Source organism: Leptodactylus fuscus, chromosome 3 (assembly GCF_031893055.1).
Source record: "Leptodactylus fuscus isolate aLepFus1 chromosome 3, aLepFus1.hap2, whole genome shotgun sequence".
Taxonomy (NCBI): domain Eukaryota; kingdom Metazoa; phylum Chordata; class Amphibia; order Anura; family Leptodactylidae; genus Leptodactylus; species Leptodactylus fuscus.
Window position 1 is genome coordinate 165,379,937 of NC_134267.1, and position 288,358 is coordinate 165,668,294.

General features: G+C 41.5%; 1 protein-coding gene across 1 annotated transcript; it reads left to right on the forward strand.

Moving 5' to 3' along the window:
- Positions 1 to 1,353: 1,353 nt before the first annotated feature.
- ZBBX (zinc finger B-box domain containing) lies at positions 1,354 to 139,780 on the forward strand. The gene is made up of 20 exons (XM_075268719.1): positions 1,354 to 1,406; positions 17,852 to 17,946; positions 18,772 to 18,885; positions 27,293 to 27,365; positions 30,928 to 30,976; positions 34,680 to 34,789; positions 39,514 to 39,609; positions 60,431 to 60,592; positions 63,221 to 63,365; positions 71,220 to 71,340; positions 73,835 to 73,932; positions 74,040 to 74,149; positions 81,661 to 81,740; positions 92,860 to 93,005; positions 97,104 to 97,195; positions 102,885 to 103,047; positions 117,378 to 117,527; positions 129,230 to 129,460; positions 134,120 to 134,222; positions 139,532 to 139,780. Exons 2-20 carry the CDS (start codon positions 17,882 to 17,884, stop codon positions 139,626 to 139,628), a joined length of 2,205 nt encoding a protein of 734 aa, XP_075124820.1. The 5' UTR covers positions 1,354 to 1,406; positions 17,852 to 17,881; the 3' UTR covers positions 139,629 to 139,780.
- Positions 139,781 to 288,358: the final 148,578 nt, after the last annotated feature.

The following is a 288,358-nucleotide window of genomic DNA, read 5'->3' on the forward strand; positions in this document are numbered from 1 at the left end:
CAGTATCTATATATACAGTACAAGAGAAGTGATACTGTGCAGTGTCCATATATACAGTACAGGAGAAATGATACTGTGCAGTGTCCATATATACAGTACAGGAGAAGTGATGCTGTGCAGTGTCCATATATACAGTACAGGAGAAGTTATGTTGTGCAGTGTCCATATATACAGTACAGGAGAAGTGATACTGTGCAGTGTCCATATATACAGTACAGGAGAAGTGATACTGTGCAGTGTCCATATATACAGTACAGGAGTAGAGATACTGTGCAGTATCCATATATACAGTACAGGAGAAGTGATACTGTGCAGTGTCCATATATACAGTACAGGAGAAGTGATACTGTGCAGTGCCCATATATACAGTACAAGAGAAGTGATACTGTGCAGTATCCATATATACAGTACAGGAGAAGTGATACTGTGCAGTGCCCATATATACAGTACAAGAGAAGTGATACTGTGCAGTATCCATATATACAGTACAGGAGAAGTGATACTGTGCAGTATCCATATATACAGTACAGGAGAAGTGATACTGTGCAGTATCCATATATACAGTACAGGAGAAGTGATACTGTGCAGTGCCCATATATACAGTACAGGAGAAGTGATACAGTGCAGTATCCATATATACAGTACAGGAGAAGTGATACTGTGCAGTATCCATATATACAGTACATACAAGAGAAGTGATACTGTGCAGTATCCATATATACAGTACATACAAGAGAAGTGATACTGTGCAGTATCCATATATACAGTACATACAAGAGAAGTGATACTGTGCAGTATCCATATATACAGTACATACAAGAGAAGTGATACTGTGCAGTATCCATATATACAGTACATACAAGAGAAGTGATACTGTGCAGTATCCATATATACAGTACATACAAGAGAAGTGATACTGTGCAGTGTCCATATATACAGTACAGGAGAAGTGATTCAGTGACATCACTCTGCGCCATGATTCTAATGGTATATATGCATTTTGTCTTCATTTCAGACAGTATTGATATATCATAAACTACGTAGCTTTAATATTAAGCAGTTCTATTAATAAATGCTGTCACTGCCAGGACACAGCCGAGAGACAGACAGGACATGTAAGTACAGCCATCACCATACCGCAGTCATCGCCTACGTGAGACTCAGAAGCTGTTCGGAAACTACAACTCCCAGCATTCCCTGAGGCCATTGCCTGGAGACCACTGCCATTCAGGATGGAACAAAGCAACGCGAGTCACGTCACCGCTCAGGGTCAGCCAATCATATCCCACATGCTGCCACATTTGGGCGTGGTTTCAAGGTTGTGGTCGGGAAGCTGCGGTTGCCTAGCAACGAACAACCCAAGCACCTATACACCGGCCGAAACTCCACGGAGATCCCCGGCGGCGGTGGCGGTGAGTTACCGTGACTAGTGAGGCCGGACGCCCGGCGGGCCCTGCTGCCCTGTGGTGCCCGGTATTTGCTGGTGTGCACTGTGCAGTCCAGTTATGGAGCTGCTTAGTCAGAGCAGGGTAGACAGTGCAGCAGATTGTAGGGAACATTTCCGTCACATTAGCACATTCTACTCAGTGATAATGGAGCAAGGTAAAGAGATGTACAAGTCACACCAATGGCGCCTCATATATAAACATCTGCATGCAGCAGACCAGTGCCAAAACAGTGTCAGCCATCATTTTACCAGTGTCCTCCTGTAGATTCTGAAAAATAAAGGACAGCAAAATCTGAGAGTTGTAGTAGTGAAACACAAATGAAAAACTGCCCAGTGCCTTCTGTGATGTGCCGCCATGTGTGCTGTGTGTGCATGTGATGTGCCGCCGTGTGTGCATGTGATGTGCCGCCATGTGTGCTGTGTGCGTTTGTGATGTGCCGCCATGTGTGCTGTGTGTGCATGTGATGTGCCGCCATGTGTGCTGTGTGTGCATGTGATGTGCCGCCATGTGTGCTGTGTGCGTTTGTGATGTGCCGCCATGTGTGCTATGTGTGTCTGTGATGTGCCGCCATTTGTGCTGTGATGTGCCGCTGTGTGTGCTGTATGTTCATGTGATGTGCCGCCATGTGTGCTATGTGTGTCTGTGATGTGCCGCCATTTGTGCTGTGATGTGCCGCTGTGTGTGCTGTATGTTCATGTGATGTGCCACCATGTGGGTTGTGTGTGCATGTGATATGCCGCTGTGTGTGCATGTGATGTGCCACCATGTCTGCTGTATGTGCATGTGATGTGCCGCCATGTGTGCTGTGTGTGCATGCGATATGCCGCCATGTGTGCTGTGTGTGCATGTGATGTGTGCTGTGTGTGCATGTGATGTGCCGCCATGTGTACTGTGTGCGTTTGTGATGTGCCGCCATGTGTGCTGTGTGTGTCTGTAATTTGCCTTAATGTGGTGCTGTATGTGTCTGTGATGTGCCGCCATGTGTATTGTGTGCATTTGTGATGTGCCGCCATGTATGCTGTGTGTGTCTGTGATGTGCCGCCATGTGTGCTAGGTGTTTCTGTGATGTGCCGCCATGTGTGCTGTGTACACATGTGATGTGCTGCCATGTGTGCCTGTAATCTGCCGTCATGTGTGCTGTATGCGCCTGTGGTGCTGTGTGTGTCTGTGATGTACCACTATGTGTATTGTGTGTGCCTCTGATGTACCGCCATGTGTACTGTTTGTGCCTGTGATGTGCCAGTCTGGAACTGGCGTAGATTTCCATTATAATTCATGCCAGAAAATTGGTGTGAGTTGTAATGAATATGTTGGGCCAAGTTGTCCCTGCACAGTATGGCGAGCGTACATGGAACCAGGATTATGGGCACATTTGCTTGTTCTCATTTCCTTAATTTTTCATAATTGTCTGAGAGTGTTGGAAGAAGGAAATCAATGCAGCTTGCACCACCTCTTGGAAGGGATATCCATAGAAATCAATGTCTTATGGGGTGACTTGGGATACCATACCAAACCAGAAAAACTGCTCTAGAAAAAAAGACGCCCATGCACAGACCACTATGTCACAGATCTTGCCCCTGACCAGTGCAGCACAGGGGTCCGGTTAGCTAAGTGAGAGGCTACTAACATGGGTTAGGAGGGGTACTTAGTCTTATTGAGAGCCTAGAGACACTTAAAAATCTTTTCAAAGAGACAGGTGACCCCCCCTCCCCACCATAAATATCCTGCAGATCTTTCTAGATGCATCTCAGTATGGCGCTTGCTGCAGTGAAGTGCGGTACGAGCGCATCCAGCGGAGGTTGTAGGTCTGAGGTTGAGCTGTATTCTGTGGTGGCCTCTCTGTCATCTCAGAAGGGAATTCATTAAAACGTTATTCTTATTTGGTTGCATGGAGAGAATTAATCCAGTCTTGTACCTGACTTTAGCAGATGAAAGTAATGGGACATTTGCATTGATCTGTCGGCTTATATTGTCATAGTGCTGACTACTTTGATGAGTTCCATCCCTGAGATGGGGCCGAGCAGGATAATTTCTCACAGATATGCTACTGTCTTCCAGTAAAAGAAGAAATATATTTATGATTAATGTAAATGTATGAAAATCACCCCTTCCTGCAAATATGACAAATGCAAATATGAATGTAGATCTGCTGCTGTAAGGAAGCTGAGGAGATGTGCCGCTCTCCATTGATGGAGTGGTGGATCCAGCTCCTCCAGTCATATTAACTACTTCAGTCACTATAATACATCTTCATGATCCATATTGTGTAGGTTAACATCCTGTGCTTTTATATGGGAGAATTAAACAGGTTGTCATCTGTTCTACTGAAGATATATTGTGAGCGGCAGTGATTTGGGATTGCCTGGTGAGGTGAGCGCACCTCCCTTATCTGACTGCATTACATCTGCACCTTGGCATTTTAGACCTACAGCAGGGGTCACTATTTTCATATGGGAGTACAGTATTTACAGGTTTATTTTCCACCTCTAGTCTAAGATGGGGGTGCAACATTTCATTTTCCACCTCAAGTAGAATGGCTCCTAAGGGTATGTTCGCACAGTAGAATCTGTCTGTGATGTTGAAACATAACGCTGAAAAAATAAGCGTCCTGCTCGATCTTGCCGTGGTTCCATGGCTGATTCAACCACAACTTCAGCAGCATGAAACATTGTGGAGATTTGACCTGTTCATATCTGCTTTGGAATGGCAACACTCTGCCCCTAAGGGCTCCGCGGCGACTCAGTTTTTTTAAACCAGACACAGAGTCGGACATGCAGTACTCTGTGTCCGGTTTAAAAAAAAAAAACGTTTCGCCACGGAGAGCATAAAACGCTCAACGGCGCATGCAGAAGAAGGAAACCTGAGAACGGAGACCAGATGCTGGTGTGAACCCAGATTCAGACTGGTGTGTGAAGTTATTACAGACTGATGATTTAAGGGGTTGTCCATTTTAGTAAAGTTATAAGGATGGCGGTTAGAAGCAGTTTACAAATGGCGTCTCTGACTCTGAAGGCGTGCACACTGATGTGAATGGACAATGTAATGCTTCAGGGAACTTGTACACTTACAGGCTGTATACGCCCCCCACAATGCATTCGAAGCAAGAGGGATTGTGCAAGGTGGAAAATTCCTTTAAATTTATTCAAATAAATGTGACATATCTCCCTTTAATGATCCAATATCTACAGTACTAGGCATGTTTAGAAAAGTGGCGTTATGTTCTTATAGTACAGAGGACCTTTCTCTACCTCCTCCAATCCTTTGCATCCTTCAGTAGGTGCTGCTCCACTTATCCCAGGGCAGCCTTCACACTAAGGGTCCATTCACACGGAGGAAAATGGTGAGGAATTTGGTGTGGAATTTTCCACGCTGAAAAAAAGCCTCCCATTGATTTCAATGGGTTCTGCTAGCTTTTTTTCCGCTAGCAAAGACTGGAAACAAACAGGATAACTTGAAAAAATGAGGCTTGAACGGGGCACTGCTTCAGAAGAAACCTTTATTGCAGACAAAATGGAACCATAAATCCATAAAATAATCAAAGCATATAAACATATAGAATAATAATGACAGTAAAAAACCACATACATAATATAAATATATAGGTGTAAAAAAATAAATAAATTAGTTTAGGTCTGGTTCACATCTGCGTTCGGTATTCCGTCTGGGGAGTCAGCATGGGAACCCCCCAAACAGAATACCGAACGCATTGACAAGCGCTGAGCTTATGAAAGCACATGAACCACATAGACTATAATGGAGTCCATGTGTTTTCCACGCAGTCTCCGCACGAATCATGCGGAGAGAAAAGTACTTCATGAACTACATTCCTGGCGTTTTCCTTATAGATATAAGGGTAAGTTCACACAGTGTTTTTTGGATCTGAACCTGAGGCAGAGGCCACCTTAGGTTCCGATCCAAAAACTGGGTAGCCGCGACTGAAAGTCGGTGCACTGCATCGCATCCAGCCTCATATTCCGCTCCGGATTAGGTCCAATGAATGGAAATGCAATAAAAACGCTGCGGAAATATGCAATGCCTTTCCGTCGTGTTTTTTTTTCTGGTGTTAGACTCCCTTTTAAACTGGTATTCCCATCTGAGACATGTGTGGCATATTGACAGCATATGGCATACATGTCCAGCCGGTGCGTTTCTCTTATATATCGGGGTCCCTCTTGTGGGCGCAGTGAACGGACACAACACTGCACACACTGCTTTGAATGTGATTTTTCAGGTATTCAGTCGGACACTGTTTAGCAGCTTCATTGTGATGTGAGGGGTCCCTTGGATTAGACTAGAAACGTCATCCACGGCAATGATTATATATATATATATATATATATATATATAGTGTATGGATGTAGAGCTGATTTTTTTTTTATATGTTGTATTTTAGTAGAGAATTATCAGAGTGATGTTCGGGTGTTTTTTTATGAGATATATGGCTTTATCAAGTCTGCATTTAGCAAGGAATGGCTTTGCTTCTATTGAATACTATATGGCTTTTCCATCCAGTTTCTGTTATGTGCATGTTGTATGCACCGTGAACATGACATGTGTGACATTACTATATAGAATTCAGCCACGTACCCTGATGGCTTTGTCCATTAGGAGTGACATTTTCAGACACTCTATAATAATGTACGTCATCTGTAAGAATTATCTGCTGCTCAGTAAACACAGTCCTATCCATCCTAATCCTTTACTGTGTATTGGACAATGTGAAATGCATGACTGTAGTGGTGGAATATGATGGAAAGATGACATATGTTACTAATCTGAGAATCATTAGATATACATGAGCTGCTAAGAGTATAGATGGCGCTTACACTCGTGGTAATAGGATCAGTGAGTCACCAGAATCCAAGGAATCACAATGATCATATTTCATCCTATACAGCAGTGATGGCGAACCTTTTTGAGACCGAGTGCCTAAACTGCAGCCCAAAACCAAATAAATTATCACGGAGTGCCAACACGGTAATTTAACCTTAAAACTCTGTGGGTCCACAATTGCGGACCCACAAATTACAGTCATGTGACTGGGGCTTTACAGATCTTGTACTGAAAGGTAAAGGTCTCTGCATTCTGTACTTTTAAACAATTAATTTTCACTATTTACATCGCACAGGATCTGTTTTATAGTTACCGTGCAATGTTATTACATCCTGTACTAATTTCACGTCTGCTATAAAACAAATACTGTGTGATATACATAGTGAGGGGACCCCACACAGTACAATCTGCCCCTCAGTGGCCCCCCCACACAGTACAATCTGCCCCTCAGTGGCCCCCCACACAGTACAATCTGGCCCACAGTGGCCCCCACACAGGATTATACCTGTATACTCCACAGTAGCCCCCTCCCACACAGCATGAACTGGTCCACAGTAGCCCCCTCCCACACAGCATGAACTGGTCCACAGTAGCCCCCTCCCACACAGCATGAACTGGTCCACAGTAGCCCCCTCCCACACAACATGAACTGGTCCACAGTAGCCCCCTCCCACACAACATGAAATGGTCCACAATAGCCCCCTCCCACACAACATGAAATGGTCCACAGTAGCCCCCTCCCACAGAGCATGAAAGATCCACAGTAGCCCCCTCCTACACAACATGAAATGGTCCACAGTAGCCCCCTCCCACACAACATGAAATGGTCCACAGTAGCCCCCTCCCACACAGCATGAAATGGTCCAGAGTAGCCCCCTCCCACACAACATGAACTGGTCCACAGTAGCCCCCTCCCACAGAGCATGAAAGATCCACAGTAGCAGCATAAAATGGTCCACAGTAGCCCCCTACCCGCACAGCATGAAAGTCTACAGTAGCCCCCTCCCACACAACATGAAAGGTCCACAGTAGCCCCCTCCCGTACAGCATAAAATGGTCCACAGTAGCCCCCTACCCACACAGCATGAAAGTCTACAGTAGCCCCCTCCTACACAACATGAAATGTCCACCGTTGCCCCCCTCCCCTGACAGTGCAAACAAACACAATATAGTTACCTGAAGAGCTGCCGGGTGTTCTCTCTTCTGTTCACTGCGCGCGCTGATGACTTACGTCATCACGCCCGCGCTTGTTCAGAGGTCACACTCTGTAGTCAGTGTAGGCCGCGTAGTACGCGTGGCCTACACTGAGCTACACTGACAGCTTTCAGCTGAATGCGCATTTGCACAACCAGCTGAAGGCAGCGATCGCTCACTAACGGGGAATCCTGCATCGGATTCGCCGTTAGTGAGCGATCAGGGCGACAGCACGCGTGCCAGCAGACGGGGCTCTGCGTGCCCTCTCTGGCACGTGTGCCATAGGTTCGCCATCACTGCTATACAGTATATATTATTAAATGACTATGGCAGCTTGTGGACATCCTTTACATTGTTCTTGACTAGCCAGCCCCATTCCAAAAAGTGTCGGGGTTTCAGTGAATTGGTCATTGATTTCTTGCAGCGTCCTGGAGTAGAACACATTTGATCTTTTCTGGCAGACTTGTCTTTTCCAGTTTTAACCTCTGACTGCAAGCAGTAGCGCACAAAGTGATAGTGAAATGTCAGATACTCCAGATTTACTGTTTAGAAGTTCATCTCAAGCAGGAGAGAGCAATAGAAGGACAATGTAGTAGATGATAGGGGTACCGTGACTGGCATATCTCAGTGAGTAGTGCTCTGGCTGGCACATTTCTAGGAGTTATGTATGGGAATCCATTAAAGAAAGCTAAAGTGGCTACTTGTTGGTACTACTCCGATGTCGCTACAATTATATGGCACATACAGTATGTGTCTATGAGGCGCTGATGTTTCAGCTTGTAGTGTTGAGCAGTCAGATGCAAAATACAAGTATAATCCAGGAAGGAAAAGAATAGTCCACCATAGTCCCTGGTATTCACCCATCAACAGCAGCAAGCTTAAACGTATGATATTGGTGTGGAGCGGATATTGTAGGAACAAAAGTCCATTCTTGAAGGCCAGTGGCCATTTCTTATCCTCAGACACGTTCTCAAGGCCTAGGGAAGCCGTCCGAGGATGCGTAATGGTTGATGACTGTAAGCTGTCCACTTTACAACCATGTATTTACCTGTACTACATTGCTATGTGTGGGGAGGGTATCTTGGTAGCAGCAATGGTGCAGACCCAACAAGAGACAGGAACATAAAATCTGGTGCAAACAGAAAAACAGCAAAATAAATAAACTTTCACTTCAGGTACAAAATAAGCAAAATAAAATACAACCTTAACTTCAGGCAAAACAAAACCCTCATCCGAGCAATAACTTAACAGTATGAAGCTAGCTATATATACTGCTGGAAAAGCTGACAATGCGCTGAATTCAGCACACTATCGGCTTTCCCAATCTGTGCCCCGGGTAAAGCGATATCGGTCCCGGTACCGTAGCGCTTTACAGTCAGAAGGGCGTTTCTGACAGTCAGGTATGGTCACCATGGGTATTTGTCTGGCCTGTTAAGGCTGCACAAGACTATGAATATGCTAGTACAAGACTCATATGCTATATACATTGTGGGAGAATAGCTTTGTAGCAGCTTCAGTGCAGTGTAGACCCAAACAGTCAGAGAGAGGGACACAATGTCAGGTGAAAACAGGGTTTTATCCCTGTGTGTTTATTTTATTTTTTTAGAAAAATAAGCAAAATAAAATACAGCCTTTAACTTCAGGCAAAAAAGAAAACAAAATCCTGCTTGTTCGAGCGCTAACTATACAATCCAGTCCTAACTACCAGTATACGTGTGGCTTGCTTCAGCTACACGAATAAAAACGAAATAGCAGACAAATCTCACTAGACTCCAGCACTCCAAGACATACCCAGGCACCTTCTCACACTCCCAGGGCCTGTCCTGAAGTGCCTTTTATGGGCCAGTACCGAGCCCCAGTCTCACAGCTGGGCTGAGGCTTACTCAATAACAGCACTGGACCACATATATATTAAGAAACCTGGGGGAAATACAGTATATCACCCAATCAACACCATGCCTGTCACCTTCTCACAATACATACATATATATGGGATTATTTAAAGAATAGTTCCTTATATCTCTTAAGAAAAAAAATTACAAGTTTATTTAAAGGTGTTGTGTTTCTGAGCCTTACTAAAATGGCAATGGAACTTCAAAAAAGTTGTGGGCATGTTAACATAGCTTTTTGCCCATGTAAAAAGGTATGTGAAATCCACAGCTCAGTTATTTCAATAGCAATCTGTGGCATAATTCAATAGATCTGACATGGCGATACATGCTGTGCTTTCTGCATTAGGTGGCGACACGCAGGACTAAATCCATGTGGAGATCTGAGATGTCACACTGCTTATCCACTGCAGAAATTCAAGGGTCAGCTGTGGATTTTATCTGTACACGTCCTAAGTTACTGCGTTCACATTTCCCATGCTCACCGTACCCTTTAGTCGCAGTACCCTTGGCTTTGCACTTTCAGTACAGGTGGTATACGACGTCAGCACTGCGATCAGAGATTGGCCACATGATCATGTGATAAAATGTAAAGTCTGGCTGGCTAAATGTAAAGTACATTTAGTTATAATAGGCTATAATAGGCTATCTTTATGAAATTGCCAGTCTCTCCTAAGCATTAATTGTAATTAATATAATTGGCTACATTTTTCTAAAAGTTAGTGTGCTGTTACCCACTATGGTTAATGGTTGCCTGTTCTGGAGTGACTGTACTGCAGACAGGGCATAGGTTGAGTCTTCGTATTTAGTCAGACGGAGGAATGTTTTAGACATGTCTTTAGGACCTGAAGTCGTCTCAGGGTTATAGGCCCATCTAACTAAATACAATAATTAAACTAAGCACTTTCTGCTGTACAGTCCTTATAGTATGGATAACTATTAACACTGGCATAGGAAATTCTGGCATTTTAGACTAAAAATAAAATCTGTATTTTCTTTTGGCACAGAAAGAGTCATATACATGTCATGCAGCTTCCTCCTGTTGATCATAGCTGGTGGCAAGAGGAGAAAGCCTGCATGGAATACATTCGGCTCCAGGGATAAAGTTAACACCCATTTCCCGACTTTGATGAAAATCAGAATCTTGTTTTCGCTTTAGGTAGTGAACAGGTTAAACCTAGGAGATAAATGATCTGCCATATCTCCGTACAGTCACAGCCATCTGACAGAGGCTAACCCAACTTGACTTTGTGCTTACTTAGACATAAATTCTCTGTTCATTTCCCATGTATGATTCTAAAACGTAAAGTCATCTTGATACAAATTCTGACTTTTAAGCAACTCTTCAAGACCAGTGACCTTCAGAAATCGGGCTGGTGCCAAGATCTTCAAAAACTGATTCCATTTGACATTCATGAATTATGTATACTTCCTTTAGCAACAAATACTGTACATTGGCATTTGGAATCTATTTGGTGCGTTGTCATTTGTTTCTATCATTCCTGGCAGTTCAAGGATTCTCGTCACTCATTTGTGGGGTACAGGAGATTTAGGCATTTGGTAATGGTTAATAAAGCTGTATAGAGTCTTCTTATCAGGTATAAATGACCATTGATATGGAAACCCATTGGCAACACCATCCAGTCATTACAGCTCTTACTGTAAAAGCCAAGGCTGCATTTCTATGGCTCCATGCTAGGAGTCAGCCAGGATGTAACTTGCAATCTGATTATTATGATGATTATATAGGCTTATACAAAGAGTGAAGATGGAAAAGGTCAGCACTTCTTATGCTAGAAAATCTTCAGTAACTGCATTAAACCCACGTGCTGGAATGCGAACAGCAGACTTATATAATCCTTAATTGTCTGAAATGCATTAGCCCTCCAGCATCCCTTTCCGTTTCCCTTTTATAGTATCGTTTTGCAGCTTGCCTGCTTTTGCGCTAGGGAATTACTGTTGGGTCAGGTGGAAGTTTTTCCTGTGTAGGGACAAAATCCCTTTCATGAGGGGATTGGTAACACACAGTTTCCAATTTATTTCTAAATATTCAGGAAGAATAAGGGTTATAAGGTGCACCATTGTTGTTTTTCGTGAAACTGTTGTAGGCTGTAGCGGGCTGCACCAAAAAAGCGCTGTGGGAAAAACCGCAGCGGCAACGCATTGCAGTGGTTTTCTCTGTGGACTTTATACTTCCATTATACTTACGGTATAAGGAAACTGTTGACCTCTCCGTAGGTATAATTGAGACAATGCGATTTCCAAACCTTGAATGGTTTTGGAAATTGCAGTGTGTCCGCTGTGTATATTTTTCCACAATGTGTGGATGGGCTTTGCTAGTTTTGCAGAAACTGTAAAACACTGCGTTTTTTCCACGGCAATTCAGCTGCGGCCAAACCGCGGCGTTTACACCACATGGGGCCCTCAAATGGACTTGTCAGATGGAGGATCTCTATTATACTTATTATATGACTAGTACAGTATATGGGATTAGTAGTGAATCGATGCAATTATTCACAAGAAATATATTTCACATAAAATCAGCCCAAATAAACAGTTAATGTATAACACATCATTTTGTGATTCATTTCCAGGCCACTGCTTTCAGTGCGATAGCAGCGTTTATGGCACCACAGAAGGAGCTGAATGTGATTTTTCCTTTCCTTTTATTTTTCTGTTACGCTTCTTGGAATTAATAGTAAACATATGTCTGTAGTTTATGGCAGAGATGTTTATCCTGTGGTTTACGACTCCATATGGATATGCAGAACGTGCTTTTAAGACAACATTATTATCAGGCGTTTAATACTTCAGTAACACGTATTTTAGGTCTTGTAAAAGGATTGTCATACTTGTGCCTCATGCACATGTCTAATATGCCCATAAGAGGGAAGCCACATAAAAGTGTACTAGGTGGCGCCATTGTTCCCCTCTACATTTGTTACCATTCAGTATGTAATTGATAACACCATACACTGGTGGGGAAGGGGCAACCGACCGTTCATTTTATGATCAGGTTGTTAATGCTGTGCTTGACGGATCGGGAAAGGAAGGGGGGTGTGGAACATTTCAGAACTTATCCTGCCCATGTCCCAACCTTATGGATGTTTAGGTTGCCATATTTCTGCTATGATCCCATTTTTCAGTTTTAGGGAGCCTTCACACGGAGTAAACGCGCGTGTATTTTTGCAAAATACACGTGTAAAAATAAGACTCCCATTGACAGCGCCGGACACAGAGTACTGTATGTCCGACTCTGTGTCCGAGCTAAAAAAAAACGGTTTCAGAGCGGAGAGCATAAAACGCTCACCGCCGCTCACGGTCGGACAGCTTTCTCACCCATTCAAAAGAATGGGTATAAAAGAGTCCTGCAGGTTTCCGTCTCCGGCCTCTGAGATCCCATTACTGTGTTTTTAGCTGCCTGTTTCTTCGCTTCTGTAGCAAATAGTCCAGTTTTAAAGTCGAGATTCCTGGTTTTAAAACAATCCCAGCATGATGGTTCTAGGTGTTACAGATCCCACCATATAGGCATCTGGCGTGATCGTCCCCTCCAGCATCTTAGTGCAACTCCTCAGAAAACAGGCCGCTGTGACTCTTCTCAGAAAATTTGCATACAGATTTCTGAGGTGTATTTTACATGTAGATGGGTGATTTTTAACATAATATCATTCTGGGATCAAACTCTTTATATCATTTAAGCTAAAAATGATATTTCATACCCTGCCTGACAATGAAAATCATGGTGACAGCTTCCCTTTAATGAACCGTGTTCACATGTCTGTCATTACCTCTGCATCAAGAGGAATGATGTAGATCGTTCTAAAGTTCCATAGACGTGCATCTACCAGCACCATTCACAGTGCACAGGTATACTCTGCACTTCATGTGTGTGTATATTCATATTAGTGTTACTTTTCTTTATATACATTGGTGCTTAAAACACTGAATACACAGAAAAGAAAGCATGCATGCATATGTTGCACTCAAGAATTGGAAGCCCAATGTTCACAAATGTCTATGTGAAGGCTGTGCTATTTCACAAGATATTGTAACCCCGGTCACTTTATTCCGAATCTAAGTCTAGTTACAAAAAAATCCTTTCTTTTCCAAACACTTGATGCAAATCATTATCCATTACGCAATATCCAGGCCATCTCTTTGGGGCAACAAAAAGCCTACATAGTTGTGGCTGCAGCGATTCACCGCTGTTCTCATAAAAGTGAAGGTAAAATAGAACCAATATGGCTAGAGGCTTAACTTGAAGACCCAGAACCTCGATGCAAAATTTTTAATGGGGCCCTACCGGCCTTGTACCATTTAGTATAGTGGTATATTTTATTTGGCAGAGGGACCTTTACGGCCCCCTCAGTGTCCAGAATTTACTACTGCTGTTTCACCTATAGCTTCACTGTCGAATACAGTAGTAACATTGATATTACCCAAATGCCTGTAACACAGAATTGGCCATCTTATATAATTGTACCTGGTCCAGCAATATACTTGTGCCAGTTACAGCGGTGCCCAGACACATATGCCTGTGTAACACAATGATCTACTTGATAGATGGTTCACTATCAGCAGCCACATATCCTCCTATCCGTATTCCTTCAGTCATATACTGTATTATTATCAGTGGAGAAGACACATCAGGCCGGTGGTGTCACAGATGTGAATCACTAGGCTTCCAATATTACTGTCTCATGTAACTCCTATTTGGTATGCGTTTGGGTGGCCAGGGTGTGCGTAACAGACCCCCGGATGCAGAGCAGCTGTTTTGTTTTAGACCATCCTGACCATTTTTGAGGCTATCAGAAGCTCCTATTTATCTTGAAAGACATGACGTCTATCTGGGTTCTGTTGGGTTTCCAATATTTGTGATGACAAGAATCTATACAGGGTGTCTGGAAAGTAAGTACACAAAATGAAAGGGTGGACTTTAGCCGGAATACGAAGCGTAACGTGACCGGAAATGCACCACTGTGGCGATGTAGGTAGACAGAGATGTCAGTTTCCTATCCCTCGCTGCACCATGTGAAAGGAGAAACAAACAAGATTTTTTCTTGTGGGGACATGTCAAGTCCGTTGTGTATACAACACCTGTGCCAACCCGCAAAGAGCTCACGAACCACATCCAGGCTGCTTTGGCCGCGGTGAGGGCCATGCCAGGAGTCTGTGAACGAGTGCGTCAATCCATCTCCCGGCGTTGCACTGCTTGCATCGAGGCAGGCGGCCAGCACTTCAAGCAATTCTTGTAAATAAGTAACAGTGATTAAACTGATTTCCCATTAAAGCTCTTTCTCTTCTTCATTTCTCCTTTCACATGGATTTTCGTAGCCATCAGTAGAACCGATAAAACTATTTCTGTATTTCATAGACTTCGGAGTTCCCATTACTTTGCATTAGAGATCAGTGATATTTCTTGCATGGTCTACTATACAACAATAGTTGTTATGCTGGTCAGATAGCGTGCAGGATATATCCTGTTGTATTACATTTTTTGCTATTGTGTGAAGATGCACTTGAAATTAAGCGCATTTTACAGCAAGCCGAGTATCATGCTGCAGAGCTGCGCTTGGGGGTTTATTATACAGTATGATACAAGCTATTTTCAGCTCACCTTTCATGTGAGGACACAGCAGCTGTGAGATTCTTATGCATAAATGATTTACTGGCATTTTATTTCGCCTGCCTTGCTTCACTATGAGATCTATCTTGTAATGTGACAGAGAGAAAATCAGTTTTTGAGTGCAGTCATGTCTATTCATACAGTGATCAATGGTAAAAATCAGACAGTGTTTGCTCAGCCAATATCAATGGATTAAGAGTCAGAATAGTGGTTTGTGTTATGGATATGATCTAGTCTGTCTTGTGTCCAGTTATCCGAATATTATTGTGCATTAACACCAGAAGTGTGCACAAAACCTGATTTGTATTTTTGTGTGGACCCCACGACAGAATCCCAGGGTTGTATATTTGGTTTATGCCACAGTTTTACAGAACAATACACTGATTTACTTTATTTAGTGGGGCTAGTCAGTTTGTCACCATATAGCTCCAGTTTTAATGGTGTTTTCTTTGCTGAAACCAACTCAAGATAGGGCAAATTGCTTCTGAACATAAATTCCAATAGAACACTCCGACCAGCACTGTTTTATATAAGTCAGCACCCTGAATTGTCCTCAGGTTGGCTCGCGACTAGCTTCTCCTCACCTTTCTTGATGCATCTTCTTTATAATAAGCTGAGCATTAGAACCCATGATGATAGCCATTGTTACTAGTTGAAGGCGATGCCCAATTGAGGTCAGTAGGTGACCATGTGACACCTGGTTGTTTCCTTTTATAGTTTTCTTTCTAGCTAATGAAAAGGAAATTCTCAATGCCCATTGAAGAGACAACCCTTAAATTATTTTGCAACTTTCTAATTTCATCTTGGCATTCACCATTGTATGACTCCATGAATCCTACCAAGATGCTTATTGGCAGGAGACATCAGTGGATAACTTGCTGTATTTTTCTGACTATAATACATACAGGAAAAAACTCACCACAAAGTGCCTGCCTCTTATAGTCTGCAGTCTGAAGGTTCCAACAGTGCCAGACCTCCTGACCACTTTTTTACATAGCGGGAGAAAGATATCCGGCTGCAGACTTTTCTCCCTTCCTGCTTGCTTGACACCCATCTGTCCACTCGGGGTAGGAGAGGAGGCTGAAAGGGGCTCTATCAGTGGGAAAAGTAATTTTTAACTAATCACATCCTTGCATAGCTTTTAGAAAGGCTATTCCACACATACCTTTAGTATGTAGATTGCCTCAGTGGTTTCTGAATAATTCCATTTTTATTCATATGCTACTTAGCTTCCAGCCAGCACAGGAAGTTCCCAGCAGCACTCGTCTCTGTTATTATCTCCTATGTGCGTGTGTGTGTGCAAACAGAAAGCTGAGTCGTCATCATCATCATCAACAGTAGCCTGTACTGTATACACCCATAGGAAACAATAGCAAAGAGGTGCATGATGCATCGTGCACCCATTCTAATTAGCATATGAATAAAAACGACCTTATTCAAAAACCACTGAGGTAATTTACATACAAAAGGTAGGTGTGGAATAGACTTTCTAAAGGCTATGCAAGGATATGATTAGTTAAAAATCACTTTTCCCAATGATAGAGCCCCTTTAACAATTATTTTCAGTATGAGTAGGGTTATGTGAGAAATACAGCTCACACAATACCGCCAGCTTCTGCAGTACTAAAAATAAATTAAAGGGGCTTTATCAGCAAAATCGTGCTGATAGAGCCCCACATATGCGTGCATAGCCTTTAAAAAGGCTATTCAGGCACCGGTAAAGTTATATTAAACTACCCCCCCCCCCCCCCCGTTTTAAAATAATAACCTAAAAAAGAATGTGCTCTACTTACGGATCGTGCACGGGGGGCGGGCATTCAGGGTGTGTCTTCATCTTCTTCCCCGCCTCTTCTTCATCCGATGTCTTCAGGTCCCGTCCTCCTCCGGCGCTTGCTTGCGGGCACTGATAAAAAAAAATAGCTTGGGTGCATGCACAGTAGCACGCGGCTTCTACTACGGCTACTGCGCATGCGCCCAGGCAATTTTTTTTTTTTATCAGTGTCCGCGAGCAAGCGCCAGAGGAGGACGGGACCGGAGGACATCGGAGGAAGAAGAGGCGGGGAAGAAGATGAAGACACACCCTGAATGCCCGCCCAGCGTGCACGTTCGTTAAGTAGAGCACATTCTTTTTTAGGTTATTATTTTAAAACGGGGGGGTAGTTTAATATAACTTTACCGGTGCCTGAATAGCCTTTTTAAAGGCTATTCACGCATCTGTGGGGCTCTATCAGCATGATTTTGCTGATAGAGCCCCTTTAAAGGTCCTAGCTGTATACGTAGACTGTGTGCAGCAGAGCTGTGTGTATACGTAGTGTGTGCAGCAGAGCTGTGTGTATACGTAGTGTGTGTGCAGCAGAGCTGTGTGTATACGTAGTGTGTGTGCAGCAGAGCTGTGTGTATACGTAGTGTGTGTGCAGCAGAGCTGTGTGTATACGTAGTATGTTACATAGCTTGACATTTTTGTCTTATTTTTTGCTGTCTAAGCCTAGAGTGCATCTTAAGAAAGGTACATCTTCTAGTCTACTATGGTAGACTATACTACTTTCTACCATATGAGTACACTTTGATGCCAGATTTTTCCACTAGTTGTGTATGGGAACTTTCTATACATCGAGTATGTGAATACTTCACACAAGTATCCGTTTACATTGCTCCTTTTATGCAACCTTAGTGTACAAACTGCTGTCTTCAGTATGTCAGTGTGTTCCGCAGTAGGATTGATGGATAGAGAAGTTACCAATTACTTGTATGTCATATCTAACCACAAATCCCACAAGGGAATATATCTGAATACTATTTTGTATGAGAAACCTACAGAGGTACAATTATTCTTCTGTGCCTTTTATCATATTCCTTTTCAGGCTCTGAAAGAAGCGATTTCTGCAGCAAGCATGAGCAGCGATTTTGTTATAGTTCCACCAGCGAAGAGTGGGAACTCTGTCAGATTAAAAGCCAAGTGAGTACAATACTTCAGATATGCTGCCGACTGATCGTGGATTTTAGTGAAATTAGGAGGTCTGACTATTCTATTAAACATTATAGTATGGGAAAGATGACATGGGGAATGCCACAAAATTCTAGTATGCAGCTTGTAAGAGAAGACCTAAAAACATATTTAATTTCTAGAATATAATGCCTTCCATCCACTATTGCAGAATGGTGAAGTTCTGCAGATTCTTAAGTTCTGTTCTTACATAATATTTGATGGATATGTTGGATCTTTATGATCCATTTTCATAATAGACCTTAATAGATCCCATTGAAATCCATTTCCCATTTTCACTATTTTTGCTGGATATAATGATATGCAGCAGTATGGTACTCTATTCTAAGAGCAAAGAATGCGAGATGGAAAAGAACATAATGAAAGTGTGAACACAGCTTTATACAAGTAAAGAAAGTACAATTTGCTGGATTCCTTAAAGAAACACTAAAGATAGAATATGCACAAAAAATGCACAATCTCAGCACTTCCTGCATTAAACTTTTTCTTTCCTTTTGAATTCCTTTTCTCTTTCATTACAATAAAAAATTAGAAATATACAAAGAAATCTTCTGTACTTGTCCCAGGAACTCCGTCATCTCCCTTTCCCCACGCTCGCCAAAGAGAGCTTTAATTTTAGGGTTGCATTTTTTTTCTGAAAAAAAAAATGTACATTTGACATGCAAAGTATTCACAAAGATACAGTACAGTCTGAAATCCTATTAGAACATTGCCTGAGCCAAAAATACTTGTGCCAGTCTCATCAAATCCGATTGATTTAATGCAGTGTTTGCTTAGGAATATAAGAGAGCTTCGTATGGAAACATTGCAACTTGAGCGGCATAATCAGGAAATGGAAGAGAAGCTAAACCAGTTGCGTCAAAGTATGAGTAGAGAAAAAGAAGAAAGAGGGTGAGTAAAGGATGAACTAGTTTTTGTATTATGTACCTTGCCGATAGAATTCTATCTTATATATGATGATCTTGGAAACATTTGGTATGGTTATAAAAAAAAAAGCCATATATATATATATATATATAATATATATATATATATACAGTCCTATGAAAAAGTTTGGGCACCCCTATTAATTTTAATCATTTTTAGTTCTAAATATTTTGGTGTTTGCAGCAGCCATTTCAGTTTGATATATCTAATAACTGATGGACACAGTAATATTTCAGGATTGAAATGAGGTTTATTGTACTAACAGAAAATGTGCAATATGCATTAAACCAAAATTTGACCGGTGCAAAAGTTTGGACACCTCAACAGAAAAGTGACATTAATATTTAGTAGATCCTCCTTTTGCAAAGATAACAGCCTCTAGTCGCTTCCTGTAGCTTTTAATCAGTTCCTGGATACTGGATGAAAGTATTTTGGACCATTCCTCTTTACAAAATAATTCAAGTTCAGTTAAGTCTGATGGTCGCCGAGCATGGACAGCCCGCTCTCAAATGATCTGAAAACAAAGATTGTTCAACATAGTTGTTCAGGGTAAGGATACAAAAAGTTGTCTCAGAGATTTAACCTGTCAGTTTCCACTGTGAGGAACATAGTAAGGAAATGGAAGACCACAGGGACAGTTCTTGTTAAGCCCAGAAGTGGCAGGCCAAGAAAAATATCAGAAAGGCAGAGAAGAAGAATGGTGAGAAGAGTCAAGGACAATCCACAGACCACCTCCAAAGAGCTGCAACATCATCTTGCTGCAGATGGTGTCACTGTGCATCGGTCAACAATACAGCGCACTTTGCACAAGGAGAAGCTGTATGGGAGAGTGATGAGAAAGAAGCCGTTTCTGCAAGCACGCCACAAACAGAGTCTCCTGAGGTATGCAAAAGCAGATTTGGACAAGCCAGCTTCATTTTGGAAGAAGGTCCTGTGAACTGATGAAACAAAGATTGAGTTGTTTGGTCATACAAAAAGGCAATATGCATGGTGTCCAAAAAAAACAGCATTCCAAGAAAAACACTTGCTATCCACTGTAAAATTTGGTGGAGGTTCCATCATGCTTTGGGGCTTTATGGCCAATGCCGGCACTGAGAATCTTGTTAAAGTTGAGGGTCGCATGGATTCCACTCAGTATCAGCAGATTCCTGAGAATAATGTTCAAGAATCAGTGACGAAGTTGAAGTTACGCCGGGGATGGATATTTCAGCAAGACAATGTCCAAACACTGCTCCAAATCGACTCAGGCATTCATGCAGAGCAACAATTACAATGTTCTGGAATGGCCATCCCAGTCCCCAGACCTGAATATCATTGAATATCTGTGGGATGATTTGAAGCGGGCTGTCCATGCTCGGCGACCATCAAACTTAACTGAACTTGAATTGTTTTGTAAAGAGGAATGGTCCAAAATACCTTCATCCAGGATCCAGGAACTGATTAAAAGCTACAGGAAGCGACTAGAGGCTGTTATCTGTGCAAAAGGAGGATCTACTAAATATTAATGTCACTTTTCTGTTGAGGTGCCCATACTTTTGCACCGGTCAAATTTTGGTTTAATGCATATTGCACATTTTCTGTTAGTACAATAAACCTCATTTCTTTCTTTTTTTTTTTTTTTTTTTGTAGATTGTGAGCCCCACATAGAGCTCACAATGTACATTTTTCCCTATCAGTATGTCTTTTTTTTGTAATGTGGGATGGAAATCCATGCAAACACGGGGAGAACATACAAACTCCTTGCAGATGGTTTTTTGCCCTTGGTGGGATTTGAGCACCAGGACTCCAGCGCTGCAGGGCTACAGTGCTAACCGCTGAGCCACCGTGTGGCCCCCCAATAATAAACCTCATTTCAATCCAGAAATATTACTGTGTCCATCAGTTATTAGATATATCAAACTGAAATGGCTGCTGCAAACACCAAAATATTTAGAACTAAAAATGATTAAGATTAATAGGGGTGCCCAAACTTTTTCATAGGACTGTATATATATATATATATATATATATATATATATATATATATTTATTTATGTTTATGCAAATTCAACTCTGAACTGTTGTGAATGGTGGTCTCCATACTATCTATCTGTCTATCTATCTATCTATCTATCTATCTATCTAGTAGAAAAAAATGCAGAAGCAGCACAGCATACGAACCGGGTGCAAAGCCAAAAAACAAGATTCAGATAAGAACCAAAACGTCGCGGCTTGGAATAAACCCACACTGTTTCTAAATGTTGGAGTGCTGCCATTTTTTCCACTTCTTATCTATCTATCTATCTATCTATCTATCTATCTATCTATCTATCTATCTGTGTCACTTTTCATTGTAACTCTAATTATGCTGCAATAAAGTGCCTGCTGCAAAGAAATTGTCTACAGAACAGGAAGTGGCATTCTATTCTTAGGCTTAGTGACGAGAGTTAAAACTGTACAATTTTTGGATTTCTTTTGAATGTTAAAGGGACCCTATCAGCCAGACACAATTTTTTCTAGGTACCATGTCGGAATAGCCTTAAGAAAAGCTATTCTTCTCCTATCTTTCGTTATCTTCTTCACGCTGCCATTCGCCTACAATCCCAATTTTTCTTGGTATGCAGATTAGCTCTCTTGCAGCACTGGGGGTGGGCCTCAGCGCTCAAATAGCACTGGGGGCGTCCCCAATCCTGCAAGGGAACTCTCTCCAGCGCCGCCTCCACCTTCGTCAGCAGCGTCATCTTCAGCCTCTTCTTCTAGGCCTCGGGTCTTGGGCAGAGCAGACTGCACATGCCCACAGGCCACGAGAAAATGGCCGCTTGCACAGTATTGTAAGCGGCCATGTTCTTGTGGCCTGTGGGCATGCGCAGTCTGCTCTGCCCCAGGCCTAGAAGTTACAAGCCACCGCCGGAAGAAGAGGCTGAAGACAATACTACCGACGAAGATGGAGGCGGCGCTGGAGAGAGTTCTCTGGCAGCATTGGGAACGCCCCCAGTGCTGTTTGAGCGCTGGGGCCCGCCCCCAGTGCTGCGAGAGAGCTCATTTGCATACCGACAAGAACCGGGATTGTAGACGAACGGCGGCGCGGAGAAGACGATGAAAGGTAGGAGAAGAATAGCCTATCTTAAGGCTATTTCGATGTAGTACCTAGAAAAAATTGTGTCTGACTGATAGGATCCCTTTAATATAAAAATTAATATTCAAAAGAAATCCAAAAAACATTTCAGTAATATTAAGATTAACATTTAAAACGTAGGTCACTTTCTGATTACACATTTTCTTTAAACCACAGAAAAATACAACACTATAAAAACACAAACACGTAAAATAGCCATACATTAGTAAAACAGTTGTAGTTACAGTCAAAGTGAATTATGTTACTTTAAGGGCTCGTTCACACGTGAGCACAGGGGAGGTTTTTACCAGCGGGTTTCGCGTCAAAAACCTCCCCTTTACAATGGTGGTCTATGCAGACCGCCAGGCTTCTTTTTTCCGCTACTGGCGGGCTGCTGCTAGCGGAGAAAAGAAGCGACATGCCCTTTCTTCAGGCGGAAGCCGCGTGGGTTGAGCCGCGCGGCTTCCGCCCCTGGCAGCACCCTCCTATGTCGGCTCATTCATTTGAGCCGACAGCGGAGGGGAAAACTGCGACCGCGATGGTCGCGGCTGGCGGGTTTTGACCAGAGAGAGATGCGGCTCGCCGCGTCTCTCTTGGTGTCAAAACCCGCGCAGGCAGTTCACGTGTGAAGTATCCATAAAAGGGGGTCTAGCGCTATCACAATCTCTTCTGACCACATATATGCTGTTGTAGGGGCTGTACATACTATTTTATGTGTCAAACTATAATATTGTTGCTGAGGAAATCAGATTTCATTTGTTAAGAATAAGAGGTTGAATGCCCCCGTGGGGGCTTGGCCATGCTTGGCACAACACCTGTTTTAGCCGGAGGTTTTGGTTGAAAATTTTCTTTAATACGTTACAAAATCTGAGTAAATAGTATTGTTTTCTTCAGCAAACTTTGTTGTTTCTCCAAGAATCTTATTCTTCCACTGAATATAAACAGCTGACCTGAGATAGGCCACATACCGATCTGTGTTCACACTTGGGTGACTTTTCATAAAGTTATCGCATCTCTTGCCTTTGATGAAATCAACATCCATGTTAAATAATACAACCTGCCTGTTGTTTCAAGTGTGCTGTAAAAAGCATTGCATTTTCAGTGTTCACGCTGACCACATACCCAGACTCGATTCATTCAGAATGAATGATGCAGAAAATACTGTCACATCTAGAGAAGACTGAGGCACATGCTCTTTTCAGCAACCCAATGCTTTCTATTTAGAACAGTGGGCACAACAACCACTCCCCAAATAAAAACCAATACTTCCTACACATCATACACATTACTATTTAAGTCCCAGTGAGCAGCTTTACTCTACATATTAGATTATCTATCTGCCTTCCTTCTGTGCATTTTTTAGAGTTTATGTCATCAAGCAGCTTGTATTTTCATAGCCATTTTATACAGCATTGCTCCTTTGGGCACTATGCATTGTGCTCTATTGTGCCAGGAAAAATTCTTGGCTCATATCTTACACACACAAAAAAAAGAAAACACAAAACAAAAGTAACTCTTAATATTAAAATAAAAAGAGAAAAGAAACTTTTCAGGTTAAAATAAATAAAAAGCAAAGGCAACCAATATTAAGGCCTGTTTCACACTACAATTTTGCGTTATGGTCTTTTGATTCATCACAGCATCAGAACAATGAACTGTAAAACTGACATAATAACTGATACAAATGTAATACTTTTTCCACATTTCTCTTTTACGCTAGGTTCACACCTGCGTTCATCTGTCCGTTCTGAGCTTTCCGTCTTCTGCATGCCAGAAGTCGGAAAGCTCAGACCGGGTTCGGCCGTGAGCGGCGGTGAGCGTTTTATGCTCTCCACCGCGAAACCGGATTTTTTTATCCGGACACAGAGTACTGCATGTCCGACTTTGTGTCTGGATTATAAAACCCGGTTTCGCGGCGGAGAGCATAAAACGCTCACCGCCGCTCACGGCCGGATATCTCTCTCACCCATTCAAATGAATGGGTGAGAAAGACTCCTGCAGGTTTCCGTCTCCTGCTCTGTTTTATGCAGGAAATGGAAACCTGAACTACGGAGTTCACAACGCTGATGTGAACGAGCCCTTATTAACAAATGTTTTGTCTGTTTCTTTTTTTTATGTAGCATGTCCTATTCTTGCACGTCCTTCTTCATAGCAGTGCCTATAGCGCTGTACTGTGAGAGTGGTGAGGAATGTCCCCCCCTCCTGATAGTGCTTGTCTATGGACGAGTACTGGGAGGTTCCTTCCCGCTCTCACAGTACAGCGCTATCGATGCTACTGTGAAGAAGGGCATTCCTGACTGACTGTCAGGAACGCCCTTCTGATGGTGAAGAGCTATGGTACCGGGACCGATAGCTCTTCAACTGGGACACAGATCGGGAAAGCCGACAGTGCGATGAATTCAGCGCACTGTCGGCTTTCTAACGGTATATAAAACCATATGTGCCGCAACTGATTAAAGGTCCTCTTTAAAGTTTATGGGATCAGTAAAAAACAGACAAAACTGAGATGTTCAAAATGGAAACACTAATTCAGTGCGGATGTTTAAAGACAGATTTGTGCATGAGCCTTTAATCCTTTCGCCGCCAGGGGTCTCCGGAAATAATTGCCCCTCTGGTAGTCAGAATAATTTTCACAGTTTTGACAAATAAAAGCCTAAATTGCAACATTAAAAAATCACCCAACCCCCCCATACCTATATATAGTTTTCTTAAAGGGGCTCTATCATTGGGAAAAGTCATTTTTAGATAAGCACTTCCTTGCATAGCCTTTAGAAAGGTTACTCCACACCTACCTTTAGTATGTAAATTGCCTCAGTAGATTTTGAATAAGTCCGTATTTATTGATATGCTAATGAGCTTGGCCTGTGCATCGGAAGTGTCTGTGTGCACTGTCTGCTCTATGTGTATGTAAAGCAGAGATGAGCCATTAGCACAGCAGTCTCTGCTGTGCATACACAGAGCAGACAGTGCACACAGATAGTGCACGGTCTAAGTTCATTAGCATAATTAATAAAAACGGACTTATTCAAAATCTACTGAGGCAATTTACATACAAAAGCTAGGTGTGGAATAGCCTTTCTAAAGGCTATGCAAGGATGTGTTTATCTAAAAATTTCATTTCCCAATGATAGAGCCCCTTTAAAGTAGACTCCTGCAGTATTGTCAGAATGCCTCTTGGTACTGTATACGAACAGGCAGCTTCATGCAATTTTGATTTAAAGTGAATGTTTTATAAAAAAAGAAAAAAATGCAAATAATTGTATATTAGTTACTCAAAGTGGAAACCAAACGAAAAGTTATAAGCACCAAACCTCCTAAAAATAAGAGTTCAACATGTGCAGAGTTCATTCATATCACTAAGGCCTACACCCGCATGCACGTGTCTTCAGAAAATCACTAGAACTGGAAGGAACAAGAATTTAGTTTGAAGCTGGAAATGTTAAAAAAGTAGTACACCACTAAACCCTATATATTTGTTGAAAGTAGATAACCTGAAGATTACATATGTCTCAATGGGTCATCGATAGCCACATCCACCTTCATGCAGCTTTGTGACAAACGCAAATAATGTTTTGACAAAATACACTAAAACATATATTTGTACTTAAAACTCCTATTCAATTGTATATTCAAAAGCAACAGATTCCCAGCTATCAGTATCCCTGTGCTATGCTGAGGAGGTCCAAAAGACCGAAACAGCACTGTCCATAGCTGGGAATATGTTCCTTTTGGAATAGAAATACTAGTTTGGCAATAAACCCTGCATCATGTCAGTAGGCTTATTAACTTAGTCATTTTTTTACCCAGAATCCCTAGCGGAGCAGGAATGACTTGTAAGTCTCCGTACACCTATGTAGGCACACACTCTCCCTAATGTGTATGATTATCCCTTAACCCAAGTAGTCACAGTGGGCGGCTTCAGCGTAGTCACACTTGCTTATCAAACCTCTTGGACATGACTGGCATCTCCCTTGTGATATCAGGGAGGAAGAAGAGTGTGAGGGAGATGTCAGTCATGCCCAGGTGATGAGACTAGGCTGAAGCTTCTCCCTGCCCACCGTGTAACTACTTTGGTTCATTCACATATGGTGATGTCATGCTTCCCACTTGTCTGCCACAGAAAGATTATAGAGAGCATCCACGGAAAGGTCATGACTTCATCCTACACATGACGGGACCAATTTATGGTAGAAAAACCATCTGACAAGCTCTCTTTTATTAAAAAAAAAATGGACGTTTTCTTCCTCTTGTTTTTTTAGTTGGAAGATAAAGCAAAGCCCCCTGATTTACTAGTAGCCTGTATAACTTCAGTTAGAAAATGTGCCCGATTTATCACAGTGCCGGATGCTGGATGATAAATTTGGCATTTCTTTAGACTGTCTATACCACCTTGCAGTTGATTATTTTGAGCAGGAATTGTGTGACACAATTTTGAGGCATCTTTAAGCCAAACCCTTTTTTTTCCTGAAAAGACACACGCAAATCTAATAAGTGAAAAAAACATTAGATGTGCAAAGTTGTCATAAGTTGTGGAAAAGTTGCACCACATTTCCGCCAGCATTTAGTCATAACTCCAGTAGTAAATTTGGGCCAGCATGTTGCTTTTTCCATCCAACTTAAAAAAACTTGAAGCTGTTGGAATCTACCTTCTGGCTTTCTTCCTGACACTGCCGTCAGTCATGACTGATAAACAGAAAGTGTTGCCTCAGTTATTTTGCTAGTTTTACAGTTCGTTCTTCTGATCCTCTGATGGATCAAAGGAATACAATGTAAAACTGCAGTGTAAAACTTGCCTAAAATAAAAAAGCTTAAGCACCACTGAACATTAAAAAGAAAAAAATACAAAGCAAATGCAACTCTTAAAGTTAAACTAAAAAAAGCAAAACAAATCTTAACTATTAAAATAAATGTCTTTTTCTTGCAAACATATTGCTCCCAAAACAATAAAACAAAGTTAAAAAAAACAAACCTTTAAACCATTAGAGGTAGTAAGGGAAACCTGTCAGGTGGTTTGGAACTACTAAACCTTTAGCATGTTGTTATGCAGCTGTAATTTATGGTGAAGTCTAGGTCAGTATGGTTCTGCCGTGAAGTCTAGGTAAGTACGCCTCACTGCCCATGACCGGCATATTAGATGGCTTCATCTGATGTGATGATCGGATTATTGACAGGGCTTGTGGAACTGATTTGCTGAAAAAAGAAAACAAACATTCCCTTTAGGTCAAAATCAGTTTTTATCCCAAAACAAAATATCATATAATTGTGTACTTTTTGCAGACGGTCAAATCCGTATCACTGGGTATCTGGACAAGCTGGAAATCCACGACACGATAAAGAAAACATTGGAAAGGTATCTCAACTTTACCACCTTGCATATTCAATGACTGTAGCAAAGATAAATGCTTTATACTAAAGCCTCACGTAGCGGGCCACAGCAGAAAAGAGCTGCAGGAAAACCGTGGCAGCAACGCATCGTGGTTTTCCCACAGCGCTTTTCACAGAAGTATTCCATTACACCTATAGGGAAACCGCCAACGTTTTCATAGGTATAATTGACATTCTGCAATTTCCAAAACTGCAACAGTTTTAGAAATCGCAGCATGTCTGCCACGCGTATTCTTCCACAATCTGTGGATAAGTTTCACCATGTGGGGCCCCCGCCTTAGTTAGAAGGTTGTGGACAAAGGAGGGGAAGCGCAACTGATAACAACTCCCTCTAATCTGTGCATTGTGGAGATTATAGAGTTAAAAAATACTGCACCCCGCAGATGAGAATAGCTATTAGGGTAGTGTCACACAGTGTTCTAACTATAGCATAGGTGAGACCCCCGATGCTTTCACTTACAAATTGGTGACAAACTGATTAAAGGAATTTTACTGTCTCAGCAAATAAAGGCTATCGTCTGTATAATAAAAAGTTAGACAATTTTCCAATATACCTTCTGTATCAATTCCTCATGGTTTCTTAGATTATCATTCCTTCTTTTTACTTCCAGTGGTTAAATATCAGTCCATGGTCATGTGATGAACACAGAGGTGTACAGTTTGTTACAGTCACAGCACAGTAACCAGACATCTGACTGTAACGAATTGTACACATGTGTGTTCGTCACATGACCATGAACTATCCATCACATGACCATGAACTATCCATCACATGACCATGAACTATCCATCACATGACCATGAACTATCCATCACATGACCATGAACTATCCATCACATGACCATGAACTATCCATCTCATGACCGTGAGCTATCCATCTCATGACCGTGAACTATCCATCACATGACCGTGAACTATCCATCACATGACCGTGAACTATCCATCTCATGACCGTGAACTATCCATCACATGACCGTGAACTATCCATCACATGACCATGAACTATCCATCACATGACCATGAACTATCCATCACATGACCATGAACTATCCATCACATGACCATGAACTATCCATCTCATGACCGTGAGCTATCCATCTCATGACCGTGAACTATCCATCACATGACCGTGAACTATCCATCACATGACCATGAACTATCCATCTCATGACCATGAACTATCCATCTCATGACCATGAACTATCTATCTCATGACCATGAACTATCCATCTCATAACCATGAACTATCTATCTCATGACCATGAACTATCCATCACATGACCATGAACTATCCATCTCATGACCATGAACTATCCATCACATGACCAGGAACTATCCATCACATGACCAGGAACTATCCATCACATGACCACGAACTATCCATCACATGACCACGAACTATCCATCACATGACCACGAACTATCCATCACATGACCATGAACTATCCATCACATGACCATGGACTGATTTTTAACCACTGGAAGTAAAACGTAACTCGTAGCAGCAGAGATCTAGAAAACTGTTAGGAATTGGTACAGAAGGTATACAGAAAAATATTATAATTTTTCACTATACAAACAACATTTTACTGAAACTGCACAATTCCTTAAATGATGAACCATGAGCTCTTGCTGTTACCATGTGGCTTGTACTGAGGAATGGCCCCTAATCAAACAGTGGCCATGTTAATGGTCATCTTTATCACTAAGCTTCCCATTTTATGAGCTCCATAAAATGACGTGTCCTGCTTGTTGGCAGAAAGCCACAGTTACAGGGACTTCTCCTAACTCAGCTTAAATACAATGAAGAGTATTTTTTGCCTGCTTTACTTTTTCCGCGTCCTTTGTTAATATACTGTACACTTTTGCTATTTAAAGTCAGCATGAATGTCAGAGAATAAATCACGAGCAGGACGTGAGGCTTACCACCCTTGTGGCACACTGTCTATCAGCCACTGTCTGTCATAGTCAAGTAGATAACCAGCAGAACACAGGGAGCAGTCAGCTTGTGTGCTGTGGTTTCAGTAAGCTGAACAGAATCAAGGATCCATTTATTGTAATAAGAAGTCTGCAGTTGGAGACTGACAGCTTTGTGCTAGGGATTACGCTTTTCTTTGTATTCCCTTCAATATAATATTTCATATTGAAATCTGGATTGGGGATTGGAAATTCCTCACTGTATGAGAATGCAATGCAATGCCCATTAATTACCCGCTGATGGTGCCAAATCTCAGATCACAGCTGCCACAACATCAAATGCAAAAGGTGCAGGTTTACAGGAAAACATATTACACAACCCTATAGAAAAAAGAAATGGAAAGTGAAGTGAGGGCATTCATCCTTCCCTGACCATCATGTAGCTGAAAGCTGCAATGAGACCTACACAGGGAATGAAGTACAATGTTATGAGTCCATTGGGGGAAATGATCAAGACCTGCGTTATCCATAATCTTATTTTTTTCATTTAATTTATTTTATGCTTACTTGTATAGCGCTATCATATTCCTCAGTGCTTTACGGACATTGTCTGTCACTGTCCCATATAGGGCTCGCAATCTACATTCCCTATCAGTATGTCTTTTTGGAGTGTGGGAGGAAACTAGAGTACCCGGAGGAAACCCACGCAAACATGGGGAGAACATACATAGTCCTTGCAGATGTTGTTCTTGGCAGGATTCAAACACAGGACTCCAGTGCTGCAAGGCTGAAGTGTATAATTCCTGTTCTGGTGGAGAATGCACCTAACTTATAAGGAGACGTAGGCCTTATAAATTAGCCACATCCTTTGGCACTTTGTGTGCTCATAGCTACAAAAATGGCATAAATAATGATGAACCTCGTAGGGCCGATGACCCTGCCCTTGGCCTTCCTTTTTGTAAAGTAGAGAGGATGAAGTAAAGTGTTAATGATGTTTTAGGCCACTTTTGGCCCTGTTCAGATTACAAGGCCATCACTATATGTCTTTGATCTGGAGCAGTGTTTCCAAACCTTTTTAGTCTAAAACCCTAAACAAAGTGCAGCAATAAACCATTGCAGAAAAAAACCCTTGTGGAAACGCAATATGGACTTTCTGCCCCTATCATACCCAAATGGAAAATTCCACAATATTTTTTGAAAATACTGCTTTTCCACTGCAGGTTTTTCTGCAGTGTGTGGATAGGAATAGCCAGAATTCCATGCACGTTGCAGGTCCTGTAAAAACCAACATTTTATTTTTTGTCTTGGTGTTTCTGCCAGAACAGAAGCACTGAATTTTTTCAACATGAGGCTTCAACCTTAGTTCAGCTTTTGAATTTTCAAGTGGGCCATACATTTGCTTTACTTGTAAATTTAGAAAACCTTCCCATAATGCCCACACAGCACTTATAAAACTTCACCTAGTACTGCATCTGGTCCCCAGACACCATATAGTGCTCCCCAGTAGTCCCCAGGTTGGGAATCTCGTATCTAGCGTATTATAAAAAGGATTGTTCCAAATTCATTGCAACTCCCCCATCATGTGATCTATCTTCTTTGACCATTTTAGGTTTCTGCTGGGAAAATAAAACTGAAAGTTCTCCAAAATCCAGTTCCAGGTAAATAGAAATGACTGATAGGAAATGGACATGCTGGATGAGATATGTAACTGTGTGGTTTGCTGAGTAGGAGAAGACTTGTTGCTTTAATAATATTTCTAATGTTGCTTCAGAATATTGCCAATCTTAGTATATAAGACAAGTATTACATATAAAAATGCCTCTTTGACATCTTTCAGAGATTAATTATGTACAGTGTTGTTACTTCTCTCGATTGCTTTGTGAAAGAAATTATTTTAGATAAAGTGCCTGATCTGAGTTAAATAAGGGTGCGATAAATATATTGTTCTCCTGTTTTGTATATAGAACATCCCAGCATACAGTGTTTGTCTTGACACAGAAAGGTTAAATTTATCATTGTCAGGGGTACTTAGTCTTCAGGGTCATAGTTTTGCAGTGATCATCCAGTGTTAGGTGGTATAGTCAATACTTATTTACATACATTGCAGCTGTGTGATATAAGCGATGATGGAATAATACAGTACTTAGCTGTGGTTCTTAGCAATGGTACCCTATATGTGAGGAAGGGCAACTGTATGATATTTGTCAGACACATCTGTTTAACATATTTTTATATTATGCTCTTTAAAAATAAAAGCCGTACTGTGGTTGCTGTGGGCACCAGAAGCAGTCGTTTTCATACATCAGCCCAAACTTTTACTCGTCTGCACAAGAACCTACAGTCCTATGAAAAAGTTTGGGCACCCCTATTAATCTTAATCATTTTTAGTTCTAAATATTTTGGTGTTTATAACAGCCATTTCAGTTTGATATATCTAATAACTGATGGACACAGTAATATTTCAGGATTGAAATGAGGTTTATTGTACTAACAGAAAATGTGCAATATGCATTAAACCAAAATTTGACCGGTGCAAAAGTATGGGCACCTCAACAGAAAAGTGACATTAATATTTAGTAGATCCTCCTTTTGCAAAGATAACAGCCTCTAGTCGCTTCCTGTAGCTTTTAATCAGTTCCTGGATCCTGGATAAAGGTATTTTGGACAAACAATTCAAGTTCAGTTAAGTTAGATGGTCGCCGAGCATGGACAGCCCGCTTCAAATCATCCCACAGATGTTCAATGATATTCAGGTCTGGGGACTGGGATGGCCATTCCAGAACATTGTAATTGTTCCTCTGCATGAATGCCTGAGGATTTGGAGCGGTGTTTTGGATGATTGTCTTGCTGAAATATCCATCCCCGGCGTAACTTCAACTTCGTCACTGATTCTTGAACATTATTCTCAAGAATCTGCTGATACTGAGTGGAATCCATGCGACTCTCAACTTTAACAAGATTCCCGATGCTGGCATTGGCCACACAGCCCCAAAGCATGATGGAACCTCCACCAAATTTTACAGTGGGTAGCATGTGTTTTTCTTGGAATGCTGTTTCTTTTTGGACGCCATGCATAACGCCTTTTTTTATAACCAAACAACTCAATTTTTGTTTCCAAAATGAAGCTGCCTTGTCCAAATGTGCTTTTTCATACCTCAGGCAACTCTATTTGTGGCGTACGTGCAGAAACGGCTTCTTTCTCATCACTCTCCCATACAGCTTCTATTTGTGCAAAGTGCGCTGTATAGTTGACCGATGCACAGTGACACCATCTGCAGCAAGATGATGCTGCAGCTCTTTGGAGGTGGTCTGTGGATTGTCCTTGACTGTTCTCTCCATTCTTCTTCTCTGCCTTTCTGATATTTTTCTTGGCCTGCCACTTCTGGGCTTAACAAGAACTGTCCCTGTGCTCTTCCATTTCCTTACTATGTTCCTCACAGTGGAAACTGACAGGTTAAATCTCTGAGACAACTTTTTGTATCCTTCCCCTGAACAACTATGTTGAACAATCTTTGTTTTCAGATCATTTGAGAGTTGTTTTGAGTAGCCCATGATGCCACTCTTCAGAGGAGATTCAAATAGGAGATCAACTTGCAATTGGCCACCTTAAATACCTTTTCTTATGATTGGATACATCTGGCTATGAAGTTCAAAGCTCACTGAGGTTACAAAACCAATTTTGTGCTTCAGTAAGTCAGTAAAAAGTAGTTAGGGGAATTCAAATCAATAAAATGATAAGGGTGCCCATACTTTTGCACCGGTCAAATTTTGGTTTAATGCATATTGCACATTTTCTGTTAGTACAATAAACCTCATTTCAATCCTGAAATATTACTGTGTCCATCAGTTATTAGATATATCAAACTGAAATGGCTGTTGCAAACACCAAAATATTTAGAACAAAAAATGATTAAGATTAATAGGGGTGCCCAAACTTTTTCATAGGACTGTATATGGTGGAACATAGAGTCCCTTCAGTTATGTATTACCCAGATGTAAGCACTCTGTGTCCCACAGGAGAATATCTTCTTAGGCTGGTTGTAGACGACCGTGCTGCAACCGACCTGTTGCGATTTAAAAGCACAGGCCGAACATGGGGGACACGGGCATGTCCTTATGTGTTGCCCAAGCACGAGCCATGCTTCTGCGGCTCCTCTCTTTAAATGAATAGGAGCCACAGAAGCACAGGCTGCAAAATAGGACAAGAATAGGACCTGTCCTATCTGATGCAGCTCAGACACAAGATCGTGAAAATTACAGTCATGTGTAAGGGCCTATAGAAAAGAATAGGTGATTGTGCTCTCGGTGAAATACACAGATAGCACACTGACCCACATCACGGTCGTCTGCAACCGGCCTTAATAAGACATCTGATGCTTTACATGGGTTATGTAAAATGTGCAAGAAAGGTATAGAAAGCTCAGTCTCATTCAAGTGAAGGGGACTAAACTTGAAGCATCTTTCTTGGCTGCTACACAGTGTACACAGCTGTATTGTTCTGTGACTCCAAAAAAACCCCAAACAGCTGATCGAAAGGCTTGCTGGGAGTTTGATCTCCGCAGACCTAGAAATGATGACCTATCCTAAGGGTGAGTTGTTAGTGAAATCTCATCACCCTTCATTATTCTCTGTATTGTGGTATACAGAGGTGCAACATTGGTACATGCTCAATACAACCTGAAATCTGTACAGAGCTGTAATATGGCCGTATTCATGAGGCTTAGTGGCTAATGCACATATCAAAGATATAAAGTTTCTGTTACTAATGTTGCTTTAGTGGAATATAACTCCTGTGTAAGTAATTCAGTAATGTAACCGTTACACACATACAATGTGTTTCTCACCATCCGAGGAGACTAGTTCTTGCTCGCCAAGCTATTTTGGTTAATTAAAGCTAAGATATACTTTCCCTTTAATTGCTGAACAATTAGAGAATGTATGCGGTCACATTACAGTCATTCATCAGCCTCGCTGGAGGTTTTAACTAATTCTGTCCTCTAAGTAAATTGGTCCCATATTTCACTTGCAGATATGAGTTCCTTCTTCCATTAGTCAGATGCACTGTGATTTATTCCATTTCCATGTGTTGGCCTCTTGTCAATAACCAAACCTGTTAAATTAAACTAATGCATGGCTGCGTATGTTGACTAGTGAGTTGTGAAGGAACAAATATTGAATAGTCAAGCTTCCGTTAATCGTACGCTGCACATTGTAGAATAATTTGTGGCTGTGGATTGCCGGTAAGTGACGTGTTTCTGCCAGAATACAGAACACTTAATACATAACAGGTGATTAAGTGCTTTCCTAAGTCTTCTCTGTTTTTCTATTCACATGGCTTGATCTGTATTGTGCTTTACCTAGAGCCTGAGAAACAAAAGACATTATCAAAGACTACTAATATCTCAGCTACGGAGAAGCCAAAAATCAAAGGAAAACCATGTGGACAGTGTGAAAGTAAAAGTGCTTTACTGGTAAGTGGCAATTAATGGTTAGTTAGTGAAATTCCTTTAATCCAGTTGATAATCTAAAAAATCTGACAATCCAACCATTTTTACCATCACTCAGTACTCAAAAATTCTTTATTTTGCAAATCAAAACCAGTCCATTAATCCAGAATGAGGGCGGGTTCACACCAGCTCCTGGTCTCCGCTTTGCAGGTTTCCGTCTTCTGTTTGAGAAACTGGACAGCAGATGGAAACGGGTTTAGCTGAAAAATGGGATAAGGGGAAGGGGAAATTACAGCCCACACGGAAACCCGGAAAAATATTCTAATAGTTAATATAATGTCCATATATGTAATTCATTTGGACCAACTCACGGTCCTGGAGAATTCACGGATGGAAACCGGCAGTCAGTTTTAAAACCCGTTCACTTGAATGGGTTTGCAAAGTGACCGCCCAAGAGTGTCTCCTGCCTCTCCGCGGCAAAACGGTTTTTTTTAACTGCACACAAAGACGGACATGCAGGACTTTGTGTCCGGTTAAAAAAAAACAAAAAAAAACACAGTGGAGACCAGAAGACACTCACGGGCGGGCACTGACTGACAGGTTTCCGTCTCCTGTCCAGTTTCTCGGGCAGAAGACGGAAACCCACAATGCGGAGACCGGGTGCAGGTGTGAACCCGCCCTAATCAGATTCTGACATCAAAAGTTCTTAGCGTTTTAGTAAGTTATAAAGCATATGTCCTCTATCATAATGTTTCTAATTGATTGCATTAAGGGATGTAGTACAGACTTCCATAAACTGCAGGCTGTGCTGAACTGAGTGGCACCCTTCTCCTATCGCGCCTATCGTGCTGTACAGTGTGAGCGGGAGGAAAGCCCCCTCCCCTCCTCATAATACTCGTCTACAGTGCCTATTGTACTGTACAGCGCAATAGGCACTGCATTGAAGAAGGACATTCCTGACAGACTGTCAGGAACGCCCTTCTGACTGTAAATAGCTACGGTACCAGGACCGAAAGCTCTTTACCCGGGGCACAGATTTGGAAAGCCGACAGTGCGCTGAATTCAGCGCACTGTCAGCTTTCCAGCAGTATATAAAACTGCCTGTGCCCAAATCGGTGAAAGATCTTCTTTAAACTGGCCTAACATATTAGAATTTTGTCTGCTGAAATGGCTGATTTTAGCCGTTTCAGTCAATGATCAGCCATGAACATACTGGAAATGTTTGTTCATGATGGCCAATGACGCGCACCATCAAGTATATTGAGCTTTTTAGGTATTTTTGTTCATGGTTGGCTGAAAATATCTGTGCTTAGCATGGTCATCTGCTTTTGTCTAATCATCCGGTTACTTGTACAGGCTCTCTGCATAGATTTTTTTTTTCAAGGATCTACCCCCTTGGATGGGCATGTGAGAGTAGTCTAGCTACAAGGGCAGCCTGCAGCACAGACTTAGACAGTCTCTGCCAGGTTTTAACAGCTAAATGCCCAATTATAATTATTGAGAAAAACGATAATCATTCTTGTGATACTGGAGTAACGCTTTAATGAAATTAAATCATCCAATGTACATTCATTGTGAAAACTTTACAGAGGCCCCATTTTAATTTCCATCTTGTCCTCCTGGAAGTGAAGTTTCTGCTGTAAGCTTTGGCGTTCCAGAACAGCCTCCGTTGGCTGGGAGCCTCCTCCCCATCCCTGTGTGATTGTGACAAGTGTTAAGGATGTGGCTGCCTGGTTCAATTCATTGGCTAATCAAGTCTCCTTTGTCTCCAAATGAGCTGTGATGAAGAAGGGGTCTGGCTTGGGTAACAAATTGAACCAGACATCCTGACCCCCTTCAAGCGTATGACCGAAATACAGCCAAAGCCAGTGCTGGAACGTCAGAGTTTACCAGAAAAGCTTCACCTCCAGGGCAACGTGGCAGGTGGCAGGGAGATTGGATAATCTATAACTCCTAAACGCTACAGATTTTCAATTACCTTACAAAAAAAAAAAAATCACAAATGACATTGCTACATAAATCCATCCATTTCTAATAGATCATTGCTCCCAAAGATCTCAGATCTGTTTCTCCCTGGACTTTCATCCTGCTTTAAAATTGCAGTTTTGTAAGTATCAAATAAAGATTTGTCTGTTTGACTTTGCACTGAGATCCACAAAGGCGCCCTTAATGATCTTTTTATGGCACCTTCCCAAAGTTATAAGATTGCAGCAGTAATCATATTTCTTTTTACAATGCTAGGGTGCCTGGTGCATCTGTCTGTGTCCTCTTGGTACATAGATTTCATTGCCAGTAGACATTTTAATTACCAACAACAAAGTAAATAACAATATAAGGAACTTTACTACACAGGCTCAGTACTGAGGTAACTTCAAATGAGCGTTTGAGGTGCGCTATGGCATTCTTTTATCGAGACGCTCATTCATTCACCATTGAAGTGACCGCAGTATGTAAATAGCGTAGATCAGTCGGCACCCTACGCAAATGATGTAGCGTGTCAAACATTTGGTTAATGTTCCCTTTATCTAGAGGTGGATATTTCACACTGAAAGCTGAAAATCCTGTCCCAAGTTAATGACTGAGCATAAATTGTAATACATATGCTCCATTAGTCAGTGTTAACACATGCATTTATTATAGACGTACATGATTAGAAGTAGGATTGTATTTTTTTTTTTCTAAACTTAAGGATAGCATAACACGATTGGACTACAGGTTACAGATCAGGTTAAGAATTTCAGAAACAGACAATTGATAAAGGTGTGTTAATTTAATAATATCTTATAATATCTCTAGCTGTGTACAGGCAGCACTTCTTGATTAGTAAGAACCAACCTGGCATATTGTCATGAATGAGTCCATTAAAGGACAATCTGTGAGTTAAGAGATCAGTTTTGGGCTGAAGCCCCATGTTGCAAAAAAGACCCCCCCCCTCTTTACTACAACATAGTAGGACCTCATGTCTTAAAGTGTTTTTACCCTTTTGTAAAGTGCCACTAGAATATGCCATCTTTATGATAATAATGAGTCTGACCTCTGGGACCCTCACATCCTGAGAGTAAAGAGGATGCAGGACTGAATTATTGCTGCAGCCCCTCACTCTTTTTTTTTTTTGCACGGTGTCGCTGGTGCCAAACCGCCAACTGTGCAAGAAAGTGCAGCACAGCTCAGTTCAATAGAATGTGTCTGGTTACAGTTCTCCATACAAGCAAGTGAGCAGGAGCGCTGCTGTGGGGGTTATACCTGAAAGGGGATGCAACATTTATTCACTACTGCAGTCCTTTCATTCATGGGATTGGTGGTTATCCATGAGGCATAGATTCCTTATCATAAAGTGATGCCATATCCTTGTGATATGCCATTACTTTCTAAGCTAGTAATGCCCCTTTAAATGCAGTCATAATGGTAGACTCTAGGATAATGGATACATGTTTTTTAACACATCAAAACTTATCTTTGGTTTTAGACTTTTTTTTTTTTACTGTAGATCCCCTTGCCCAGGTAGCTTGAACCTGCTATCATAAGATTGCTTGTAGCATAGATTACAGTACAACTGTATTGCAGTCTATGCATTGTTGTATAACTACCAAGGTCTGCTTGAGGCTCCCAGCTGCCATATTAACTGGAGTCTGGTCGCATGGGAACAGGTGTAGGCATAGGGATGTGTGTGTGCAAGGGGGGGATATCGGTGGCCCTATAATGTATATGATTAGAAAGAACTTCGATTGTGATCATTACTGCCGGATCTACACTGTATAATACAGCAGAAACCTGGGAGTTATAGCTCTGCTTGTGAGCGAGTGCCATACTGAAAGATCCAGCAGAAGTGGCAGGACAGACAGGGCATAATGTCAGACTCTTTAAGGCCAAATGAATTGAATTAATTTGATTAATCTCCCAGCTCTGTCTATACAGAATAGGTTTGCCTACACTGTTGGACAGAAGAAATAAATGGGGATGTTAAGGGAAATGAAGAAGGAATCTATTTATATTGTTCAACCTCCCTGATAAAAACGTGTAATTTGGCTTGGAAGCCATTATCCAGTAATAAAGGAGAGTGATTACATATGGCAGCTTTGGCATTTCCATTTCATGAATCAGCGTGTCAGTCAGAAATATGGGCAAATGGATTCACTGGTTTGGAGACCCAATTCACAAACTTCAAGCTTAAAAGATGGCGAATTGATTTGCACTTCCCTAGCAAAGAGTTGGAAACTGAGAATGGTGGAGAAAATACTGAATCAATTCCCTCACATCTATCTATCTCCTATCTATCTATCTATCTATCTATCTATCTATCTATCTATCTATCATCTATCTATCTATCTATCTATCTATCCATCCATCCATCCATCCATCTATGGATATCTATCTATCTATCTATCTATCTATCTATCTATCTATCTATCCATCCATGTATCTCCTATCTATCTCTATGTATAGTAAATAAGTGATGGTCACCAGGCCTGTGTATTGGATAAACCTGATGATTAAAGGTGGCCAATAACAAATAGGATGTAGCGACATTATTTTCCTAGGCCCTGACTTCGGTGTTGCTCTCGGAGACAGTGACATAGCTTTTCTCTTGAGTATTGTGCTGCTTCTCTGAAGCGTTTGACCTGAGAATTCTTGAGGTTTTTGCTGATTATCTCGAGCTCATTGTATAATTTAACACTTGTGCAGAATTCCTCGAATCTGTGGTCAATACAGTAATTTGTTTTTGTTCTATTCAATGCTTTCCACCAAAGATGTGTTTGGAGTGCGGAGAGGATTACTGCACTGCATGTTTTGCCAGATTCCACCAGAAGGGGGCATTGAAGCTACACAGAACAATGCCCATACAGGTACTGTCAGAGATGCTATATAAACGTACTCTACCATTGCGTATTTGCCGTTTAAATTAATTTTTCATATTTTTCTTAATGCAAAGATTTGATTATGTAAATCTAGTTGTTTTCCTGTTTGTATTTAGCTCTACTAATAAAAACACGAGTGTAGTTTCATCGCTCTCTAGTCATTTTGCTGTAACATTTGGAATTGTTTTGGCGAGATTTAATCATGCATGTATTTCTACATGAGTTACAGAAACATATCATAAATCATTGGGTGTATTGTCAGATTATTCAACAAGCATGTATTGCAACTTAATGTAATAGCTGCATATTGAAAGCTTGTTTCTAGGTTTTTTGTTTAAAAATTTCTTTCGGAGATGTGCCTCGGGGTGTGCTATTAAAACTGTAATTTTATTTAGAATTCTACATTTTACAGCCAATTTTTCCCAGACTGTGGCCTCTGTTGAAGTGAATCGAAACCTTAAAAGAATGAGTTTGCATATGTAGCTCCTTGGCCATAAATGTAACAAATTTTTCCTTAAGGGAGATACGTCGTAAAGACAACCTCTCTCCATATATAATACTAGAAAAATCCACAGCACACCACTTTATCTAGCAGTCTGAGGTTTATTCACATAATGTAAAGCATCTTCATGGCAAGCATAAACTATGAACAAATGGATCATTTAGGTATTATGTAGGTCCCCAAATGTTTTGGTCTAGTTGACCTTCCTCAGGGGGTACCAATTCTAAGAGCCCTGTTGTGTGGAACGACGCGCTATCGTTGGCAACCACCCACCATGTACCAGAGTAACATCTGATTTATACAATGACCTCTCTCCATATGACCTGTTAGAAAATACATAGTCATCAAGAGGGCTCTGGCGAAGCTTGGATGTTCTTTTTTTTTTCTTTTCTAAATGTAGATTGTGATCCCCACATAGAGCTCACAATGTACATTTTTCCCTATCAGTATGTCTTTTTTGGAATATGGGATGGAAATCCATGCAAACACGGGGAGAACATACAAACTCCTTGCAGATGTTTTTTTGGCGGGATTTGAACACCAGGACTCCAGCGCTGCAAGGCTGCAGTGCTAGTCACTGAGCCACCGTGTGGCCCCCTAAGCTTGGCTGTTCTTGTGTTAGACAATCAGCTATTCATTTTAATGGCCTCCTTGTAATACTAGGTTTCACCTGCAGAGGACACTGCAGGGAAATGTTTGGCCATGGCTTCCTCTATTGATAACAGCTGATTGACAGATGTTAGAAAAGCCAAACCTGTAGTGATCAGCTGATCGCTGGGCTCTGTTTCCAGGATTCTCACTATTAAACCAACCAAGGTATATTATACAGGCATTTTGCTGGCCACCATCATATTTTTAGATTGTCTAAAAGATGCAACATTGAATTCCTCGAAATATGCAAATGAGGTTTCTAAAGGTTCCAGCTGGGAAAAACCAGCTACATGTACAGCATCATAGCAGGAAGATAGAAGCTGTCAATGAAGTGTACAGGGCTGGAGATTTAAAGCTGGAGACAGAACCCTTAAGAAGCATTGGCACCCCCTTCCCTCAGCATTACACTTGAGTCTTATTTGCATTTTTTTTATTGTCTTTTTATTTTAAGATTATTATGTTATGAGGAAGAAACAAAAGAAGATTCCGCGCCTCCTTTACTGGGAAGTGACATTGATATTCGTACGGTTGGTTTTGTGATTCCTCCTCTGGGGAACATGTACCTTCCACTTCACTTTTGTGGGTATGACAATAGGGTTGTGAGGCTATATAGCCAAATGCGGGGGTCGCCACTACCTGGATAAAAACATCTCCCCTGGAGGACAGGCTGTTAAAATGTCTGAGTGGCTAGTGGGATCTGGATATTCCACAATGTTGGAAAAATCCAGTGGACACACACACCCTCGACCCTTTTTTATTTTAAGGAAATGGTGCACTTGTTGGACTATTTAGGAGTAGGATGGTGTTCAGCATGGTATCTCCTGGAATGTACAATGGCTGGTGTGATTTTGAGTGCCATAGTGACAAACTCCATAAAAGCAGCTTTGTTCTTGAGGCAACCCTTTTGACATAGTAGCTGTTTCTATTTGTGTTCTTGAACATACAAAGGGGTTGCCACATGATCAAAATGCAAAATTGATTTGAACATAGAGAGGAGATGAAGAGAAAAAAAAGAGCATAGAAAGTCTTTGTATGCAGTTTTATGACCTAATGACCAAAGACTATTCTGCATACCCTCCTGACCGACCAAGGGCGTAACCTGTATTTTTATACTTATGGAAGATCTGGAGCAGCAGCTCTAAAATATAATAATGTATGAACTGAGAATAGACAAATAATAATAATAATAATACATTTTATTTATATAGCGCCAACATATTCCGCAGCGCTGTACAATTTATAGGGTTCAGATACAGACATACATAACAAAGAACGTCATTTCACACAATGGGACTGAGGGCCCTGCTCAAAAGAGCTTACAATCTATGAGGTAGAGAGGGTGACACAAGAGGTAGCAGGGGTGGCATTGCTTATACAGTGTTCAGACAATTTTGTGCATTAGGAATTGTGATAGGCTTGTCTGAAAAGATGCGTCTTTAGTTTGCGTTTGAAACTGTAGAAGTTGGGAGTTAATCTGATTGTCCGGGGTAGAGCATTCCAGAGAAGTGGTGCAGCTCGGGAGAAGTCTTGTATACGAGCATGGGAGGTTCTGATAATAGAGGATGTAAGTGTTAGGTCATTGAGTGAGCGGAGAGCACGGGTTGGGCGGTAGACAGAGATGAGGGAAGAAATGTAGGGAGGTGCGGCATTATGGAGAGCCTTGTGGATGAGAGTAATAACTTTATATTTTATTCTATAATGAATAGGCAGCCAATGTAGCGACTGGCACAGACCGGAGGCATCGCTGTAGCGTCTAGCCTGATAGATGAGCCTGGCCGCTGCATTCAGAATAGATTGTAGAGGAGAGAGTTTAGTGAGGGGAAGACCGATTAGTAAGGAATTACAGTAGTCAAGGCGAGAATGAATCAGAGAGACAATAAGTGTCTTTAGTGTATCTCTGGTAAGGAAAGGGCGTATTCTGGAGATGTTTTTGAGGTGGAGGTGACATGAACGTGCGAGTGATTCAATATGAGGGGTGAAGGAAAGGTCTGCGTCAAATATGACCCCAAGGCAGCGGGCATGCTGCCTAGGAGTTATAGTAAGACAAATGTGTGTGTAGTTTTCTTATTTGAGTAGAGTAAGCAGTCTGTCGCTATTTGGACATCCAGTGTGTTGCCCTGACATCAGCAGTATTATTTCCTTATACCCCAACACAATTACAGCTTTTATCTATCTACTATAAATTCATATTGGCATTTAAATGATTAAAGACTAGAGATGAGCGAACACCCAAATGTTCGAAGTTCGAAATCCGATTCGAACAGCCGCACACTGTTCGACTGTTCGAACAGGTTTCGAACCCCATTATAGTCTATGGGGAACATATACTCGTTAAGGGGGAAACCCAAATCCATCTCAGGAGGGTCACCAAGTCCACTATGAAACCCCAGGAAATGATACCAACACCCTGGAATGACACTGGGACAGCAGGGGAAGCATGTCTGGGGGCATAAAAGTCACTTTATTACATGGAAATCCCTGTCAGCTTGCGATTTTCGCAAGCTAACTTTTTCCCATAGGAATGCATTGGCCAGCGTTGATTGGCCAGTCTTCAGAATTCGGCCAATCAGCGCTGGCTCTGCCGGAGGAGGCGGAGTCTAAGATCGCTCCACACCAGTCTCCATTCAGGTCCGACCTTAGACTAAGCCTCCTCCGGCAGAGTCAGCGCTGATTGGACGAATTCTGAAGACTGGCCAATGCATTCCTATGGGTATGCGGTGATGCAGCTGAAATGAGCGAGTGCACACACTCACCTCTGCTGTGCAGAGACTCAGCAGTGTCGAGCCAGTTCTGCTCAACTACACCGTGTGCCGGTCGGCTCTGCTGTGCGAGCTCGGCACACACTCAGCTCTGCTGATTCTGTATACTGATTCTGCATACTGGCCAATCAATGCTGGCCAATGCCAGCGGTGATGCAGAGCTGAGTTTGTGCCGAGCTCGCACATCAAAGCCGACCGGCACACGGTGTAGTTGAGCAGAACTGGCTCAACACTACTGAGTCTCTGCACGTCTTCTGTATCTCATTCGGGCCAATCAACGCTGCTCAATGCATTCCTATGGGAAAAAAGTTTATCTCACAAAAAACACAATTACACACCCGATAGAGCCCCAAAAAGTTATTCTTAATAACATTCCCACATAAATAAAGGTTATCCCTAGCTATCCCTGCCTGTACAGCTATCCCTGTCTCATAGTCACAAAGTTCACAGTCTCCTATGACCTATGATTTGAAATCCACTATTCGTCTAAAATGGGGGTCACCTGATTTCAGCAGCCAATAACTTTTTCCGATTTTTTTCAATGCCCCTGTTGTCGTAGTTCCTGTCCCACCTCCCCTGCGCTGTTATTGGTGCAAAAAAAGCGCCAGGGAAGGTGGGAGGGGAATCAAATTTTTTTGGAGTTTGCCACGTGGTGTCCGTATGGAATCGAACATCTCGAACAGCCTGATATCCGATCGAACATGTGTTCGATAGAACACTGTTTGCTCATCTCTATTAAAGACGTAAAACTGGATTAACCTTTATCGTCTCTACTGGGACCTGCTCATAGATCCTATGCAATGGTACAACATTACTATCAGATACTACTGGAGTGTGGATTTATAAGGTGGAGCAATGGCAACATTCCCTTCTAGCTTGTCATTTCCATCTGGTGGAGACTAGTTTAATGTGGTATCAGTTTTCAGTCGTATATTGTTTCATCTTTTTGTTGCACTTAGGCCTGGTTCACATCTGCGTTTGTTATTCCGTTCAGAGAGTCCGTTTGGGGACTGCTTGCAGTACTTTTGTCTCCACGTGATTCGTGCGGACACCGCGCTGAAAACACATGGACCCCATTATAGTCTATAGTGTTTGTGTGGTTTCTTAGCTAACTGCTTTTTAATTCATTCGGTATATTATTCGGGGGTCCCCAAGCGGACTCCCCGAAAGGAATACCGAACGCAGATGTGAACCAGGCCTTAATATGCTCGATACTGTAGATATTTTAACATTTGGACATAATACTTTTGATGATATGTAAATATATTTCAGGCTTTTATTTTGTGGCTTAGTCAGTTTTACTCATTTTACTAGGACAATTTGACAGAAGCAGAAAATGAGGAGATGGATTTGTTGCTAAGGATACCCTGCAATAAAATCTTCAGCCTTATCTGTACAGTCTGTGGTTATCAGACAGGTCCTAGCAGCTCGCCTGCTTTCATATCGTTCCAGGGAAAAAGGATAAAAAAATTCATTGTGAAGTCTTGGCTAGACTGAGGATGGCGCTACTGGATACTGGGGAGAAAGGTGTCTAGTCTGTTGTGGAGAGGAAACTGGGGCCCTCCCCAAACACTGGTAGTCACATCCTCTGCTCATCAAAGTCTGCTGTACTGTACAACTGTCCTGTCCTGTCAGTCCTAGCAGCACTGTCCTGGGAGAGAGCACATGCTAAATAGTAGTCAGTAAGTTCTCTCTACCACAACTAGGACAGGCTGGTCAGGCTGTAGAGTACATCAGACTTTGCTAAGCAGAAGATGGGGCTGCCAGTGTTCGGGGTGAAAAGCAGCAGAGTATAGTGTACTGCACACATCATGGCCACATGTCACCTCCACACTAAATAACACCATCATACTGTTAGAAAATAATTCTTCCATGAATGAGCAATACATGACCACCACTTACCCCCCCCCCCCAAAAAAAAAAAAAAGAAAAAAAAATACTGACCTAGTTCCCATGCCATGATGAATGCAGCATCTCAGGACTGTGGTGTTAGTGACACTTTGCAGATGCATCGATTTTCTGGTACCTTATGGCTGCAAGTACTTTGCCATCTCCAACAAATCCATTTCTTTACATCTTTTAATAGATGCTACTCCATTAATTCTTGCACAGTTGAGATTTTTTTCTCTAGCCTTCCCCCCTGATTTACTGTAAATATCACCTTCATAACATGGATGTTACTAACAGAGTATTCATTTATTCTTTCCTCCGGTGCTAGCAAACCTACAAGATTAATACGCATTCACACTACCAAGTTTTACCTGTGAAACTAGGTCCATCCATGTGCCTGATTTACTGGCTTGAACATCATGCTGGTAGAGGAACTGCTAGTAGTAGAAGTATCTATGATGTGAGTTGTTCCTGCGTACCAGCTACATACTGTCCCGTACTGTAATCACTATGGGGCAGTATATCGCTGGGCGGCAGAGACTCCTAGCATCATTACTTGGATGAGTGAAACTCAGTTGTGTGAATGTGGGGTACGTTTTTTATTTGCATAAACACAATGAATTTGGGCCACTACCCCTCTGTAGACATATAGTATAGACATCTGCAGACAGGAGCTTAGCTGTAGGGGGTCCAAAGGCATCTCTTCAATAATAAAAGACACCAGCGTTATAGATAGCACAAGGGAAGTGAGGGCACTTGTATAGATTTTGCCCAGGATCTCCATGTTATGCCTTTGCCTGTAAAAATCTACACTTTTGCTGTATGCACTTTTGCTACCTCACAATTTTATTATATAATAGATTACTGAGCCTTGTAAATATGAAGGAGTTAATCTAAAAAAACATGAATTTTGGCATGCTGCCCGGTGAATGCATTTTGTCAAAAAGACATATTTGTGTAAGCGACAGTGTGGATTATAAATGACCTTCCTGTGTGTTAACAGCGGGATTTTTGGGCCAAGGAGGACAGTAGGTGATTTGATGTAAGCCGATTACATAATACTTCTCTGGCTCACATGGCACCCAGTTTACTGTTGAACATCCTGCTGTTGTTCAGTAATGAAGTGTTACTGTAAAATATGATGATTTTGATTTTCATCCAGGCCAGTTTTGCTTATTCTCCATTGACAATAGCACAAGCATCGGCTCTCTGAGCAGTGTCAGGAATACGGCAGAAGTATCTTTACAAATGCAGTTCATTATCTCCAACCTGTTAGTTGAAGTCTAGTAATTCCCAAAGCTGATCATACAGAGAATCTACAAGCAATCTTCCAGCGATCATATACATGTAGCTGCACTGCCTGTCCTGATCAATAGCCAATTAGTCCTGATCAATGTTCTGCCCGAGGCGAGCAATCTGGGAAAGAGAGTGTTAAAATGTTAATTTCAGTGCAAAATGATTAGTAGAAATTATTCATAGCTGAAAGATTAGATTCCTTTATTTCTTTATAACTTGCATTATTGGGAATTCAGAACTAGACTCTGCAGAGGATTGGTGGTCTTTTGTGCTACAGTATATACTCATAGCTCCGGTGCAGGATCCAAAGCCGCGCTTCCTTGTTTGAATACCATGTTTTATTTTTGGTGTCTGGCATAATAGCATATATTTGCATATCTTACAGTGTGCCAGATCTATTCATCTTTTCTTATATGTGCTAATAATGATCCTTTATTTTGAATTGGAAAAAGAAATCTATTATGATAAAAATCAGTGTATGTAAACAAATTATGTGCAAGTAAGGGGTCCTGCCCCTATTATACACGTGCAATAGATAGAAGTTGTAGAAAGCTGTAACATGTTAACCACAGAACCCAGTCTTCAATTTTCAGTTGTGGAGACTATGTCACTAAGGCAAGATGCACATAAATGTAAGAAATTCACAGCCCTTCTCCGTTCCAGGTCAATAGAGGTGAAACCAAGCTGGCCGCTGTCACCCTTACTATTTAATTTGGTATGAAATATAAAAAAACAAAAAACTTGAGTCTTCAGTAGTTGATACCTTTTTTAATGGCTAACTAATAATGATGACAGATTACAAGCTTTTGAAGCTCTCGGCTTCTTCCTCATGTAAACTTAAAAACAATTTCTGAAGGATGCATATTTATGTACAGAGGGACACATAGGAATACAATTTTAGGTGGGCATGAAAATTTTGGTTTTAAGAGGAAGTTTCAAATCTAAAAAAGACAGAAGGATTTAGGAGTACAAGCTCATGACACTGTTTCAGACACTCCAGTAGGGGTTGAATATGTCATATGGGTTTATGGCCCCTTACAGAAATCACTGAACTGAAGCAGCCATAAAAGACCACTCTTTGAACTGATAAGAACCTTGGGAACTGAGGAATAACCAATAACCTTACACCCTCCCACCTAAAATTCTATTCCTATGTGTCCCTTTGTACATAAATATACAGCCTTCAGAAATTGTTTTTAAATTTACCTGAGGAAGAAGCCGAGAGCTTTGAAAGCTTGTAATCTGACATCATTATGAGTTAGCCATTAAAAAAGGTATCAACTAATGAAGACTCTCAAGTTTTTTTTTGTTTTTTTTTTATATTTCATACCCACTGGCTAACACGGTACAAAAACAAACGTTTTCCTTATATTTAATTTGGTGTGCAACTTCTTTTTGAGACCTATTTTACACTCCCCTCAATATCATGGAGTAGCAGTAGGTGGTTAAATTAATGGTGTTTTCAGACAACTGGCAGCGTCTAACTCGTAAAAGACTATCCCTTGTCTAACTGAAATATGCCAACATTTTTATAACATAGCAGGCTTTAGACCAAATCTTAGGTCATATTGAATTAGCTTTCAGATGGGCAAATGAGTCGCTCAGATAGTTAGGGATCCAGCCCTCTAAAGATGCTGATTAAATTATGTTGACCCGAATTAAATTAAATGACCTAAATGTTGACCTTAAAGGGATTCTACAGTAAGCGTAATTATTTAAATTTAAAACAAAGAGTCAGAATTATTTTCCAAATCTAGAATATTATTGTCTGGTGTCTCAGTATAGAATGGCACTGAACTGGCTGCTGCATCAATCTATTCTGCTTATTTAAAGGAGGATAGGGCTCTGCCTGAATTACTACACATTCCTATTCCAAAACTGCCAGAAGAGGTTATGAGGAATCCATTATTACTGACCCAATACAGGGTATGGAGAGGGGTGCAAAATTAGGCATTAGATTACTGTACCCCTAGTGGTTAACCTGGTTATGAAATCCTACCTTTCAAAACAGAACAGCAGGTTCCCATTTTTATATTGGTGCAAAAGGGGATTGAAATTGTCTCTAAGCATCATAAACCCATTTATCTCATATTGTTTGTGGTGATGAGAAAATGGATAGTACACACCTGGATCTTACTCAGAGCCCCCACTAGTCACTTGTTTGTTGGTGAACTGGAATGGGTCTTCAGAATGGATTTTGATGCACATGAAATACAATAAAGGGACTAATACTGGAAAGACAGAGGGTGTATGAGACATCTATTTAACGGAGTTAACATCAGAGTCAGGTATAAGAATAAGCAAGCCCTCATATGGCTATGTCAAAGAAAAAATAAACAAGTAAATAACTTTTGGGGAGTAAAATTTGAAAAAAGAAGTGGCTTTGATCCTGAAAGTGGTTAATCCTCAGTTTTCTAGATAACTGTAGCGGGCTTAGGCCCCATGTAACAAGCCAAAAAGTGCTCCAGCAAAGACCGTGTCGGAAAGTTTTTTCCATGTGCTTTTACCAGAAAATCTGCAGAGTTTTCCTCTGTGGACTTTCCCTATTATACCAATACAAACACCGCCAGCGTTTCTGTAGGTATAATTGAGATCATGTTTTTTTTTAAATTGCAACATTTCCGCAGCTGATTTTTTTCTGCAATGCGTGGATGGGATTAGCCAGAATTTATCCACTTTGCAGGTACTGTAATACATGAAGTTTTTTGCCACTTATTCGCAACGTGGGGTTATAGTGTTAAGAATTAAGAAATAACTTTATCTTTTGTTTTTGTGTCATGTGCCCTTGTAATTAACCAGTGCATTAGGGTCCATTCACATGGAGGAAAATGGTGAGGAATTTGGTGTGGAATTTCAGCGCTGAAAAAAAGCCTCCCATTGACTTCAATGGGTTCCTTTTTCTAACTTTTGGGTTCCTTAAAGGGTTCCTTAAATGAGAGACTGAAATTCCACACCAAATTCCTCACCATTTTCCACCATGTGAATAGTCCCTTACATGGATCATAAATTCCTTCTTTTTTTATAACATCCAACTATGAATAAGAAATGCACATCTTTTTTTTTTTAAAAAAAAATTCTTTATTTATAACTAAATACCAGCAAACAGGCATACAACAAAAACATTGCATAACAATAAAACAGACGGGCTCAAAGACCCGCAATGAGGCTTTAACAGAAACAGTATAGAGAAGTCAAAACCAATACAAGGCAGCATAAAAGTAGATGGCCAATAAGATACCCTGATATCGTCGAGCAAAGAGAAGAAAGAAGAAAAAAGAAAGAGAGGGGAGAGAGGAAAAAAAAAGGGAGGGAGGAAGAGAGAAGGCGGGGGACTCCAACCCCCGGCAACCGGAAAGCCAAATGACCACAAGGCCTCAGCCCATAACATCTCTGTAGGGCCGAGACCCCTGGAAAAGGATCCAGGGCGTCCAGGCCTCCATGAAAACCTCCCTAGCGTCCCGGAGAGACGCCGTGAGATCTTCCATACTTTGAATGTCCTCAACTTTGCGGAGCCAATGACAGAGAGAGAGGGCGGGTTGGTCAACTTCCAAAGCCGGGATACATGCCCTAACAACATTAACGATTTGTCTGATCGGTGATAGGTCCGGAGAGGAATGTCTGAGAGGTGGAGGAAAACGAAGTAGGGAGGATCGTTTCTCCGGTGTGTTGAGGCCATTAGCGTTAATAGAGGAGAACATAATTGTAGGTATACTTTTCCAGACTTTTCCAGGCCTGCAATATTACAGTGTTATAATAATCCAAAAGCTATTTCCACTATTATCCAGACACACGATACAGTGATTTCCAATCCATTTAATTAAAGTGACGAGATGCATCTAGCTACAATGTAGCAAGTAAGATACATACAAGGAAAAGTGTTTCTTATTCTAATGAATGGATTAAAAATAAATTTAGAGTCAATTGCATTCTTTTAAAATTGTTCTAATTAAACTAAGAAAAGTTAATCCAAAGTGAGTCTTAAAGAAGCTTTCCTGTTAATATGCTGGCTTAATGCTTAGATTTAGCTAAATCCTAAACTGATTCTGGTATGATGTTGGAATTTCTTGCAGAGGTTCATTTATGTTGTTTTCGGAAGTGTATGACCCAGTTGAGAAAGACTGTCTGTGCCAACACTTTGGAAAAGTTATTTTTATGATAGAAAAGGAATTGGTTGCTGCCGCTGTCAGGACTCCTAATTGGAGCCTCAGAAAGCAGACCGTAATGGGACAATTTATCTAAAAATGTCCATTTAACTGAACTCCTTTTAATTCCACCGCTGTGTCACGAAGAGAATTTTATCACTACAGAAAATCCTGCTAAATACTGTCTTACAAGCGGTTTCTTTTCCTTTGGAGTAGTCAGCATTACTCCTCTTTATTTGGTATCAATAAGATGCAAACTGCCTTCTCTAGAGGAGTGTGTAATGGAGTTGTGAGGATCAGCAGCCACATTGCATTGTAAGCAGAGTCCATCTAGCAAAGCCACAGGTCCGTAACTGTAAGCCAGTTACTCAGGAATAAGAAGTGTGGTATTGGATAAAGCACAGCGCCCAAACAGAAGAGGGCCAGCCACATTGTATATTCTGTATTCAAATGCATGGGCACACAGTTTTTACAGTGTAACTAATATGTTTTTTTTAATTTTATTTTCATATCTTGTATAGATTCTGGTTCATGAATGTTTACCAAGTGGTGGCATGAGTAATGCTAAAAAGTATTGTATGATGTAGGTATAGTGCACTTTATACAGCTGTGAGCTGCGTTATTTCTTCTGCCCAGCGGGCGTATGCCATGCTGCACAGCTACAGCTCTAGGACCTGGTTTGTGACATCACTCTTCTATTCTAGAGCAAAACACAAAGGGGTTTCCAGGATTTAAATAAATAAATAAAAAATGTGATAAGAATATGCAAAAATAAAAACTAACAAATAACTTTTAGGCTAAGGCCCCATGTGGCAAAAATGCACTGCAGGAAAAATTGCAGCGGTAGCGCATCACAGTACTTCAGGCAGTGATTTGCACAGTAAGTTCGCTTCAGTTATACCTTGAGGGAAACCTCCGGCGTTTCCGTAGATATATGGGTTTTGGAGATCGCAGCTTGTCCACTGCGCATATTTTACTGTAAAGTGGGGGTGAGAGTCACTAAAATCTCATCCACTTTGCTGTGACTGTAAAAAACTACGGCATTTCTGCTGTGGGCAAACTGCAGTGTTTACGCCACATGCGGTCACGGCCTTAAAGAGGTCTTTTCTCCACCACATTAAGTAGCATATCAGATATAAGGAAATGTGAACACACGCCTCAAACTTTTGGCATATTGCTCAGGAAGGATTATCACAGCATATAGGTATGCAAAAGATGTATTTTTACATTGTTATATCATGTGTTGTAAATTACTTGCATGTGTTGTGTATGACTTGCATGGAACTGTATACTGTATTCGATGGTAATGTCACTTAGGGTCCATTCACATGGAGTAAATGCGCGCTGATTTTGGTACAAAGCACTACAAGGTACTGTGATAAGGTTTATAATGAACTTACTGTTGACAGACAGCTTGTTCCCATACTGCAGTGAGTCAACTTAAAATGCTGCTTGTAAGAGCAGAAGACAACTTGGAATGTAGACCACTTTAACTCTTTCAGCTATAAAAACCAAATGCATATGGACACCCGTGAGTAAAAGGTTGGGTTTTCTACTTGTTGCTGGTCTTATGAACTGGGCTTATCTTATAATTGAGTTTAATAGCAGGTACAGTACAGACCAAAAGTTTGGACACACCTTCTCATTCAAAGAGTTTTCTGTATTTTCATGACTATGAAAATTGTAGATTCACACTGAAGGCATCAAAACTATGAATTAACACATGTGAAATTATATACTTAACAAAATAGTGTGAAACAACTGAAAATGTCTTATATTCTAGGTTCTTCAAAGTAGCCACCTTTTGCTTTGATTCCTGCTTTGCACACTCTTGGCATTCTCTTGATGAGCTTCAAGAGGTAGTCACCGGAAATAGTCTTTCAATAGTCTTGAAGGAGTTCCCAGAGATGCTTAGCACTTGGTGGCCCTTTTGCCTTCACTCTGCGGTCGAGCTCACCCCAAACCATCTCGATTGGGTTCAAGTCTGGTGACTGTGGAGGCCAGTTCATCTAGCGTAGCACCCCATCACTCTCCTTCTTGGCCAAATAGCCCTTACACAACCTGGAGGTGTGTTTGGGGTCATTGTCCTATTGAAAAATAAATGGTGGTCCAACTAAACGCAAACCGGACGGAATAGCATGCCGCTGCAAGATGCTGTGGTAGCCATGTTGGTTCAGTATGCCTTCAATTTTGAATAAATCCGCAACAGTGTCACCAGCAAAGCACCCCCAGACCATCACACCTCCTCCTCCATGCTTCACGGTGGGAACCAGGCATGTAGAGTCCATCCGTTCACCTTTTCCGCGTTGCACAAAAACACGGAGGTTGGAACCAAAGATCTCACATTTGGACTCATCAGAACAATGCACAGATTTCCACTGGTCTAATGTCCATTCCTTGTGTTCTTTAGCCCAAACAGGTCTCTTCTGTTTGTTGCCTGTCCTTAGCAGTGGTTTTCTAGCGGCTATTTTACCATGAAGGCCTGCTGCACAAAGTCTCTTCTTAACAGTTGTAGAGATGTGTCTGCTGCTAGAACTCTGTGTGGCATTGACCTCGTCTCTAATCTGAGCTGCTATTAACCTGCGATTTCTGAGGCTGGTGACTCAGATGAACTTATCCTCTGCAGCAGAGGTGACTCTTGGTCTTCCTTTCCTGGGGTGGTCCTCATGTCAGCCAGTTTCTTTGTAGCGCTTGATGGTTTTTGTAACTGCACTTGGGGACACTTTCAAAGTTTTCCCAATTTTTCGGACTGACTGACCTTCATTTCTTAAAGTAATGATAGCCACTCGTTTTTCTTTACTTAGCTGCTTTTTTCTTGCCATAAAACAAATTCTAACAGTCTGTTCAGTAGGACTATCAGCTGTGTATCCACCTGACTTCTGCACAACACAACTGATGGTCCTAACCCCATTTATAAGGCAAGAAATCCCGTTTATTAAACCTGACAGGGCACACCTGTGAAGTGAAAACTATTTCCGGTGACTACCTCTTGAAGCTCATCAAGAGAATGCCAAGAGTGTGCAAAGCAGTAATCAAAGCAAAAGGTGACTACTTTGAAGAACCTCGAATATAAGACATATTTTCAGTTGTTTCACACTTTTTTGTTAGGTATATAATTACATGTGTTATTTCATAGTTTTGATGCCTTCAGTGTGAATCTACAATTTTCATAGTCATGAAAATACAGAAAACTCTTTGAATGATAAGGTGTGTTTTGTTCTGTACTGTATGTGTCTATATCCTTTGTACATTTAACAGCTACCTCATTGAGGTCTTAAGTAAGAGTGGAGTGTCTATGTCCTTCATCGTCTGTGGGTGACTTTGGATGACTTGCTGGGGTCAGTGTCTGGTTGCCAGCTCAGAAGAAGCTAGACTAGATCCAGCAGTACATTGGCCTTTGGGAGGAGTGGTATCAGACACAGCGGAGCTGTCATACTGCCACCATCCCGGTGCTGATGACTGCTTGCCAGTGCCTGTTTAAAAATTTTCGTAGTTGGCAAGATCCAAAAGATCAATGTAGTGTGTGACCCACAATGGAGAATGGTCAGGAAGCCTCCTTGCTTTTTTCCAGCTACAGAGAATATGACTCCCAGGAACTAGGATTAAGTGGAGGAGTCTGCATGGGTACATGTCTTCAATACCTGCCTTTACTGGGATGAGCAAGAGAGAGACCTGAAGGGTCACCAATGGTGGGTGGAAGTTGGGATGTACCCAAAGTATGGTGGTGCACTACTATCTAGGGCAAAGCTATGGGTTCTTACGTGATAGCAAGATGTTGCTTTTGCACATCGGAAATGCCTTATCATCCATGTGTACACCTGGAAGAGTGGCATGTCCACAGCAACTTATGACTTTGAGGTTGACAAGACTTTGGAGTATTGTTGCATGCTGGGTCCCCATGGATACCCTGTGACCTCCAGTAGTAAGTGTGGGGCAGTCTGCTGGTGGGCCAAACTGAATTCTGGGTTGGTTTCCAGGTTTGACAAGTAAAATTCCTAGCCAAGACTAGGCCCCAGCGGTTTATAGTCAAGGTAAATTCCTAGAAGGGATAGTGGCTAGAATGTACACTGTAAATTTCAGGCAACTTGCTTCACATATACATATGGGCATTTTTCTGAGTTCACCAAACTGAAAAAGACCGTAAGTCAGATGAGACTAAAATTGGCATCCACAGACTTCCCTAACAATATTAGCCACTTCCTTAAAGAAAAGTTGCATTTACTGACTGAAGTGTTAGTGCAGATTCACTTGATAGAGTCTTGGCCATGAAACTCGGTCTCTTAGTGTGCACGAAGGAAATGGACTCCTAGGGAAATACTGTCTGTTATTATTACTCACTTGTCAGCAAATGAAAGATATTTTCTTTACTTACTGGAATGTGTCCTGATCATCAGCACTGAATATTGGATTCATTTTTATTCATAATTGTCTTCTAAAAATATTGAAATAACAAGTTACGTTGTATTGTCCAGTTCAGATTCGCCAGAAATCCCAGTCTCGCAAGTCTGACTTTTTTTCTGTCTGGCAATTTCAAAGGAGTCCATCAGTGGAGTCTTTTAGAATCCGGTTGTGTCTGTCATTAGACTGACCATCCTGCAACGGAGCAGAAGAATGGGCAAACCCAACGTAGATGTGAACGTAACACTAACATTTAATGCAAATTCTTTTCATGACTTTCATAATTTTTATTAAGGCATAAGGATCATTCTGTATGAGAGAACCTTTTTAAACAAGTTAATTCCACCACCAGTGTACGCACCAATAAGATGATCACTTTATGCATGAATTTTGGAGATTTAAGTACAGTTTTGTATTTCAGCATAAAGAACCTAAACAGAGTAACCCTTTTCAGGACCAAGCGTCATTGATGCCCCAATGTTCAACTATTTTCACCATGTTTTTTTTATATCCATCATGGCTTATTTTCCGGACACCTTGTCCATGTGTAAGTTAACCAGTAATTTTGTATAGTAGAGGGCTGTAAACTGCTGGTGTTATCTCTAGCTAGGCTCCCTGCTGAGAAAGAGCAAATATCCTGGAAGTAGGTGATGGTGGGGGCAGGCAGAGGACTATGATCACTGTAAAGGGTTAGATTTTGTTGATAAAAGTGATGATAAAAGCTTTACTGTGGGACAGTATCTTCAGCATAGAGATTCCAGCACTTATCACTCCTACAGGAGCAGCTTTAAAGGGGTATTCCCATGTATAAAATCCTATCTATATTTGTAGATAATTAAAAGTTAAACATTTTTGCAAATAGAAGTAATTAAAAATTCAGAAAAATTTTAAGGATTTTCTCTAACTTTCTTAGTGGTGAGAGTCTGTTATCTTGATCGGTTGCCAATGGTTATGACGACTAATGCAGAAACTTTCTATGGTCTGGGACTTGTCAGTAACCCAGCTATGACTTTCTTATTGTAGTCAGGTTATCAGGCAGGGACACTACATGTATGAGGAGATATCCCAGCCACAATAAAGAAATCATGGCTGATTTTCTGACCTTAGAAAGTTTCTGCATTCATGGTGGTATCCACTAGATAAAGACAACAGAATGTGACCACAAGATATTTAGAGAAAATCTTTAAAACTCTGCAAAATGTTTAATTATTATTAGAGATGAGCGAACACTAAAATGTTCGAGGTTCGAAATTCGATTCGAACAGCCGCTCACTGTTCGAGTGTTCGAATGGGTTTCGAACCCCATTATAGTCTATGGGGAACATAAACTCGTTAAGGGGGAAACCCAAATTCGTGTCTGGAGGGTCACCAAGTCCACTATGACACCCCAGGAAATGATACCAACACCCTGGAATGACACTGGGACAGCAGCGGAAGCATGTCTGGGGGCATAAAAGTCACTTTATTTCATGGAAATCCCTGTCAGTTTGCGATTTTCGCAAGCTAACTTTTCCCCATAGAAATGCATTGGCCAGTGCTGATTGGCCAGAGTACGGAACTCGACCAATCAGCGCTGGCTCTGCTGGAGGAGGCGGAGTCTAAGATAGCTCCACACCAGTCTCCATTCAGGTCCGACCTTAGACTCCGCCTCCTCCGGCAGAGCCAGCGCTGATTGGCCGAAGGCTGGCCAATGCATTCCTATGCGAATGCAGACTTAGCAGTGCTGAGTCAGTTTTGCTCAACTACACATCTGATGCACACTCGGCACTGCTACATCAGATGTAGCAATCTGATGTAGCAGAGCCGAGGGTGCACTAGAACCCCTGTGCAAACTCAGTTCACGCTAATAGAATGCATTGGCCAGCGCTGATTGGCCAATGCATTCTATTAGCCCGATGAAGTAGAGCTGAATGTGTGTGCTAAGCACACACATTCAGCACTGCTTCATCAAGCCAATACAATGCATTAGCCAGTGCTGATTGGCCAGAGTACGGAATTCGGCCAATCAGCGCTGGCTCTGCTGGAGGAGGCGGAGTCTAAGATCGCTCCACACCAGTCTCCATTCAGGTCCGACCTTAGACTCCGCCTCCTCCGGCAGAGCCAGCGCTGATTGGCCGAAGGCTGGCCAATGCATTCCTATGCGAATGCAGACTTAGCAGTGCTGAGTCAGTTTTGCTCAACTACACATCTGATGCACACTCGGCACTGCTACATCAGATGTAGCAATCTGATGTAGCAGAGCCGAGGGTGCACTAGAACCCCTGTGCAAACTCAGTTCACGCTAATAGAATGCATTGGCCAGCGCTGATTGGCCAATGCATTCTATTAGCCCGATGAAGTAGAGCTGAATGTGTGTGCTAAGCACACACATTCAGCACTGCTTCATCAAGCCAATACAATGCATTAGCCAGTGCTGATTGGCCAGAGTACGGAATTCGGCCAATCAGCGCTGGCTCTGCCGGAGGAGGCGGAGTCTAAGGTCGGACCTGAATGGAGACTGGTGTGGAGCGATCTTAGACTCCGCCTCCTCCAGCAGAGCCAGCGCTGATTGGTCGAGTTCCGTACTCTGGCCAATCAGCGCTGGCCAATGCATTCTATTAGCCCGATGAAGTAGAGCTGAATGTGTGTGCTTAGCACACACATTCAGCTCTACTTCATCAGGCTAATAGAATACATTGGCCAATCAGCGCTGGCCAATGCATTCTATTAGCTTGATGAAGCAGAGTGTGCACAAGGGTTCAAGCGCACCCTCGGCTCTGATGTAGCAGAGCTGAGGGTGCACAAGGGTTCAAGTGCACCCTCGGCTCTCCTACATCAGAGCCGAGGGTGCGCTTGAACCCTTGTGCAGCCTCGGCTCTGCTACATCAGAGCCGAGGGTGCGCTTGAACCCTTGTGCACACTCTGCTTCATCAAGCTAATAGAATGCATTGGCCAGCACTGATTGGCCAGAGTACGGAATTCGGCCAATCAGCGCTGGCCAATGCATCCCTATGGGAAAAAGTTTATCTCACAAAAATCACAATTACACACCCGATAGAGCCCCAAAAAGTTATTTTTAATAACATTCCCCCCTAAATAAAGGTTATCCCTAGCTATCCCTGCCTGTACAGCTATCCCTGTCTCATAGTCACAAAGTTCACATTCTCATATGACCCGGATTTGAAATCCACTATTCGTCTAAAATGGAGGTCACCTGATTTCGGCAGCCAATGACTTTTTCCAATTTTTTTCAATGCCCCCAGTGTCGTAGTTCCTGTCCCACCTCCCCTGCGCTGTTATTGGTGCAAAAAAGGCGCCAGGGAAGGTGGGAGGGGAATCGAATTTTGGCGCACTTTACCACGTGGTGTTCGATTCGATTCGAACATGGCGAACACCCTGATATCCGATCGAACATGTGTTCGATAGAACACTGTTCGCTCATCTCTAATTATTATATTTGCAAAAATGTTTAACTTTTAATTATCTACAAATTAAAAAAAACTATGTACATGGGAATACTCCTTTAAATCACAGGTGTTTGACTTTAATTCCCGTGACCATCGGGCATCAGAGCGACGTAAATAGCCAGATTAGCAGCGCCTAGGGGGTAAGTAGTAGTCCCAGATATAATTCATGAAATCCTGTTGCACTTAAAGTTTTGTTCCAATTTATTGGATCTGCTTTTTCTTCTTACAACATGCACGGTAAATATCAGTCACACAGAAGCAAATACATCCAAAGCAAGCCTAAGGCACCTATACTTATAGCTGAAAAGAATATAAATATGTAATGTAACTTTGTTCCACCGACATACACTGAATGATCTTTTGTATAGTGTGTAGAGAGCGCTATAAATGGAGGCTTATTTACTGCACATAAACTCCCAGTCAGAATCAGCAAATCTGTAGTGTGAAATGTCCAAACCAAGCCAAAAAAAGTTCCCACAATAATAAGATTGATCTCGCAGACAATGATACGTTCTCTATTGCCTGGTTGTCTCACCAATAAAATTGATTCTTCCCGTGTCCATGACTGATCATCTGCTCACAGTAAATCTGTTGAAGCAGAACACGTCTCACGCTGCCCCACTGAAGCTTCTCTGAATAAGCTGGTTAGGAAAATAGAACATGACGAGATTCAGAAATTTTCTGGTCTGTTTAATGCTGCATCAACAGTAGCAAAACATGACTAAAGTTTCATGGATTTTGTAACTGTTGTCAAGGAACAGACATAACAAGACCTTAATCTTGGTTCAAATTATGTAAACTCCCATGGTATATAGGATTTTGTGTATACTTTGAAATTCTCAAATGTCTGGTCCCTGTTGAGGATGACAACTTCGCAAGCAAAGCACGCATACTTATTAATTACCATTTATGCCAAAATAAGTTTTCTTTGTTCGTGAAAACTTTCGCCGACTTTAAGAGACACCGTCTGCATTGATCATTAATTTCTGTCTTGACAGTCGAGGACGAAAAAAAAAGAAATCTGGCAGCAAGGAATCAAAGCCCTTCTCTCCATGCACGCAGTCAATCGTCTCCTTTTTGATAGATTTTAGATAATGTTTCTACCACTTCCCCTTAACTTACGGTTAGTTTGATATTAGGCAGAGCGATGCGTCTTGTTTAGTATGGAAATGAACGTCTTAAATGTGCAGTCTTACATAAGTAACTGCCTCTTAAGATACACCTGCATACCATATAAAAGAGCATTTTAAATGAAGCAGCGCAGGCTTTAGTTTTTAACTTAATTGAACTACAACCGCCAAGACATGCAAAGCTCAGCGCCATAAAAATAAAATATGTCAAAAATCCAATGTAGCTGTGCATTGCATTCCAATTTGAGCCTAACCTGGACTTAACAGTGCCTTTTATACCGTGGTTTCAAAAGATAAATGCACTCCAAGCTGCAGAAGAGAATATTGCGAAGAAAAGAAACAGTTCTGCTCGTCTTCAGTCGTTTCCTTAAGTACACTTCTTCTACGCCAATTTGCATATTTTTTAAATAACTAGCTAAGCGCAGACAATTCAACAAGAAATTTAACATGCATAGGAAGTACGGCAAAAGTGAAATGTCCACTGGAAATATCTGCACAACATACTGGGAGCCAGTGGGTTGCTAATTTCATGCATTTATATCGGCAGTGAAATTGTTTAGTTATTCGGTTTACTTCTAATATTTCATATTTGCAGGAGAAATCTCAAGATGGCAAATTAGACATTTCACATGCTTTCAAAAAAGAACAGAATGTTGATGAGCCAAGTGGAAAACTTGTAAAAGACAAAGAGATTATTGCCAGCACAAACTCAACCAGAAATTCGCCCATTAATAAGACGCAGAGAGCCAGCGAAGAGGTTGGTATTTGTTCTTGTTACGAAGAAGCTAAGTACCAATAATACATTGTTTGTTTATTTGCTTGTGTCAACCAGGAAGGGCATGATTCAGAATGATGTGGATCAGAAAAAATTCTTAAAGGGGCTCTGTCATCAGATTTTAGCACTATGAGACACACATATGCTTGAATAGCCTTTAAAAGGCTATCTGTTGTCATTACACAAGGATATTTTATAAGGGATCAAGGTATTTTATATAGGAATAAATAAATGTTATGTTTTAATATTGGGCATCAGTGCTTTTGCTTATGTAATAATATCTGGTGTAACTGTGTGTGTCCTTCAGACACTTGGATTGGCACACCATAGCTCCAATTGCTGTATGATTTGCATATTCAGGCCCCGCTAATCGTTAAATAAAAGCCCCCCCCCCCCGTTTTAACCTAAGACCCTAAATACGAATATGCAAATCACACTTACCGTGCATGGTGGGCGATTCGTGCACTGCTCGACGTCATCCTTCGCTCACGCCCTCTTCTGGTGTCTTCTGTCTCTGACATCCTCCTGGCCTCTCGATTCCCCGCCTCCATCTTAGTTTCTTCTGGCGCCATTCTTGTGAATCGAAATGCGCGACCATACTGCACATGCGCAGTACGCTCGCTCGCGTGGTTCTAAGGGGAACTGAGCATACTTATTTAACAATTAGCAGGGCCTGAATAGCCTTTGTAAAGGCTATTCAGGCATATGTGTGGCTCATAGTGCTAAAATCTGATGATAGAGCCCCTTTAAGGTTTATTCCCACTGCAAAGTGTAACTATTATCATATGTCTTTATTTTCTATGAACTCCCTCTTAGGGTATGTTCTCATGGGAGAATTTGGAGCTGATTTTGAGGCAGATTGTGCCTCAAAAGAATTGCTCAATTCCACCCTGTGGCTGGAGCCCCACGTGGCGCTAACACCGCGATTTGCCCGCGGTGGAAAATATTGCAGCAATTTACAGTCAGAGCAAAGTGGATTGGATTCTATCGAATCCTATACCCACTTTGCGTTAAAAAAACGCACTGCAGGCATCACAGCATGTCAGTTATACTTACGGAAACGTAGGTGGTTTCCCCATAGGTATATTTGAAACAGAAAGTCCACAGAGGAAACTTCTGCGAACTTACTGTCTAAAGCACTGCAGGAAGAACCACAATGCATTGCCACCACAACCTAAATCTTCCTTCTGTTGTATTCATTGGGAGGCAGAGATCGAAGCAGGACACTGAAAAAAATCAGCTGCAGGACCTGTGACGTGGGTCGCTACACTGATTATATTCAGATGAATGGGCCTAATCAGTGAGTAAATGCCGCAGCAGAAATTGGAGAGGAATTTGAGGTGGAAAGGAAGAAGAATATTCCTCTTCCTTTCTGCTGTGTGAACGTACTGTGGTGTGTTCTGCAGGTAACTGTTTTAGGTTGCCTAGATACTACTTCAATAGCCATCAATCGACAACTAGTTCTTCCAACCACCCCAATAGGGAGAAAGGAGTATTGAGTTGCCAGGCACCTTTGGTAGCACCGCTGTGTCAAATAAAAATTGGGCATGTAGAATCCCAATAGCCTTGTTTTTCTTACCTTCAACATCTGCCGTCAAGAGGAAAGTTGGTTCCACCAAAATCAGCAGATTAACTTGGCAGAAATCTTATATGTATAGCCAACCTTATTGTATGGAGACCACCTTTTCGTTACATGTAGATGGATGTTGTAAAGTGATGACTACTGTATAGAGTGCCCTAAGTTCTTACACTTATTGATGCTGTTGCAGACAATTAGAAAATATTAGCAAGGTAATAAAAATACAAGAAAAATTGGATGTTATTCACTTTATTGAGATGTGTTGACAGCAAAAGGAAGTGCAAAAATCTGATATACAAGATACAATGTATGGTGCAAAGTGTCTTTAAAACTGCCAAAGTAGAAATGTAAGAAAATGTATTTTCTTGATTTCCTACCAGTCATCTCGATTGAGAACACTACAGTTAGTCTTTCATCACACTGAGATAACCTTTTACAGGGATCAGTAGATTGCGTGCTGCCGTGCAGCACATATGGATATAATACACTGTGCCTTACAAAGGACCTTTCACCTTATCCACCAACCCCAGTGCTTTGGATCCTTTAATATTAGCTGCTCCAATGATTCTGGTGCAGTTGGGATTTTTCTATCTAGAGCCCGACTATACCCAAGTACTCGGTGCAGTTATTTTTGGTACCTTATATGTTACTTCGTCTCTGTGCTGTCAGATGTGAAACGAACAGACAAGGGGGTATGATTCAGAGCTTCAATCATAGATGGAGAGTGTCAAAAAACAGAATCACTCCCTTTGTCTGCTGCTCCCAGACAACACCCGTCTCAATAGTATATCAGTCACCAAAACTGTTCTGTGAGGTACCTCAGGTGTCAGACCCCCAATGATAGGACATCAGCATGTACATCCCAGGAATCCCCTTCAATACTTTGCATATATTAGAATACCCCTTCATTGGTAATGAAATTGACCAAATTGGAGACTGTGATCTTTTGTGTTGCTTAGAATACTGTAATGTTAGAGTACCATCCTGTACAGCAATATATAAAGTAACATTCTTTACAAACTTTCCAACAGTCTTTTATCTCTAAAAGCGGTGGATCTCTGCTGAACGGAACTTTTAATGAAGAAGAATCAGCAAAATATTTTCATGAAGCTTTGTTGGAATGGAGAAAGGAAGCCAAGAATGAATCACAACATGTCACTATCTTAAAGAAAGGAGGTAATCTAGTGATTATTGCTGGTTTTGTACCTATTTCTTCTGTTTTATACAATATTCAGAAGTTTCTTAAGTTATAGATAAAGTGAAATGAGGATAGAGAACAGAGACCTGATCAAATACTCAGCTGAAATACAATAAATGTATTAATAGACACATATTTTCTTGCACAAACAAAATGGAATTAATATAAAATGAGACATTTTCCTTTTGTGTCTCTTAGTATAATTTATTGCAGAATATTACATATGATCAGGTATAGAAAGTCTCTACAGGCCATGCTATAATTCTGTAAAACTTCAGTGGTCATAGTTTGCTATTTGTAAAATTGGCTATGCATTAGCTGTACTCATATCTAGCTCTATTCAGTTGACCATATATTAAAATTAAGGAACTATCCCTAGGGTGAAACCCATGCTTGGACCCCATGTGCTCTTAACCCCATGATGTGCTATGTCTCTCCATTCTAGAGATCTACCTATTTGTTCACCAACTGAGCTCAGGGAAATCTTAGTAAACATATCAAAAATCTTTGGCCTTTATCTTGTTTACATAATCACCAACCTTCATGAATTCACAGGATTGTCACAGATTTTCAGTAACAATACTAGCAAATTTGGCTTGTCTAAAGAAGAACATGGTTTATACAAATCCTGTCTAAGGGCTCGTTCACATCTGCGCCCGGGACTCCGTTCTGCAAGTTTCCGTTTCCTGCACAAAACAGGGCAGGAGACGGAAACCTGCCGGCATCTTTCAAACCCATTCATTTGAATGGGTTTGAAAAGTGTCCGGCCGTGAGCACCAGTGAGCGTTTTATGCTCTCCGCGGTGAAACCGTTTTTTTAACCAGACACAGTCGGACATGCAGTACTCTGTGTCTGGTTTTAAAAAAAAACGGTTTTGCCGCGGAGAGCATAAAACGCTCACTGGTGCTCACGGCCGGACTCGGCATGACAGGTTTCCGTCTTCTGTCTGCAGAAGACGGAAACCTCAGAACGGAGACCAGACGCTGGTGTGAACCCAGCGTCATCAAAGTAGATCTTCCATGGTGGTGGCAGCCTAACCAACATTCAAACCAACTTACTATAAATCAGTTGTACAGTGTATCTATATCAGGAATAGAACTATTTCTAGCCATGATTTGACTTGTATTCTTCAATTTCTAGTAGTTTTGCCTTTGCAGGCTCTATCTGTAGTTTGTACTCCTTGGCTGGTGAGTGAAATGCTGTCATATACTGTACTCAGTACTCTATAACTGTCTCCGAAACAGCCCCAGGACATTTAGCTGTATCCCTTTTTAACTTGACAGCCAAGTTGCGTTAACATTTGCATTCGTCTTTAACTTAGTTTTTTTTTTTCAATTACTTTTAATGGCTTTTGTTGAACGATACCACTCTGCAGCATGTTGAAAAGGGCTCCATATATATATATATATATGTATAGAGAAGTACTGACCTTTACTGATATGAATAAAACACTTTGGTTGTGATAGAAAGCTCCTATTTAGCTAAACTTGTGTTTCTACTGCTCTCCCTCTCTGGACTTGTGTAAACTGAGTCAAGCAATATGAAGTCCATCTCATGACGGATAAAGCAGTATTTTCGGAGTGAAAGTCAGTCTAGCAGAGGGGACAAGAAAACGGCTGCATAAGAGTAGAATAAAGTCTCAATTGTACCAATGAAATTGTTGATAAACGTGCTATTACTTAAAGATCATGTAAATGTATAAACAGTATAATATAGACAGAATGGGTCCTAGAAACACTTATTACAGTCTTCATAGTTCTGGTACAGTGAATAAGCGGACATGCATTGGCAAATGAATTAGAGACACAGTGGTGGGAAAAATGTCAAGATTAGTCAGAAACTATATACTGGGCCCAACCCAGTTACTCTAAATTAGACATGCAATATATCAAAATTAATGCCTGACAATGGCAAACAAAGATAAAAAGTCTATTTTATGTTCCATACACATCTGCATCATGCTTTCCAATAGAAAAAGAAATCACAACACATTACTAGAACTGTCATGTGAACAGCCGCACTCAACAGACTCCATTAAATTGTGATAGACTCTGCAATGGAGGGGCTTTACAGTGTCTCAAACACGTATATAAATTACCTTAGCGTAATACTGTGTGATTATTAGAGAGAATAACTAGAATAATTTTTTTTGTTTTGTTTTTTGCTATTCATGCTATCCTAAAAATTCCTAAAGTAAAACTTGTTTAATAAAGTGAGATAAAGATCTTGCTTTGGCCACAAAATATTTAGCAAATATCATCTTAATAGCCTAACAAATAAAAGTTATAGCCATTAAAGTGGCTAAAATGTGTTCGGTTCTGAAATAGGAAAGTGTACCTGAGTTTTCATAAAAAGTTGAAATATGCGTAGGGTCTTGCTGGGCAGTCTGTTCTTTGACTATATAAGCCTTCATACATGATGTGCTATTAGTTTTTCTGCTGCTAATAATCAGATTATGGCTGAAACACATTGTAAATGTGTGTCTAATGCTGTGGGAGTCTACAGTAAGGCCCTGTTCCCACAGAGTAATGCGCCGCTCATTCTGACACGTAAATACGTGTCAGAGTGAGGCGCTTCAAAACAGATCCCAGTGAATTCAATGGGTGCCGGCTTACGCGCGCTACACATAGAAATCAATGGGAGGCTTTTTAACCCATTGATTTCAATGTGTAGCGGGCGTAAGCCGGCACCCATTGACGTCAATGGTATCTGTTTTGAAGCGCCTCATTCTGACACGTGTTTACGTGTCAGAATGAGTGGCGCGTTACTTCGTGGGAACGGAGCCTAAGGAGAAAGCTGCCCCCCTTTCCCCATCCATTGCTGATAATGTCCTGTCATTCTGCCAGGAGTAACTATACAATTGCATCTAAATACCTGAGAAAAGCCCAAGTGAACATAATATAGGAGGAGATCACTGAACACTGCATTGCAAGTATGGGACAAATACATATAACCAAGTAGATAGATAAAACGCAAAAAACCAACAAACTATGAGCACAGTCAGTAAAGCTGCTGCTGTCTGTTAATAATATCCCATCTGTAACCACACAAACATCCAGAGGTAGATACAAGTACATAGAAGGCTTTTCTTACATTGTAAACTGTGAAGTATGTAGAATCCTGTGCGGGGTGTAAGGAGAGTCACTTTCTCTATTTACTGGGTGAAGAAAATAAAAGGACTGCTTTACTCTCACTGAGATAAGCAAAAAATATGCAAATCTATTCTCCTGGATGGAATTAGGAGAACAGAGTGCACTCTGTACACCACCCTATAGAGGGCAGCATCCTTAACATCATGAACGACTCAGTTATAAAGTCTTTTAATGATTAAAAGACTTTATAACTGAGTCGTTCATGATGTTAAGGATGCTGCCCTCTATAGGGTGGTGTACAGAGTGCACTCTGTTCTCCTAATTCCATCCAGGAGATTAGATTTGCATATTTTTTACCCATAATCCCTAGCGGAGCAGGAATGACTTGTAAGTCTCCGTACTGCCTATGTAGGCACACACTCTCCCTGATGTGGACGAGTGTCCCCTGACCCTGGTCTATAGTCTCTCACTCTGCCAAATCAGTATCCCTGCGCTATGCTGAGGATGGCCCAATAGGCCGAAACAGCGCGGTCCATAGCTGGGAATCTGTACCTTTTGGGACAGAAATACTGATTTGGCAATTAAATCCACATCATGATTAAAAGACTTTATAACTGAGTCGTTCATGATGTTAAGGATGCTGCACTCTGTTCTCCTAATTCCATCCAGGAGAATAGATTTGCATATTTTTTACCCATAATCCCTAGCGGAGCAGGAATGACTTGTAAGTCTCCGTACTGCCTATGTAGGCAAACACTCTCCCTAATGTGGACGAGTGCCCCCTGACCCTGAGATAAGCAAGTCAGAATGGAATGTATCTAGGGAAAGATTTCCTTAGTAACAAAAGAGTGAACAGTAAATTAGCTAGAAGGGAGAGACCTAGTGGCAAGAACTTTAGAGAGGATTTTCAGGCAGAAGCAACCACATTTTTAATTACAGTGCATTTTGGTCCAGAATCACATGCTCTATGAAATGAAACCAAGTTCTCTGAAAAGTTAGTGACCATCTAAATAAAAGCTTTTATACTTTAATTTATGTGTATAAGATGTACCTACTGCAGGCACATGAGATTGCTAAGTCTCAAACCAGAAGGCTTCACGCTTATACAATAGTTGTATAGTTTTTACAACAGTAACTTGACAGAGAATTGAACAAAAGCTTGTTTCCTATGACTTCCAGGTGACACCATGGATGTCAATGAAACATGCAGAAGGAGGAGACATGCAATCTTTGCAGCCATTGATTATTAAATGGAGTCTGTCAGAGCCTTTCTTGGCATTAAACTATTTACAGCACTGGTGACACTGTGAAATACATTCAAAAAAATAAGCTTTAATCCATTAAACAAGTTAGGCCCCAAGTATCAAGAAGGAGGTCCTGATCACTGAAAGCCTTCAGACTCTCCTCTATAGTCATTGTTCCCCTCTCCATGCTGATTGACTTTGGTGCAGAAATATTGCACCGGCTCCAACTCAATTCAGGAATGCACGTTCATGGTATATAGTGTAGATTGTTGGACATTACAGAATTATAGCTGCAGAAAGTGATGTCAGACAGTAAAGTGGCCATCACTTTAGATATGGACGGAGCCTAGGGACAGGAATTAGGAAGAGCCTGCCCTAGGAGCACTTTGCTCAATTCAGAAAGCCCTTTAGTAACTTAGGGTCTCATTTGCATATTGGATCAAACTTCTTTTTTTCTAATTAGACTTCACTTCATATCAATAAAGATATGTTTGCAAAAGTGTCTCACACCCCTACCAGGCACTGTAATTAGTCTGATGGTGATGAAGGATCTGACAGTAGTACTTGAGAGAGTCTGTCTAGAATATCAACAGAAAATGCAGTTTTCAGAGTTTGGATAAGATTCTCCTTTAACTGCACTACATTAGACATTTCCTTTTAATTGGTCCCATGGATCTCCACTCATTTTCTGACAACATTCATTCTGCGTCTGTGTCCCTTCCTTATACTAAGGATCATCTGTGTGCATATTCCACACTGAATAGTTAAGGTACTTGTGTTGTCGCAAAATAGAATCATTTATGGGTGACTCAATACAAAGCACCTGTTGTAAGAATCCCCAAAGAGTCCCTTTGTATTTCTTATCCTTGTGGAGAACAGACCCATTTAAAAGACGCATGGCACTTTCTTTAGATCACTCTTATGAGACTTGACTTCTTATTCTTCAGCCCACTGAGGAAAAGCGAGCACATTTTTATTCTATTTAATCCATATACCATACAACATCTAACATTTCTTTGCAATTCAGATGATTCTTCATCATCAAAGGTTTGTACATTAGCATTTTGCATTTATTTTCTCACTAATTACATATTTTGCATCTGAAGACTCGCTTGCCAGCAAACAGACTCTGTTACTGCTTTATGTTTTAACTGCATTGGGATGTGAAAGCTTTAAACTAACAAAGCTAACTTTCAATTTACTGTACTTGCAGTATCTCTTAGTTATTGGTAAGGGTCTATTCACATAACATTTGGAGCCTAGATTTCAGGTTTCCTGACAAACACCTCTGACCAAAGTCTGCAAGGTATACCACTGTGTAGATATATAATAGAATAATGTATGTTCCTAATGGTAGTTTACCTGATCTCTCTGCACCAGACTACCAGCGTGCAAATAAAAGAAGCTCATTGATGTTAGTTTGAGAGTGCCCGGTCTACTTTGTTCATGGTACTCGTACTGTTTATGGACGGAGTACCACTGCTACTGTCTGAACAGGTTCTGCAGATTGTATAAGTAAATGGAGTAATAACTCACTGTTATAAGTTTTTTTTTTAATATTATTCTTGTTTTTTTACTTTATAAAAGACTATATATGTGATCCGTAAACAAATTGCTACACCAATACAAAAATTAAAAAAAAATAAGAATCTTTATTCAATAAATAATAAGGAGAACATCACAACTGTCCTCACAAAACATGGTAAAGTCATATAATGCATGAATAATAAATTATGAATCGCAAACAGTATATATACCGTATATACTCGAGTATAAGCCGACCCCACTAATTTTACCACAAAAATCTGGGAAAACTTATTGACTCGAGTATAAGCCGAGGGGGGTGGGGGAATCCTGCAGCTACTGGAAAATTTCAAAAATTAAAATGGTTGTAGTTTTTGGGTGCAGTAGTTGCTGGGAAAGGGAAGGGGGTGTTTTGGTTGTCTGTCAATCCCTTCCCTGAGTCTGAGGACAGTTTTTTCCCCCACTTGGAATTCAACCTGGCTGAATATAGGGTATCTGCAGTGCTCCTATTAACCCCTTCCTGACGGAACAGGAGCACTGCAGATCCCCTATATTCAGTACACTGGGCACTTTCAGACACAGGATACCTAATGTGTATGTGTTTCACAGTCATTTTCTACTTTTGTATGTATTCTAGGGAAAGGAGTGATTTAGAACTTTTTTTTTTTTTTTTTTTTTAAAGCTTCTCTTTTTTTCCCACTGTTGTATGGGAGATTCCATACATTAGTATTGTGGCTGGTCATAGACACCCCCCCCTAAAAAAAAAAAAAAAATATATATATATATATATATATATATATATATATATATATATATAATTTTTATTTATTTTTTTGCTGACTCGAGTATAAGCCGAGGCGGGCTTTTTCAGCACAAAAACTGTGCTGAAAAATTCGGCTTATATATGATATATATGTGTGTGTGATTGCCAATATAGCTCCATACTGAAGGAATCCAATGTATATACAATAATCAATTATGCATGATCATCAATAAAGAATAAATAACAACACTAAGGCTGGGTTCACACCAGTGCTTTTCTCTCCGCATTTTTCGCCTTTTTAGGGTGGAAACCCGGCGGACTCCATAATAGTTTTTAAGCGGACTTCGTTTCCGTTCGGGGTATGCCCCGAATGGAAACCCAAAAGCAGGTGTGAACCAAACGTAAGAAATAATGGCTGATAATGCAGAGACAGCCACAACCTCCAACTCCAGTCCCAACATATTTCGCCCCACGGCTTCTTCAGCAGACAGAAAACATAAATCAGGCCAGGGTTGGATAATGATGGGCACAAAGAGTACCTGAAAGACCATATTGGCTATAATGGTGTCCATCAGGTTTCCGGCGTGGTGTCATTTTACTAGACTAAACTGTATGCTTTATTTTTCTTACCATTTTTTTTGGAATCTGCCACAGAGGCTCCTAATGGACATGTGAACAGAACCTAACTGCATGGGAAACTCAACAAATGTTATCACAGACACACTGGGTGTATGCTATTGGCTATAAGACCTGAAAAATGGCAATTCTGAAATGTATGAAACTTTTATGATTAGGTTTTTACTTATGCCGTGTAGCATGATTTTTTTTTGTTGCTTTTTTAACCTTTTAGAAGTCTTTTTAATGCATGGACAGCATGTACCTGTATGTCCAGTAAAGCTGTGGTGGGGGAGGGTATGAGAACTGCACTGAACAATTTCAGCCTGAGAACAATTGTTGTCTTTTTGTATGTATAAAGTACTGTAGAATATGTAGAATAATATGTTGTACAGCAATGTAACATCTGTTACTGTTTCTGAGTGTAACTGATCTGTAGAATGAGCAGAAGTCCTCTACCCCTGCAGTTCTGCTGAACCAAACAGTTATAGGTTTCTGGGGTGATCATAATGTGAGCTTTCCATCCACAATGAAGCAGAACAGTCCCTTCCAAAATATTGATCTGTTATAATGGATACAATCTTTGTTTCTTAGATGACACTGGAAGTTTGGAGGTTCAGACTGTATTCACCACCACTGCAAAACCACTGCATATTGAGTTTAAGGAAAATAGCTTAAGCTACATGGAGAAGTTGATGCTAAAAAAGCACAGAAGGTATAGTATATGTGCAGTAAGTACACCTAAAAAGCAGAGGGATTATTATTTATAAGCCTGCGATTATTTATAAGCCTGTGATTGTGCTTGAAATCATCATGAGGTTTAGCTACAGGGTGCCTCTTATTTTAGAAGTGTACCTTTAAATTCTGTACAAGGGAGATATGAACCCCTAAATCTTTCCTGCTTCCAGTTTAAATAACACTTGAAGGGGTCCACAGCGGAGAGGACCTGCCAGCTCTTGTCTTGTGGTGGCTTTTAGCCAGTTTGTGGCTAAGTTTATCCTGTGTCTGATCATCAAGAGTAGGTAAAGTGTAAAACATTATTTTCTTCTAAATAATAGTTCTTTATAGGTTATCATTAATAATCCCGGGAAAACCCTTTGAGACTAAGGCACCACAGCTAAAAAGCGCTGCAGGAAAAAACACGGTGGTAATGCATTGCTGTTCTTCCCGCAGCACTTTTGTCAGAAAGTTCGCAGAGTGTTCCTCTGCAAACTTTCTGTTTTAATTACACCGCCATCGTTTATGTAGGTATTATTGACATCCTGCGATTTCCAAAGTCGGGGCTCCACTTGGCGTAAACACTGTTTTACAGTCACGGCAAAGTGGATATGGGGTTCTAGTGAATCCCATCCCCGCGTTGCATTATAATACATGCTGCGGACACATGGTGATTTCTATCAGGCTCAGACTCCTCCTGGCAATGCTGGTGAAAAGGAAGTTAGATAGGTTAATGAAGTATATTATTAAAATGTTCACCAAACACCCCCGACACAATAGCAAAAAAATTAAATAAAATGGGAGTTGTAATTTAACTCCACATTTGTTGTTTGGAGAGTAATAAATATACAGTAATAGTGGATACCATTTCATAGCATCATAAATGAGTCTATCACCATATAAAATGACAATTACAACAATGAATTCCTCTAGAGGGATATACGATATGGCTAAGACTTATAGTTCAGCAGCTAAAGGGTCGTTTTTCCTATGCTAGGCTATGCTTTGAATTGTGGAAATAAATATAAAATATTCTCTTTTTTTTCTCACTTTAATGCATTTATATTAACTAGTCACATTCTTTTCACCCAGGTCTTGTGTGCTTTGATTTCTCTGCTTTTGACATCTGTTTGCATATGGATTGCGCTGATATAAAAACCAACCAGGCAAATAATAGGTGTAGCACTAAGCATGAAATTTAGGTGCTGTACAACACTATATATGTTGTTGAGGTGGTTCATGTGGAATCTAAATTAGAAAAAGTCTCTGATATACGCCAATGAATTTGTGTTTAATTTTGGATCTTATTAAGATGGTGAAGTCCCCCTTTCGACATAATGGGTATCTACGGGATGTGCAAAGTGTCTGATTGCTTTGGGTCTCGCCATCGGGACCCCCACTGATCACGAAAATAAAGGTTCTTTGCATTCGGTTGAATGAAGTGATGGTCAGTTTGTATTGCCACTCCATGCACATGCTATGGGAAAGCACTTCCTCAGCCCTACAGACATTTAATGGTATGACACACATGTGTTACCGCTGACCTATTCGCTTGGGAAACATAGGATCCCTATTCTTGTGCTTAGTCGTGAGACCCCACCTATAGCTGTTAAAGGGATTCTACCATTACAACCTCTTTTTTTGTGGATAAGACGTTGGAATAGCCTTTAGAAAGGCTATTTGTCTCTTACCTTTAGATGTGATCTCCGCCGCGCCGTTCCTTAGAAATACCGTTTTTTACCGGTATGTAAATTAGTTTTCTGGCAGTGATGGGGGCGGGCCCCAGTGCTGAAAATGTGATGAAAACGTCCCCACTGCTGCTCGAGAAAACTGTCCTGCGACGCCTCTATCTTCGGCTAGATCTTCCCCTTCTCTGTCGTCTTCCTCCTGCGTCACCTCTGACGCCTGCGCAGTTGACCCTGCCAGTGAGACACTAGTAGAGCCGACTGCGCATGCCGGTCGGCGGCCATTTTTGGGAGGCCGCTCTTTCTCTTGTAGTTCTATGCAGGAGCGGCCTCCCACAAATGGCCGCCGGCCGGCATTCGCACTCGGCTCTGCTGGTGTCTCACTGGCAGAGCCAACTGCGCAGGCATCGGAGGTGACGCAGGAGGAAGACGACAGAGAAGGGGAGGATCCAGCCGAAGATAGAGGCGTCGCAGGATCGTGTTCTGGAGCAGCAGTGGGGATGCCGCCATCGTATTTTTAGCGCTGGGGCCCGCCTCCATTGCTGTGAGAGAGCTAATTTGCATCCAGTAAAAAACGCTATTTCTAAGGAACGGCGCGGTGGAGATCACATCTAAAGGTAAGAGACGAATAGCCTTTCTAAAGGCTATTCCGACGTCTTATCCACAAAAAAGAGGTTTTAATGGTAGAATCCCTTTAAGTTATGATTCCAGAAAAACCCTTTTTTAGAATTGATGTATAATACATCATTTCACATTACACATCAGGTGGTACATGCAATTTATAGAATTCTTGTTTTCCTTTTCCAGAACTCCAGTTAGTCAGGTCCCACATAACCACTTAGAGGATGTGAGATATTCTCGCACCATATCAGAGAATGAACAGGATAAGTGCGATGATTTGACAGGTTAGTGTGCCTCCGCTGCATTCTTATTGACTGCACTAAAGCGCCTGAATAAGACGTTAATTCCATTGACTTTGCACTAATTCTAACCTGGTTGTTACTCTTTCAAGCTGAAGAAATGGAAGCTCATGAAAATTATGTGGCTTTGTTCAGAGCGGAGGAACATGTCAAGAACGATGTGATACATGAACCTGCTTTAAAGATCGTAGAGTTGGATAAGGTATTGTGGAGCCATTAAAGTGTTTGATTAAAGGAAATAACTGCGGTCGACACTATATCTTAGCAATATATGCATAAGATGTCATTGTACTAGAATAACCGTCTACTATGTGCATCAGTCTCACTTTTGGCAGATAGTATTCTGCTGTGATTTTCCTTGCTGTGTTATAGTATATTTCAGTAATGTTAACTCATTCTGTCATGAAACTGTCAGTTTTATGTTATAGCAGTGGCTTGAATATTCTCTAGTTGCAGACGAGCGTTAGTACATTGCCATAAATGTATAATGCTGGAGCTGCACTGCAGTATAACATAAAAAGTTGTGCAATAAAACATATAATCCCAATAAATGTACTGCAGTGTTAGACACATACAGTACTGTACTGTAGACCTAGAACAGTACTATAATGGGAGATGTGCACTGCATCTTCCCAGAGAATACCACTGCAGAAAAAACTTTGTCAAGACTGTCTCACTTATGGGAAAAAAAACTTTTTCCAGAACAGATTAAGAAATAGACACAGAGATCTGATTGTCTCTTATGACCACATAGACCTGCCTTACAGATAGTTACACTTCAAGAACAGTGCTGCACTGCCAAGTACACAACTTTCCAAAACAATACTGCATTGTCAGACATGTTTAGTCCCAGAGTAGTGCTGTGCCAAAAGAGTACTGAATTGCAGGAAATATACAGTCCCTGAAAAGGATTGCAGTGCCAGAAAAGTATAGCCTTGGAGCAGTACTACTCTGATAGAAATAGTATGTAGTCACAGAACAGTCCTACAGAGCCAGAAGGTTAGAATCCTAGAACAATAGTGCACTGCCTGAGAAGTTCTCAAATGCAAGAAATATACAGTCCCCAATGCAATACTGCATTGACACAAATATTCAGCCAGTCCAAGTACTGCACTACACATATTGTCCTAGAGCAGCTTCAACATTGCCAGAAATCGGAAGAGCAGAACTGGACTGCAGCAAGACTTGGGAATGAGGGGGGATTTTCCAAGCCCTCTACAGCAGCTTTCGTTCATCAAAACTTGCAAAATTGTTTTTTTGTAGATTTTTAACCTTATTTGCATAAACCTAAGACTTGATACACTCAAAGGTTAGCAAAGGCAGCCTTTTAAAAACTCACAAAAATTGTTGCATTCTCAGTTAAGTAGGAGGTTGGCATAGAAAGTGGAGTAACATCTACCGACAGAAGTGTTAGACTTAAAGTGGGCCAAATTTATGAAACGGTATTCAACATTTGATTAATATGGTGCCAAGTACAGCCACTTGGAATCTAACAAAACTGTGAAAGTCTTTCTCTTCATGATAAAACGCCCTTGTTGGTCCAAAGCAGTGCTTGCACTGCCACTGATATAGAGTGAGCAGTACTGCAGTGCTAGAAATATACAGTCAGAGCGCAGTACTGCATTGTCAGGAATATATAGTCCTACAACAGTACCACATTGCCAAGTATATACAATCACAGAATAATACTGCAGTGCCAGTAATATACAGCCACAGAACAGTTCTACAGTGCCAGGAAGTTATAGTCCCACAACAGTGCTACACAGCCTGAAATATACAGTCACAGTAGATTACTGTAATGCAAGAAATATACAGTTCTCAGTTCAATACAGTTCAGTATTGCTTTGATGATACCAGTACTGCACTAGAGAAAGATATCATCCTAGAGTGGTACTGCACTACCATAAATATGCAGTCCCAGACCAATGCTGCACCGTCACAAATACGTAGCCCCGGAACAATACTTCATTGCCATAAATATACAGTCAGTGAACTGTACTTCTCTTCCAGAATTATACAGCCAGGCCTGGTTCACATCTGCGTTCGGTATTCCATTTGGGGAGTCCGCTTGGGGACCCCCCTGACTGGAATACCTAATGCATTGACAAGCGGTGAGCAATGAAAGCACACGGACCCCATAGACCATAATGGGGTCCGTGTGTTTTCCGCACAGAACATGTGGAGAGAAAAGTACTTCATGAACTACTTTCCTCTTTGCATGACTCATATGGACACTGTGTGGAAAACACATGGACCCCATTATAGTCTATGGGGTCCGTGTGCTTTCATTGCTCACCGCTTGTCAATGTGTTCGGTATTCCGTTTGAGTGGTCTCCTAGCGGACTCCCCGAATGGAATACCGGACGCAGATGTGAATCAAGCCTCACTGAACAGCACTACACTGTCTGAAATATATAGTCCCAGACCAGTTTTGCACTGCCAGAAGTATGCAACCATAGTATAGTACTACACTGCTAGAAATATACAGTCATGGCGCAGTACCGGACTGCCTAATACAGCACTACATTGTCAAAAATATACTATCAGAGGACAGTCCTGTAGTCCCAGAAAGATCTGTTCCCAAAGCAAAAGTGCACTGCAAGTAATATATAGTCCTAGAACAGTCTCAGGGAAGTACTTCTTTGCCAGATACGCAGTATACAATCCCAGAGCAGTACTGCACTTCCAGAGTTATACAATCCCAGAACAATGTTACACTTTGGCTGTTATTCATACACATGTATTTGACTTGTATGACTAGTAGAAATGGGGAACAATATGTACTATGCCAGTTGGGGTGATTGTGGGGGTGGTACCAGGGTTACAACCTGTCAAGGCATCATGACTTTTATCTATTAAAGAGGCTTTGTGGTTGTCACATTTATAAGGGCACTGGATCTATTTCTTATATACAGTAAATGCTGAATGTGTTAGGAGAATTCAGGTGTCTACATCTAGTGGTGGTTTGGGGGGTTTTTGGATAGGGAAGGGGGGTTTCTTTCTAAGCTTGCAATTTTCTTTTTCCCTTTTGTATCACTGTATACAGGGTACCTCTCCTTGTCAGTATTTTGATGTGACAATCCATTCCAATTTATTCAGGAACAGTGACAAAATTATCGGTAGTTAATGTGAAGGTGCTTTTCTTCCTCTCATTTTCCGTAATCTACTTTATTCATTTACTATGTATTCATCAATCACTCTATGGTGGAAACAAAGTTATAATATCAATTTCAGATGCCAGTTAAGAATGTGAGTAGTGTTTGGGACCTTAGATTGAATCCCCCTCTGTGTATACAGGCTAATTATTTACTTCTAATTTTCACATTAAATTAATTAGTATTTCATGTTGATACCAACGCTGTAACACTAAGGAATTAGATTTTATTTTTATGAAGCTGTGGATAGTATAGGTGTGAAAATGATGCATTTCACTCATCACTATTTACTCTAATGCTGAAGTATTATTCCACTCTTAACCCACACACTATAACATGGTATAATGGGCCAATTTAAAGAAATTACCCCATAATGCCTTTTTATTATAGAAAATTCAAAGCGTACCTGGTAACATGTTCTTGTAACACATTCCCTTTAAGTTTTTGTGTGTTCAGCATTTTTTTCTTTTTTAAAGATTCTTTGCTTTAACCCATTAGTGACTGGCATATACTCTAAATCGGTTACTAATGGGCCTAATTCTGTCACACTTGACTTTCTATGTTAGTTGTGGCAGAATAATGCAGGGTCTCCCACATATATATATAGCTGGGTACCTGCTTGGATCGCCTGGGATTGCAGGCTTTTAATCCCTTAGATGATATGGTCCATAAAGATCACAGCATCTAAGAGGTTTTGGATAGAGGTATTGGAACCCCTACGAATGAGATCTGATGCCTGAATACTGATTGTCAATATGTAAGTTCAATTTGGGGCCAGTAAAACCCTTATGAGGGCTCGTTCACACGGGGCAAGAGGGGGCGGATTTTGGCGCTGAATCCACGTCAGAATCCGCTCCCTCACAATAGAGGACTATTCAGACCGCTATCTTCCTTTTTTCTGTGAGCGGTATGTTTCCGCTCATAGAAAAAAGAAGCAAGCTGCTCTTTCTTCAGGCGGATTCCGCGTCTGATTCAGCCGCAGCGTCCGGTTCGCAGCAGCACCTTCCAGATTAGGCCCATTCATTTGGGCCTACTCCGGGACAGGAAGCCAAGACTGTCGGAAGCCGCAACACGTCACGGCTTCCTGCGTCAAAATCAGGACCAAAATACTTCATCCCGTGCCCCATGTGAACTGGGCTTAAGTTTTCCATGTCACTGTTTATATTAAAGGTGTTGTGTTATGCTTACAGTTACAGGACAGGGGTTAAAATGAACTTGTCTCCATGAAATTGCAGTCTACTCTGCAGTGAACATGGCATTGGCCAGAAGGAGTTGAACCGATATATACTGTGTATATATATATATATATATATATATATATAATATATACTGTAGTTGTTATGCATTTATTTGTCTCTTCTGTCTATATGTAGAAGGAGTAATTGAGTCTATTGGACATCCTGACAGTGAATGACAACCTTCCGATTATGACGCTGCATAGAGATAGCTGTCAATCACTGTTCGGACCACCCATTGGACTCAGTTACTCCTTCTAAGCATGGGAAGAATAGATAAATACATAAATAAACCATAAGTTATATAGTTTTGTGGGAAAATGTTCTCTATGTCAGTCTGCTCAGCTTCTCTTGCCGTATGACATAATGCCTCCAGGTTACATTGTATATTTATGGTGACTGGTTCCCTTTAAGTTGCTGAAAGGAAGACACTAAGCACAGTGGATCCTTACCATACACACTGTATCTTATCCTGTGGATAAGGGATACCTTGGAAACTTGGCACATCCCCATTAAAGACAATTCTGCAGCCTTCCGCACCACTGCTGCTACCGAGATACCTTTCTCAATATAGTGATTGGACAAGGGAAAGGTGGTAAAAAAGACATAGCTATATATATATATATATATATATACACACACACACACACACACACACACAGTTTCTGGGCTCTGGAGTGCTGAAAGAAATCCCTAAAGCCTAATCAATCTTTTAATTTCCACTTTGTTTCAACAGGGTCCAGTTAGTAGAAAAGTGATGTGTAGTTTGCATAAATAGAAAGAATTGACATACAGAAATACTGCCTTATCTGCTAGCCTTTAGCTTAACATTTGCTATAAGCCCACATCAAAGTTAAGGATCACTGGATATTCTTGGTTCATTATGAAGTTACACAAGTGGAATATGCAATAATGTGAGTCACCACTAAGCCAATACTACTTCTTGAATTCCTGACATTTATTATGGTTCCTTACTAATTTTGTTAAAATGTGCCTCGATCTCTTTGTATTACACCGGTAAAATTTAAGTTTAAATGGGTCAGAGACCAGGAGTGTAAATGCACGACCGAGCAAGAATAATTCTTAAATGTACTTTCTGGAAATCGCTGCTGTTGCTAGGCTGCATTTGATCAGTTACTATTAGTTTTAAAAGTGAATATTTTATCCCTTCTCTGTAATACCCCTTCTCTCTGTTACATCACATTAGCTTTTGTTCGTTCCTTAAAGAGCTGTTTTTCTGCTGGACACTTTTCATTTCATGGATAATGACTAATTATGAAAAATAAGTCATTTTATCCAGCAGAAATTAGCACCCTACCTGTTCATGAAAAAGGCTTAAATGCATGTCGTCAAGTTACAATTTATTAAATTCTGTGTTGATTCCAAATCAATAATTTTATGTATTTGTTTGTAGAAGAATGTGTTTGTACAGAAATGTACAGTATTATTGCACACATGCAGATATGTACAGATGTGTCCACCCTAAGGGGTTATTTACACGGAGTAAAGTGGCACTGATTCTGCCACGATAACTCGCAGTAGAATCGGCGCTAATAAAAAAGACTCCCATTGACTTCAATGGGTTCCGTCTTCCACGCGGAACACATTGAAATCAATGTGTTAAAAAGCATCCCACTGATTTCAATGTGTTTCAATGGTTCTTTCCGCAGCGCTTTTAAGAGAAAATTCACTGAGTTTTCCTCTGCGGACTTTCTCTTAACATTATATCTAAGAGAAAGCTGCCGGCGTTTCCGTAGATATAATTGACATGCTGTGATTTGCAAAGCCGCAACGGCTTTGCAAATCGCAACGTGTCCGCGCTGCGATCTTTTCTGCAAAGTGGGGATGTGATTCGCATGAATCCCATCCTCTTTGCCTGCACTGTACAACGCTTCAATTTTTCCCGCAGCGTCCCGCTACGGGCAAATCGCGGCGTTTACGTCCCGTGGGCCCCGGCCTTAAAGGGTTTTTCTCTTCATAGACCACAAGTACCTGTAGTAATTAGGAGATTGGGAACTGCAAGTTCCTCTGACTTTTTCTTGTGAGCAGAGTGGTGGTGCGTCTGTGTGACCACCATTTTAGTGGGTCCGGTTAGTGCCATAGAAGTGATAGGAGCTGTGGCCTTGCATGTGACCATCTCTCCATTCACATAAAGTTTTCAAGTGTACTTACAGGCACCCATTCTCATGATCCCTGGGGGCCTCTCAGTTGTGCACTCTGAAAATGATAGAGCTTAAAAAAAATACCACACCTTATAGACAAGTATAGCTGTTATTGATCCTATAGTATTAGTCCAGCATAGAGGGATTGCTGCCGACAATCAGACATTTATCTCCTATCCCTCATTGAAAAGTGGGAAACCCCCTTAATTTAGCTTGAATTTGTTTAAAGGGGTTGGCCACTTTCATACCAATATTGACAAACAAATGTACAATAAAAAGATATACAATTTTCCAATATACTTTCTGTATCAATTCCTCACAGTTTTCTAGATCTCTGCTTGCTGTCGTTCATTCTGTTACTTCTAGAGGATAAAACTCTGACCATGGTCATGTGATTTACAGTACATGGTCATGTGATTTACGGTCCATGGTCATGTGATGAGCACACAGGTGCCGCTCGTTATAGTCACAGCACAGTAATCAGACACCTGCCTGGTAATCAGCTGTGCACCTGTGTACTCATCACATGACCATGGACCGTAAATCACATGACCATGGTCAGACTTTTATCCTCTAGAAGTAACAGAATGAATGACAGTAAGCGGAGATCTAGAAAACCGTGAGGAATAGATACAGAAAGTATATTGGAAAATTGTATATCTTTTTATTGTACATTTGTTTGTCAATATTGGTCTGAAAGTGGCCAACCCCTTTAAGGGCTTCAATATCTATTGAAACCAATTTAATACAATATTGTAACATTCAAACAAAAGCCTTGAAAACTTGCAGCCAGAACACAACTACTCAGCCCCATAGATACACATAACTTTTCACTTTGTGACAAAATATTGCAAAATAATATCAAATGAAACTGCTTATCATTTTGTGACACACATGAGGCAGTAGACATTTAACCATCCAATTAGGTTTATATAATTATGATAAATGCATTATTATTATTTTATTTAGATCATTTATTTAGACCATTTTTTTCATACACTATTTTGGGTTTTAGTCTTCATCCTGCTAAGCTGTTACAAGAGTATATAAAATGTAACTTCAGACTTTTTATGAAAATATTTTCTGATCGTTTGCCACGTTTTGCATTTTTATAATACAAGTTTTTATACCATAACATAATGTGATAACTTGTTTATATAGGATCCTAAAGAGAAATTGGATGAATCTAGCAATTTTGTGGTGAGAGAGACAGAAAACTATGAAAGAAACACCCAACAAAGGTTGGTATACTGCACATTTGAAATGGAATATATCACTTTTCTCATCCAGCATGTTTGTATCTGATGTTTTAGTAATCGATTTTCTATATTAAACAAGTTGAAAAAGAAAAAAAAAAAACTCATGCTTTCATACTGAAGATGTCTTGGAGGTGTGGGAAGCTCTGTATATAGTGCAAAACTATAGCACATTAACCACATCATTCAGTACAGTATAACTTACATTAGTAATAGAGCAAAGGTGCACAAGATAAGATAAGATAACCTTTAATAGTTCCACCATGGGGAAATTGTCAACTCGATTTTATTGTACAGCAGTATTCTCAAGCCCTATTTTCTCCTCTGTGCATGACTGCAGTCTATGGGTCTGACAGAGAGTGCTGAGTACAGCGCTTGCTGGTTTCCCCTCAGCCCCATAGACATTGGATGGAGCAGCGGGGCACATGCTCAGTCACCGCTTATTTTAAACTACTGCTTTTTTTTTTTGGTTAAGCAGTGAAGGATAGGGAAGCCAGTATATGTGTATAAACAGATACTAAATGCAATTGTTCTACACCTCCCCACACTACATGTTGATCAGGTCACATGATAAGCCTGACCAAACATGTGATTTTAGGGCAGTTTTGACGCTGCTGTAGTTGGGGATTGTTTGGGGTAAAGCATTCCAGAGCACTGGTGCAGTTCGTGAAAAGTTTTGGATACAGGAGTGAGATGTTCAGTTAACAGAGGGTGCTAGTCTAAGGTCATTGGCAGACCGGAGAGGACAATTAGGGCAGTAGACAGTGACAACAGAGGAGACATAGGGGGGTGCAGTACTACCTTTGCTTAAAAATGAGTCCTTGGCTTAACATTTGTATGTGTTTGCAGACTGATGCTCGAAACTGCCCACAACTCGGTCTTCACAGCTCTGTGAGCTCATCTATTTGTCCTGGTTCATAAGTAGCACAAATCTGCTAATGCACAAGCTATGAAGACAAAGAGGAGATTCCTTATGAACGATCCTCTAAGCCAGAGCAGAGAGATGCTAACTAGAGATGAGCGAGTACTGTTCGGATCAGCCGATCCAAACAGCACGCTCCATAGAAATGAATGGATGCACCTGGTACTTCCGCTTTGACGGCGGCCGGCCGCTTAACCCCCCCGCGTGCCGGCTACGTCCATTCATTTCTATGTGAGCGTGCTGTTCGGATCGGCTGATCCGAACAGTACTCGCTTATCTCTAATGCTAACATGCTGTGTCTCTGGTAGACTTGAGCCATCCATGTCCATCCATCCATATAAAAAACAAAAAAAACTTTGCAAGTCTTCAGTAGGTGATACCTTTTTTAATGGCTAACTCATAATGATGACAGAATATGACGTTTCGAAGCTTTCCTCTGAGCTTCTTCTTCAGATATAACTAAAAAACACTTTCTAGAGGCTGCATATTTATGTACAACAGGACACATAGAGATAGGATTACAGGAGGGAGGGGGGAAGAGGCTTATTACTATATACTTATAACAACAAACAATCAATTGCCAGATCCCCAGTTCTTATCTTAATGGCTGTCTTAATGATGTGTATAAAAAGACATAAACCCACGTGAGATGTTCATCCCATTGTCCAACGTCTGGAATAGGGTCATGGCCTTGTACTCATAAATCAGTCGCTGTTTCCTTGATTTAAAGTTCCCTTTTAAGATCAAGATTTTCATGTCATTGGTGATATTATGATCTTCCTGGCAAAAATGATTTGGCATCCCTATGTGTCCTGTTGTACATAAATATGCAGCCTCTAGAAAGTGTTTTTTAGTTATATCTGAAGAAGAAGCTCAGAGGAAAGCTTTGAAATGTCATATTCTGTCATCATTATGAGTTAGCCATTAAAAAAGGTATCACCTACTGAAGACTTGCAAAGTTTTTTTTGTTTTTTATATTTTATAACCACTGGCTAACACGGTACCAAAACAAACATCATCCATCCATAGGCATTTATTTGTGATAAATATGTAATATTACGCTTCCCCTGTAGGTGCCAAATGTATAACTGCACGCATTTTATTATCAATGTATTTTATTGAACAGATTTGAGACCGACAGATGGAATATTCTATACATTGCATAATTCTGTGGCCTAGATTTACTAGTGTGGTTATGACTAGACACTGGTGTCAATGTGGTGCAGTGTGATGTATTTTTGGCACATCTTGGAGCATCTAGTTTGGGTTAAATTTTTTGACTAATTAGATGTGGGTGTGGGTTTTCAGAAAAAGGGGACATGGCTTGTATGTGGCAAAATACCATAAAATTCAGGACCATAATAAGACAACTAAAAAGTAGTGTAAACTTAGACTAGAGAGTCTAAAGATATACCATATTTATTATCCAGCATCAGCCATTGTGATAAATTTGGTGCATTTAACTACTAAGTTTAACTACCAATGAATTCATCTAAAAGATTTTGACAGCAGGGGTGTGTGAAATAATTGTATTATTGATGCTTTGAGCACAACACGTCGTATATGAAAATTGTATTAAGTTGTATTGAATAAATTACTTGGATGGTAGTTGGGAGGTTATATGGATGTGACACAGATGAGGGGAAACTGGTTATTACGGCCTGCACTCCAGGACAGTCTCCTTTGATGAAATGTGATTGCTGTGCCATACACTGTGTATAATAAACTCAAGTCTACATTTGGATAGTTGTGGGCATGAAATTAGTGTAAAGTGCCATTAGAAGCTTCTATACACAGTCTGCGGTCTAAACTAATGGCCGACCCAAATAAATGGCTAGGAAATGTGTCTCGTGCCTTAGCAAATTACTACTTTATACTAAATTGGCTGAATTCCCATACATCATGCAGTGGAAGTAGCTACTTGTATTATGTGTTATCAAGTTGTAATTTAGTAAATGTATATTCGGAAATATCTGATTAATGCTGCAGTCTGATATGAAGATGGATATGACTTGAATACTACCAGGTTTTTTATTCTGCTTCGCTCTTGTTGCCAGGGATATATGGGTTTTTTTTCAGTGGCATTGTTAGGTTACACATCCCCAGCAACAGGTCTGTCATTTAGCTAAGGTCCAAGTAGCCTAGTAGGGCCATAAACCATTACTGACTGCCTCATTCATGTTGTTTCCCAGGTTCTAGAAAATACAGATTAAGGTTAAAGGGGTATTCCCACCTCACATACTCATCAGTCTTTACTGCTGTAAAATCTTCTTTCTTCCTGGTTTCTTGCATCATTTGGTGGGCGGGGTTTCACATGCAACCTGCCGTTTAGCTCTGCCCCAAATTTGCATGCAGCTCTGCCCACCCATATTGGACTATGAAGTACAGGCAGCAGCAACTCCATTCTGTGTTACATACAGAGACTGCCTGTCTCTGCCATAATGAACACAATTGAATTAGCTAGCCTGATAACTGGGAGAACAGAAGAAATGAAAGCAGCTCCTCTCCTCTATCTGCTAACAGGAAGCTAGGTCATGTGGTGCAGACACAGGAATAGCTAGATACACAGGCTCGCTCCCGTGCACTTAGCCCCTCCTCCCTCCCCCCTGAGAGCAGCAGATACATCACTTGACTCATGAGCAGCTAAGTCAGGGCTGTGGCCACAAAGAATTGAATAAAGTAAGATAGTGGACAGACAAAGCAGTTTTGCTGAAGCAGTGTATTTAGGAAAAGTCTTAAATCCACATTAACAAGCAGTATAGATAGAACCCCTTTAAGGCCACATGTAGCGATCCACGGTCAAAAAGTGCTGCAGGAAAGACCATATAATTTTTTTCTCCACAGCGCTTTTTAAGGAAAGTCCACAAAGTCTTCCACTGCGGACTTTCTGTCTCTATTATACTATACGGAAAACGCCAGCATTTCAGCTATGGCTATTGTTCTGCAATATGTCGATGGGATTGGCCAGAATTCCATCCACTTTGCAGGTAACGTATAAGGCCACGGCCTTTGCCCAGAGCAGCCAGTAGATCATTTTTAAGTGCAGAATGTGAATTAGACACAAATGAACAAAGATACTAGTTCAAGCCCCAATGGGCTTTACATCTGTATTGTATATATCAGAGGATGAAATAAACTTTGTGGGGATGCCTATGCCCATGGGTGGTGGGACCAGCTTCATCTAGTTGTTTTTTTCCATCCTTTGCTACTGTATGTACATTTTCTGTGCTAGTTTGTGAAATCAATGCACAAAATGATATTTTACTGCTGCTTGTTTTATATAGATATGGCTAAGGCTGCGTTCAATTTGATTTTGCTGCTGATTCACAGTAGAATCCACACACAAGGCATGTCCTCTATCCAAATTGTATATCCCGTCCTGCTGGTTGAACCACGTGGTTTTATCCATGGCACTTAACGCAAAGACACAAAATTCACAAAAGACCTGGCTTAGGCTCTTTATGCATTGCATTGAAGTCTAGAGTCAGAATTATTAGTCAGGAAGATTTCCTAACCTATACAGTACCTACAACTGAAAGCTCCTACATGTGGCATAAACCAACCACAAGAAAAACCCTCATGGTATACTTTTTTATGATGCTTGTCTATGCTATCCTATACAGTAAAAAAAAAGGTATACCAATACATTACAACTGGTGAATGGAATTCTTTTTTTTTTTTTTTTTAATGTAGATTGTGAGCCCCATATAGGATCACAATGTACATTTTTTTTTACTATCAGTATGTCTTTATAGAATGGGAATGAACATACTCCTTGCTGGTGGGATTCGAACCAAGGACTCCAGTGCTAACCACTGAGCCATCGTGTTGCCCCTGGTGAATGGAATTCTGTGACTACTTTACATTTGATATACATGCTGACTGCCTTTCCAGATTGTGTGAACACGGCCTAAGTCTTTTTATTTGTTATATGTAAATATCCAGAGACTTGGGTAAAGCTGTGAACGCCATACCTTAGACACCACGTGAATGCTTTTAGGGTTATAGCAAAGCGTACCTTCTCACACTACATGGAAACACATGGTTATTCAAGTATTTTCCAAGTTTTCCTGATGCCTCCTTTCCTGTTAGTACTGAAATATTTAGCATCTATTCAGGGAAGTTCTTGTTTTTAATGCTGTATATAAGACGTCTGTCCAATAAATTGCTAGTTTATGCCTGTCCTGACATCGACACACTCACAAGTATAGACAAAAGAGCAAACTTACAGCCTATTATTATTGTTTATGTAGCCTTTTCTTTGTCTGTTTGGAATATATGTAATTTTAATGCAGTAGCTAGTTGGAGAATTGTAGGTTGCAGACACATTTTTAATTTTATATTTAATGATAGGTTACCTCATGTTAGAGGGCTGAGGATACACCACTGTTCTAAATTTCATTTCTTTCTGTTACATAGATTGTCTGTCAAACTAATTGGAATGCATTAGATGAGTTGAGTTCCCGTCTAAGGTCATACAAAATGAAGCCTATCATTCCCACAGCGCCAGCAGCCTAATTTAAATATGCAAAATTCTCCACCAGCAAAACAAATACATTACTGTAATGTTAACATTATGTCTTCGGGTTGTTTAAACCTTTGGCAGCTTAAAACATGTTACAATGACTAAGCTCACCTCGTGTGATCTTAGCGGTGAACTTTTCTAACACCAGGTTTTGTATTTGCTTTTTCAGTTTGTTTGTGTCCATACGGAAATGGTAAGGCAATCGGCTCTGGCATAGGTATGCAGTTCTAGAACTGTTGACTAACAATGTTTTCCTGGGTAATCGTCTTGGAAATGTGTCTTTCTTGACCATAACATTTCAGCAAGAACGATCTAGTTTTACATTTTATAATATACGGGAACTCATGGTCTCTTGAATAACATCAGGGCTGTACTTTCTTATTCCTCATTGTCACCACTTATCTGTGCTTAACAGTTTAGTCTGTCTAAAAGTAAATTTCAGCAATTCAGCTCATTCTGATACATTCATTAGAAGTTTTGGTTTGGGTGTAACACTGCAATCACAAATGGGAAAAACATATTTATTATCATTATTTGATTTAGACTAGGAACACATAGTGTGAACACACTGCTAAACTTCGAGCGGGAAAATTAAAAAATTAGATAGATATAAATATCTTTTTGTGTATGTATTCTCCCACCAAAAGTGCAGGTCTCAGAAGAAGAAAAAAAGTGTTTTTTTGTTTTTGCTTTTCTTTTTAATTCTGTGCGGGGACCAAATTAGGGGATTTTTTGATCTGGCAGTTGGGGGGCATGTCCAAATTAGGGAAGCCCCATCACATAACCAAAGATAGCTAGGTCAATTATCTTTTTTTTTTTTTTGGGGGGCTGGGGGGGAGAGTGCATGTCATTTTCATTTTTCATGGATGCCATAATTACTCATTAATTTTAATGTGTTTATTCAGGCGTGAGTGTTATTTTGTGGACTGTAGATCGACAAAAAAAAATTGCAGGTCCTTTTTTTTCCACAGACTCATTACACCAATGAAAGTCTATAGGTCCATGAAAAAAATTGATGACATCTGTGTATCATTTGTGTAAGAAAAAAAAAATTATATTGATCTTCTGAGAACTGCACTTTGGGTGGGAGAATACATACACAAATAGATATTTATATCTATGTACATATATCTATCTGCCCGCGACTTCGTCTGCGTGTTGTTGGTGTCGATGAGCCACCTATATTCAGCAAGTTGCTGCTGTTGATGGTTTGCCTACTCCGGCGTTTTGGCAGCTCTTAAGCTGTCTTGCTGCTGAACTTGTTCCTCATGCTGCATCTTTGATTGTTCCGGCAGCTCGCTGGGCCGCCATATAATGAATGTGTTGTTGGCGTTGATGATCTGGTGTTTCAGCAGCTGTCAAGCTGGCCTGCCGCTGAACTCGTTCCTCACGCTGTGCCCGTGATTGTTCTGGCATCACAGCAGCTCGCTGGGGCACCATATAATGAGCGTGTTGTTGGCATCGATGATCCCCCTCATCTCCACTTGAGAACTCTGACTTTTGGCTTCCTTCATAGCTGTCATTGTTTTAGAATTTTGCGACAAATTCGATTTTCTTTACCCGGCATGTTTAAAAGTAGCAAACTGCCAATTTGGATTAAAGGTGTTTTCCCATCCAGTGTCTCAGCACACTGCCTAGAGCAGATCAGATAATATGCAAATGCATGTACACAATGGACTGAGGGTTAGCTCAGTGTTTACATAGAGAGATAATAGACCTGGCTTTATCAGAACCTGAGATAAGGTGCTGCCAAGAGCAGTTTAATATAGTATGTGAACATAAATTCATAACAGTTGTGAAGCCATGTCATTTAGCCGTTTTTGCGTGATTGACTAACAAACATCCAAACTTTCACTTTTATAATATTAGTAGGATATATATAATTATATTTATTAGCAATTTCATCAGCATCTTGAAAAAATGTAAACTTCTCTAATGGAGGAAAAAACACCATGTATCGACCCACTCAAGTTTCTATTTTCTCAAATAAAATTTCTTTTTTTCAGCCTATATTAACGTACAGTATATGTTTGGATCATGTTCACATCTAAGTTCCTTAACACTTCGCACATCTGGTAGCCAGTGTACAGTCTTCTGCAGTCTGGTCTTGAGCAGTGAAATAGTTAAACCCGTCTGATGGATGCAGTCTTGAGTCATAGCGGCTAGGCAGTTAATCCTCACTTGAACTCTTTGTGACTTGAGTGATATTATATATGTCTATATTATAATTATTTGTATGCTGTCTGCTGCATCTTACAGTAAGATGGGGTGTTTGCTTATGTTCTTGTGCCATGTAACATTGTGACTGTAATTGGATAAGAGCGCTCACTTACCTGCTGGCCTGAATTAGTATTTGGCTGCTAGGTGCTGTGATTAAACTGAAAGGCTATAACATTTTTATTTATTTATTTCTAGTTTTCAGATCGCACATTTGTTTCAAGTTTGCTGCCAGAACACTACATGTATTCATTCATATGTGCTAATTTAGCCTCCGGATTATTGTTGGTTTCTGAATAAATACATTTCTTGAACAGTTGGTTCAGGGCATTTCCTAATAAGTCGTGCATACTGAAAGAGCTGTTAGAACCTTGGACAAGTCAATTGAATTTCTTGTCAAACACTTCAGATTCTTTGATTTAGATTTTGCATTCTATTTCCTCTATAAAGGAGATATATTTATTTTCCTAGTTTGTGGATTATTAATTGAATGTCTGTCTAAGAAAGCTTCATAGAAGTACATTATTTAGAAATGGAGGAGGCTAGTGTTTTATATGGCATACATAAAAGAAGTTACAATGGCTTGCAGTATGAATATCATTGTATTATGACTTCATGCAGCTGCTACATTGTACACTACACTACTATGGCATAGTTCTACATGGTCCTACTGTACATTGATTGTCACATGCACGAGCCGTCCTAACACATGACGTGGATGCAGCTGTCAGGGGTCATTTCGTTCCTTTCACTCTTTCTTACACTCACTCTTCACTTCAGGCTTCAAATTGAGCGTGAATTGCACCCAACATAGGTCACGCACCCCAAATACACACTGCCACCACTACTGACTCAGTGGAAACCTCACTCCTATATGTACATGTCTCTCCAACAGTCAGACACAAACATACTTCAAAAAGATAGTGGGTTTATAGAGCAACACAAAGTAACCTTAAATTTAACAATTTAATACCTAAACAGTTCAGTACTATATATAAAAAGAAAATAATAACAAAGGACATTGAAACAAACCGTCTTAAAAATAAAAGGAGAAACAGACAAAAATAATCTTAAAATCTTTTTTGTTCAAAGGAGCTTGGAGAATCTATTCTGATGGCATTGGACACATGATGTGTCATAGTGGTAAGGTAAAAACAGTTTCTTATGGCTTGTGGTTAGCCACATCTCCCTGCCAGGATGCCTCTTTTTTCCCTTCCTCCATCTCGGAAAGATGAGGAATGAGCTGTCTCATCTCCATCCTGCAGAGCTGGGTACCTTCCATATTATTGAAATCAAGATGAAATTCCTTATATAAGCCCCCTCCCTATGCCTAATTGACCAAGAGGTTGTAAAGTGACAAACCAGATTTTTGCTGGACATCTGGCCCTGCAAAGGAAGAAGCATTTTGACTTCTGACCCCCTTTCCCCCTTTGTATACACACACACCAATGAGGTAGACTGATAAACCATACATTCACTAAGGTTATACATGAAAATTATGACTCAGTAATAATACATACACAAATAGGCTCCTTTTATTGCATTGATATGTCTCTGATTTTGTATTCCTTATCTAGAACCCAAGAATATATTGTTCCTTTAGTGCAGTTGGGTAACACAGTTCCATAGAATTGCCTTATTTATTATGGACTTGTAAATATTATTTATTAAATATTATTTTAGAGATGACCATCCAAAACTGCATAAAAGAAGGTGAACAGGATTGCCAGTATGCATGATATATTGTGAAGCTGAAAACCTGTTTTAGATAAGGCAGTGATCTTTTGAAAGAGGTTTTCTTTTACAGAGGTTTCACTCAGGTGTTTCATACTCTAATTTAATGTAATCTGTAACATATCCACCACTTCTCAACATGGGCTATGGACCATACCTGGACCTTGTAACAAATATGTCAATCAGGCTACATGTTGGCATGCCTTTTGTATAAATTGTGCCTTCTTTCTGTCTGATTGTATCGCATCACTGAATTTATAGTCCCCTTATCAGTTAAGAGGACCTTTCACTATCACCTCCAGTTCTTAGCCTCTAATTAACAGGCAAAGCTCTGACTGATTTTAGCGCTGTTGGAATTTTCCCTCTAGCCCCCACCATTCCTAAGCAATCACTGCTGTTAGTTTTGGTGCCTGATATGTTACTTAGGATCTATATTTCCAGGTGACAGCGTCAGGCAGGAGCAGGCAAGAGGGTGTGTCAAAACTCAGTCACTATCCCCTGCCTGCTTCATCCTGACACCGCCATCCCGACAGTACAGAGCATAAATAGTATATCAGACACCAAAACTAACAGCACTTATTACTCGCAAACGGTGGGGCTGGAGAAAAAAATCTTGGCTAAAATGACATAAATTGACATAAATCCTATAGATCCCAATTTGAATGAATACACACACACATACATATATATATTTTACAAAATTATGACATGATCTGATTTTGCCATATACTAGTTTTACTCACTAACGCTAGGTTCACACCTGTGTTCAGGGTCTCTGGTCTGTGGTTTCCGTCTTCTGCATGCCAGAAGACGGAAACCACAGACCGGGTCCGGCCGTGAGCGGCGGTGAGCGTTTTATGCTCTCCGCCGCGAAACCGTTTTTTTAAATCCGGACACAGAGTACTGCATGTCCGACTCTGTGTCGGGATTATAAAAACCCAGTTTCGCGGCGGAGAGCATAAAACGCTCACCGCCGCTCACGGCCGGACAGCTTTCTCACCCATTCAAATGAATGGGTGAGAAAGACTCCTGCAGGTTTCCGTCTCCTGCTCTGTTTTATGCAGGAAACGGAAACCTGCAGTACAGAGAGCAGAACGCAGATGTGAACGAGCCCTAAGTAGTTTTACAGTATATACCTAGATGCAATCCTAGATGCTCTGAACTGTCCTTATTTCTGATGTATAATTTTGGGTTATATTGGTAAATAGAAAGGAAATGTCTTAAAAAGACCTTGTAACAATATCCTTTTATGCACGTCATCTCTTTATCAATCCTACATTAATATAAAGCAGTGTCTAGGTTACATTGCTTTTTTTTTTTTTTTGGAGATGGATTGGGGACCAATGGATAGGAACCCCAAAGAAAAATATCCGATGGCGTTCGCAGTCTTCAGACAACACTTTTATTTTTTTGTTCTGTTTTTAAATGTTAATTTACACTACATCTGATGAAGAGGTTGTGTTTAGTTTGGAGCACAAAAAGCCTCGTATTCTAGGAGCACAAAAAGCCTGTATACTAGGTTCAGAAGACTCATATTCCTGAATCTTCTGAACCTAGTATACAGGTGTATGAAAAAGACTGGAGGACTAGCTGTTCAGTTGACAGGTGCAAAGCCAGCTTTAGCTAGAAGTCCTACCCCACTCGTTTTACTATTTTAGTGTAAACCTTATCTTTAATGAACTTACCATATGTTTGTAATGTTTAAGTCTTTCAGAACCCAAAATAAAATTGCCAGTTTCTGCCAGAGTTTCCCCCAAGCCACCAGAGCGAGCCCGTGAAAATCAGCGCACAGTTCCTCTGAGGTCAACTTACTTTGTTAAAGATGGCGCTGTCAATTCTCCCCGTCTGAAAGGTATGTTCTACCGAGTGTTAATATACCGAATTTAGATGTACACGGAATATTATTTCAGGAACAGGAGAAATAAATGTCCTTCCCAAAACCATTCTTGTGAACTGCCGAAAATCTCATTGAATCTAATGATCTTTTCCTTCCATGATATGAGAGGCACAGTTGTTTCGGTGAATAATTGGCCACCCTACTGCTCCTGTACGGTTTTCCTGGGAACAGTTAAATGATATAGCTCTCTGAGTCCTATTTCTTTGAGATAAAATGAGCTGATCATTTCATTGCAGATTTGTAATACATGTACAGGATACTGAGCCATACATGCCACTGGGAATTGTTTTAGCACTGAGGATGCCCAAACTTATACTTTATACTTTTTCAAACGTTGAAGATTAATATGGTTTTTCATGTTTTTGAAAGAAAGGTAGGGCAGCATTTTGTAGTATTCAGAGATCTAACACCTGTCTGCTTTCCTCTGTATGTAGCAAGGTACATCCAGTGTCTTGTACATCCAAATCCTCTTAGCCAAAGTGTGTCCTTGTTGGCCTTACAAACCAGAGTCAAATCTGCATTGTTTCCAGGTTAAGTTAAAAAATTATTAATTGCTATGGAAAACAAAATGACTTTTTTCTCTGTGAAATTTTGATAAGGAGTCGAAAGTATATGAAATACATAACGACAATTGTTTGACCATTGCTCTGTTAGACTGCAGTCACACATGTGGTTTTTGGATTCAGACGTTATATTTAATATAAAGAAAGGGTTTGGTTTTTTTTTCAACTTTTGCTTGCATGGGTTATTGGAAACTGTGAGAATCCACAATGATTGACAGTTTCTGTATACACGCACTTATCCTGGAAAAGCTATCAATCATTGCGTGTGGGCTGAACAAGCCGGACTCTTCCTGTCTTTGCAAGGAGTCCTGTCAAGCTTTCTTATTTGGAAATCCAAGTCTAAGGTACTTGAGAGTCTTTTGCCACCTCCAAAACAATTGATGCTAGACTTCCATTACCCAATGCATTTACGGGAGTTTTCCAGCAAATGAAAATTTTTTTATTACAATAGGGTTCGTAACACAAAAAAACCCAAATCAAAACTATCCCTCATTGATCCCCACACTCCGGTTTCATTGCTGCCTGTTTCTCCGCTAGTATTTACTTCCTGCTGTCTCTTGACACAGGAAATACCTGAAAAAGCCCACACACCAGTCTCTGGCTTGCACAGGTCACGGTGTTAAAACTGGACCCGCACATGGACAAATACTGTAAGATTGAGTATAGTTTTTTATGTTACAACTACTATTCTGTGCCCCGTAAGTTATATTTTTGATTGAGAAACCTCTTTCAGGCAAAGGCCTCACATAGTGGGCCACAGCAAAGAAACACTGCAGGAAAAACCGCGGCAGCAACACATTGCAGTTTTTCCTGCAGAGCCTTCTGCTTCAGTTATGCCTATAGGGAAACCACTGACATTTCAGAAAGTGCAACATGTCCACTGCCCATATTTTGCGCAACGTGTGGATGGAGATTCACTAGAATCGCATTCATTTTGCAATGACTGTAAAATACCATTTTTTTTTTTTTCAATGGCATTTCTGCTGCGGCTAAACTGCACAGTTTACATCACGTGGGGCCTCCTGCCATTAAGGCTAAGCTCACGCAGTCCAGGTTTGCTGTGAGAGGCTGTAGCGGAGTTGACCATGACAAAAAATAGGCCATAATTCCAGGCTGCTGGCCCCGGTGCTCATCCTTTATAAAGGTTGAAAACTACAGCAAAAGCTGCAGCAATAGTCAACATGCTGCATATTCAAAACCAACACCGCAAGGTACTTTGTGTACTGTGTTTTTATATGTGTTTTTATTTGTTAAAATCCCATCCATGACACTGCTACTGCTACTAATTCACAACAATTCTGCTGTTGCTAAACTGCTGTGAACTTACCATCTGTGCCCCCACCTAAGGCTGCATTCACTGAGTACTCTGTAACACTGTCATTGATCTATGAGAATTTTCACATGGGCTTACAAAAAACAGTATATGCACACAGCATTTTAAAGATGTAACATGCACATCTTTCATCTGTTTTGCAAAACACCTATATAAATCTGTGGAGACTGCTCAAAATATGGATGCACCTGTAAGAATATCTGTATCCCATCCATACTATTGCTGTAGTGTATGTGAGCCATAATGAATCTGGATGTCAAAAGGGCTTTCATGTGTAATTCAGTTTCCTCCCTTGAAGACAGATCATCAGTATTACAAATCTGTAATATTGGACTTACAAATGATCCATATTAGGCCTATATTGGAACACTTTATAATGTAAACTTGTAAATTCGCTCATGTGAAACTAGCCTAAGATGTAATTAACATTAAATTGGTTTTCCAGGTTTTTAATATTGATGACCTATCCTTAAGATAGCTCATAAATATCAGATAGGTGGGGTCCATCAGACGACATAGGAAACTATCAGCATTGGAACTACACAGTACCTGATACAGAAGCAGATGGTTTCATCCACTAGTTTAGTGGTCATTCATTATAGCTGCAGCTTAACTTTGTCCCCTGTGCAATGTTAATTCCTGATTGCTGCAACCTAGCTCTGTGTACTGGGTAGTGGACATTCCTGATTGCTGCAGCCTAGCACTGTGCACTGGGTAGTGGACATTCCTGATAGCTGCAGCCTAGCTCTGTGTACTGGATAGTGGACATTCCTGATAGCTGCAGCCTAGCTCTGTGCACTGGGTAGTGGACATTCCTGATAGCTGCAGCCTAGCTCTGTGTACTGGACAGTGGACATTCCTGATAGCTGCAGCCTAGCTTTGTGCACTGGATAGTGGACATTCCTGATAGCTGCAGCCTAGCTTTGTGCACTGGATAGAGGACATTCCTGATAGCTGCAGCCTAGCTCTGTGCACTGGATAGTGGACATTCCTGATAGCTGCAGCCTAGCTCTGTGTACTGGGTAGTGGACATTCCTGATAGCTGCAGCCTAGCTTTGTGCACTGGACAGTGGACATTCCTGATAGCTGCAGCCTAGCTTTGTGCACTGGATAGTGGACATTCCTGATAGCTGCAGCCTAGCTCTGTGTACTGGGTAGTGGACATTCCTGATAGCTGCAGCCTAGCACTGTGTACTGGGTAGTGGACATTCCTGATAGCTGCAGCCTAGCTCTGTGTACTGGATAGTGGACACTCCTGATAGCTGCAGCCTAGCTCTGTGCACTGGGTAGTGGACACTCCTGATAGCTGCAGCCTAGCTCTGTGTACTGGGTAGTGGACATTCCTGATAGCTGCAGCCTAGCTCTGTGCACTGGACAGTGGACATTCCTGATAGCTGCAGCCTAGCTCTGTGCACTGGATAGTGAACATTCCTGATTGCTGCAGCCTAGCTCTGTGCACTGGATAGAGGACATTCCTGATTGCTGCAGCTGCTGTCTTCCAGCTCTGTGCTCTGTATAGTTGTACCTGATATCAACTGATCAATGAGGTGCCAGGTGTGGAACCCCCAGTGATGACAGAAAATAAATAATAGTTAAGCTTTGCCCTTAAGTAGCTTTTCCATTTTCTTTAAATAACAATTGGACATAGTTTTATTAATTGCAGATTAGCACGTACAGCGCAGCTATCTTAATGTTGATTTTTGTTCCTTTCATGCAGTTTGTTGTGTCAGTAATAAGTCTAAATTACGTAAAGCAGGGGAAATAAACATTACGCTGGAGAAAGCGAGCGCTTGTACAATTGCACAGGCATTCTTTTTTAATACTCTAATTAGGACAATTAGTTGTGCAGTGATGCAGACTGCTCCCTCTCCTCTAGATTTGACAGTGCTTGCTGCAAAGCTCCGCCAGCGTTCTGAACCAAAAAATAGTAACCGTTCTTACATTCGTATCTAAGGTGTGAACATTTCTATATGTTAATTGTTTTAACAAGCTCCAAAATACCTTGCTGATAGCGGAGTCATTTTTATCCAGAGTATACAGGATCTCATGATAGACTGTGCTGTGTTCAGGAGACAACACAAGTGTGGCAGGACAATTAAACAGCTGACAGCTATGTATACTCTTTTAATGCATTCAATACAGATCATCCTCTTACAGCATCACATTCGCAAGACAGCAAATCAATGAAGTACAAAAGCTTTAAGGACAGCCAGAGCTTGGATACAGCTTTAATGGTAAACGTGCCCCAGGTAAAATTACATAACATCTTTTCACTCTGTTTCATCTCATATTTGTTATAAGTACTGTGGTTGGAGTAAAATGTATTGTAAAAGAATTAGAGAGGTGCCAATGTTTCATTGTTTTGCAGGTCTCTGGGGCGATGCTTGTTAAAGGAACAGGTCGAGCAGAACTAAGCACTTACACAAAGTCTTCTACATTACATTTATGTCACCTTTGTAATTGAAAAATGGGTGTTATGCTGCATATTGACTTACTGTACAGCCATTTCACAGTGTTAGCTTATGGAAGCCCCTAATGGTTCTCCACTGTCTCTGAGAGTCACAGAGTGGATATTAACATGGGAAAGGGCTGAGAAAACTGAGGAACATAAAAACTAATGGAAATAAAGGGTTAGGCTGTTCTTACACCACCAGTTTTAGAATTCTGGTATTTTTGATCCTTATTCCCGCCATTAAAAATACATAGTATATATAACAGTTTGTAAGCTGGAAAAACTACATAAATCCTCAAAGGTCAGCCTATTATCCGGTAGTGTTTGTCCAGAAGAAGCGAAAACCACATGAGATAGAATTTCCTTTCTTTGCTCCAAATCTGAATACGACCTAACATCAGACATCTAGTAACTATAACCTATAATATGTGTACACTTCAGAAAGGCACCCAGGTCTGTCTTGAACTCTTTTAGTGAATTCTCCATGAGAACTTCTCCTGGCAGAGATTTCCATAATCTCACTATAAAGACACCCCTGCCATGTTGGTGTAGAAACCTTCTTTCCCCTAAACAAAGAAGATTCTACCTTGCTACAATTACAGTTCTGGATATGACTAGATCCTGGCAGAAATCTTCATATTGGCATTTGATATATTTATCAGATTTTGGAAATATCTCTGGGTTCTGTAGTGTGCCCATTCCATTTATTACTTTGTGCGCCCTCCTTTGAACCCACCCAAGCTCTATGGTGTCTTGTGCAATGTTGCCCTAAACTTTACACAATATTCCATGATGCAAATTCATAACTCCCTCTACCCCAGGAAACTGGTGAAGATGGATGATATTGAGATGCACTTTTGGTGCAAGGCCCATTCAGGCATGAGCTACAATGGAAATCTATGCGAGCGTCTAACTGTTGTAGACTTCCATTCTGGCACAGGGATGGCAGGCAGACTTATGAAGAGTCCGCAACCTCTTTATAAGGGCTAGTTCACACGTGGGCAAAGGGGAGGTTTTTGACAGCGGAATTCGCTTCAAAAACCTCTCCTTTAACATGGTGGTCTATGTAGACCACTAGCTTTTTTTTTCCTCCTAGCGTTTTCCGCCTGAAGAAGCGACATGACCTTTCTTCAGGCGGAAAACGCCTGAAGAATTGCATAGAAGTAAATGGGAGGCGAAAACCGCGCGGTTTTTTGCACACAAAACCGCGCGGTTTTTTGCAAAAAACCGTGCGGTTTTCGCCTGCAGTTTCTATAGCACATATAGGAAAAAAAAAACCCTAGCGAAAACCGCTAGCGAAAACCGCGTCAAAAACCTCGTCAAAAACCGCGTGGAATGCAAAAAACAGCGTCAAAAAAACTCCCCGAGGTTTTTTACCTCGCACAAATAAGCTAGGCGGTTTTCACGTGTGAACTGAATGTTCCTTTTCTGAGCCATTTATTAAGACTAGGGTATGATACACCAGTCATAATAACTTTGCCGCTATCTGCAGTCTGACTAGTGAATTGTAAAATGGCAGAACAATGTGTGTGTCATGTGCATTTATGCCCTTTTTCATGCACAGCATTGTCCTTATTAGCCTTGGCAGCAGATGCCTGGCACTGGATGCCACAGCTCAGATTGGTGTCAACTAAAATTCTCAAGTCTTTTATTTTCCCATTGAGTAAGTAATATTGGTGTGTATTTTCTCTTCCCATTTGCACAAGCTATATTTATCCCAGCAGGATATCTTTATTAAACTAATGTCAGTATGTTGTTGGGCGCTTTTTACACATACAAAAAATGTATTTTTTTATTCCGCATTGCAGCTCCATTTTCATGAAAATTAATGTTTTATTCTTACACAAATTAGCTGAAAAGGGCTTTAGGGGCCTGTCTTCTCCTGTCAGGGCTGGTTATCTAGTGTGGCGGTCTCCAACCTTATTTGTACCAAGGACTACTTACATGTAGGACAGTTTTCCCTTGGCCTGGTGGGAGAGCAGGGTTGGGGCGATTGGGTGGGTCATAAAAGAAAAAAATACAATAAAGGTAACACTTATTGATTACATTTATACATTTTGTATGCTTTATTAGGGGTGATCTCTTTCTATATGAAGCATAACTTATTAGTGATGTGGACAGCTCACTCACTAATAAAAGTATGGATTGGAGCAGATGGCCTCATTCAATTCAGTCAGATCTCACTATTACTGCAAAAATGCCCCTCCCCACACACACAGGTAATGGTCTTCCAACCACAGGTAATGTTATTAACTGGAAGAGGGTACTATTACTGTAATGGTGCCCTAGTAATGCCCCCCCCCACACTCACAGGTAATAGTAGTGCCCCCCCCCCAGACATGATCTTGAACATAAGATATATGCATCTTCTATTCTGCCCCCCCCAAACCCAGCAGCACCATAGCAAAGATTCTGGGGGTAGAGTAGAAGATTTACACATCCCATGTGTCAGAAGAGATCCCGGGAGCTGCATCATTAACCAGGTAACTGGAAAGTGATCTACCGGTGTAGGCTATACCAACAGATCACTCTCAAAAACAGGTCCTGTACCACGTGTCTGCTGATGCTCCTATGCTGCACGTAATTCACAACATAGGAGCATCAGCTGGCACCTAATAGCCTATAGAGGTCCCTGATGGCCGACCCACCACCAAGTGATCCATGGCATGGTACTGGTCCGTGGCCCGGTCATTGGGGACCTCTGATTTAGAGCAGAGAGTGAAGCTCCGGCAGAAGAGGTCTTGCCTCTAAAGCCTTTTTCAGTTAATTTGCATACAAATAAAATCTGATTCTCATAAAAATGGATCTGCAATGCAGAATAAGAAATATATCTTTGGTTAGTGTAGAAGCCGCCCTACAAGGGACTGTCATTACATTATGATAGTGATTTTCCTGCTTACAGACTCCTTTTAAACCTTATTTTACTGTGCAGACCTTCTGTAAGCTCATTTATAAATATATTGCAGTGCATAGAACCAGTCCTGACTCCTGTGGATCCCTACCAGTAGAGGTGCCCCAGTCTGCGTATGTGCCATTGATAACCATTGAAGACAGTTACTTACCCACTTACATACATTTCCCCCCAATCCAAGCCATCTTGTTTTATGCCTGAAGGTTTAATGTAGCACAGTATACAACTCACCCTACTCCAGTGTGGAATTCACCTCCCCATAGTAGCTGATCAGATTAGGTTGACAGGGCTGATCCCTCATCATAAACTCATGCTGATATAGCAGAAACCTGCAGAGAAGACGCCGATCAGATTATATATACTCTTATATTCAGTTTACATTGTAGCCAGCTTTGCCACCAGGAATCCTGTGATGTCATTAATGAAATTACAGGTTTCCATGGCAATTGCTTGAATGCAGCGACTGATTTATTAAAATTTTCTAAAACAAAAGTCTGTTGCCCATAGCAAGCAATGCGATGGTTTAATGAAAGCGGATTTCTGAATGGTTGCTTTGGGCAACAAAGACATTTTTGATTTACACAGTTTTGATAAATGAGGCCCAATGGCTTTTATTTCTAGAAAAACCAAAAGCGATGTTATTATCAGAGACGTCAGCGAGACTCCTTTACACGGTGATACCTGAGCAGGCGTTTATGGCAAAAACAGGAATGACCAAAGGGTGTGGTGAATATGGAAAGGTGTGGCTAAGCTCTGAGCCATAAACACCCGAAATATCTTTACTTTTTTTTTTTTTTTTAGCCAGAACAAAAAAAACTCATTCCTTCCCTTTCTCTATATATTGCATTCATCTCTTTGTCTCTATGCATTGTTCTGAACCCTGGGTCTCCTTATACATTGTATTAACCCCATGTGTCTCCCTAAATATTGTATTAACCCCATATTTCTTCCTATATATTTTATTAACCTCATTTGTCTTCCTAGTCATTGGATTAACCCCTGTGTCTCCCTATTCATTGTATTAAGCCCCAAGCCCTTGCAGGCAGGGCCCTCTATTCCACTGTGTCAGTCGGTCATTGTTAGTATAATATTTGTTTGTCTATTTTGTGTACTGTATGTAACCCCCAAATGTAAAGTACTATGACATTAATGGTGCTATATAAATAAATAATAATAATAATTAACCCCATGTGTCTCTATGTAAATTGTATTGTCCCCTGTGTCTTCCTATAAACTGTATTAACCCTGTGTCTCTCAATACATTCTATTAAATCCATGTGTCTCCCTATACATTGTAGTGACCCCTGTGCCTTCCTATAAATTCTATTAACCCCTGTCTCCCTATACATTGTATTAACCCCTTAATTCCATACATGTTTGTATTATCTTCATCGCATACTTCCTATGTATTATATTAAAGCCCTGAACAACAGGTAAGGGTTAGCTAACTTATATGTAAGACCCTTCAAATGTAAAAAAAAATCTTGAAGCTAGATTACCCCTTTTAAGATACTGTATATGCAGGTTTGAAGAAAGCATATATTCTGTATAGAATTCTGTCTGCTTTGTGAGGCACATGGTGCGTTGTTTCTCTGGTTACACACTGTTGCACACCTAATGGTTACAATGATGGGTAATGACAACATCAAAAGGTTCAGTTTATGCAATACATATCTGAGTATTCATCTGTATTATCAGGGGATTGTCAAATATGTAGTAAGAATATACAGCTGAAAGCAAACAAGCCATTAGCAATCTTGACACTCCATTTTGTTACATGAGGAGATAGCAGGATTATCTTTGCCTAGTTTGTCCAAATGTCAATACAGTGTACATATGACAGAAGGCACATTCTGCAATATTTTCAGATTGTATATGGCTATAGCTTTTCGTTTATGAAAAGTGGATCTCTTTAAACGGTGACATGAGTACACAGGAAAGCCTGTGACAAGGAAATCATCTGCAGCACCAGAAATACATTCATATTCATATGATATCATGCCAGTATTGCTAGAATCTTACATCCTCTTATATACTTATGACAGTGTAAAAATGAGAATCCAAGCGCGTGCTGAGAATAATATGGTGACCTTAATTTCTTCATCTGAGCGCTCCATTTTTATTACTGTGTGTCCCACTTGCAGGGAGATTCCATGTAGACATTAAGTGCCACTATCATGTAAGTGTTTTGTCAAAGGGTGGCAAGTATTGCTCTGTGTGACCTCCATTACATATTATTCCTGTACCAGGAGACACACCGGTTTGGATAGAGATGAGAAATGTTACACACTCAGCTGGCGAGATGCTGCAGGGGATTGTGAGAATGTCTTATCTTCAATACTATCTCAAAAATGTATATCTCTTTATCTTGTTGCCTTAAAAAAACATCATTAGCCGGCAGCGGAATGTGATGGTCGGATAAATAATTTCTGCGGCATAAATATCTGTGACAGTAACCGGCCAGGAATCGTGTTTCATTTTCTGGTTTCATTGATTCTTACAGAGCTAAAACAAATATTTCTTAAAATATTAATAAAGGAAGAAAAATACTGAGTGTCACATTGTTGTACCTTAGGAGTTGCAGAGCAATGTCTTCAGACAACCAAATTGGAAATCAGAATATCAAGGCTTAAAGGGATTTTTTATGCTGGATATTGACTCTGTTGAGGTTAAAGCCGAGCCTTGCCTACCACAGAACCCTGATCCCATTGCAGCACTTAAAGAGGTGACTTATACAGGTAAGAGTCCAGGGATAATATCATTCTCTCAAGGTAAAGACAAAGTTCCAGGTGATATATAAATTCATACAAATGGAATTTTGAATGAATATATATACATAAAATCTAAGCACTGCAATAGGCACTAATGGACTAAACACACATGCATATAGTGCAGCTGCATAGGGGCCCTGTGGGCAAAGGGCCCTTGCTACCATAAACAATTAAAAGCGCTGTATATTTTATTACTTGTAACAGACTAAGATCATCTCCACTTCCATGTCTCAGAACTACTACACCCCTTTGTCATCACATTGGCTACTTGAAATTAAGTTGCCCATATACCATTCCTTCACACAGGTCCTTACTCCTTAATATTCCACCCCTGTGGATACAACCTAAAATATATTTATCTTGTTATTGATCACGTGTGTATGTGATCTCACTAGGGACTCTCCCATAAAACCCATTATGCCAGATTCTTCTTTCCACAGACACGTGCCATAGAGCAGTGTAAGGACACACCTATACTCTTTAGATGGTCCCTCTAAATCCATATTAGAACAGAAATCAAAGCACTCAATATTTCCATGTAAAATCAAATAAGATTTGTTTGCAATGAGGCTTTAATGTATAAAGTTCTAGTCTGTTGCTTCTCAAGTGTTGTATCCATGTAAATGGATGTAAGCATCTTTGTATTACACTGAAACAAATCTAAAATGTATCTGATTTACCGCTGTGCTTCTGGGCTTATGATGCATTAAGTGTTCTGCTTTTATTGCCTTTCCAATTCCAGTTGTAAAAATGAGCATTTTGTTAATATACTTAAAACCCTAACAACATAGGGCTAGAAATCTTAGTTGCTCACAGCCATTACTAGGGAGCCTTAACCATACACGACTATGGACAAGTTATAAAGCTGCTATAGTGCTCACCTAGTGGCTGCCGCTGACCGCAGAGTGGTGCTGTTCATGCAGGACAAATCTGCTGCCAATTTTCTTTGTGGATTTTGCATTCAATTTTCCCAGCTAACTGCTGTCTAATGCAACTGAATGGACTTGTAACATTTTTAAAGGTTTTTCTCCCTTACAAATTCTCATCAAAATCGACTTCCAGGTGGATCCAGGTATGACATGAAATTTCAGTTTGGACTTCATGTTTGGCAGAGCTGCCATTTGTGAACATAGTCATTAGTACCTGAGGATTGGTGCTACATGCTAGAAAAAAAGTGTCCAAAACTAAAATTAAAGCATACGGTCACTTATAAAGCAACTTTTCATAAATGAATAGTGAATTTGAATATAAGAAACTTTGTAACATATCTTATTAAGAAATATGTTTCCTTCTTCACTTATTACTGCCCTCCATCTCTTCACTCACACTGTTTACAAAGAGTCGTCTCACACGCAGAGGTCTATGGAGAAGGGAGGAGGGTTAGGGGAAGGCTGTTATTTCATGTATTGTCTCATTTTGTTCAGTGATAGAGTCTTATCTTGAAGATACAGCAGTGTCATAAGATCTGTCCCTTACTTGCAATATAGCAGTGTATAAACATCCTTCTCCTTCCCTTCCCTCTCCTTAGAATTCTATGTAAAGAAAAACAAAAAAAGGTATTATAAGGTATTTTATATTCACCTGTACTGTTTCTGAGACGATAAAACTGGAGCTACGCTGTAACCACATTTTAGAAACTCTTAATGTCCTAATAAATACAAAAAAAATCTAGTGCTGCATATCCAAGGACATATGCAGTAAAGTGAATCGTTCATCAGACTACAATATGCACCATAGTTAATGAGCGGAGCTGCCCCGTAATTGGAGAGTAGACCCATATTATGCTGCTCAAACATAGGACACCATAACCTAATGACAAATACTCTTTAATAACCAGGCCCAAATTTTTATCTAGGCAGTTGCAGAATTTAAAGATAAATAAAAAATATATGTTTAGGGCAAGAGGGGGCGTATTTTGGTGCTGAATCCTCCTCAAAATCAGCCCCGTCACAATAGAGGTCTATGCAGACTGCTAGCGTTCTTTTTTCCGCTAGTGGTTTGTTCCCACTAGTGGAAAAAAAGAAGCGAGCTGCCCTTTCTTCAGGCGGATTCCACGGCGTCCGCCTTGCGGCAGCACCCTCCTGACTAGGCCCATTCGTTTGGGCCTACTCCAGAGCGGGAAGCCGCGACTGTCGGAAGCCGCGACTGTCACGGCAGGTGCATTTTGGTCCTAATCTGACGCGGCTTCCCGCATCAAAATCAGGACCAGAATACACGGTCCTGTGCCCCATGTGAACGGGACTTTAGTATATCCTGGGTACCGTGAACTAAAATGGATCTGTCTACTTGTCCGTTGGAGGGTTAATAAAGCTGAGATTCCTAATTCATTATGTACTGCATTTTACATAGGAAAACACCCAGACCTGGCATCTTACCATATACTGAGTGGAACTTAACATTTCTATACTGTGGATACCGAGGGGTCCAAATCTCTATAAATTAGTGATGAGAGTTGTATTCTAAACATGGCCCCTCTTTCTCACGCAGTCATGGCGGCACACGTAAGGTTTATGTCGGGTGAGCTAAATGTGAGAGGATATTGGAAAACACAAATGTTTTATTAGTCAGCTGTACTCTTATGGAACAGTTAGTTGGCATTTGTTTCCACACGGTTCTGGATATATACACCGAGCACAAACAAAACAAAAGCTCAGCAAATTAGCCCAAAAATTCGTCTAGTAGGTGGAAAGATTAGGCTTCCAAAACCATTCGTTATTTTCTTTCCGCATCTTGTTGCATCGCGAAAGGTTTGCTTAGCAAAACAGCTTAGCCTGTACTTTTTATCCTCATTTTAAGTAGGAGTAAAATACATGGTATTATTGTGCCTTCTTGATTTTTATGCTTCTCATCTCCTTGACACTTGCGCTAACTCATTTTTCATTCCTGCGCTTTTACAAGGATGATACAAGATATGATAAATCAATCCTCTTTGTGGACGTGAAATAGAAACATCAACTGTGAAAAAAAAAACACAACAGGAAAAGAGAATGTGCCAAAACCAAACTAAAGCAGTAATAAAACAACAACAATAATCATAAAAATGAATGATTTTCTCCTATTTCTTCCTTTGGCTAAAATATGTGGTAATTAGGTCTCAAACAAGCAGCATGGGAGATGGCTCCTTCAAAGTAACAAACAGAAAACCTTTCATTCCTGTACAAAAAATAAATAAAGAATCCCGGGAAGTCTCCTTTTTGATACAGTAAAAATATTATAATGAGTGCTTTATGGGCACCGCTGTACCAATTACCCAGCTTGTTCTTGTGTTCTCCGAATGCCAGACTTTTAGTTCACTTATTATCGAAGCATAAAACTGAAAGCACTGCCTCATACAATTTTAATTGTAATGTGACTTTAACATTTAGTTTATTAATGTTAATGTGGATCCAGCTTCCAGTTTCTAAATCATATATTTACACCTTGTGTCCAGGAATTCATTTCACTAGCCTTTTATTTCCTTCCTTTTTAATTAAAGGCAGGATTTACTTGTACGTCTTCGCTGTAATGTCAACGCAGCTTTATTTTCAGCAAATGTGATTGCAAAAATAGCACAGAATGGGTTAGGGCCTATAGTGAGGAAAGGTTACATGAGCTGAATATATCTCTGGTTACAGACAGACTTACATGAGCTAAATACATCTCTGGTCACAGACAGACTTACACTGGGTTCACACCAGCGTCTGGACTCCGTTATCAGGTTTCCGTGTTCTGCATGCAGAAGACGGAAACCTGTCATGCCGACTCCGGCCGTGAGCGCCGGTGAGCGTTTTATGCCGGACACAGAGTACTGCATGTCCGACTCTGTGTCCGGTTTAAAAAAAACGGTTTAGCTGCGGAGAGCATAAAACGCTCACCACCGCTCATGGCCGGACACTTTTCAAACCCATTCAAATGAATGGGTTTGAAAGATGCCGGCAGGTTTCCGTCTCCTGCCTCTGTTTTGTGCAGGAAACGGAAACCTGCAGAACGGAGTCCCAGGCGCAGATGTGAACGAGCCCTTACATGAGCTGAATACATCTCTAGTAACAGACAGACTCACATGAATGGAATATATCTTTGCTCTGTATGGGTAGAGCAGCCTCTGTGATATATATATACAAAATTTTTGTAGATATTGGTTGATGGAAGATATGTTCAAATTTTTAAATGACGAATGGGAGAGGCCACAGGAAAATGACCGACGGACATGCACAGTTGGCGCTTTTGGATGAGGACGCCATGGGAGCGCGAGAGAAGAGGCGCTCCAGAAAAGAAGACAGAGGCGTCGCTGGAGAGTTTTGAAGAAGCACTTGGGATGCCCCCAGTACTGTTTGAGCGCAGGGGAACGCCCCCAGCACTGTGAGAGAACTCATTTACATAAGGAAAAAAGAAGATATTTCTCAGGAACAGAGGTGTGGATCGGAATAATAAAGGTAAGAGAAGAATAGCTTTTCCTAAGACTATTCCTATGTGTATTTAGTTTAAAAAGGGTTTCTAATGATAAAATGCCTTTAAATGCAGCAGCAGTCAGCCCCTTCACAAAGCCAGAACCTAAGCAAGATCTGCTTCACTTAGTGTTCTTAATGTGCAGCAGATCTTAGACTCGTACAGTCATTGCTGTGCTTCCCCCCATTCTCACTAAGATGTGCCACCTGAGGCGAGATGCTTAACTCATCGCATAGTAGAAGTGTCCCTGATTAGGATAGATCATCACCAAATGTCAGAATCTCTTCCATTTCTTCAGCCTCACTGTAGCCACTCGAGCTTCATATAGTAATTGGATCCACTGAAGAAACCCAGGTCCTACACGAGTCCCCTGGGGCCACTTGTATGTTAAAAAATAGGCATCTTATATTATTCCCCTCCTTGTGTTGAGTATGTGAGTGTATACTTAATGTTCAGTTCGGTAATGGTACAGCACTGTAATGCCACAGGAACTTCGGTAGATTAACCCTCTCAATGCTGTGATTAATAGTGATCACGGCATCTAGCAGGTTCAGGGGCAAGAGCTCCCTCCCTGTCATTCCTCGGATCCTCTGCGATAAGATTTTGAGATATGAGGGTTTTCCATGGCAGCCAGGAGGCCCAGCAACAGCCTCCTCACTGCCCCTACACCGTTCCAATAGGGAACCTATGTGCGATGTTTTGCGCTACATTGCACTGGGGATCTAAAATCCGGGTTCAAGTCCTGTGTATGGAACATGTAAGAAGTAGAAGAAAAAAAATCCTAAAAGTTAAAAAAACAAAACAACGCTTAAGTCCCCACTCTCCAGAAATAGTGTTATTTATCCTGCATTGCGAACACTGTAAAAAAAAATATATATATATATAAAGCAGTGTGCAAATTGACTTATTTTGGTCACTTTGCTTTCCCAAAAAAATAGCAATAAAAAGTGATCAAAAAGTTATTTATACCAATCACTGGTACCAATAAAAAGTACAACTTGTCCTGCAAATAAAGAACGCTGACGTATCTCATTAACAAAAACAGGAAAAAGAGATATATTCATAACGGACCCCATAGACTATAATGGGGTCCGTTTGTTTTCCACGCAGTGTCCGCACAGATCATGTGGAGAGAAAAGTACGTCTTGCAGCACTTTTCTCTATGCATGATTTGTGCGGACACCGCACGAAAACACACAGATCCTATTATTATCTTATTTCTTTTTTTTTTAAGTGTACATTGTGATCCCCATTTAAGGCTCACAATGTACAATTTTTTTCCCTATCAGTATGTCTTTGGAATATGGGATGGAAATCCATGCAAACACGGGGAGAACATACAAACTCCTTGCAGATGGTTTTTTGCCCTTGGCAGGATTTGAACCAAGGACTCCAGTGCTGCAAGACTGCAGTGCTAACCACTGAGCCACCGTGTGGCCCCTGGACTCCATTATTATCTATGAGGTATGTGTGGTTTCATAGCTCACCACTTTTTAATGCGTTCGGTATTCCGTTCAGGGGGTCCCCAAACGGTGACTCGGGCCTCAGTGAGAGAAGAGCAGCAGAAAGCTATGTGGGAATGGAGCTAGGTAAGTATTACTTTTTATTTGTATTGTAAAACTGTGTGTGGCCATTATACTGTGGGAGTATCATACAGTTTGGGGGTAACTGTATGAGGGCCATACAGAGCTTAATAGGATTGATGCTGTAGCTTTTAAATCATGGACCTCACAAGAAAATGTATCAGATAAATAAGAAAAAAAAATCTAAATGTACTTTTTCAACAGATAAAATATGCTATGTGAGAGTGGCCTTTACTGTGAATATTTCATATGACTTCATGTAGTATTGTTATACAACAATACAGCTTATCCAAAGAGCTGAAAACATAATAGTATAATTGTGTTCGTAGATCCCATTGTCCCATTTTGTTGACCCTAATTCTGACTGTATTTCAGGGTTTTTTTCTTGTCTACAGAGCAAATGTCAGTATTAGAATGATATCAGAGGATTGTTTCCCACCATAGAAAGTACTAAGTGGCAATTATTTGAATTTCATGGTTGACATTTTAACATTAATAGAATAGAACAAGTCAGCTTGAGGGTTCTCGTGAACAGATTCACTAACACTGTACAATCCACGCATTGCTAAATTATAGATGTTCGTTCACAATAGAAAGAAACACTCATGAGTTTTCTGATGCAATAATAATTATATATTACTAATTTTATTCTGCGTTTCTATTGTTGTAATTATTCCCACTTGTGATATGTATTTGTTTTGTGTCATCTTGAGTAAAGGAGACTTTGAGATATCAATATTGCATACAGAATATTTAAACATGATCAAACAGACAATAAAATAATTCATTGTGTCAGGCATCCAGGGCTTTCTTAATGGTATGTGACATGCAATTCATGTGGTAACTGCATTGAAGTCCTGGAATACTGTAAGAATATAGGGATATCTACACAATCTAGGATTCTTCTTTTATTAGCTGCAAATACTTAACTTAGAGGTTTTCTGACTGCAAATTAAGTTTTCACACTGATAACGTTATCTACAGGATAGGTCATCAATATGTGATCTGTGGGGGTAGGACACACAGACCGTGCACAAATCAGCTGTTCCTGCAGCCTCCCGGCACTTGAAGCTGATACCTGACAGCGAGCGTGTGCAGTCTGACCCTATACAAGTAATAAGAGTAGTACTGCATTTCCTTAGAACCACCGCTATACAGTGGATAGGTATAGTAGCAGGCTGCATGCACTTCCCAACCACTACAGTGCCTTGCGAAAGTATTCGGCCCCCTTTAACTTTTCAACCTTTTGTCACATTTCAGGCTTAAAACATAATGGTATAAAATTTTAATTTTGGGGGGAAGAATCAACAACATGTGGGACACAATTGTGAAGTGGAACTAAACTTATTGAATATTTTAAACTCTTTTAACAAAGAAAAAACAGAAAAATTGAGTGTGCAAAATTATTCGGCCCCCTTGCATTAATACTTTGTATCGCCACCTTTTGCTGTGTTTACAGCTGCAAGTTGCTTGGGGTATATGTCTATCAGTTTTGCACCGAGAGACTGAAATTCTTGCCCATTCTTCCTTGCAAAACAGCTGGAGCTCAGTGAGGTTGGATGGAGAGCGTTTGTGAACAGCTGGTTTCAGCTCTTTCCACAGATTCTCAATTGGTTTCAGGTCTGGACTTTGACTTGGCCATTCTAACACCTGGATACATTTATTTGTGAACCATTCCATTGTAGACTTTGCTTTTATGTTTTGGATCATTGTCTTGTTGGAAGATAAATCTCCATCCCAGTCTCAGGTCTTTTGCAGACTCCCAACAGGTTTTCTTCCAGAATGGTCCTGTATTTGGCTCCATCCATCTTCCCATCAATTTTAACATCTTCCCTGTCCCATGCACCACCATGTTTGACAGTAAGGATGGTGTGTTCAGGGTGATGAGCTGTGTTGCTTTTACGTCAAACATATCGTTTTGCATTGTGGCCAAAAAGTTTGATTTTGGCTTAATCTGACCAGAGCACCTTCTTCCACATGTTTGGTGTCTCCCAGGTAGCTTGTGGCAAACTTTAACCAAGACTTTTTATGGATATCTTTGAGAAATGGCTTTCTTCTTTCCACTCTTCCATAAAGGCCAGATTTGTGCAGTGTACGACTGATTGTTGTCCTATAGACAGACTCTCCCACCTCAGCTGTAGATCTCTTCAGTTCATCCAGAGTGATCATAGGCCTCTTGGCTGCATCTCTGATCAGTCTTCTCCTTGTTTGAGATGAAAGTTTAGAGGAACGGCCGGGTCTTGGTAGATTTGCAGTGGTCTGATACTCCTTCCATTCCAATAAGATTGCTTGCACAGTGTTCCTTGGGATGTTTAAAGCTTGGGAAATCTTTTTGTATCCAAATCCTGCTTTAAACTTCTCTACAACAGTGTCTCGGACCTGCCTGGTGTGTTCCTTGGTCTTCATGATGCTCTCTGCGCTTTAAACAGAACCCTGAGACTATCACAGAGCAGGTGCATTTATACGGAGACTTGTTACACACAGGTGGATTCTATTTATCATCATCAGGATCATTAGGATAACATTGGATCATTCAGAGATCCTCACTGAACTAAAGTGAGTTTGCTGCACTGAAAGTAAAGGGGCCGAATAATATTGCACGCTCCACTTTTCAGTTTTTTCTTTGTTAAAAAAAGTTTAAAATATCCAATAAATTTCGTTCCACATCACAATTGTGTCCCATTTGTTGTTGATTCTTCCCCCCAAAATTAAAATTTTATATCTTTATGTTTGAAGCCTGAAGTGTGGCAAAAGGTTGAAAAGTTCAAGGGGGCCGAATACTTTCACAAGGCACTATATATCAGTGAGGCTGCCAGAACAGCTGACCTGTTTGTGGTTCAGGTTTGGACCCCCCAAAGAGTACATACTGATGATCTATGATGTGGACAGGTCAGCAGTACGAAAAATCCATTTGAGGACATAAAAAACTCCTTTAGCCCGGGGCCCCACGGGACAGTAACGCAACAGGAAAATCACAGTGTTTTACAGTAAGGGCAAAATGCATGGGATTCTAACAAATTCCATGCCCACTTTGAGGTAAAAACCACGGTGCGGACACACTTCAATTTCCAAAAGTGGCACGGGTTTGGAAATCGCAGCATTTCAATTATACCTACAGAAATGCCGTCAGTTTCCCCAGAGGTAGAACTTTAACAGAAAGTCTGCGGAGGGAAACTCCACGACGTTTCTATCTAAAGCGCTGTGGAAGAACCACAATGGGTTGCCACCACATTTTTTCCTGCAGTTTTTTTTTTTGCTGCAGGTTGTCCTGTGGCGCCTTAGCCTTAAAGGGGCTCTATCATTGGCAAAAGTTATTTTTAACTAATCACATCCTTGCATAGCCTTTAGAAAGGCTATTCCACACCTACCTTTTGTATGTAAATTGCCTCAGTAGTGTTTGAATAAGTCCGTTTTTATTCACATGCTAATTAGGCTCCAGCATGCACAGAAAGTTGTCAGCAGCCTCCTCTCTATGCTGTGTGCTGTGTATGAGAGCAGGGAGGAGGAGTCAGCAGCAGCAGCCTGTGCTGTATATACAGAAGGGGTGTGCGAAGAAGACTCATTAGCAAATGAATAAAAACGGACTTATTCAAAATCTACTGAGGCAATTTGCATACAAAAGGTACGTGTGGAATGGCCTTTCTAAAGGCTATGCAAGGATGTGATTAGTTAAAAATTACTTTTTACAATGATAGAGCCCCTTTAAAGAGAGGTCATCAATATCAGGTTAGTGGTGGTCCAGCTCCCAGCAAACCCATCCCAATGAGCTGTTCTCATCACCTGATAGACAGAACGAACCCAGAAGCAGCCAGCTCGAGTTACTGTAGCTTTGCTTCCATTCAAGTGAATAGGAGCTGATCTGTAATAACGTGATCTGGCCACTACACAGAGGACTCCGCTGTCTGCTTCCTGCTCATGCTGTGTGGCTGCTTCTCTGAATGTATGAGGGGTTGGACCACCACCGATCTGATTAATGACCTATCCATGTCATATACTGTCTCTGTATGTTTTGAACTAAACATATTCAGTGAGCAGATTTATGAAATCTGCAGCATTCATTTTTTTCAAGGTCACTCAAAGAAATAAAAATGTTACGGGATTTGTTACGATAAAATCAGGTTTTTTTTAGTCCATTTATATATTTCCCTCAATGTTAATAGTTTTACATACTGTTCCTTTAAATGTGTTTCCATTTACAAGAATACTAGATGGAGTCTCTGACAAGAATTAAGTAATAATCCTTTTCTTTGATGACTCTGACGCAGTTCTTATACTAGTATGCAAATCTCTCCGCTCTGTTACTGTCTTCTGATGGATGGTGTCATACCCATAGGGCCCCTATGTAACTGCACATATGATATTCCTCCCTTGTCCTGCACGTCTCAGTCTGAGATGTGAGGCATAGAAAGATACAGTTAAGATACATATAATCGCCTTGCAGGGGTGAACCTGCCCCTTTCGCCACCCGAGGCGAACGACAGAAAGTCGCCCCCCCCCAGCCGGAGGAGGGGGCGTGGTGGAGTGAGGGGGGTGGGGCGAAGGGGGCAGGGCTTAGCGGCATTCGCAGGCAGAGAGCAGGCACGGGGAGGACCTGCTCTCTGCCTGAGCGTGAGGGGAGGCTGCTGGAGCAGCGCTGCTCCAGCGGCCTCCCCAATCCACCGCTCGGTGCTAAGCCAGTCCAGGACAGCTAGTCCTGGACTGGCTTAGGTAAGCAAAAATGCCGCCTTCCCTGGGGCCCTGGCATAGCACCGCCTGAAGCGGTCGCTTCAGATCGCCTCATAGGAGGTGCGGCGCTGTCGCCTTGCTTTGAGAGCACTAGTAAGGTCATATGTTCCGCGTTATATGCAGTAGACATACCATATTTTTCGGACTATAAGACGCACTTTTTTTCCTCCCAATATGGGAGGAAAATGTGTGTGCGTCTTATAGTCCGAATGCAGCGTGTGCAGCGTCTGTGTCCTGTCTATGAGAATCAAAAGGAGAGCAGCACGGTGCTTGCCTGCTCTGCCCCTCCTTCCCTGTCTGTGTCGCGTGTTTGCAGGAGCGAGATATGAGAGGCAGGGAAGTAGGAGCGGGCCAGACAGGTGAAGGAAGCGTGGTTTCAAGCTTGCCGAGAAAACCACGCCTCCTTCTCCCGTCTGGCCCGCCCCTCCTTCACTGCCTCTCAGATCTGGCTCTTGCAATGAAGCCACACAGACAGGGAAGGAGGGGCGGGCCAAACGGGGGGAGGAGGCGTGGTTTTCTCGGCAAGCTCGAAACCACGCCTCCTTCACCCGTCTGGCCCGCCCCTACTTCCCTGCCTGTGTGGCTTCATTGCAGGAGCAAGATCTGAGAGGCAGTGAAGGAGGTGGAGGAGGCGTGTTTTCAAGTTTGCTTAGAAAACCACACCTCCTTCACCCGTCTGGCCCGCCCCTTTTTCTCTTCTTGCATAGCTTCACTGCAGGGTGTCTCTTTCCATCCATGGATGAGAATAGATAGATAGATAGATAGATAGATAGATAGATAGATAGATAGATAGATTAGATAGACAGACAGACAGACAGACAGACAGATAGATAGATAGATAGATAGGAGATAGATAGATAGATAGATAGATAGATAGGATAGATTAGATAGATAGATATGTTCAAATCACCCCCATATCCCTAGAATACATATAAAACAAAAACATTACTGTGAAACACATACACATTTGGTATCCCTGTGTCCGAAAGCCCCCGGTTCTATTTACATTGGTGAAATATTATATTATTAGGTTATTAAATATTTCACCAATTTTTTTTCCTTAAAATTTTTTTTTCCCCTATTTTCCTCCTCTAAAACCTTAGTGCGTCTTATGGTCCGGTGCGTCTTATAGTCCGAAAAATACGGTATATGGGGTCATATGCACATAATGTTGTTTGAATAACATGTTTTTAATAAATGTAAGTCTGAAACATTGAAAATATAATTTTCAACTAAAGAAAAATTTGTACTAGCCGCTAGGTGTTTGGGCATATACACCTCTGAAGATGCCAGTAGGTAGCCACTTTTGCTTTTCCAGAACCAGAGGGGCAGTGTAAGCTAAGAAAACATACAGAACAGAGGAGAAATTATTGAGTTGGTAGTACAAAATAATGCCCTATATTGGATATTTCTGAGGTATTTTAGAGTTTATGCCTTATTTCTATAGTGTTTGTGCCTTACACCATGACTGTTTCTCTGTGTTTGCTAGACTGCTTTTATTATTTGTGAAATAATAAATAGAGCATTTCTGTACGTGTAGTTTATGACATGCAGCTCCATGTAGCGTAAATGCCACAATTTATAGTTACTGCAAAGTGGATGAGATTCGGACTAATCCCATCTGCACATTGTAGAAAATAATCCGCAGTGGAAATGCTGCAATTTGAAAACCGCTCACATTTTTGCAAATCACAGCATGTCAGTTATACCTACAGAAACACTGGTGGTTTCCATATAGGTATAATGTAAGCAGAAAGTCTGCAGAGGAATGCTGCAGACTTTGGGTGAAAAGCGCTGCAAGGAAAACTGTAATGTGTTTCCGCTGCAGTTTTTCCTCCAGAGGTTTTTGACCCATTACGTCAGGTCTTAGCCTTAAGCCAAGTTAGCCTACATTCACAGAAAGCAGCTGTACTGAATGAAAGAAATAGATGTGCATATCATACAAATGCCACCTCCATAAAACTAGCATTAGTTTTCCTCAGATGATAAATTCTCCTCATGGTATACTGACCACTAATTCTTTAACACAAAAATAAGTCTGACTATATCCAACCTATGAGAAGAATATGCAAATCTGTCTTCCATGATGTTAATATAGGGAGACAGTGCCTCAGTCATGCAGCCCACTAGGGGGAGCTGCCTTTAACATCATGGCCAACCTTCCCAGAGGCCTTTGCTGCAATGATGTGGGATTTTACCAAGTCAGTCTCTCAGCCGAGGACAGCTGTTTCAATCTGTTTGGATCTATCCAGCCTGGCGCAGAGAAGACTGACTTGGCAGAGGTGAGAGGCTTAAGGGGATATTGTCACTCCTTAGGGAGAGCCCACCATATAGGTGTGTGGAGACTTATTAAACCATTTGCGCTCCACTGTGAAGGATCATGGGAAGAATATGCAAATCTTTCTTCCATGATGTTAATATAGGGAGACAGTGCCTCAGTCATGCCGCCCACTAGGGGGAGCTCCCTATAAGTCTCCACACACCTATATGGTGGGCTCTCCCTAAAGAGTGACAATATCCCCTTAACCTATATCCAACCTATAGGCACTGTGGGGAACCACTCAGGTAGATGCTTGTAGGAAACAGGGAAACAGACACTGGATTGCACACAAGTTCAGACTTTATTCACATGTAACGCATATACTGCTTTTGCAAAGCCACAGGATAAACAAAACAAAACCCTTCTCGGCTGAGAAAACTAACTTAAACGTAAGGAAACTTTTCCCTGACTATACAGGAGACTGGCTACCAGTCTCCCACCTTGGCAACAACAACGGGTGGCACAGTACCTGCTTTGGACGTCTGGTCTGAACAGTTCAACTCTGTCAGTGTGGTGCCACACTGCTAGTCTTCACACACAGACTGTTATTAGGGCCTGATTAGTTAGCTGACCTCCCTGGTGTGAATCTTTTCCAAACACCCTTTAGCTGCCTGGCTGGAATGTACCTGTCTTCCCAGACCACACTCTTCACTCTCTTACAGCACTTTAGTGAACCTTAGGCCATATTTCTGCTGGTCCTTAATGATATCTTCATTACTTCTTTGAGCAGAATTTACATTTGTGACTCCACAAGAACAATGCATCGTGTGCTGTACATGCGATGAGAAAGGGTATCAAAAATAATTTATATTGAAAAATTATATCAATGATGTAGCCTGCAGTAGGGGTGGAGTGCCCTCCTTGTCTCTCCAGCAATTCACCAGTAATCGTCGGCCTTGAAGTTCATTAGCCTAGGCATTTACACGCAATCTAATAGACAGTAGAAAGTTGTTGTTGATGTGATAGAGTCCCCGATCTATTGGGCCCCTATGCAGCTGCATAGGTTGTACTAATGTTTTATCCACCCCTGGCCTGCAATACAAAAAATTAAAGCAAAAAGGTTATTGTGAGTATAGGTGTTGATGGTGATGACTAAATGTGCTCACTTGGTGAATTCATGTATTCATAAGCTTGCACCACGCTGCCTGACGTGAGGATAGAACTTGTAATTCCAAGAACATGTGCCAGGAGAGCTGTCCTTGTTCATTCACTATTTTCTAAAACCTTTTTCATTTCCAATATAGGCCATAACTACTGGAGACCAGAAAGCAGCTTAAGTGTCTGTGCAGATGAAGCAATTGTCCAAGATATTGTAACAAAAGCAGAGACTCAGTCCAACAGTCATCTCATAGATCACAGCTTTACTCCTAGGAATTTTACACACAGAGGAATTGGTACGTACATAACCTCATTAAACTCCATTAAGACTGAAAGAACAAAGTATTTTTATAATTTAATGCAAGTAGCGTAGGTAAAAGGTAATATAAACTTGGTTCTATGTCACTTGGGAAAATGTCTCTTGCAGGAGATCCCTAGAATCAGTTTAAAAAATATGTAACTATGTTTTATAGTATGTCTATGTGCTGAATGGCCTACCCAAGGTCACAAGGATGCAGGTCAACAATCTGGCGCCAAACTGTAAAATATATATAAATTAGATCTATGTATATCCTTGTAGTTTAGAAATGTGTTCCTTAAACTGTTAATATACTTTCTTCAAATTCTGCAAAATTCAATATTATAAATATATCTTAGAATTTTTGTATTATAAGTTTATTAAAGAGGACCTTTCACCATATCTGGGCACATTCAGTGTTATATGCTCACACAGCTCGTCCATAGACGAGCATTATCAGGAGAGGGAGGGGGCGTTCCTCCCGGCTCCACAGTACAGTGCGATAGGCACTGCTGGGCAGAAGGATGTCTCTGGCTAATGGTCAGAAACGCCCTTCTGACCATAGAAGAGCTACGGTACCGGACCGTAAGCTCTTGACACCGGGCACAGATCGGAAAAGCCGACAGTGCACTGAATTTAGCGCACTGTCAGCTTTCCGGCAGTATATAACACTGCATGTGCCCAGATATGGTGAAATGTCCTCTTTAAGTAAAATGCTGCTTTCTCCAGCTGTTGAAACACTTCTTCCCCCCCCCCCCCTCCCACACCCCCTGAACTCATCAATAACCTTCAATTTACAATAAAAACTGACTGGCATAGTACAATCACTATACTTCACACTATACTTCCTCCCTGAGCCCCACCCTCTCAATATCACTGTAGGGGCCCCAATAACCAATCAGTTTGCAGCATCTTTCTATTACCCGAGGTCTTCTGCTGTGTTTGCACATATCCCTGGTCAAAGAGGTAAGAGGAGCCTAGTTGAAGGCAAGAGGAAGGGAGTGGAGTACTGACTGGTCTCCTAGCAGCTACTACTGGAATAAATAAGTTAGCAAAATTTTAGAAATCGTTACTAGGTAATGTTTCTATGTAGCTGTATAGTGGACCCACAGAATGAATTTTACTGGTGGCCCCTAGGGACCCCAGTCCAACTCAGTGCAAAAGTAATGAATGCTTTATCATTAGCATCATGATTACATACTTTAAAAAGCCTGTATGGTTTCAAAAACCAAATGTATCATGTGAACACAGTCTTACTGGGAAGTGTTGTATCATTGGACCAGATTGTGTGATTGTCCTTTACAGACATACTCATTCAATATATATTGTGGGGAAGGTAGAAGCAGTGGTGCGGACCCAAGCGGTCAGAGACAGGGACATAAAATCTTGCAGTAAAGTGGTTTATTAAAGATAAGCAGCAAAATAAACAAACCTTTACATCAGCCTTAACTTCAGGCAAAATAACGTCAAACCAAAATCCTGCTCGTCTGAGCGCTAACTAAACAGAAAATACTAACTGTGCTTGTGGCTTACTACCAGCCACACGAAATCAACTTAAAAAACACTGTCCCATACACAAGACTCTCAGTGAGAGTATTTTTTCTTATCAGAGGCTTCAGTAGTATTCTTCTTTACATGTGTAATGTCCTGGTATGAAAAGATATATGGCTCTAAATACCATCAGTATATTGTAATATTAAAAATATATATTAACAAACTTGCAAAAACAGACATCTCTCTATATACCAGGACATTATGCATTATGTAAAGAAAAATATTAATCAAGTTTGGCAAGTGAAAGTCCTCCCTTTGAACAAAGCCAAGCTTGTAACTTTATTATAAGATTGCCTGCTTGTCATACTGGAGGTCCTAGATTTCAGACTTGGGACAGACCAAATGAAAAATGAATATAATAAAACTTTAAATAGATAAGAGATTATTTTTCTGTAATTTGATTAATTTTTGTGCTTTTCATTTGCTGGGCGTAAGTTACAATGTCATCAGAATGTTGCATAGCAATGCAGGCTGAGCACAGCGCTACCATGATGTAGTTCCAGGGAGTGTGTGACAACTGTTGCTGTTTACCATTGCTGGAGATTCACTTTTTAGTATTTTTATAGCTTCTGGCACAGTGCTCTGATTTCATTATTATTTCATCCTAGGTGTTTGTCCCATCGAATTGGATATAGTACATATGTAGCAGTTCATAGATTGTTAGATGTACAAAGGCTTGACTTGTCATTTAACCTAGCCCATAATGATACTTTTTTTTTACACAGTATTGCATGCAAATCTACTGTACAGATAACGGATTACATCAGGGATCTGAGACCTAGTCATCTTAGACTCAGAAATGCGTTCGCTTTGAAGTTTAAATACCAATAAAAGGAGGTTATATAAGGAGGTTATATAATTGATTTTACCATATCAATTTCTGATCTATTCTGGTGAAAGGAGTGCAGATATGTTTTTTTGCAATTGAGCTAGTGCAAGCTCTCCCTATTCTGTACTGATGAAGTTAACATAGGAATGAATCCTCTCCTGCACCCTGATGTAGTAGTATGTGTGTGCACCTTTACATACTGGAGTGTTGTGTGCTGTTGTCACTGCCACGGTGCCTGTGCGTCCAAGCACTTTGTATTAAGTTTGTACACTAATAACTTACAACTTCCTTCCAGCCATTTCTGAAACCTTCCCTATTACGGCATGCCCTTTAGTATGAAGTAATGGAGATTACAAAATTTGACATCCTATTGGATACATGTATGCAGCCTGTTTTCTTTTTCATGGTATATATTGTTGTTTAGGATGCAACAGGAAGAAAGAAGTGGAAATAATTAAAAGTAGATTTAGGGGGGTTTTGTGTGTTACTGTTAAAGAATGGCCATTATGTTCTGATTACAGTATACAACTGGAATTGGCTAAAGGGAGTCTATAAGGTCTAAAATGTCTCCTAAACATATAAATGTACTAAGTAGGGGACCTTCTATAGTAGGCAAGCCCCGCCTTTATTGCACTTGTAGAGAGATTTGCATATTCATACAAATAATCAGTTAGTGACTACAAAGATCCTATTAAATGACCATTCATGACCCGGAAAGCCCGGAATTTATAGGGTTGTCTGGGGTATTGTACCAGGCAAGAAAATGGATTGCTTACCATTGGTTGGACCCGAGCCTTTCTTCTCTGGTAGAATTGATATCTAAAGTTAATAATACTATTAGGCTGGGGAGGGGAGAATATACACAACAAAAGGCCCAAACTAAATTTGAAAAAATTTGGGGGGACATGGTTGGATACACTTGGTCATCCCTCCCCGTCTCTGATTAGGGATAGATCTCTCACTTCTACCTTATCTGTTTCCAGATCCCCTGAGCGCTATTATTTGCTATGAATCGAAGGATGTTTGGGAGATTTAGTGGGGGGTCCTAATGGACTTCCCCTCTTTATATGTTGGATTGTGTCTCCATATTTACTTTGAATTGTTGTTGTGTTGCTGTTGTTTTGCCGATTGTTTGAATTTATGTAAAGAAATTTTTTTTAATAAAAATTATCTGATTTTTTTTTTTTTAAAGAATGACCATTCACTGCACTATTATTGGCATGGGAGGCATTTTGGATCTAACAAGACTCCTTTATCTCTGGAATATTTCATCTATGTCCTGTGTGTCTATAGTAACAATCACTTGATTAGGTTTATATGTTTCCCATTATATGTTCTAGTTTCCTTGTAAGTATATTTAAATGACTTGGTTTTCTCCAGTACCTGAAAGCACGACTTGCACAATAAAAGTGTTTTTCTTTATTGAGCGCCTGTTTTGTTACATACCTGTGGCTGTTATTGCAGAACTAATTACATTTCATATCCCTATAAAATTTACCCGTTTAGCATTAATATTTATAAGGCGCTGTGATGAGTTTTCAGACAGTCCTCACCATGGTTTATAGACTCCTTACTTTCCATTTCAAGGCTGACCTTTGGAAATACCCAAGTGTAATAATTTTTATACCATTCCTGGCTGTATACAAAGCATATAATCAGTACAATGCGTTCCTATGTAGGAGGCATATCTAGAGGTGCAGCATGAACTAATCATTTTTGCTCATTCATTTAGATTTAGAAGAACCCAAAGTCCTTAGACTAGATGAAGAAAAAAAAAATCCCTACGCATCTACTTTCTTCCAAGACTTTGCTGTAGACGAATGTCTCAGGGGTTTATTTCTGTATTTAAGGCAACCTCATGGCTTGTTACCAACATGGGTGACAATTTAAGCCAAAAAGCACACGCATTTCCCAGAATGTATTCAGTGAGGTTGAAGCCCTTCATCAATCCTTTTGTGAGAACAGCAGCCACTGCGTTTTATGTTCAGCAGGCTGTGCACAGCGAGGCCCTTTTTATATTTAGAACCTTCACATCTCTGCTGGTTGTGTTGTGTTCTGTTTGTATACTTAATGTGACACCAAGCCAGGAAAATTAATGTTTTCATTGTTGTCTTTCTACAAGATTCAATGTTTCACCTGAACGCTACGCAGCTTTGGTATAACAAATGTTGGTCAAGTGCCATGTTTGGCAGTACATCATAATGGCTGGGGCTGCATTTAGTTTGTTTTCCAGAACAGAAATGAAGACGTCAGGTTGTTTTGGTTTTTATTTTTGGCTCTCGTAGATATTTATGTTAGTTATACTGATTGAGAGTGTTCATTTTCCAAGATCTTGTACAGTGTGTGACTTACACAGGCTTAAAGAGAATCTTTCACCACCTGGGGCACATGCGGTTTTATATACAGCTAGAAAGCCGACAGTGCGCTGTATTCAGCACACTGTCGGCTTCTCGTTCTGTGCCCCCGGTGAAGAGCTATCGGTGCCAGTACCGTAGCTCTTCACTGTCAGAAGGGTATTTCTGACAGTCAGTCAGGAACGCCCTTCCTCACAGCAGCGCCTATAGCGCTGTACTGTGAGAGCGGTGAGGAATGCCCCCCCCCCCGTAATTGTCTATGGACGAGTACTATCAGGAGGGGAGGGAGGCTTTCCTCACCACTCTCACAGTACAGGGGCACAGATCGTGAAAGCCAATAGTGCGCTGAATTCAGCGCACTGTCCACTTTCTAGCGGTATATAAAATCACATGTGTCCCAGGTGGAGAAAGGTCCTCTTTCACCATCTCCAACAAGCCCAGCTCTTTACATAATTTAATTTTTTCTCTAAATCCCACCTTTTCTGAGTAATCACTGCTGTTAGTTTTGGTGCTTGATGTGCTATTTAGACTCTGTACTGTTAGGAGGGCGGTGTCAGGCAGCAGCAGACAAGGGGTGTGAGTCTGAGCTCTGACGCTGGCTACCTCTGATTGGAACTCTGAATCACTCCCCCTGCCTGACACCGCCCTTCTGACATTACAGAGCTTAAATAGTATATCAGGCACCAAAACTAACTGACAAGGGGTGTGATTCTGAGTTCTGATGCTGGCTACCTCTGATTGGAACTCTGAATCACTCCCCCTGCCTGACACCGCCCTTCTTACAGAGCTTAAATAGTATATCGGCACCAAAACTAACTGCACTTGTTGCTTGAGAACGGTGGAAACTAAAGAAAAAATTCCAACTGCAATGAAATTGGTAGGGCAGCAACCATTAACAGATGCTAAGAACTGGATTTGGTGGAAACCCGTCTCTAAATAATCAGCTACCAAAATAATGAATTAAAAGTGACAAAAGTTGTAGTCATTAGTATGAAAATATGTAGACCATGACAAATAACAATGCCAATTTCTGGCTCCAGAGCTTTTATCCTTACACACCACTTTTATGAGAAGTTTTTGTCTGATTTACTCCAGAAAGAGACATGAGCCTCTTAATAAAAGGTGCATCTTACTATGGCACTGGGGAGATCAACACTGGGATAGGATAGGGAACACCAGCCTTGGTAGATCTCCCCCACGATCTGTAGATTCTGTTATAAATAATCATATATTGTGTCAGTGCCCATTAGCAGATTAGTTGCAGATGCATGCAGATGTTGCAGAAATAACTTTAGGGGTTGTCTCACAGTCAACATTTATTACTTAGCAACAAGATAGATTACGGTATATATGTCTGATTGCTGTGGTCACCACTGCAGGGATCCACACTGATCACTATATTGGGTGTCTTGAGCCACCATTGCACCTCACTGCACAACCACTGGTGGGGATTCGGTGAACCTAACCTTTAGTGACAAAACACTTTAGGCTAGGACGCAGCTAAAAAAAAAAAAAAAAGCACTGCAGAAAATAAAATGGTTGCATTTTTCACTACTTTTGTACTGCATTTTGCATTTTTGTCCATGGGGAAAACATAATTTTTGAAGGTAAAATGAACGTATGTTTTTTTTCTGCAATGTGTGGATGAAAGTAAATGAAATCATGTTCACTGGGACTGTAAAACGCAGCTTTATTTTCCTCTACGTTTACGCAATGGCCAAAAAACCTCATTGTATTTCCACAACGCTGTTTGTGAGAAAAATGGCATACCAGGTTTTATTCTGCTATTGTGCAAAAAATATGTTATTCCATTAAGTGTTGTTAGAGTAGTTCAATTGATGTGTATTCTTATTGGTACACACAGCAGTCATTTTGTATCCTCTACTCCATATTCAAGTTAGCTAACCCACATCTGAACCTTTGTGCTGGTTAGTTAGCCAAGATACCAGATGTCCAGTTGTTTTGTTGTTCTTTGGTTTTTCTCAGAAATAAGGAAAGAACTGTCAACGTTTATCATTTTCAGTACAATTAGCAGAGGAATGATAGAAACCATACTTAGTGGAAGTTCCCCAAATTTCCTCAGTGTCATATTAAAAGAATGTATTTTTGGCCAGGTTATGCATGACGCCTGACCAGTCACATGTATTACTATTTTAGGATTTCTTGTAATTGTCAGTACATGATTGGACAATTTAGGATTGTTGGCAATAACCATATTGGTGGAATTTTGATCTAATCTGATTGGTTAATTTCTGATATACTTTTGGCTTGGTTAATTTTCAATGACAGTACTTACTATAAAATAAACTGATTCTGGGCAGAACTTTGCAGAGCTCTGTCCGGACACACAGAAATCTAACTCATGTGTGTCTGTCTTTAATGTCTGATTATGTGGTCTACCTGGTCGGTCCTGGGGTAAGATAAATGACGACTCTAACAACTTGGTGGAGAATGCGGGCATGCCAATTAACCCTTTTGTGGACTGGGTGTTGGGGGGGTGCTTTTCTGTCAGGACAATAGCAAAACTAGCAGGCTATATTGTCTATATCTATCTATTCATGTAACCAGCTATGTCTGTCTGTCTATCTATCTATCTATCTATCTATCTATCTATCTATCTATCTATCCATATAACTACCAATGCAGTGATGTGGTTATTGGTAGTATCTGAGCACTATATAGGCAAAGTACCTGTCACCATCTATCATTTTCTAATTTTTCTAATTTTCTAACAGTGTCAAAATTAGAAAATGATGGATGGTGACAGGTAGTGCTCAGATACTACCGATAACCACATCACTGCATTGGTAGTTATATGGATAGATAGATAGATAGATAGATAGATAGATAGATAGATAGATAGACAGACAGACAGACAGACATAGCTGGTTACATGAATAGATAGATATAGACAATATAGCCTGCAAGTTTTGCTATTGTCTTGTATAGTGATTGTGCCGCTTTAAACAGATATCTCTGATTACAGTATATTGACTTATGAATTAAACAGTATTTACTTTTTTATTAGTATTTTCTATTTCAAGGAGTTCTCAAGGAATAGAAAAAGATGTCTGATTTCATCAAAAAAAACAGGACCTCACCTGCCCATAAGTTTTGCTTGGTATTGCACCTCTGTCTCACGCAGTTCAATGGAACTGGCACTCCATGACCAGCACTATAGGTGTAGTACTGCATCTGGAAGAAATCACTCATTTTCTTCTAACCCCTTTTGTAAGTTACTTTTTTCAGAATCAGATAAAACTGTGCTGGTCGGCATTAATAATTTAAGAAGTATTATATAAAGGTAATTTTTATTTTAGAGGTAAAAAATATAGAGTAATATTGAAGGGTTCCTAGTGTTTCCTTGGTATAGTAAGTGCGGATTTCACTTTATACTGCATTATGTTTGTTACATATATTATTCTGTACTCTTGACACCGCTCTTTCTCATGATTAGAGCTTTACTTTAATACATTTTTCTTTCCTTTGTACTTGAACACAATTGTGCCTTGTATCTTTGTTGAGTTAGGCTGTATTCACACTGAGTAACGCTGGCGTTTTTTGTGCTTATTTTTGCACATAGCACCGCGTTAACGCCGCGTAGTGCCACGTTAACGCCGCGTTAACGCCGGGCAACGCCACCGCAAAATAGCGCGGCGTTAACGCGGCGCTATGTGCAAAAATAAGCACAAAAAACGCCAGCGTTACTCAGTGTGAATACAGCCTTATCGTGTTTTTCTACTAAAGCTTTTGGTACAGATCTGTAATGCCTTTGGGGTTTTATTGGTCTTACCACACTGTGGACAGGACAGGAGCAGCGCTGTATCGGGAAGAAGCAGCCATGTTTTTCCTATCCCCTGTAAAGCATCGTATTGAGAAATACCGTAACTGTCCCAGAAACAGATATAACAATGTTTTGTGGGGTAGGATTAATAACTTGACAAAATAGGAAAAATCAGGGATTTAAATATTTATAAGGTATATTTATTTTTAATTTTAGAGGGAAAAGTCTCTTTATATGATGATGTGCTTGAATATACAATGGCAGAGGTGGTTTGACATGTAAATATGCAGACAAGTAGAGGTAATAACATTCCTACTTTCCATTTAGACCTGAACAAGGTTATTTTTTGCAAGTGGTTTTGTTCCTTTCACCTTATCGAGAAGCTTCAGCTTTGACAATTTTAATCTGCACTTACTGTGCTCCTTCATTACTGCTATTTTGCTCACCATCCATCACTTCCTACACATGTTAATATAAAGTTAATATAATTCTAATGTGTTTTTTTATTCACTGATTTCCTGTCCTCAGAGTGTTTAGGCTGCTCTCGGTTTCAATCCTCCTCCTAGACATCTCAGATAGTATGATTCCTCTCCTCCATATCTAATATTTTATTCTTACAAATATTCCCCATGCGTTCCACATGCTGAAAACTATACAGTCTCCAAGTCCCTTGGTACTTGTCTCATAGGCAGTGGAAGCCTGCTTTACAGGAAAGGCATTGGGTGCTGTATTATTCTATAAAGTACTAATGATGTAACAAACAGAGAAGATATTTGGGTTACCAAATCAATATCTTCTGTCCACATAAATGTAGATTTTGTAGCTTATGTTGCATTACAGCTTACAACTATTTTACTGGAGACTGGCTATGTCTACATTGAGGCTACTGAGAGATGATTATATACATACATCATATGTAGTATACAGTATTATATTAGTGTAAAGTACATGTACTTGAACTACATTACGTTACCCCAGCAGAAAAGCCCATCCCCATTTCATTTTCTGTACACAGGGCCTAGTCTTGTTGAAATAGGAAAGAAACTTCCCCAAAATCTTGCCACAAAAATAGAAGCATATAATGTGTAGAAAGTACTTGTATGTTTTAACATTGGAAATAATAATCCCTTGCACTGAAAATGATTTTAGGAATGCAGACTACAGACCTGTGGCCACCAAGTTTCTGTCGCAGTATTTTTTTCCATACCTGTTCACAAAATCAGGAAATCCCTAGCATTGAGCCAGATGCACAGGAATATATTATTTTTCTCATTGTACAACAGCAGAAGTCAAGTTTCACACTGCAACCATATAGTGCATATCCCATCATGCTGAAATTCAGCCTGTTGTCAAGTGACACCAAACTGGTAGATTTTGGGTTGGGTATAAAGGTAACATTTCCAGAAAGATTATTCATGATTAATGGGACCAAAACGCAATAGTGTACAGGGGGATAAGGCTTCAGGTGAGAAAGGTGAGCAAGCATATACCGTATATTCTCGAGTATAAGCCGACCCGAATATATGCCAAGGTCCCAAATTTTACCACAAAAAACTGGGAAAACTTATTGACTCGAGTATAAGCCTAGGGGGGAAATGCAGCAGCTACTGGAAAATTTCAAAAATTAAAATGGTTGGAGTTTTTGGGTGCAGTAGGTGCTGGGGAAGGGGAGGGGGTGTTTTGGTTGTCTGTCTGCCCCTTCCCTGAGCTTGAGGACTGTTCCCCCCCCCCCACTTGGAATTCAGTCTGGCTGAATATAGGGCATCTGCAGTGCTCCTATTAACCTCTTCCCGACGGAACAGGAGCACTGCAGATCCCCTATATTCAGTAGACTGAGCACTTTCAGACACAGGGATACCTAATGTGTATGTGTTTCACAGTCATTTTCTTTTATATGTATTCTAGGGAAAGGAGGGATTTAGAACTTTTATTTTTTTATTTTTTTTTTTAAACTTCTTTTTTTTTCCCCCACTATGTTATGGGAGATTCTATACATTGATATTTTGGCTGGTCATAGACCTGACTTGAGTATAAGCCGAGGGGGACTTTTTGAGCACAAAAACTGTGCTGAAAAGGGGCCACACGGTGGCTCAGTGGTTAGCCCTGCAGCGCTGGAGTCCTGGTGTTCAAATCCCGCCAAGGGCATAAAACCATCTGCAAGGAGTTTGTATGTTCTCCCCGTGTTTGCATGGATTTCCATCCCATATTCCAAAAAGACATACTGATAGGGAAAAATGTACATTGTGAACTCTATGTGGGGCTCACAATCTACATTTTAAAAAAAACCCAAAAAACTGTGCTGAAAAGTTCGGCTTATACTCGAGTATATGCGGTAACCTAAAATTATATTATATAACCTGTAAGTTGCTGGTGGATAAATAATATAAATAATAATAATAATAAATATTTAAAATAAATAATAATAGTAATAAAAAATTTTGAATGTGAGTTGCATACGGTATATTGCCTCTTTAAGATGATATTTGTCAAAATTGGGTCTAAATAAGCCAAGTCTTTACCCCAGTCACTCTTTAGCAACATGTAATGAATGCAAAGTTTATTCAATGTTACATAATTTCACTATACTGTTTGCATCTTGTGGAAAATCTGAAGCCTGTTTTTATTTGTGATGTAATTAATGCAGATGCCAAGTATGGTCCCGACATCTTTCCATAGTGCTATCCTTTTAATAGACAACACTCTGTTGGAGACACATATTTTTGCATATAATTATTGTTCTATGCAAAACTTGTAAATATGTGCAGAAAGTTGGTGTACATATGTTAATAGGGACTCATAGTACGATTTCATTAGGTCTACGATATCTATATATGCGCATTATTTTGCATTAATCAAGGCGAGTGAATGCCTTTTGTTACATTTCAAGTTAACTTTGGACAACCTTCATGTTTGAAAATCTTCTTTAATATATGTGATTTACAATGACATTGTTATTGTGGCATAATGCAAAATTGCACATCTACTTACAATGTCCAGGAGATCTGGAAGCTCTGTCTTACGTATATACCTTGTATATTCATCTTCATTCTAAAACACTTGAAGATCTATGAAAAGTAACTCTACAAGTGGCTATACACATAACAGCTTTTTCAGCGTAGTGGAGTAATAATAAGCTTGTTCGCACTTACGTATTTATTATTGGTTATGATATCTTGCAGCAACTCCCTCCAGAAGTTCCTGTTCTGCAACTTCCATTCATCCAGTCTCAGGATCTTACAGCAGATCAAGGCCTAGTTCTGCAGCAGCTCGGCCAATGTCCAGGGCGGCCTCAGAGATCTCAGAAATCGAGTCAATTGACCTAACAGACAGGCAAGACTACCTTTTTGAAGATGAAAATGAAAGGGAAACACTGGCTACCTTGGAAAAGGAATTTCTTTCTTTGCACTCAGGTACTTTACTTTGATATTGCAGTTCCAGCAAGGAGACAAACAGATATACAGTACAGTATGATATAGGTGTATTGATCCATATACTGTGTGTAAGAGACTTGCGCCTGTAGTGTACAAATTAAGCCTGAATATAAACAGAACACGTACCTGTCAGTACTCTCCCAGGATTACTAAGCATATTTGAGGTTCAGACATTATAGCATTCAGGTGTGCCTTACAAGTGGCAATACTAGGACCAAGTACCAGGAACATCTGCCTCGGGTTTCCAGTGTCTCTAGTGTCCCAGATGACTGCAAATGCCACTCGCAATTATATCTGCATGCTGATGGTTTGTTTGCAGGTCAGCATTTGTGTTGGATACTTAAAGGGAACCTGTCACCTGTGGTTTAGTGTCTCAAACCTCATTAAAATGGTTGTCCAGTAATTTAGCAAACTACGAATGGGGCCCAGGGTAAGTATAACATAAAAAAAACCCATACTAATGTATTCCTGTTGCTCCAGTGTCTGCTGGCACAGTCCATTCTGCTGCGTGCTGTACCTTAGTTTCCAGAAGACCTGTGACCCACGTGATCACTGAGGCTAATCCGCAGTTGCATGAAAGGGACATCACTGGATGTCACTCACATACATCTCTAGTCCCTCTCCAGCACCCGCTAATTGGACTTAGCGATCACATGGGGTGCAGGGCTTCTGGGGAACCAGGCTTAGCACACAACAAAATGGAATGTTATTATTGGGGGGGGGGGGTATGGGGAGCATATCCTTTTTATGGTACACCTGCCCTGGGCCCCTCCAGAGTTTTTCAGATTCTTGCACAACCACTTTGAAGCCTCCCATTCCAACAATTGTTAGAAAATGAATGTTTTACTCAGCAGAGAGATGAATCTGAGAGTCCGTTCCAGCACATTGCACCTTTTTAAGTCTAGGACAGCTCACCTCACTTCTGTGTGCATGCACTGCTTGTACCAGGCATGCACAGTGAACCTACACAATAGCATACTGCCAGTTTAGTGACGCCTGGTAGATTCTCTTTAAAGAGGAGCTGTGATATGTCTCTTCTACTAAATACTTGTATTCCGCAAAAAATAACAATTCTGCATCTTTTCTTAAAAATCTGTGTTGCGTATCCCTCTGTTAGTTCTCCTAAAATATGTTGATGTCACCATTCCCCTTCTGGAAGGTGTGTGTTCCTTCACAGCTTGGCACTCTCCCATTTAGTAACATTCAATCAGTGTATTCATATATTTCTAGAAGGAATAACTGAGGAATTCTTACAATTCTAAGAAAAGATGCGGGATTTCATGAAGATTACATATACCAAAAGGATATGTTTGGAGCAGAGATCAGGCCTGAGAGATGGATGGATATATATATATATATATATATATATATATATATATATATATATATATATAGTACTGTTGCCATATATGATCTTTGTGTGAATAAAACCCTACATAAATTATATATTGAGTTCTTTTTCCCCGTTAGCAATTATGAAATTGCATTGCTCGGCGTTTAGGATCCTTAACAGTCCAACAGTTTTTATACAGAGCTCTTTATTATATGCCGGACAATATTATTATTAATAAATATCACAGAGTTAAACGGTGAAAGGGCCATTATTAGCAGATAAAGACAAAGCCTGTGAAAGGAATGAGCATTACCATAACTCCACAGCCTAAGTTCTGCGTTCCTTGTATTATTCTGCTGGAAAACTTCTTAGCTATAATTAAGGCACTGTACTATTTTTTTTAATTTATTCAAATTAGCAGTTTTCGCCAATTTAATGTGGGTGGAAGTGCAATGTATAAAAATTAGATTCAGTTTAGCATGTTATTAATGTTATTCTATTCACTGATGAAATATGTGTGAAAAAGAAAACCCACAAATTCCAGTCTGAACACCGCACATCATACGTTTGTCACATTAAAAACTGCCGGCACTGACAGCCACTGAGTGCGAAATGAGTTAAAGCGGTTTTTGTATATTGCTTCGTGCCACCTTTTCAGAACAAGCAGCTTTTGGCACAGTAGTAAACATTATAAATATATGAGTGTAGCAGTATGCTGAGTACAGTATGTTGCAGAGATGTATTGTTTTATAAATTGTCCATCATATCTTTTGGAAGGAAATGTCTTGAGGGAAATACGCTCACTGATAAATTGATGACTTGTATACTAGGTTTTGCCGCACCTGCTTGGCATTATTATGTTTCCCTTGCCAATGAATGGTCTGCATCAATACTCTACTATACTGTAGTACTGCTATGGAATAGCTTTAATGGGTGCGGAGATTGTAGGCACATGCAGGTCTTGGTACAGGAGGGACCCCCAATAGGCCACATAAATAAAACATATAAAGTGGTGGTCTGGTTACAATTTTTGCATTGGGGCCAAGGAGCTTTAACTTACACCTCTACTTGAATGTACAGTAATAAGTTTCCTTAGCTCATGCATTCTGGGTGATTTATTATCACATTATGACATTTTTCTGGCATCAATAAGTCACAGGCAGGAGATTTGCAACTCGTGAAAAGGGACATGGCAGTGGCAAATCCCTCCGCCATGACAAATTTATCATGATTTAAGACAGTTTCCTGAAATCTATGTCAACTACAAGTTGATGTAGATTTCAGACTAGGCTCACAGCCCCTAGAAGATCAACCTAATTTATAATAGTGTGTACCTCCTCATTAAAGGGATTTTTAGGACTAAAAATACTGAAGCTATATGAGATAAGTCACTGATATCAGATCAATGGGGGCATGTGCAACACCCGACACCCACACCAAACAGATGTTCCTAAGCAGGCTATACATAGAGAATGGAGCAGATAGCAGATAGTAGTGGCCAGACCAGGTACTGCAGGTCAGCTCCTATTCAGTTGAATTAGACCTAAGTAGTAGTACCTCAATTCCTCCACCACACAGAGAGCACGGAAGTAATGGGTGTGGTTGGTATCAGATCCTAACCGATCTTATATTAGTAACCTATTTTTAGGATCAGTCAGCAATACTTTTAGCCCAGAAAGCTGCTGTTAATTAGGTGCATCCTCCAGCGGCACAGGGAATAGCTAGACCAGCATGGACAACATGAATTCTGATAAATCCTTCTCATTGTGTATAAATGCTGTGTGATATTACAGCATATAATTTATTACGTATACATGTACTCAAGACTTTGCCTCTTGTATTGTACTTACTTGTGCATAGAAAGTATATATATAATGAATTTAATGGTGGAGACACTTCTCGCCCATTTACCAAAAAAGTAGCCCTCATAAACATTGTTTTTCCACAATGTAAGTACTAAAACAAAGATTTTTTTCACTTTATCAAATCTAAAATTCTTAACTAAAATTGTGTGTGTTTTGCTATGACATTCAATATAGATTTGTTTTCTGAGCTACCATAATATTTAATCCTACTAATATTATAAATGTGAAAGTTTGTGAGTTTGGATGTTTGTGGGTTTGGATGTTTGTTCCTCAATCACGCAAAAACAGCTGAACGGATTTCCCAATTAAAACATAGGCTACTTTTTATCCCGGTAAATGACGTCACTACACGACCACAGTGAAGGAATTTAGGTTCACACAACACTAAAGGACCTGTGATGACATCATTACAGGTCCTTGAGCCATGGATGTGTGTGGGCAAGAGGAGTATATCGGGTGTAGAGGTTCAGTGAGTATGATGGGGAATGTGTTGTTCTGCCTCTGTTGGGGGAGGGGGGAGAACTTTGGCACATTTCAGCAACATCCGTTCAGCCCTTTGTAACACAGAAGCTGCTCAGACAGTCACATAACAAAACCCCTGTAATCACAATTGCCCAATGTAGCAGAGCTTATGCGGCGCTGTAGCACACCTCTGTAGGTTCTCCATATGCAAACATGCACATACAGCTGGGTATCCTACACATATGCAGCGATGTAGCAGAGTCAAGACGTGGGAGCAGGCTGATCGAACTTTGGCACATTTCAGCAACATCCATTCAGCCCTTTGTAACACAGAAGCTGCTCACACACTGACATAAGATCACCCCTATAATCCAAATGGCCAGATGTAGCAGAGCTTAAGCAGCGCTGTACCACAGCTGAGTACGCTCTCCATATGCAGAGATGTACATACAACTGAGTATGCTGCGCATATGCTGCGATGTAGCAGAGCTGATACGCGGAAGCAGGCGGATCATCCACAACAGCAATTGGCTAAATATAAGCAGCTCAGCGCCAACACCAACCTGCAGTGCTAAATAAAGCTGCTTGCCGTCCTCTTTTTCATCAAAATATGGATTTGGGATGGAACATGAGGGAAAGAGGTAAAATTACTAGTATGGAGTTTTATTTCACCCATTTTAGATAATGGAACTAAACATAGTTGTATTTACACATTGTCATATTGGGAAAAATTAGGAAAAGCATTGGTAAAGTGAATTGTGGAAGAATTGTTCATGTCTAGTTCTCAGCTGTTTTTTATCCAGACTTTGGGAAGGAACTGGACAAAAAGTTGAACTGTTATTACTAAGAAAAATGTGAACGGAATTGAGAGGAAACTGGAGAGAAGAATATGTACGGATGAGATTTTGTTGTGTCATTGTGCCATGCATGTACAATGAAAGCCATACATATTACAAATGAAAGATGATTCTGTTGCAGGTAATAAGAAACCTCAGACATCAGCTCTCCATTCCGATTCCTTCCAGTTGAAAAGACATGGGCAAAGAATAGCACCATCTCAAGACGAGGTGCCTATGAGCAGGTGAGTATCATTCATCTTTATCAGATACCTATCTACATGATATTTTTATCAGTGTATGTATGTGACTGGTTGGTTTTTGCAATTACAATTGTAAAATGGAAATGACATAAAATGATAACTGAGACATATTGGAAAGAATGATGGATCAGAAAATATATCTGATTGGTATTTAGTGATCATCTACAGACCTGACCTTATTTCACACGTGTTCTGATCTCCTTTATTTAACCACTTCTGGACCGCCCATAGACTATATACGTCCGGGAAGTGGTTGCCTAGTTCTGACAGGACGTACCTGTATGTCCATCAGAACACAGCAGCTGCACGGAGATCGTGTAGCTGCTTTCACTAGGAGCTCCCAGAGAGAAGACAGGGCAGATTTATTACCTCCCCTGCCTTCTTGATCGCTGTGTATACAGCGCTCAATGAGCGCTGTATACACAGCTATGGACGCAGCCATAATTCAGCTGCCCTCTGACCCGGCAGACACGTGATCCGCCAGGAGCAGAGTCTTACCAGAGCTGCTGGGTTCTACAGGACTCAGATCAGCTCAGTAAGCTGTATATACAGTGTGCAGGAGGCTGTATTCCTCCTGTATCTGAGGTTAAATGTAACAGCCTCAGTTATAGGAGAAATCAGCCTCCAGTACAAAAAAATAAGTGATCAGATGTCCCCAAAGGTCTCTTATGACTATATGGGGACACAATCTGGAAAAAAAATAAAATAAAAATTTAATAAAAAAGTTTTAAAAAAATGTAAATAAAATAATAAAAAATAAATAAATAATACGCTAATAAAACGCCGTTATTAAAGGTTATAGCCCCACCCCCGACGACACCATACAAAATAAAAATTACCGTAACGGAGAGGAAAAACTATATTATAAAGTTTTTCAGTGACACTTTGTGTTATTAAATTTAAAAATAAAAAATAAAATTGCAAACCAGACACAATTTCCCTCCTATTTTGTTTATATTTTCCCAGATATAAAAAAAATTAAAACACATTCGAAAATAAAGATAACATAAAAATAAAGCCCTATGTGTCCCCGAAAAAAGACGCAAAAATTAGTTGACTGAGACATATGGGAAAAATGTTACAGACCTCAAAACCGCACATACAAAATATACCTAAAATGTGTCTGGTCCTGGACCACAAATTGGCCCGGTACTGAAGTGGTTAAGAGATGTGATTAAAAATTTACTTTGCCGTTTTCTTTTAGTAACTTATCTTAAGGACTGACTACAGAGACATAGAAGACAAACAGCAGAAAAAGTCCAAGAATTCTAATATTATTTACTTTTATGTCCTTTCTTAGTATAGATATGTATTGATCCCAGGGATGTTTACGGTGTATTCGCTTTCTGTTGATTTGCCAACCATATCTGCAGGAAGATTGCTCTATTCATCTACTACTGACATTGCTTCTGATCTTCCATTTAACTCATTTCTCATTGTACCCTTTTGTTCTTGTGTTTAGTTTCTTATTATTAGAAATACTTCCCACCTGGACCATATTTAAAGGTTAAATATGTTATTCCTTTAGCATATTTAAGGATTTTCTTAGTGCCCCTTTTCTCCGGGCTATACAAATTACATTCCTAAATCTTCTGTGATTCGTTTTATGCTTAAATAAGGCCTCCAATTTAAACCCCACTTCTAGTATATTATCACTGCACCCACCCGATTGTATATCTATATACACGATAATTATCACGTTGTTCATTTCTATTTTGCATACTGTTTTCACTGCTATGCAGTTCAATCCGCCCTCTACTTCTGAGCAAAGTCCATGGTGATGTTTAGATTTCTCTTCACTGTGCTGTTCACCCACATGACCAGCTAGAGCCAGCACCATCTCTGCCTTCTGGTAGGACAGTATAATTATCCCGCCCTCTATATTCCCCTAAATAAGATAAGAGACCACATGTATACTGTCAGAGAGGATGCATGGCTATCTTCTTATAACTGTGCACATGAGCAGTGAAAATCATGAACAGTAACTGATTGTTCTCCCTGTTACTGCCCTAGTGGAACAGGTCATGTAGTTTCATTATACAGCCTGTATGAGTGACACATACAGTGTTGGCCAAAAGTATTGGCACCCCTGCAATTCTGTTAGATAATACTCCTTGTCTTCCAGAAAATGATTGCAAGCACAAACTCTTTGGTATTAATATCTTCATTTATTTTGCTTGCAGTGAAAAAACACAAAAGAGAATGAAAAAAAGTCAAATCATTGATCCTTTTACACAAAACTCCAAAAATGGGCTGGGCAAAAGTATTGGCACCCTCAGCCTAATACTTGGTAGCACAACCTTTAGACAAAATAACTGCGAACAACCGCTTCCGGTAACCATTAATGAGTTTCTTACAATGCTCTGCTGGAATTTTAGACCATTCTTCTTTGGCAAACTGCTCCAGGTCCCTGAGATTTGAAGGGTGTCTTCTCCAAACTGCCATCAAGAGATCTCTCCACTGGTTTTCTATGGGATTCAGGTCTGGACTCATTGCTGGCCACAGAATGCCGATGCAGTACATCAGCATTCTGTTGCGGCATCCCTCTCCTGATTAGACCCGGATGAATGGACCTAATCAGGAGGTTGTCTCAAGCCATGGATGCTGCAGGTGACTCAGCCGCGGAAAGATAGCCCATGACGTATATTTTTCCTGCTAGCTGACAAAAATTACTAGTGGAAAAAAAAAACTGTAAGCGACTCCCATTGAAATGAATGGGAGGCATTTTTGCAGGCGGATTCCGTGTCAAAATCTGCCTGTAAAAAATTGTGTGACCATACCCTAAGCAAATTTTTGATGTAATATAGAAAAAAAAAGAAAGTGCTTAATGAGAAAAGAAACAAAAAATACATATACTTGCAAACAATATTAACTAAAATGAATAATAAAGTTAAAGAGGACCTTTCACCACTTTTGGGCACATGCAGTGTTATATACTGCCAGAAAGCCGACAGTGCGCTGAATTCAGCGCACTGTCGGCTTTCCCGATCTGTGCCCGGTGTACAGAGCTTACGGTGCCGGTACCGTAGTGCTCTATGGTCAGAAGGGCGTTTCTGACCATTAGCCAGAGACGTCCTTCTGCCTCGCGGCGCCTATCGCGCTGTGCTGTGACAGCGGGGAGGAACGCCCCCTCCCTCTGCTCACACAGCTCGTCCATAGATGAGCATTATCAGGTGTAGTGCTGAGGGTCCTTAAAAAATGGTGATTTCAGGATACCTAGGGGGTGAGATATTTTGGAGCCTGTAGATCTGGCCAATAATTCTTGCTGAAACTCCCAGCCAGGTTTAAAAAAGGTCGGTTTTAAAGAGGACCTTTCACCACTTTTGGGCACATGCAGTGTTATATACTGCCAGAAAGCCGACAGTGCGCTGAATTCAGCGCACTGTCGGCTTTCCCGATCTGTGCCCGGTGTACAGAGCTTACGGTGCCGGTACCGTAGTGCTCTATGGTCAGAAGGGCGTTTCTGACCATTAGCCAGAGACGTCCTTCTGCCTCGCGGCGCCTATCGCGCTGTGCTGTGGAGCGGGGAGGTACGCCCCCTCCCTCTCCTGATAATGCTCATCTATGGACGAGCTGTGTGAGCAGAGGGAGGGGGCGTTCCTCCCCGCTGTCACAGCACAGCGCGATAGGCGCCGCGAGGCAGAAGGACGTCTCTGGCTAATGGTCAGAAACGCCCTTCTGACCATAGAGCACTACGGTACCGGCACCGTAAGCTCTGTACATCGGGCACAGATCGGGAAAGCCGACAGTGCGCTGAATTCAGCGCACTGTCGGCTTTCTGGCAGTATATAACACTGCATGTGCCCAAAAGTGGTGAAGGGTCCTCTTTAAAACCGACCTTTTTTAAACCTGGCTGGGAGTTTCAGCAAGAATTATTGGCCAGATCTACAGGCTCCAAAATATCTCACCCCCTAGGTATCCTGAAATCACCCTTTTTTAAGGACCCTCAGCACTACACCCTTCTTGGAATATCTCACCTGTGAGATATGGCATATTTTGGGAATATGCTATAAATCTCAGTGGGTACCACATATATGTAAGATACGTCCAGGCATACCAAACATGGAGATGAAAATATACTCCATTCCCCAGATATAGAACTTGTGGCACTTATTAATACTGCACATTCATATTTTTCACGGCACTGACCAGGGTTCTGTACCTATCCTTTGGTGCATGGATGGTCATAAAACATGATTTACAACATCCATGTTTTTTGTGTCAGAATTTTTCTTTGTTCGTTATACCAATTTTTGGTTTTGTATGGAAAGTCACCGACGAAGGCTTGCTATTTAGTGGCTGTCTACACTAAATTCACATCCTGCTTAACTGATCCTGTACATCCTATGGAAGGGATTTGGCATTACCATATAAATTAGACCCAATGCAAAGATCAAAAAAACAACGAGAAGAAAATTCATAGACACATTAATACAGTAAGCTTTATACATAGTTCATCACAAATAGATTAATAAAGTATATTACAAAAATGTTCTGCAAACTCACCTCTATACAATAGTGACAAACAGTGTAATGACAGTCAGTCTCTAACCTTTTGGAACTGCTTTAGATGTCCCTATGTCTTTTTTTGTCATAGAGTTAACACTGCAATCTGTAGTGATATTTTCTTTGACTAACAAAATCTTTCCTTTATAGGGTACATTATTAAAAAAAATTTTTTTTTAGAAAGATGAGCTTCTAAGTTTTTAGTCAGTGACATAAAATCAACAGTGACCCCAATGTTCCCTCCGTGTCACAGGCAGATCAAGAGACAACGAAACCACATGTAGCTCTATAGCATGAAAACCTCAGTAAATATATCCCCATATTTCAGCTTTCCTGGGCCCGTGAGTCATAATATGGGATGAAGAAGGATATTGAACTGCAGTAACACTTGAAATTTCATGTTTCAGTGGAATTGGACTTCAGATTATCATCCGCAGTCCTGGAAAGGACAATTTTATCCTGTCGACTCCTGTATATATTTATGCTCTCACAATGTAATTTGTTCTTTTCTCATTTTCAGAAATACAATCAGACTTAATGATTTTGTAAAAGGCCTGTACAGATGTAATAATAAAGGCCACATCCCTTACAAACGCTTGGGTCTACAAATCCACAAATGTCGTGGACTAAGAATATATACAGTGCCATGTATGTCCATGAAAAGATACAGTGTGTTAGTCACTTCTTAGACACAGTTGGTTTCCAGGTCACATTTTAAGAGCACAGTATGTCTTGTATTATGAGTAATAGAACTTTCTTTCCTCCTATTTTTTGTTTCTTGTCAGATTGTCCCTACACACTCTGCAGAGCTGTGCGGTAGAAAGTGAATCGGATGAAGAGGAGACCCTGCAGGACAAGCTTAATGTATTGTCACTTCAATAGAGCTTAGCACCATAGTACAGCAAAAAATGACACATGCTGTCCATTTCAGGCATTTCAGATATTAGATAATTGGTAATAACCATTGCTGAACATGTTTCTTACTAGTTTATCTTCTTTCTTAAGTGCCTATGTGTTGCTCTGTGCACATTTATATATTGGACATATTCAGTTAGAGATGTTTTTATGGGACTAAATAAAATTGTATTTCTTTTTTGTGAAATTAACCAGCATTGCTGTTTGAGAATACATCTTATATTTGTAAAGTTACTCCACATTGTGTTCTTTTTACAATAAAATTGAATCTGACCTTAATACACATTTAGTTCTCAGTAGTACCAGCATATTAATCGTAGAAGTTCCTACTCACTTTCTGCCCACAGACCATCCTCAAGTTGTATATGAACACGTCAGATTTTCTGGGTGGATCAACATAGTGCTCAGAATACCGTCTAAAAAAATATCAGATGAAATAAGATTCTACTTTATTAATTCTCAGAAGGAAATTGTAATGTTATTACATCTGCTCACTAACATATACAACACAAACATAAACCCAGTACTATTACAATGACACATACAGGGTGTCCGGAAAGTAAGTACACAAAATGAAAGGGTGGACTTTAGCCGGTATATGAAATGTTTTTTATTAATGAACATGTGACCGGAAATGCACCGTTGTGGAGCTGCAGGTAGACAGAGATGTTGGTTTCCTATCCCTCGCTGCGCCATTTGAAAGGAACAACGAAGAAAAGAAAGCGCTTTAATAGGAAATCAGTTTAATCACTGTTACTTATTAAAAGAATTGCTCGAAGTGCTGGCCGCCTGCCTCGATGCAAGCAGTGCAACGCCAGGAGATGGATTGATGTTCACAGACTCCTGGCATGGCCCTCAACATATGAATGCAGCCTGGATGCGATTCACAAGCTCTTCGCGGGTTGGCACAGGCATTGCATACACAACGGACTTGACATGTCCCCACAAGAAAAAATCAAGTAGGGTCAAATCTGGCAACCACAGCACAGGTCTGCCGCGTCCGATACACCGATTCGACCATTGGTTGTTGATGTGTTCATGGACGATGCGGCCAAAATGGGGAGGTGAAGTAAGGCTTAGTTCACACGTAAATTACGTGTGGCTTATTTTGGCACCGGAAAAAAATGCTTCCTAATTAGGAAGTGTTTTTTGGACCTTGCCCCGCTTTTTGTGGAGCGTTTTTTTTGTAAAAATCGCTTTCAGAAGGTTCCAGGCAGTTTTCCTATCCTTTAAAGAGAATGGGCTGCAAAAACGTGTCACGTTTTTTTACCGTGCAGGTGAAAAACACGCATTTTGCGCTTCCCATTTACTTCTATTGCTTTCTTCAGGCGGAAAACGCCTGAAGAAAGGTCATGTCGCTTCTTTTTCTCTGCTAGCAGAAAAATCTGCTAGCAGAAAAAAAAAAGCTAGCAGTCTACATAGACTAACATTGTATGGAGGAGGATTAGGACGTGGATTCCACAGTCAAAATCCTCCTCCATGTCCCAGTGTGAACTAGCCTTAACAGTAATTAAACTTTTCTTCGCGTCTACTTTCACATGGCGCAGTGAGGCGCATAGATCACCGACACCTCAGTCTACCTGCAGTGCCACAGCGGTGCATTTCCGGTCACATGCTCATTAATAAAAAACGCTTCATATACCGGGTAAAGTCCACCCTTTCATTTTGTGTACTTACTTTCTAGATACCCTGTATAATAACTCAGAACATAAAATGAGACAAACTTTTTTTTTTTTTTATTCAATTAAAACGGAACCTACCCTATTTTAAATCCCTCCTCTAATAATAATATCCCTACCTATATCTCGTCCATCGTACATGACTAACTATAAAAACCCGTTATGGGTGGAAATTGCAGTGGGCAAAAGCCTCCTGGGATAATCATTTTATTTAGGTTTTACAAATGTGGAAGGGGTTTTACTGTTTTGATATTCGTTTATTGGTAAAAATGTCCCTACAGAATAAATATGATCACAAGTTGTCCTGCTGTTGGAATTAACAGTGGTCAAACTCATAAGCATTAAATCTCACAAAACTCTAATGATAGTGCGTCCAATATTTTCCAAGTACAGGTACTGTACAGTGTACCTGATAAAGTCTAGAATACAGGAAAATTGTAAGTTTTTTTTTTTTTTTTTTTAACTGTGAGCTATAGTACATAGTTACAAAACTACAGTACTTGGGTTGAAAAACAGACCCATCAAGTTCAACCAGGGGATAGAAAAGGGCATATTTAAGATGGGCCATAAATATGTGATCGGACGGCTGACGGGTGGCCCTAGGACTAATCAGGTATACGGAGCCAAATCCATCATTAGCTCTCTAACGATGGACCATAAAAACCTTAGTCATGGACAATCCCTTTAAAAAAAAAAATTGATCACAGCTACAGCAGCAACTAAATAATGTATGTCATTTATCATTTTGTACTTAGTGACAGGGTCTCTTTAAGTAGAGCTGAACTACTTGTTAAATTGTCATTTGTACAAATGACAAAAAAAAAGTACATTGTGATCCATATATGGGGCTCACAATCTACGTTTAAAAAAAAAAATTGTCATTTGGCACTTTTTCAGAAACCAGGACTTTTTTTTTTTTTTTTTTTAACTATTCCAAGCTGCACCTGAAGACAGAGTTTACAAAATGTAACAAAATGTGTCAGGATTACCCCTTGTTCACATCTGCGTTGGTATTCCGTCAGGGGTCATCTGCATGAGGACCCCCCGAATGGAATACCAAATGCAATTGCAAGCGCTGTGCAGTAAAAGCACACAGATCCCCATAGACTATAATGGGGTCCATGTGCTTGCCGCCAGATCTCCTCACAGAACATTCGGACAGGAAAGTAGTTCACAATCTACTTTCTTGTCCGCATGATTCGTGCAGGCAGCACGCGGCAAGCACACGGACCCCATTATAGTCTATGGGGTCTGTGTGCTTTTACTGCACACCGCTTGCATTTGCATTTGTTATTCTGTTCAGGGGGTCCCCATGCGGACTCCCCTGGACGGAATACCAATGCAGATGTGAACGAAGGGTTACTGAGTCTTTTTTATATGTAACGGTCACCTTTAGATTAGGTTCACTTTTAGAAAGGTGAATATACACTCACCGGCCACTTTATTAGGTACACCATGCTAGTAACGGGTTGGACCCCCTTTGGCCTTCAGAACTGCCTCAATTCTTCGTGGCATAGATTCAACAAGGTGCTGGAAGCATTCCTCAGAGATTTTGGTCCATATTGACATGATGGCATCACACAGTTGCCGCAGATTTGTCGGCTGCACATCCATGATGCGAATCTCCCGTTCCACCACATCCCAAAGATGCTCTATTGGATTGAGATCTGGTGACTGTGGAGGCCATTGGAGTACAGTGAACTCATTGTCATGTTCAAGAAACCAGTCTGAGATGATTCCAGCTTTATGACATGGCGCATTATCCTGCTGAAAGTAGCCATCAGATGTTGGGTACATTGTGGTCATAAAGGGATGGACATGGTCAGCAACAATACTCAGGTAGGCTTTGGCGTTGCAACGATGCTCAATTGGTACCAAGGGGCCCAAAGAGTGCCAAGAAAATATTGTCCACACCATGACACCACCACTACCAGCCTGAACCGTTGATACAAGGCAGGATGGATCCATGCTTTCATGTTGTTGACGCCAAATTCTGACCCTACCATCCGAATGTCGCAGCAGAAATCGAGACTCATCAGACCAGGCAACGTTTTTCCAATCTTCAATTGTCCAATTTCGATGAGCTTGTGCAAATTGTAGCCTCAGTTTCCTGTTCTTAGCTGAAAGGAGTGGCACCCGGTGTGGTCTTCTGCTGCTGTAGCCCATCTGCCTCAAAGTTCGACCTACTGTGCGTTCAGAGATGCTCTTCTGGCTACCTTGGTTGTAACGGGTGGCTATTTGAGTCACTGTTGCCTTTCTATCAGCTCGAACCAGTCTGGCCATTCTCCTCTGACCTCTGGCATCAACAACGCATTTCCGCCCACAGAACTGCCGCTCACTGGATGTTTTTTCTTTTTCGGACCATTCTCTGTAAACCCTAGAGATGGTTGTGCGTGAAAATCCCAGTAGATCAGCAGTTTCTGAAATACTCAGACCAGCCCTTCTGGCACCAACAACCATGCCACGTTCAAAGGCACTCAAATCACCTTTCTTCCCCATACTGATGCTCGGTTTGAACTGCAGGAGATTGTCTTGACCATGTCTACATGCCTAAATGCACTGAGTTGCCGCCATGTGATTGGCTGATTAGAAATTAAGTGTTAGCAAGCAGTTGGACAGGTGTACCTAATAAAGTGGCCGGTGAGTGTAGAACTGTGTGGTATTACCGACAAGCATACAAGAACGATTCAGTTTATCAGATCTCAAGATATAATCAAGAACATTTACATCATCCTATAAGGATTGCATTTATTTCCTGCTAAACAAATAGACTCTATTTCGGGGGTTTAATTGAAAGTTGGAAACATGCAATTTCATAATGAGTAATAAGAAATCTCTGTAATCTCTCTGATTGCAATCCTCCCATATGCATATTTAAGAGCACACAGATCCTGCTGCATGCTGAAGAATACTAGTTAGATTTTGTTAGTATTTTTCTATGGATAATTGGCTGCTGAAGTTTTCCCTAAAATAACCTTTGTTACATGAAATGATTTGAGTCTGGTCTTGATGTGTATTTAAAAAGTGAATCTCATGGAAATTTTAGCTGCCCGTACAGGCAGTTAAATTTGACAATATTTTTTACTAAAAATCTGATGTGTTGGAATGGATTTAGAGAAATGACTTGCAGATCGGATTTTCGTTGTCATATTTAACCTTTATATCTCTAGGTTATATTCTTTCCAACTTAAGCAGGTATTGGCTGAAAGTCATTACCATATCACATTGTTTTATCTGAGCACTGCTCCCTTAGCCAGATCTTCGGCTACAAGAAAGAACAAATTCTCACATCATACCCTTGAGTAGACAAGAATGTGTAATGCCATTCATAAGAAGACATACATCTCGTAAACACAAATGTATTAAGGCTGCATTAGTATATACTGACTAATTTAAGGCCAATTTCTCATAGCATTTTTTCTTTGGCGTTTTAGTACAGCTCCGTACAAAGTCTGAACATAGTTTGAATGGTGTTCATTTTACAAAAGTTTGAAAACTATTTCATGGATTATTTTAAGCAGTACTGATTTGAGAATTTTTTAGAGCTCTAGAATTGTAGAGGTTTTCTGGATAAATATACAGTCTGGCTGGAGTGGTGTAGAATTGGTAAGGTATGCTTTCTTGTTATGTTATACCATTACTGTTAGCATCAGCCAGTTTAAGTCCAGGAAAATAATTTATGCTACCATCCAGTCATGACCACAAAAACGACCTGCAAGTCAGTGCCTACCAGGTATAGGTAATGATTGCCTGCTATGTATTGTCCTCAGTACTCGCTGCTAAGCTACTTTTTGCCATAGCTTCAGGACATTTCATGTCCTCGGGCACATGCAGTTTTATATACCACTAGAAAGCCAACAGTGCACTGTCAACTTTCCCGTTATGTGCCCGGGGACAGAGACATTGATGCCATTACCAATATCTCTTCACTGTCAGAAGAGCGTTTCTGACAATCTAGCTAGGCTGTAAGGAACACCCCTCCTGACAGTAATGTCCGTAGCGGTAAGGAATGCCCCCCCACTACTAGTTTATGGACGCCATCGCTAGGTGGTAAGGAATGCCCCCTCTGACAGTACACCATACGGACAGCACTGTCAGGAGCGGCGTTCCTCACACCCTAGCTAGAATGTCAGACACGCCCTTCTGACAGTGAAGAGATATTGGTAATGGCACCGATATCTCTTGCCCTGGGGCACATAACTGGAAAGTCGACAGGGCGCCAAATTCAGCACCCTGTCTGCTTTCTAGTGGTAAATAAAACTGCATGTGCCTAAAGACATGAAAGGTCCTCTTTAAAGGATTTGTCCAGATTCAGCAAATAAATGTCACTGTATGTATAATGTAAAGTTATACAATTTTCTAATATGCTTTCTGTAACAAGTCTTCATGGTATTCCAGATCTCTACTTGCGGTCATTGTTTACTTGAAGTGGATAAAATCCAGTCCATGGTTATGTGATGGACAGTCCATGGTTATGTGATTGGTCATTGGTATGTGATTTGTCAGTGATCAGCTATTCTAGGAGCCTGCAGGTACCAAAAGCTGCTAGTGGATGGGCAGCACTGCTCCAATTCATGTAATAAGAACAGCGCAGAAGCCCCCTCTACTTCATATCGGTGATTCTTGTAAACTGCAGCACCGTTCCTATTGAATAGATCGGTGCTGGAGGTTGCTAGAACAGCTGATCTGTGCGGAGTCTGGGGGTCAGAAGATGATAGCTCGCAAAGTGATGACCTATCCTGTGGGGTATGAAAACCCACTTTGGGTCCAGGAAAAAATCCTTTAAGGCAAAGCTATGATCTTTGACTTTATCCACAGTGCCTTCCAGGTCTGTAGTCTGAGACACACCTCCTGTCTCATAATTGGTTAATACTTCTGCCTACTCCCTTCTCCGGCAGCTCTGTCTCCTTACAAATTTCTCAACTGTCTGCCAGAAAATGAGATCAGCAGGAAACAAAAGCACGTATACTGGAGTAAGTAAGCCGCTTTAATGGAAAACTTGAGGGTCACTTTAATCATTTTTTATTTTCTTATATACCCCTGTGGCATTGAATTATTAAATACACAGAAGCTGTTCACAGTTACTACAAAGGAGAAACAACTTCTATTTAGTCACTAATCTTAGACTTTAGCCTCACAAAGAACTTTTTTGGGTTGGTCCCTTCCTAAGTAAGAAATTGTTGGGAAACTGTCAATGCTCTTCCATATTCATTCTTGGATTGAGGGCATGATGATTAAAAATAAAATTTCTATCCTTCAATTGTTTTTCCGGCTCTATGTTTAAACTTTAAGCAAATGAAGTCAGTAAATCTTTTTTTAGTCACATTGCAGACCATATACAAAAATCACCCAGGTGTGAATAAACATTGAGCGCCTGGAAAAATCAGGCTCTATAAGGAAGTTAACTAGTGCCTATAGCAACTAAAGAAGACGTGGAGGGATGTCTCCAGTGTCCCTAATTGGAAGAAGATGCACTAGTTCGCTTGAGTAAGCAAGATACACAACATTATTTTACACTTCCTGAGCACAAACATCAAGAAGACCTGGCAGGAACAAGCTTATAAGAGAAAGAACCAGCTAAACAAGGCCCACAAAACAGGATCAAGAAACAATAAGCAAAACACTATAAACAAAGACACCTTAAAAGGACAAAGGCATGACCTTCTGGATCTAGAAGAGGTTGTGTATTACATAATAAGGTGTACAAAGTGAATGTCACATAGCAAATGGTTCCATATAGCAAACTATACAATAATAACCACTTCATGGATAGTCAGTCACATTCAGTGCACAGGTTATATTAACCCCTTAAGGACACAGCCTAAAACCACCTTAAGGACCAAGACTTTTTTAAAAATCTGACATGTCACTTTATGTGATAATAACTTTGAGACACTTTAGCTCATCAAAGTGATTCTGAGATTGTTTATTTGATTATACATTGCCATAACTGTACAATATGTACAGCCAGATTTTTGTACCACACTTTTATTTTTCTCATGGCAATATATGGCTTCAGGACTTGGTTGAATAGATCAACTCCTCCCATGCACTTATATGGCAGGATGCAGTCTGGTTTGTAGTAGTGGTACTGGTACCATGTAGAGGGAAAGGGGTGCTGCCGTTACCATGATTTGTGGTCAAAATTGTGGACATCCCTCTCCCACTTTGCATGGTGGCTCAGTGGTTAGCATTGTTATAATTAGCATTGTTTCTCTTATTGCATACAGCGCTGGGGTCTTATATTCGAAGCTGACAACATGAAGTTTGCATGTTCTCCCCATGTTCGGGTATTCTGGTTTCCTCCCACATGCCAAAAATATACTCATAGGTAAATTGGCTCCTTGTACAAACAACCCACCCTTGTGCATGGCAGCCACTAACTCCCCTACTCTACAATTCTCCCTGTTTTGAGCCTCTGTGAGAAAAGTGCATTACAAATGTTTGTCATTGCCCTTATACTTGACCAACAGCATGTTCACCAAAATAGTGCTCTGCTCTCACCCCTTCTGAGGTGTGAACTGTGCTCTAGGAAGGCTTCCCTAATTTTTGTGCACCGTTCCACAAGCTGCAGTTCCTCTGGAACTGAGGCACCTAGAGAGTGAGATGCTGGTGTAGAAGTTATCCATTCAGCAGTGACCCCTGAATATTTTCATCTTTACTGCATTTATGGGGGTCCACCTCAGGGGCCTAGCATATAAAAACTTGGCATTTTGTTCAATAAATTGCTGGGCATATAAATTTATTTGGGAAACCATTACATCTAAGCAATTGTTCTGTGACGCCTCCTTGGGGGTTACTCATCATTGGATGTTAAGGAGAAAAAATACAGGAGTGGGCCATCTTCCTCTTCTCCCTTACTGGCTGTATCAGTGTCAGAGGCCAGTAAGGAATCCTCCTCTGCTAAATACAGCCTTTGGTTTGCTCAGGAGCACTGGGATCTTTAGGAGCTTTGTGCCATTATTATTTTTTTTGTTTGTTTGTTATTTGTGTTGTTCTTTTACATGTGTATAGAAACTTATTTATTGAAAGTGTGGGGTGTATTGTCTTCCTCTACACATCTATATGTAACGATGTCAACATTTTAAATAAAAGACAAATAAAGGGGATAAAATTTACATACAGATATCTATAGCGAGAGAATGAGAGAGGCATCTATGTATACATATATATAACAAGATTATGGGGATAATGTCCATCCTTAGGAAGAGACCACCTTTTCAGGTGTGTGGAGACTTACTGTACAGCCATAGTTGCTCCACTGCAAGGGAACATGGGATAAATATGCAAATCTGTCTCCCAAGATGTAAACAGAGAGACAGGGTTATCCCCATAATCTGGTCTCTCAGTCTCTCACTTCTACCAAATCAATTCTCTCTAGGCTGCGCTGATGAAGTCCAACCAGACAGAAACGGTGCCGTCCGTAGCTGAGAAATTGATTTGCTTATAACCCCGCATTATGATCGGGCATGATGTTCAGGGTGCTTCCCATAGAGGGCGGCATAACAGCAGCAGCGGCACTGTATTCCTGTTTACATCTTGGGAGACAGATTTGCATATTCATCCCATATATATAGCAACTAATTCTAACTGCTAATAGATTATTTGATAAATAAGAAAAAAGCATTCTACAGACTTCTATGTGTATATATAGTAACTAATTATATCTGCTGTTAGATTATTTAGTAAATAAAAAAAATGAGCACAGATGCAATTAGTAATGTATATATCACTGGCCAGCGCTTGGTGGTAGAACATGCACAAAAAGATTGCGCTTTAAAAAAAAAGTATAGTATAAAAATGTACTACAGAAAAAAAAACAACTTATAATGATACTACCTAAAGTAATGTAACTGTATAAATAAATATATAGAGACGTCTGTGTGTGTGTGTGTGTGTGTATGTGGGGGGGGGGGGACTCACAAACATAAAGAAAAAATTATAGGCACTCAGAGAAGAAAATGAATGGTGGCTGTCAGAAGTGGATCTAGCAATCAGGTCAGGGTGACATCAGATGAAGAGCGTGGCAGTAGAGGTGATAGTAATGATTCCAGCCGTTACACAGGTCCAACATCCAAAAATCCTGCCCGGGTCAGTTCTAGGGGACTTGTCTCTGCTGCTGCTGGAAGCAGCAAGTATACACAGTCATCTCCTGTATGAGAATTTTTTTTGCGCATTATCAAATGATAAATCCATGGCGATGTGCAAGATCTGCAAGCAGAAACTTTGCAGTAGCTGTGCGGGAAGAGATGTAGGAATGACATTTCTATGTACTCACATGAAAAGGTATCACTCACTTATTTTGAAAAATAGACTTGCCAGTGGCACTGTTAGAGAAAGTAAGCAAGGCTGTCCTCCTGCTGCTCCTCCTTCTTGGTAGGCAAGCCACATCTACATGTATCACTAGCACATGGTCGTCTTTAGCATCATCACCAACTGTTTCTTCCTGCTCTTCCATGCCGATGTGAGTCATCTGTAAGGGAATGTATGACCAAGAGGCAACAATATGCCCCCAGTTATCCATTAGTTATTCAACTTAAATCTCATCTAGCTAAGCTGCTGATGGTGCAGTTGCTGCCATACCACTTAGTGGATTCCACTGCTTTTCACCAGCTTATGGCATACTCTGAACCTCAATGAAGGATATAGCCACCCTTATTTCTCTCGGAAAGTTGTCCCTGATTTATATCGCCACATGTCAGAAAATGTAGGCTTTTCCTTGGATACATTAGTCTGGGGAAATATGCATGCAACACATGGCTTTCACAACCTACTGGGGCAACGTTTTGAGCGACGGCAGCCACAAACCAAAAATTCAGCAAAATCAGGTGCTAGCTCCATCATGATTGTGCAGGCCCAGTTCCAACACCATGCAGGACCCTATCCACCTACTCTAGACCATCACCATCTTCACAATAGCAAGCCGTCGCTTCCACTACCCATTCTCTTCCTTCATCATTTTAAGGGTGTGAGGTGAAGTACTGCAATGCAGTTTTGCAATTAATGAGCCTGGAACAAAAGAGCCTCACGGGGGAAAGCTGTTCACTGCATCCTGCAGCAAATATCCTGCTGGATGGCTCCTCAACCAACTCCAACTGGGCAGCGTTGCCAGTGACAATGGCAGTAATATTGTTGCTGCGCTGCTATTAGTGCAAATAACACATTGTCCCTTTATAACGAATGTCCTTAATCTGGTGGTTTGCATCTTTATGTAGAAACGGGTTTTATTAGAGATTTTTCAAGATTAAAACATATAAACAGAAGGGAACAAGCGGAGCAACGTCACTAATCAAAATGGACAAGGAAAAAGGGGCGGCTCAGGAGGAAACCCCAAGCCGCTAAATTAGCGCAGTACCCGCACAACATAATACAAAAGAAAAAAAAAGAGGAGAGAACAGAAACAAGACAGAAATACCAAGAAAACGGGAAGAAAAAAAAAAAAAGAAACAGCCAGGACAAACGTCGGAAGACAAACAGGGGAAGGAGGGGAGAGGACAACAGGAGAAAGAGAATATAGAAGGCCACACCACACTCAAGCGAAAGAAGCAGAAAAGTCAGACGATTCCTGGAACAAGATCCAAGGCCGCCAGAGGAACTCCTGGAAGAACTCAAGCTAAGGGGGGGGGGGGCTACGCCAATGCCTCGGAATGACAGCCCTGGTGGCCGTAAGGAAATGCCCCAAGAGGTCCTTCTTGATCGCAGACAATTTGCCCGGAATGACAGACAGGAGCGTCAACTGCGGTGATGCAGGGACAGAGCGCCCACTCACCTTGGAGTATAAAGAAAACACCGCGTCCCAGAAAGGCCGCTGCATCTTTATTAACCTATTAAAATAGGTGCTTCTCATGGACAGAAAAATCTCTGAGGATTTTAGCCATTATTGCATTGCAAAAAAACATCCTGCTTGATTTTCAGCAACACAACAGGCAGCCTTTGGATGAGCTTATCTGCAATGTTCCAACTAAATGGAACTCCACCTAAAACTTGCTGGAGCATCTGTGTGAGCAGCAGAAGGCGGTGAACTAATATTGCATTCTGCAGACCACAACAACAATGTGTTACTTCGAGAATCATCATTCATCATGAGGGAAGTATGCCGGCTTCTCAAGCCCTTTGAAGGATCCACCAACTTTTTCAGCAGGGATGATTGCAGCAATATTTTATATTGTACATCTTACAGCAAACTCTTACACTCATGCAACAAGGGATGGAAGAGGAAGAAGTTTCCACCTCTTAGTCAACGTCATTGCTCTGTGTTGATGGAGGAGGATGAGGAGCATCTGTGTGAGCAGAAGAAGGCGGTGAACGTCAGGGTCATTATGGTAGAAGAACTGGGACTCCTAGAATGGAAGAAGACGAAAACTCTCCCTTAGATGCAGAGGGTGCCTTTGATATATCACAGTTACAGCCAGGGAGGAGACTAATCCTTAGGTCAGTTCATATCTGCATTCGGGCCATTCTGTTCCCCTATCCACATTAAATATGCGGAGAGAAAAGTCCTACAAGAAGCACTTTTCTCTCTTTCTTTTTCATGCAGAAATCACATGGACTCCATTATAGTCTACGGGGTCCGCGGGTTTCTTTAAGTAACCACTTTTTTATGCAGATTAGGTTTCCATTTGGGAAGTCCCGAAGCGGACTTTCCGAATGGAAACTAAACACAGATGTGAACTGGGCCATATCTGTTTCACGAAGATGACAAGGATGACGACCATGCTGGCCAAGAACACCAACCATGACAGGCCCCTGGGTCCACGTACACTGGTAAGCATGGCAGACTCTATGCTCCACTGCTTTCACAGCACCAATTGTGAAAAGATTTCTGTCATGGACATCATCAGTCTTCTCATCTTGTCCCTGGACCCAGTGGACCACTTATTGTACAGATGTACTATTGCAGCCTATTACAGACCAAGACGCAATAGTATGTCCTGTGTTGGTAAAGGGGTTAGATCACAGTATCATAGTAGCTTGTTGTGAATCCAATTGACTGGCCCTAAGATCGATGTAATTCTAACTTAATTTGGACTAGTTGGTTAAAGGGGTTGTCCAGATTCAACAAATTATTGTTATTGTTCGTATAATGAAAAGTTGTACAATTTTCCAATATAATTTTTATAACAATTCCTCACAGTTTTCTAGATCTCTACATTCTTTGTAAAATCAGCCCATGATCATGTGATGTTACATGGCCTTTCTGTGACAGATCACATACTGATGACCTATAACATGACAATCATGAACTGTCCATCATTTCACCATGAACTTATTTTTCCACTGGAAGTAAATAAGCAATGAGCTACAACTAAGAGGACAAGCTCCTTGAAATGCGTCAGCTGATTTATCTCCTCCTATATTTTAGGGTACGAATCCCCTTTTTCAACATTTTAATGGTATTCTTTTGATTTGGATACAAGATGGAATAAAAGCTAAGTTTTATTATACAAAGACTTGGGATGCTGGATCTTTTATAATTTCTCTGTAGTAAATAAGCAATGACAGTAAGCAGAAATCTGGAAGACCATGAGGAATTGACACAAAGTATTTTGGGAAATTGTGGAACTTTTCATAATATAAACAATAACATTTATTTGCTAAAATAGACAACAATAATTGCAAAACTGGAAGGGATGTCGGAAGATCCTGAGAATATTGATAATGTGGTTCATACCCTGAGAAATTAACAGGTTTTCTCTAAGAAAGGTTGTAAGTATTAAATATTAAAAACCACATTAGACATTAATGGGAACCAGTCACATTGAACATGATGTCTGATTTGCAGATGAAGCTGAGCAGATTGAAAAGTATAGATAGTTTTGTGAGAAAGGATTCCATATAACATGTAATTAATGGGCCGTTCACACTACTGTTGTTGTCCGCTCAGCAGTGTCCGTGGCTACTGTCCGTACAAGATTTTAGCAACGGACACTAGCTGGTCCATTTGCAATTTATATTCATTTCAATGGGATTTTATCTTGTGTCCTTTAGTGTCCGTTTGTGTCCTTTAGTGTCTGTTTGTGTCCTTTAGTGTCCATTTACAACCATGTCTGTTTTTTTCAGAAAGCATAAACACCAAAAAAACGGACAGTATAAAAAAACGGACACCAACTGATGCTAACTGATACTAATGTGTCCGTTTCTTTAACTGATCCATTAAATCGACTTTTCAAGCGGACAGCAGAAACCTACATGTCGGAACATCTTTAGGAACGGACACTTAAGGACACCCACGGACAGTAAAAGAACGCACCCGATGTCCATTTAAATCAATGCAAAATGTCATGGACACAGCTAGTGTCCAATGCTAATGTCCGCACAAGATTTTGCACGGACATTAGCATCGAACACAAGCTGTCAAACACCGACGGTAGTGTGAACGTTCCCTTAGTCATTACATTTTTTGTTCTTTCTATGCTTATACCACCAGTGGGTGGTCCTATCCAGTGGTTGACCGCTTTCCGTGTATGACTGTCTGTGCAGAGATAACTATTAATCATTAAACAGAACCACCCATGGGAGTCCTAAGCATAGAATATACAACAATATAAATTAATACATTGCATCTTGTGCTGACTCTTTCCTGCTGCCTTTAAACACCATATTCAATATGACAGCTTCCCTTTAAATCTTCTAAATATACCTTTTATACCATAGCCTTTTATTACAGTACTTCACTTAAGGCGTTTTGAATGGCAAATAATTTTCTTAAAAAATCCTTATTGTTTTAGACATTTTTTATTCATGAAACTTTTCTCATTAGTCATGCATGCCCTGCTTTAAGATGTTGCAAAGAAGTGAGATTTGTCTTTAGACAAGACAAATTTAATCCTGACTTTTCTATTCAGTAATTGTTCTAATTAAATCAGGTTTTATGAGAATAACCTTAATGAAGAAAGATTTCTCCCAAGTACAACGGTAAGAGTTGCTTATCCTCTTGATTCTGGAAGATGCAGAGATATGACAACAGCATTATTACCTTTTATGAAATCACTCCGCAAGCAAAATGATTGATTTGTCCATGCGGGCTATGATAGGGAATGAGAGAATGTAATCGCAAATGGAAATGCAATATTTTCCCCAGCGGAATACAGAAACCACAGATTTTCTTCAGTTTATAGTATTTTGAGCTGCTTAGTTTCCTATCTATTAAACAGGCACGGTCATTTCAACAAACTTTGCATAACTAAATATAACAGGTGATTATAGGAAACTGCATAACATATATATATATATATACTGTATATATATATATATATATATATATATATATATATATAAATATATATACTTTAGCAGGTTTTCTTTCCCCTCTTTCTACTCTGCTGAAATAACTTTCACTCTAAGAAACATTGCTCACAAATGGACTGCAGGTCACTTGACTCAGATGCCTCTTGTCCATAGAGTTCTATGGAGAGGGAAGGTGGTGTAGACAGTGCAGAGGAAAACACAGGCTAATGCTAATACTAAATAGGAATATTCTATCACAACCAAAGCCACTTTTCTCACATCAGTATAGCTCAGTACTAGAGATGAGTGAGTAGGTTTTCGATCAAATACTACGGTATTCAAAATATTCGTACTCGATTGAGTACCACTTGCTATTCGAATGGAAAAGTTCGATGCAGAACCAGCATTGATTGGCCGAATGCTATACAGTCGGCCAATCAACGCTGGTTCTTCTCTTACCTTTAGAAGTCTTCTCCGTGCAGCTTCCCCGCGGCGTCTTCCGGCTCTGAATTCACTCTGCCCGGCATCGGCACTACAAGTGGGCATGCGCAGTCGGCTCTGCCCAGGCCCGATGCCTGCCAGAGTGAATTCAGAGCCGGAAGACGCCGCGGGGACGCTGCACGGAGAAGACTTCTCGGAGGATCCAGCCCGACCCTCACTTGTGGACTTGGTAAGTATAATTTGATCGAATGTTGCCTACCCCTGAAACGAGCATCCCCCCCCCCCCCCATAGACTATAATAGGGTTCGATATTCGATTAGAGTAGTCGAACATTGAGGGGCTACTCGAAACGAATATCGAATCTCGGACATTTTACTGTTCGCTCATCTCTACTCAGTACTTCTCTATATATGATCTGCATAGTCCCTGGGCTGTTTCTTAGTGAGAGAGACAGTTATAGAGCAGTTTCTGCTCTGCAGTGTTTGGCAGCTAGTCTGTACCCATCAGTTCAGAGAGACATACTAGTGATACAGAGACGGGAAACTGCTATTTTGCAACATAAAAGTCATATAATGACCTAACAGAGTGTAACTTCTTATGTCTACACATATAGCAGCTTATCCTGAAAAATCAAATGAAATGACAGATACACTTTAAGGTCCACTGTAGGTAACATTGGTGGATTACGGGGGTTGAAAACTGCTACGTTAACCTATCTGCCATGTAATCCTCCTGCGATGTTAACCCACCGTCGGTCTAAAGCAGCAGTCAACAGGTTGTGGCCTAAATCTTGACTACGTACAGTAGCTTTAGTCCTACTTCCAAATTCAATATATTTAACTTTAAGTAAACATAAAATATTCCAATGTCATCTCCAGTAAATAATAAAATGAGCATGCAGAATATATTATAAAATTCTATGTAAATACTTAATAGTTCCTCTAAATGAAAATTCTGACGTCTGTAATTGAAAATACTTGTGGTTGCTTCCTACGGCAAAGTGAAATGGCAGCAGATTCGAGATTCAAAAGATGTGTGCATATAAATATATTCAGGTACATGACTGAATTTCAAATTATATATTAGTAACCCATAAATCTGTTCATCTGTATGACCTTCATAGCCAGCTGCAGGGCAATGATAAATTACTGTCTTGAGTATTCCAAACTTTTTTTTTGTCATTTCACGAACAGTCAGTTAATGGTAATTTTCATTTCATAAGATTTACTATGGCAATCACAAAGTTTGGTAAACCAGAAACTTTTGTATTTGCAGCAAGAGAAAGGGAAAAATGGAGATTTGATGCATTGTCAGATGAATCTTTTACTGGATTAAAACCTTTAAATATCCATGCTAGGTGTCTCGGCGCAGAGAAGATCTCGCTTCTATTCGTGGTTCTGCACTGTTGTAGAATTAGAAGAGATAATGAGGTTCACACCATGCTGTCTCCCAGTACTGGGATATACCCAGCAGTTAAATATTATCCCATTACTTTTCTCATCAGAAAATGGTAAACATATAATTACACCATTTATAGCTTCATCTTAACTAGCTTCATATTATATACAAATTGAAGGTGCAGTTAATGGCTTAAATGACTCATTTTTAGTTGAATAAATATGATTATTAAAGTTTTAGGTAATAAAGACAAGTAGAAAAATTCTCTTAACATAAAAAAATATTTTCAGTGACAATGTGAATCATAATGATTAGAGATGAGCGAGTAGTTAAATACTCGATATTCGTTTCGAGTAGCCCCTCAATATTTGACTATTCGAATCGAATATCGAATCCTATTATATTCTATGGGGGAACAATGCTCGTTTCAGGGTAGGCAACATTCGATCAAACTGAACTTACCAAGTCCACGAGTGAGGGTCGGGCTGGATTCTCCGAGAAGTCTTCTCCGCGCAGCGTCCCCGCGTCGTCATCCAGCAATGAATTCACTCTGCTAGGCATCGGGCCTGGGCAGAGACGACTGCGCATGCCCGCACTACAAGAAAATGGCCGCTTACAGTCAAAGTCGAATTCAGAGCCGGAAGACGCCGTGGGGACGCAGCGCGAAGAAGACTTCTAAAGGTAGGAGAAGAACCAGCGTTGATTGGTCGACTGTATAGCATTCAGCCAATCAACGCTGGTTCTGCATCGAATTTTTCCATTCAAATAGCGAGTGGTACTCGATCAAGTATGAGTATTTCGAATACCGTAGTATTCGATCAAATACCTACTCGATCGAATACTACTCGCTCATCTCTAATAATGATGTGATGAGTCTAGTTCCTATTTACTGACTCCAGCAGTGGTGGTAGCCACAGTATTTCAGCCTAGAAGCCTCCAGTTCATTTTCATCATTCTTAGGGCCGGTTCACACATGTTGACGTATTCCATCCATAAGGAGTCCACATGAGGAACCTCCCGGATGTAATACAAGCGCAACTGCAAGCGCTTTCCAGTTCAAGGACACGGGCCCCATAAACTATAATTGGTTCCTTGGGCTTGCCGCGCACTGCCCGCACGAACGATTCATGCGGGCAGTGCGCGGCAAGCCCACAGACCCCATTATAGTCTATGGGGCCCGTGCGCTTGAACTGCACAGCACTTGTAGTTGTGCTTGTGTTCCATCCGTAGGGTTCCTCATGCGGACCCTTACGGACTGAACACATCAGCATGTGTGAACCAGGCATAAGGAGTGCCAGGTTTTAACATTTGTGTCTTTTCTTCAAAGATGTTTAACATCTGGTCCTTAAACAAAAAAAAAAACATTCTTGCCCATCATCTTTCTTTTTAAGGGTGCATTCACACGGAGGAAAATGGTGCTGAATTTGGTGTGGAATCCGTGTCAGATTCAGCGCTGAAAAAAAAATCCTCCAATTGACTTCAATGGGTTCCTTTTTCTGCATCAGATTCAGCGCTGAAAAAAAGTTTCCCATTGACTTCAATGGGTTCCTTTTTCTGCTTTCCATTGAAGTCAATGGGAGGCTTTTTATTCAGTGCTGAATCTGATGTGGATTCCACGCCAAATTCAGCGCCATTTTCCTCCATGTGAATGCAACGTAAGATGATGCTTGTTGTTTAACTGCTAGACATAGGAATTTCCATATTTGACTTAGCGGCACAATGACCCAACATTTTTTCTTGAACGTTTTGTGATATAGTTACAGTACAGAAGTTGAAAAAATACTTCCATTAAGTTCAAGATTTTGGCCAATCTTTTCTGACTGGACAAGGTCATGCTGGCAACACTGTTGGATTGACTAATGAAATTTCAGTGTGCCAGGTCTTCTTATACGTTAATATTCTGGGACCTCACCACTTAAACAATGGTAATACCTGTGTAGACCTTATAAGTGTAAACCTCCATTCTAAAATTATGACATGTAGATTTCGTGTGGCTATGGTTCTGCTGAAATTTCCTTATGTTCACATGGCAGATATAGAAAAGGAAAAGGAACTTCTGCCTCAAATTTCTCGTCCATTTCTGCTCCTCTGAATGGGGCTGATCAGTGGAGTGGTTCGTCTCGCAGACCCTGTGGAGGAATGAACCTCAGAATCTAATGAAGATCGAGCAGGATACTTTTGTAGCTTCTTAATTTGATCTCTGAAAATGAAGAATGAAGGTGGGATGTGGTGCTGACTTTGAGACAGAATCTACCTCAAAATCGGTGCAAAATTCTGCGTTGTGAACGGGCCTTATAGTGCTCCCAAACAATGACAAACTGTTATGATAATACTTAGGCTTTCCATATGCCTTCCTCTTCTGCTACATTAAGAAAGTTATACGTGGATCTGCACAGAAGGATATCTTAAATAAATTGTTCTAGGTTATTCAGTCAAATCATTATCATTGTTATTACTAGAACATGTTCTTAAGTGCTTTTTGACTCCTGGTGTAGGTTGCACCTTTCTAGAATATTTGATTATATGTTTCTTGAACTAAAGAAGACACGTACCAGTTCAGAAAAAAACGTTAGAAGAGTAGAACACCTTAGAAACAAAAAATATAGTCAAACAAGTCAAATGTACAATTCTTTCAAAAGATATATGCAAATGTATATGGACAAGCTCGAGCTGAGGAACAAAAAAGCAAAAGAAGAATAGCTAATGTGAAGGTTGAATTTAGATGTAGAAAAAGGATCAAGCGCAGAGATGGAAGTGAGATCAAGAAGCAAAAGTTCTGATCCAGGGGAACCAGGACAGAATATGTAAAGAAGAAAACAGTTCTAAATCTATATCTCAGACCAGTGTTTCCCAACTTTTTCACTCTCAAGGCATCATTGGAAATAAAAATGTTGATGTTTTTTTTATCACAGTTTTTGAATTTATAGTTAAACACAAAATTGTTACACTTATAGATTTAGAAAACCTCATAAAAAACCACATGCTTTTTTTCCAGTGCAGTTTTGATGCAATTGTAACCACATCACAATTGCACCATGTGAATGCACCATCAAAGCTACACCATGCTCGGTTTCTCTTGTCTGGAGCTTGATTCACCAGATATCACCTACGTGATGGATCCTTTTCTCCCTTCTATTTAAGTATATCAACATTTTAAGGATCCCCATGTAGTTAAAAGGGGACGTGTGGCCAATTGCGCTCTGGTTTGTCAAGGCACCCAGGTAAATCGCCGGCTTAAGCTGGGTTCACACTAGCGTCGGTGTCCGACAGCTAGTGTCCAATGCGAATATCCGCCCAAGATTACATGTAGGTTTTAGCTGTCTGCTTGAAAAAATCGGATATCTTTGTAAACGGACACGTAAGGACACCCACGAACACTAAAGTACACTACATGATGTCCCATTTAAAATCATACAAATTGCAAACGGACACAGCTAGTGTCCGATGCTAAAATCTTGCGCGGACATTAGCATCGGACACTAGCTGTCGGACACCGACGCTAGTGTGAACTCCCCCTCAGATAGTAAAAGTCAAACAATGTAAAGTTTATATAACCTAACACTGAAGACATTATGACTTGACTTGTGACAGCTGTTTAAGTGTTCACAAAGGTGGACCCGCCATTAGAGTGAGAAAAAGGAATTTGTGAATGTTTTATCTAGTGACTTTAGCTCTCAAGCAATATTTCAAATCAATGGATTTCACTGTATCCAAATGTAAAGAATTGAAAACCAATGTAGTTTGGCATATCTTGAAAATACATGTTGAGTTAATTTATGTGTAAAAGCATTTTTCCGAGATAAGAACCCAGTGAAAATGTTATAATTGTAGCGTAAGATTGCGGGCCTAGATTTGGTAGAAGGGGTTAATTAAATCAGAGCTTACAGTTTAGGAGGACTTTGGACTGTACAACTGGAAAAGACTTTTTAGGTCAATGCACTATCACAAATCACTATATGGGAGCAAATTATGTTACAGCAGTAAAAGAAATGTAACATTTGATTATTTAAGCCTAAGCTGTCTGTCACTTTATCCTCATGTTCTTAGCCTTAAACTTTCTTCAGCTTTTATCCCAAGCAGTTTAAAGTCTTCTGCTTTACTATATTTGGCGCCAACAATTCCAGGCAGAGCCACACGGTTAATAACCTGCTAGTAGGAAAATGCACCTCGCGGGATGCATCATTATTAGGGTTGAGCGATCGTTTTATGTGGGATCGAGATAGGTGATTTTTCCCACAATGCTTTGCTTAGCCTACACACTGAGTATACGCTGTATACTCAGTGTGAAGGCTCCGCTGCAGTTCCATAGGAATGAATGGAAGCAGCCGACACACAGCCTTAACCCCCTGCGCGCCGGCTGCCTCCATTCATTCGAATGGGAGGCTAAACTAAACATCTCTAGCAGCTACTTACCTCTAGAGATGGCTGCTCCGGTGCCCTCCTTCTTCTTGCCTCGCTGCCCCGCCTCCCAGGTTAGTGTTTAAAGCGCTAGGTAGGTGGGGCTTGTGGCTTAGGAGAGTGTGGACGGGTACAGGGCAGGGAGATGTGACGTCTCCCCTCCCAGTACCCGCCCACACTATCCTAACCCGCCCACACTCTCCTAACCTGGCAGGGAGGGGGCAGTGAAGGATGAAAAGCAGCGTGGAGCAGCAGCGAGGCGAAGAATGAAGGCGAGGGGCACAGGACCAGCCATCTCTGGAGGTAAGTGGACACCAGGGGGGACTAAGTAGCCAGAGGATTAAAAAAAAATCCTATGGCTACTTTAGTGATTCACTACACAGCGTGGATTCTAACAATTGTTAGATTCCATACTGTATAGTGAATAGGATTGCTTTTAAAATCCGATCTCCGATTAATAAAAAAAATCTCATTGACTTGCATTGGGATCGGAATTGGGATCGAGATCGGGTTCGAATGAAAAATGATCGGAAATCGGATTTTAAAATCGATCCTGAAAAGTCAAGATCGGCTCAACCCTAATCATTATGTGTTTAGTTTCATTGTCCTCAAATTTAGTAGTTGGTGGCATTAAAGGGATTTCCCGAGCTAAAAATAATAATGACAATAACAATGCGCTTATCACACAAAAAGGACTCCAAGCCCAGGGGAGAGTTGTGGAGTTGGTGATTACTGTACAGACACTCATCCCCAACACTCACTAGAGTCAGTATATTTTTCGTATGTGGGAAGAAATGCATACAAACACAGAGAAAATACAAATTCTATGCAGATGTTGTACTTGGTTGGATATGAACCCAAGATGGGTCATTTATATCAGATTGGTGGCTTTCCAGCACTCCCAACGGTTAGCCCCTAGTCAAGTGAAAGCGGTCTGCTTTCTGCTCGTTCCCTCTGTATCTTATTCAGTTTATAGGGGTGCTGCTTGTGACACCCTTATCAATCTTAGTATAGGTCATATATATTAGCAGGGAAAACCCCTTTAAGGCCTTTATCACACTTTTGTTTAATACAATTCTGTACTATCCTTCTTCCCCACACGTTTTGCTATTATATATGTGTTTTGTCTGTGGTTTTTCTGTTTTTCATGTCAGTAAAACGTGAATGAATCATTTTCCATTGTAATTGCTACACTTTCTATGGATTTAGATCTTTGTAAACTCTGTGTGCTATCCATAATATCACGGGCCAACAGAATGTAAGTAATAACTAGACCAAAATACAACATACCTCATTTTTTTACATTGGACCAACAGCACATGAAAAACAGTACACTTAGGCTCTGTTCATATCTACATTCAGTATTTCGTTTGGGGAGTTGCTTGGGGACCCAAACAGAACACCAAATGCATTAAAGAGCGTTGAGCAATGAAACCACACGTACCCCTCAGACTATATAGGGGTTTGTGTGTTTTCCACGCAGTGTCCGCACGAATCATGCAAAGAGAAAAGTATCTTTGAATGATTCGTGCAGAAAATGGGGTACATGTGGTTTCCTTGCTCACCGCTTTTTAATGTATTCAGTATTCCATTTGGAGGGTCCCCAAGCGAACTCCACGAATAGAATACTGAAGGCTTTTGCTGCTGATCTCTGACTGACTGCACTTTCCTCTGCTTAGACATTATAACTGCAGCAGGTTGTAAAGACCAGCATGGCTTTGTGTAGTGTTGGAGCCGAACCAGCAGGGAGATTGTTTAGATATTGTCTTTTTTATGTACGCCATTCTGAACATTTTTCTTTGCCAGACAAGCCAGACTCCCTTCCCTGCCTTTGTGGTCAGATATAATCACAGCAGCGGAGGGCTTGCGATCGGTGTCACTTTTCAGTTTCCCTTACCTTTTTTGGCTGTCAAAGAAGCACACTTATACACTACCTGGCGAAAACAAAAAGTTGCGAGTGTTAATATTTAGTTGGGCCACCATGAGCACAAATAACAGCACGAATCCGTCTCGGCATGGAGTCTATAATGTTCTGTAGTTTAGACTCAGGGATTTTGATCCAATTCTCGAGTATCTGGGAGCCCAGGTTACGCAGATTCGTTGGGGGTGGTGAATGACAGCACAGGTTCCTTTCCAGCACATTCCAGTGTTTCGTGTGCTTCTCGACGAATCCGGACACGACTATCACTCTGGAAGAATGTGAAACGTGATTCATCTGACCACATGACTTTTCTCCACTGCTCTAGGGTCCAATCCTTGTGGTCGCTTGCAAATGACAGGCGCCGACGTCTGTTGGTCTCTGTCACCAATGGCTTTCGTGTGGCGACAGAACTGTTAAGACCCATTCCTTTGAGTTCTCGTCGCATTGTTCTCTCCGAAATGTGTTGCTCCATCGAGTTGAACATCTGTGTGAGCTCAAAGGTGTTTTTCCGAAGGTTATTCTTCACCAGTCACTTTAGGGACCTACGACCTTGAGTTTCGAGTATAGTCTTACGCCCACACTTTCCACAGTTGGAGGGGGGTTCTCCACCATCTCGCCATGCTCGTATGATACGCTGAACAGTTCTCTGTCCGATACCAGTTACTTCGCTATCTCCTTGGTCGATTTGTTGGCCTGATGCAATCCAATGACTTGCCCCTTCTTGAAGGCACTAACATCTCTTCCTCTGGTAGCTCTTCCGTTGGTAGACATTGCTTCACACATTTAATTATGATCTGACCTATCTTTATAATAAACTCTCCCAAGTTTTGTCCCACAGCTTATACATCACTGCAACCTCAATGACAGATTGTACTCAATGGTAAGGAATAACGGAAACAGTGTAACTGTCTGCTCTATGCCATTTCTGTAACTCCCAGATAAGTGAATGGGAGTTATGGAAAAAGTGGGCATGGAGCAGTGAGCTAGGTTTTTTCCATAAATCCCCTTCAATTCCATAGAAGTTACGGAAACAGCATAGCTCATAGAGCTACTATTGAGACCTATATGGGGCCTGTTTTATCAATAAATGCTACATCTTGCCTCCCTCCTCCCCCTTACTCCCCCCTCCCCCCCCCCCAAAAAAAAGGGAATTTTACACAGCTCTGTAAATAGATACAGGTGACAACATGGCAACCCAAACAAACTTCTGGTTATTTCAATTTGAAAAAAAAATCTATATAAATTTGGTATTACCATAATCATACTGACCCACATAATATAGGGAGCATATATTTTTTACCACAAGTGAATTCAGTAACAACATAATCAGTAAGGCCAGTTGCAGAAGACCGTGCTGTTGGGTCAGCGCACTACAAGTGTATTTCACGGAGGGCACACTGACCCATTCTTTTCTATGGGTCTGTACACACAATTTTTACAGTCTCATGTACAGTTCGACAGTCCAGGCCGCATCGGGTTGGACAGGTCCTATATTGCAGCCCATGTTTCTGTGGCTCCTATTTATTCAATGAAAGGAGCAGTGGAAGCATGGCCCGTTCATACGGCATACGAGAACATTCCCGTGTCCCCTGTGTGCACCCGGTACTTATTTGCTTGTACTGCTTTCCATCCATTGTGGATCAAACACTCTATTTCTGTATAAATTTCTGTATAAATGTGCTTGTCTTCAGATATTGTGTTGTACCATACCTGATGAACGAACCTAGCAGCAGTTCCGAAAGCTTGCAATATGTCATCATTTTTTGTTAGCCATTAAAAAAGGAATCAACTACTGAAAACTCTCAATCTTTACATTTCATATCCACTGGCTAATACGGTACAAAGATGTATTTGTGATGTGATGGTATTTCTAGCTCTGGCTGAAAACAGAACAGTAAGGGTATGCTCACACAAATTTTTTTGGCAGCAGATTGTGATGCCTCAAAATCCGCCTGCCAAAACTGCTCCCAGTGACTTCAGTGGGAGCCACTCGCTTCTTTTTTCCACTAGCTAGTAGCGAGATGACTTATCTTGCCACAGATTCCGCAGCTGACTCAGCCATTGCGTCCGCGACACGAGACTCCCTCCCGATTAGGCCCATTCATTCGGGGCTAATCCAGAGCGGAATGTCGCGATGGGATGCCGATGCCGGGATTCCATCGCAGCTAGCCACGTGGTATATTTACTTGCGGAATCCATTTTCCGTCATGCGAACATACCCTAAATTAGGCTCTATTCAGACTAATGTCATGGTTTTCTATTATAATGAAGCCCTGATAGTTATGGGAATGTCATAAACAGTTTCAGTGGGTTCCACAGTCTAACTATTTTTTGTCTTTGTATTTTTTTCCCATAGAGGGCAGCATAACAGAGGCACTGTCTCCCTGTTTACATCTTGGGAGACAGATTTACATATTCTTCCCATGTTCCCTTGCAGTGGAGCAACTATGGCTGTATAAGTCTCCACATACCTGAGAAGATGGTCTTTCCTTAAGGAGGAACATTATCCCCATAATCTATTTTTTGTCTGTAAGAATTGTGCTACAGACTGAATTGTTCTTGCTCTAAAAATACTGGAAAGGGTGACAGACAACCCTGCTGAGGTTTTAAATGCAGCCTGAGATATTTTTTGGAAAGGATGGACTGTCATGTTAAATGTAACTATGGGGACCAATTCATTCTATGTGGACTTGTAATAAAGTGACATTTATTTTGATACATTGGGCACAATGTGCACAGTTTTGACCAACTCCTAACATCATTATCTTATGTTCTATATTGATAGATCTCCCTCTCCGCATTTAGGTGGCAAAGCATGCCAAATCCACAACCATAGTTGGATTCATAATATTGCCCTAAACTGTATATTGCCATCACCTTTGATTTATATGTGGAGAGACAGTTCTTTTTTTTGTCTCAGGGAGTTATATGGATTACATGAGATAAAATATATCTTGACACAAGATCTGTTAAATGATGGATACTAAAATCCACAGAGAGACCCCATTGACTGTAGTGGAGTCTGCCCGGTATCTGTTCTGTTGGCTGTCATTTTGCCAGTTCTGTGTACATCCCTTTTTTATCTGTAATTGTAAGAGACTTGTAAGCTCTTAGACAGGTCCCCATTTTTTTTTTCAAATTAATTATTTTTTTTTGTTACAATGTAATGTCTAATGTTTTATACTAAATTGTAAAGTGTATATTATAGCATAGAATTTATTATATAAAGAAACATCATTTTGAATTCCAGACACTACTTGGATTGGTAAACATTAAATTCACACATAGCAGCATTGGCTAATAAATTGCTTTAAGACAGACCTGAGCAAGCACAATTCTGATGATGAGGCATAGCCATGGAACATTTTGGAAGCTGTGATCCACCAGAACATCAAACATTTGCTATGGAGATAACTAATTTCTGCCTCCACCTATTCATCTCCAACAGCAATATAATCCTGATATATGGGGAAATATTACCATTTCCTTAACTTCTGGCTTGAAAAAAAAAGTATTTCAGAATGTCGTACATTTTCCGTTTTAAATGTATAAATATTAAAACTCCCAGCATGGAGGCTTCAAGAGCTGGCAGGAATTGTAAAACAGAATAAAGGACAAATAAATCAGGATGTTAGTGAAAATCACAGCATCATAAATTCTAGGCTTATTCTTCCTGAGCTATTTGATATTAAATGTCAAATAATCCTAAAAATAGTTTCAAGTATACTGTATACAGTATGTTATAGTATGTTGTCATTGTGACCTAAATCAGCCTTATATACCAGAGACAAATATCTGGAAAGGTAAACATATATATATATATATATATATATATATATATATATATATATATCCTACATATAACATAATTCTTTTATAGTTCCACCATGGGGAAATTCGATATGTTATACCAGCATAGATAATACAATACAAAAGCTCCACAGTAAAGGCATTACAGTGAGAGTAGGTACAGATGAAAAGGTAAAGGTGAAAGAGTAGTAGGAGGGATATCACACCTTAAAGATCTGTCAGTTATCTGTATGATCTCCGCTTAGCTTGGTGTTGGTTGTACGGCCTAACCTCAGCGAGGAGGAAAGATTTATATACACCTAAAGTCTCAATAAGGCTAGGTTTACATTGGTGTTATATATTTCAGTTGTCCTGCTCTGTTTTTATAAGCAGAAGACCAAAATATAGAAATTCTGTATCAGTCAAATGAGATCCCCTTAAAGAGGACCTTTCACCACTATGGACAAGCACTATCAGGAAGGGAGGGGTGTTCCTCACCACTCTCACAGTACAGTGCTATAGGCGCTACTGTGAGGAAGGGCGTTCCTGACTGACTGTGAGAAATGCCCTTCTGACTGTGAAGAGCTATGGTACCAGCACCAATAGCTGTTCACCCAGGGCACAGAACATGAAAGCTGATAGTGCGCTGAATTCAGCACACTGTCAGCTTTCCAGCGGAATATAAAACCACATGTGCCCCAAGTGGTGAAAGGTCCTCTTTAACTAGAAAGACTGTCAGGTTTTTGCTTCTGTTTTGCTGCTCCTTCTCCCTCTGATGAAACAACTCTGTGAAAATCACTGTTTTGTCTGTAGATCTCTATAAAAGTTTATGGAGAAGGAAGAAGGGAGGAATAAGGGTGGAAAGTGGGAGAAACCCAGACTTAGATTGATGCTAGAAATGTCAGGATCTGAGTTATTTATAAAATGGTTGTGTTCCTGAGTGGTGTTTGTCTGGGGATTTGAGCCGGTGTCCTGTGGTTTTTGGTCGATTCTCTTGGCCACTAGTGGTTGAGTCTCTGCCACAATGTCTGCTTGAGCTTGCTTTGTGTCTCAGTGGATGCGAGCTTCAGGTGTGTGTAATTGTCGCCAACCTATCAGGTCTTTCCAGGGTCTGTATTAGGTTGACTGCTGGTTTCAGTCTTTACCGGTTTGCATGGTTTCCAGCTAGGATTCTTGGCTCTGTCTAGAAGGAGAGTTTAGTTGGAGTTGTACGGTTTCAGGAGCTGAATTGGAAGTGGTGTGAGTTGTGTTCTGTGTGAGAGTCTGTTTTCCCACAAACTTTCCTACTCAACCCCTGTTTCTGTTTTGGGTCCCAGGTTTTATTTTGCCCCTGTCCTGTGTTACTTTTCCTCACTACTCCACTTCTCCTCTCCTCAGTTCTTGTTTTGTATTTAGTGGTTGTGCTGTTAGTTCTCCAGAACGTTCCTTTCTAGCGTGTACTGGTTGCCTTTAGTTTTCCAGTCCCTAGCCTCTTTCAGCTCTCATCCTACCTGTCTGTAGGTCTTCATGTTTAGAGAACCAGTAGTTGTCAGGGCCAAACTTAGCTCGGGTACAGCTGACCAACACCCCGCAGGGCCTAGCTAGCCATCATAGCACTAGGGACAGCTCACCTACCCTGTTTCCCTAGTAGTGCAAGCACCATTCAGTAACACGGTTGTCGGGCATCTATAACCGATAACCGTGACAAGAAATGAGTAGAAGGCTTCTACCTCAACCAAAACACGTTACTCACATCAGCCCCCCCAGCTCAGAAAGGATTAAAAACTACAGATATAGCATACAGAGAGGAAAAATGCTAAATATAATAAGGGTCAGGGGATAATCATACACATTAGGGAGAGTGTGTGTCCACATAGGCGTGCGGAGACTTAAGTCATTCCTGCTCCGCTAGGGATTCTGGGTAAAAAAATATGCAAATCTATTCTCCAGGATGTAATTAGGAGCACAGTGCCTCTGTATGCTGCCCTCCTTCAGTGTATGGCTGTGAGCGCCTGTGAGCATCTTCTGTCTCCGTGGCAAAACCGTTTTTTTTTAAACTGGACACAAAGTCCTGCATGTCCGACTCTGTGTCCGTTAAAAAAAAAACAAAAAAAAACAGTTTCGCTGCGGAGAGGAGAAGATGTTCACGGGCTCATGGCCGGACACTTTGCAAACCCATTCAAATGAATGGGTTTGAAAACTACCTGCCAGTTTCCGTCTCCTGTCCAGTTTCTCAAGGCAGGAAATGGAAACCTGCAAAGCGGAGCCCGGGCACAGGTGTGAACCCGCCCTAAGGAAGATTAAAATTTTTAGCTATGAGCTGTGCATGTTGCAACCAGTGGAACCAGACAGAATCTATTACGTCACCATAAAAGTAACTTTACATCTTTGCTTATCATCAGTCGTATCCGTACTTTACTATTATATGTGTAACGTGAATGATACCTGATCATTATGCTGCTGTTTTGTGATGTTTTATGTGTTAGATGAATCTTTCAGAAACTCTCAAAGTCCTAGACAAACTCCAGAATCTGTACGTCATTCATATGTGCACTGTTGTCACTATTGCTACAGGGCTTCGATTAATAGGATGTTTGTGCTGCTGGTCGTGACTTTACTTTCCATTCATCTCGCACCTTATCAAATACATGTCATTTAAATTACCGAAATGTTTGATATCGACTGTTTCCTCCAATTCTGTCATTGACTTTGAAGTCTGGATCTGTGTGCAGTTAGAAAAAAAAGAAACATCATAAAAGGCCACCTACGTAGTTATTTTACTACTCATTTTTAAACTTCGTTCTGGCTTTGACTCTGTGATCTCTGCAATAGTATTAGATGTCCTTCATTATTTTGGTATTCATGAGACAGCTTCTATATACGAATACAACCTTCTACTACGGACGTGTCAGATAATTAAAGTAAATAAAGCCCACAAACAAGCCAAAAATGACATTGATTCTTAAAAGAAAATATTGCAACAATATTAATAGAGCTACAATTCATATATAATTATTATACTACGGTGTAAACCTCAATGGATGTGGCTACTGGCTATACAAATATCTCTGAAAAAAGCTAGCTTTCAAACAGAACTTTTATTAAGTGTAAAAGTTAGCATTACAAAGGTTACATCTTACTATGAACAAACAGGTAGTATCAGAAAATCTCATGTCCAGAGTAACGGTTTACTTAAAGAGCAGATAGAAACTGTATGATAAGAAAGACTGCTTGACCTTACACTAACCCCTAAGCTATTCCTGCCTTTGTAGGCAATCTGTAAAGCAAAAAAAAACAACTTGAGTGCAGCCAGTAAAATCTATGTGATAGTAAGTAATTTTATGTATTGGAATTATATATTGACATTGTTGGGGTTCGCCAACCATGAACCTACGGAGACCCACAACAGCCACAGGTGAATGAGTTCAGGAGCGGTGTGTAAGACTGCTTGCTATGTTGAAGCCACAGGAAATATGGAGGCATTTCCTACAATACCTTATTTTGTCAATTTTGTCCCTCTTTCCTTCCTTTGAAATTTGACAGGTCTTCTGGATGTGGCCCCCTTCATGATACAGTTTGTAATACATGATCATAAAAACTCTATCTTATATTATTTGCTTCCAGCTTACAAAACAATAGCCAGCTGAACATTATGAATAATAATGATTCTTAAATATGGTGGTTGTCATTATCTAACTATTTATAATCTTTCTTTCTATCTACAGATGTGTCCACTCTTGCTAAAATTTGGTTAAAGGGGCTCTATCATTGGGAAAAAGTCATTTTTAGCTAAACACATACTTGCATAGCTTTTAGGAAGGCTATTCCACACCTACCTTTTGTATGTAAATTACCTCAGTATTTTTTGAATAAGTCTGTTTTTATTTGTATGCTAATTTGCCTTCTCCGTGCACACTGGAAGTGTCTCTGCACCGTCTGCTATTCTCTATGTGTATGAGAGCAGGGAGATGAGTCATAGAGAATAGCAGACAGTGCTCACAGACACTTAAAGAGTGCACAAAGAAGGCTAATTAGCATATGAATAAAAGTGGCCATATTCAAAAACTACTGAGTCACCTTACATACAAAAGGCAGGTGTCGAATAGCCTTCCTAAAGTCTATGCAAGCATGTGCTTAGCTAAAAACGACTTCCCAATGATAGAGCCCCTTTAAGGACATGAGTTTCTTGAGGAAAATATATCACAACTTGCCAGAAAAACCCTTGACAGGCTGCAATTCACATCACCACCACACACATAATAGTTTAGAATCATGTTGTTCTGAAAAGCTGGTCTTCTTTTGACACACACATCTCTCTATAAAGCTGTCTATCTGTCATTTTGTTTGTAAAATATGATTTAGCCACAGACATGAGTAATAAAATAAGATTTTCTATTTCCTGAGAAGTATACAATTATACAACAATGACAGGTTTCAACATGGCATCAAATCTGTTCCACTTTTAACAGCTATAATGTTTCTAACACTTGTTTTATAAGGCTATTGATACCCTTTATAATACAGTACATTAAACTGAAAATGAAGATTTCCATTAAGCTGACATTATTCTTGATAAGATAAAACCTCTTTCCTATTCTACTTCAAAACCAATGATTTATTTCTTCTGGTAAACTGCAAATTACATTTTGACTTTTAAGACAACAAATTGGAAAAGAGCATATAGCATTTCTCTGATGTTATGTCATATTAAATATGGATGAAAAACATCATATAATGGTTAAAGCGGAGATTGCTTGATAAAGGAAAATGATCCATTCTTGCTTTACAATTGAATATTGTTCTATTTAATACGGTATACTGTAAGTGTCTGTAATATGGGGAGGGGTGGCAAAATAAAAACTGGAAAACAGAGTAACCTAGTCTCTAGATATGTATTGAAGCTTGAATGTAATACTTAGTATATACTATGTTACTCTTGTTTCCCCACTTGTAATTATATATATATGTATATGCACATAGGGCTGCATCCTATACCGTACTGTAGATTAGAATACATCCTTTAATGTACAGTACCTTTGTTACCGTTGACTTGTGCTGCTATTGAATTATTTTTTTTTTCTTTCCGTCCCAATTATAACTGCTGAAAATCATTCCTGCTCCTAGGTAAAGCAGGATACAGAGGCTGTCCACACCTGTCATAACGTATGCGGGTGCTTTCAACACAAAGGCAGACATCCTGTCATCGAATGTGAAAGAGCCATTGACAGTGCCGTTCTACATGGTATATCATTAACAGCTTCCACCTTCTTATTGGTGATGTTGTTGCTCGATGTATTGAGAAGTGGATGTGACTGGCGTTTTTAAGCCATAGACTCACCAAACCCCACACCTTGGACAATTATATTGAGAAATATGCCACCTTTTCACCCATACATCCATTTTATTGCGCTTTCCTATACCTTGTATATTCATATTCACCTTTTTATGTGTCATTGTGTCACAGATCTGATCCTTGTATGTGCAACTAAGAGTGAAGCAAATTCAGAAATATCATCTGGTTTTAACACAGAATCAAGTTCATATAGGCTGAGATTTATAGAAAAACTCTCCTGGTCATTGCAACAAAGCACATTACACCCCTACTAGATTCTTATGACAAAATAAGCATAGCAAGCATCATAGATTGATGATATCCAACAGGAATAATGACATTGCTCTGGTTGGGGTGGTGAATTGTCCTTCTTTAAAATAAGTGACAACATATTTTAAGCTAAAAAGCAAGGGTAGCAAAATAGGCATAAATATGTCTTTTCTCCTAGACAAGACTAGCCGTCTGTATGCCAGTGACGGAGACAGTCTTGAAAAAAGGTTATGGCAGTCTCGTAGACATTGTTGTCTCCTGTAGGAATAGTGCAGTCATGTTCATAAACCATACAACAGACGCGTAGCTTGAAGCTGCTCGGCCTCAAGGCAAATCTGTAATGGTATCCCTATCTACCTTCTGCCATTTAGAATAGTGGTATATTTTACAGTGATATATTTTATATTTAGAAGGGGGACCTTTGTGGTCCTCTTAAGGTTCGGGGTCTTGTAGTGACCCCTACTGCTATATCTACACTCTTTATAGCTACACTCATGGCTACAGAGCTTAAGAGGTTAGTTGTAAGGGAATTGTTAGAGGAGCAAATCCCAGTAGCTCCTAGTGAACACTGGGGGAGGGCACAACAAGACTGAGCCCTAAGCTTAACCCTCCACTGCCCCTACCTGCTTGCCTCACTGCCCTAGGCGGCAGAGGACAACTGGTTTACAAGCCCTTCCTAGATATATGTGATGAAACAGAATGCAGACACGGCAAACAACATGAAAGAGGAGTTAGCAAGCCAAGGGTCAAAAGCCAGAGAGACAAAGCAGTACAAAATCCCAACCAAAGAGAAGTCACAATAGTATTGACAATAGGAGCAGAAAGAGGAGCTTAGCAGGGACAAAGTCAAAGAACAAAGTCACAATAGCCAGCAAACCTGTGTGGGCTGATGGCCTGTATATAGGAAGCCAAAGACCCACTCTAGACTTGATTGGTAGGCAGGCTGTCAATCACACAGGCAAGGCTAGAATTGACTGTTTGATGAACAGAGGGAAACAAGGTGCAGGAGATGGGTGTGGTGGAAATTCAATTACAGAAGAGATGTAATAGAGCAGTATTCACACAGTGCAGCAGTATTCACACAGTGCTACGAAAAACTCTAAGCAAAGATTCAACTAGACTCGCCATCTGCGCAGCAGCATGTGAGAAGAGGGTGGGCAGAGACCCGAACAGGCAGAGATGTTACATTAGCATCTCTGTGCTTGGATAATACAGGAGGATCTTATGATCTAATGTTCATATGGCATAAATATTTATATAAAAATTATTTTATCAGAAATCCCCAGATACATTTCAGTTTATCAGTAGCATCTATCTATTTACTTAGAAGAGTCGCTTGTGTCATCACCTTTTTCACTTGCCATGAGAGCTCTCAGTTATGACCATTTTCACTGGTTACATTGTGGCATCCATCTTGACAATATTGCAGACATAGTTGATGGTATAATCCCAGCCACTTAAAATGACCATTAAAATATCTAATCTCCCATGTATAATATTTCTATGTTTTAGTAAATGTGCTCCCAAGCTCCATATAAAGTTGAATGTGACTCATAAGGTACAAAATGTTGGAGATCTATGCAGGTATATCCTCCCTTACCCGTACTCTTGGCTGGACATGTCCAGATATGTGTGTTAAGCAGCTTTTCTCAAATCAAGGTCATGTCCTGGTAAGTTAATACAAAGGGATATGCTAACAACCCTATTTGTTTCTAATGCTGCCCTCTGGGGGTAGTGGTGTGGATTGCAGTCTTTCAATGCTTATTTTGATATTGTGTTGAAATTAGTGTCAATAGAAATTGCATTAGTTAAATAGTCTAGTCACATCTCTGCTCAAAACCTCAATATATCTGTGTAATTGACCAGAACCTCCTTCTGCACTCACACAGCATCATGGTATCAAGTCTAATAAACTGGGGTCTTCTTTTTGTGGGTTCCTAAGGCCTGGTTCACATCTGCGTTCAGTATTCAGTTCGGGGAGTCCGCATAGGGACCCCCTGAAAGGAATACCGAACGAATTGACAAATGGTGAGAAATGAAAGCACACGGACACTATAGACTATAATGGGATCGAAGTGTTTTCCGCACACTGTCTGCATGAGTTGTGTGGAGAGAAAAGTACTTCATGAGCTATTTTCTTCTCCGCATGACTGCATGCAGAGACTGCGTGGAAAACACACAGACCCCATTATAGTCTATGTGGTCCGTGTGCTTTCATTGCTCACCACTTCTCAATGCGATCGGTATTCCGTTCGGGGGTTACCCATTGTAAGGAATCGCTCAGGTAGATGCTCGTAGCAGTGCAGGAAACAGGGATACAGACACTGGACTGCACACGAGTTCAGGCTTTATTCACTTGTAGTGCATTCACTGCCTATGCAGAGGCACAAATAACCAAAACAAAATCCTTCTTGGCTGAGAACTAACTTAAACGTAAGGAAACTTTTCCCTGTCTATACAAAAGCCTGGCTACCAGTCTCCCACCTTGTCAACAACAACGGGTGGCACAGTACCTGCTCTGTAGGTTCGGTTTGGACAGGTCAGCTCTGTCAGTGTGGTGCCACCCAGCTGACCTCCTTGGTGTGAATCTTTACCATACACCCTTTAGGTGCCAGGCTGGTATATACTTGTCCTCCCAGACCACACCCTTCACTCTCTCACACCATGCAGACTCCCTGAACAGAATAAGGAAACGCAGATGTGAACCAGGCTAAGACAGTTGTAAAGTTACCTGTAGATTTGAACTTCAACATGGCCTACAAAAGATTTATTTTGTTATCTATTGAAATAGCTATTTTGAAATAAGAATATTCTGTAGCCGTTTAGTGTATGTCTGACAGCCAGATGTGTCTTTTCACACATCCAGATGAATAGACAAACTTTTGCATTACTCACAATGCAAAGAATAATGCACAAGTGTTTTTTTTGTTTTTTTTCTTTTCATTCAAAAATCTGGATTTTACAACACTTATCTCCAGAAAGGGTAAAGGAGAAATGTAAAGAAGGACACATCTTCATTAATGATTGTAATTACAACTGGTTTAGCTGAACTTCAATATCGCTTCTACACCACAGACAACAGTTGGATACATTTGTTAGACACAGTCTGCCCAGATTATACGCCTGATCGGGCCAATTAGCATATTCTTTTTTTGGCAAAGGGTTAATAAATGTAGAAGTCACCGTAGTGCATGTATAAGATAAGACAGCGCGTGATCCAGGACTCAATCTATATTTTAATACGAATGGCAAACCTAAAACAAATCGCAGTTTTTGTCAAGTTTCATGTTTTAAAAGTCAAATGTTTAAATGCTAAAAAATAGCAAGAGAAAATAACTCTGGTATGGAACAGTTTTGCTTGATTGAATCTATAACAATGTTTTGCCCAAAGGCTTTTAAGCATTGTTCTTGCTGGGAAAATGCAAATCACTTGAGAGAAGGGAAAAGAATTATAGCTGTGAAATCCTTTCTGTCAGTCATAACAGGGGCTAACTTCTCAAACACTATATAATTTAAAGTGCTGCGGCTGAAAGAGTTACAAATGACAATTTCTACTTCGGGCGCTGGGATGTAAAGCAACATTATTAAGCCCAATCGCACACAGGTACGATAACAGAGATCCATTGTCTGACTTCAATACGTGATAAACGGGAATAGTAGCCGTCCGGTTATTAGTAATCAGAAACAGACAAGGAGTCATCTGGAATAAGCAGGGATCGGTTGGATATTTGTAAAAGTCCAGGTAGAAAATGGCTACCCAATATGAAAAGCACCCAGTGTATTTTAAAGTGCCAAGTCTATTCGACTTGTGGAATTTAGAATTCGACTTTAACTTCAGCGAATGAATGCAACTCCAGCCTGTTCTCAGTTATTCTAAGGAACTATGATTTTGTCATTACTGAAGTTATTCATCATTCCAAAATTTAATTTAGGCCTTTGAGTACTCCAATCATTGCATGCTGTGTTGCAACCAGGCTGAATCTATTCACTTATGAACCCGTATGCAAAATACCAGCAGATCAATCCACTCTGTGATAATTTATGTGAAATCATTTACCTGCAGTTGATGGATAACAAGAAAATCCAAATGACTTTAGAGATTAAAAAAGCTGAATTTTGCACCACATCCTTCCCTTATTGTTTGTGTTATTATCATCCTCATCATTATTGTTTTATGTTTTTTTTTTTTTTACTAAAATGACATTTTCAAATGAAATGACATACTGTAAGGTTAGAGCAGAGGTTTCATGCTCAATTATAAAAGAAAAGCTCCAAAGCACATTTTAATTATTCATGGATCTTGCTTAATTATAGAAATGATAAAATATTAAGTGTGACCTTTAGTTTCTGCTTACAAAATTAATTCTGCATCTTGGCGATTAACAATATGAGTGGTCAATATTTCATATTTCATTACATGATTGGGAGTTTTACATTTGTATTCATTTTTTTTTGTCTTCGTCTATAATTTGGGATGGCTCCTAATCACTTGTCTAGAATTCCTAAATTGTTTGCAAAGGAAACGCATTGCCCAGATTTTCTAATAGTTATACAGTGTGATCTTAGACAGGCAGTCTGAAAATATGCCAGATTGATCACAGAGGCTGATGCTGAATGATAAATCTGGTGTCTCTTCAAGCAGTCTAGTCTAAATTTATATCACCTTTTAATTGACTTTCTTTGAACCAGAAAAGTCACACCCTCTTTTCTGGGAAGCCACGCTATCATGTCAAGTAAGTGAGAAAAATTAGCTGCAACTACAAGATATACAAGGCTGGGTTCACACTGGTGCTGGCTCTACGTTCAGGGATTCCGTTCCCCATTCCGCTTGAAAAATACAGAAATAAAAGTCCTGCAAGCAGGACTTTTTTGACGCATTTTCCTGGCAAAAGACAGGTGGATTCCATTATAGTCTTTGTGGGGGTCCGTTTTTTTTAAGTAGACTGGGTTTCCATTTTTTTGGGTCCTGAAGCGCACTAGAAGAACAGAAACCCGAACACCGGTGTGAACCTAATGTAAGATGTGCCTATGATATGACACATTTATGAATGGTCTAGTTTTGACCACAGTAATAAATCTGGGCCATTGAATATTTGGTTGGTTTCTTATTTAAATAAAAAAATACCTTTTAGTATGTGTCTACTATAAATACAGTACAGTAGTAAGTACAGAGAAAGCCTGGCTTGAATTATTGGGTTTATAGGGTACCAATCAATGCTGCTATATACTTAGTAATGTGCTATAAGTAATACATTTACAGGTGTTTTTTTTTGTTGCTTATATAGTATGGATGTATTCTGAAGTACTGTACAGGTATTGTTATTATCATCAGGCCCTGCACCAACAGGACCAACAATCAAACTTTCCTATTTCAGGCACAGATTCAATGTTACAGAAAACTGTAGTACTGGAGCTAAACCATGCAAACACATGCAACCTACATGCAGATGGTACAAAGCAGAAAGCTTTCTATTCTCCTGCCATGGATATTAAAGCAATATGCAGCTTAAATGAATGTATTGCAAAGAGAGCACCTCTTTTAAATGCATAGGAATACCTGGTCCTCAAGAGTGACGCTAAAGCCCTACAGTGCAGAAATACAGCTTTTTTGTTGCAGATTTTGCTGTGTTTTTTTTTTTTTTTGAGCCAGGAGTGGATTGAATAGAAGGGAGAAGTAAGTTTAAGTGATTCAAATATATTTCACATTTCTTTTGTAGACATTCTTGGCTACTGCAAAATTGTCTTTTAATCCAGACAACCCCTCTAAGGTATCCAGATATTTGTTTCAAATATTTTATTTATAAATTTTACTTAAAGGGTTATTCCCATTTTAGAAAATCATGTCCTTATTGTCGCCCTGATCCATTCTCGCCTTGACTACTGTAACTCCTTACTAATCGGTCTTCCCCTTACTAAACTCTCCCCTCTACAATCTATTCTGAATGCAGCGGCCAGGCTCATCTATCAGTCCAGACGCTACAGCAATGCCTCTGGTCTGTGCCAGTCGCTACATTGGCTGCCTATTCAATACAAAATATAAGGCCCTCCATAATGCTGCACCTCCCTACATTTATTATTATTATTTATTTATATAGCACCATTATTTCCATGGTGCTTTGCATTATTATATTAATTCCATGGTGTGTTACATTTGAGGGTTTATATACGGTACACAAAATATACAAAACAAATATAATACTAACAGTGACCAACTGCGTGCAAGGACTTACAATCTATGAGGGAAGAGACTGTTGAGATGGCGGTGTGGTGATAGTGTTATTGAAGGTTGTAGGCCTTCTTGACTAGGTGAGTCTTCAGGGCCTTTGTGATTGTGGGGGTCAGTCTTATGTGTCTTGGTAAGGAGTTCCAGAATATGGGGAATGCATGGGAGAAATAATGGAGACGGTTGTGTGAGGAGCGGATGAGAGCAGAGTGGAGTAGGAGGTATTTGGAGGATCTGAGGTCACATGTGGGCAGATAGCGGGAGATTAAGTCAGAGATATATTGAGGGGACAGGGTGTGGATGGCTTTTTATGACAGTATTAGTATTTTGAACTCTATTCACTGTGCAACAGAGTAACCAGTGAAGGGATTGGCAAAGGGGAGTGGCCGATGAAGAACGGGGGGGTGAGGTGTGTTTAGCGAGCAGCACAGTTTAAGGTGGACTGGAGGGGGGCGAAAGTATCCACCCTCATTTCTGTCTATCACCCAACTTGTGCTCTCCATTCAGTCAATGACCTAGACTAACATCCTCTATTAACAGAGACTCACACTCCCATATCTAAGACGTCTTCCGAGGTGCATAATTTCTCTGGAATGTTCTACCCTGGAAAGTCAGATTAACTCCCAATTTCTACAGCTTCAAACGAATCCTAAAGACACATCTTTTCAGACAGGGCTATTATCATTCTGAATCTAAACCCTTCCACAGTCAGTATCCCTAAACCCCCCCCACTGTACTGTTCACACACCTGCTTTACCCCACAGGATATGATGCCGTATCAGACTATAAATTTGTATATCCAGGCATCATCTGCACATTAGAGGACATTGACTGGTGATGGCTCCTGCAGCATATTTTATATGCATGATGAAAATAACCTTTATCGCAAAAAAATGGCTGGATCACTATATAAGCAATACTACCTGCTATGCTGTCCCTGATACCTCTTATGGCAACTTTGTAACACAGCTGGCTGTATTATTTCTTACCTGTACTGTTTTTATAGCTCCAAATCACCACTATGGGGATATTAAAACAGTGTAAAGCAGCCACTTGTTTCTTTAATTCCTGTCCTGGCAATCGGGACTTGTGATCTGAAACAAGATTTTATGAGATGGAATAACTCTTGTTGTTAACAATACATGGTCATTTGGTGAAGGACAGTATGAAGTAGAAGTGTAAATGGAGCCTACCAGGACCACAGCTGCTTCTAAATCACTTCTTGGTATAATGGTCCAGTCCATCAAGATAGTACAAATAATGCTACGTAAACCAGTCCCTAGCCGGTATATACAGATACAATGAGCATTTAAGTGCATGAAGGAAACAAATTTTAATGAATAATGTAGAAAGAAAGGGTAACCAGAGAGCAGTGGCGCTGGCGGTCCATTGTTTGGGACCATCGGGGGAACCTGATAATGATGAGGTGGAATGCTAAAATAGTGTTTACACACAGAGCCCAAATGACCCTATTGACTATAATGAGGTCCAATTTGTGTCTCTCGTTTTTAAACTGTAAGCAGCTGAGGAAAAAGTCTCCTCCAACAGAGACTCTGATGCAGATGTGAACCTAGACTTAGCTTCCAAAAAGTAAACAAATAAGAGTATGATCACTTAATGTGATAGACCTGCCTGGAAATATGTTTCTATGGTATATTTGGAACTTTGAACATTTGGTATTAATCCTATTAACCTGGGTAGCACAGAGAATGGGAAAGACTTAAGTAAAAGGTAGCAGTTGCAGATACTAAAGGCCTGATGCATACTGTATCTAGTAACAAAAATAACTGAGGATTATAAAGAAAGCATTGAATGATACATAATTAATCTAAGAAGATCAATATGGATGGACATGTGCCTTCGACCTTTGTTACTATATGACCAAAGTTTGGGGAGAAAGATGACCTAATAAATATGTATTAATATAAAGGTCAGTATATGGACATCTCTCAAAGATAAGATCTCTCATGATTTTAACTTTTTATACCTAGGACCATAACCAGGTTGTAACGACAGCTGCCTGCAATGACTGTCGCATTATTTCATCCAGAAAGTGTCATCCTCTGGTTACCTTGGTTTCTCAAATTGCATCCTGCGCTTCACCATGTAGCCGTCCTCCTGCTGCAAATACACTTGGGCCCTCTCACAGGTTAGGTGCGCTGTTCCTCTCAGCAACTTAAGGCTCCGTTCCCACGGAGTAATGCGCCGTAAACACGTGTCAGAGTGAGGCGCTTCAAAACAGATCCCAATGACTTCAATGGGTGCCAGCTTACGCGCGCTACCCATTGAACTCAATGGGAGGCTTTTTTAACTATAGGTAAAAAAGCCTCCCATTGAGTTCAAAGGGTAGCACGCTTAAGACCGAACCCATTGAAGTCAATGGGATTCTGTTTTACTGTGCTCACTCTGACACGTGTTTACGCGTCAGAATGAGCAGCGTGTTACTCCGTGGGAACAGAGCCTTAGAGTTCAACAAATGTATCTGTGAGCCCTGTGTAGCCAATCTCATGTTCATGTCTATTTAAACCTGCTCAGCACTCTGCCTGAGCTTCTTAGATTTTTGCTTTTACAATTCCTGACTGGGTTTCCTTCTTGAGTTACTGCTTGATTGTCCATGTATTGACCTTGTCTTGTATTGTCTCTTCATTGGCCTGTTTTCCGACTCTTCTACTGATTCTGCTTCTGTTTTGTTTATCTTCTGTGTATGACATTTTGGCTTCCCATGTTCTTGCTGCTGTTTGTTTTGGTTTTTTGGAACTATATTGCAAAATACTTGGTTGAAATAAATTGACTTTTCCACCCTATATGAACTATGTTAATACATCTCCATTAGTAAGTCTTCACTTTATGAGGTGGAGGAGGGAGACTCAGGAAACTAAAAAAAACTTAAGTAAATATTAATTTGCTGGTATAAACAATATAATGATTAGGAAAACAACTGTTGCTGTAAACATTCCGTTCCATCCTCAATATAAATCAGATTTTTAATTATCTTTATTCTAGAATTTAATGAATACATTGATTTTAGGATTAATACCTTTCAACCACAGCTGTTTGTAAAATAAAACAAAACCAAATTTATAATGTTTTTTTCAAGGTGAAAAATGAATGTAACCTGGCTACCAGCAATGAAATATCATAGAAATACATTAGCAAAGTGGGTTGTATTTTCATTCTAATTTCGCTTCGCAGCTTGCATTAAAGTTGTTACTCAAAACAGAATTGCATTAGAAAATAAGTGCATAGTGATGAGGAATGACATTGGCAAGTTACAATTTCAATAAAAATACATGGACTTTGTTCTTCACTTTTAATATTCATTGTGCAACTGTTCTAAGGAAGAAAAAACAATTGTTTCCTCCCTGCTTTGTAAAGATTAATATATCAGTCATCTAAGGTGGAGAAGAAATGGAGTTCTTGTGATTGAATCTACATTTGCTTAAATGTTGTTCAAGACACATTTTAAAATATGCAAATTGAAAAGAGGGAGCGAAGATTTTCTTTATTAGTGACAGTGAAATAACATCACATCTAGTGGGAAATTAAGTCGAATAGGACTTTTCTTTTCTAGCAGAGATCAGGCAAGCTAATTAGTCGCCTGTGTCATACAGTAAATTGTCTTCTATTTAGATAATTTTGTTTTGCCTGAACATCACTAATACATATGTAATATTGTAGACAGTGACTTATTGTACAAGCTGGAATATTCCATAATTACTGCATATTAGGGACATGACATGAAGAAAGTGACATGACCAATTACACAGCACTTGTCAGATCTTGACCCTTCAAAATTGCGGTAACAAAAAGTTCCTTCAGATAATTGTCTGTTTAAATGTCAGTTCCGGATATTTATTAGAAAATCTATAGAATAACAACATAAGCTAAACACAGCCAAGATGATAATAGAAGTAGTCTGCTACAATGACACAATTGTTTAACCCTTTTAGAGAGCTTAGTCTACTCCTGGTTCACTTTGGGCCCCTTAAGTAGACTCTTTTTATTTCCTTGTGTCCATTTTTATATGATTCCTTTTTATTAATTCCTCTTTCCATTCCTTCACCCTTGTACAGTACTTTTCTTTCTGTACTTGCCTATGTACACTCTCTCTAGAGGTTGATATATTTGGGTCAATACCTTTTGCGTCCGTAATGCATCTCCTCCTTTTCCTTCCTGTCTTTACTGTCCTTTATCAGCCTATGTTTACAATGGTTTATTATTGGCTAAATAGCCTTAGACCTGGGATCACATTTGTGCATGGGTTTCCGTTCCAGGAGTCCACTTGGGGATCCCCCGAATGGAGACCTAATCCTCATAAAAAAGCGGTTACCTAAGGAAACCCATGGACCGCTAGACTATAATGGGGTCCGTGTGGTTTCTGCACGAAAATATTCCGTTCCCCTCTCTGCATGGAAAATAGCTTGAATGCAGATGTGAACCGGATCTTAGTTTTATTGTGCTGTTTTTGTTTTACTTTAGCGATGTTGACTACTTATATTCACTTCTGTCTGGCAGTTGTTACATAGCTCTATTGGTACCACAATATCAGTCGATTTCTTCCAGCCGCTCTATTGGCAACGTCCAAGCACCATTGAGTTGTTATTGCAACTGATGATGTCACTGGCATTTTTCTGAAATGCTGCCCAGTAATAATATCAGTAATTAATCTGACTACCTTGTTATCTTGTGCCCCTGTCAAGTTGTAGTTTGGTTTGTTCATTTACACTTGGATTGCTATTGAACTCTGAAGTCTACATTCAAGTTTAGCCGTATTATTGTTTCCAGGCTGACTTTCTAAAGGCTTATCACTTGTGTGCCTCTGTACCATCTAGACTCCTCTAACCTCTCTGTTGTATCTATATTGGTCCTTCTAAGGATACTTGTTTCTCTGGCTTAAGTCAAGACTGTGTCTCAGCATTGACAGGTGAGTGCTATATTAAGGATGCACTGATTCTCTGTAGCATAAAACAGTTCACTAAAAGCTTTTTGTGTCTATTTTGGCCTCCTTCATTGTTTAAAGGTTACTGTTAGAGATGAGCGAACACTAAAATGTTCGAGGTTCGAAATTCGATTCGAACAGCCGCTCAATGTTCGTGTGTTCGAACGGGTTTCGAACCCCATTATAGTCTATGGGGAACAGATACTCGTTAAGGGGGAAACCCAAATCCGTGTCTGGAGGGTCACCAAGTCCACTATGACACCCCAGGAAATGATGCCAACACCTCTGGAATGACACTGGGACAGCAGGGGAAGCATGTCTGGGGGCATCTAACACACCAAAGACCCTCTATTACCCCAACATCACAGCCTAACAACTACACACTTTACACACTCAATACCACCTCTCTGACAGTAGGAAAACACCTTGAAACATGTGTATTTGGCACTTGCAGTGAGGAGAGCTTGTCACCAGCAGTGAATTTGGCCCTTGTAGTAAGTTGAGGTTGGCACCAACATTTGTTTTGAAAATCAGGGTGGATTGAGCCTCTAACCAGCAGAGTTTGGGCAAATTCATGGTGGAGGGAGCCTCTAAAAACCCCAGTTTGGACCAATTCATGGTGGAGGGAGCCTCTAACCAGCCCAGTTTGGGCAAATTCATGGTGGAGGGAGCCTCTAAAAAACCCAGTTTGGACCAATTCATGGTGGAGGGAGCCTCTAACCAGCCCAGTTTGGGCAAATTCATGGTGGAGGGAGCCTCTAACCAGCCCAGTTTGGACCAATTAATGGTGGAGGGAGCCTCTAACCAGCCCAGTTTGGACCAATTAATGGTGGAGGGAGCCTCTAACCACCCCAGTTTGGACCAATTCATGGTGGAGGGAGCCTCTAAACAGCCCAGTTTGGGCAAATTCATGGTGGAGGGAGCCTCTAAAAAACCCAGTTTGGACCAATTCATGGTGGAGGGAGCCTCTAACCAGCCCAGTTTGGACCAATTAATGGTGGAGGGAGCCTCTAAACAGCCAAGTTTGGACCAATTCATGGTGGAGGGAGCCTCTAAAAACCCCAGTTTGGACCAATTCATGGTGGAGGGAGCCTCTAACCAGCCCAGTTTGGACCAATTAATGGTGGAGGGAGCCTCTAACCAGCCCAGTTTGGACCAATTAATGGTGGAGGGAGCCTCTAACCACCCCAGTTTGGACCAATTCATGGTGGAGGGAGCCTCTAAACAGCCAAGTTTGGACCAATTCATGGTGAAGGGAGCCTCTAAAAACCCGTTTGGACCAATTCATGGTGGAGGGAGCCTCTAACCAGCCCAGTTTGGGCAAATTCATGGTGGAGGGAGCCTCTAAACAGCCCAGTTTGGGCAAATTCATGGTGGAGGGAGCCTCTAACCAGCCCAGTTTGGACCAATTAATGGTGGAGGGAGCCTCTAACCAGCCCAGTTTGGACCAATTAATGGTGGAGGGAGCCTCTAACCACCCCAGTTTGGACCAATTCATGGTGGAGGGAGCCTCTAAACAGCCAAGTTTGGACCAATTCATGGTGGAGGGAGCCTCTAAAAACCCCAGTTTGGACCAATTCATGGTGGAGGGAGCCTCTAACCAGCCCAGTTTGGACCAATTAATGGTGGAGGGAGCCTCTAAACAGCCAAGTTTTGGGAAATTCATGGTGGAGGGAGCCTCTAACCAGCCCAGTTTGGACCAATTCATGGTGGAGGGAGCCTCTAAACAGCCCAGTTTGGGCAAATTCATGGTGGAGGGAGCCTCTAAAAAACCCAGTTTGGACCAATTCATGGTGGAGGGAGCCTTTAACCAGCCCAGTTTGGACCAATTAATGGTGGAGGGAGCCTCTAACCAGCCCAGTTTGGACCAATTAATGGTGGAGGGAGCCTCTAACCACCCCAGTTTGGACCAATTCATGGTGGAGGGAGCCTCTAAACAGCCAAGTTTGGACCAATTCATGGTGGAGGGAGCCTCTAAAAACCCCAGTTTGGACCAATTCATGGTGGAGGGAGCCTCTAACCAGCCCAGTTTGGGCAAATTCATGGTGGAGGGAGCCTCTAAACAGCCCAGTTTGGGCAAATTCATGGTGGAGGGAGCCTCTAAAAAACCCAGTTTGGACCAATTCATGGTGGAGGGAGCCTCTAAACAGCCAAGTTTGGACCAATTCATGGTGAAGGGAGCCTCTAAAAACCCGTTTGGACCAATTCATGGTGGAGGGAGCCTCTAACCAGCCCAGTTTGGGCAAATTCATGGTGGAGGGAGCCTCTAAACAGCCCAGTTTGGGCAAATTCATGGTGGAGGGAGCCTCTACCCAGCCCAGTTTGGACCAATTAATGGTGGAGGGAGCCTCTAACCACCCCAGTTTGGACCAATTCATGGTGGAGGGAGCCTCTAACCACCCCAGTTTGGACCAATTCATGGTGGAGGGAGCCTCTAAACAGCCAAGTTTGGACCAATTCATGGTGGAGGGAGCCTCTAAAAACCCCAGTTTGGACCAATTCATGGTGGAGGGAGCCTCTAACCAGCCCAGTTTGGACCAATTAATGGTGGAGGGAGCCTCTAAACAGCCAAGTTTTGGGAAATTCATGGTGGAGGGAGCCTCTAACCAGCCCAGTTTGGACCAATTCATGGTGGAGGGAGCCTCTAAACAGCCCAGTTTGGGCAAATTCATGGTGGAGGGAGCCTCTAAAAAACCCAGTTTGGACCAATTCATGGTGGAGGGAGCCTCTAACCAGCCCAGTTTGGGCAAATTCATGGTGGAGGGAGCCTCTAAACAGCCCAGTTTGGGCAAATTCATGGTGGAGGGAGCCTCTAAAAAACCCAGTTTGGACCAATTCATGGTGGAGGGAGCCTCTAACCAGCCCAGTTTGGACCAATTAATGGTGGAGGGAGCCTCTAAACAGCCAAGTTTGGACCAATTCATGGTGGAGGGAGCCTCTAAAAACCCCAGTTTGGACCAATTCATGGTGGAGGGAGCCTCTAACCAGCCCAGTTTGGGCAAATTCATGGTGGAGGGAGCCTCTAAACAGCCCAGTTTGGGCAAATTCATGGTGGAGGGAGCCTCTAACCAGCCCAGTTTGGACCAATTAATGGTGGAGGGAGCCTCTAACCAGCCCAGTTTGGACCAATTAATGGTGGAGGGAGCCTCTAACCAGCCCAGTTTGGACCAATTAATGGTGGAGGGAGCCTCTAACCAGCCCAGTTTGGACCAATTAATGGTGGAGGGAGCCTCTAACCAGCCCAGTTTGGACCAATTAATGGTGGAGGGAGCCTCTAACCACCCCAGTTTGGACCAATTCATGGTGGAGGGAGCCTCTAAACAGCCAAGTTTGGACCAATTCATGGTGGAGGGAGCCTCTAAAAACCCCAGTTTGGACCAATTCATGGTGGAGGGAGCCTCTAACCAGCCCAGTTTGGGCAAATTCATGGTGGAGGGAGCCTCTAAACAGCCCAGTTTGGGCAAATTCATGGTGGAGGGAGCCTCTAACCAGCCCAGTTTGGACCAATTAATGGTGGAGGGAGCCTCTAACCAGCCCAGTTTGGACCAATTAATGGTGGAGGGAGCCTCTAAACAGCCAAGTTTTGGGAAATTCATGGTGGAGGGAGCCTCTAACCAGCCCAGTTTGGACCAATTAATGGTGGAGGGAGCCTCTAACCAGCCCAGTTTGGACCAATTAATGGTGGAGGGAGCCTCTAACCACCCCAGTTTGGACCAATTCATGGTGGAGGGAGCCTCTAAAAACCCCAGTTTGGACCAATTCATGGTGGAGGGAGCCTCTAACCAGCCCAGTTTGGGCAAATTCATGGTGGAGGGAGCCTCTAAACAGCCCAGTTTGGGCAAATTCATGGTGGAGGGAGCCTCTAACCAGCCCAGTTTGGACCAATTAATGGTGGAGGGAGCCTCTAACCAGCCCAGTTTGGACCAATTAATGGTGGAGGGAGCCTCTAACCAGCCCAGTTTGGACCAATTAATGGTGGAGGGAGCCTCTAACCAGCCCAGTTTGGACCAATTAATGGTGGAGGGAGCCTCTAACCACCCCAGTTTGGACCAATTCATGGTGGAGGGAGCCTCTAAACAGCCAAGTTTGGACCAATTCATGGTGAAGGGAGCCTCTAAAAACCCGTTTGGACCAATTCATGGTGGAGGGAGCCTCTAACCAGCCCAGTTTGGGCAAATTCATGGTGGAGGGAGCCTCTAAACAGCCCAGTTTGGGCAAATTCATGGTGGAGGGAGCCTCTAACCAGCCCAGTTTGGACCAATTCATGGTGGAGGGAGCCTCTAAAAAACCCAGTTTGGACCAATTCATGGTGGAGGGAGCCTCTAAACAGCCCAGTTTGGGCAAATTCATGGTGGAGGGAGCCTCTAACCAGCCCAGTTTGGACCAATTAATGGTGGAGGGAGCCTCTAACCAGCCCAGTTTGGACCAATTCATGGTGGAGGGAGCCTCTAAACAGCCCAGTTTGGGCAAATTCATGGTGGAAGGAGCCTCTAACCAGCAGAGTTGTGGGAAAGCAGGGTGGAGGGAGCCTCTAACCAGCAGAGTTGGTGGAAATCAGGGTGGAGGGAGCCTCTAACCAGCAGAGTTGGGGGAAATCATGTTGGAGGGAGCCTAGTATTAGCAGAATTGTGCAACGCTTATGGTGGATGAGTATGAGGATGCGGAGGAATTGGAGAGGTTGAGTACAGACATGGAGTTTCATGTTGGGGTGCTTTACACAGGTGGGCACAAAAATGAAGGCTCTATCCAGTGGTGGTTCATTTTTATCAAAGTGAGCCGGTCGGCACTCTCAGCTGACAGACGGGTGCGCTTGTCAGTGATGATGCCACCGGCTGCACTGAACACCCTCTCAGATAGGACGCTGGCGGCAGGACAGGACAGCACCTCCAAGGCATATAGGGCAAGTTCAAGCCACAGGTCCAACTTCGACACCCAATACGTGTAGGGCGCAGAGGGGTCGGAGAGGACAGGGCTGTGGTCGGAAAGGTATTCCCGCAACATGCGCCTATACTTCTCACGCCTGGTGACACTAGGACCCTCCGTGGCGGCACTTTGGCGAGGGGGTGCCATCAAGGTGTCCCAGACCTTAGACAGTGTGCCCCTCGTTTGTGTGGACCGGTGAGAACTTGGTTGCCTACTGGAGGAACTGCCCTCCCTGCCGCCAACGTCACATGCTGGAAACATCTCCATCATATTCTGCACCAATTGCCTGTGGCAAGCATTGATGCGATTGGCCCTCCCCTCTACCGGAATAAAAGACGAGATGTTGTTTTTATACCGGGGGTCAAGGATAGCAAAGATCCAGTACTGGTTGTCCTCCATGATTTTGACAATACGCTTGTCGGTTGTAAAGCACCCCAACATGAACTCAGCCATGTCTGCCACAGTGTTAGTTGGCATGACTCCTCTGGCCCCACCGGAAAGTTCAATCTCCATTTCCTCCTCATCCTCCATGTCTACCCATCCGCGCTGCAACAATGGGACGATTCGAAGTTGCCCGGAAGCCTCCTGTATCACCATCACATCATCGGACAACTCTTCTTCCTCCTCCTCCTCCTCCTCCTCCTCCATTAAACGCAGTGAAGCGGACAAATGTGTGGACCTACTCTCCAGCTGTGACGGATCGGATGCTATCCCTAACTCCTCTCTGTGATCTGAGTTATCCCTGATGTCAATCAGGGATTCTCTCAGAACACACAAGAGCGGGATTGTAAGGCTCACCATCGCATCCTCAGAGCTCACCCTCCTTGTGGACTCCTCAAAGACCCGTAGGATGTCACAAAGGTCTCTCATCCATGGCCACTCATGGATGTGAAACTGAGGCAGCTGACTTTGTGGCACCCTAGGGTTTTGTAGCTGGTATTCCATCAAAGGTCTCTGCTGCTCAACCACTCTATTCAACATCTGAAACGTTGAGTTCCAGCGTGTGGGGACGTCGCACAAAAGCCGGTGTTGTGGCACATGCAGGCGTTGCTGGAGAGATTTTAAGCTAGCAGCGGCTACTGTCGACTTGCGAAAGTGGGCGCACATGCGCCGCACTTTCACCAGTAGCTCTGGAACATTGGGGTAGCTCTTTAGGAAACGTTGCACCACTAGGTTGAAGACGTGGGCCAGGCATGGAACATGTTGGAGTCCGGCAAGCTCCAGAGCTGCTACCAGGTTCCGGCCGTTATCACAAACGACCATGCCTGGGCCCAGGTGCAGCGGCTCAAACCATATTGCCGTCTCATCGAGGAGGGCATCCCTCACCTCGGAGGCAGTGTGCTGTCTGTCCCCCAAGCTGATCAGCTTCAACACAGCCTGCTGACGTCTACCAACGCCAGTGCTGCAACGTTTCCAACTCGTAGCTGGGGTCAATCTAACAGCGGAGGAGGAGGCGGTGGCGGAGGAGGAGGCGGTGGCGGAGGAGGAGGCGGTAGAGGAGGAGGAGGAGGGGGGTGTTCTTCTCGTGTCCCTGCCAGGAATGTTAGGCGGGGAGACGAGGTACACCGGGCCAGTTTGGGAAGCAGTCCCAGCCTCAACTACATTCACCCAGTGTGCCGTCAGTGAAATGTAGCGTCCCTGTCCGCATGCACTTGTCCACGCGTCGGTGGTCAAGTGGACCTTTGTGCAAAGCGCGGAACTAAGGGCCCGCCTGATGTTGAGTGACACGTGCTGGTGCAAGGCGGGGACGGCACACCGGGAGAAGTAGTGACGGCTAGGGACGGCATAGCGAGGTGCCGCAGTTGCCATCAGGTCCAGGAAGGCGGGAGTTTCAACAAGCCGGAACGCCAACATCTCCTGGGCCAGCAGTTTAGCGATGTTGGCGTTCAAGGCTTGCGCGTGTGGGTGGTTAGCAGTGTATTTCTGCCGCCGCTCCAATGTCTGAGAGATGGTGGGTTGTTGTAAAGAAACGCCTGATGGTGCCTTTGATGGTGCAGGAGAAGGAGATAAGACAGGACCAGGGGAGGATGAGGTAGAAGTCAACAAAGTGGCGGAGGCAGATGAAGTGGTGTCCTGGCTCGTCCTCTGGAGTGCATCGCCAGCACAGTCAGCAGTGGCAGTGGCAGAGGCAGAGGCAGTGGCAGAGGCAGTGGCAGTGGCGTGAACGGCAGGCGGCCTTTGTCCTGCCGTTGCTGCCTGCCACTGATTCCAGTGCTTGGATTCCAAATGACGGCGCATTGAAGTGGTGGACAGGTTGCTCTTCTCAGAGCCCCTAATCAATTTCGAGAGGCAAATTGTGCAGACAACACTATATCTGTCCTCGGCGCATTCCTTGAAAAAACTCCACACCTTCGAGAAACGTGCCCTCGAGGTGGGAGTTTTTCGGGGCTGGGTACGAACTGGAACATCTTGGGAGATTCCGGGTGTGGCCTGGCTTCGCCTAAGCTGCTGACCTCTGCCTCTGCCTCTAGCTACCCTTTTTGGTGCTGCACCTGCCTCAACATCCACACTACTTTCCCCGCTTGACATCCCCCCTGTCCAGGTCGGGTCAGTGTCCTCATCATCCACCACTTCCTCTTCCAACTCCTGTCTCATCTCCTCCTCCCGCACAATGCGCCGGTCAACTGGATGCCCTGACGGCAACTGCGTCACATCATCGTCGATGAGGGTGGGTTGCTGGTCATCCACCACCAAATCGAACGGAGATGGAGGAGACTCTAGTGTTTGAGCATCTGGACACAGATGCTCCTCTGTTAGGTTCGTGGAATCGTGACGTGGAGAGGCAAGTTGAGGGACAATGAAAGGAGCGGAGAACAGCTCTGGGGAGCAGGGACAGTTTGGGTTATTGTTCTGTAAAGCTTCGGAATTTTGGGAGGAAGGAAGACAAGACTGTTGGGTAATAGGAGGAGAGGAGGCAGAGTCTGACTGGCTGCTGGACAATGTGCTGTAAGCGTTCTCTGACAGCCATTGCAAGACCTGTTCCTGGTTCTCGGGCCTACTAAGGTTTGTACCCTGCAGTTTAGTTAATGTGGCAAGCAACCCTGGCACTGTGGAGTGGCGCAATGCTTGCTGCCCCACAGGAGTAGGCACGGGACGCCCTGTGGCTTCACTGCTACCTTGCTCCCCAGAACCATTCCCCCGACCTCGCCCACGGCCTCGTCCACGTCCCTTTCCGGGAGCCTTGCGCATTTTGAATTCCTAGTTAGAAATTGGCACTGTATACCAGTAGTAAAAATTGTGGGTGCACGTAACCCCAATATATTCTTTGAATTCCCAGTCAGACACTGGCACTATATGGCAGTAGCAAGAAATGAGGGTATTTGTATTCCCAATATACTCTTTGAATTCCCAGTCAGACAATGGCACTGTATACCAGTAGTAAAAATTGTGGGTGCATGTAACCCCAATATATTCTTTGAATTACCAGTCAGAAACTGGCACTATATGGCAGTAGCAAGAAATGAGGGTATTTATAACCCCAATATATTCTTTGAATTCCCAGTCAGACAATGGCACTGTATACCAGTAGTAAAAATTGTGGGTGCACGTAACCCCAATATATTCTTTGAATTCCCAGTCAGAAACTGGCACTATATGGCAGTAGCAAGAAATGAGGGTATTTGTATTCCCAATATACTCTTTGAATTCCCAGTCAGACAATGGCACTGTATACCAGTAGTAAAAATTGTGGGTGCACGTAACCCCAATATATTCTTTGAATTACCAGTCAGAAACTGGCACTATATGGCAGTAGCAAGAAATGAGGGTATTTATAACCCCAATATATTCTTTGAATTCCCAGTCAGACAATGGCACTGTATACCAGTAGTAAAAATTGTGGGTGCACGTAACCCCAATATATTCTTTGAATTCCCAGTCAGAAACTGGCACTATATGGCAGTAGCAAGAAATGAGGGTATTTGTATTCCCAATATACTCTTTGAATTCCCAGTCAGACAATGGCACTGTATACCAGTAGTAAAAATTGTGGGTGCACGTAACCCCAATATATTCTTTGAATTACCAGTCAGAAACTGGCACTATATGGCAGTAGCAAGAAATGAGGGTATTTATAACCCCAATATATTCTTTGAATTCCCAGTCAGACAATGGCACTGTATACCAGTAGTAAAAATTGTGGGTGCACGTAACCCCAATATATTCTTTGAATTCCCAGTCAGAAACTGGCACTATATGGCAGTAGCAAGAAATGAGGGTATTTGTATTCCCAATATACTCTTTGAATTCCCAGTCAGACAATGGCACTGTATACCAGTAGTAAAAATTGTGGGTGCACGTAACCCCAATATATTCTTTGAATTACCAGTCAGAAACTGGCACTATATGGCAGTAGCAAGAAATGAGGGTATTTATAACCCCAATATATTCTTTGAATTCCCAGTCAGACAATGGCACTGTATACCAGTAGTAAAAATTGTGGGTGCACGTAACCCCAATATATTCTTTGAATTCCCAGTCAGAAACTGGCACTATATGGCAGTAGCAAGAAATGAGGGTATTTGTATTCCCAATATACTCTTTGAATTCCCAGTCAGACAATGGCACTGTATACCAGTAGTAAAAATTGTGGGTGCACGTAACCCCAATATATTCTTTGAATTACCAGTCAGAAACTGGCACTATATGGCAGTAGCAAGAAATGAGGGTATTTATAACCCCAATATATTCTTTGAATTCCCAGTCAGACAATGGCACTGTATACCAGTAGTAAAAATTGTGGGTGCACGTAACCCCAATATATTCTTTGAATTCCCAGTCAGAAACTGGCACTATATGGCAGTAGCAAGAAATGAGGGTATTTGTATTCCCAATATACTCTTTGAATTCCCAGTCAGACAATGGCACTGTATACCAGTAGTAAAAATTGTGGGTGCACGTAACCCCAATATATTCTTTGAATTACCAGTCAGACAATGGCACTGTATACCAGTAGTAAAAATTGTGGGTGCACGTAACCCCAATATATTCTTTGAATTACCAGTCAGAAACTGGCACTATATGGCAGTAGCAAGAAATGAGGGTATTTATAACCCCAATATATTCTTTGAATTCCCAGTCAGACAATGGCACTGTATACCAGTAGTAAAAATTGTGGGTGCACGTAACCCCAATATATTCTTTGAATACCCAGTCAGAAACTGGCACTATATGGAAGTAGCAAGAAATGAGGGTATTTGTATTCCCAATATACTCTTTGAATTCCCAGTCAAACAATGGCACTGTATACCAGTAGTAAAAATTGTGGGTGCACGTAACCCCAATATATTCTTTGAATTACCAGTCAGAAACTGGCACTATATGGCAGTAGCAAGAAATGAGGGTATTTATAACCCCAATATATTCTTTGAATTCCCAGTCAGACAATGGCACTGTATACCAGTAGTAAAAATTGTGGGTGCACGTAACCCCAATATATTCTTTGAATTACCAGTCAGAAACTGGCACTATATGGCAGTAGCAAGAAATGAGGGTATTTGTATTCCCAATATACTCTTTGAATTCCCAGTCAGACAATGGCACTGTATACCAGTAGTAAAAATTGTGGGTGCACGTAACCCCAATATATTCTTTGAATTACCAGTCAGAAACTGGCACTATATGGCAGTAGCAAGAAATGAGGGTATTTATAACCCCAATATATTCTTTGAATTCCCAGTCAGACAATGGCACTGTATACCAGTAGTAAAAATTGTGGGTGCACGTAACCCCAATATATTCTTTGAATTCCCAGTCAGAAACTGGCACTATATGGCAGTAGCAAGAAATGAGGGTATTTGTATTCCCAATATACTCTTTGAATTCCCAGTCAAACAATGGCACTGTATACCAGTAGTAAAAATTGTGGGTGCACGTAACCCCAATATATTCTTTGAATTACCAGTCAGAAACTGGCACTATATGGCAGTAGCAAGAAATGAGGGTATTTATAACCCCAATATATTCTTTGAATTCCCAGTCAGACAATGGCACTGTATACCAGTAGTAAAAATTGTGGGTGCACGTAACCCCAATATATTCTTTGAATTACCAGTCAGAAACTGGCACTATATGGCAGTAGCAAGAAATGAGGGTATTTGTATTCCCAATATACTCTTTGAATTCCCAGTCAGACAATGGCACTGTATACCAGTAGTAAAAATTGTGGGTGCACGTAACCCCAATATATTCTTTGAATTACCAGTCAGAAACTGGCACTATATGGCAGTAGCAAGAAATGAGGGTATTTATAACCCCAATATATTCTTTGAATTCCCAGTCAGACAATGGCACTGTATACCAGTAGTAAAAATTGTGGGTGCACGTAACCCCAATATATTCTTTGAATTCCCAGTCAGAAACTGGCACTATATGGCAGTAGCAAGAAATGAGGGTATTTGTATTCCCAATATACTCTTTGAATTCCCAGTCAGACAATGGCACTGTATACCAGTAGTAAAAATTGTGGGTGCACGTAACCCCAATATATTCTTTGAATTACCAGTCAGAAACTGGCACTATATGGCAGTAGCAAGAAATGAGGGTATTTATAACCCCAATATATTCTTTGAATTCCCAGTCAGACAATGGCACTGTATACCAGTAGTAAAAATTGTGGGTGCACGTAACCCCAATATATTCTTTGAATTCCCAGTCAGAAACTGGCACTATATGGCAGTAGCAAGAAATGAGGGTATTTGTATTCCCAATATACTCTTTGAATTCCCAGTCAGACAATGGCACTGTATACCAGTAGTAAAAATTGTGGGTGCACGTAACCCCAATATATTCTTTGAATTACCAGTCAGAAACTGGCACTATATGGCAGTAGCAAGAAATGAGGGTATTTATAACCCCAATATATTCTTTGAATTCCCAGTCAGACAATGGCACTGTATACCAGTAGTAAAAATTGTGGGTGCACGTAACCCCAATATATTCTTTGAATTACCAGTCAGAAACTGGCACTATATGGCAGTAGCAAGAAATGAGGGTATTTGTATTCCCAATATACTCTTTGAATTCCCAGTCAGACAATGGCACTGTATACCAGTAGTAAAAATTGTGGGTGCACGTAACCCCAATATATTCTTTGAATTACCAGTCAGAAACTGGCACTATATGGCAGTAGCAAGAAATGAGGGTATTTATAACCCCAATATATTCTTTGAATTCCCAGTCAGACAATGGCACTGTATACCAGTAGTAAAAATTGTGGGTGCACGTAACCCCAATATATTCTTTGAATTCCCAGTCAGACACTGGCACTATATGGCAGTAGCAAGAAATGAGGGTATTTGTATTCCCAATATATTCTTTGAATTCCCAGTCAGACAATGGCACTGTATACCAGTAGTAAAAATTGTGGGTGCACGTAACCCCAATATATTCTTTGAATTACCAGTCAGACACTGGCACTATATGGCAGTAGCAAGAAATGAGGGTATTTGTATTCCCAATATATTCTTTGAATTCCCAGTCAGACAATGGCACTGTATACCAGTAGTAAAAATTGTGGGTGCACGTAACCCCAATATATTCTTTGAATTCCCAGTCAGAAACTGGCACTATATGGCAGTAGCAAGAAATGAGGGTATTTATAACCCCAATATATTCTTTGAATTCCCAGTCAGACAATGGCACTGTATACCAGTAGTAAAAATTGTGGGTGCACGTAACCCCAATATATTCTTTGAATTCCCAGTCAGAAACTGGCACTATATGGCAGTAGCAAGAAATGAGGGTATTTGTATTCCCAATATACTCTTTGAATTCCCAGTCAAACAATGGCACTGTATACCAGTAGTAAAAATTGTGGGTGCACGTAACCCCAATATATTCTTTGAATTACCAGTCAGAAACTGGCACTATATGGCAGTAGCAAGAAATGAGGGTATTTATAACCCCAATATATTCTTTGAATTCCCAGTCAGACAATGGCACTGTATACCAGTAGTAAAAATTGTGGGTGCACGTAACCCCAATATATTCTTTGAATTACCAGTCAGAAACTGGCACTATATGGCAGTAGCAAGAAATGAGGGTATTTGTATTCCCAATATACTCTTTGAATTCCCAGTCAGACAATGGCACTGTATACCAGTAGTAAAAATTGTGGGTGCACGTAACCCCAATATATTCTTTGAATTACCAGTCAGAAACTGGCACTATATGGCAGTAGCAAGAAATGAGGGTATTTATAACCCCAATATATTCTTTGAATTCCCAGTCAGACAATGGCACTGTATACCAGTAGTAAAAATTGTGGGTGCACGTAACCCCAATATATTCTTTGAATTCCCAGTCAGAAACTGGCACTATATGGCAGTAGCAAGAAATGAGGGTATTTGTATTCCCAATATACTCTTTGAATTCCCAGTCAGACAATGGCACTGTATACCAGTAGTAAAAATTGTGGGTGCACGTAACCCCAATATATTCTTTGAATTACCAGTCAGAAACTGGCACTATATGGCAGTAGCAAGAAATGAGGGTATTTATAACCCCAATATATTCTTTGAATTCCCAGTCAGACAATGGCACTGTATACCAGTAGTAAAAATTGTGGGTGCACGTAACCCCAATATATTCTTTGAATTCCCAGTCAGAAACTGGCACTATATGGCAGTAGCAAGAAATGAGGGTATTTGTATTCCCAATATACTCTTTGAATTCCCAGTCAGACAATGGCACTGTATACCAGTAGTAAAAATTGTGGGTGCACGTAACCCCAATATATTCTTTGAATTACCAGTCAGAAACTGGCACTATATGGCAGTAGCAAGAAATGAGGGTATTTATAACCCCAATATATTCTTTGAATTCCCAGTCAGACAATGGCACTGTATACCAGTAGTAAAAATTGTGGGTGCACGTAACCCCAATATATTCTTTGAATTACCAGTCAGAAACTGGCACTATATGGCAGTAGCAAGAAATGAGGGTATTTATAACCCCAATATATTCTTTGAATTCCCAGTCAGACAATGGCACTGTATACCAGTAGTAAAAATTGTGGGTGCACGTAACCCCAATATATTCTTTGAATTCCCAGTCAGACACTGGCACTATATGGCAGTAGCAAGAAATGAGGGTATTTGTATTCCCAATATATTCTTTGAATTCCCAGTCAGACAATGGCACTGTATACCAGTAGTAAAAATTGTGGGTGCACGTAACCCCAATATATTCTTTGAATTACCAGTCAGACACTGGCACTATATGGCAGTAGCAAGAAATGAGGGTATTTGTATTCCCAATATATTCTTTGAATTCCCAGTCAGACAATGGCACTGTATACCAGTAGTAAAAATTGTGGGTGCACGTAACCCCAATATATTCTTTGAATTACCAGTCAGAAACTGGCACTATATGGCAGTAGCAAGAAATGAGGGTATTTATAACCCCAATATATTCTTTGAATTCCCAGTCAGACAATGGCACTGTATACCAGTAGTAAAAATTGTGGGTGCACGTAACCCCAATATATTCTTTGAATTCCCAGTCAGAAACTGGCACTATATGGCAGTAGCAAGAAATGAGGGTATTTGTATTCCCAATATACTCTTTGAATTCTCAGTCAAACAATGGCACTGTATACCAGTAGTAAAAATTGTGGGTGCACGTAACCCCAATATATTCTTTGAATTACCAGTCAGAAACTGGCACTATATGGCAGTAGCAAGAAATGAGGGTATTTATAACCCCAATATATTCTTTGAATTCCCAGTCAGACAATGGCACTGTATACCAGTAGTAAAAATTGTGGGTGCACGTAACCCCAATATATTCTTTGAATTACCAGTCAGAAACTGGCACTATATGGCAGTAGCAAGAAATGAGGGTATTTGTATTCCCAATATACTCTTTGAATTCCCAGTCAGACAATGGCACTGTATACCAGTAGTAAAAATTGTGGGTGCACGTAACCCCAATATATTCTTTGAATTACCAGTCAGAAACTGGCACTATATGGCAGTAGCAAGAAATGAGGGTATTTATAACCCCAATATATTCTTTGAATTCCCAGTCAGACAATGGCACTGTATACCAGTAGTAAAAATTGTGGGTGCACGTAACCCCAATATATTCTTTGAATTCCCAGTCAGACACTGGCACTATATGGCAGTAGCAAGAAATGAGGGTATTTGTATTCCCAATATATTCTTTGAATTCCCAGTCAGACAATGGCACTGTATACCAGTAGTAAAAATTGTGGGTGCACGTAACCCCAATATATTCTTTGAATTACCAGTCAGACACTGGCACTATATGGCAGTAGCAAGAAATGAGGGTATTTGTATTCCCAATATATTCTTTGAATTCCCAGTCAGACAATGGCACTGTATACCAGTAGTAAAAATTGTGGGTGCACGTAACCCCAATATATTCTTTGAATTCCCAGTCAGACACTGGCACTATATGGCAGTAGCAAGAAATGAGGGTATTTGTATTCCCAATATATTCTTTGAATTCCCAGTCAGACAATGGCACTGTATACCAGTAGTAAAAATTGTGGGTGCACGTAACCCCAATATATTCTTTGAATTCCCAGTCAGACACTGGCACTATATGGCAGTAGCAAGAAATGAGGGTATTTGTATTCCCAATATATTCTTTGAATTCCCAGTCAGACAATGGCACTGTATACCAGTAGTAAAAATTGTGGGTGCACGTAACCCCAATATATTCTTTGAATTACCAGTCAGAAACTGGCACTATATGGCAGTAGCAAGAAATGAGGGTATTTGTATTCCCAATATATTCTTTGAATTCCCAGTCAGACAATGGCACTGTATACCAGTAGTAAAAATTGTGGGTGCACGTAACCCCAATATATTCTTTGAATTCCCAGTCAGACACTGGCACTATATGGCAGTAGCAAGAAATGAGGGTATTTGTATTCCCAATATATTCTTTGAATTCCCAGTCAGACAATGGCACTGTATACCAGTAGTAAAAATTGTGGGTGTATATAGCCCCAATTCTATTGCTAGGGGACTTGCAGGGTATTTCTGGGGTGAAGGTGGGGGGGCACACCGTTGGAACGGGTATCGGGGTATATATCGGGTATACGGGAATACACTGACAGTGTATTCCATTCAGGATCCTGGGAAAGCTGGGTTGCGGCGATTGAGCCCGTCAGTGCCACGTTACACTGACAAGCTTCTCCCTGGAATTTAGCTCTTACAAGAGCTGTTGGTTGTCTTCTCCTTCCTATCCTAGCCTGTCCCTGCCTACCCAGAATCTAAGCCCTAGCTAGCTGGACGGAAACCTCCGTCCTCGGTGAATTGCAAGCTCAGAATGACGCGAAGCTGGGCGTCGCTGTTCTTTTAAATTAGAGGTCACATGTTTTCGGCAGCCAATGGGTTTTGCCTACTTTTTTCAACGTCACCGGTGTCGTAGTTCCTGTCCCACCTACCCTGCGCTGTTATTGGAGCAAAAAAGGCGCCAGGGAAGGTGGGAGGGGAATCGAGTAATGGCGCACTTTACCACGCGGTGTTCGATTTGATTCGAACATGCTGAACAGCCTAATATCCGATCGAACATGAGTTCGATAGAACACTGTTCGCTCATCTCTAGTTACTGTATGTCCAATATAAAATAACATAAATGAATAGTACAAGTGAATAGAAGAAACTTAGCAATATATCTGATTCTTTGTTCACCATTTATAATCTGTAGGGTCCATCGGACTCCTCATGTAACTACTTATTTTGTGGTCCACCTATCTGTTGTTCTGGTCCTCCGATCCACCTGAACAATGGTTAGGCGATGCACGAGACTCACTAGTCACCTGGAGCACTAGATACATTCTAAAACTAAAAAGAATAAATGAATACTAATGGACATAGATAAACACTGGAGAAACATTTCTAGCATATTAAACCCATCAACCGATCACAATTGTTTAGCAGCTACGAATATGAGCCTGTTTAATGTTCACCATGCATTTCCTGCAGATCAGTCGGTTTTTCTGTCTTCTTAATCTTCTATTTGTAGTAATTGTCCTCTATTGTATACACACAGTTAATTATATTCATAAAAATATAGATGTGTCCTATACTTTACACTGAAAGCTCACTGTTAATCTTCTGTGGCTTGCTATTTATACTTCTTTATCTACCAATAACATACAGCACAAGTCATCATTTCTAGACAAAAAATGCTCCTAATGTTCTCAAAAAATAGACAAGGAGCTTTGCCAAAAGTGGCACGATTTATTATTAAAAATGATAGACTTTCTCCTAAGCATTGCAAAGTAATATGCTTTGCATAAAACATATCACAGCGACGTTTTATTGTTATTTATTTATAAATCATCAGGATTTGCCACAATGATGCGCAGTCAGAAATACTTGGATGGCATCGTAACAAGGGCATCACTTCAGTATATACACACAAAGTATTGTAATGAATCATTGACGCTCCTTCCCAATAAACGTACTATGGAATCCAGGCTAAACCTTACCCGTGGTACAAGCAAAGTGGTTCCCGATTATTGCTACTCATTTGCACTTTAAAGTGATTAATGAGATTTTTCATTGCTAGCTAGAGTGCTGTGGCCCCTTCATGGCAGTACCAGACACAGTGACATTTATGCCGTTGGTGCTCAGCCCTTTTAATCACGGTAATCTGGGCTGATTAGGGGTATATTGATGATCTTAGATGGGTTTTCCTGGCTTAAGATATTGATGATCTATACTAAAGATAGTTCATTAATATAAGATTTGTGGGGGCTGACACCCACAACCCCATCAATTAGCTTTTTCAGCAGTTGATACCAAAGCATGAAGCATGAAGCAGGAATCAGACAGCTCGATTCTTAATGTAATAGTGGAATTGAGTCACTGCAGTTTAGATCCCATTCAAATGAATAGAAACTAGGGTTGAGTGATCGTGATTGGAAAAGATAGGATCCCGATTGGCGATCAAGTAAATTTCACGATCGCTATCGGGTTCCGATCCCGATCACTCAACCGACTTTCCTGCACAAAACCGCTGCTGCTCCCCGGAGCTCCAGGCTGTTGTTCTCTCCACTTCTCTCTCTTCACACGCTGGCAGAGTGCTGTGCGCACCCCCGCCTCCCTAGGCTAGTGTTACTGCTGGGAGTAGGCGGGGCTTTTTGTGGCTTGGGAGAGTGTGAGTGGGTACAGGGAGGGGAGACGTGAGTGATGCACTCACGTCTCCCCACCCTGTACCCACCCACACTCTCCTAAGCCACAACAATCCCCGCCTTCTCCCAGCATCAGTCACACTAGCCTGGGAGGCGGGGGCACGCACAGCGCTCTGCCGGTGTGTGAAGAGAAAGAGGACAAAACAACAGCCCGGAGTTCCGGGGAGCTGTGTACATATCGGGAGAAGAGGCAGCATCAGTTCTGTGCAGGTAAGTAGGTGGACTAAGTAACCGGCAGATTTTTTATTCACAACACAGCGTGGAGGCTTCATGCTGTGTAGTGAACAGGATTGTTTTTAAAATCCGATCATTAAAAAAAAAATCCCATTGACTTACATTAGGATCGGGGTTGGGTTCGAATGGAAAATGATCGGAAATCGAATTTTAAAATTGATCCTGAAATCTTAAGATCGGCTCAACCCCAATAGAAACTGATCTGCAGTACTTGGCATGGCCACTACACAGAGAACAGAGTTGTCTGCTTCCTGCTCCATTCTCTGAACAGCTGATAGGAGAGGGTGTTAAACCCTCTCTAATTTGACATTAATGATCTATCCTTTGGATTGGTCATCAACATTTTTAGTCCAGAAAACCTCTAGACAAATGCTCAACATAACATCTCAGAAAACGTTTCTAACTTCAGATTCAGATAAAGTTTCTAGGTTACAGATTGCCCTGACTTCAAACACTTTGGACTTGATGTCTTGGTGAGTGGAAATATAAAAAAACTAAATACTTGATAATCTTCAGTAGTTGATACCTTTTTTAATGGCTAACTAATAATGATGAGTGGAACCATAGTTAGTACAAATGTATGAAAAAGTGCTTATTGACTGTTCATGCAATGTATTGATGTGCTGAATCTATCACAGGGCAGATCAGAGTGAGGGGACCCTTCTTAATATATCTGCGTATCTGTATATATTACCAGTATATCTGTTTTCTATGTAATGGTATATCCTTGCATTATTTCCAATGTTTTTACCTTTTCTGTACCTACAGTAGAAATGCTGTTTTCCTGTCCCATCACAGAAATAGTAAAATGAAATTCCAGCTGTGATGATCTATCGCATGATTTGTCACAAAAGTGGGTTGACAGACTGCCTTGACTTATGATGTGGTCCTGTGGATTCAAAATGGAGCCACAAGTGCAGATATACAGTGTTGGCCAAAAGTATTGGCACCCCTGCAATTCTGTCAGATAATACTCATGTTCTGAGCCACCGTGTTGCCCCCATGTAGCCTTAATTTGATAAACCTAAATGTTGTTACATATTATAGAAATGTGTTAAGATTATCTTTACAGTTTTGGCCAAAAGTATTGGCACCCCTGCAGTTCTGTCAGATAATACTCATTCTTCCAGAAAATGATTCCAAGCATAAACTCTTTGGTATTAATACCTTCATTTATTTTGCTTGCAATGAAAAGACACAAAAGAGAATGAAAAAAAAGTCAAATCATTGATCATTTTACACAAAACTCCAAAAATGGGACGGACAAAAGTATTGGCACCCTCAGCCTAATACTTGGTAGCACAACCTTTATACAAAATAACTGCGAACAACTGCTTCCGGTAACCATCAATGAGTTTCTTACAATGCTCTGCTGGAATTTTAGGCCATTCTTCTTTGGCAAACTGCTCCAGGTCCCTGAGATTTGAAGGGTGTCTTCTCAAAACTGCCATTTTGAGATCTCTCCACTGGTTTCCTATGGGATTCAGGTCTGGACTCATTGCTGGCCACTTTAGAAGTCTCCAGTGTCTACCGTGCGCAGTGTCATCAAGAAGTTTAAAGCCCATGCACTGTGGCTAACCTCCCTAGATGTGGACGGAAAAGAAAAATTGACGAGAGACTTCAACGCAAGATTGTGTGGATGGTGGATAAAGAACCTCGACTAACATCCAAACAAGTTCAAGCTGCCCTGCAGTCCAAGGGTGCAACAGTGTCAACCCGTACTATCCGTCGGTGTCTGAATGAAAAGGGACTGTATGGTAGGATACCCAGGAAGACCCCACTTCTTACCCAGAGACATAAAAAGGCTGGAGTTTGCCAAAACGTACCTGAGAAAGCCAAAAACGCTTTGGAAGAATGTTCTCTGGTCAGATGAGACAAAAGTAGAGCTTTTTGGGAAAAGGTATCAACATAGAGTTTACAGGAAAAAAAAGAGGCCTTCAAAGAAAAGAACAGGGTCCCTAGAGTCAAACATGGTGGAGGTTCCCTGAAGTTTTGGGGGTTGCTTTGCTGCCTCTGGCACTGGACTGCTTGACCATGTGCATGGCATTATGAAGTCTGAAGACTACCAACAAACCTTGCAGCATAATGTAGGGCCCAGTGTGAGAAAGCTGGGTCTCCCTCAGAGGTCATGGGTCTTCCAGCAGGACAATGATCCAAAACACACTTCAAAAAGCACTAGAAAATGGTTTGAGAGAAAACACTGGAGACTTCTAAAGTGGGCAGCAATGAGTCCAGACCTGAATCCCATAGAACACCTGTGGAGAGATCTCTTGGTGGTAGTTTGGAGAAGGCCCCCTTCACATCTCAGGGACCTGGAGCATTTTGCCAAAGAAGAATGGTCTAAAATTCCAGCAGAGCATTGTAAGAAACTCATTGATGGTTACCGGAAGCGGTTGTTCGCAGTTATTTTGTCTAAAGGTTTGGCTACCAAGTATTAGGCTGAGGGTGCCAATACTTTTGTCCGGCCCATTTTTGGAGTTTTGTGTAAAATGATCAATGATCATTCTCTTTTGTTTTTTTTCATTACAAGCAAAATAAATGAAGGTATTAATACCAAAGAGTTTATGCTTGGAATCATTTTCTGGAAGAATGAGTATTATCTGACAGAACTGCAGGGGTGCCAATACTTTTGGCCAACACTGTAAAGATAATCTTAACACATTTCTATAATATGTAACAACATTTAGGTTTATCAAATTAAGGCTACATGGGGGCAACACGGTGGCTCAGTGTTTAGCACTGCAGCGTTGCAGCGCTGGAGTCCTGAGTTCAAATCCCGCCAGGAACAACATCTGCAAGGAGTTTGCATGTTCTCCCTGTGTTTGTGTGGATTTCCTCCCATTCTACGAAGACATACTGATAGGGAAAAAAAAAGTACATTGTGATCCCTATATGAGGCTCACAATCTACATTAAAAAAAAAAATTAAAGCTTCATGCACTTGACCGAACGTGCAGCCTGAGGGTGTTCCAATTCTCCGATCCATTCTGATATTTTATAGGACCTGCTATATAACTATTGGAATCGATCAGAACTATTTGTTGGAACACATTTTACACTGCATCAAAACACCCTTTGGGTTGCATATTTGTGTACATGAAGCTTTAAAAAGGCTTGTGCTTCACTATCTGTTATACCACCATGTGTACATCTGTGCTCTCTATACACAACTTGAACAGTCACAAGACTTAAGAGTTCTTTTTCGAATCTTAGTTCTATTTTCACTTAATCCGCTATCTCTCTGCTAACTCTCTTCCTGACCCCTTACAATCTGGCTTCCGCACTCTGCACTCTACTGCGACGACCCTTACAAAAGTCTCCAATTATCTCCTGTTAGATAAATCTAAAGGCAGCTATTCTCTTCTCATTCGTCTGGATCCCTTGGCAGAATTTGACACCATAGACTACCATCTCCTCCTCCTCCTCCACTCCGTCGGCCTCACAGACACTGCTTGCTCTTGGTTCTCCTGCTATCTCTCAGACTGCACTGTCAGTGTATCATTTGTGGCTTTTCCATTTCACCTTGGTGTTGGCATTCCTCAGGGCTGAGTCCTGGGTTGAGTCTCTGTTCACTCTTCCCAGCCCATATTGGACCGTCAGGGTATTTGGCTTTCAGTACGATCTTTATGCTGATGACAACTTACTACACATCAGCTCTTGTGACATCACCCTTGCATTACTACAGTGATTGTCTCCCCGCATTCTATGTCATATATTCCCTCCTTATGAGACAAATAAATGTGTACTGGATATACCAGTAAAATGAAAGTTAAAACGCGCTCACTCGGGTAGGTATAAAACAAAATGCGATATTTATTTGAAGAGATGACGTGTTTCGGGGTTTTAAAGGAGTCACACAGGATTCCACCCCTTCATCAGATCTAGAAAGATACATACAAAAATATTTTACACTAAAAGAACTTTTAACAGATAAAATAGATAAAAGAGATAAAAGAAACTTACTTAGAAGCTTCTTTTCAATTTTTGACAAAAACAATTCAAGGGTTATACATTGTAAATTCTCCTTATGAGACAGAATTTTTCAGACTGAACTACTGCTGTTTTCACCATCTTTTATAAGACCTAACCCTGATATTTGCACATCAGTCTATCATCTTACCATAACCCCATACACCCTAGATCCAATGACTTAGCACGTTCATGTCAACTGTATCTCAAAAACATCACCAGAACCCAATGTTTCATTTCAATGGAAATATCTAAAAGCCTTACTGTCTCTCTGATTCACTCTCGCCTTGACTACTGTAACTCCTTACTAATGGGTCTTCCCCTTACTAATCTCTCCCCTTTACAATCTATTCTGAATGCAGTGGCCAGGCTCATCTGTCAGTCTACAGTACACATTATACCGATGTTTCTGGTCTGTACCTGTCATTGCACTAGCTGCCTATAGAATAAAATATAAACGTATCACCCTCATCCACAAAGCTCTTCATGGCTTGCTCATCCCTACATTTCCTCCCTAATCTCTGTCTACTGCCCAACCTGAGCTTTCTGTTCGCCCAATGACCTAAGAATAACATCCTCTATTATCAGAACCTCTCACTCTCATCTCTAAGATTTCTCCCAATCTTTCACCACTTCTCTGGAATGTTCTACCCCGGATGATCAGATTAACTCTTAACTTCTCCAGATTCAAGTACACCCTAAAGACACATCTCTTCAGACAGGCCTATCATATTTCCTAATCTAACACTTCTGCTGTTACACTCTCTAAAACTAAGGTTGTGGTCACGCAACCGTTGAATTCCGTTATGAAAGGACACCTATCATAACAGACATTAATGGACACTAACTTATGTTAATATGTCCGTTTTTTAAACTGATTCATTTAATGGATCAATTAAAAAAATTAACACACTAGTACCATTAGTGTCAGTTGGTGTCAGTTAGTGTCCATTTTTTTTATAATGTCCGTTTTTTTTGTTTTGTTTCTGCTTTCTGAACATGGCTATAGGCCCTGCTGTGAGGAAGGGCATTCCTGTCTGACCGTCAGAAATGCCCTTCTGACGGTGAAGAGCTATGGTACCGGCGCCGATAGCTCTTCAGCGGGTGCACAGATTGTGAAAGCCGACAGTTCGCTGAATTCAGTACACTGTCGGCTTTCTAGCGGTATATAAAACCGCATGAGCCCCAGGTGGTGAAAGGTCCTCTTTAATAACTAATTCTACCTCCTATGTCCAATCCTTCTACCTAATAGATTGTGAGTTCTTGTGAGCAAGGCCCTCACTCCTATTGTGTGAAATGAACTATTGCACTGTAAGGTTTGTACACGAACGCTAACTTGTATAATGTGTTCTTATAAGTGCTATATAGAAATGGATTCTTACTAATTTACTTACTGATTTACAACTTGAACTTGAACTTCTTACTGATTTAGAACATGAACTTCTTACTGATTTATTAGTTCAAGTTTTAAATCAAAAATCATTAACACATAAGTTCATACCATAGTAAGGGACCAGCAGACAGTGGTCCTATAAGGTTTTTACTACAAACCCTAGGCTGCACCCTTTGCTTTACAGACAACCGCGGACACATTAGACTGGCACAATAAAAGTCTTGCTGCCTGCTGTTTCTACTTCTCTGCTACCGATCCGTCAGTAAAATAGACACACAAAATATATAATGTGATATCGTAGTGAAATGAGCGTCACTAACATGCACCCAGTCATTCTTCACCCCTATAGAATAGCTGACATTGATGAGTTTCTTATTTATTTTTGAACTTCCCATTAATATTTAATAAAGAGAAGACTGTGGACCAGTTGTTGTCAGCCTTGGTATGTCTATCAATGTTTATGTATTTACTATCCATTATTTATGTAGAACCAATATATTCAATACAACTGTACACAGAATGTATTCACTCACATCTGTCACTGTCCCCAGTGGGGTCAATTTTATAGAAAGCCAAATCACCTATGGCCTTAAAGCAGATTTGATATTTACATATTCATCCTAGTTCTCTGTTTGGAATGTTGTAAATCCAGACCTTATTCAAGAAACTGTAGCTTTTTACAGAGCCATGTTTTGTTTGCCCACAAATATACACTCACCGGCCACTTTATTAGGTACACCATGCTAGTAACGGGTTGGACCCCCTTTTGCCTTCAGAACTGCCTCAATTCTTCGTGGCATAGATACAACAAGGTGCTGGAAGCATTCCTCAGAGATTTTGGTCCATATTGACATGATGGCATCACACAGTTGCCGCAGATTTGTCGGCTGCACATCCATGATGCGAATCTCCCGTTCCACCACATCCCAAAGATGCTCTATTGGATTGAGATCTGGTGACTGTGGAGGCCATTGGAGTACAGTGAACTCATTGTCATGTTCAAGAAACCAGTCTGAGATGATTCCAGCTTTATGACATGGCGCATTATCCTGCTGAAAGTAGCCATCAGATGTTGGGTACATTGTGGTCATAAAGGGATGGACATGGTCAGCAACAATACTCAGGTAGGCTTTGGCATTGCAACGATGCTCAATTGGTACCAAGGGGCCCAAAGAGTGCCAAGAAAATATTCCCCACACCATGACACCACCACCACCAGCCTGAACCGTTGATACAAGGCAGGATGGATCCATGCTTTCATGTTGTTGACGCCAAATTCTGACCCTACCATCCGAATGTCGCAGCAGAAATCGAGACTCATCAGACCAGGCAACGTTTTTTCAATCTTCAATTGTCCAATTTCGATGAGCTTGTGCAAATTGTAGCCTCAGTTTCCTGTTCTTAGCTGAAAGGAGTGGCACCCGGTGTGGTCTTCTGCTGCTGTAGCCCATCTGCCTCAAAGTTCGACGTACTGTGTGTTCAGAGATGCTCTTCTGGCTACCTTGGTTGTAACAGGTGGCTATTTGAGTCACTGTTGCCTTTCTATCAGCTCGAACCAGTCTGGCCATTCTCCTCTGACCTCTGGCATCAACAACGCATTTCCGCCCACAGAACTGCCGCTCACTGGATGTTTTTTCTTTTTCGGACCATTCTCTGTAAACCCTAGAGATGGTTGTGCGTGAAAATCCCAGTAGATCAACAGTTTCTGAAATACTCAGACCAGCCCTTCTGGCACCAACAACCATACCACGTTCAAAGGCACTCAAATCACCTTTCTTCCCCATACTGATGCTCGGTTTGAACTGCAGGAGATTGTCTTGACCATGTCTACATGCCGAAATGCACTGAGTTGCCGCCATGTGATTGGCTGATTAGAAATTAAGTGTTAACGAGCAGTTGGACAGGTGTACCTAATAAAGTGGCCGGTGAGTGTATATATATATATATATATATATATATATATATATATAATATATATATATATATATATATATTTTTTTTTTTTTAAAGTAAAAAAAAATATAAAAAATAAAAATTCAAATCACCCCCCTTAACCTTTGCATTCAAGACAGAACCAATTATTTTAGGTACACTTGTCCACAGTTTTAGAAGGAGCCTGGTGGGTGGTTATTCCAAACATGCTAGATGTAGATGTAGTCTTGCTCAAATCCTTCTGTCTATTCATGTAATAGCAGATGCAATAATGTTGAGATCAGGGCTGGTGGCCATATTAACCCTTTTACAATTAATACTTCAAAGGGTGGTCGGATCAAATATTGATTGGATTTAGGTTTTTCTTTTATTCACTTAATTTTATTAATTAACAAAAATAAACTATAATAATAATAATAATACATTTTATTTGTATAGCGCCAACATATTCCGCAGCACTGTACAATTAGTAGGGTTTAAATACAGACAGAAAGATACATTACAAGAAAAGTCATTTCGCACAATGGGACTGAGGGCCCTGCTCGCAAGAGCTTACAATCTATGAGGTAGAGGGGGTGACACAGGAGGTAGCAGGGGCAGCATTGCTTATACAGACAATTTTGTAATAGAGGTGACTGTTATTACACAAACATAAAACTTTGAGCCATCACCAGTCGTGTCCTTTAACATGTGGATGGAGCTTGGACATATAGAGTTAGCCTGAAATGGCATCATATCGTGGGGTAATGTGGGAGCTGGAACAGAGGAGGGTTAAATTTTGGGGATTCTAATTATAGTACGGAAGGGTTTACGTTAGACATTGTGATAGGCCTGTCTGAAAAGATGTGTCTTTAATTTGCGCTTGAAGCTGTAGAAATTGGGAGTTAATCTGATTGTTCGGGGTAGAGCATTCCAGAGAAGTGGTGCAGCTCAGGAGAAGTCTTGTATACGAGCGTGGGAGGTTCTGATAATAGAGGATGTAATTGTTAGGTCATTGAGTGAACGGAGAAAACGGGTTGGGCGGTAGACAGAGATGAGGGAGGAAATGTAGAGAGTTGCGGCATTATGGAGAGCCTTGTGGATGAGAGTGATAACTTTATATTGTATTCTGTAATGAATAGGCAGCCAGTATAGTGACTGGCACAGACCGGAGGCATCGCTGTAGCGTCTAGCCTGATAGATGAGCCTGGCTGCTGCATTCAGAATAGATTGTAGAGGGGAGAGTGTAGTGAGGGGAAGACCAATTAGTAAGGAGTTACAGTAGTCAAGGCGAGAATGAATCAGAGACATTAAGTGTCTTTAATGTATCTCTGGTAAGGAAAGGGCGTATTCTGGAGATGTTTTTGAGGTGGAGGTGACATGAACGTGCGAGTGATTCAATATGAGGGGTGAAGGAAAGGTCTGTGTCAAATATGACCCTGAGGCAGAGGGCATACTGCCTAGAAGTTATAGTAAGGCCTGAGACTGCAATGGATATATCAGGGACAGATCTATTAGATGGTGGAAACAGTAGTAGTTCAGTTTTAGTGAGATTTAGTTTCAGATAGAGTGAAGACATAATATTTGAGACTATTAAGACTTCTATTTTTGAAAGTATTCTTATTTTTCAGAATTTATACTACACCAGCCTAAATCTTTTGCACAACACTGTATATATGAGGCTCACTGTATATGTATATTTTGGACCATTGGAAATCCCATGAAAGCTATGAATGAGGGAGCATACGTCTACCGAATATGCCATATGCCAATATCCCTTGTCCTTAGTTTTTCAAGGAAACATTGGAACTACTGAGCAATCCCAATCTAAGTAATTTCCCATAAATGGATAAAAAAAGAAGAAAACTAAAATATTCATGTCCATTGCAATACTGATGTATATGGCTGTATACTAGGAAATGCTTTCACATAACATTGACTTGCTTTATCGTGGTGCTTGTTTGCTTTTAAGAAAGATTGCGATTGCTCTAGCAACAGAAGAAATCAGGTTCTATAATAATAATTTCATCTGCTTAGAGAATTAACCTGACTATGAGAGGCTGTTATTCCCGATCATACATATCACACTAAAACTTGTTTGCATAATCTGCAATGAAGACAGGATTTTTATCACCAGGTCTGGTACATTTTGTGAAATATAAGTGTTGGTAATAACATTTCTTGGTGGTTATTGCCCTTTTACTCTGAGCAGATACATAAAAAGGCTATCAACACGTTTTAAAATGAAAGGGATCACAGTGTGATCATCATTAGAACTGGCACAGATGCTGTCAGTCCTTTTCCTACTCTTGGCATTTCAGCCTTGGCATTTGAAGTCAGAACCATACACAAGAACTGGCTTTCATCCTACAAAAAATGTTGTATCAATAACGAAAGATAATAAAGTTCTATTATTAGACAGAGTGATGAAAACATAATCACGAATATGAGAGTTCTGGTTGGCTGGGTGTGAAGAAATCTTTTACATGAGCGATTTTTACATTTTTACTTCGGCACACAATAAACGGTGAAATAAACTTATAGGGACCTGCATTTAAAGAGGAATGGTCATTGAAAGTTCCTAAAGAGGTTCCTTTTGCTGGAATGTGACTTGACTCCTGCCAAGCCATTTTGCATTATCACAACCAATACTATAGTTTTATTCTAAATTTTAGTTGAATACCTTTCAGTCAGTTGCTGGTTGCAAAGGGTCCAGTCTGCCAGATGCAGTCTTCTCAATGGAACTGGCAGATAGCAACCAGTCTAAGATTGTGCAGGTCTGTAGCTGAAACTGGAATAGGTCTGGTTCACATCTGTAATCGGGTTTCCATTTGGGAAGTTCGCTTGGGCCCCTGGAAACCTGCGGACCTCATAGACTATAATGAGGTCCAGATGGTTTCTGCACAAAAAATGCAGAGAGAAAAGCACTCACTTGCAGGACTTTTCTCTTTACATATTTCATGCGGATAAGGGATTGGAATGGCTCAAACACAGATGTGAACCAGGCCATAGACATACTTGTAAAGATCTTTGGACCGTAGTCTTAGGCAGGATCCATAGTAGCGATACACTGAGTCTCTACCCAATATTGGCAAGTGTGCTGAAACTGTTGTCTTGTGTGTAGACAGAACATTGGCTATGCCTAGAATATCTTTCTCGAGACAAGTTCTAGAGGGGTCTCACTGGGTATGATCTTATGCTAGCTGTGGCACTGGGTTACACCACGGGGTTCTATACAGAGTGCAATCTTCAGGGAGGTTATGCATAGAAACCTATTGGGTTAAATTTGAAACCAACTGCAATCTGTTAGAGCCAAATTTGAAGAAACGGACAATGTTGAAGACAACAGATGCTGCATTTGGTCGAGGAGACTTTGTGCAGCAGATGAAAGACACATCTTACTTACTTTGCAGCGTTTACCATGCATGATTAAAACTTTTATACAGCACTGTATATGCAATAGCTTTACATTTTTTATATGTGTATTTTCTATTAATTTCCATTTTTGGATGATCTGTTGTAATATTTGATACATTTTATCTGGGACAGATTGGTACAAGTAATGTGCTCTTGTGTACAAAAGTTACCTGTATTAATCGATTGCTATAAATACTTCCATCAATCCAGACCTTCAGGAGAAAGGTGCAGATTACTCAATGTTTTCAAGTCCCAATCATTGTATAAAGACATTTACTTAGACTGTTTGGTCTGTCTAAACAATGTCTACCTTGGAAGGAACTAGACGAATGAGCCTTTCAGAAAAAGTGGTTGAGGATTAAGAGTTTCTCTAAAGTTTCATCGTATTGTAGTAAACATAAAGTACAGTATATACAGCATGGACAGAGTTGAGCAATACTGTATGTCCAATACTCTCTAAATGTTAATAATAATTCATAATAATATACATATATAACATAAATGCAACCAAAGAGGAATGAAGGCCCTGCTTGGAAATTGCGCCATCCTCACATAAAATTCTGATTAACACATCCATCTTCCAAAGTCAGTGACGTACATCCAGAAAGTGGATGTCATATATTAGAATAGTAAATCTAGAGAAATAATACAAAACAGCGGCGCTTTATAGCTTTGCAAAAAGGGGTTAAAGAACAGTGTACAGAACTGCTCACCTGAGAGAGGTGTGCTTATAACAGGCACACTTCTGTACAAAGCCTAGGGAATGTTATTCCAGGTACTGTTCCACCTTGGACTGAATAGGCACAAATGTGACTGGTGGATGAAGCAAAATTATTGGTGTCTTTATAAGGATGAAAGGATGAAAGAAACACATATAAATACAACAAGAAAAGGGGGAGAAATTTCAAGGGTATCACCGGGACAAAGGGTGGAAGGTCAGAAATAATAATAATAATAATAATAATAATAATAATAAGTAACATCATAAGAAGAAAATGCATAAAATTTACAGGGTGCAAATAAGATAATAAATATAATATATTTGTTAAGGCAGAACTTATACTGTGCTGTATTATCATTGAATGTCCACAAACTTTATTCATCACTCTTCTAAGTTTTTGCTTTTAGACATTGGGGCATATTTTAAAAACCATCTAAGGATAGGGCCCCATGTCTCGTAAACGGCAAAAGACTTAGCGCTTCACAGTCACATCAAAGTGGATGAATTTGTAGCGAATCCCATCCACACATTGCAGAAGAATTCATGCAGGGGACATGCTGTGATTTCCAAAACCACGCATGTCAATTATACCTATGGAAATGTCGGTGGTTTCCCTGTAGGTACAATGGAAGCAGAAAGTCTGCAGAAGTTTCTTTTGTGAGAAAGTGCTGTGAGAAAAACTGTGTTGCGTTGCCACCACCGCTATTTCCTCAGCACTTTTTATCTGTGACCCGTTACGTTGGGTCTTAACCTCAAAATCCTATTTTTGTTGCACATAGCAAACAATTACAGTGCTGTTGTAATTCTTCAGAATACCAAAGACGGTCTTTAAGTTGTAAGTTTCCTTTTTAATTAAAGTAGTATTCCCATCTTCCTGTTTCAGCAACTTTTCCTGCTCTCTCTTCTTCTCACTTCCTGTATCCTCCCTTCCTCTGACTTATTACTAGAAATCTAATATAAATGCAGATCAGATAATATGCACATGCTTGTAGAGAACAGACTCAGTGTTATATGGGTGCTTACATAGAGAGATAGTACACTCGGCTTTATCAGCAAGCTGCAATTATCTGAACTGTGAACTGATCATTCGTCTGGCAGAGCTGTAGATAACAGTGACTGCAGTGAGTGATGTCACTTGTCCTATCTCACAGGTCCGTGGTTATCGAAACGCTGTGTAAACAATGGTATGAATACTTTCACATAGCAGGAAAACAAAGCAGCATTACAAAAGCAATATATTTAGATAAAGTCTTCAATTTACATAAGCTATCAGTATAGACAGGATCCTTGAGATGGGAATACTCCTTTAACCTTTTCACAATATTTTCTGTACTATCACTGCAGATGTCGGGTCTTTAAATATGGTGGTCACCATTGCCACCAGATCTCCAGACATTAAACCCTTTAAGGCTGAGGCATCAATTTCTCTGTGGTGTGTAAGTGTACCTAGCTTACTGGTGATTGTGGTTCCCCGAAATTCGGGGGTGGAGATCAGTTTCTATGTTAGCCAGGCAACTATTAAAGGGATTCTATCATTGGGAAAACTCATTTTTAACTAAGCATATATTTGTATAGCCTTTAGAAAGGCTGTTCCAGACATACCTTTTGTTTATTAATCCTCTCAGCCATTTTTGAATGAGCCCGCTTTTATTTATATGCTAAGTAGCCAGCAACAAGCACCGGAAGTTCAGTGAACACTGTCTGTTGTGTGTACACAGGGGGAGGGGAGAGCAGGGAGGTGGCTGCTGCTTATGACTCATCAGCCTTCCCTGTTCTCACAAAAGGTTTCTGCCTTGTGAACATACCCTTAGATGTGACTGTTCTTATGTACACAGATATGCCTAATTTTTCTCCAGTAAGTGTGGAAAAGGGACAGTTTAGGGGCGACCTATTTATGATGTACTAATATATAAATAGACAGTGCAGAGATCTTTTCAATTACTTTTTCACATCTAGTCTGTAACCATGACAAGGGGACATCCTCTAAGTAGGAGGATGTTAAAGGTTTACCATAGTCATAGGTAGGGCTGTAATAACGTTGGGACTATGGAACTTTCTGCCACATGATGTGGTGATGATGACTAATAACTTGTGCGTATTTAAGAGAGGCCTGAATCCTGACGTAAGAATATCATAGACTAGCTGTTACCCGCGACTTTGTCTGCGGTGATTGTAGCAGTGGGTATATACAGGCGTGGGTAAGGTTTTCGTAGTGTGTATAAGGTATGGGATATGAAATGTAACTTTGTATCTTGTTTTTTTCTGTAATTCAGAGAATACGTGAGACTTTTGTGTTGAAGTTACTTTGTATTTGAGCTGCTATACGGCGTTGTGAGAAACTTTACATAGTGACTTTGGGACAGAAGTATTTGAAGTTAACCCTTTCCCGCCGATGGCATTTTTTGATTTTCGTTTTTGACTCCCCTCCTTCTAAACCCCATAACTTTTTTATTTCTCCGCTCCCAGAGCCATATGAGGTCTTAATTTTTCCTGGGACAAATTTTTCTTCATGATGCCGCCATTATTTATTCTATATAATGTACTGGGAAGCTGGGAAAAAATTCTGAATGGGGTGGATTTGAAGAAAAAATGCATTTCTGCGACTTTCTTACGGGCTTTGGTTTTACGGCGTTCACTGTGCAGCCAAAATGACCTGTCCCCTGTATTCTGTGTTTTGTTACGATTCCGGGGATACCAAATTTATATGGTTTTATTTACATTTTGACCCCTTAAAAAAAATCCAAAACTGTATTAAAAAATTATTTTTTGAAAAGTCGCCATATTCCGAGAGCCGTAACTTTTTTATACGTGCGTGTACGGGGATATATAGGGCGTCTTTTTTTGCGGGACCGGGTGTACTTTTTAGTTCTACCATTTTCGGGAAATGTTATTGCTTTGATCACTTTTTATTCAAATTTTTATCAGAATCAAAACAGTGAAAAAATGGCGGTTTGGCACTTTTGACCAGTTTTCCCGCTACGGCGTTTACCAAACAGGAAAAATATTTGTGTAGCTTTGTAGAGCGGGCGATTTCGGACGTGTAGATACCTAACATGAATGTGTTTCACAGTTTTTAACTACTTTTATATGTGTTCTAGGGAAAGGGGGGTGATTTGAATTTTTAATCCTTTTTATTTATTTTTTTATATTTTTTTTACTTTTTTTAAACTTTTTTTTTGCATTTATTAGAACGCCTAGGGGTATTGACATGGGTGGGCGGTGTCAAGGATTGTCAGAGCGGTGGGGGTTGGCAAACATGGCTGCTCTGGAGCGTTAAAGAGAGCCTCCTGGAGTATCGGTAAGGTGAGGGGCAAAGTGGTAAAGTATATGTATATGTGATTGTGTGGGGTTAGGGGCGAGGCTGTAAGAGATAAGATAAGATAAGATAATCCTTTAATAGTCCCACCTTGGGGAAATTTCAGCGTGTTACAGCAGCATAGTAATACAGATACAGGATAATACAGAGTAATATGTTACAGACGTAGACACAGATAAGCTGAGAAGAGAAGATATACTAGGAGTCCATGGCAGCTAAGGAAAAACAGAAGAGAAAGAGGAAGACCTCATGGTCATCCTCATAATCATTAGTTCTCTGTGCGGAGTGCTCTTCGTTTGGTCTGATGTAGATTATACAGCCTGGTCGCGGTTGGAAGGAAGGACCTGCGATAGCGCTCCTTCTCACACTTGGGGTGAAGCAGACGGTCGCTTACAGTGCTGCCAAGTCCCATCAGGGTCCCATACATGGGGTGGGATTTGTTCTCCCGCATGGAGGTCACCACAGACAGTATCCTTCTGTCACCCACCACCTGTACTGGGTCCAAGGGGCTCTCCAGGACAGAGCCGGCCCTCCTGATCAGCCTGTCAAGTCTATTTCTGTCCCTGGTTGATATACTGCTTCCCCAGCAGGCCACACCGAAAAAGATGGCTGAGGCAACCACAGAGTTGAAGAAGGCCCTAAGAAGTGTCCCCTGGACTCCGAAGGCCCTCAGCCTCCTGAGCAGGTAGAGTCTGCTGTGGCCCTTTCTGTGCAGCGCCTCCAGGTGATCAGCCCAGTCTAGTTTGTTATTGAGGAGCACGCCCAGGTACTTATAGATCAATACATGTTCCTTGGATCTCCACCGGGGTCGGAGCACCTCTCCGTTTACTAAAGTCCACCACCATCTCCTTGGTCTTCCCAGCATTAATCCTGAGCTGGTTCTGCTGGCACCATTCAACAAAATCCCGGTTTAAGTCTCTGTATTCCCTATCATCGCCATCAGTGATAAGGCCGACTATAGCAGAGTCATCGGAGTACTTCTGTAAGTAACAGCTGGATGAGTTGTGCCTGAAGTCAGCAGTGTACAGTGTGAAGAGGAATGGGGCAAGAACTGTACCTTGAGGTGCCCCCGTACTACAGATCACAGTGTCAGACACACAGTCCTGGGCTCTCACATACTGAGGGCGGTTTGTCAGGTAGTCTAGGATCCAGTTGGACAGGTGATGGTCCACACCACCAAGGTTCAGCTTCTCCCTCAGTAGCCCTGGCTGAATGGTGTTGAACGCACTGGAGAAATCAAAGAACATTATTCTCACAGTGTTCCGGGTTTCTCCAGGTGAGAGAGAGCTCTGTGAAGAAGGTGGATGATGGCGTCATCTACCCCAATGCCTGGCCGGTAGGCAAACTGGAGGGGGTCCAGAGCGGAGCTCACTAGGGGGCGTAGGTGTGTCAGGACCAGTCTCTCTAGGACCTTCATTAGGTGTGATGTCAGTGCTACAGGTCGGTAGTCATTGTAGCCCATCGGGTTGGGTTTCTTTGGGACTGGTACCACGCAAGATGTTTTCCACAGTTGAGGTACCACTCCCAGCTTCAGGCTCATATTGTACATGTGCGTTATAATACCACACAGCTGGTCACTGCACATTTAAGAACTCTTGCGCTTATACCATCAGGTCCCCCCGCTTTGTTCGCTCTAATATTCTTCATTTCCTTACACACCTGAGACTCCTGCAGGATCAGATAGTCAGATTGCAGTTGACCGCAGGTCGGTGGGGGTTGGGTCTTGGTGTGTGGGGGGAGGGCGGTTGGCTGACATGCTGGTGGAGGGAGCATTTGCTTGGAGTCGAATCTGTTGAAGAATAGATTAAGCTCGTTAAGCCACTTCCTGTCCCCTACTGTTCGGTGCCTTGTCTTTTCCTTGTGTCCTGAAATTGCCTTAAGGCTGTCCCACACCTCAGAGATTCTACCCTCCCCCATCTGTAGCTCCATCTTCCGTCTGTAGTTGGCTTTCCCTTCCCTGATCAATTGTCTCAGCTGTTTCTGAACCGCCCCCAGGCCATCTTTGTCCCCAGACCTAAAAATTCTCTTTTTTTGCTTGAGGAGAGTTTTAATCTCAGAGTTAATCCATGGTTTGTTATTGGAGAAACACCTCACCTTCCTAGTTGGTACCGTGCTGTCCACACAGAAATTAATGTAGTCCGTTATGCAATGTGTGAGTCCCTCAATGTCCTCTGGAAATGAGTCTTGAAACACTTCCCATAAAGTTATATCAAATCAGTCCCTTAGAGACTCGACACTTCCCTCTGACCAAATCTTCACGGTACGGGTAACCGCCGGTTCTCTGCGCACCAGTGGAATGTATGTGGGTCGCAGATGTACCAGGTTGTGATCTGATCTGCCTAGGGGTGGTAGGGCAGATGAGTTATATGCATCCCTTACATTGGCAAAGAGCAAGTCCAGCGTCTTGTTGTCTCTTGTATGGCAGGTTACATACTGTGTGAAGCCTGGTAGAGTGGATGCTGAGACATGGTTGAAGTCTCCAGACACTAGGAGCAGGGCATGGGGGTGAGATGATTGCAGCTCACTCACAACAGCATGGGGGACTTCACAGGCAGCGTCAGCCCTGTAGAGGGCAATATGAATTTTGTGGCTTGCTATGGTCCAAAGTGTGTGAGATTGCAGAGATGGTGGTGTGAGTTTGGGTTTTGTGGGGGTCCTGGGAAAAACATATGTGCGCTATTGTGACGAAAAGTAGCCTATTGTTTAATCGAGTGTAGTGACTATGTTTGTGGAAAATTTCAGCCAAATCGGTGGAGCGGTTTTTCCGTGATTGAGGAACAAACATCCGAACATGCAAACATCCAAACACACAAACCCACAAACCCACAAACTCACAAACTTTCACATTTATAATATTAATAGGATTATAGGAACAAGAATTTGTAGTGATAGGATGATAATACAGGGACTTAGTCAGATGGGGTAATTGGTGTCAACCTTGTGGGGTTTTTGCCTTCCTTTGGATTAACATGGTGGGTTTATAAATTGGCCTTGATGGACTAGTATCAAAGCTTGTCTGCTATGTTACTATATACACAATTTCATGTTTTTTCTTGTTAATAATTAGGATTATCGCAGCCTGTACTTTTCTTCTCTAGGTTTTCAGTTTTATTTTAGAGGCTGTCAGCATTTCATCACACGTTCTGCTAAAATGTGCACGCTTGCAAATGCTCACGATTTCCTTTCAAACAAAAGCCATAAATGCTGTGTACTACCATGATTAGAAATAATTTGTTTATCCTTATCCGAAGACATGCAATTTACTGTATAACAATATACTCTTTGACAAACTACCATTGGACATTCACTTTAGTTGAATTTATGACATTTCTTTCTATATGTACATTTTGACAGCACAATACCTAGTTTGAGTGCATTATTATTACATTATTCTTGAAAAACATGTATTGAACAAAGGAAAGGTTTGTATTGAGATCTCGCTTTTAAAATCTTTTCATATTATTTATTATATATTGTACTTGCTACTTAGTGAAATGTGGAGAGGTAGCAAGCGCTGAAGAATTCATAGAAGAAATCTGCCATTGTTCACACGTGTCTGTGATCACTAGAGGTTGATTTGATCCCATTACAAGTTTTATTAAGATAATTAAACTAAGATGCAATATAAAATGATCTCTACATTGTATTATTCCCAGGAGAATCTGAAGAGTACATTGTTATATGTAACATTTTATGTTCATGATTATTAGTCTGAAGAGAAAGTTAACGACTGACCTAATATTTAATAAAAACACTGCAATCAGCCATGAGAAAAAAACAATCTGGTTTATTGACGAAGTCTTTTTGGAAAATTTGGAAAAAATATATACCCAGTGGTTTAATTGGGCCAGAACGCACTCAGCATTGTGGAATAATTTCTTAGTTTGTACTGTATAATTTATATGGTGTAAACTATGAAATTATCTGACCCACAATGCAAGACATAATAAACGCTGTTACTTACCTCTCCTCGCTCCCGAAGGCTTCATGCCTACTTGGATGACGTCTCCGATGTCACATCCTTGCATTGTTTTTTTTGTTTTTTTTCTGAAAAGACCCAGACTATAATAATTGTTCATTATTACGTGTTCAAAGGGCCCTTGAGGGCATATAATACTGTGTGCAGGAGCCACTTGGGGGCATATAATACTTTGTGCAGGGGCCACTTGGGGGCATATAATACTGTGTGCAGGGGCCACTTAGGGGCATATAATACTGTGTGCAGGAGCCACTTGGGGGCATATAATACTGTGTGCAGGGGCCACTTAGGGGCATATAATACTGTGTGCAGGAGCCACTTGGGGGCATATAATACTGTGTGCAGGGGTCTCTTGGGGGCATATAACAATAAGAGAGCCATTGCTTACCTGTTTATTCTTCTGCAATGCCAGTTTTGTGTTAGGGGCAGGGCCGGAGGCTCCATGCGGAGGTTGCTGGCCCTCCTCCTCTTGCGCTCCCGGGTCCCTCACTTCCAGGTCTTGGGAAGTAGGCCGGAACCCCTGCAACATTGAGCGGGAGTTGCTGGCCTCTTCCTGAGCCAGAAGGGGGACTTCTGGTTTTTGGCCTAGTGTTGGGCCAGAACCTATTTAAGGTGGCCTCTGGCTCCATCCCATTGCTAACTATTTAATTGAACTAGTGTCCTGATAGTAAGCATTCTCCTGTGTTCTGATTACCTGTGTTTCTGACCCCTGTTACCTTGCCCTCTGACCTTGCCTTTGCATCCTGATTTTGTACTGTGCCTGCTCCTATGTATGACCCCGTCTTGCCTCTCTATCTCCGCTTCATGAATTACCGTTTTTTACTGATTGACCATTCCTGTTACCGACTCGGCCTGCCTGACATTCCCTTTGGATTACCCACTGTACTGCGTTTCTCTCTTGGTGATGAAAGATGAAAACATCTGCTAGTAAGAGATCTCATTGTCTGGTTTACCTTTATTTGTGGTGCGCTATGTATTTGGCATTTCCTGATGCGTACCGCTCTTCCCAGCAGTGCAGCCAAGCCCATCCCCACCATCTGGGGCTCTGGTGAAAACCATTGTGGGGTTGTAGTTGGTGCGGCCCAGGAGGTGTTGAACACACGGTGCTGTGTTTACCATTTAAATCTGAGTATCTAGTACTGGTTCTCACTATTAGCTCAGATCTTGCATCTGTTCTCCTAACATATTGCTGCTCATGTCCTAGCCGCCAGTCAATGTTTACTTGGTTGAGTGGTGACATGTCCACATACATACATGACCTCTGAAGTAAATTACTATAATTTTTGGTAACCCCCCCCCCCCCCCCCCAGAAGTGAAAATAATTGCCCCAAACTGCAATGTTCCTTACAGGTATGAGCTCTAGCTATGTTCTCTAACAATCTAACTTTGGTCAAACCATATTGCTCGGTGACCACTACCTCATACACTTGTCTCCATCTCACCTCCAATCCTAAAACCATATTCCACTTCTGTCTTCATATATGTGGCTGTGTACCTGTTCTCCATTTTACACTGCTTCTCAGGGCATGACTGTAGACATCTTAGATTATTTTCCTTTGTTCTGTCCAGATAGCTCATCCCCCTTAGTAGCCATAATGTAATTTGGCTCCTACTGTGCCTTATCCAAAAGCTATGGGCCAGAACTATGTTACAACTTTATAGCCATTAATGTTATGTTAATTATACCAATCCCACCTTCTCTTTGTCTATACAATGTATCAATGCCCTTCTGACTGTAAAGCGCTACGGTACCAGGATTGATAGGGCTTTACCCGGGGCACAGATCGGGAAAGCCGATAGTGCACTGAATTCAGCGCACTGTCGGCTTTCCAGCAGTATATAGAACTGCCTGTTCCCAATCTGATGAAAGGTCCTCTTTAAACTTTACCTTTTTCCTGCCATTAAACAGAACGCACTACACACACTATCTAGCTGAGCTTATATACCAATTATACTAATTTGGCCTTCAATAGTAATACTTAGAGTGGAGTGCACTCACAGACCTGTCACCACTACAGCATCTGGGTGCAATTGAGGACTATTTTAGGTGCCATGAACTGGGGAATCCTTACAGTTAATATCTGTATATGTCTTTCTTGAACAAAACAATATTATGGGTTATGGGTTCTAAATTTTGTTAAGGACAGATTTATACTGATTGCCATATTGGAGTCCAGAAGGAAATTGGCATAAGCCTCACTGATTTTTTTCTTGCCTTCCTCTGGATCAACACAGTAGGGTTATAGGTTGGACTTGATGGACTGATGTCTTGATCCAATCTCATCTACTAAGTAACAATGTATAGGGTAAATAGAATATAATATTTGGAGACCCAGGGAAAATGTGGGAAAAAAAAAAAAAAATCATGCTTTTGATCTTCATTTCTGGGCATCCTCATTTTCTTCAACGCTCTTATGTGATGTCAGTGGCCCGGGGTCAGGCTGTGATTACGCCTCAGCATTGATGTGGCCAGCATAAAAGTCATGACAATTTTATCAGTGTTATGATGTCAATCTGATCACTGAGGCCAAATCATCCCACCTTTTGAAAAAAATAAATAAAAAAAAAATTCATATACAGCCCAAGAGCTTAATCCTTAAAAAGAAAGCGCTCATTCTGCATCATCAACAGAGAATGTGGTAATGCATAGTTATTTTTCTAATAAATAAAAAATGGGTTTCAACCCCTTCCTGACAGTACGGCGAGTGTCGGGTGTTTAAATATGGGGACCACTTGGGAGCCAGGCAGCCGTCATTCCAGCCAGGTGTCTGCTGTTTTATACAGCAGACACCCAGCGCTAATGTCTAATGAAAGTCAGAGAAAACTCTTCAGATTTCACATACTTTGCATCAACCCTTCTGGTGCCTCGGTCAAAGCTGACCAAGGCGCCATTTTACCGATGGAGCGTGTACACCGCCTTTTTGGCAGTGATTGCTGGCACCCGGAGCAAGCTCCGGGGACAACATCATGTAATGCATTGCATTAGTGATCAGACCCCCTGGAGTTCAAGACCCCTATGGGGGTCTCATTAGTGCATATATATATATATATATATATATATATATATATATATATGCATTATATATTTTTAAAGAGGACCTTTCACCATTTTGCACACAGGCAGTTCTATATACTGCCGGAAAGCTGACAGTGTGCTGAGTTCAGCGCACTGTCGGCTTTCCCGATCTGTGCCCGGTGTGAAGAGCTTACGGTCCCGGTACCATAGCTCTTCTATGGTCAGAAGGGCGTTTCTGACAGTTAGCCAGAGACGTCCTTCTTCACAGCACAGCCAATCGCGCTGTGCTGTAAGAGCCGGGAGGAACTCCCCCCTCCCTCCCTGATAATGCTCATCTATGGACGAGTACTGCGAGCAGATGGAGGGGGCGTTCCTCCCGGCTCTCACAGCACAGCACGATTGGCTGTGCTGTGAAGAAGGACGTCTCTGGCTAACTGTCAGAAACGCCCTTCTGACCATAGAAGAGCTACGGTACCGGACCGTAAGCTCTTCACACTGGGCCCAGATCGGGAAAGCCGACAGTGCGCTGAGTTCAGCTTTCCGGCAGTATATAGAACTGCCTGTGGGCAAAATGGTGAAAGGTCCTCTTTAAGTAAAAATAAATAAATAAATAAATAAGAATTTAAAGTTTAAATCACCCCCTTTCCTTAGAGCACATATAAAAGTTCTTGAATATTGTGAAACACATACACATTAGGTATCCCTGTATCTGAAAATGGCCGGTCTATTATTACATAGTTACATAGTTACATAGTTGATGAGGTTGGATTAGTCCATCAAGTCCAACCTATAACCCTACAATCCTTACAGTGTTGATCCAGGGGAAGTAAAAAAAACTCAATGAGGCTCATGCCAATTGCCCTATTTCAGGGGAAAAAATTCCTTCCCGACTCCAAATCTGGCATTCAGTATAAAAACTCTGGATCAACGTGTCCTTAAAATCTAGAGTACATAACCTGTTATATTTTTCTTTTCAAGAAAGGCATTCAGGCCCTCTTTGAACTTGTTTAATGAATCCACCATCACCACTTCCTGGGGCAGAGAGTTCCAGAGCATATGGTAAATGCCGTAGCGGGGGAAAAAATCTAAAGTGCCAAATCGACTTTTTTTCACTGTTTTGCCTCTGATCAAAATTTTAATAAAAAGTGATCAAAGCAAAAGCAATTCCCCAAAATTATATAACTATAAAGTACACCCAGCCCTGCAAAAAAAGACGCCCTATGCATCCCTATACATGGAAGTATAAAAAAGTTATGGATGTCAGAATATGGCAACTTTTAGAAAAAACATTTTTTGGCACAGTTTTGGATTTTTGTTAAGGGGTTAAAATGTAAATACAACCATATAAATTTGGTATCCTCAGAATTGTACTGAAACATAGAATACAGGTGACATGTCATTTTGGCTGGACAGTGAACGCTGTAGAAACGAAGCACAAGTGCACTTTTTCTTCAAATCCATTCAGATTTTTTTTTTATCAGCTTCCTAGTACATTGTACAGAATAATTAATGGTAATATTGTAAGAGGGTGAAACAGCCCCTGTGTAGTGAATGTGCAATGTGTAATTGAGTTGGTGTTTTCATAACCTGACATTTTGTTGTTTGACCACAAGAGGTCGCTGTTGCGAGATAACAAGTAAAAGGAAAAAGGCTGCATGCCCCTGGAAGATTGATGTGGAGACCCTGATCGTTGGAGGAAGGTTCTAGGAGCCATTTTGAGTCAGAGTGTGCTGGACTCTAGAGGAGAAGAGAGAGCTGTGGAGACATCACTGTGCAGAGAGGGTCCTTGGAGGGGGAAGCCACAGCAAGAATAGCTGAGGATTTGAGACTTTCAGAGTCTGTCCAGACACCATCCTAAGGAGAAGATTACTGTCAGAGACTTGGCTGAGAAGTGAGACTGTCAGTGAGACCGCATGCTGTCCGAGGAGCTCCTCTTCACCCTGATGCTAACAGAGACTAAAAGGTACCCAACAGAAGTAAGCGTGCACGCACCACACTGCAAGTTTTGCACCATATTGCTGGGACTGAGTAAAAAGCCTGTAGTTAGTTAGTTAGGTATAATCATCACCCCAGGCTGCAATACTGGTGAACTATCTACCTGTCTGGTAAAAGGACTAAGTCACAGAGGATTTCTACAGAGTTATATCTCCCAGAGAGGGACTTGTAAGGAAGTCTGGGAGCAACATTTAGTTTAACTTTACACTGTTTGGCTTGCAAGCTAACTAACCATTATACTTGCTTAGTTGTACTTGGTTTGGGGGGAATTTAGTAGTATTGTGATAAGATTGTAAACCCTGGTGTTACACCGCCGGATGCCTGTGTCACACACACTGAATTGTTCCTGTGTAATAGGGTAATAACAGGTAACAGGCAGCTGCATAGGCGCAGCCTGCAGGTAGGTAAAAGCTTGGAGTATATTGAAGGCCACACTAGTGGGCACCGTGCTGTATAACACCAGGGTCCCAGCCTCTAGGCTGTGTAAATGTAATACCTGGCAGTGTTCTTTTGGACAAAAGAGGTTATCTAAACTAAGTAAAGTCCTATCTTGGTTAAATTGAATTGGACTCACTTCCTTTGTTCGTGACTTCGCTGTATCCTGGGGAGCCCACCTCGGTACACGGCTTACAATATCATGAAGGAACATTTGTCCTGTAAATATTAAGACCTTATGTGGAAAAATAAAGTTATTAAAGTTAGTTTGAAAGTGGTGGTAGGGAAGTCAAAAACGGAAATCAAAAACTGCCTGCTGCGGGAAAGGGTTAATACCTAAATAAGTGTGCTCTTCTTATAATCATAAATGCTATTTATACTACACAGTGAACGCAATTAAAAAACAAACCTAGAAATCAGAAAGGATTTTTTTATTTCCTCAAAAACGGGTTGATGACAATGTCTCCATACATTAGATATATCCTGAAATGGGGATGTGTAAAAAAAAAAAATAAAAAAAATAATTGTCTTGCAAAAAACAGGTCCTCGTATGGCTGCATTAACAGAAAACTGAAACCGTTATGACTTCTGAAATGTAGTCATGAAAGAGTGAAAAAATAGCTGTGTCCTCAAGGCTTTAAAACCTGTAACAAAAATGATATTCAGAATGTTAAGTATTAAGAAGGATACTGTATGTGCTAGTTACAAGGTCATTTTTTTCCAATTAGATATAGCATTGAGCTACAACTTAGTACATTACACCAGTTGTACAGATAGACATGCATCATCTCTCCTTGGAATGTTCTTCATTCTCTATGTCAGAACTCTTTATTGAAATGTTAGATGTGATACCAACTGCAGGCAGCGTAAACATGGCCTTTTAACATACAATTTAGAAGAGTTTATTAGAACAACACCTGCTTCTGATGAGAAAAATGTAGTCCCCTTGAGGACACATATGAAATTCTTAAAGGGTAGCTACACCTACACAATTTAGAATGAAGAACTGTTCTTTCGCACCTGCAAACTCCCTTTTGGTGTTACAGGTGCACTGCAAGTACTAGCTGTCTAACTCATTAAGTCATTTATGAATAGCAAAACTGCACATATCAAATGTCAAATTTTGTTGCGATGTGCGCACATATTTGCACAGGTGTAGCATCATTTATTGCTATTCTGAATGGAGATCAATAAATCTAAAATGCTTAAGAATTGTTCAGATTGGTCACATACATTGCATGACATAAATGGTGCAATATTTGATACAAAAGTGGTGTAGGTATGACACCTTTATTGGCTAACCAGAATAACTACATTTTCAAGCTTTCAAAGCAGAGGCTTCTTCTTCAGGCCTACAAATGAATGACCTGAAAACACAGCACAAGATTAGCAAGATGCTACACAAAGGACATTATCTCAACATATTTTACAGCACTTTACAAATCAGTGGACACATGAACAGACAGTAGTTGACATAACAATGTGACAAAAAAAAAAGAACATATCAAACAATAGGAGTGAGTGCCTTGCCAGCGAGAGCTTGCTATCTATGAGGAAATATGGGGACACAAGAGGTTAGAGGGCTTATTTGGTACAATGATCCAGCCATCTTTTTATTATTAAGGTTATATAAATGAAGCTGTATGAGCTCATCAACAGCTGGTATCTGTGAATGTACACATACTAAGTGTATGGAGTGCAAGGTAACCTCTAAATGGTGGATCTGGTTCTGAGGAACAGAGTAGGAAGCATAGCTTAAGATAAAAAATGTTAGCTTACTGTGAGGAAATGTAGAACATTATGATCAAGTTGTCTGATAAGACTTTAGGGTATGTTTGAAGCTGCTTTAGATGGGTATTAAACAGACTGTGCAGAAAAAAAGCATTCCAGAGCATCGGTGCAGCTCAAGAAAAGTCTTGCAGATGGGAGTTCGATACTTGGGTAACAGAAGATATAAGTCTAAGGTCAGTGGCGTAACTAGGAATGGTGGGGCCCCATAGCAAATCTTTGGCATTCCCTCCCCCACCTGACGGTCCTTCCCCAAAGACCCTGACGAACAGAGCCCCCTCTGTATTCCTGTATGCACTACTGTGCCCCATAGTGGTCCCTGCACAAAGTATTATGCTCCATAGTGGTCCCTGCACACAGTATGATGCCCCATAGTGGCCCCTGCATACAGTATGTTGCCCCATAGTGGCTCCTGCACACAGTATTATTCCCCATAGTGGCTCCTGCGCACAGTATTATTCCCCATAGTGGACCACCCATGAACAATTATTATACTTTGGGGTCTACACTATGAAACAAGGTATCAAAATGCAAGTGCTATTACATACCTACGGGTACAGACATATTTCCGATCCACAAAGTGCAATGGTAGAAAGAAAAAGGGGAATATTCAGTACATCTCCACGGGAATAACAAAGCGCCTGACTAGAGATGAGCGAACAGTGTTCTATCGAACACATGTTCGATCGGATATCAGAGTGTTCGCCATGTTCGAATCGAATCGAACACCGCGTGGTAAAGTGCGCCAAAATTCGATTCCCCTCCCACCTTCCCTGGCACCTTTTTTGCACCAATAACAGCGCAGGGGAGGTGGGACAGGAACTACGACACCGGGGGCATTGAAAAAAATTGGAAAAAGTCATTGGCTGCCGAAATCAGGTGACCTCCATTTTAGACGAATAGTGGATTTCAAATCCGGGTCATATGAGAATGTGAACTTTGTGACTATGAGACAGGGATAGCTGTACAGGCAGGAATAGCTAGGGATAACCTTTATTTAGGGGGGAATGTTATTAAAAATAACTTTTTGGGGCTCTATCGGGTGTGTAATTGTGATTTTTGTGAGATAAACTTTTTCCCATACGGATGCATTGGCCAGCGCTGATTGGCCGAATTCCGTACTCTGGCCAATCAGTGCTGGCCAATGCATTCTATTGGCGTGATGAAGCAGTGCTGAATGTGTGTGCTAAGCACACAGATTCAGCTCTACTTCATCGGGCTAATAAAATGCATTGGCCAGCGCTGATTGGCCAGAGTACGGAACTCGACCAATCAGCGCTGGCTCTGCTGGAGGAGGCGGAGTCTAAGATCGCTCCACACCAGTCTCCATTCAGGTCCGACCTTAGACTCCGCCTCCTCCAGCAGAGCCAGCGCTGATTGGCCGAATTCCGTACTCTGGCCAATCAGTGCTGGCCAATGCATTCTATTGGCGTGATGAAGCAGTGCTGAATGTGTGTGTTTAGCTCAACTACACCGGTGGAGTAGTTGAGCTAAGCACACAGATTCAGCTCTGCTTCAATCAGCGCTGGCCAATGCATTCTATTAGCTTGATGAAGCAGAGTGTTCACAAGGGTTCAAGCGCACCCTCGGCTCTGATGTAGCAGAGCCGAGGCTGCACAAGGGTTCAAGTGCACCCTCGGCTCTGCTACATCAGAGCCGAGGGTGCGCTTGAACCCTTGTGCAGCCTCGGCTCTGCTACACCAGAGCCGAAGGTGCGCTTGAACCCTTGTGCACCCTCGGCTCTACTACGTCAGAGCCGAGGGTGCGCTTGAACCCTTGTGCAGCCTCGGCTCTGCTACATCAGAGCCGAGGGTGCGCTTGAACCCTTGTGCAGCCTCGGCTCTGCTACATCAGAGCCGAGGGTGCGCTTGAACCGTTGTGCAGCCTCGGCTCTGCTACATCAGAGCCGAGGGTGCGCTTGAACCCTTGTGCACACTCTGCTTCATCAAGCTAATAGAATGCATTGGCCAGCGCTGATTGAAGCAGAGCTGAATCTGTGTGCTTAGCTCAACTACTCCACTGGTGTAGTTGAGCTAAACACACACATTCAGCACTGCTTCATCGCGCCAATACAATGCATTAGCCAGTGCTGATTGGCCAGAGTACGGAATTCGGCCAATCAGCGCTGGCTCTGCTGGAGGAGGCGGAGTCTAAGATCGCTCCACACCAGTCTCCATTCAGGTCCGACCTTAGACTCCGCCTACTCCGGCAGAGCGAGCGCTGATTGGCCGAAGGCTGGCCAATGCATTCCTATGCGAATGCAGAGACTTAGCAGTGCTGAGCCAGTTCTGCTCAACTACACATCTGATGCACACTCGGCACTGCTGCATCAGATGTAGCAATCTGATGTAGCAGAGCCGAGGGTGCACTAGAACCCCTGTGCAAACTCAGTTCACGCTAATAGAATGCATTGGCCAGCGCTGATTGGCCAATGCTTTCTATTAGCCCGATGAAGTAGAGCTGAATGTGTGTGCTAAGCACACAGATTCAGCTCTACTTCATCGGGCTAATAGAATGCATTGGCCAGTGCTGATTGGCCAGAGTACGGAACTCGACCAATCAGCGCTGGCTCTGCTGGAGGAGGCGGAGTCTAAGATCGCTCCACACCAGTCTCCATTCAGGTCCGACCTTAGACTCCGTCTCCTCCAGCAGAGCCAGCGCTGATTGGCCGAATTCCGTACTCTGGCCAATCAGTGCTGGCCAATGCATTCTATTGGCGTGATGAAGCAGTGCTGAATGTGTGTGTTTAGCTCAACTACACCGGTGGAGTAGTTGAGCTAAGCACACAGATTCAGCTCTGCTTCAATCAGCGCTGGCCAATGCATTCTATTAGCTTGATGAAGCAGAGTGTGCACAAGGGTTCAAGCGCACCCTCGGCTCTGCTACATCAGAGCCGAGGGTGCGCTTGAACCCTTGTGCAGCCTCGGCTCTGCTACATCAGAGCCGAGGCTGCACAAGGGTTCAAGTGCACCCTCGGCTCTGCTACATCAGAGCCGAGGGTGCGCTTGAACCCTTGTACAGCCTCGGCTCTGCTACATCAGAGCCGAGGGTGCGCTTGAACCCTTGTGCACACTCGGCTCTGCTACGTCAGAGCCGAGGGTGCGCTTGAACCTTTGTGCACCCTCGGCTCTGCTACATCAGAGCCGAGGGTGCGCTTGAACCCTTGTGCACCCTCGGCTCTGCTACATCAGAGCTGAGGGTGCGCTTGAACCCTTGTGCAGCCTCGGCTCTGCTACATCAGAGCCGAGGGTGCGCTTGAACCCTTGTGCAGCCTCGGCTCTGCTACATCAGAGCCGAGGGTGCGCTTGAACCCTTGTGCACCCTCGGCTCTGCTACATCAGAGCCGAGGGTGCGCTTGAACCCTTGTGCAGCCTCGGCTCTGCTACATCAGAGCCGAGGGTGCGCTTGAACCCTTGTGCACACTCTGCTTCATCAAGCTAATAGAATGCATTGGCCAGCGCTGATTGAAGCAGAGCTGAATCTGTGTGCTTAGCTCAACTACTCCACCGGTGTAGTTGAGCTAAACACACACATTCAGCACTGCTTCATCATGCCAATAGAATGCATTGGCCAGCACTGATTGGCCAGAGTACGGAATTCGGCCAATCAGCGCTGGCTCTGCTGGAGGAGGCGGAGTCTAAGGTCGGACCTGAATGGAGACTGGTGTGGAGCGATCTTAGACTCCGCCTCCTCCAGCAGAGCCAGCGCTGATTGGTCGAGTTCCGTACTCTGGCCAATCAGCGCTGGCCAATGCATTCTATTAGCCCGATGAAGTAGAGCTGAATCTGTGTGCTTAGCACACACATTCAGCTCTACTTCATCGGGCTAATAGAATGCATTGGCCAATCAGCGCTGGCCAATGCATTCTATTAGCGTGAACTGAGTTTGCACAGGGGTTCTAGTGCACCCTCGGCTCTGCTACATCAGATTGCTACATCTGATGTAGCAGTGCCGAGTGTGCATCAGATGTGTAGTTGAGCAGAAATGGCTCAGCACTGCTAAGTCTCTGCATTCGCATAGGAATGCATTGGCCAGCCTTCGGCCAATCAGCGCTGGCTCTGCCGGAGGAGGCGGAGTCTAAGGTCGGACCTGAATGGAGACTGGTGTGGAGCGATCTTAGACTCCGCCTCCTCCAGCAGAGCCAGCGCTGATTGGTCGAGTTCCGTACTCTGGCCAATCAGCACTGGCCAATGCATTTCTATGGGGAAAAGTTAGCTTGCGAAAATCGCAAACTGACAGGGATTTCCATGAAATAAAGTGACTTTTATGCCCCCAGACATGCTTCCCCTGCTGTCCCATTGTCATTCCAGGGTGTTGGTATCATTACCTGGGGTGTCATAGTGGACTTGGTGACCCTCCAGACACGAATTTGGGTTTCCCCCTTAACGAGTATATGTTCCCCATAGACTATAATGGGGTTCGAAACCCATTCGAACACTCGAACAGTGAGCGGCTGTTCGAATCGAATTTCGAACCTCGAACATTTTAGTGTTCGCTCATCTCTATGTATTACCCATACAATTATTGTTGGAACAATGCGATTGAACTAGTGACTACCTGGGTTGAACTTTGACTATTATCTATGGTTGATTATCTAGCATTTGTGTGATGACTTTATAGGTTTTTTACCTTCCTATTCAAATATATTTTTACTATTTGGGGATTTTTTCAGTCTTCATTCTCGGGAGGGTTGTGGTTATCAATTGCCACATTGTGGAGGATTCTTTCCCCTTGTTTGTCTTTCCGTTTTACGTATACGTTTTGTTTATTTGTTTTTTGGGATATTTATTAATAAAATTATATATTTTTTAGTATGCTATTGTGCTCTGGGTTATTTTTGATTTATGCTTTAATTTGTTCTGGGGCCATAATTTGTTATTTTGGTTCTCTTGTTTTGGTTTTCATTGTGTTGAAACACATAAGCACCAAAGCCCCAGCCCACGTGACATCACCAAGTAGGCTTGAAGATTCCCAGAGCCAGGAGAGGTAAGTAACAGTGATTTTTTATGTAAAAAAGAAAGAGCAAAACAAGGGGCACTCACCAAGAAGTAGGTATCTTCTAAAAACAGTCCTTTATTAAATGAAGGTAAAAACAACTGGGAGGGAGTGATGACACATAGGCAGGAAAGACAACAGATGTTTCACACTTACAACTTGTACTTTCTCAAGCCATGCACATATGTGCTCTTTCTTTTTGGCTATTTAAGTTATGTATATGGGATGCAGAACAACACCTTTTCCAGGTATCGCCTAATAGGTAGAGATGAGTGAGTAGTGTTCGATCACTACTAGCTGTTCAAAGTTTAAGGTTCGATGCAGAACCAGCGTTGATTGGCAGAATGCTATACATTCTGCCAATCAACGCTGGTTCTTCTCTTACCTTTAGAAGTCTTCTCCGTGCAGCATCCCCGCGGCGTCTTCCAGCTGGAATTCACTCTGCCTAGGTATCCGGCCTAGGCAGAGTCGACTGCGCATGCGCGGGCATGCCCTCGCATACGCAGTCGGCTCTGCTCAGGCGTCGGGCCGGACAGAGTCGACTGCGCATGTCCGCGCATGACCGTGCATGCGCAGTCGGCTCTGCCTATGCCCCGATGCCTAGGCAGAGTGAATTCTAGCCAGAAGAAGACGCGGGGACGCTGCACTGGGAGTAGATTTCAAGGAGAATCCAGCCCGACCATCACTCGTGGACTTGGTAAGTATAATTTTATCAAAATTTGAGTACCCCTGAAACGAGTACCCCTGTGCAGCTGTTCGAATCGGATTTCGAACCTCGGACATTTTAGTGTTCGCTCATCTCTACTAATAGGCTTGATCCACATATGTAGCTGCCTATCAACTATTGAATTGCAGAACCCGAGGTTGTAGTACTGCAACTCAGTGTTTGCTCTTTTCATATATGTGTTTTTATGTTCCCTCACCTCTCTTAGCCCTCCGATCATTATATTCGGGGGTCTGAAAAGACCCCCGAGTATAATGATAGTGTTTGTGGGGTTCATGGGCCCGTGGTCTTACTTACTAATCCCAGCTCCTGCTCACAGCCACTTCTGTAGAAGGGAAAGTGCCGGCGGCTGTGAGCAGGAGCCAGGGTAGGTAAGTAAATAGGGCCCGTTACCTGCTGGAGTTACTCCAGCAGGTAACGGCCTATTAAAAAAATAACAAACAAAAAGAAATGCAGTGGTAGCGGCTGCCGCCAGACCCCCTTATGTCCTGGGCCCTGTGGCAGCCGCTACCATTGCTACCATGGTAGTTACGCTCCTGTCTCAGATCATTGGCAAAATAGGATGGTTGCGGTGATAGACAACGACAAGGGAGGAGATGTAGGAAGGTACAGTGCTATTGTTTCACTTACAAGTGAGATAATTTTATATTATATTTTGTAGTGTCTGGGCAACCAGTGTAGCAACTAGCACAAGATAGATGCATCTGTGTACCGTGCCAGTGTCTGTATATGTGTGGTTAAGGTGATATCTGAGTCAGATACAACCTAGAGACAGCAGGCATACTGCCCCATAGTGTAATAGTAAGGCCACAGACAGAAATGGATATATCAATGTTAGGGCGGTTAGTAGATGGAGGGAACACAAGAAGTTTGATTTTTGAAAAGTTCAGATAAAGATAATACATGAGGTTAAAGACAACAAAGAGACAGTCACTGATGTTCTGTAGTAGTACAGGGGTGATGTCACAACATGAAGTATATAGTTTGGTGTCATTAGCATAAAGCCAAACCTGTTGTTGATTTATCAAGTAGGGGCTGTATAGAGAGAGAAGAGGAGGGGGCCAACGACCAAGTCCTGAGGAAACTCAACGGAAGGAGGAAGAGGAGAATAAATAGCACCAGCAAGTGATAAACTAAATGAGTGGTCAGAAAGATAGGAAGAAAACCAAGACAGAGCAGTGTCCGTGGGGCCAATAGAGTGGAGCATAGTGAAAAGGAGTTGGTAGTCTATGGTGTCAAATACTGCTGAGAGATCCTGAAGAATAAGAAAGAACTATTGTTCCTCTTAGATTTAGCCATCAGGAGATCATTGGAGATTATAAGGGTTATTTCTGTACAGTGTAGTGCACAAAAACCTTATTGTAAGGGGTCCAGAAGCGAGTTCGCAGAGAGAAAGCCAATTAGGTGGGAATATACCAAACATTAAAGGAGTTTAGAGATGAAGGAGAGGTTAGAGACTGGTCGACAGTTAGTTAAGGATCGGTTGAGGGATTGTTTGGCAGTTGTGGGGTTGTGACAGCATGCTTGAAAGAAGAGGGAAAGATTCCAGAAGAGAGAGAGGTTAAAAATGTATGTAAGGTGAGTTGTAACTGGAGGAGACCGAAGGTGGAGGAGGTGTGATGGGATGGCTTTACTTGAGCAAGTAGTAGGACAAGAAGAATAAAGGAGCTGGGAGACTTCTTCTTCTGTTACTGAGTCAAAGAATGAGAATTCACAAGTAGGAACCAAGGAGGGAAGGGGACAGACACTCCTTGGAGATTGTGTAATTTCCTGATGGAGGTTGTTGATTTTGTATTTAAAGTAATTGGCCATGCCTTCAGTGTAAAGAGGAAGTGAAAGGTATCAAAGAATCGATTAGGGTTATTGGAGAGAGGAGATGAGAGTAGTGAAGTAGGTTTGTTTGGCGAGGTGAAGGGCAGAGTTATAGGCTTTGAGTATAAATTTGAAATGAAGAAAATCTGCAGATGTATTTGATTTTCTCACAGACATTCAGCCAATCTTGCGTGCTGCTGACGTGTATGAGGAATGTGCCAGGGTTGTTGGTGTCTGTGTTGGGAGGGTCAAGGGTGCTACTTTATCCAGGGTAGTTTTAAGAGACTCATTGTAGTACTTGATGGTCAGTTCAGGACAGAGAATAGATGGGGGGCTGTGAAGTAGGGCATATGAGAGGTCCTGCTTGTTTACAATGTGTAGATTCTTGTATGTGCAGGTCAGTATGTTTGGAGAAGCCTTCTCAACCCAACCAGCAATACTCTCAGTTAAACTTTAACACTAGAAATAATTGGTCTGTCCTTCTATATGTATTTTTGATAATATATATAGAAGGTACCTATAACATAAATGGTGAATGCTCAGAAGAGTAAAGTTTATTAATTTCTGTAAAATTTTCTGGGTGCTGCTGAGCTACAGCCTATGATTAGAATAGAGGGAGAATAGTCTAAAGGTATGCTTGTTTTGGTACTTTTACTTGAACCGGTAGTACATATGGAAGAATAAAACGTTGTAATAATTTTATTTTATAAGGGAAATGCATCTGCAGGGGGTGGGGGTGCCTATGCAGCTTCTCTCTGTGCCTATGAGACTTCATACTGTGAGAGGTAAGGATAGCATTCGTATGTACGCCAACTTGTCACTTTCATAGGATAGTCATATATCTCTGGCCGGTCATTTGCAATATACTGTTATATAACTATGATCTAGTCTCACCTTTAAAAAAGTTGCCCAAGCTTTAATTTTTAATGAGGGTAGGGTAGGTGAAATTTTTTTTTTTAAAAAAAACATACTCACTAGAGATGAGCGAACAGTGTTCTATCGAACACATGTTCGATCGGATATCAGGGTGTTCGCCATGTTCGAATCGAATCGAACACCACGTGGTAAAGTGCGCCAAAATTCGATTCCCCTCCCACCTTCCCTGGCTCCTTTTTTGCACCAATAACAGCGCAGGGGAGGTGGGACAGGAACTACGACACTGGGGGCATTGAAAAAAATTGGAAAAAGTCATTGGCTGCCGAAATCAGGTGACCTCCATTTTAGACGAATAGTGGATTTCAAATCCGGGTCATATGAGAATGTGAACTTTGTGACTATGAGACAGGGATAGCTGTACAGGCAGGGATAGCTAGGGATAACCTTTATTTAGGGGGGAATGTTATTAAAAATAACTTTTTGGGGCTCTATCGGGTGTGTAATTGTGATTTTTGTGAGATAAACTTTTTCCCATAGGGATGCATTGGCCAGCGCTGATTGGCCGAATTCCGTACTCTGGCCAATCAGTGCTGGCCAATGCATTCTATTAGCTTGATGAAGCAGAGTGTGCACAAGGGTTCAAGCGCACCCTCGGCTCTGATGTAGCAGAGCCGAGGCTGCACAAGGGTTCAAGCGCACCCTCGGCTCTGATGTAGGAGAGCCGAGGGTGCACTTGAACCCTTGTGCACCCTCAGCTCTGCTACATCAGAGCCGAGGGTGCGCTTGAACCCTTGTGCACACTCTGCTTCATCAAGCTAATAGAATGCATTGGCCAGCGCTGATTGGCCAATGTATTCTATTAGCCTGATGAAGTAGAGCTGAATGTGTGTGCTAAGCACACACATTCTGTTAAATATCTTGTATTTGCCGGTGAGACTTGTGTCCACTGTTAAATATCCGGACCTGGCCTTGTCCACGATAGGAAGAAGTCAGCTTGTTATAAATCAGTGTAGAGGTTTATTAATATCTTGAAGGAAAACACAGGAACAGGGAAAATGTCCAAATAACACAAATATCAGTCAATTGTCAATAGCTTACATCTTCAGAGAAGTTAAATCATCTGGATATCTTGTAGTTACAGCTTGGTTCATGCTTGTCATCTGGTTGGTGGACTTGGGCTGGTTACGACGTCCATGGATGTCCATCTGCCTGGACCACCCACCCTGGTGTTCCCAAAGACAGACCTCCTGGTCTTCCCCTGGTCTTCCCAAAGACAGACCCAGACATGTGTATTTCTTACTCATTTATATTCATGAGAGTGGGTGTTACCTTCCATCTTGTAGCTATGTAAGGAGATTTCTAAAATGGTCTACTCTAACCGCACCCATGCACCCAAAATATAAGACTATGATGTCAGTAGAGTGTTAACCCCATGTCTGCTAGAGAATATTGTAAATATATAATATTTAACATTTCCCCCTTTTTAGAGTGAAATATCTGTTTGAACTCTCAAGATATACCATACGACAATATTCATACAATTAGATTATATCTTCTTTCTTCTTTGCTGAATACTGGAACTTAATTTTCATTGATTGTCCATATAACAATAATTTCATCAATTTGCAATACATTTTGTCATTAATAAATGTTATGGTATATTATGGTAAACTGTGATCAAAGATGGAAACAATTTGATCCACTATCTAACCTACACCTGATGAAGGCTCTTCTTTCATCGTCTGGTCTTCTGGTCATCTCTTCTTCCATCATAATAGAAGGCTTATTACCACAAATGTAGTTCTTGACTTAAAGTCCTTTATAGATTTCCTCCGTGTTGTGCAGATATTATAACATTGTCCATTAAAGTTCATATTGAGAAGATATTGATATAACAACAAAGTCCATATGTTTCACTTCACCAAGACATAGACTGTAGAGGAGTTTCCTTTGGTAATTCCCTTGACCACCTGTCACTGTACAATCATGTGACACTTCTGGAGCAATACTGCAAAAGCAAGGCAAGTGTGAATTCTGACATCATCCCTGCTGCTTGTCAGTAAGGTTCAGTCCTGGAATCTCAGTCTCTTGGATACACAATTTCTGTGTTCGGGTTCTATCATTCACAACCCTTTTGCTCACCAAACAACTTGAAGTCTTGAAATAGAGAGGATTCCACCAAACATTGATGAGGACGTCTTTATATCTGTCCAATCATCAGCTGATCAAAGGTTCCAACCTCCAGTAATAATTTTTAAACACAGTCCTTGGCATAAGCTTAAGCATATAGCATCATACCTTCAGATTTTGTCTTTTCCCGCACATCTTCTTCTTGTAACTGTTAAAGTCTTTTTATTAACATTTGATATCAAACTTTATCATAATCTTGGACTTGATTGAAGAAAAGTTTTCTTTCCCTAATAACTAAGCCAAATTAGGCAATTAACTAAACTATAATATCACAGTGTACCATACCACTCATTTATATATCATACTTCTCTTTATATTGTATCAATATTTATATTTGACTTATAAAATATTGATATTCAATACATTTATCAAACTATCTGATAATAGTACTTTGGATACAATAATCTATATAAACATCATATATCAACATATATCTTTATATCTATATGTATGAATATATATGTGTACTTTACTTGTGATGACAAATTGCAACATGACTTTGAAATATAATGTGATCTCATTATTAATTACCATTCTATAGACAATCACAATATTTATTCTTTAGTTAGAACTTTTCACCAATTATACTAAACATATGTTCCTATATGATTATGTTATCATACTTATCATACATTTTCTAAAGTTTAATCACTTTATTTCCTTTTTAATAAGATATTATTTTATTTTAAACATTCATTTATTAAATATCATTGTGTTCTTTATCTGAGACACAATATTAACCTTTATTCATAAAAACGTATGTGCCTAAAGTTTCCTCTTAACACCTCGTCTCTTCACAGATTCCTGTGACCTTCTTAACCTTTCAGATACCTCCAATACCAAGAATAGAGACAACACTTGTGCCAACACACTCTTGTCTCTGTCTTAAACTTAACTGTATATATTCTTGTGTACTGGCTGTATGTGAACACCATACATATGAAATAAGTATACAAAACATAAACTTTTCAAAATATGTCACATCCTATAATCAGAAGTTTGAAGAATAAACCAGAGACTATCTCTCTTGATATCCCATATCCTTTGATGATATTATGCTTCTCCTTTCATGAAGATGATTAGCTTATCTTATTTGCATATAAGACACTTATGTTTTCCCAATGTTTGTTTTCCCAATGTTTGTTTTCCCAATGTTTGTAGATGTTGATGTGTGTAAGTGTATGCAAGTGTGTGTGTACATGTAAGAATACATAATGAATAATAATACAATAAATCAATACTGCAATACTGGCTATAGCTAACTAGATTTTCCCACCATAACTAATATATTTATTATCCCATGATCCAATTACCACAATAAACCTTTATTATTTGTCAGGTTTGAACAAATATATTGAAGATTATCTGTATCTTCTCAAAAGCTACTTTTTCCTACAGAATGTTCACCTAAAATAACCTTGCTTTGTAGTGCAGCTGTCACCTTTTCTCTCAGCTCATGTGACTTAAACACTTGGTTTTCCTGTAGGTATAAACATATGAGGTTCCTTTTGATGGATTTCAAATATATTTGCTAATTTCCCGATTTAATATAGAGGATCACATAAGATAAAAAATAGAAAAAATAAACAATAGAAAAAGAAAATAGAAATAGACGTCTTTTTGTTGGATAGATGTTTCTTTTTCCTTGTTGGATGCATCCTGATTTTCTTAGGCCTATTTGTGATGTCACAGATCTGTTGTATACACGAGTCGACTCGACACATAACACTTAGCACTTATACTGACCAGCCCATCAGGGTCACAGGTCACAGTGTGTTGCTGTCAATCAACTGACCACATGAACGAACACTTAATTCACAGTAAGAGCTCCATGCCTAGTTGCATGCCTTCATACACAATGGATTATAACTTGAAAATCCTAAAAACATGGACTTTACATGAAACTATTGAAAAACATGCTTAAGGTAAGTTATAACTTCTATCACTTATCATGCATTGTTATTAGTCACACCATGTTAATTTGTTTACTCATTAATCGTTAGACACTCCATGCATTCTTTTAGCTAGAAGGAAAGAATGATGAATGAACGGACATCACTGATTGAACTGATCCATTTTTCCATATATGACATTTCTGATCTGAAAAATAGATAAACTTTAGCAAAAACCAAATTAATACAATATTGATTTTAACCAATGGAAAGTTTAATAACTTTATGGATTCCTAATACTATTTGATCATATTAATATATTGTACATATATTCATATACATGTCATATATTCATATATTGTATATAACATGCTCCTTCTCTCTCTGCATCTAGAGAGTGGACTATGACGAAAATCTGTCACCACACATGAGACTCTCCTCCTGTGTGTATATATATATATACTGTATATAATATGATCCATAGTATTATTCACAATAGCATAATTAGGATTATTTATAAACATCATCACATAATCATGTGGATTATACCTGATCATTGGACTTCTCCTCATATAAAAGGGATTTCTCTTTATATAGCCAAATAGTACATAAGTAAATCTCAATAGACAGTCATTCCTTCAGAGATACTTTTAAATTCAACCCCTGACCTCCTTTCAGATATATATTTTTAAGTTAAACCCATGAACTTCCTGTCAACACGTCCATCCATAATAGCCTCGCCAGGTCATGAGAGAATGCCAAGCTTGCCCTTTTCCTAAGAATATAAGACAGGTCAGATGCCATTGGGTTACTGAAAAGATCTGACATTTTGGAGACAACTGGTACATTCCCAGATACAATCTTTTGACTATCAATAGATTTGGTTGGCTGCAATTCTTTAATTTCAGTTAATACTGGAATTTCAATTTGTGGACTTTCCTGCATGGCATATGGTTTATATGCAACATGTAATTTCCTACGTTTCTCATAGATTTTGTCACTTTGCCTCCTATAAATAGGGGACACTTTAACATGATTTGACAGATGTCTCTTAATAGGCTTTGCTTTTTGCTTTGGACATACTCGATTTACATTTGACATATGTTTCTGATGTCTTCTGGCCATGTCCAATAAACTAGCAGCTTCAAATAAAGTCTTCTTATCTGAGGCACTGGCAAGGGTGACTGCATCCAAGAATTTGAACTTTTTAACAAAACTTTTCACCATAGATGAAGAGTTCACCTTTGGAATGACAGTTTTGTATGTTCTCTCAAATTTAGACATGAACGCAAAAGTACATTCTTTTCTGCCAATCTTTATCTCATTCAGTATGTCAGGTGTTGGCATGCTGTCACCTCTAGTGCACCAGATTAGTTTCTTTAATCTCTCCACATCACTGTCTTTTAACCATTCATCTGACTCATTATCATAAGACATTTTTGCAGACAAACGTTCTGTAAAATCAATAGGAAGCCATAATTTAAACATTTTGTTTTTTTGTTCATTAGATAGATCAAATTTCTCTGCATGGCTTTCAAAAATTTCTGAGTTTCTACACACATGGATCTTTACATCATATGTGGGAATGGCTTTACTCAGATTCATCAAATATTCCTGAGATTTTAATTTCAATTTAGTTTCTTGTATCATTTGTTCCTCACCATCTATGGCCATTACTGCCACATGGTGCTCTTTATCAACATATTGAGATTTCTCATTATCTGTCTGAACAGATTTATGCATACTATTACTTAATTTCTTCTCTGTTACCACGTCATTAAAAATCTTTACCAAAGAAGCTATATTCCTAAATACCTGCTTCTCTTTTGTAGAACAAATTCTATTTTCAATCTTAGAATTTGCCTGCTTACATTGTGTATACAAATCTTGCCATATACTCGCTAAATTGTCACTAGACACAATTTTAAACTCAACGTTACACTTTTTAGACAATGACTCTAATTTTTCCATACTTTAAAAGTAAAATCTTTACTCACCACTGTAGAAAGCTTCACCTTTAGCTTGTCCTTGGAACAGTTGGTCCCTGTCATCAGAACGTCTCAGTACGTCTGGCACTTGTGGTCCTTCTGTGTTTCCTCACAGGCTTTCCTCACACAGGCTTCCGTATCATATAACACGTACAACAGTCATCTGTATCTCACCAATATAAGTTTCTTTTCGAAGTCTTCCTGAATCTTGCAATTCATACAACTTGCAAAATACTCCTCTCATCCCCCTTAATTGCAAGTGAACGGAACAAGAAAAACAGGAAAAAACCAACCGTGCTGGGCTCGCCACTGTTAAATAGCCATGAAGTAACGGAGGAAGGCTGGCTCGCCACTGTTAAATATCTTGTATTTGCCGGTGAGACTTGTGTCCACTGTTAAATATCCGGACCTGGCCTTGTCCACGATAGGAAGAAGTCAGCTTGTTATAAATCAGTGTAGAGGTTTATTAATATCTTGAAGGAAAACACAGGAACAGGGAAAATGTCCAAATAACACAAATATCAGTCAATTGTCAATAGCTTACATCTTCAGAGAAGTTAAATCATCTGGATATCTTGTAGTTACAGCTTGGTTCATGCTTGTCATCTGGTTGGTGGACTTGGGCTGGTTACGACGTCCATGGATGTCCATCTGCCTGGACCACCCACCCTGGTGTTCCCAAAGACAGACCTCCTGGTCTTCCCCTGGTCTTCCCAAAGACAGACCCAGACATGTGTATTTCTTACTCATTTATATTCATGAGAGTGGGTGTTACCTTCCATCTTGTAGCTATGTAAGGAGATTTCTAAAATGGTCTACTCTAACCGCACCCATGCACCCAAAATATAAGACTATGATGTCAGTAGAGTGTTAACCCCATGTCTGCTAGAGAATATTGTAAATATATAATATTTAACACATTCAGCTCTACTTCATCGGGCTAATAGAATGCATTGGCCAGCGCTGATTGGCCAGAGTACGGAACTCGACCAATCAGCGCTGGCTCTGCTGGAGGAGGCGGAGTCTAAGATCGCTCCACACCAGTCTCCATTCAGGTCCGACCTTAGACTCCGCCTCCTCCGGCAGAGCCAGCGCTGATTGGCCGAAGGCTGGCCAATGCATTCCTATGCGAATGCAGAGACTTAGCAGTGCTGAGTCAGTTTTGCTCAACTACACATCTGATGCACACTCGGCACTGCTACATCAGATGTAGCAATCTGATGTAGCAGAGCCGAGGGTGCACTAGAACCCCTGTGCAAACTCAGTTCACGCTAATAGAATGCATTGGCCAGCGCTGATTGGCCAATGCATTCTATTAGCCCAATGAAGTAGAGCTGAATGTGTGTGCTAAGCACACACATTCAGCACTGCTTCATCACGCCAATACAATGCATTAGCCAGTGCTGATTGGCCAGAGTACGGAATTCGGCCAATCAGCGCTGGCTCTGCTGGAGGAGGCGGAGTCTAAGGTCGGACCTGAATGGAGACTGGTGTGGAGCGATCTTAGACTCCGCCTCCTCCAGCAGAGCCAGCGCTGATTGGTCGAGTTCCGTACTCTGGCCAATCAGCGCTGGCCAATGCATTCTATTAGCCCGATGAAGTAGAGCTGAATGTGTGTGCTTAGCACACACATTCAGCTCTACTTCATCAGGCTAATAGAATACATTGGCCAATCAGCGCTGGCCAATGCATTCTATTAGCTTGATGAAGCAGAGTGTGCACAAGGGTTCAAGCGCACCCTCGGCTCTGATGTAGCAGAGCCGAGGCTGCACAAGGGTTCAAGTGCACCCTCGGCTCTCCTACATCAGAGCCGAGGGTGCGCTTGAACCCTTGTGCAGCCTCGGCTCTGCTACATCAGAGCCGAGGGTGCGCTTGAACCCTTGTGCACACTCTGCTTCATCAAGCTAATAGAATGCATTGGCCAGCACTGATTGGCCAGAGTACGGAATTCGGCCAATCAGCGCTGGCCAATGCATTCTATTAGCCCGATGAAGTAGAGCTGAATGTGTGTGCTAAGCACACACATTCAGCACTGCTTCATCACGCCAATACAATGCATTAGCCAGTGCTGATTGGCCAGAGTACGGAATTCGGCCAATCAGCGCTGGCTCTGCTGGAGGAGGCGGAGTCTAAGATCGCTCCACACCAGTCTCCATTCAGGTCCGACCTTAGACTCCGCCTCCTCCAGCAGAGCCAGCGCTGATTGGCCGAATTCCGTACTCTGGCCAATCAGCACTGGCTAATGCATTGTATTGGCTTGATGAAGCAGTGCTGAATGTGTGTGCTTAGCACACACATTCAGCTCTACTTCATCGGGCTAATAGAATGCATTGGCCAATCAGCGCTGGCCAATGCATTCTATTAGCGTGAACTGAGTTTGCACAGGGGTTCTAGTGCACCCTCGGCTCTGCTACATCAGATTGCTACATCTGATGTAGCAGTGCCGAGTGTGCATCAGATGTGTAGTTGAGCAAAACTGACTCAGCACTGCTAAGTCTGCATTCGCATAGGAATGCATTGGCCAGCCTTCGGCCAATCAGCGCTGGCTCTGCCGGAGGAGGCGGAGTCTAAGGTCGGACCTGAATGGAGACTGGTGTGGAGCGATCTTAGACTCCGCCTCCTCCAGCAGAGCCAGCGCTGATTGGCCGAATTCCGTACTCTGGCCAATCAGCACTGGCTAATGCATTGTATTGGCTTGATGAAGCAGTGCTGAATGTGTGTGCTTAGCACACACATTCAGCTCTACTTCATCGGGCTAATAGAATGCATTGGCCAGCGCTGATTGGCCGAATTCCGTACTCTGGCCAATCAGCACTGGCTAATGCATTGTATTGGCTTGATGAAGCAGTGCTGAATGTGTGTGCTTAGCACACACATTCAGCTCTACTTCATCGGGCTAATAGAATGCATTGGCCAATCAGCGCTGGCCAATGCATTCTATTAGCGTGAACTGAGTTTGCACAGGGGTTCTAGTGCACCCTCGGCTCTGCTACATCAGATTGCTACATTTGATGTAGCAGTGCCGAGTGTGCATCAGATGTGTAGTTGAGCAAAACTGACTCAGCACTGCTAAGTCTGCATTCGCATAGGAATGCATTGGCCAGCCTTCGGCCAATCAGCGCTGGCTCTGCCGGAGGAGGCGGAGTCTAAGGTCGGACCTGAATGGAGACTGGTGTGGAGCTATCTTAGACTCCGCCTCCTCCAGCAGAGCCAGCGCTGATTGGTCGAGTTCCGTACTCTGGCCAATCAGCACTGGCCAATGCATTTCTATGGGGAAAAGTTAGCTTGCGAAAATCGCAAACTGACAGGGATTTCCATGAAATAAAGTGACTTTTATGCCCCCAGACATGCTTCCCCTGCTGTCCCAGTGTCATTCCAGGGTGTTGGTATCATTTCCTGGGGTGTCATAGTGGACTTGGTGACCCTCCAGACACGAATTTGGGTTTCCCCCTTAACGAGTTTATGTTCCCCATAGACTATAATGGGGTTCGAAACCCATTCGAACACTCGAACAGTGAGCGGCTGTTCGAATCGAATTTCGAACCTCGAACATTTTAGTGTTCGCTCATCTCTAATACTCACCTGTCCCGGGTACTCAGGTGACCTCCCAGCGTGGTTCGGTCCTACTGCTCAGCTGTCTTATTCTAATGGAATTCCTCACTGGCTATAACGTCCAAGGTCCCTTCTACTAAAGCCACTGACTGGCCTCAATAACCTAAGGAAGTGACCTGAGAACTTCACAAGTAGTGTCCCTTCCACTGAGGCCGCTGAGGCCAGGACATGTGGCGGAGACTTCCTCTGGAAGAAAACAACAGAGCTGTAGGACCAGATTATACTGGGAGGACACTGGAACACCAGGATCAAGTGAGTATGTTTTTTTTTTCACCTTCCCTGGCCTTATTAAAAAATTACTGGTGTCAAAATTAAGACTGAAATCAGCAGTGAATAATGGAAGACCTTGGCCTTGCACAGTTTAGTCTCGTGTATTGCTTTGCTGTTAAATATATTAGTGTTATACTAGACCGTTCTACACAGTGGTCGAATCTCCGCTACTTTATCTGTGGTCAGGTCAAGTTTTACCTTTTGTTCTATTTTAAACTACTGTATTAATTTTATGTTTACTCAGCTTCTTATCTTTGTTTGTGATGGAAGAGATTTTTTTTTTAATAGAATCATGCTGTCAGTTTTTTATTCTGATAACTCAGTATGTTAAAAATAACTGATGTGTCGGCTCCAAACTATATGCAAGGAATCAGTCTAATCTTAGGCATATGAAGCCCTAGGATGGTTTATGGCTGAACACGTAAGCTGACTTTTCTGTCTGGGTGTCATGGCGCATTTTTTATAAAATAAGTCTTAAAGAAATGTTTTATGCCCATGACAAATAGTCTATTTGCCCATGATTCTAAAAATTGTCACTGCCATATAAAATAATCCCTGGTTTAGCTTGGTTTGTTGCCTTCAAGTGAAGGAGAATGCAATACAAGTAATTAGCAGGAAATTGCAGATTTTTTATTTTTTTTCTAAAACATTGGCTTTACGAAACAGAGAGCAAAGATTATTTTTGGCCATGAATATTTAATTTCAGCAACATTTTAAATTCTGCCTGTTCCCCAGAAAAAAAAAATACATTTTGTTATGTGCATAGTAAATCACACGACTCCATAGTAAATTCTTTTAAGGACATTACTCCTAGCTTGTGATTTTACTGCTCTTCTTTAAATTCATGGTTAAAGCCAACATACTACATTTGTTGACACTGTGACATTTCTAATATCATCGGAGCCATTACTAAAGAGTTCCATATTATGGGAATTTATTGGTTTAGTATTTGGAATAAAAAGGAAATGGTAAAAAAACAAAACAAGCATAAAACAAACAAAAATAAAACCCCTTCTCCTTAGTAGTGTATTCCAAAAGTCCCAAATGTTGGTGTATAGTATTATCTTTCTCCATAATTTATCATTTTTTGAACAGAAGAGCATCGTTGCATGAACACTACATGGCAGCAATGTAACCATTATCTGTGTAGAAGGGGTTTCTTGAAATTATAATATCATATGGGATTGGGATTGGGCTTTCTTTATTGTAAGCACGGTAACTCTTAATTTAGGGGAAATAGTACATATCTTACCTACAAAATACTACCTCCCCTTCGTCCAGTTTAGGTTTTGTCCTGCTTAGAGTTTGGCAAACCTCTCAAGATTTGTTTTAGATTGGAGTCGGATGGTTCAAGATAGAAATTTGTTTTGTGTCAAAAAAGTTGAGAACTAATCACTAGAGATGAGCGAGTACTGTTCGAAATGGCAGTTTCAAATAGCACGCACCCATAGGAATGAATGGAGCTGGCCATAACGCAGACGGGGCTGGCGTCCTGCTGCTTAACCCCCTGCGTGCTGGCTGTGTCCATTCATTCCTATGGGTGCGTGCTATTTGAAACTGCCGTTTCGAACAGTACTCGCTCATCTCTACTAACGACAGCTTAAATTGTCTCAAAACATTGTGCATAACACTGTCAGGGCTCCAAGGAAACAATCTCTCTAAGGGTTGGTTCACACTAGCGCTTGTATTCCGTCTTCAAGGAGTCCGCATGGAGACCCCCCCGGACGGAATGCAATTGCAATTGCAAGCGATGTGCTTGCAAAGCACATGGCGCCCATAGACTATAATGGGCTCCGTGTGCTTGCTGCGCACTGCCTGCATGAATGAATTGTGCGGGCAGTACGTGGCAAGCACACGGAGCCCATTATAGTCTATGGGCTCCGTGTGCTTAACTGCACATCGTTTGCATTAGCGTTGGTATTCCATTCGGGGGGATCTCCATGCAGACTCCTTGCGGACGGAATACAAGTGCTAGTGTGAACCAACCCTTATTCCTAGCTCTCTAAGGCAAATACAGTAAAATTTATGTGAAAGTGACATGTATGTGTATAGAAAACTGGATGGTAAGACGTGGATACAAAATAAATGCAGCAACCTCAACTATTCAGGAAAAACAAGGGACTGTACCTATTTGGGCTTACAGTCTAACGAACCTTGATACATTATGAAATTCCAAACAGGTAACAGGGACTTGTGGGCGATCGCTGGTTCAAATTCTGTAACATGACCTTTAAATTTTACTTTAGAATGATGAGTCACATAAATCTACATTTATTAAAGCATCATAGGTCTTTGCTTTTCCACTGAAATTGGCAGAGAATCTGCACAAGTGGCCCAATGGTATAGGTCAGAAGTATAAATATGTAAATGTCCACTGGCTGAAGTTGCTATTGGGCTGTAGAACTTTTTAATAGCAACTTTATATCAGATCAAATTGAGAAAGAGGAATCTATGCCGGTCAAAAGTACAAATTTTATGTTAGATAGGTCAAGCATTGTGACTGGCACATAATACCAATTCACCTATCTATCACAATATATAGTCATTTCTTGATTAAAGTAAAGGCAAAGGAGGACAGAGAAGACTGAATATACTGTAGATAACTAGAGCCATCCTTCCCAGACTTCTGTGAGGATGTAAAAACTCATGAAAGTAAAATGAATGATACTTTTTCTTTGAATTTGTGAACAAAGTACAAGCACCGGATCTAATACATATCCGGAATTTCACATTCAATTCCAATGTAAAATGCATATTTCAATAAACCTGCACAAAGCCTAATACTTAAAGTCTAAAATACAATTATATTCCCTGTATACAATGCTTTTTACCTTATTTTGTCAGTAAATCAGAGCGACAGTAGAAAAATGACCCAGGACAGTGGCATTTCTCTAAGTAGAATAAAGCAGAGGAACATAAAAGAATCACTTCTAGAAAGAAGGCCCAATAAAAATTTTTTGCTTTTGTGAAGTGTTATTGATGTGACATTTTTAGATTTCTACCAGGGATCTATGTGCTGGAAGTATGTGACAGAAGATCAGAGGGTGGCAAAGGCAATAGGAGCATATTAAGAATGAATAGTTTGCCTCAATATAGAACGTATCTTTGAAGACGGAGGTCTACTTTGATTGTAAACCTTTTTGCACAGGGTAGATTTTAAGCAGTTAGTGTCACTTACAGAGAACAATCTGTTTCTATTGCTATGAACTAGCATAAAACGTTGAGCAGATAGTTAAATTAAAGACATTTTTGTAGGATATGTTTAATATGAATGTCTTACCGCATAGTCAAACAGAACACGATAGGTTAATGGTAATGGTAATGACATTATATCTATGAATATAGATATATATTGGATTAGTGTCATTTTCTTAAGTAAGGGGAGAAGTTTAACTTGAACTGATATGTAAATTGGCTCCCTGTAAAAACAACTGACTCTTGTAAGTGTTGGGGATGAGCTCCTGTACGGCGGTCACTAACTGCGCCACTACACAACGCACCCAAACATTACTAATGTTTGTCATTGTCATATTAACTATTTCCAGGTCAATGTATTTTGGGCCTCATAGGGGTTTTCCATAAGTTAAGTATTAATACTCTATCCTTAGGATAGGCTATCAACTTCTGATAGGGGTCCATTATCCAGGACCCACACAGATCAGCTCCTCAAAGTAGCAGCGGTACTTAGATGAGCAGTGTTTCTGCTTCACAGTCAAGGATAGGTCATCCCCAGACAACTTCGTTAGGCTGAGGCCACATGTGGTGGAAATGCAGCTTTTTTTGTTGCAGATTTTGTTGCGTTTTTTTTAGCCAAAGCCAAGAATGCCTAGAAAAGGAATGGGAAATATATAGGAAGCTCTTATACTTCTTCCTTCTGCTCAATCCTCTGCTGGCTTTGGCTCAAAAAAACGCAACAAAATCTGCAACAAAAAAAGCTGTGTTCCTGCAACATCAGGCCTTAGTCTCAAGGGCAAAAACAGCAATTCTGCTATGGTTTGATTTTCATTTTAGTGTTACAGAATTCCCTATATAGGGTAATATAGAATATCATATTGAAGTAAATGAGCACCCTGTACTGTTTCATTCCTCGTTCAATGGAACTGTAGGTATATATACAAATAATATTAGGGTAGGTGTAACGCAAATACTGGAAAAAATGGAGATGCACTAAAAATAAGACTTAACTTTTAATTAATATGGTCATCACATTAGTGGCTCAGTGTAATTAATAGGGCTAGTATCAAAATGTGTAACCCTAATACTGATACTTCTGAACTGGGCAGGGCGATGCACATTGTGGTCTAGTCCTCAGAGATTAAAATATAGTCTGGGCTTGCTGGGATTGGCCATCGCAATGAATCATTGGTCTGGATGTTGTAGCATTACACTTGCTATAGTATAACACAGTGGTTGGGGTCTATATCATATATGAGGGAGCTCTGCACATCTAGCACTATATAATTTACTGTACCATTATGACTCTATAATACAGTATCTACATGATTAGGTCTATAGTAATGTGTTACTCTTACAGCCTTCTCTGTTTAATAATACAGTATATAGCCGGGTCCATGATGAGTAGCCACTTGCCACTCAGTTACTGAGGTTAAGATAACCATTAAATAAAACCTTTTGTTCTCTGCTAATTGGTTGTTAAATTTCTAATTTTAGTAAATTCCGAATACCCCTGAGTTTTCCCGATGGACTTCAAGTCTCTCTGAAATGTCTAATTTTAGACTTGACAATCCATATAAATGATTTTCTGAAGCTAAACAATGTCCACACTTTGACAAGTATTCTGTCTTCCAGGCCTGGGATTCTCAGTCTCGTTCAGTAACTTATTAATTTTCAGAACTTTTCCAACAGCTAAGTTCTTTGTAAACTTTTTCGTGTGTTGTGGATTGACCCTTCCTTTTTTCCTCTTTACCCTCTGTACGCCATTTTAATTTGTAATTGTCAGGCACATAAATTTTATTAGGTTCTGAAACAAAGCAGCGTCTTCAGTCTGTTATCTGCATTACTTAATTTGACAATAGGGAACAGTTACCAGAGAGAAGCATTACAGCCTCTAATGGAAATTCGGAAATAGCAGCCTAGGTCTCTCCTTATTATTGATGCACACGCCTATACAGTTCTGAGTAATATTCATCATTTCTGTTGGATTTATGGCTAGTTACTTGCAGACATGTTATTATTGCCTGAAATGCTTTGCACAGATATCTTCCGTATTTTACTAAATTCTACATGCATAGGATTACATCAGGAGCCGGGTCACGATAGAGATAATTAGATTCTCCTTGCTATTTATATCTCTCCTACACTGTATGGTTTGATCATGTGACCATACATGTCAAATTACTGTGAGTCACTGGCAGGGAAAGAGAACTATGCCTGAAACTGCTATCAATATCTATAATAATATAGCAGGCTGTATAATAGAAACATCAAGATTTCCACTGTCCTCGGTAATAACAGCCTTAGACTAGTGCCTGCCGAATATAACCTTCTTGTTCTGTCATTGTTGCTCCACAATCATTACATAATGTAGTACAGAAAATACAAGTTACACTTTCAAATGTCCCTTTTTTGATGAAATAATCTTCTTGTGATGAAAGAAAGCTGGGTGACATACGGGTCTAACATTTAAGTAATTCCGTGTCATCAGACAGGTGCTTTATGGTTCTCTCTCATCTCCTCTCATGAATTATTGATGCAAATTGATACAAATTTCTGTGCTTAAGAAATATTATAGTGAGAGGGACCTGAAGGTGTCCCAACAAGTGCTTGTTTATTCGTCATTTATAATGGCACGCTTATGAGAATTGACTTTGCTTTTAGCAGTGCGCTATATTCTATGGAGAATGTTACCTTCGGTATAAGTCAGCTATCATGGAATATCAAGTACGCAGTAGATGCTTTCTGTATACTATTTTATAACCTTCAACTGTTGAGTTATTGGTTTTCATTCTTAGATTTTATTAAAGGGGCAGGGTGACCTACTGAAGCCTTAGCATAGGACGTTAATATTAGGTAAGTGGGAGTTTGAATATTGGACTTGAATGGGAACTATGCTGTGCTTTCACAATAAGGAAGCTGCATTCTACCTACTTCATTCAAGAAAACAGTCAAGAACAGACCTACACTTGTATAAACAGCCAGTAGAAGGCCCCAATGTGCTCTCTCTGCTGTGCTTTCTGAAAATGATAGAGCTAAAAATTGCAAACCATATCTAAGGGTACAAATATGTTTAGGCATACTGTATTAGCCATCAGAATACTGCGCTGACCCATTCTAGGGCTCATGACTTTGAGGCGATAGCGAGATGCACAAGCTCACTCACAATCACACATCCACATATAACACACCTCAAAAACCGAAAGGAACAGTCTGTTGCTCATGATCACTCTAATGTCTCCGAGCTCTTTAAAACTTAAAGGAGTATTTCTACCATGGACATTTAGGGAATATCCTGTGGATATGTCAGATTGATATGGTCTCCTTCTGAAATCTGCATCTTCGTGAAGATCTAAGGTCCCCTAAACTTCTAGATGGTGACTATACATGGGCACTCGTGTACAGTTCTCTCTATTCACTTTTTTAAGCATTACATAAGCTGCTGAATAGCCTCACCAGGTGAGACCCTGATGCCTGTCCCTCCCTGGATGTGGGTCCCATAAATTGGAAACCTACAGCTATAAGATATTTATGGGATATCTTTTGAGTATCGTATAAATGTTGAAGGTGGAAATACTCCTCTAAGACTAAGGCCACATGCGGGAAGTTTGAAGTGGTTTAGCTACATAAGAATCAGTGATGGTTTTGTTAACAAAGGGGATAAAATGATGGATTTAAAGAATCTGTTGATTTAAAAAATTCACATACCCCTCCTCTAAAATATAGCCAGCCATGTGTCATGCTCACCTTACTTTCTATAAGACTGCCTGTAAGAGACTGATGTAAATAATTTTATAGCTCACAATTAAATTGTCCTATCTGTGAGGGATTTGCTTTTGAAGACCATTTGTTCTATATATCACTCTTGTCTGGTGGTCTTCAGCTGCCTATGTCCACTCTATTGAGAAGTGGGGTGATAGCGAGTAATGTCTCCATATATTTTCCTTTCTGTGCCCATCTATCACTTAATTCCCATCATTGTAGACAAAAGTATAACTACCTACAATAGATATTTTATCCTAACACTGTTCCAAAGGAAGAATATAAATCTATGGATCGGAAAAAGATAAGAAACTGAAATAATAAGAATGGATTCTTTCAAAAGCACATTACTTTCTTTGTATGTGTGCAACTTACCTTTAGGAACTGGTCTTATTATATGGATCTCAACAAAGCAGCTATGGAAGGACTTTATACTGGAGAATTCTTAATATCTCCCTATTTAGTTCATTAGAAAGTTAAAGTATAAGTGGAGAAGGATGACTATCTGAGAGCATAATGCATTAAACTGTACAAGAAAGGACTCAAAGTAACCTTATCTTTCTTTTGCAATGCACATTCAATTTCCCTTAGAATGATTTTATACATCAAGTTTAATGAAGTTTCTAAATGAAAGCTTGCTATTCTTGGCAAACTGCAAGTGATTTTATATCCCATCAGTTTAAGAGCTATTTTGTGACTACTGTACTTTACTCTCTAAATTCTATCATTTTAATTGGGAAGCGTATGTGTTGTTTATGCGTTGACTATTTGTCTCGGTGCTTTATTGTGATACCGTTGTGTTCTACAGTATGTTCAGATTTAGTAACTCATCCTGTTCTATTCATCCTAAGCAGCAAATGCCTGAGGCCAGCTTCATTCATCTCCCCAAATGAATGCTCTTCCACCCATAATAGACATATATGCTTCTCATAACTGATCATTCTGCCATCCATTACACTCTGGAAAGTTAAATTACATTAAAATAAAGTTGTATTGTGAGACATCTTGGTTGCCTTTATATTGAGATTGTGTCTCTGTAAAGTGTCCATGTCAGTACTAAAGCATTGTGCTGATCAAATTAAGTTTAGCTTTCCTGAAATTCCTATGTAGTAAAATAATGTCATCAGAGCTTTATGCCTCGAAGCCATTCACATGTCAGTTCAGTGAAACTGTCTATTGATTTTCAATTGGCTCAAACCAGTTTTCTTGAGTATGGGGGAGAAGTGCAGATACTTCTTCACTGCCCTGTCTTTAATAATGGCCCAGGGCTGACCTTTCTGCCACTTCTAGTATCTATCATATTACTAATATTATTCACAAATTATGGTGCTGCTTGTCACAGTGATTGGGAAAAAAGTAGATTTCTTGCTATTGCACAATGGTGTATAACTTTAATCACTTGTGACATTTTAAGGGCTGTGTTGACTCATGTCATAGAAAACAAATCATATAAAGATAGGTAAACAGATAGAATATTCCCCACTACATAGATTCGCAAAAATGAGAGCTGTGCAATACTTTGAGCTCATTTTCCTAATATACCACATATTTTATTTTACAAATTCACCCATTTTCTGCTTCCTGTCCCATATAGTTCAATTGAAAAGACAAACTTTGTGTTGCCACCACTAGGGGGAGCTACATGGCGGTCAGCAAGAAGGATCTATTGCAGCTGTCTAAATATGTATGCAGTTGGCCCTATTCTTCCATGGTGGCTGCAGACAGTCAGAATTATATTCTTTGAATGTTTGAGTTCAAGAAGAAGAAAAGGAGCTTGAACTCTGTAAAAAAGGAAGCTTCAATCTTAAAGAGGTTCTCCTGCTTTTTCAAAACTGTTGTCTTATCTATAGGACAGGACATTGATTTTAGATCGGCAGAGGTCCAATTGAGAGAACCCCCATAAATCAGCTGTTTACCTATGCCAGAACAAACTGCAGTGCTCTCCCACCATTTTTTAATAATAGTGCTTGTGAGTAAAGTAGTGAATATCCTGACCTTTAAGGGTCCGTTCCCACGATGTAATGTAGCGTTGATTCTGACACGTAAACTCATGTCAGAGTCAGCGCTGCAAAACAGAAACCTATTCCGTTTATTGCGTATAACACATTGAAATTAATGGGTTAAAAAGCCTCCCATTGATTTCAATGTGTTACGTGTGCTAAACGTGTGCTTCCCGTTGAAGTCAATGGGATTCTATTTTGCAGCGCTGACTCTGACATGAGTTTACGTGTCAGAATCAACGCTACATTACATCGTGGGAACGGACCCTTAAAGGTCAGGATCAACAGACCCTAATACTGTAGCAGTTGTCCCATATTCATCATACACTAACACAGGGAAATATCTGATTTGCAAGGGTGCTAGAAGTCAATCCCTACACATGGGACAGCAATGTTGGAAAACTGGATAACTCCTTTAATGAATATATAATTTTAAATTATTAATATTTTATTATAAATTAATTATAAATTAGAATAAAATGGAATGATATGTATAAAATAATAAATAAGGACGTAGAACATCATGACACGAGCATTTTAGTAAGAGCAGAAGTAGAACCGATGATGAACCGATGAACTGGATGAACATCAGCCCTTGCTAAACATTAAAGCCATTAAAAGCTTGGTCTATATTCGCTAACATGTTTTATTGCTTCAATTCATCTAACGTTACAAGAAACTTTGTAATCAGTGTTCAATAGAAAATTTCCTATGCCTCTGCAAACCATATGCATCTCTATAGAAATAGGCAAAAACAAAGTCTGAGGTCTGATTCCGTGGTCATATTGCTCTATAAATCCCACTTCTTCATAATATAACAAATGTATGTTATGAAATAGTAGAGGGCAGACAGAAGGGAGTATGACTGCAGGATAGGACTACAAAAGATTAGTTTGCTGTCTGTTACTATGGGGACTCATAATTCTGCATAAAAGCTGTAGAGTCATAACAGTAGGATATTTTTGACCAAAGACTTACGCAAAATTTTGTCAAATTTTCATTTTAGATACTGTATGTAAATTTAAAAAAATGGTTGTGAATATATACATTGTCTTGAAAATAAAATCTTGGTTATTATGTTGGTTACATATTGGCAGCTATATAAGAAAAGTTATTCAACATTGTTTTATTGCTTCTAAAAGACCCAAATATCAGAGATTAGGGAGCTCTAAATAAATGCTAAGCACATGCTATATTAAAGGGAATCTTTCACCAGCGTGAAGCCTATTAAACCAACAACACAGTTAGGGTGCATTCACACTGAGTAAACGCTAGCTTATTCTGAACGTAAAACACGTTCAGAATAAGCGGCGTCTAAAGCAGCTCCATTCATTTCTATGGGAGCGGGGATACGAGCGCTCCCCATAGAAATGAATGGGCTGCTTCTTTCACTCCGTGCAGTCCCATTGAAGTGAATGGGGAGTGCCGGCGTATACGGCAAGCTCTGCTCATGCCGGAGCGTACACGCCGGCACTCCCCATTCACTTCAATGGGACTGCACGGAGTGAAAGAAGCAGCCCATTCATTTCTATGGGGAGCGCTCGTATCCCCGCTCCCATAGAAATGAATGGAGCTGCTTTAGACGCCGCTTATTCTGAACGTGTTTTACGTTCAGAATAAGCTAGCGTTTACTCAGTGTGAATTCACCCTTAGATAGGTCAGGCTCACCTCAATGTTCTGCCCCTTCATCTTATGAAAATTTATTTCACAATCTGCGAATGAGCAATCTATATTATCAAGGGCAGTTGTGTTGCTCGAAATGGCTGCATTACACACCACTCTAATATGGCCGTTTCACCCTCCCTCCACCGTGTTAGAGTAGTGTGGGGCATAGCAGTTTGAACCAATGAAGCCATGCCTTGTTGCATCCGACTGCTCATTTGCATATTGTAAAATAAATGCATATATTGGTGATTGACGCTAGGTTCACACCTGCGTTCAGGGTCTCCGTTCTATGGTTTCCGTCTTCTGCATGCCAGAAGACGGAAACCATAGACCGGGTCTGGCCGTGAGCGGCGGTGAGCGTTTTAGGCTCTCCGCCGCGAAACCGGATTTTTTTATCCGGACACAGAGTACTGCATGTCCGACTCTGTGTCCGGATTATAAAACCCGGTTACGCGGCGGAGAGCATAAAACGCTCACCGCCGCTCACGGCCGGACAGATTTCTCACCCATTCAAATGAATGGGTGAGAGACTCCTGCAGGTTTCCGTCTCCTGCCTCTGTTTTAGGCAGGAAACGGAAATCTCAAGTACGGAGTGCCGGCGCAGATGTGAACGAGCCCTTAGGCACAAATTTTTATTCTTTTTTTTCAATTCAAACGTTTATTGGTTTTTGAAAATTTTTAAAAGAACACAACAGAGAGAAATATTGAACCAGTAGCATATGAAATTGTGCATGTGCGCAAAGACAGTTAAGTAAAACTAGTCAAATAGCAAACAGGAGAGTATATCACTATGTACCATAAAGAACGTGCGGAATTATTGTATAGCGACACAATCAAGCAAAGATGGGAATGTCATGCACCAGGTAAAAAGCGCAACGAAGAAGCTACCGAAGTAGCAAGATGAAGTGAGAGAAATGAATAGGAAGCGTAAAGAAAAGCAGAGTAGAAACAGTAAGAGAACAAGTAAGAAGGTAGAAAAGAGGGACAAGAAGGAGGGGAGGATGGAGGGAAAGAGTTATGGGAGAGAGGGGAGGGGGGGAGAGACCAGGTCTAATGTTTATGCAGGAGCCAGGGTGTCCACGTTTTCACATATCGTTCATGAGACCTATTGGACCAGGCCATAAGTTCTTCGAAGCGGGAAATCTGATTCACTTTTTCAACCCAAAGGGAAAACGGAGGGGCAGAGGGATTCATCCAGTACAAAGGGATTAATGACTTGGCAGCAGCAAGCAGGTGAGTAACCAATCTGTTGGATTCAGGCTTATAGTCACCAGACGGTAGGAACAGGAACAGAGTCTCAGGGGTAAGCTGGAAGTAGGGATAACTAACTGCGCGAACCACATCTGTCACTTGAAGCCAGAAGTTCTGTAGCACCGGACATGACCACCAAATGTGTAGGTAAGTGCCAGCGGCTGACTGACATCTCCAGCATTGATCCGAGGAATATAGTCCCTTACTGTGCAGCCAGGTGGGAGTCCTGTACCAGCGTGTGACCAATTTATAATTATTCTCCTGCAACCGTATACAGGGGGAAAAGCCATGCGACCTGGACAAAATCAGCTCTACTTCGTCATCAGATAACGAAATCTGGAGTTCAGTTTCCCAGTCAGTCACATATTTCGGCCGGCAGGGTTGGCGTGGATCAACAAAGTGTGCAAAATAATGCGAAATTTTCCGCAACATACGTGTCTTGGACAGGAGCAGCTTCTCATTAGGCACAAATTTTGATGGGAAAAAAAGGTATTACATTCAGGTAAGCCTGATCTATCTAACTGTGTTGATGGATAAATATGCTGCACCCTGTTGACAGACTCCCTTTAATGATAGGAGTATACATAAAAAGTGGCAATAGTAGTATCCAGGACATACTGGAGGTTTTTCAGTTTTATCAACACACTTACAGTATAAGAAAGAATTTCCTTTTTATTCCTCAGCTCTGTTGGGTTCTATTCGGTTTCATGTCGACTTTTTATTATTCCTTGCCTGCTTTGAAGGTTCATTTTGTAGGACATCCAAATAGTTTGATGACATTCAATACAAAAGTCACTCAGTGTTATTATTATGAACTTTAATATGGAAATTGAATCCTGCCTACTCTACCATTAGGTTAAAATCTATGTTTCTTTAATAAAGAAATCATTTTAGGCACAAATGTGAAGATATGGCATGTTTGCAATGAGCAGCGGTTTAGCTAACAGTTACAGTTAGTGATGGACTATATATTACATAATATATTGACCGAAAGGTCAGATTAGAGGTAGTCCTCGACTTATGACGTTGATCCGTTCTTACGCGGCAGCGTAAACCGAATTTCGATGTAATTCGGAAACATACCATACGATGCTGTGTAGGAATGGATCAACGTGATTTAGTGCGCAGCGGCTTGGAACCGAGGAAGACTGTACCATATACAGTACAGTACAGTCTTCCTCGGTTCCGAGCTGCTGCACACTAAATCACGTACTGTACAGGGATTGCTGGCAGCTTGCATTTTTTCAGGAGCTTACTTTTTCTCATAGGAATGCATTGGCCAGCGTTGATTGGCCAGTGTAAAGCATTTGGCCAATCAACGCTGGCCAGGAGGCGGAGCCTAATATCAGACCACAATGGAGACTGCTGTGGTCCGATCTTAGATGCCGCCTCCTCAAAGACGAGCCTCCGGCAGAACCAGCGTTGATTGGCCGAATGCTGTACACTGGCCAATCAACGCTGGTCAATTCATTCCTATGAGAAAAAGTAAGCTCCCTTGTAACAGCAAGCTGCCAGCTCTCTTCTGACTAGCAAGAACGAGCCTGCTGAAGAACCAGCGTTGATTTGCCACAGGCTCGTCCTTGCTAGTCGGGAATGCTGGCAGCTTTCTCTTATGAGGGAGCTTTACTTTTTAGCTTATCTATAGTCGTAACCACGAAACGTCGTAACCCGAGACCGTCGTAACCCGAGGACTGCCTGTATTTGGCATTTATCGAGTGTTGATTGACGATACAACATATTGATTGTCAGTATTGTATCATTTCCAGTAATAATACCGTGCTGCAATGTATAGAAGCTGTATCATATACCTGGCACCCAGAGCTCACACTGCTGGAGTCAGAGGTAAGTCTGATATCTCCAGTTACTACTAGAGATGAGCGAGTACTGTTCTGATCAGCCGATCCGAACAGCACACTCGCATAGAAATAAATGGACGTAGCCGGCACGCGGGGGGTTAAGCGGCCGGCTGCCGTCAAAGCGGAAGTACCAGGTGCATCCATTCATTTCTATGGAGTGTGCTGTTCGGATCGGCTGATCCGAACAGTACTCGCTCATCTCTAGTTACTACTCAATTCTACTCATATGACATTTAAGTGGTATTTGATCCTCCAGGCTGTTGTGTTCAGATGTCTATTCAGTGAATTACAATGTACTGTATATGTGAACGTCATAGGAAAAAATCTACAAAATTGAGCAATTCCACTAACATTAATATGAAACAAAACATTATACAGTATGTGCTTGAACATAGTGGCTTCTAAAAATCCAACTTTAGACTCCCAAAATATTCTTTATTATTGAAATGAAGGTAGTTTACAACATTTCTTACAATCTCCTGTACTATTCATTTCTATAAAGATTGTTAAAATGATAGTGTCTATTTACGGTCCAAATTAGGCTTCAACCTTAAAGGGGTTTAACCCTAGTTAGGTTTTAAGGTTTGGCAACTTTTTCAATTTTTCCATCTCCATTCTAAAGTTCATTACTTTATAATTTTTCTATCAACATAGCCAAATGAGGCGTTATTGTTTTTGATGAGTTGTACTATTAGATGGAACCATTTTGGACCAAATAAACCAAATGGAGCTATATATAAAGTTTTCCTTATTTTTTTTTTAATGCTTTTGTGAAAAAACATGCAATTCTAGGTTCTTCTGTAACTACTTAGAGTCTTTGATCATTATTGAACACAGGATCTAAGGGGTAATTGGGGTTCACCCCAATTACATTTGGAGACTGACAACAGAGTAGAAGACACAGCATCTGTGTGGCATTGACTGACGTTCTATTAGGGACCTAGAGTTAACTATATGTTCAGTGCAACCTTCTTATATTCATCCTCCAATGAAGTGTACATGATATTGTGTACTGGGTGCCCCAATGAAGGAATCTACATTGGAGAAACAAAACAATACATTTACACAGAAATACAGTAAAATGGCAGCTGGATACACCTATGGGAAGACATTTCTATGGATCAGACTGACAGATTTAAGAGTCCTTATACTACCTGTTATTTTAAGAATGACAGTGAGATAAAAATTGTGAATTCAAGCTTATGATAAGATTCCAGTCATTGACAAAATGAGTCAATGTAACACCTAGATTTATGATTCCTTACATGGTCACTCTTCACACCATCCATAAGTAGAATCCTTAACGTCTAACCTCAGTTTTATTGCCCCTGTTTTTCTTACTGATGTATCACCCCATGAACAAATTGTCTTTGTGTAACATCTTCTAAGTATTGTACTCTTTTCTCAGTCATCCATTTGTAAACTACCTGAAAAAGATGCCATGTGCTCTAAAGGCTTGAAAGTGTCATGTTTCTTCTTAGCCAATAATAGTTTCATGCCAACAATACTTTTGTCTTTTGTGACATAAAAGTGTCTAACATCACACAACTTCCTCCTGGAACTGTATGTGGCAAAAAAGTTCAATGCATATGTTTTCAAGCAGGTTATATGGTATATGAGTACAAACTTCTTATTCCCCCCCCCCCCAAGTTTCTTTAAAGGTACTTGCTTGGGATGTTTTCTCACTAGGGGATATTTCCCTTGAACAGGTTGAGAAACACTAGTCTAGTATTCAGAAGTGAGGTCCAAGATTGAGCGCTATTAGGAAATCAAGAATTTATTCTGGCCTAGAAATAGTCCCAAGATTCTCTGATGACTTGAAACTTGTCGAGCAGATTATGGAGGGAGACTGTCAGGAAATGGAGAAGCAGTCGCCATTAGAAGACGGTCAACAGGATTTAATACTGTCCTAATAAGGTACCAGATCCCGTGCCTGTCTGAATGTAAACTGGCACAATGCAAAGCCATGCCACTGGTCACACTGCATCTCCAAAAGAAGGATGGCTTCTACACATTTTATATGAAACCGAACGGCAAACAAAATGAGCTCACCCAGTAGATGCCAACTAGGGTAGCTTTTATATGAAGACAATAATAAATGTAGTATGGAAGACAACTAGAGTACCTGGAGGAAACCCATGCAAACAGAGGATGAACATATAAGCTTATGTAGACACTATAACTGGATCCCAATCCACGGCCAGAGTCTTACAAGATAAACAGACCTATCTATAGATATATATCTACATCATATCTGTAGTAGTACCAAGATCATACCATATACAAAGAATCCACCTTTAACATTCATTTCATATTGCCCTGCAACACAATTCCCCCAGGATTTAGAACAGTGATGCTATGGCATTCATTAAGTATGCGTCGCTTGCATTGCAGTAATTTGTTTTTTAATGCTAGTGTATCAGGCCAGCATGTACTTTTTTTATGAGTTTTTATGATACCTGTCAGCTTCTCATACAGCTCTTGAATTACTCTTGAATTATTCTTTCAAGGAAAGATATCTTTATTCTACCCACTGGACAATGTGCCCAGTAATCATTGTACAGAGCCTTAAATTTTAAATTTTTTTTGTTTTTTTAATATCCGGTTTCTGCATTCCATCTGGAATGTATTTTACAATTAATTCCAATAATAAATGCGGCTATTTAATAGTTGTTTCTTCTTCTCTGCCGTTTTATTGCACAAAGATTATTGAAATGTCATACACTTTTACTTCTTACCAGGTAACCATTTATTCCAAGGATGTGGAAAGTAAATACAAAATGACATTTTACATTACCTGGCACAGGAGAAAGCGTCTTTGCAGTTCCGTTGATCATATGAATATGTCAAGTAAAATACAGAAATTGTTTAATTAAATTGTCATCTCAAAAGAGTTTGGAATATTAGTAATTTTCTTATTAGGCAATGCTGTAGTTGAGCAAAAACATAGTTTGACTTTGTAAGTAGGGATCTCAATTAACTTTTTGGTATCTGCTAACACGTACCAAACAAAATAAATCCATTTACTAGTCAGACACAATAAGAGATGCTTTATAGTAGTAAAGTCTCATCTTCATTGCAAAGTCTCGTGTATGGAGCTTGAGCGGTGGCACATGGGGTCCATATGGATAACTATTACAGAGTCGTAGGCACTGAGTGTGAAGCCTCCATACAAACACTTGTTCTGGCCAGTAGAAAGTGAGAAGCTATATTTGTATATACTGTAAATGAGGGATAATATAATAATAATGATGACAATAATAATAATAATAATTATATATATATATATATATATATATATATATTATCAGATAATAGATAATTATTAGAGATGAGCGAACAGTGTTCTATCGAACTCATGTTCGATCGGATATTAGGCTGTTCGGCATGTTCGAATCGAATCGAACACCGCGTGGTAAAGTGCGCCATTACTCGATTCCCCTCCCACCTTCCCTGGCGCCTTTTTTGCTCCAATAACAGCACAGGGTAGGTGGGACAGGAACTACGACACCGGTGACGTTGAAAAAAGTAGGCAAAACCCATTGGCTGCCGAAAACATGTGACCTCTAATTTAAAAGAACAGCGCCGCCCAGCTTCGCGTCATTCTGAGCTTGCAATTCACCGAGGACGGAGGTTTCCGTCCAGTTAGCTAGGGGTTAGATTCTGGGTAGGCAGGGACAGGCTAGGATAGGAAGGAGAAGACAACCAACAGCTCTTATAAGAGCTAAATTCCAGGGAGAAGCTTGTCAGTGTAACGTGGCACTGACGGGCTCAATCGCCGCAACCCAGCTTTCCCAGGATCCTGAATGGAATACACTGTCAGTGTATTCCCGTATACCCGATATATACCCCCGATACCCGTTCCAACGGTGTGCCCCCCCACCTTCACCCCAGAAATACCCTGCAAGTCCCCTAGCAATAGGATTGGGGCTATATACACCCACTATTTTTGCTACTGCCATATAGTGCCATTGTCTCACTGGGAATTCAAAGAATATATTGGGTTTACATATAACTTCAATTCCAGGGAGAAGCTTGTCAGTGTAACGTGGCACTGACGGGCTCAATCGCCGCAACCCAGCTTTCCCAGGATCCTGAATGGAACACACTGACAGTGTATTCCCGTATACCCCATATATACACCCCAAATCCCCGTTCCAACGGTGTGCCCCCCCACCTTCACCTCAGAAATACCCTGCAAGTCCCCTAGCAATAGAATTGGGGCTATATACACCCACAATTTTTGCTACTGGTATATAGTGCCATTGTCTGACTGGGAATTCAAAGAATATATTGGGGTGACGTGCACCCACAATTTTTGCTACTGCTATACAGTGCCATTGTCTCACTGGGAATTCAAAGAATATATGGGGGTTATGTGCACCCACAATTTTTAATACTGGTATACAGTGCCATTGTCTGACTGGGAATTCAAAGAATATATGGGGGTTATGTGCACCCACAATTTTTACTACTGGTATACAGTGCCATTGTCTGACTGGGAATTCAAAGAATATATGGGGGTTATGTGCACCCACAATTTTTAATACTGGTATATAGTGCCATTGTCTGACTGGGAATTCAAAGAATATATGGGGGTTACGTGCACCCACAATTTTTACTACTGGTATACAGTGCCATTGTCTGACTGGGAATTCAAAGAATATATGGGGGTTACGTGCACCCACAATTTTTAATACTGCTATACAGTTCCATTGTCTCACTGGGAATTCAAAGAATATATGGGGGTTATGTGCACCCACAATTTTTAATACTGGTATACAGTGCCATTGTCTGACTGGGAATTCAAAGAATATATGGGGGTTACGTGCACCCACAATTTTTAATACTGCTATACAGTTCCATTGTCTCACTGGGAATTCAAAGAATATATGGGGGTTATGTGCACCCACAATTTTTAATACTGGTATATAGTGCCATTGTCTGACTGGGAATTCAAAGAATATATTGGGGTGACGTGCACCCACAATTTTTGCTACTGCTATACAGTGCCATTGTCTCACTGGGAATTCAAAGAATATATGGGGGTTATGTGCACCCACAATTTTTAATACTGGTATACAGTGCCATTGTCTGACTGGGAATTCAAAGAATATATGGGGGTTACGTGCACCCACAATTTTTACTACTGGTATACAGTGCCATTGTCTGACTGGGAATTCAAAGAATATATGGGGGTTACGTGCACCCACAATTTTTAATACTGCTATACAGTTCCTTTGTCTCACTGGGAATTCAAAGAATATATGGGGGTTATGTGCACCCACAATTTTTAATACTGGTATACAGTGCCATTGTCTGACTGGGAATTCAAAGAATATATGGGGGTTATGTGCACCCACAATTTTTACTACTGGTATACAGTGCCATTGTCTGACTGGGAATTCAAAGAATATATGGGGGTTATGTGCACCCACAATTTTTAATACTGGTATATAGTGCCATTGTCTGACTGGGAATTCAAAGAATATATGGGGGTTACGTGCACCCACAATTTTTACTACTGGTATACAGTGCCATTGTCTCACTGGGAATTCAAAGAATATATGGGGGTTATGTGCACCCACAATTTTTAATACTGGTATACAGTGCCATTGTCTGACTGGGAATTCAAAGAATATATGGGGGTTATGTGCACCCACAATTTTTACTACTGGTATACAGTGCCATTGTCTGACTGGGAATTCAAAGAATATATGGGGGTTATGTGCACCCACAATTTTTAATACTGGTATATAGTGCCATTGTCTGACTGGGAATTCAAAGAATATATGGGGGTTACGTGCACCCACAATTTTTACTACTGGTATACAGTGCCATTGTCTCACTGGGAATTCAAAGAATATATGGGGGTTATGTGCACCCACAATTTTTACTACTGGTATACAGTGCCATTGTCTGACTGGGAATTCAAAGAATATATGGGGGTTATGTGCACCCACAATTTTTAATACTGGTATATAGTGCCATTGTCTGACTGGGAATTCAAAGAATATATGGGGGTTACGTGCACCCACAATTTTTACTACTGGTATACAGTGCCATTGTCTGACTGGGAATTCAAAGAATATATGGGGGTTACGTGCACCCACAATTTTTGCTACTGCTATACAGTTCCATTGTCTCACTGGGAATTCAAAGAATATATGGGGGTTATGTGCACCCACAATTTTTAATACTGGTATACAGTGCCATTGTCTGACTGGGAATTCAAAGAATATATGGGGTTACGTGCACCCACAATTTTTAATACTGCTATACAGTTCCTTTGTCTCACTGGGAATTCAAAGAATATATGGGGGTTATGTGCACCCACAATTTTTAATACTGGTATACAGTGCCATTGTCTGACTGGGAATTCAAAGAATATATGGGGGTTACGTGCACCCACAATTTTTAATACTGCTATACAGTTCCTTTGTCTCACTGGGAATTCAAAGAATATATGGGGGTTATGTGCACCCACAATTTTTAATACTGGTATACAGTGCCATTGTCTGACTGGGAATTCAAAGAATATATGGGGGTTATGTGCACCCACAATTTTTAATACTGGTATACAGTGCCATTGTCTGACTGGGAATTCAAAGAATATATGGGGGTTATGTGCACCCACAATTTTTAATACTGGTATACAGTGCCATTGTCTGACTGGGAATTCAAAGAATATATGGGGGTTATGTGCACCCACAATTTTTACTACTGGTATACAGTGCCATTGTCTGACTGGGAATTCAAAGAATATATTGGGGTGACGTGCACCCACAATTTTTAATACTGGTATACAGTGCCATTGTCTGACTGGGAATTCAAAGAATATATGGGGGTTACGTGCACCCACAATTTTTAATACTGCTATACAGTTCCTTTGTCTCACTGGGAATTCAAAGAATATATGGGGGTTATGTGCACCCACAATTTTTAATACTGGTATACAGTGCCATTGTCTGACTGGGAATTCAAAGAATATATTGGGGTTATGTGCACCCACAATTTTTAATACTGGTATATAGTGCCATTGTCTGACTGGGAATTCAAAGAATATATGGGGGTTATGTGCACCCACAATTTTTAATACTGGTATACAGTGCCATTGTCTGACTGGGAATTCAAAGAATATATTGGGGTTATGTGCACCCACAATTTTTACTACTGGTATATAGTGCCATTGTCTGACTGGGAATTCAAAGAATATATGGGGGTTATGTGCACCCACAATTTTTAATACTGGTATACAGTGCCATTGTCTGACTGGGAATTCAAAGAATATATGGGGGTTACGTGCACCCACAATTTTTAATACTGCTATACAGTTCCTTTGTCTCACTGGGAATTCAAAGAATATATGGGGGTTATGTGCACCCACAATTTTTACTACTGGTATACAGTGCCATTGTCTGACTGGGAATTCAAAGAATATATTGGGGTTATGTGCACCCACAATTTTTACTACTGGTATATAGTGCCATTGTCTGACTGGGAATTCAAAGAATATATGGGGGTTATGTGCACCCACAATTTTTACTACTGGTATACAGTGCCATTGTCTGACTGGGAATTCAAAGAATATATGGGGGTTACGTGCACCCACAATTTTTAATACTGCTATACAGTTCCTTTGTCTCACTGGGAATTCAAAGAATATATGGGGGTTATGTGCACCCACAATTTTTAATACTGGTATACAGTGCCATTGTCTGACTGGGAATTCAAAGAATATATGGGGGTTATGTGCACCCACAATTTTTAATACTGGTATACAGTGCCATTGTCTGACTGGGAATTCAAAGAATATATGGGGGTTATGTGCACCCACAATTTTTAATACTGGTATACAGTGCCATTGTCTGACTGGGAATTCAAAGAATATATTGGGGTTATGTGCACCCACAATTTTTACTACTGGTATATAGTGCCATTGTCTGACTGGGAATTCAAAGAATATATTGGGGTTATGTGCACCCACAATTTTTAATACTGGTATACAGTGCCATTGTCTGACTGGGAATTCAAAGAATATATTGGGGTTATGTGCACCCACAATTTTTACTACTGGTATACAGTGCCATTGTCTGACTGGGAATTCAAAGAATATATGGGGGTTACGTGCACCCACAATTTTTAATACTGCTATACATTTCCTTTGTCTCACTGGGAATTCAAAGAATATATGGGGGTTATGTGCACCCACAATTTTTACTACTGGTATACAGTGCCATTGTCTGACTGGGAATTCAAAGAATATATTGGGGTTATGTGCACCCACAATTTTTACTACTGGTATACAGTGCCATTGTCTGACTGGGAATTCAAAGAATATATGGGGGTTACGTGCACCCACAATTTTTAATACTGCTATACAGTTCCTTTGTCTCACTGGGAATTCAAAGAATATATGGGGGTTATGTGCACCCACAATTTTTACTACTGGTATACGGTGCCATTGTCTGACTGGGAATTCAAAGAATATATTGGGGTTATGTGCACCCACAATTTTTACTACTGGTATACAGTGCCATTGTCTGACTGGGAATTCAAAGAATATATGGGGGTTACGTGCACCCACAATTTTTAATACTGCTATACAGTTCCTTTGTCTCACTGGGAATTCAAAGAATATATGGGGGTTATGTGCACCCACAATTTTTAATACTGGTATACAGTGCCATTGTCTGACTGGGAATTCAAAGAATATATTGGGGTTATGTGCACCCACAATTTTTAATACTGCTATACAGTTCCTTTGTCTCACTGGGAATTCAAAGAATATATGGGGGTTATGTGCACCCACAATTTTTAATACTGGTATACAGTGCCATTGTCTGACTGGGAATTCAAAGAATATATGGGGGTTATGTGCACCCACAATTTTTAATACTGGTATACAGTGCCATTGTCTCACTGGGAATTCCACAAATAATTTGGGGATTCATTCACCCTACATCTCAGGCTCTTGCCATATTCACCCAGGTTGTCAGTGCTGCACCAGCTCGTTCCCAGACAGCTCGGCCCGAAAAACACGTTACCTATATAGAGGATTTGGACAATGAAGACAACATGTTCTAAATCTAATGTCTGCACCTTCTCCAGAATTAAAATAAAGGCAGCGTTTAACTTTCAAATAGCACTGCACAAAGGAAGAGCTTATCAGCTTGTCTCATGACATGCTACTGAAAAGTTTCATTTGTGTATCTTAATGTAAATATAGTTGTATAAGCTTTTTGGGTTTTAGGCACTGCCAAGTTATTTATTACCACCCGCTCCCTTATAATGATGATGACGCCAAAGTCACTGTGGGTGTTCAGAGCTCACAGCTTTGGGTGACATTTGTCTTGCTCTCTGTCGGTACCAGCTGTCTTTTTGGATACCGTAAAGTTATGTTGACTTTATTAACAGCTATAGAAGCTTTAGCCAGGTTGTGACGGTGTGTAACCCTAACAACACTAAGTGGGATACACATTAATAGTCAGTCTATGTACGCTAAACGTATCACTGAAGTAATTTTTTTTCCCTCTCCCCTAATATAAGAAAGGAACAGACATTAGACCTAGACCGGGGTTCGAGGCTTGAAAAAATCCAGTATTATTTGTTCTTCATGATGTGAAATATGTGTTGAAAAGCAACCCAAGATGAAGTCAGCCATGTGTGCCAGTGTGTTACTTGGCATGCCTTTGCTGGCCCCAACTGTAAGGGTCACTCTCCATTTCCTCCATTTTCCACTCCCCTTCACACCATTTGTGGTGAAGCAATGGGATGCACTGAAGTGCACCCTCTAGCCTCGTGTGGGATAGGGACATCAGATGCCACTCCAACCCCCTCGTCTTCCTCCGCCAGCCAACGGTGCGAAGATGAGAGGAGTGTGCTCTGAATGTTTTCTGCCTAGCAGAGGCTAGTTCTCACTTACGAAAATGGCCCCACTTTGACCTGTATATCAGGCACAATGGTGTAGGTTTCAAAGAAACATGGCACCAACAAGTTGGAAAACGTGGGCCATGCGTGGACCGTGTTTGAGTCTGGCAAGCTCCAGATCTGCTACCAGGTTCCAGCCATTATCACAGGCGCAAAAATGCCAGGCCCCAGGTGTAGCAGGGAAAAAAAAATGCCATCTCAGCCAGGATGGCATCCCTGACCTCGGAGGCACTGTGCTGTCTGTCCCCCAAGCTGATCAGTTTCAGCACGGCCTACTGACATCTCCCCATGCCAGTGTTACAGTGTTTTCCGCTAGTAGCTGGGGTGGAGGTTGCAGCTTCGTAGGGTTTCAGTCTACTCCTGCCATGAATTTTGGCCTGGGAGAGGAGATAGGCCACCCCAGTTTGCACCCGGGGAACAGACTCCACCACATTCACCCTGCCTGTCATTAAAGATAAGCACTGCAGCATCCCTGACCACAGGCGCTTGTCCATGTGTCGGTGGTCAAGTGGACCTTGCAGCAAAGCGCAGAGCTCTGGGCCCGACTGATGTTATGGGACACATGCAGGCGCAAGGCAGAGACAGCACACCAAGAGAAGTAGTAACGGCTAGGCCCAGCATAGGGAGGTGCCCCAGCTGCCATCTGCTGACGGAAGGCCTGGGTCTCCAGAAGCATAAACAAACACCAACATCTCCAGGGCCAGCAGTTTATCGATGAGGCTGTTACAGGCTTGGGCATGGGGGTGGGTTGTATTGTACTTCTGCCTGCAATGAAAAGCTTGGGAAATGTGGAGTGGCTGGGAAGAGGCGCATGATGGTGCAGGCCAAAAGGGCGCATGAGGGTGAACTCCCCAATGTGTCAGAGATAGGTGTGTAGGTGTCCTTGCATCATATACTTGCACCATATTTGGCTTTGGAAGTTAATTTTGTGCCAAAAAGTGGTTAAGACAGCGATCCCTCAGCTACTCCCGTTACACTGTCTATTGAAGTTACCATCTGTGGAAGTGGACCACCATTTCTAAGATCCCAAAGGAAGCAGGCAAGAGATGTGCAGTTCAGAAAAAAAGATGAGAAAATAAGTTTAGGCTGTAGAGCACAGAGGGATCGGAGAGGACAGAGCTGGTGTCGGCCAGGTATTCCCACAACATGCGCCTATACTTGTCCCTCCTGGTGACACTAGGCCCCTGAGTGGCAGTAATTTGTCCAGGGGGGCCATTAACGTGTTCCAGACCTAGGAATAAGTCTTCCAACAGGGTAGAGTTTTGCATGCCTTTGCTTCTACCCACTGTTTTTGCTGCTTAGCTTCCCTCCACATCTACTCTGCTTTCACCCCTAAACATCACCCCAGTTTATGCCTTTGCTTCTACCCAGGTTTTTTGTTGATTTAGCTTCCCTCTACATCTACACTGCTTTAGCCCCTAGACATCACCCCTGTCCATGTGGGGTCGGTGGCCTCGTCATCCACCAACTCCTCTTCCAATTGCGCACTGCCCCCTTACTGCAAACCGCACATGACCACAGCTTGCCTTGATGGCAACTGTGTCTCATGATCCCCACTTAGGTCCAGACAAGTCGGTGGCGGGTCCAAAACCCCAAAATTGGAAGGAAATGGCAGATGCTGCAGTATTTCTAACACCTGTTCCTGGTGCTCGGGCCTGGTCTGTGTTGTACCCTGCACCCTGCTTAACGCATCTGCCATATCCGAAGTTGTGCTGAGTGCATGCTAATGTTTCGTGTCCAGTGCAATGGATGGGATGGGATTTCACATAAGTCTGCCACCCATGGCCACTCATGGTTGAGCAACTGAGGGAGTTGACTTTGACGAACCCGAGGGTTTTGGAGTTGGAACTACATCAAAGGTCTGTGCTGCTCACACACTCTGCTCAACACATGATATGTTTAGTGCCAGCAGTGTGGAGACGTCGCACAACAGCCGTTGTTCCAGCAGGTACAGGCGTTGTAGGAGTGCATAGAGGCTAGCAGCGGCAACTATACACTTTAAAAACTATCCGCACAAGCGCCACACTTTCACCAGTAGCTCAGGAACATTGGGGTACCTTTTTCAAAAGATTAGCAGCAATGAGTTAAAAACGTGGCCCAGGCATGGAATATGTTGCAGGCTGCCAAGCTACAGAGCCAATCCCAGGTTACGGCCATTATCACACATGACAACATGCCTGGGCCCAGGTGCAGTGGCAAAAACCACATTGCCGTCTCATCGAGGATGGCATGACTCACTTTGTAGGCAGTGTGCTGTCTGGCCCCCAAGCTGATGAGCTTCAGCACGGCCCGCTGACGTCTCCCCACACCAGTGTTGCAGCGTTTCCAGCTCGTAGCTGGGGTCAATTTAACAGCGGAGGAGGGTGGTGTTTCAGCCCTCCTCCCAGGAATGTTGTGTGGGGAGACAAGTCAGGCCACCACATTTTGCGACCCGGTCCACGCCTCAACTACATTCAACCACTGTGCCCAAATTGAAAGGTAGCGTCCCTGTCCGCATGCACTTGTCCATTCGTAACTGGTCACATGGAACTTTAGGGCTAAGCGCTGAATTTAGGGACCGCCTCATGTTTGGGGGAAAGTGCTGGTGTGGACGGCACAGTGCGGTGGCGCAGTAGACACTCTGCCCAAAAAGGGCAGAGTGTCCCCCAGCCGGGATTCCAACATCTCCTGGGCCAGATTTCTTGAGATGAGGCCGTTGAAGCCTTGGGCATGTGGGTGGGTTGCGCTGTACTTTAGCATGAAATGAAAGGCTTGGGAGATGGGGAGTTGCCGGGAAGAGGCGCATGATGGCGCGGGCAAAAGGAGAAATGGCAGGAAAAGGTGAGGATAAGGGTGAACTCCCCAAAGTGTCAGAGGCAGATGTGGAGGTGTCCTGGCTCCTGGTCTGGACTGCAGCGCCAGCCCTGTCAACAGTGGAAGAGGCAGTGGCCGCCAGGCCAAACGACGATTATCCTGCGCTTGCTCTCACCCACTGAGCCCAGGGCTTGCCTTCCAAATGATGGCACCCGCAAGAGGTGGTGAGATTCCTCTCCGCAGATCTCCAAACCATCTTGGACTTGCAAATTGCACTAAATTTGTCATGTAACTGACATGTATATGATGAGTCTATCCATTGTCTGTTCATTTTGGTGAAAGTCAGCCTGTCAGCTGACAGACAGCTGTGCTTGTCAGTGATGATGTCACCGGCTGCTTGTACCCCCAGTTTTTGCTGCTTAGCTTGCCTCCACATCCACACTGCTTTTGCCCCTACACATCACCCCTATCCATGCCTGTGCCTCTAGCCATAAGTCTGCCACCCATGGAAACTCATGGTGCAGAAAGTGAGGGAGCTGACTCTGAGGAACCCTTGGGTTTTGTAGCTGGTACTCCATCAAAGGTCTCTGCTGCTCACACACCCTGCTGAACATACGGTATCTAGGGTTAGAGCGTGTGGTGACCTCGCACAACAGTAGGTGCTTCAGGCAGATGTAGGCCTTGCTGGAGTGTATTGCGGCTAGCTCCAGGTACTGTAGACTTGGGAAAGTGGGTGTCCAAGTGCCGCACTTTCACCCTTAGCTCAGCTAATTTGGGGTATGTTTTTAAAAATCATTGCACCACTACATTGAACATGTGGGCCAGGCATGGAACGTGTTGGAGGCTGGCAAGCTCCAGAGCCCTCCAACAAGCTAAAAAACCTGGCCCCAGGGGCAGCGGGGATAAACAAATTGCCATCTCATCCAGGATGGCATCCCTGACCTCAGAGGCAGTGTGCTGTCCGTCTCCCAAGCTGATGAGCTTCAGCCCAGCCTGCTGACGTCTCCCCACACCAGTGTTGCAGCGTTTTCAGCTCGTAGCTGGGGTAAATCTAACAGCGGAGGAGGAGGAGGGTGGTGTTTCAGCCCTCCTCCCAGGAATGTTTTGTGGGGAAACAAGTCAGGAAAATTCTTGAAACGGGAGAGTTTTGCATCTTTGCCCTTGCTGCCTATGGACATCCCTTTGCCTCTAGCCACCATTTTCCCTGCTTTGCTTGCCTCCACATCCACACTGCTTTTGCCCCTAGACATCACCCCAGTCCATGCCTTAGCTTGTACCCCCAGTTTTTCCTGCTTAGCTTGCCTCCACATCCACACTGCTTTTGCCCCTAGACATCACCCCAGTCCATGCCTTAGCTTGTACCCCCAGTTTTTCCTGCTTAGCTTGCCTCCACATCCACACTGCTTTTGCCCCTAGACATCACCCCAGTCCATGCCTTAGCTTGTACCCCCAGTTTTTCCTGCTTAGCTTGCCTCCACATCCACACTGCTTTTGCCCCTAGACATCACCCCAGTCCATGCCTTAGCTTGTATCCCCAGTTTTTCCTGCTTAGCTTGCCTCCACATCCACACTGCTTTTGCCCCTAGACATCACCCCAGTCCATGCCTTAGCTTGTACCCCCAGTTTTTCCTGCTTAGCTTGCCTCCACATCCACACTGCTTTTGCCCCTAGACATCATCCCTATCCATGCCTCTTCCCCTAGCCATAACTCTGCCACCCCTGGAAACTCATGGTGCAGAAACTTTGGTTGCTGACTTTGAGGAACCCTTGGGTTTTGTAGATGGAACTCCATCAAAGGTCTGTGCAGCTCACACACCCTGCTCAAGATATGGTATTGTAGGGTTTCAGCGTGTGTGAATGACGGACAACAGCCTGTGTTTGGACAGATGTAGGCCTTGCTAGAGTGTTTTTAGGCTAGCAGCGACTCCTGTGCACTTGCAAAAGTGGGCGCACAAGCGCCGCATTTTCAACAGTAGCTTCGGTACATTTGGGTATGTTTTTAAAAAACTTTGCACCACTAGGTTAGACGTGGGCCAAACATGGAACGTGTTGGAGGCTGGCAAGCTCCAGAGCCGCTACCAGGTTCCAGCCATTATCACAGGCGTAAAAATGCCAGGCCCCAGGTGTAGCAGGGAAAAAAAAATGCCATCTCAGCCAGGATGGCATCCCTGACCTTGGAGGCACTGTGCTGTCTGTCCCCCAAGCTGATGAGCTTCAGCACCGCCTGCTGATGTCTCCCCACACCAGTGTTTTAGCGTTTGCCGCTAGTAGCTGTGGTGGAGGTTGCAGCGTCGTAGGGTTTCAGTCTACTCCTGCCATGAATTTTGGCCTGGGAGAGGAGATAGGCCACCCCAGTTTGCACCCGGGGAACAGACTCCACCACATTCACCCTGCCTGTCATTAAAGATAAGCACTGCAGCATCCCTGACCACAGGCGCTTGTCCAAGTGTCGGTGGTCAAGTGGACCTTGCAGCAAAGCGCGGAACTAAGGGCCCACCTGATGTTGAGTGACACGTGCTGGTGCAAGGCGGGGACGCCACACCGGGAGAAGTTGAGACGGCTAGGGACGGCATAGTGAGGTGCCACAGTTGCCATCAGGTCCGGGAAGGCGGGAGTTTCAACAAGCCGGAACGCCAACCTCTCCTGGGCCAGCAGTTTAGCGATGTTGGCGTTCTAGGCTTGCGTGGGTGGGTGGTTAGCGGTGTATTTCTGCCGGCGCTCCAATGTCTGAGAGATGGTGGGTTGTTGTAAAGAAGCGCCTGATGGTGCCTTTGATGGTGCAGGAGAAGGAGATAAGACAGAAACAGGGGAGGATGAGGGAGAAGTCAACAAAGTGGCGGAGGCAGATGAAGTGATGTCCTGGCTCGTCCTCTGGAGTGCATCGCCAGCACTGTGAGCAGAGGCAGTGGCATGAACGGCGGGCGACGTTTGTCCTGCCGTTGCTGCCTGCCACTGATTCCATTGCTTGGATTCCAAATGACGGTGCATTGAAGTGGTGGACAGGTTGCTCTTCTCAGGGCCCCTACTCGATTTCGAGAGGCAAATTGTGTAGACGACACTATATCTGTCCTCGGCGCATTCCTTGAAAAAACTCTACACCTTCAAGAAACGTGCCCTCGATGGGGGAGTTTTTCTGGGCTGGGTACAAAAGGGAACATCTTCGGACATTCCGGGTCTGGCCTGGCTTCGGCAAAGCAGCTGACCTCTGCCTCTGGACATGTCTCTGCCTCTAGCTACCCTTTTTGGTGCTGCACCTGCCTCAACATCCACACTACTTTCCCAGCTTGACATCTGCCTTGTCCAGGTGGGGTCGGTGTCCTCGTCGTCCACCACCTCCTCTTCCAACTCCTGTCTCGCCTCCTCCTCCTGCACAATGCGCATGTCAACTGGCTGCCCTGACAGCAACTGCGTCTCATCGTCGTCGATGAGGGTGGGTTGCTGGTCATCCGCCACCAAATCGACCGGAGATGGAATGGAGGAGACTCTAGTGTTTGAGCATCTGGACACAGATACTCGTCTGTTAGGTCCGTGGAATCGCGAAATGGAGGGGCAGGTTGCGGTACAGTCAAAGGAAGGGAGAACAGCTCTGGGGAGCAGGGACAGTTGGGGTTATTGTTCTGAGAAGATTGGGAATTTTGGGTGGAAGGAGGACAAGACTGTTGGGTAAGAGGAGGTAGAGGCTGACTGGCTGGTGGACAATGTGCTTTAAGCGTTATCCGACAGCCATTGCAAGACCTGTTCCTGGTTCTCGGGCCTACTAATCTTTGTACCATTCAGCCTAGTTAATGTGGAACTTTTGTGCAAAGCGCAGAACTTAGGGCCCGCCTGATGTTAAGGGACACACGCTGGTACAAGGCTCAACTCACCCTAAGTGCCAAAAACACTGCTGGTGCAAGGCTCTACTCATGCCAAGGGCCTCAATCTCTGCTGGTAGCTCAGCTTAAGGTCATGTAACTTTGTTTGGAAGGGCTCATGTTAAGGGCTAGAAAAGTGAATTTTGGAAGGTCTTACCACATCACACACACACACACACACACACACACACACACACTCAAAATGACAGTTAAGGGTGAGGGCTTTTGGAATTCCCATTGCCTATTCCATTTGTGGTTGTCATGGGGAACGTGATTTAAAGGGGTGGTTGTTACTGTTTGTTGAGCTTAAATTGGGGTTTGTGTCCATCCATTTGGGGAGTAAAGAAGGTTTCCAGGTATTTTCCCACTTTGATAGAGGTTTTTTTGAATGTGGAAAGTGTGTAGTTGTTAGGCAGTGATGTTGGGGTAATAGAGGGTCTTTGGTGTGTTAGATGCCCCCAGGCATGCTTCCCCTGCTGTCCCAGTGTCATTCCAGAGGTGTTGGCATCATTTCCTGGGGTGTCATAGTGGACTTGGTGACCCTCCAGACACGGATTTGGGTTTCCCCCTTAACGAGTATCTGTTCCCCATAGACTATAATGGGGTTCGAAACCCGTTCGAACACACGAACATTGAGCGGCTGTTCGAATCGAATTTCGAACCTCGAACATTTTAGTGTTCGCTCATCTCTAATAATTATCAATTATTTGTCAATTCACTATAATACTCCTATTCCAATATCCCATTTCACCTTCACAACCAAAGACATTGCAGACTTTGATATTGTACATCTACCTTGATGTTCTATAGTTAAAAGGGTTTTCCAGGATCAGTATATTGATGACCTTTTGCTTGGATTAGCGATCAATATTAGATCAGTAGGATTCTGATTCTCTGCACTCCTCCTGCATCGATAAAACAGCTTCTATATATCAGGTCAATGCAGCAAAATTAATAGTTCTTAAATATTGGAAAGAAAACACAATTCCCACTGCAAACAATAGTGGAAATAATGCAATAAGCTAAAACAGAATTATGAACTCTGGATTAAAATCTGGCTAAAAGCTTAAACTATCAATAATAAACCTAGACTCACTGTAGAGAGAGATCTGTAATGATTCATTAAGAAGAGTTCTTACTTACAAATAGTGTGATCACAAGCATCTCGCGTTGAGTCATTGTACTAAGTCTTAGTAAATACACTTGGACTGCTACACTTGCTGTGCCTAACCTGTACTTGATAGTGGGGCCATATTTAGAGCCCGTCTGCCCTAGGAACTAATTCTTTGAAAGCATTTGCCAATGAAGCCAGATTTCCACTACATGGCATAGAAACATGTGTGTAAATCCCCAGCCCGAGGGTATTGGCCAATGGTTGTATGATTTTGCAGATAAGCTGAGCTATTACATGCAAACCTGTATGGCTTTTGGCCGCTGCATGCATGTGGGTTTCAACTGCGTGTTTCTGTTGCAGCATGTAGATACAGTTACTGGTTGCATAGTTAATATGGTTGAATAACCCAACCATGGGGTGGGAAATGTTAGTGTTTGTTTAGGGAGGTTAGTAAAAGTACTGGTGTGGAGTGGTGTGGACTGTGCTCCGCAAGACTCATGTGCTTTATTGGGAAATACAAGGCACGTTATGCTGTATGTTTATCAGGAAACTGTACACATGATAGATTAATTCTACCCCTAATTAATAATATAAGTACTACCTCACACCAACAGATGGCAATTATAACAAAAGCTATTACCAAGTCACCAATACATACAGCAGTAGCAACCAACAATATATCTCTCACTCAGTGAAACAACCTTTCCATAGCCATAAGGTGTTAATTATATAATGATACCATTAACAAAATAGCAAAATAGCATAATTTACTAGTGCTCTGTGAGGCATGGAGGGAACTGGAAAAATGCCATCTTAACACTCATTTGGTGTTGGTGTCCTCAGGAGATGTGCACTAGGGGACATAGGAAGAGGTGTTTTACTAGATCCCTGCACCAATCAGATTGCTGCTTGCTGAACATGTGATTAACCTGCACCTTCTATTGCATCAATATATCCTAGACAGGTTCTGCTATTAATCATCTTAGCGCTGCCCGCCTTTGCACAACCCTATGCCTGTGCATGAGCACCTGCCACCTACTTCCTTGGCTCCTATGATCATGCAAGGTAATGTGGACACTAAACCATGCCATATCAATCCTAAAGAGCAGGGAATTAATGTATAAGCTAATAAATAAATAAATACATATATATTACTATTTAAATGTGATTTATATTAATATTTTCCTTCATTGATTATATCAAAAAAATCTTATATGCATATGCATTAAACAATTCTCTTTATTGTATTATTATAGTTTAATCTATCGATTCCATTACAACAAATATTGCTCTCCCTTAGGGCTCGTTCACATCTGCGCCGGCACTCCGTACTTCAGGTTTCCGTTTCCTGCCTAAAACAGAGGCAGGAGACGGAAACCTGCAGGAGGCTTTCTCACCCATTCATTTGAATGGGTGAGAAAGCTGTCCGGCCGTGAGCGGCGGTGAGCGTTTTATGCTCTCCGCCGCGAAACCGGGTTTTATAATCCGGACACAGAGTCGGACATGCAGTACTCTGTGTCCGGATAAAAAAAATCCGGTTTCGCGGCGGAGAGCCTAAAACGCTCACCACCGCTCACGGCCGGACCCGGTCTATGGTTTCCGTCTTCTGGCATGCAGAAGATGGAAACCATAGAATGGAGACCCTGAATACAGGTGTGAACCTAGCGTTAGTGGTTACCTATATGTCAATGCTTTATCTACCTACTATATGAAAATACTATAATAGCGCAAAATCTAAAGAAACCCCAGAATATAATAGGTGAAGGCAAAAACATTAAAAAAAACATTGATACACACCTTCTATTACCTCTTATTGGCTTTTGCGCTGCATCCAGTGTGCCCATGTGACCTTTGGTGGCCCAATTACAGGCCTCAGTCATGACCCTTTGACTGATTACATCACAGAAGAGCACTGGATGTCACCTGGAGAGCGCTGGATATTTCAAGGAGGCCCAAAGAGATAACAGAAGGTGAATATGAATTTTTTTTTACACCTTCCCTGGGCCTCCACTTATTAATAATGTCACTTTTCACTGTGACATTACCTTGGCTGTGTTTGTCGTAGAGAGCTAAAAATGTGACAGCTATGTTCTTAGGAACCCTAAGAGTATTCTACACTATGTTTTAAGCCAAGGTGTGGTTCATAGCGAATGTGTTTAACCCGAAACAAATTAAGGACTTGAGCTACAAAACCTGAACCAGAAACAAATATTGAGGGGTTCACCCATCTCTACTATCTACTATTTATACTTTTATAAATGTAACAATGTCCAAAATAATATCACCTTTTTAGAATTAGCTAAACGACTCAATCCCAGGCAGGCTAGGAGGTTGATTTTGTAGTGACCTAAAAATGTTAAGAATGGTGTCTTTTCTAAAAGTTTTTGTTCCTCACAAACCCCTGAACCTAAACCAAGCCTTTCAAAAAACATCAATATTTCAGCCATTTCTTCTGTTCTTGCTTCTGTGATCAGAGAGAATCAGCAATAAACCTCTCCCCCATTCAAGTCGAAGGATACCTAGAATTTGAGGTTAATAGAATCATAGACTCACGTATAGCTATAGGTGCACTCCAAAACCTAGTACATCGGTAGGGGTATAGACCAGAGGAACATACTAGGGTACCATTTTGTGCTGTTCATGCAGATATACTAGTTTCCATAGGAAGCTTCCATCAAAACTTGGTCTGGGAATTAAGGGACATATGGCATCTCATAAAAGGTGAGGTACTGTTAGGAAACTCAGTTTAGCTGCTGTTGTTTTAATGTTTCCATGCCAGCTTATGAAGCTTCTGCATTTGTCAGGTCTCTCTTATGCTGATCCAGATGTCAGCTACTTTATTTTGTTGTATTTGGTTGGCTTCCATATTCTGATCATTTGTGCTGAACTGCTCTATATTGACCTTTGGCTTGTTACCGGAAATTTATTTGTCTCCTGATTTTGGCTCTGATGTTGGAATCAACTTGGACTGATATATTGGCTTGGAAGTTCTCTCTCCTCAATCCTCCTCCTGGTTTTGCCTACCATGTAAGTTTATCATGAGGTCTGGTTTGACTTCAAATTGTGGAGCATTTATTTGTTATACCAGTCTTAGTGGTGATAACTTTGGCCTCAAGTCCATCTGCCTTCGCGATTGGCATTGGTGAAAGTGTTTGAGTGAATGGGGGCATAAAAGTCACTTTATTTCATGGAAATCCCTGTCAGCTTGCGATTTTCGCAAGCTAACTTTTCCCCATAGAAATGCATTGGCCAGTGCTGATTGGCCAGAGTACGGAACTCGACCAATCAGCGCTGGCTCTGCTGGAGTAGGCGGAGTCTAGATCGCTCCACACCAGTCTCCATTCAGGTCCGACCTTAGACTCCGCCTCCTCCGGCAGAGCCAGCGCTGATTGGCCGAAGGCTGGCCAATGCATTCCTATGCGAATGCAGAGACTTAGCAGTGCTGAGCCAGTTCTGCTCAACTACACATCTGATGCACACTCGGCACTGCTACATCAGATGTAGAAATCTGATGTAGCAGAGCCGAGGGTGCACTAGAACCCCTGTGCAAACTCAGTTCACGCTAATAGAATGCATTGGCCAGCGCTGATTGGCCAATGCATTCTATTAGCCCGATGAAGTAGAGCTGAGCCGAGGGTGCGCTTGAACCCTTGTGCAGCCTCGGCTCTGCTACATCAGAGCCGAGGGTGCGCTTGAACCCTTGTGCACACTCTGCTTCATCAAGCTAATAGAATGCATTGGCCAGCGCTGATTGAAGCAGAGCTGAATCTGTGTGCTTAGCTCAACTACTCCACCGGTGTAGTTGAGCTAAACACACACATTCAGCACTGCTTTATCACGCCAACAGAATGCATTGGCCAGCACTGATTGGCCAGAGTACGGAATTCGGCCAATCAGCGCTGGCTCTGCTGGAGGAGGCGGAGTCTAAGGTCGGACCTGAATGGAGACTGGTGTGGAGCGATCTTAGACTCCGCCTCCTCCAGCAGAGCCAGCGCTGATTGATCGAGTTCCGTACTCTGGCCAATCAGCGCTGGCCAATGCATTTCTATGGGGAAAAGTTAGCTTGCGAAAATCGCAAGCTGACAGGGATTTCCATGAAATAAAGTGACTTTTATGCCCCCAGACATGCTTCCCCTGCTGTCCCAGTGTCATTCCAGGGTGTTGGTATCATTTCCTGGGGTGTCATAGTGGACAAATATAAATTTGAAATGAAGAAAATCTGCAGATGTGTTTGATTTTCTCACAGACATTCAGCCAATTTTGTGTGCTGCTGACGTGTTTGAGAAATGTGCCAGGGTTGTTGGTGTCTGTGTTGGGAGGGTCAAGGGTGCTACTTTATCCAGGGTAGTTTTGAGAGACTCATTGTAGTACTTGATGGTAAGTTCAGGACAGAGAATAGATGGGGGGGCTGTGAAGTAGGGCATATGAGAGGTCCTGCTTGTGTACAATGTGTAGATTCTTGTATGTGCAGGTCAGTATGTTTGGAGAAGCCTTCTCAGCCCAACCAGCAATACTCTCAGTAAGGGGGCATTCACACTACCGTCGGTGTCCGACATGTAGTGTCCGCTCCTAGTGTCCGCTCAAAATCTGTCACGAACATTAGGAGCGGACACTAGCTGTGTCTGTGACACCTGTCATTCATCTCAATGGGCATCGGGTGCGTTCTTTTGCACTCCGTGCCCATCCTTCCCTGTCCGCAAGTGAAGATGTCCGACTTCTCAAGCGGACAGAAAAACCCTGCATGCAGGGTTCTTCTGTCCGCTTGAGAAGTCGGACATCTTCACTTGCAGACAGGGAAGGAAGGGCACGGAGTGCAAAAGAACGCACCCGATGCCCATTTAAATGAATGACAGGTGTCACAGACACAGCTAGTGTCCGCTCCTAATGTCCGTGCCAGATTTTGAGCGGACACTAGGAGTGGACACTACCTGTCGGACACCGACGGTAGTGTAAACGCCCCCTTAGTAGTGTATTCCAAACCTCCCAAATGTTGGTGTATAGTATTATCTTTCTCCATAATTTATAATTTTTTGAACAGAAGAGCATTGTTGCATGAACACTACGTGGCAGCACTGTGACCATTATCTGTGTAGAAATGGTTTCTTGAAATTATAATATCATATAGGATTGGGATTGGGCTTTCTTTATTGTAAGCATGGTAACTCTTAATTTAGGGGAAATAGTACATATCTTACCTACAAAATACTACCTCCCCTTCATCCAGTTTAGGTTTTGTCCTGCTTAGATTTTGGCAAACCTCTCAAGATTTGTTTTAGATTGGAGTCAACTGGTTCAAGACTATAGACTATAATGGGCTCTATGTGCTTGCCGCGCAATTCCCGAACAAATGAATTGTGCGGACAGTGCGCGGCAAGCACATGGAGCCCATTATAATCTATGGGCTCTGTGTGCTTAACTGCACAGCGCTTGCATTAGCGTTGGTATTCCGTTCGGGGGGGTCTCCATGCGGACTTCTTGCGGACAGAATACAAGTGCTAATGTGAACCAAACCTTATTTCTAGCTCTCTAAGGCAAACACAGTAAAATTTATGCCAAAGTGAAAGTGACATGTATGTGTATAGAAAACTGGATGGTAAGACGTGGATACAAAATAAATGCAGCAACCTCAACTATTCAGGAAAAACAATTGACTGCACCTATTTGGGCTTACAGTCTAATGAACCTTCATACATTATGAAATTCCACCACCAAGTAGCAGAGCCGAGGGTGCACTTGAACCCTTGTGCACCCTCGGCTCTGCTACATCAGAGCCGAGGGTGCGCTTGAACCCTGGTGCAGCCTCGGCTCTGCCACATCAGAGCCGAGGGTGCGCTTGAACCCTTGTGCACACTCTGCTTCATCAAGCTAATAGAATGCATTGGCCAGCGCTGATTGAAGCAGAGATGAATCTGTGTGCTTAGCTCAACTACTCCACCGGTGTTATTGGTGCAAAAAAGGCGCCAGGGAAGGTGGGAGGGGAATCGAATTTTGGCGCACTTTACCACGCGGTGTTCGATTCGATTTGAACATGGCGAACACCCTGATATCCGATCGAACATGTGTTCGATAGAACACTGTTCGCTCATCTCTACTTATGATTTCTCTTAGTTCTACTCAGCATCTCCTCAAATCTTGCAATTTGATTTGCTTTTGCAAGCCAGTGAGCAAAAACGGGCACTTGTGAAGATTTCCATAGTAAGGGAATTTGTAACTTTGCAGCTGAAAGTAGGTGATAAATCAGAATCTGTGCATGAGGTTGTAGTCGTGGCACTGGCGTAAACAATATCAGCATAGAAGGTGTGAGTTTGAAAGTATTGAATCCAAGTGATTTGATCTTCGATTCCACAGCAGACCAATACTGTCGGATGGATGGGCAAGTCCACCAGATATGCAACAGAGTTCCACTAGCCCCGCTGCACCGCCAGCAGAGATCTGATTCTAAGAGGCCATGGGAATGTAACCAGGAGGGAGAGCGATACCACCGTGATAACAGCTTATAGTGGTTTTCTTGGAGCCTGACACACGTGGAAATCCCATGAGATCTGGCAAGAACCAATTTCACCATATCATCCGTAAGTGTAACACCCAAGTCCAATTCCCAGCTGTTGATAAAGAAGGGTTTGGTAGTAGTTGGAGGTCTAATTATTTTGTGGAAAAAGGTAGCGACTTTAAACTTCTTAGAGCTCGCTAAGAAGTACATTTGCTCGTAGAGTGTAGGGCCTCTCTTCCAGTCTGGAATTAAATCAAAGAGACGTTTACAGGTGGCATAATGGGAGACATGAAGAAAGGTGAGGACTTTCTGTCTGTCAGCAAAAGCAGGCGTTTGTGAGAGTTCTTCTGGAGAAGGCATGCCTCCCTGCTCGCAGAAGGTCGCCAGAGGAACCTTAAGGAGCTGCATCCAAAAATCCTCCAAGGGTCGGGCAATCTCCGGAAGGCATTCAGGTATCAGTGCTGCCGGAAGACAAAGGGAAGGAGCTGGAGCAATCCTGTGTTTAAACTTTTCCCATGTCTGTAGGGCACCTCCCAGAACAACATCACGCACAGAGATATTTCTACGTTTCCGCTTAGAAGAAGTCGAAGACCACAAGTCTGCAAGGAAATAGGGACCATACGTAGTCATTAAAAGTCTACCAAGAGAGGACTCAGGCGGGGTTGTAGCAAGTTCAGTCCATAAGAGCAATTGGATGGCTTCGTAGGTGTGCTGTAAATCTGGGACATTTAATCCGCCTTCCTGTTTGCGCCTACACAGAGCAGAATAGGACAACCGGGGTCTTTTACCTTTCCACAGGAATTTCGTAAATAGAGAGCGTAAAGTAGCAAAAAAGGACGAGGGCAGCAAAATAGGTAACATTCTGAGAACATATGAGATTTTGGGGGCAATATATGTTTGCAACAGGTTACGCCTGCCTAGCCAGGAAATGAGAGGAATATCATAAGACTTCAGTAGGGACTGGATATCCTGCAACAGTGTGACAAAATTTAGGCCGTACAACTCAGATACAGAGCGGGGGATCCTCACTCCCAAATACTTAATCGAGGAGCCTGCCCACCTAAGAGGGAGAGAATTTGCCAAAAGCGTCTGTCTAGAAGAGGGTAGTGATATATTCAAGACGTCACATTTATCTAAGTTTAGTTTGAAAACCTGCCAAACTCCTCAATGGTGTCTAGAAGCGTCTGCAAGCCAGTGTCGGGGTTCGATACCAAAAAGAGGACGTCGTCTGCAAAGGCCAAGGATTGGAGAGAGCCACCGTTAAAGTTCACTCCTCCAATACCCGGGTGTTCCCTAACCTTCTGCAAAAAAGGTTCTAAGGATAAAATAAACAGGGAGGGGGATAAAGGGCACCCCTGTCTCGTCCCATTGCTTATAGGAAAAGACTTGGACAATGTGCTTGTAACATCTCTGCCTGTTCGGGCCTCTGCGCCACCCTCTGCTCGCATGCTGCGGCGCCGGAAGAGTGTGCAGTTTGACAATCTGCTTAAGGTTTTTAGTTGCACTGTGTGAACACGGCTCTAGTCCTTAATTGGATTTGCACCACACCCGTCTTCTGCCAAGGTTGCCTCTGTTCATTAAGTGGTTAATCTGTCTTGCCTGTGATTGACAGCTTTTCTTCCTGTGAGGTTCTGGGCGGGTTCTTCCTTCCCTATTTAGTCTTGGATCACAGTCACACTGGTGTCGGTTATTGCCTCTAGCTTTCTGGTATCTCTTGCTGTTATTTACTTGTATGCTAATCCTTGACCTCTGGCTTTCCTACTGACTATTCTCTTGACTCCGATTTGGCACTGCATCGCTCTCTTGTTACCGAACCCTGGCTACCTGACCTCCCTTTGTTGTTGTATGTCTTGTCTGCGTTTTGTGTTTCACGTATTCAGGGAGGGATTGTCTTCGTGGTTGTCGCCTATTACCTAGGATAGGGTCTGGCAATAGGAAGGGCAAGCGGGGGGCTTCAGTTTAGGGCTCACTGTCCCTTGTGCCCCTCCCTCCAGGGTTCACCAGCAGCTTCTGGGGAATTATCATCTGGCTATTCCCTAACAGTGCTATTCACCTTTAGTCTAGCTGATGGACCATTGTACAGAGACATAACTTCTGTAATGAAGGGTAGGGGAATGCCAAACTTCTCCAGGGAGAGACGCATAAATAGCCAACTGACCCTATCGAAAGCCTTCTCGGCATCTAGACCGAGAAGGACAAGGGGATCTGGATAAGATTTAGATAGGCTCAGGACATGGAGAAGGCGGAGAGTGTTTAGTCTCCCTTCACGGCCCTTAATGAAGCCAACCTGTTCATCACTAAGTAAGTGTGGGAGGAGTGGCCGAAGCCGCAAGGCCAACAGTTTCGCCCAGAATTTGAGATCTAAATTTAGCAGAGATATGGGGCGATAATTAGAACACAACTGCGGATCTCTGCCTTCCTTTGCAATTAGTGTAATATGTGCCTCCAATGCCTGGTTTGGTAATCGTGTTCCGGACAAAGCTGCATTTAGAGACTTGGTGAGAGGAGATAACAGCAAATTCAGGAAAGTTTTATAGTAAATTAAGAAATATCCATCTGGGCCCGGACTCTTATGGGCAGGGAAGGAATTTACTACTGTACGGACTTCATCTTCAGAAATAGGATCTAGCAATGTCTCTGCCTGTTCTTCACTTAGCCTAGGGAGGTTAAGGGGTGCGAGGAAGGCAGAGATCGCATCTGTCCTATCAGTCTCTGGGGGCGAGTCAGGGGTCTCCAAATTGTACAGATCTAAATAATAGCGGCTAAAAGCTTCCGCTATATCAGGATTGGACGTAAGGAGTGGGCCTAAGTCTGGTTTGATAGAGGTGATGAAGGTCCTAGCCTGAGCCTTCTTAATCAACGAACTCATCATCCGACCACCTTTGTTTCAGTGAGCATACAAATTTTGTTTGTAATTGAGAAAATGTTTAGTAGCTTTAGCAGAGAGAAGATCTCTAAGCTCAGTTCTGAGCGCACTTAGCTTGTCCAGGTCTAAAATAGATTGTGAGAGTTTATGTGCTCTTTCCAGGGCGGAAATACGGGTGAGAAGGGAGTCTAACTGCTGCTGTTGCAACTTCTTCCACCTAGCGCCCTGGGAGATCAATATCCCGCGAACATAATGCTTATGAGTTTCCCAAACTATAGTGGGGCTGGTGTCAGGAGTAGAATTAATTTAAAAAAACTCTTTAATGTGTTTGGAGACGTACTCCACTGCATCTGGGGAGTCAAGTAGGCTCTCATTAAGTTTCCACGTGAGCTCTGGTTTAGGGATAGGAACTAGTTTAATGTCACAAGTGATCGGAGCGTGATCTGAGATTGAGATCTGGCCAATACGTGACTTTCTGGAGCAATACAAGAGATTCTTAGAAAGTAATAGGTAGTCTAACCTTTGATAGGAGGAGCGGGGATTTGAGTAAAAGGTGAAGTCTTTGGTGGTGGGATGATGAGTCCGCCAGACATCTACTAAAGACAAATCCTGGAAAAGTTTATAGACTCTGCTCAAGGCCCACTGCGACAGCTGAGGTCTACCAGAGGACGAATCCAACAAGGGATTTAGTGTCAAGTTAAGGTCAGACCCCAAGACAATCTCGCCCTCAGCAAACAGGCGACGTGTTTCAAACGTTTTGACTAGCCAGTCTACCTGTCCCGAGGTCGGAACGTATAAGTTCACCAGTGTGTAGATGTCTGAAGCGATTTTCCCTTTCACAAAAAGGGCTCTACCGTCTAGGTCAGTATATTGCTTAAGGCACGTGAAGGGAACAGAGTGATGCACGGCTATAGACACCCCTCTCGATGCCCTGGAGTCACTACCATTATGAAACCATTGGGAAAAATAATTAGTCGGGAGCTTCGGTATCTTACCCCTCTTGAAGTGAGTTTCCTGCAGGAAAAGGATCTTAGTCTGCAGCTTTCGCAGAAGGAGCAAGACCCCGTGCCTTTTAGCCGGAGAATTCAACCCATGCGCGTTAAGTGACGTAACTGTCACCTGAGCCATGACCTGATAGGAGAACAATCAAAAGAAACTCCGTAATACCACTACTAAGGGAAGGGAGAGGAGGAAAGGATGGGTTGGGGAGAGAAACAAAAGGAAAAGTCAAAAAGAGAGAGGAAGATGAAAGGAAGAGAGGCAGACAGAGGACAAACACAAACAATAAGACAAGGGAACTATAAGAGTGAGCTGCAAAACTTTCTTGGGAAGAGTAATTAATCGCTAAAGGTGCTCTAGCCTGATGAGCACAGCTATGAGGAAATTACCCCCAACTCTATGGAGGTGCAGACGTTCTGGGAGGTCACTGACTTCTGGGAAAGTCTGTATAGGGAGTATATAGAGCTTGGTGCAACCGGTACCATGCCGGCCCACAGTAGAATAAGTATGAACAGCAGTAAAGAACCAAGTGCCAGCGGTCAAAATCAATCATTGATACATATGCATCAGGAATGGGGGGGGGGGGGAAGGGGGAAAGCTAAAGATCTCCAGTATGAGAGCATAAAACGAGTAAAGATATCACAAGCTAGATACAGGAAATCAACATATCATAACATAATCCCCCATGGGACAATAACCCTCCAGCAACTATAAGCCT

Bases quoted from the DNA above. Each gene is read 5' to 3' on its own strand.
- ZBBX (XM_075268719.1), top strand. From the start codon at position 17,882: ATGAGCAGCGATTTTGTTATAGTTCCACCAGCGAAGAGTGGGAACTCT. The intron at 34,790-39,513 runs GTAAGTGGCAAT...TTTCCACCAAAG, and splicing joins AAAGTAAAAGTGCTTTACTG to ATGTGTTTGGAGTGCGGAGA. The intron at 134,223-139,531 runs GTGAGTATCATT...GTTTCTTGTCAG, and splicing joins GACGAGGTGCCTATGAGCAG to ATTGTCCCTACACACTCTGC.